The sequence below is a fragment of the Lathyrus oleraceus genome, chromosome 6, assembly GCF_024323335.1.
Source record: "Lathyrus oleraceus cultivar Zhongwan6 chromosome 6, CAAS_Psat_ZW6_1.0, whole genome shotgun sequence".
Lineage (NCBI taxonomy): Eukaryota > Viridiplantae > Streptophyta > Magnoliopsida > Fabales > Fabaceae > Lathyrus > Lathyrus oleraceus.
The window spans coordinates 57,550,405-57,838,762 of record NC_066584.1 but is presented as its reverse complement, the minus strand read 5'-3'; positions in this window follow the sequence as shown (position 1 = coordinate 57,838,762).

Sequence of the window (288,358 nt, the reverse complement as noted above, 5' to 3'; positions counted from 1 at the left end):
TAACCGCAAATCCGACTTGGGAGTTCTGAAATAAACGAAATCTGAGAATATACCACCATCATCATTGGAAAGCCACTGATCTGATAACCACAAAATCTGTACCAACCCAGGGAATCCTGAAATAAACGGATCCCCACTGATAAATACCACGGACAGAACTCCGGCGTCTCAGAAATAAATCCATAAATCCGACTCATAAATAAGACCCAAATCAATAACTGAACCATTAGTCACCGTCAGAAAGTCACCATCAGAACATGCATCTGTAGGAATCAAACCCTCCCCTCACAGGTGAATTCTAATCAGGTCATCCTAAGGCGAATAATGGTCTCGACAATCGGGCAAGATACTCAACGGGTTTGCCCTTTCGAGTGTGCCGCTGCAGCTCTCATAAGATCGTCTAAACCAAAGATCCGGGAAAGAACGGTCACCGAAGTCAACAGCTCAGATAAGGTGACTCAACCAAAGTGGATACTCCACAAAGGAAGAGCTCTCTCAAAAGAACCTCGTCCGGCTTGTGGTATGTCACGTCGCAATAAACATGCTGATCCAACATGTGAGGAAACGTGAGACCACGCTAATCCTAGGTGTATAATCGGGTCTGGGTTTTAGCCCCACTCAGAACACCCACCCCAAATCAGAGGAACCAACCTGTACAGAATCCAGCACAATGATAATATGATGCATGCAAACACATGTGCAAATATATACAGTCAGCAGTATAATAATCATAAATGCAATAAATAGAGCAACACAAGCAATCCAAACTATCCTAGAGAGCGCTAGGATTGACTCGCTTAGGGAAGATGGACCAGCAAGAGGTCAACTTCTATGTCCTATCCCCAGCAGAGTCGCCAGCTGTCGCAACGCGGAAAACAACCGGCGGGAAAAGACAAACAAACAGAGCCGCCATCGTGCTTTATTTATCCCAAAGAAGGGAAAGGAAACGCTCGAAGTAAACCTGGAAAGGAAATGGTCTTACGACTGGAGATTACAAGGCACGGGAGTCGGTTACGCAAGGGGAAGGTATTAGCACCCCTCACGTCCGTCGTACTCGACGGGATCCACACTCAGAAGAATAGAATAAGGTTGCTAAATAACTACTCAAAAAGAATGCACACACACTGGAATAAACAGGTGGAAGAAGACGGAAGCGGACTCGGCAGGATGTCGCATCCTGGGCCTACGTAGTTTGTCAAAAACAAACATCAGAGTCGACGTAGTTCGGGGAAATGGGAACGGGCTCGCTAGGATATCGCATCCTATGCCTACGTATCTCATCTGGAATGAGAATCAGAGCTACCGTAGTTCGGCTAACGCACGCCGAAACAAAACACAACACAAAGACGCTGAGACGTCAAAATAAACACACAACAGGAAATGGAATGCCAATCAATGGACTTACATCCAACTCCTCACAAAACAAACAAACAGGAAACCGAATGCCAATCGCTGGACTTACATCAGACTCCAAACACACAACAAATAGGAAACGGAATGCCAATAGCTGGACTTACATCAGACTCCGAACAAACAAACACCAACAGGAAACCGAATGCCAATCGCTGGACTTACATCCAACTCCTAACACACACAAAAAGGTTATCAAACAGACAAACTAATAGGGAGTCTGGAACTCGAGCCTAATAGCCGTCAAGCAAACACACACAAAAAAGAAAAGGTTGCCCGGAGAGATCTCGCACGATCTCCTGCCTACGTACCTCATCTGGTATGAGGATCAGGGCGACGTAGTTCCCCTTAATAGGGGAGAAACTTTCTCCTACCCAGAGACCTAGGAATAACAAACTAAAAGGGAGACTGACTCGAGCCTAATAGTTGTCATGCAATCCACAACAGTCCTAGGTTGAGGTATCTAAACAGAACCTAACTCGCACAGGCAGCAAGTCAATCACGCAGCAAGTAAGCAACACAGGTGAACAGGTATCACACGCTATATGCAAACAAGTGGCTCATACAAGGCTAGGCTTTAGTCAAGGGGTCATATCAACCTCGACAAACAAGCCAATAATAGAGGGGTATCTGAGGCTCTTAACCATTGACATTGACCGTCAGGGTGAGCAGATGAAAAGGTAATGAGGGTTGGACCTCATAGCTCTTAACCCGGGCTTGGGTGAGCTTGAATCAATGAAAACGTGGGGGTCCAGAATGAGGGACCCTACTCCACTTGACTGACACTGTACAAGATCTTGGGTGTTTATTCAAAAGCCTTAGCACGTAGTGCGAGCATAATGAAAGACTCAACTGAATAGCAGGGGATTGATTGCAAATCTCTTCTATATGCCAATTGCCTCTTCACTTAGGAGGACTTGAAGTACACGACACAAATATAAACAATCACAATCATTGCCTCTTAAGGAGGACTTCAACCAAATGCCTGCCAAAAGAAACGACAGGGCTTCCAGACTACATGGAGTTAGAGAGATGATTACCTAGGTGGTATGCCAACCACAAGCAAAGCAACTCAAGCAATGAGTTAAAGCAACTAAAGTACCTGTAAGAAAGTCAAACAAATCAGTATTCACATTCAGACAAATCCAACAGACAGTCAACAGTGGTTCTATATGTACACAAGTCATGCTCTATGTGCAAGCATTCAAGGAATTCCACCATACTCAATGAACCTACACACAACAAAAGTTAGTGGACAAAGCAAATTTGCATCTCAAATCATGAGATTGCATCAATCACTAGAGTTAATAGCTTGAACCTGAAATACAAAGCTCAAAAGATGAGTACAAACCACTAGTCCAAGACTAGGGTCAAAGACAAAGAAAAAAGTCAAAACAGCAACCAATATTTCTCATGAAGCTCATTTAAACACATAAGGACATGTCCTGAAAAGGACCAAACTCAAATCACAATGCAAATCCATCAACCAATCATGATAAGGCAAAGGCAATCACAATGCACATAATTGGACTTCAAGAATCAAAATTCCATATTAAAACAGAAATGAATCAAACAATTCTGGAAATTTTTATGTGCATACAACATGTCAAATACAATCATCATGCCAAAAATTAGAATCAACAGAGCTCAATTGACCTAGAAATGAAAATGAACAAGTATGACATCAAATTGTGTGACACACATTGTCACACCATACATTCATGTGTCTAAAACCGAGATGAAAAATGCTAAAAATGCACAACTAAGCCTTAAAAATCATGCAACATGTTGGGAATCAGCATACCAAATTTCAAATCAATTGGCCAATGTATGAGCATTTCACAATAGAATGAATGAAGCATGTCACATTTGCATACATATTCAAATAACAATTCACCATACAAAATCCAGAAATGATAAAATCAGGAAAATCACATCATAAAATAGTAGACACTTCAAGGAGCATGTGAGAAAAAATTTGGAATTATTTGGATTAATTTACTATTTGTTATGATTTTTTGAAGTTAAGGAAAATATTTGAGATAAACATGAAAAAAATATTGAAAATAGAATATGAAATGTGAATTAAAGTTGGAAATGCATCAGCCAGGGATCGAATGGAGGCTGGAAGCGCTAGACCAAACGCGGTCGTTTCATGCATGGCAAGAAAAATCAAAAGCGAACAAATGAAAACAGCGAAGCACGAAATCGAACTGTGTACAAATTGATGACATGCGCTTAGAGCAAAACGGCGCCGTTTTGCTGAAGCCCTAGCCTCAAAACCAGGCGGTGGTTCTACTGTTCCCACGCGGTGGTTTCCACCGTCTTCTTTGTGAAGACGGTGGTTCTACTTTTCACGCGTATTTTTTGTGTGCAGAATTTCGTAAAAATTATACCATTGGAACCGTCTTGATGAGTAGATCACAGATATCATAAAAGCTAAGCCTAGTTCATCATAATTTTCGCGAATCGAAGGAAAGAAAGTTGGATCTACAAACTTGAAATCAATATAACTTCTTCATTTCTCATCCAAATTTCATGAAATTTATATCAGTGTAACCAGCATGAAAAACTCTACAAGTCTATGCACATAAAAAGAAGAATTAAGAGGTTCGAATTTCCAACCTCTTGAAGAACAATCAATGGCAGCAGTGGATTCAAGTGCTCTCCAGCTCCCAATTTCCTTCCTCAACCTTGCTATGAAGTCTAAGACACGATTTGATGCTTCAATTGGCTTAGATCTAGCTTAATCTTCAAGCTCCATGTTCATGTTCATGTATGGATTATGCACAAATCTTCACCAAATTCTCCAATCCAGCACCTGATTTGCACTAAATGATGATCCAGGAGCAAGATTATACAATAAAAATGATGTGTTATTTGAAGAATTTTTGAATTTTAATGAGAGAGAATTTTGGAGGGAAAAATTTTTCTAGATCTAGAACTTGTGATTATGATCCAATTCTGTTATGATTAAGGCTTTATACTATTCACTAATCATGCTGAAAAATTAATTAGGCAATGGTTAATTAGAAGTTAATGAGAATGAGGTGTTTTAGCAAATTTGGAAAAGTGTGATGCATGGCCTAATTTGGACGTGAATAGTAGCATGCAATGATCCATTTTCACTCAAAATCACCTAATGAACACAATGGGATTGGAATTATGCTTGTAGCTTGCACCGAATTTAAATTCCCCAATTTCCCTCAAAAATGCACTTGAATTAACACATGATCATGTGATTAAATTTCATGCAATGCAATGCTTGAATTGGAAAATATAGGTCAAGACAAGAAATTTGCAAAAAGAGTGGCTTCATTTGGAGTTTTGAGTCAAAAGTTATGCCACTTTGAAGTTCCATGCACACTTCATGATCATTTGGCCATATCTTCTCAAACATTCATCATAAATTCATGATCTTGGACTTTTTGGAAATGGGAGAGAAAGAACTTCAACTTTCATGTTGGACAAAAATCCATTTGAATCTTCTTTGATGATTTAAAATCAAGTTGAATTTGGACCAAAAACTTTCCACTTTTGGAAACTTTCAATTACAGGTCACTTTCCTTTTTTGGAAACTTTTGATCTGACTTCAAATTCTTCAAGGTATATGTTTGACATGATAAATAAACCTCTTTGGGACATGAATGAAGTGTCTCAAACCATTTCTCCACCTCCTAGCCCTCAGTTGACTTTCTGTTGACTTTTATGGGCCCCCAGATGACTTGGCAATGCACTGATGACTTTGAGCCTCTAACACTTGGCCAATTTGCTTCAAAATGAACCTTGGCTCATATAAGCTCAATAGAATAATCATTTGATACCCCTCTCTATAGAATACCTCATCTCCTCGAAAATCACTAATTGGAAGAATGCAATTGATTAGGGTTGACCAGAGGTCAAAACCCTAATCCAAAGGAAACTGGACATGAACAAAGAAGCCCTGGCAGATGACATAACCATGATGATGGTAATATACCCTTGCCAACAAGATAATAATCAACCTTTTGAAGGATTAAGAAACCCTAATTCACTGCCAACCCCTCAGATGGTTGATGATCAACTTATGGAGACCCTCAGTCTTAAACCACATCACTTCTCCATCTCTGAAAAGACTTTGGAGGATAACTTCATTGTTTCACATGATATGCAATATGCAAATGCCTAATGTCCTAAAACATGAAATGCAATATGCTAAGCTAGTCTCAAGAAGAGGAGGGCAAATTTTGAGGTGTTACACTAAGAGACCTCATGATGCATATGATATGAATGTTAAAATAATCTTTGTGGGGAAAAGGTTGCCACAAAGGAAAAGAATCTGGAGAGACTGAAAGTCCGTGGGAGCATAATACGTTCCATAAGGAAAACTCACTGGGGAGACATAGACTCTGGGGGGATGAAAGGGTTGTGCGTAGGCCAGACTATGACTTTAAAACTGCTGGGGACTTGAGGGATTCCATGAAAATAAATCAATGGAAAGACTCAGTTGGGGAATAAAAGGAACATCTGTAGGGGAAACGAGTAGATCAGAACAAAGCTGAAATACTTGAACCAAACAGGAAAATGGAGATCTCACTGGGGAAATACGCACTCAGACTCAACTGGGGAAGAAATGATCTTCAACACATGAGTAACAGAAGTATATTATCCGCTACCGGTTACTGGGTAAAAGGCATAACAAATTCTGACAAGGAGGACATCCGTTATCGATTAGGGTAAACATATCAATGATGACTCGCTAAGGGTAAAAATGAGGTGTATTCATTACCAGTTACTGGGTAAGAATTAACCTGCTAGGGAAAGCCAAATAGGATTTACAACTATCGGTTACTAGGAAGAAGACCACAAAGAAAGAGAATATCCATCACTGATTAAAGTGAACATATCAAGGATAGACTCAAAGGGGAAGAATATTCGTCATCGATTAAGATGAACATATCAAGGATAGACTCACCTGGGGACATTAGGAAGGATATATGTCACCAGTTAGGGTAAACATATCAAGGATAAACTACCTTAAAAAGTAGGAATTACATCTATCGGCTACTGGATAGAAAACCAGAAAGAGAATATCCGTCATCGGTTAAGATGAACATTTCAAGGATATACTCTGAGGGGAAGCATGATTTACAACTACCGGTTATTGGGCAGAAGACCGCAAAGAAGAGGAAATCCGTCATCGGTTAGGATGAACATATCAAGGATTAACTCTCTGGGGAAAGAAATAGGGACTACAACTACCTTTTTACTGGGTAGAATACCGAAAAGAGAATATCCGTCATCGATTAGGATGAACATATCAAGGATAGACTCAAAGTAGGGGAAGAAAATATCCGTCACCGGTTAGGATGAACATATCAAGGATAAACTTCCTGGGAAACGTGAAAACGAATCCGCTAGGGAGAAAAATGTTACTTTTGCCGGATATTAGGGCAAAAGTGAAATACTTGCAAATTGAGAAGAATATTACCAGTTACTGGGTAATAAATTCTCAGGGGACCAAAAGCATCTATCTAGGTAAGATCTAGAAATAAATGGTCAAACAAAGACTCAACCCAATAAGGATATAACTCAAGGGGAGTGATTCTATCCAGATTATCAATTGGGGAGGAAAATGAAATAATGATCATCCACGAGGAATTAACTCAGTGGGGAATGAGAAAGGTTAAATTCTTTCTGCTTAAGGGGTTGACACTCTATAATTGAAAGAGGACAGACAAACCAAATCTGCACAAGGGGAAAAGGATACCACCGTAGCAGAGGATCGGAGAAATAGTGAATCACATAGTGCATTAACGATGTAATAATGTAATTCATAAATGTATATGTATATGTATATGTATATGTATATATGATGATTATGCTGACAAAACAATCACAAAGGATACAAATGTCACTGGTCTGCATCACCAATACAAAACTCATCAAACCCTCAAAGGAGGGAAGCATCTGCTCGAGAGAAAAAGGTGCAAAGGGATGCACAAGAATCATCCACCTCAAAGGCTCAACCTTGGTTGGGGAAAAGATTTACCGAAAAACTGCACTATTAACTTTGCGGGGAATTTTAGGTCAACACCATATCAAATGTGAGACAACCTTGCAGAGGATCGAAAATACTGCTCAAGAGTCGGGGCTAACAGAGGTTAGGGATAACTCTGATGGCGACTTGTGGGGAAACAAAATTTGCTGAATCTATGCAATCTGCTGCAATAACGTGCCTACAACTCGAGGGAGGCAATTACAAACTCAGTTGGGGAAACCAACAAAACTCGGCTGGAGATGCTGAAATGTTGTTGGGGAAGAAACATAAATCACACTAATTGCTTATGGTAAACCAACAATGTTTCACATTTTAGGGCTTACCTGTTCTCGGACCGCTGTGGACATCCTTTAATTGCTTTTTTAAAGTAACTGCTTTTATTATTTAAGAAAACATGCTTTTTATTTTAAAATTTTAATTTCAAAATGATCACAATAAAATTTAATTCTATTTAGCTGAATAAATAAGAGTAGAAACAATTGGATAAAAAGCTCAACTTTATTTAATAGGATGATAGTCTGTAAATGACAAGACTCCATAGACCTGTAAGACCCTAATTTTGACCCTAAGATCCCTCATGGCATCATGCTATTGCACAAGTGCATTGCTTCAAGGATCATAGCATGTTTGTCCCCTTAACCCTAGGGTTGGGACTTGTTTGAGTGTTTTGAGACCACCAAGCATGCATGTATTGTATGTTATTGCTTTTCTTATTTGATTACTAACAAAAAGCACAAAAATACGTCACTAACTCTTTTTGTTTTGAAGCCCAAGTGATCATGTGCTCCAATGCTCCTAGGAGGCTCCTAAGCCCATTGAAATGGCCAGATGAAGATGAGGAAAATCATGACATGAAGGAGAAGGGTAATCCAAAACGTAACGGAATTTAAAATTTCTCCTTTAATGATCCTTACGAATGGCCATGATCAGTGATAGAATCGTTACCTCTTCTGGCCATTGTAACCTTTGATGTAGATCTACGGAGCGATCACGAACGTTGAACGATGACAACGTCTCTACTCAGTCCACACGAACGGATTCCTTCAATCTCAGTGCTAGCTGCTACGAATGAAGGCTTTGAGTGAGAGAGAGAGAGAGAGAAACTAAATTGAAACTGTACAAATGCTTCTACACAAGGGTTCTATTTATAGAACAACTTGTGTGGGCTGCAAGCTAAAAAGCCCCCTCAAGTGTATGTGGCCCATATCTTATAATATGCCAAAATCACTTAAGCGTGTGGTACCTTACCATATTTCGTATTCTACTTAAGTACACCGTACCTTACGATGTTCTACAATTCACTTAAGGGCACCATACATTACGATATTCCTTACTTACTTTATCTCTCATCAATCCGTCCTTTTGTGTGTGACCCTGTAGGTTTTCGCGACATTGGCAATTATATTAAATCACGTATTTAACATAATAAACAGTGAGCAGTATCTAGCAACACATCACTGCTACCCAAGACACGAAAAAGTCATGTGATCTGACAAATCCTTTTGTGATAATACTTATATGTACAATTACCCTTATGCCCTTATGTCTATATTGAACACAAGGCATAGATCGTGTCATCCTTGTCCAGTTCAATATTAGGCCCATAGACATTTATCCTGTTACGCAGGATAGGCAAATTCCATCTAGGTCACTCATGTCCCTTAGCATGCTTCGTGGAGTACCCATCAACTATCTTTATGGTCATCCAGTTACGGACAATGTTTGATCAGCAATAAGGCACTCGACTCTACATCTAGGTCCATAGTGGTTTCAGGTAGAAGGGTGGTATACACCATTATCACCATGAGAATAACTTATGACACTTTGCATAACATTCTATATAGTATTCTCATAGCGGGTCAATCCAGTATAAATATTACTCTTAATATTCGTACCTATGTTTAAGACTTGATAACTCCTTATCCATGATCCATGAGGTGTGATCATCAGTCTATATACATAATAGTCTTAATGATTTAATGTTATCCCACTTCACAATAAATCTCGACTATGGATACTTTAAGAATAGTGTCCTTATGTTTATGTGATCTCATGATTAAGTCATACTTGATACATTAAACGGACTATCTATTCTAGGGACTTTATTAGACAAACATAATAAAGAAAAAGCCTTTTATTATTAATAAATAATTTGATACAAGTACCAAAAGTATTGGCCTCTAGGGCTTACACCAACAATCTCCCACTAGCACTAGAGCCAATCAGGCATACCCCTAATGCCCATAGATCTAGTATGGCCATCATGCTTCTGCTGCGCAAGAGGCTTTGTCAGTGGATCAACAATATTGTCAAGTGTAGGTACTCTGCATATTTTCACATCTCCTCTATCTATTATCTCTCGAATGAGGTGATAACGCCTAAGTATGTGTTTGGATCGTTGGTGAGATCTAGGCTCCTTAGCTTGTGCAATGGCACCATTGTTATCACAATAGAGACCAATAGGATCCACAATGCTAGGAAGTATGCCAATGAGCTATATACTCGGCCTCGGTTGTAGAATCAGCAACTATGTCTTGCTTTGAACTTTTCCAGCTCACAACGCCACCGTTTAAGCAAAACACATAACCAGATTGTGATCTAAAGTCATACTTATCTGTTTGGAAGCTAGCATCGGTGTATCCAGTTACAGCCAGCTCTTCCTGACCTCCATATATCAAGAATGAGTCCTTAGTCCTTCTCAAATTCTTAAGGATATTCTTGACAGCTACCCAATGAGCATCCCCAGGATCAGATTGGTACCTACTCGTTGCACTTAAAGCATATGAGACATCTGGTCGAGTACATAACATGGCATACATGATAGATCCTATTGCAGATGCATATGGAATCTTATTCATGCGATCCCTTTCTTCCTTAGTTGAAGGGGATTGTGTTTTTCATAGACACAAGCCATGTTTCATAGGTATGAATCCTTTCTTGGAATCATGCATATTAAAGCATCTCAGCACTTTGTCTATGTACGTACTCTGACTTAGACCAAGCAGTTTTTATGATCTATCTCTATAGATTCTGATTCCTAATATATAGGTTGCTTCACCTAGGTCCTTCATAGAAAAGCATTTCCCCAACCAAGACTTTACTTGTTGCAGGGTAGGGACATCGTTTCCAATGAGTAATATGTCATCTACATATAATACCAGGAAAACGATCATGCTCCCACTAACCTTCTTGCAGACACAAGGCTCATCTTCGTTCTTTATGAATCCATATTGTTTTACCGTTTCATCAAAACGAAGATTCCAGCTTCTGGAAGCTTGCTTCAATCCATAGATTGATCTTTATAACTTACATATCTTTTGGGCTTCTTCTGGTATGTCAAATCCTTCAGGCTGTGTCATGTACACATCCTCAAGAAGATTCCAATTAAGGAAAGCAGTTTTGACATCCATCTGCCATATTTCATAATCATGATATGCAACGATAGCAAGTAAAATCCGAACAGATTTAAGCATTGCGACTGGTGAAAAGGTTTCATCATAGTCAACCCCATGAATTTGTTTATATCCTTTTGCAACCAGTCTTGCCTTATAGGTATGTACCTTACCATCCATGTCAGTCTTCTTTTTGAAGACCCACTTGCATCCTATAGGGTTAACTCCTACAGGAGGCTCTACCAAGGTCCAAACTTGGTTTGTGTACATGGAATCCATTTCAGTTTTCATGGCTTCTAGCCACTTCTCAGACTCGGGACCAATTATGGCCTCTTGGTAGGTCACATGCTCATCTTGATCCATGAGTAATACATCACCTTGATCAGTTATGAGATATCCATATCTCTCGGGTTGGTGACATATCCTGCTTGACCTACGCTGATCTTGTTCTACTGGAGCAGGTTGCTTTCCACAACTACTTGTGTTTCATGCTCTAATTCCTCCATAAGTGTATCGATGCTTTGTGATTCTTGAATTTCTTCAAGCTCTACTTTCCTCCCACTGATTCCTTTGGAAATAAAATCCTTTTCTAGGAAAACTCCAGTTCGAGCAACAAACACTTTGCCCTCAGAAGTATTGTAGAAGTAATACCCTCTTGTTTCTTTAGGATACCCCACAAATAAGCATTTGTCATATTTGGGATCAAGCTTAGTTGAAATTTGTCATTTCACATAAACTTCGCAATCCCAAATGTTCATGTAAGACATATGTGGTTTCTTACCACTCCATATCTCATATGGTGTCTTCTCAACCTTTTTGGATGGAACACGGTTAAATGTGTAAGTTGTTGTCAATAGTGCATGTCCCCAAAAGGAGTATGGAGGATCGACGTGACTCATCATGGATTGGACCATGTCTAACAGGGTTCAATTTCTTCTCTCAGATACACCATTCCATTGGGGTGTTCCAGGAGGAGTAAGTTGGGATAGGATCGCACACTCTTTCAGATGGTCATCAAACTCTAAGCTTAAATACTCACCACCTCGATCTGATCATAGAGTTTTAATATTCTTACCTAGTTGGTTTTGAACTTCACTCTTGAATTCCTTGAACTTTTCAAAGGACTCTGATTTGTGTTTCATTAAATACACATAACCATATCTATTGAAATCATTAGTAAATGTGATGAAGTACTGAAAACCTCCTATGGCTGGTATGTTCAGTGGTCCACATACATCAATATGTATGAGGGCCAAAAGATCATTAGCTCTTTCACCTTTTCCTGTGAATGGAGACTTTATCATCTTTCCAATTAAACAAGATCTGCAGGTCTCATATGATTCATAATCAAAAGAGCCCAAGAGTCCATCTTTATGGAGTTTGGAAATGCGTTTCTCATTTATGTGGCCTAATCGACAATGCCAAAGGTAAGTTGGATTTAACTCATTAGGTTTCATCCTTTTAGTATTAATGTTATAAATAGGCATTTCAAGATCAAGGACATATAGTCCATTGTTCATTTGTGCAGTAGAATAGAATATATCATTCAAATAAATTGAGCAATAATTGTTCTTTATTATAAATGAAAAACAAAACTTGTCCAAACAAGAAACGGAAATAATATTCTTGCTAATTGCAGGTACATAATAACAGTTCTCTAACTGAATTATTAAACCACTAGGTAAAGTCAATACATAAGTTCGTACGACTCAAGCAACAACCTTTGCTCCATTGTCAACTTCACCTTTTGCCAAATATCTACTCCTTTTTAGCCCCTGCACATTGGTACAAATGTGAGAACCGCATCCAGTATCTAATACCCATGATGCAGAAGTAGATAAATTAATTTCAATAACAAAAATACCTGAAGTTGAAGTCTCTACTCCATTCTTCTTATCTTCCAGGTACTTTGGGCAGTTTCTCTTCCAGTGTCCGGTCTTACCGCAATGGAAGCAGGTGCCTTCCTTTATTATGCCTCCACTAGGCTTCAAAGAAACAACAGTGGGTTTGGGTTTGGCAACTTCCTTGCCTTTCCCTTTATCGCCCTGCTTGGTGGGTCTTTTGTTTTGTCTCTTTCCATTTCCGATCATCAGAATGGACTTCCCTTTTGACTTCAGATTCTGCTCAGCAGTTCTTAACATGGCTAGCAGTTCAGGAAGAGATTTGTCCATATCATTCATATTGAAATTTAGGTCAAATTGACTGAATCTATCTGGCATTGATTGCAAGATTAAATCAGTCGCAAGATCCTTTCCGAGGGGAAAACCCAACCTCTCAAGGTTCTCCACATACCCAATCATCTTGAGCACATGGGGACCTACAGGGGCTCCCTCAGCTAACTTGCCTTGAAAAAGGGCTTTTGAAACTTCAAACCTTTCATGCCTTGCTTGCTCTTGATAGAACATCTTCAGGTGTTCGATCATATCGAACGCTGCCATGTTCTCATGTTGCTTTTGCAACTCTGAGTTCATGGTAGCTAGCATGAGACAAGCAGTTTCATTGCCATCATCGACATGCTTCTTATAAGCATCTCTTTCTGCCTTTGGTGCAGAACTAGGAGGTTCCTCTTTAGGAACATGTTTCTCCAAGACATACAACTTTCTATCATGTTTGAGGACAATCCTCAGATTTCGGCGCCAATCTAGAAAATTTGTCCCAGACAATTTTTCCTTGTCAAGGATTGATCGCAAAATGTTGTTAGAGGTGTTTGTTGTCATGGTAATCTACATGAAAATAATGAAAATATAAGTATCAATAACATATTTAATTAGGCCTTTAATTAAATATGCTCCCACTATTTTACTCAAAACAAATGACCCTCACCATTTGATTCGGAAAATCCCGTTGGAAGATTTTCTAGTGGGTCGAGATCCACATTTCACTTTGTTTTAACTCCGCGTAGGCGCATTACCCAAAACTAGGTTATTTAGGTAGGAACTCCTTCCAATTGTATCTAATACAACTCTCGAATATTTTAGTTGGGTGAATAACTCCTTATTCCAATCCATCACATGGATCATTTCCAACTCTTGCTTCTAAATATATATAATCTTATTATAATTTTTTTAGTTAAGTTTGACCCATTGTTTTAGCAATTGGATATTACAATTATCCCATCACACCTTACTAATATAGAACATGCACCTAGCGTAGACGAAACCTACATTATCCGATACTAGTCTTGATGAGTGCTAAAACTTGGAAAGCATAAATTTAATATTTAATTTGAGGGAATTTGCAATTATTCTGATCTCACCGGCTTATTTATCATATAAATCGTCTCTCACATGCATCAACATACATTCACATGCATCAACATACATAATGAAACAGTTATGGCCCTTAGCGCAATTGTTCTCCCAAGCCAATGAGAGAACCTAAGCTAACCTAATAACGATCTAAGCTTCTTCAAGCAAGATCTTCAAGGTTGTCCTCCTTTGATATTGAATTCTTCTCTTTCTTCATAACATTACATTACATAAAAGAAACTCGTTTTACATACGAGGGAGTGAGATGAGAAAAGAAGTTACATTAAGAGATTAAAAGAGAGGCACAACACGCAGGTCGTATTTTAAAAACCCAAAACAAAATAAAGGAAAACTAAGGCCATAACCGATCACCACAAGACAATAATAATAAACACATTATTATTATTAATTTTAATTCTTTTAATTAATTAAAACCAAATTAAATTTCGGCGACCAATCACACTATGTAGAGTTAGTCGGGGGTCCGCTGCCCGGGCAGCGTCCCTTGCGGGGTTGTAGGGGCAGCGCCTCGTGCCGAAAATTTTAATGAACAATTCATTTGAAATTGACGTCGTTTTTCGCATCAACACTTGATACTTTAAGGCACAACTCTTGCGCAGTCACAACCATAATCACATAACTCTTTGACAACACAACCCTTGTGCCGTCATTAACCCTAATGCACCAATTTCAGACCGTTAAACACATCTCGATTGTTGATTCAGTATGATTGATCAACGCGTCATTGCTTCACCATACTAATGTCGGATCAAGAAGCAAACGACCATTGATCGCTCAAAGGAAAACAACCATTAAGTGTTTGAATGAACGAAACAGAAACAGTATATCATATATACCATATTTTGCATCAGGATTACTTATATCATATATATAACTTGATCGATCTCAATTGCATAACCTATGGACAATCGATGTATCGCTGCTTCACCATACTAATGTCGGATTCCGAAGCATAGTCAATATCAATCATCCAAATCGTACACACATGATGCCAAATTTAATTACTCGTTTATTCTTTGATTCATTATGTCTTTTAATCGTATTAATACAGAAAATACAGAAAATAAACAGCTATCAGATGCATGGTTTCGTACGTGGCTCTGATACCACTGAAGGAGAAGGGCGATCCAAAATGCAGCGGAATTTAAAATTTCTCCTTTAATGATCCTTACGAATGGGCATGATCAGTGATAGAATCGTTACCTCTTGTGGCGATTGTAACCTTTGATTCAGATCTATGGAGCGATCACGAACGTTGAACGATGACAATGTCTCTACTCAGTCCACACGAACGGATTCCTTCAATCTTAGTGCTAGCTGCTACGAATGAAGGCTTTGAGTGAGTGAGAGAGAGAGAAACGAAATTGCAACTACACAAATGCTTCTACACAAGGGTTCTATTTATAGAATCACTTGTGTGGGCTGCAAGCTAAAAAGCCCACTCAAGTGTATGTGGCCCATATCTTATAATATGCCAAAATCACTTAAGCGCGTGGTACCTTACCATATTTTGTATTCTACTTAAGTAAATCGTACCTTACGATGTTCTACAATTCACTTAAGGGCACCGTACATTACGGTATTCCTTACTTACTTTATCTCTCATCAATCCGTCCTTTTGTGTGTGACCCTGTAGGTTTTCGCGGCATTGACAATTATATTAAATCACGTATTTAACATAATAAACAGTGAGCGGTATCTAGCAACACATCACTGCTACCCAAGACACGAAAATGTCATGTGATCTGACAAATCCTTTTGTGATAATACTTATATGTAAAATTACCCTTTTGCCCTTATGTCTATATTGAACACAAGGCATAGACCGTGTCATCCTTGTCCAGTTCAATATTGGGCCCATAGACATTTATCCTGTTACGCAGGATGGGAAAATTCCATCTAGGTCACTCATGTCCCTTAGCATGCTTCATGGAGTACCCATCAACTGTCTTTATGGTCATCCAGTTACGGACAATGTTTGATCAGCAATAAGGCACTCGACTCTACATCTAAGGTCCATAGTGGTTTCAAGTCGAAGGGTGGTATACACCATTATCACCATGAGAATAACTTATGACACTTTGCATAACATTCTATATAGTATTCTCATAGCGGGTCAATCCAGTATAAATATTACTCTTAATATTCATACCTATGTTTAAGACTTGATAACTCCTTATCCATGATCCATGAGATGTGATCATCAGTCTATATACATAATAGTCTTAATGGTTTAATGTTATTCCACTTCACAATAAAGCTCGACTATGGATACTTTAAGAATAGTATCCTTATATTTAATGTGATCTCATGATTAAGTCATACTTGATACATTAAACGGACTATCTATTCTAGGGACTTTATTAGACAAACATAATAAAGAAAAAGCCTTTTATTATTAATAAATAATTCGATACAAGTACCAAAAGTATTGGCCTCTAGGGCTTACACCAACATGACAATGGTCCACAAAGCTCCTAATCATCATATACGTCTCCCAAGTATCTCAGTTTTCCAATTTGATCAAGATAACCCAAAGGGCTTGAGGATTGTTTCCCAAGGAAACCCTAATTCAATTGTGCTTTGACTGTGCCTTACCCATGAAGCAATCTCAACCTCTGATCAAATTTAATCAAGGGAAGCTCTTTCATTCATCATTTTATACATATGTGAGCTTATTTGAGGATCCATAATCATTTATGTTGACTTTTGCAAACATCCATGGAGTCTTGCCAAATTGTATGTTGACTTTTGCTTTAGTCAATAAACCTAAAGGTAACGAAAACCCCGCTACAAGACCTTTACAAAAGTTGAAAAATGGTAATTTACATGGAAAAGGGCTACATTGAATACAATGATCACTATTCCTTCTACCGCCTTCAATATCCACTGTGCTCTTGGCTTTGGTTGAAGATGAATCAGAACCAAACATTGTGCTCAAGAAAGTCTTCAAGACTGAAGATCAACATGATGCAGTTACTTGCCATAATCCCTTATTTTTGCATAAATTTCCCCAAGGTGGGGAACTCAATTTATCGGGATAATTTTTTCTTCTGTTTTATGTCTCTAACTTTTGCCTGGATCGCCCTTTCAGGTTTTCAATCCACCGAGACGCTCATTTTTGCCTAAGCCGCCCTTTCGGGGTTTCAACTTAGCGAGTTATTCTTTTCTTTTTTAGGCGAAGTATTTCTTGACTGCATCAGCAATCACATGACGCGTGAACTCTTCACCATCCATAGTTGTAAGAATCAAAGCACCGCCTGAAAAGGCTCTCTTAACAACATATGAGCCTTCATAATTAGGAGTCCATTTTCCCCTAGAATCTAGTTTGAAAGATAGGATCTTCTTGAGCACAAGGTCACCTTCTCTGAATGCACGAGGTCTAACCTTCTTATCAAAAGATTTCTTCATTTTTTGCTGGTACAACTGACCATGACAGATGACAGTTAGCCTTTTCTCTTCAATTAAATTCAGCTGACCATACCTAGTCTGACACCATTCAACTTCAGTTAACTTGGCTTCCATCAGAACACGCAGCGATGGGATCTCAACCTCTACTGGAAGCACAACTTCCATGCCATAGACAAGTGAGAAAGAGGTTGCCCTTGTTGAAGTGTGGATGGATGTACGATACCCATGTAAAGCAAATGGCAGAATATCATGTCAATCTTTGTACCTTACAATCATCTTCTGGATGATCTTCATGATGTTCTTGTTTGCAGCTTCAACAACCCCATTCATATTAGGTCTGTAGGGAGAAGAATTATGATGTGCAATCTTGAAGTCTTTTCAAAGAGCTTCCACCATATTATTGTTCAAGTTCAATCCATTATCAGTAATGATCTTGCTTGGCACACCATACCGGCATATAATCTGGTTCTTGATAAACCTTACAACAACTTGCTTGGTTACATTTGCACATGATTCCGCTTCAACCCACTTTGTGAAGTAGTCAATAGCCACCAAAATGAAACAATGTATGTTCGAAGCTTTAGGCTCAATCATGCCAATCATGTCAATTCTCCACATGGAGAAGGGCCATGGGGAGGAAATGACGTTCAAAAGTTTCGAAGGAACATGAATCTTATCCGCATAAATTTGACACTTATGACATTTCTTCACAAACTTGCAACAATCAAATTCCATTATCAGCCAATAGTAACCCGCTCTCAATATCTTCTTAGCCATAGCATGCCCATTGGAATGAATACCAAAGGAACCTTCATGGACTTCAGTCATCAATAGGTCTACTTCGTGTCTATCCACGCATTTGAGCAAAACCATATTGAAATTTCTCTTATAAAGAACATCACCATTCAGGTAGAAGTTTCCAGCTAATTTCCTCAAAGTCTTCTTATCTTTTAAAGATGCCCTGGGCGGGTAGATCTGACTTTGGATAAAACACTTGATATCAAAATACCACAGCATTTCATCTTTGATCTCTTCAACATCAAACACATGCGCTGACCTATCAAGATGCATCAAAGTAAGATTAGGAACTTCATTCTAATACTTCACCATAATCATTGAAGCCAACGTTGCAAGAGCATCTGGCATCCGGTTTTCATCTCGAGGGATATGATGAAATTCAACCTTTGTAAAGAAAGTTGAAATCCTCCTCGCATAATCTCTATATGGTACCAAACCGGGTTGATTCGTCTCCTAATCACCTTTGATCTGATTTACAACCAAAGCTGAATCTCCATAGACATCTAAATACTTGATTCTGAGATCAATGGCGTCTTCAAGCCCCATAATGCAAGCTTCATACTCAACCATATTATTTGTACACTTGAAAGTCAATCTAGTTGTAAACGGAAAATGAGTGCCTTGAGGAGTAATAATCACTGCCCCAATGCCATTACCATACTGATTAATAGCTCCATAAAATACCATGGCCCAACGGGAACCAGGTTCTGGCCCTTCTTCAAGAAATGGTTCATCACAATCTTTCATCTTCAAGTACAAGGTCTCTTCATCAGGAAAGTTATATTGCACTGACTGGTAATCTCCAATTGGTTTGTGAGCCAAATGGTCAGCCAAGATACTACCTTTGATTGCTTTTTGAGATTGGTATTCAATATCATACTTTGATAACAACATCTACTAACGGGCAATCCTCCAAGTAAAAGCAGGCTTCTCAAGAATATACTTGATTGGATCCACTTTGGATATCAACCAAGTGGTATGATTCAACATATGTTGACGCAGATGCTTAACAGCCCAAGTCAATATGCAACAAGTCTTCTCTAGCATAGAATACTGAGTCTCACAGTCGGTGAACTTCTTACTGAGGTAGTAAATAGCATAATCTTTCTTTCCAGTTTCATCTTGCTGACCAAGCACATAACCTATACTATCATCAAGCACAATCAAATACATGATCAAAGGTCTTCCTTCAACATGCAGAGACAGAATCGGAGGCTCAAGCAGATATTCTTTGATACTGTCAAAAGCTTTCTGGCAATATTCGGTCCAATCACAAGACTGATATTTTTGAAGAAGCTTGAATATAGGTGCACATGTGGCAGTCATGTGTGAAATGAATCTTGAGATATAATTCAAGCGGCCGAGAAAACCTCTGACTTGCTTCTCAGTTTTGGACGCAGGAATCTCTTGTATTGCTTTGACCTTGGCGGGATCAACTTCAATACCCTTCTCGCTGACAATAAAGCCCAACAACTTACCAGAATGAACACCAAAAGTACACTTATTAGGATTCAAGTGGAGTTTGTATATCCTCAAACACTGGAATAACTTCAATAAATGCTCGACATGTTCTTCTTCATCACTAGATTTAGCAATCATATCATCAACATAGACTTCAATCTCTTTGTGCATTATATCATGAAAAAGAGTGGTCATTTCTCTATGGTAAGTTGCACTAGCATTCTTTAAACTGAAAGGCATCACTCTATAACAAAATGTTCCCCAGGGCATAATGAACGTGGTCTTCTCCATATCCTCGGGTGCCATTTTAATCTGATTATAACCGGAAAATCCGTCCATAAATGAAAAGACTTTGAATTTAGTTGTATTGTTTACCAACATGTCAATGTGTGGCAGAGGAAAATCATCTTTCGGACTAGCTTTGTTCAAATCTCTATAATCAACACACATGCGGACTTTTCCATCTTTCTTCGGAATAGGCACAATGTTGACCACCCATTACAGATACTCAACGGTAATAAGGAAACCAGCATCAATCTGCTTTTGCACTTCTTCTTTGATCTTTACTGCCATATCAGGATGAGTCCTCCTCAACTCTTGCTTGACTGGCGGGCATTCTGGCTTCAAAGGCAATCTATGCTCCACAATCTCAGAATCCAAACCAGACATGTCTTGATAAGACCAGGCAAATAAATATGAATACTGTCGAAGAAGATCAATCAACCCCTTCTTAACCTCTGGACACAATCGAGACCCAATCTTGACTTCCTTCACATCATCTTCGGAACCCAAGTTGACTAACTCAATCTGCTATTCGAATGGCTAAATGGCTTTTTCCTCGTGCTCAAGTAGACGAGACAATTCATCAGACACTTCTTCATCACTTTCTTCCTCAGCCTCAGACACAGGGAATTCAAAGTTTGGAGAAGGAGTAGGATCATTGTATTCAATGGGTTTAGAAACCAACATGCATAATGATTTGATATTTTGATTTTATAGAAGTGAATTATGACCAAATATTATGCAGATGGACAATTATTATTTACTTATTTATGTTTTTTGTGATTACCATTTTTCAGAAAAGCAAAAAGTAAAAGTAAAACATCATAGATGTGGATGAATAGAATTTCATTTTATTAATAATCAATTTGAAAGATGCCAAACAATGTTCACTTCTCCCTTAGGCATAGGAGAAGGATTTTAAAAGACAATAAAGCAATTACTTAGAGCGATGAACAATAACAGGAATATCGACAACGATCCAATTGTTGCAAGCTTTTCCATGCGTCACAAAATTGGTGCAGTCTTCATCTTCACCCCCCTCAATCACGGCAACTAAGTACTGTTCATTACCATGAATGAACCCTCCTCTACGGAAACTAGGTTGCACTTCTTCCGCTGACGACCCTTGTTGGAATCCCAAACCGGCTCGACTCTTGTTCTCGGCGACCTCTACCGTCCGGCCCCATTGATCAGAACTACCATCTTCAACAATATTTTAAGTGTCTTTAAAAGAGGACATAGGTGCCCCAACTTTATTCTCTTCAGCAATAGATAGATCTTGGAACGGAGTTCCAATCTCATCCTCAGCTTCAACATATGAGAAAGACGACAGGTGGCTTACTAACAAAGCTTTCTCTCCATCTTTTGGCGTACTCTTTAAACTTCTCTTTGTCCTTCTGAGACATCGACCTCAGTTGGTCTCTATCTAGCGCCATATCAATGTTGTACTTGTACTGCTTCACAAAAGCCTCACCCAAATCATTGAACATACAGACACTCGGACTATCCAAACCCATGTATCACCTCAGAGCGGCACCCTTCAGACTATCTTGAAAGTAATGAATTAGTAACTGATCATTATCAGTTTGCGTCAATATTTTCCTGGCATACATGACAAGATGGCTAAGTGGGCAGGTGTTTCCCTTATAGTTTTCAAAGTCAGGGACTTTGAACTTCATCAGGATCTTGACGTTGGGCACCAAGCAATGTTCCGCAACACTCTTACCAAACAAATCTTTTCTCCTCAAGGTTTTCAACTTCTTTCGCAACTCAAGGAATTGGTCTTTCATCTCGTCCATCTTCTCATAGACATCCGGACCCTCAGACGGCTCAGAATGGTAGGTGATGTCCTCAGCACGAGGCAGAGTGTGAACAACTGGAGGCGGCACAAACATGACCGGAATAGATTCCGGCATGGAAGCAAAAGTGGGTGCAAACCCTTCGGGCACAAAGTTTGGCGGCATTCCCCATGGGAATCCAGCAGGCATAGCAGGAGCAAACTGAGTGGCAGGCACGGTTGAAGTAATAACTTCTGAGATGACATTCCTCTGAGGAGGAGGAGTTGCGGGCATTGGAGAAGATTGACTCTGAGCAGCTAAAATAGACTCCATCATGACAGTCAACCAGGAAATCTTGTCCTTCAGCTCTCAGTTCTCTTGTTCCAAGTGTTCCATTATTCTAGGATGATTGGCGCGAGTATTGTATCGATGAGTCAGCTTGGCTGAAGCACAGAAGAATAACCAATAAGACACCTGGCGGAAGAAAAACCTGCTATGCAAATGATGCATGAAATGCAATGCTTTAATTGTTTTTATTTTCAAGGAACATACTATTTTATTTGCAAATATATAATAATAACAATTATAACAATTTGATTGACCATAAAAATCTCTTTTATTCATATAATTGATTTCAGAAACCAAAATACAAATACAAGAGGAAAGGAAACTAATCATCCTAAGGATCCCCTAACAACAATGTTAGATGATCTGGCTGCAGGGGCGTACTTCCTTCAGATGCGTCGAATCTCAGACTCAAAAGAAGTCTTCATATAAGCCTTCTCGGGGACAATCTGATCAACTATCTTCTTCCAAGCACCGGAAGGCTGAGGCATACTAGAGGAAGAGGGACCCTCTGGCTCTCTCTGTCTCTTCACTACTCGGTCTTCAAGAATTTAAATAAGCTCATCTTTGTCTTTATACACAATCTGCAACGCCTAATGCTTTCGGCTCAAAGCATGGAACCACTCTTCCAACATATCCTTCTCTTGCTTCATCTTTACGAGCGCGTCTTCCAACTCCTCTACATCTTGGTTAGGGAGAGTTAATGTCTCAACCACAACCATAAACATAGGTCTCTCACAAGCATATAGTATCTTCAATTCCAAAGCTCTCTTCTTCACCCAAGAAATGTAAGCTTCCAAAGCTACACAGTTGCACGGACCAAGCTCGGATCTTCCTTTCCTATGCGCATTATGCCAAGCATGTAACATCTTCTGCTTCAAACGTTGGGGATCTTTACCATCTTGATAGAAAAGGCCTTCTAACTGAGTGTTATTAGGTTTGTCTCTCAAGGGGAATCCAAGTTGATGACGAGCCAAAGCAGGGTTGTAGTTAAATCCTCCTTGTGTACCAATAAGGGGGTATAATAGATAATTCACCACAACAATCAATAACTCCAAACTACCCAATGCAGAGTCATACCAAAATATATCATCATCAATGAGATACATAAGTCTCTGAACCACCTTAGACATTGTTTGTTCTCCACAAAAGCAGGCGTCTAAGGCAAGTGCGAAATAAACCACTTGTACAGAAGAGGAACACAACACACAATAGTTCCACCACCTTTAGAATTCCTTAGATTCAAAGAGAAATACATATCAACCAATAAAGTAGGCACATGATTTCCAATCCAGAAGATTCTAATGGCGTTAACATCAACAAAACCACCGATGTTAGGGAACAAAGCTAAACCATAGATGAGCAACACAAAGATAGCTTCAAAAGCATCCACACTACCAGCTTGAGCAAAGGCAGTAGCTTTCCCTATGAGGAACTTAGAAGTCAACCCAAAGATTCCTCCTTTCTTCATCCAATGAGCCTCAATCTCAGACTTCTTCAGATGAAGAGTTTCAGCTATAATATGAGGTATATGAATCTCCTCCAATCAACTAAAAGGCACTTTGTCAGAAACGGGTATTCCCAAGAGATGGGAACACTCTTCTAACATAGACATGAGTTGATAATTGGGAAAAGTGAAGCAACGGTAGAGAGGGTCATAAAACTGAACCAACACACTCAAGATTCCTTCCACAACATCAGCAGATAACACAGATAGAAGCTTCCCATGATGTTGTTTGAAATCCAAGGGATCTAATACAAAAGATGATAGCTTCCTTAACTCTTTCAAGTCGGGACATCTGAAACTGTACTTCTTAGTGTTCCTTCGTCCATAATACATGGTCTAGAAATATTTGCAAATAAAACCTCAGTTCCTTGAAGTCATTTTTCGTGTGATGAATGTTATGATGCACACGAATGCATGAATGCAACAATCACAAATAAGGGATCACACACAAGGAAAACAAACAAAGGTTAAGGGATGAATAAAGTCATTGTCAAGATCAATCATCCATTTTGGTGGATTATGGTTTTCACCTTATTGTTGGTGTAAGCCCTAGAGGCCAATACTTTTGGTACTTGTATAGAATTATTTATTAATAATAAAAGGCATTTTATTTATTATGGTTGATTAATAAAGTCCCTGGAATAGATAGTCCGTTTAATGTATTAAGTGTGACTTAATCATGAGAGCACATTAAACATAAGGACACTATTCTTAAAGTATCCGTAGTCGAGCTTTAGTGTGAAGTGGGATAACATCAAAGCATTAAGACTATTATGTTTGTAGACTGATGATCACATCTCATGGATCATGGATAAAGAGTTATCAAGTCTTAAACATAGGTATGAATATTAGGAGTAATATTTATACCGGATTGACCCGCTATGAGAATACTATATAGAAAGTTATGCAAAGTGTCATAAGTTATTCTCATGGTGATAATAGTGTATACCACTCTTCGACCTGAAACCACTATGGATCCTAGATGTAGAGTCAAGTGATTTATTGCTAATCCAACATTGTCCGTAACTGGATAACCATAAAGACAGTTGATGGGTACTCCACAAAGCATGCTGAGGGACATGAGTGTCCTAGATGGAATTTGCCCATCCTGCGTAATAGGATAAATGTCTATGGGCCCAATATTGAACTGGACAAGGGTGACACGGTCTATACCTTGTGTTCAATATAGGCATAAGGGCAATGGGGTAATTATACACATAATTATTATCACAGGAGGTTTTGTCAGATCACATGACATTTTCGTGTCTTGGGTAGCAGTGATGTGTTGCTAGATACTGCTCACTGTTTATTATGTTAAATACGTGATTTAATATAATTGCCAACGCCACGAAAACCTATAGGGTCACACACAAAGGACGGATTGATGAGAGATAGAGTAACTAAGGAACATCGTAACGTACGGTGTACTTAAGTAGAATACTAAGTATGGTAAGGTACCAAATACTTAAGTGATTTTGGCATATTATGAGATATGGGCCAAAATACACTTAAGTGGGCTTTTTGGCTTGAAGCCCACACAAGTGGTTCTATAAATAGAACTCTTGTGCAGAAGCAATATATGGGAATACAACACAACTAAAGAGTTGGAATTTAGTATCTCTCTTTCTCTCACTCAAAGCCTTCATTCATAACAGCTAGCACTGCGATTGAAGGAATCTGTTCGTGTGGACTGAGTAGAGACGTTGTCATCGTTCAACGTTCGTGATCGCCCCGTTGATTTGTATCCAAGGTTTTTATCGTTACAAGAGATCTGCACCAAAGGTTTGAATCGCCACAAGAGGTAACGATTCTATCACTGATCATGCCCATTCGTAAGGATCACTAAATGGAGAAATTTTTAAATTCCGCTGCGCCTTGGATGGCTATTCTCCTTCAGTGGTATCAGAGCCTGGTGTAACACCTCAAAATTTGCCCTCCTCTCTAGAGACTAGTTTGATACATTGCATTTCATATTTTAGGATATTAGGCATTGCATTTTGCATATCATATGAAAATAAGAAGGTCATCCTCCAAAGTCTTTTTAGAAGATGGAGAAGTTACATGATTCAAGCCTGAGGGTTTCTATGAATTGATGGTCAACCATCTGAGGGTTTGCACTTCAGTTAGGGTTTCTTGATTCTTCAAAGATCTTGAGCATCATCTTGTTTGCAAGGATATATTACCATCATCATGGTTCTATCATCATCAAGGGTCTCATTGTTCATCCTCAAGTTCCTTTAGATTAGGGTTCTGACCTCTGGTCAACCCTAATCAATGCCTTTCTTCCAGCTAGGGTTTCTCAAGGAGATGAGGTATTTTCTTGGGATGAAGATCACATGGTTATATTAAGGAGCTTACATGAGCTAGGGTTTCATTTTTGAGCAATTTCTCCAAGTGATAGAGGCTCAAGCTGATCATCTGAAGACCAAAAAGTCAACTGTGCAGTCAACTGAGGGCTATGAGGTGGGGAAATGAGTTGAGACACCTCAATCATGTTCAAAAGAGGTCCATTTTTCATTCTAAACATCTATCTTGAAGATTTTGAAGTCATGGCAAAAGTTTCCCAAAATGGAAAATGACCTATAATTTCAAGTTTCCGAAAATGGCAAGTTTCTGGTCTACATTCAACTTGATTTTTCAAAATCAAAGAAGTTTCAAATGGATTTTTGGTGAACATGATAGTTGAAGATCTTTCTCTGCCCTTTTCAAAAGGTCCTATTTCATGATCATCTGATGATTGGTTGAGAAGTTATGGCCAAATGATCACAAAGTATACATGGAATTTCAAAGTGGCATAACTTTTGATTCAAAACTCCAAATTGGTCCATTCTTTTTGCAAAATGCTTGTCATGACCAAGAGATTCCAAATCGACATTTGCCATGCATGGAAGAAGCTCATATGATCATTTGTTCATACATGTGCATTTTGGAGGGAATTTTGATAATTCAAATTTGGATGATCATGCAAGCCAAATACCAATTCCATCTTGATTATTGAATGATTTTAAGTGAATTTGAACCTTGCATGGGTACTGTTCACGTGTAGCATGTCCATGCTAAGCACACTTGCATTTTTTGCACTACACCTCATATTTTACTAATCATGATTAACCAAGGCTTAAGTGGATTAGCATTGTGATTAGCACATGATATAAAAACTAAACCTTAACTGCATTGGCTCATAATAACAAATTCAGATATGAAAATTCATTTTTCCCTCCAAAATTCCCTCTCCTCGAATTTCAAAATTCTTCACACAAACCTTCAATCTCTTTGCATATTCATAATCCTTGTGGAATGCTGAGCAGAATTCATCCATTGTTTATTGGAATTGAGCAAGTTTTCAGGCAGATCGAGTGCATGAACATGAAGATGGATTTCTGAAATTAAGCTAGATCCAAGTGGTTTCAAGCAATTCTTTGTGCACAAAGCTTCAAAGCAAGGTTCAGGAAGTTGATCTGGAGCTGGAGAGAGCTTGAACACGCATGTACAGTAACTGTCATCTCAAGTAAGTTGAAAATCGATCCTCATATTTTGCTGTTTTATGTACATGATCATGTAGATCTTGCATTGCTGAGCACGCTGATATGTTTAGTTTTGAATTTGGTTAAGATATGAGCATGTGGTGATGAATTAAAGTTTTGATGATGAATATGTTTGTGTTCGATCTGGAAAACCTAGCTTGATTTAGGATTAGTGAGTATGATATTTGGAATCCTGGTGGAAAGATCTTTCGAACGGTATAAATTTCATTGAATTCTGGAAAAATCTTCATGAGTCTCCGTCGCAGACGGCCGGAGAAGACGATTGCTCTGCCGTCTGCAAATTCCTAGGGTTTTTGTCCTACCTGGCCTCCACGTGTATGCTTTGTTGTCTGAATCATTGGCCTAACTGCGTGTGACTTCGCCTGCGTGTATGAAGACTGCTGATGTGGGTGATGAGTCACTTAAGTGAAACGCATCGTTTCACTTATGCTGACTGTGTGCTGATTGTTTCGCTGGCGTGTGTATTTGGTTTGTTTCCTTGCGTTTGACTTGCCATGCGTGCATTGACCTGGTGATATGGCTGCCATGTAATTAAATGAAACGGTGCGCTTAAGAGGTTCAAATATGGACCGTGTGATGTGTTTTCGCGCCAGATCCAATGGCTCTCATTAATTCCTGATTTAATTCAAATATTCATTTCCCTCCATTTATTTTGCATATTTCATTTTATTTGCTTATCTTTGAAAAATCATAAAAAATAGTAAAATAGTCCAAATTGAGTCCATTTTTTTTCTTGATCTTGTTTAAATCTCTAGTTTTTTATAGAATTTACTTCATGAATTGTCTGATTCTGGATTTTTATTTTGGATTTTTTGTTTGAACCATGTGCTAGTTTGATATGTCATGATAAATGCTTTGTGAAATGCTCATCTTTAATCCAATTGACCTGAATTTTTGTATGCTTGATCCTCACATGTGATATGAATTTTTGAGAATTGGTTTGAATTTTTTCTCATTTGTATTCATTGCTTTTGACACATGGAGATGTAGTATGACAATTTGTGTCACATTTTTGGTATTCAATTTGTGCATTTTTGTTCACCTATCATTTGAGCTCTTCTGGATTTGGTATTTTGCACATTGTTTGTTCATAACATGAGTAACTTGTATAAAAAATTTCATAGCCTTCGCATGCTTTTCTGTTTTGATTTGGATTTTCTAATTTGATTGTCCATTTTGTGCACCTTTGCTTGCATTTGCTTTATATTGATCATTTGATGCCTTTCCATTGTGAATTGATGTTGGTCCTTTTGAGGACATTTTGTGACATGTTTGATTTTGCTTTCTGCAAAAGATTGACTTCTGTTTTGATCATTTGGTTTGGTTTTGAACCTAGTCTTTGCACTAGTGTTTTGTACATGAACTAACCTTGACTTGTGTTTCAGGTTTGGACACTTAGCATTAATGGTTGAGTTGCTCACCTTTTGAGATGCAAATTGGATTGTGTTCTAACTTCTTTGTGTTTTGTAGGGATTTAAATTGATGTGTTGAGCTCATGAGTTCATTTGATTGCTTGAGCATTGTCCACTGAGTTGTAAATATTGGAAAGTTTCACTGTCTGTTTTCTGTTTGTCTGATTGAGATACTAACTGGTTAGCTTTTGTACAGGTACATTAGTTGCTTGCTAGCTTTTGCTTTGCTTAAGCTTTGGATTGTGGTTGATACACCACTTAGGTAATTACCTTCTTACTCCATGTAGTCTGGAAGTCCTGTCACCTTTTTGGCAGGCATTTTGCTGGCAAGTCCTCCTTAAGAGGCTCTGTTTGTGTTTGGTTACAAATTGTGCCAAAGACCTCCAAGTGAGGCATGTTACTTGAAAAGTCCTCCTAAGTGAAGAGGCAATTGACAGATAGAAGGGATTAGTAGCCAATCCCCTGTTATTCAGTGAGTCGTTCTTTATGCTCGCACTACGTGCTGATGCTCTAGAACATGTATCCAAGATCTTTGTATAGAGTCTGTCAAGTGGAATAGGGTCCCTCTTTCTGGATCCCCACGCTTTCATTGTCATTGAGCTCACCCTGGCTAGGGTTAAGAGCATGAGGTCTCATCCTCATTACCATCTTTGATCAGCTTCACCCTAACTCTCAATGTTAGTGGTTAAGAGCTACAGTTTACCCATTACAGATTGGCTTGTTTGTCGAGGTTGATATGACCCCTCTTGACTAAAGCCTACCCATTGTTTGGGCCTCTTGCGTGGATATAGTGTGTGATGCTTGTTCACTTGTGTTGGTGTGGCTATTTACTTTCCTCCGAATTGACTTGCTTCCTGTGTGAGTTAGTTCTTGTTAGAGACATCAACCTAGGGATATTGTTTGCATGACAACTATTAGGCTCGAGTCAGTCGCCCTATTAGTTTGTTGTTTACCTGGTCTCTGGTTAGGGTAGTGTTGTACCCCTGTTAAGGGGAAATACGTCGCCCTGATTCTCATACCTGATGAGATACGTAGGCAGGAGGTTGTAAGCAATCTCTCCGGGCACCCTTTTGTTTTTTGAGTGTGTTCAACCTTTTCTTTTTCTTTTGTTGTTTTGTATGTGTTCACCCTTTATTTGTTTCTTTGGTGTGAGTACTCTTTTGTTCAGCGTGTGTGTGTGATATGTTTATACCTTGAGGATTTCTTTTGTTATCATTGGGGGTTCAGATTGGGGTTCACCTATATTGATTTGGGGTTCACATTTGGGGGTTTACCATGTATCACATGGGGTTCATATTCGGGGGTTCATTTGTGATGATTATTCACTTGGGGTTCATCTTTGGGGTTTGTCTTTGGTGTTTGCTGATTAGCGTTTGTTTTTGTTTGGAGTCGGATGTAAGTCCATGTATTGGCATTCTGTTTCCTTTTTGGTTGTTTGGAGTCGGATGTAAGTCCATGTATTGGTATTCTGTTTCCTTTTTCGTTGTCAGGAGTCGGGCGTAAGTCTATGTATTGGCATTCTGTTTCCTGTTGAGTGTTTCTTTTGACGTCTCAGCGTCCCTTTTTTGTGTTTTGTTTCGGTGTGCGTTAGCCGAGCTACGAGTGCTCTGATTCTTCCTCTGAATAGAGAAGATACGTAGGCATAGGATGCAATATCCTAGAGAGCATGCCTCCTTTTCCCCGAACTACGTTGACTCTGATGTTTGTTTCTGATAAACTACGTAGGCCCAGGATGCGACATCCTGCCGAGTCCACTTCCTCCATCTTCTTTCACCTGTTTATTCCAGTTTGTGCAGATTTTCTTTGAGCAGTTTTATTAGCAACCTTAACCTATTCTTTGAGCTATCTTTTGAGCGTGGATCCCGTCGAGTACGACGGACGTGAGGGGTGCTAATACCTTCCCCTTGCGTAACCGACTCCTGTACCTTGCAATCTCTGGTCGTAAGACCATTCCTTTCCCTTTCTTAGGTTAGTCATGCGCTCCCTTTCCGTCATAGGATGAATAACGTCGGTGGCGGCTCTGTAAACTGTTTTTTCCGCTGGTTGTTTTTCGCGTTGCGACAGCTGGCGACTCTGCTGGGGACTGAAGTTGACCTCTTGCTGGTCCATTTTCCCTAAGCGAGTCAATCCTAGCACTCTTTAGCATATCTTTTAGGGTAGTTTGGGTTGCTTTTAATGCTTATTTATTGCATTTATGATTATTATACTATGATTGTATATATTTGCATATATGTTTGCATGCATCATATTATCACTATGCTGGATTCTGGACAGGTGTGGTTCCTACGATTTGGGGTGGGTGTTCTGAGTGGGGCTAAAACCCAGGCCCGAGTATACACCTTGGATTAGCGTGGTCTCACGTCTCCTCACATGTTGGATCAGCATGTTGTTGCGACGTGACATACCACAGCCGGACGAGGTTCTTTTGAGAGAGCCCTTCCTTGTGGAGTATCCACTATGGTTGGGTTACCTCTTTTGAGCTGTTGACTTCGGTGACCTTTCTTTCCCGGATCTTTGGTTTAGATGATCTTATGAGAGCTGCAACGGCACACCCGAAAGGGCAAACCCGTTGAGTATCTTGTCCGATTGTCGAGACCATTATCCGCCTTAGGATGACCTTATTAGAATTCACCTGTGAGGGGAGGGTTTGATTCCTACAGATACAGATTCTGATGGTGACTCTTTGATGGTGACTTTGGTTCAATTGGATTTATGGATATTTTTTTTGACACGCCGGAGTTCTGTCCGTGGTATTTATCAGCGGGTTCCGTTTATTTCGGATTCCTGGGTCAGAGGATCTTGTTGTTATCCGTTTGGTGGATTTTCTGTGATGATGGTGATATATCCTTCGGTTCCGTTTATTTCGGAACCTCGAGTTGGATTTATGGTTACTCAGTCCCTCAGATGGTTATGATCAGTTCAGAGACCGGAATCCAGTCAGTTGATGTTCAGATGACTGGGAGGATGGCACTATGCATTGCATTCATGCATCAACATCATTCCCATTTTGCATTTATCCGCATCTAACTCATGTTTATCCATATGCAGGGGACATTCTTGATTGAGATCCTGGTTGAGAGACATCTTTGTTCCAAGCATGAGGGCCGGCTTGAAAGCTGATGTTGTCTACAGTTTCTTTGATCCAGAGATTGACGTGCTGAAAGATATGATAGCATTGATTACGCCTGACCATGTGGGGATGTTCCGTGAGGCTTATGGTGGTATTCTGAAGATGGTTTTCAGGCTCACAGATGGGGATAGGAGCGCCATCCATACTTTTCTCCAGTTTTATGATTCGGGCTTGAGATGTTTTGTCTTCCCGGATTACTTGTTGGGACCTTTGATGGAGGACTATGTCGGTATCCTGGGTATTCAGGTCAGAAATCAGATTCCTTTCTATGTCACTAAGGAAGAACCTGATGTTGGTGAGATCTCTCGTGCTCTTTATTTGAGCCCCGAAGTGATTAAGGAAGGTTTGAAGGAGAAAGGAAAATTGCCCGGTTTTCATCTGAGTTTCTTGGAGGCTAAGGCTAAGGAACATTTGCTTTGGGCGATTGGAAGACTGTCTGTGCTCTGCTTGCTGTAAGCATTTATGGAATCATCTTGTTCCCTAATCAGAAGAATTTTGTGGATATTAATGCCATCTGGGTGTTTGCTCAGAGGAATCCCATTCCTACCTTGGTTGGGGATGTTTATTACTCGGTCCATAATCGGAATGAGAAGCGGCGTGGAGGTTTGGTTAGATGTTGTGCTCAACTGTTATACAAATGGTTCATGGGATATTTGCCTTCCAAGGGTGCCTTTGTCTTTCTTGATCATACTGTCAAGTGGGCAGCCAAGGTGATGGGTTTGCGAGCCAAGGACATAACTTGGACTCACAGCGGTATGGTTGGACGAGATTTCATTTGCAGTTGTGGGAGTTTTCCCAATGTGCCTCTTATAGGAGTTCAGGGTTGTATTAATTACAACTCGGTGCTTCTTAAGAGACAAATGGGATTCGCTATGGGAGTTCCTCCCCTCGAATGTGAGATTCAGGAGTCTTTCTACTTCCCGGCTGAAGGTAATCAGACATTGTTGAGGCAAGTGTCTGGGGCATGGCGCCACATTTAGAGGAAGGGCAAGGTTCTTTTTGGTAGAGCTAACAACAGGTCTTTACCTCCATTCGATGATTGGCTCAGAAAGAGGGTTGAGCTTACTCGTCTACCATTTCCTATGGGGGATCCTTGGTATCCGTTGATTGAGGAGCCACGTTCTTCTGTCAGTATGGAAGAGTTCCTTGAGATGAAGAGGGAGAGAGATCAACTGCAAGCAGAGAAGACTGAGATAGAAATGAGTGTTGGTAGAATTCAAATGGCTAATCAGGAAGTCAAGGGGAAAACAGAAGACCAGGCTAAGAGACACGCTCTAGAGGTGAAGCGCTTTGAGATAGACACCGCCTATTATTGTAAGATCAACCAAGCTTTAGAGTCATCCATGAAGGAGCACGACCGCACCAAGGAGAAGTTAGCCAGAGCATTGAAAGTCATTGAAGATGAGAAGAGGAGACAAGTCCTTGTGAAGACTCAGAGGGAAGCTAGAGCCAAAGCCCTTACCGCCGAGTGGGAAGCAAAGCTGAAAGTTAAGGAAGAAGAGAACGCGAAGATTATGGCCGAGAGAGATCATTATCTTGCTGAGAGAGACCATTATTTCTGACAGATGAAGATTCACCAGAAAGAGGTGGGAAGACTGCAGCAGGAGAACACTGAGCTTAGGTTCGCTATGAATTTTACCAGGTTGGTTGATGATGCAGAGCCTTCTGTGGGACCTTCTTTAGTTTAGACTTTTGTCGCAGTTATTATCATGTGTTGGATTACCGTCAAGCATGTTGACAGAATTCACTTGCTTGTATTTCTTTCTGATTCTGGAGAATTGTAAATTTGATTTGTATCAGATGTGATGTATGACTCTCGCACGTGTGGCGCACTTTTGATATACATTGGTTATTATCAGTTAATGATTGATCTTCAAGCTTTATTTGCTTTTCTGTGTACACTCACATAACACACACATGGTCGGGTGATAACTTTGCTAAATCATAATTCTCTGCTCTGTATGGTAAAACCAAGTGATTGATGTCAGAATGTTGCTGTCGGATTATTATCCGTCTCGATGAAACCAGGATCGGAAGACAGAGTGTTCCTCATATGGATAGACATTGCATTCATGTATGAATCATAATAACTTGTCTTCTATTTTGCAGGTGTCGGTTTCTAACGTGTTTGATTGTTTCAGGAATCATTGCTCGTGCACGCAGGATCATTCCTTTGCACGTAGCTCGTTCGCACAGATACCCTACCAGACGCAACAAACCCAGACTAATGGATCCACCCAACGCTGACATTCTCGAGCTGAAAGAGAAGATGAGTGAGTTGATCAACGTCATGCAAGGGTTCGCCTTGGGGCAGAAAGCACTTGTTGAGAAGGTGGAAAAGCTTGAGCGGGCTTCGGTTGCCAATAGTGGCAATAATCAAGAGGGTGTTTCCAACAATGGTCTTGGTGGTTTTAGGGATGGTGGTGATCCCAAAAGGAAGGCAACTACTGCTGGTGTAGTCATCAACAATGGTGGAGGTTTTGGTTTCGCTATAGGCGGAGGGCTAGGTCCTGTGGGCAATAATCTGAAGGATAATCAGTTTCCTCCTTTCTTTGGGGCCGTGGAGGATAAAGAAGAAGATCAATTCTCTGTGTTGAACGAGCAATTTGGTCAGTATGGTGTTCCGCCGCTGAACAAAGAGATTCAGGTACTAGCAGAGAAGATCAGGGCTCTAGAAAGCCATGCTACTCCTGGGGCTATCAACATGACAAACATGGGGCTGGTTGAGGGGATTGTGATCCCGCAAAAGTTTAAAGTACCCACGTTTGATAAATATAATGGGAGTTCTTGCCCGGAAACTCATCTCCAGGCCTTTGTCCGAAAGATATCTGCCTACACAATGGATCAGAAGCTCTGGATGTACTTCTTCTAGGATAGCTTATCTGGTGGGTCTCTTGAGTGGTATACCAAGTTGAGATCATCAGATATAAAGAGCTGGCAGGATTTGGGAGATGCTTTCTTTAAACAGTACCAATTCAATGCTGACATGGCACCTAGCCGTACCCAGTTGCAGGGTATGTTTCAGAAGCCAAATGAGGGGTTTAAGGAATATGCACAAAGGTGGAGGGAGTTGGCTGCCAGAGTTCAACCACCGTTGGTAGATCGGGAGATGTCTGATCTGTTCATGGGTACCCTGCAGGGGACTTTTGCTGAGAGGATGGTGGGTTGTCCCGTCACTGATTTTGCAGACATAGTAGTGGTTGGGGAGAGAATCGAAAGCTGGCTAAAAATGGGGAAGATACAGGGAAATGCTTCGTCGTCTGGATCGAAGAAGCCCTTTGGTAATGGTCAGTGTAAGAAGGAGGGTGACACGAGTGATGTGTATGCCCAAAGAGGACATGGTAGGGATCGTTACTACCAGCACACTGCTGTAGTAATAATTCCTGCTGATAATCAACCCGCACAACAACAACAACAACGACAACCGTTTCAGCAGAGAACACAACGGGCCGGGTATCAAGTGAGAGGGAGGATGACTGATCGTCAGTTTGATAGGCCACCAGTGACGTATTCATTTATGTTAAAGAAGTTGAAAGATCTGGGGTTGGTTCAGCTGAGAACATTGGCTCCGGTGAGACCAGATCAGAGGCCTGCCAGTTATGATGAGAATGCCAACTGTGAATTTCATTCTGGTGCACCCGGGCATAACATTGAAGGTTGTAAGGCCTTTAAACATGTTGTTCAGGACTTGGTAGATTCTAAAGCCATCAATTTTGCACCATCGCCGAACGTTAATGTTAATCCCATGCCGACGCATGGTCAGATGGGGGTGAATACAATTTCGGAGGATAAGAGGAGAATTGGGCTGATGAACGTGGATCGGTTGAGGACTCCAATGGCTATGGTCAAGAGGCAGTTGTTAGCAAATGGAGTTTTTCCGGGTTGTGATAATTGTTGTGCTGCTTGCACTGTCGCTACGAAGGGGTGTGTTGTATTGAGGGAGACAGTGCAGAGAATGATGGATGAGGGAAGTCTCAGGTTTGAGAAAGTTGATTTGGAGAAGGAGGATGTTTCAACAATAACTATTTACTTTGACCCTGTCTACTTGTTAGTGCCAACAGATGCGGCTCCAGTTACCATCACGGTGCCTGGGCCTATTCCGTATGAAAATGATGATGTTGTGCCGTGGGACTATGGTGGGGAGGTGTTTTGTAATGGAGAAAAAGTAGAGGATCAGGCTGCGGGTGATACCACCGTTTCAAAGGTGGATAATGCCAGACTTAGTGGTTTCACTCGCAGCGGGAGGTTGTTTGTGCCCGATAAATTAAGGGGTGGGGATGCAGAAAAAGAAAAGAGAGATAAGGCCGAGGCTTTAGCCAGGGCAAGAGGTAAGCAGGTGGTGAGTGAGGGTACTCCTATAGCGGCACCGGCGCCTGTTGGGTCGGAAAAAGAACTTGATGATGAAGCCGAGGAGTTTCTGAGGATCATTAAGAAGTCTGAGTACAAACTTGTTGACCATTTGCAGCAGACGTCGTCCAAGATTTTAATCTTATCTTTACTGTTAAGCTCAGAAGGGCATAGAGAGACTTTGTTGAAAATCTTGAAGAGGGCCTATGTCCCGCAGGAGATAACGATCAATCAATTGGAGACAGTGGTGTCAAATGTCAATGCCAGCCATGGGTTGGGTTTCACTGATCTCGATCTTACTGTGGATGGGCGTAATCACAATAAGGCATTACACATCTCAATGGAGTGTAAAGGAGCAGTGCTTTCGCACGTTTTGGTGGATACCGGCTCGTCACTCAATGTGTTGCCTAAGAAGACCCTGGCAAAGTTGGATTGTGAAGGAATGGTGTTGAGGCCCACTGATTTGGTGGTCAGAGCATTTGACGGCTCTAAGAGGGCTGTGTTTGGGGAAGTTGAGCTCCCTGTGAAGATTGGGCCCGAGGTGTTTAAGTCTGTGTTCTATGTCATGGACATTCAGCCGGCATACAGTTGCTTGTTGGGTCGGCCATGGATACACGCTGCTGGGGCAGTAACTTCGACTTTGCACCAGAAGTTAAAGTATATCTGGGACGGGCAGGTCGTAACAGTGTACGGGGAGGAAGATATTTTTGTCAGCCACTTGTCATCGTTCAAATATGTGGAAATGGACGGTGAAATATTTGAAACACCAAGTCAGGCGTTTGAAACCGTTTAGGTGGAGAATGCCATTTTTCCTAAGGAAGAGAAAAAGCCGTCCATTGCTTCTTACAAACAGGCTGCGGAGGTGGTGAAGAATGGAGAAGCCCCAGGTTGGGGAAGAATGATAGACATCGCGGCGAAAGAGGACATGTTTGGGGTTGGCTATCAGCCGGGCCAAGGCTCGTCTGGACAGAATAGAGGACGTCGTCAGCCATTCATGTTCACCAGTGCTGGAATGCTAGATCCGGATCACGTCTGTGCGGTGGGTGAAGAGATTGACAGTGACTGCGAGCACGACTCATGGATAAAACCGTGCGTACCAGGGATGGAGATCCAGATCTGGAAGGCCGAAAAGATCATCACTGTCACTCTACGTGAAGAGTAATATTTCTGTTTTTCAATTTTGTTTGCATGAAAGCCATACGTTTTGCCCGAAACGTAATGGTTCATTGTAAGGGCCACCTCATGTGTTTCACTTTGCAATATTTGCATCATTAATAAAAGGATGTTTTTCACATTAAAAGCGGTGTTCCCTGTTTTTCATTTATTTTTGCAGTTTAATAAAAATAAATAAAAATGGCAATGTTTATTTTCATTTTTCTTTCTTTTAATTTGTCTCGTTCCGGCTCTAAAGCAATGCATGAATCAACATTCATGCAGATGTGATCATTCTCCGGATCTCATTGATAACAATCCTGTTACACCCTCATATGACTTCGACAATCCGATCTATCATGCCGAAGAAGAAGGCGAAGAAGATCGTGAGCTGCCGGAGGAATTAGCCAGGTTGTTGAAGCAAGAGGAGAAGGTGATTCAACCGCACGAGGAGCAAGTCGAGATTGTGAATCTGGGTACCGAGGAGGTCAGAAAGGAAGTAAAGGTTGGGGCCGCTTTGGAGGTGAATGTCAAGAGCAGAATGGTAGCCTTGTTGAAAGAGTATGTTGATATCTTCGCCTGGTCTTATCAGAATATGCCAGGGTTGGATACCGATATCGTTGTACACAAGTTGCTATTAAGAGAAGATTGTCCTCCAGTAAAGTAGAAGTTGCGCAGAACTCGACCCGAGATGGCCATGAAAATTAAAGAGGAAGTGCAAAAGCAGTTGGATGTTGGTTTCCTAGCTGTCGCTAATTATCCGCCTTGGGTCGCGAATATTGTGCCGGTGTCGAAGAAGGATGGAAAGGTGAGGATGTGTGTGGACTACCGGGATTTGAACAGAGCTAGCCCGAAAGATGATTTCCCATTACCTCACATCGATGTGTTGGTAGACAATACAACTCAATTCTCGGTGTTTTCCTTCATGGATGGCTTTTCTGGCTATAATCAGATTAAAATGGCGCCAGAGGATATGGAGAAAATAACGTTCATCACACCGTGGGGCACTTTTTGTTATAAGGTGATGCCATTCGGTCTCAAGAACGCCGGTGCCACGTATCAAAGGGCTATGGTGACTTTGTTTCATGATATGATTCATCATGAAATCGAATGCTATGTTGATGACATGATAGTAAAGTCCCAAACAGAAGAGGGGCATTTGGTAGACTTGGCCAAACTGTTTGACCGGTTGAGACAATTCAGATTGAGGTTGAATCCGAATAAGTGCACTTTTGGGGTGTGGTCCGGTAAGTTGTTGGGGTTTATTGTAAGTGAAAAGGGAATTGAGGTTGATCCTGCTAAAGTAAAAGCGATACAAGAAATGCCTGAACCGAGAACAGAAAAGGAGGTTCGTGGTTTCTTAGGTAGATTGAACTACATTTCACGGTTCATATCTCATCTAACAGCCACGTGTGAACCCATATTCAAGTTGTTGAGAAAAGATCAAACGGTCAGGTGGAATGATGATTGCCAGGCGGCATTTGAAAAAATAAAAGAATATTTGCAGGAGCCTCCGATTCTGATGCCTCATGTGGAGGGACGACCGTTAATTATGTACTTGACAGTCCTCGAGGGGTCTATGGGGTGTGTACTGGGGCAGCATGACGAGTCTGGTCGAAAAGAGCATGCAATTTACTACCTTAGCAAAAAGTTTACCGACTGTGAAACAAGATATTCACTGCTCGAGAAAACTTGATGTGCTTTGGTATGGGCTGCTCGCCGACTGAGACAATATATGCTGGTTCATACCACTTTGTTGATTTCCAAGATGGATCCGATCAAGTATATATTTGAGAAGCCAACATTGACCGGACGGGTTGCGAGATGGCAAATGATTTTGACTGAGTACGATATCCAGTACACCTCTCAGAAAGCAATCAAGGGGAGTGTATTGTCTGATTACCTCGCCCAACAACCCATTGAGGCTTATCAACCGATGAAATTTGAGTTCCCTGATGAGGACATCATGTTTCTCAAATCGAAAGATTGTGAGGAACCTATCCCGGAGGAGGGGCCTGACTCTGAGTCCGAATGGATTCTGATGTTTGATGGGGCCGTTAACGTGAATGGTAGTGGAGTTGGTGCTGTTTTGGTTACGCCGAAGGGATCCCACATTCCTTTTGCTGCCCGACTAACATTTGAATGCACCAATAATGTGGCTGAATACGAAGCTTGTATCTTGGGGGTCGAAAAGGCGATTGATTTGCGGATCAAGAACCTTGTCATTTATGGAGATTCAGCTTTGGTCGTGAACCAGGTTAACGGGAAGTGGTATACGCATCAATCTCACTTAATTCCATACCGGGATTATACGAGGAAATTGTTGACATTCTTCACCAAGGTGAAATTACACCATGTGCCGAGGGAAGAAAATCCTTTAGCACATGCCTTGGCTACACTGGCCGCTTTGATTAAAGTGCAGTGGTGGAATCAATTCCCTAGTGTTGAGGTGGGACGAATGGATAGACCGGCTTATGTGTTTGCTGTTGAAGCAGCGCCTGATGATGAAAAGTCGTGGTATTATGACATCAAGCGCTATCTGGAAACCCAAGAGTATCCCGAGGGAGCGTCTAAAAAGGACCGAAAGACTCTGAGGAGGTTGGCCATGGCGTTCTATCTGAATAAAGATGGGGTTTTGTACAAGAGGAATTTTGATTGGGTTTTGCTTAGATGCGTCGATGACAAAGAAACAAGCCAATTGATGAAAGAGGTGCACGAGGGGTCGTTTGGTACCCACGCCAGTGGGAATGCAATGGTGAAAAAGTTGTTAAGAGCTGGTTATTACTGGATGACAATGGAGGCTCAATGTTTCAACTTCGTGCGGAAATGTCATAAATGCCAGATTTATGCTGACAAGGTGCACGTGCCTCCAAATCCGTTGAGTTTGATGTCATCTCCGTGGTCGTTTGCTATGTGGGGCATTGATATGATCGGAAAGATCGAGCCTACGACTTCGAATGGGCACCGGTTCATATTAGTGGCTATTGATTGCTTCACCAAGTGGGTGGAAGCGGCATCTTATGCAAATGTGACAAAACAGGTTGTTGCCAGGTTCCTAAAAAGAGACATCATTTGCAGATATGGGGTTCCCGAAAGAATCATTACTGATAATGGTTCTAATCTCAACAACAAGATGATGGCAGAATTGTGTCGGGAGTTCAAGATCGAGCATCACAATTCTTCTCCTTATCGTCCAAAGGTGAATGGGGCGGTCGAGACGGCTAATAAGAATATTAAGAAGATTGTGCAGAAGATGGTTGTGACCTATAAGGATTGGCACGAGATGTTATCGTTTGCATTGCATGGGTATCGAACCTCGGTGCGTACGTCTACTGGGGCAACGCCTTTCTCGCTTGTGTATGGGATGGAAGCCGTGCTACCGGTTGAGGTCCAGATTCCGTCATTGAGAGTCCTGATGGACGTGAAGTTGGAAGAGGCTGAATGGGTAAGGACTCGGTATGAAGAGTTGAGCCTGATTGAGGAAAAGAGGCTGGCGGCCATTTGTCATGGGCAGTTGTACCAGCAGCGAATGAAGCGTGCTTTTGACCGGAAGGTGCGACCTCGTGTGTACCATGTGGGAGATATGGTGTTGAAAAGGATCCTTCCTCCTCAAAATGATCGTCGGGGCAAGTGGACACCCAATTATGAGGGTCCATTCGTGGTCAAGAAGGTTTTCTCTGGCGGAGCCTTGTTGTTGACGACCATGGATGGTGAGGATTTTCCATCCCCTGTGAATGCGGATGCAGTTAAAAAATACTTCGTGTAAGAGACCCGCTGGACGAAAAGAATAAAATAGTCCAGGCAAAAATGGGCATCCCGGCGAACCAAAAAATGATGAAAGAGGTTCGGGCAAAAATTAGGGATAAAAAAAAACTGTACACCCGGCAAGGCTTGGGCAAAAAAGGGTATCCCGGTGGACTGAAAACCCGAAAGGGCGGTCTAGGCAAAAGAGGGAGTAAAACGAACAACTGCGTCTAGCATGGTCGTTTGTGTTTTGGTCAAGACACATGGATAATCCCTGGCAAAGATCGGTCGGAAGCGTCTTGTTCAGAAGGCAGGAAGTGCGGAGAGTCTTGAGGACATGTGGGTTGTAACCGAGTTGGAACTCGATGAGATCACGGTTTCACATTGCGATTAGGATAGATTTTCCTTTTGTGCGTAATTACCTCAGTTATGAGCCACCTTTTTCAATCAATAAAATGCATATTCAGTCAAATAATTTTGTTTTTTGTTTTCATTACCGTTTTGATTGCAAAAACATCCGTTTATTTTGATAAAGAATCTTTGCATTTTGAGAACATACGGGTCCCTTCCAATGCATGTTTATAGGATTGAGAACTTGAAATCTTATTCGGAAGGTTGAGTGACCTGGGTGTTGAAATTTTGGCACGCCTGGGGCACGTTTTTATCTAACGATCTCTTTTGCAGGTGCTGTTAGATATTTTCACTCACTTGTAGGTTGTGATGTGAAGCTTTTTGGTTAAGATATGAGCATGTGGTGATGAATTAAAGTTTTGATGATGAATATGTTTGTGTTCGATCTGGAAAACCTAGCTTGATTTAGGATTAGTGAGTATGATATTTGGAATCCTGATGGAAAGATCTTTCGAACGGTATAAATTTCATTGAATTCTGGAAAAATCTTCATGAGTCTCCGCCGAAGACGGTTGCTCCGCCGTCTGCAAATTCCTAGGGTTTTTGTCCTACCTGGCCTCCACGTGTATGCTTTGTTGTCTGAATCATTGGCCTAACTGCGTGTGACTTCGCCTGCGTGTATGAAGACTGCTGATGTGGGTGATGAGTCACTTAAGTGAAACGCATCATTTCACTTATGCTGACTGTGTGCTGATTGTTTCGCTGGCGTGTGTATTTGGTTTGTTTCCTTGCGTTTGACTTGCCATGCGTGCATTGACCTGGTGATATGGCTGCCATGTAATTAAATGAAACGGTGCGCTTAAGAGGTTCAAATATGGACCGTGTGATGTGTTTTCGCGCCAGATCCAATGGCTCTCATTAATTCCTGATTTAATTCAAATATTCATTTCCCTCCATTTATTTTGCATATTTCATTTTATTTGCTTATCTTTGAAAAATCATAAAAAATAGTAAAATAGTCCAAATTGAGTCCATTTTTTTTCTTGATCTTGTTTAAATCTCTAGTTTTTTATAGAATTTACTTCATGAATTGTCTGATTCTGGATTTTTATTTTGGATTTTTTGTTTGAACCATGTGCTAGTTTGATATGTCATGATAAATGCTTTGTGAAATGCTCATCTTTAATCCAATTGACCTGAATTTTTGTATGCTTGATCCTCACATGTGATATGAATTTTTGAGAATTGGTTTGAATTTTTTCTCATTTGTATTCATTGCTTTTGACACATGGAGATGTAGTATGACAATTTGTGTCACATTTTTGGTATTCAATTTGTGCATTTTTGTTCACCTATCATTTGAGCTCTTCTGGATTTGGTATTTTGCACATTGTTTGTTCATAACATGAGTAACTTGTATAAAAAATTTCATAGCCTTCGCATGCTTTTCTGTTTTGATTTGGATTTTCTAATTTGATTGTCCATTTTGTGCACCTTTGCTTGCATTTGCTTTATATTGATCATTTGATGCCTTTCCATTGTGAATTGATGTTGGTCCTTTTGAGGACATTTTGTGACATGTTTGATTTTGCTTTCTGCAAAAGATTGACTTCTGTTTTGATCATTTGGTTTGGTTTTGAACCTAGTCTTTGCACTAGTGTTTTGTACATGAACTAACCTTGACTTGTGTTTCAGGTTTGGACACTTAGCATTAATGGTTGAGTTGCTCACCTTTTGAGATGCAAATTGGATTGTGTTCTAACTTCTTTGTGTTTTGTAGGGATTTAAATTGATGTGTTGAGCTCATGAGTTCATTTGATTGCTTGAGCATTGTCCACTGAGTTGTAAATATTGGAAAGTTTCACTGTCTGTTTTCTGTTTGTCTGATTGAGATACTAACTGGTTAGCTTTTGTACAGGTACATTAGTTGCTTGCTAGCTTTTGCTTTGCTTAAGCTTTGGATTGTGGTTGATACACCACTTAGGTAATTACCTTCTTACGCCATGTAGTCTGGAAGTCCTGTCACCTTTTTGGCAGGCATTTTGCTGGCAAGTCCTCCTTAAGAGGCTCTGTTTGTGTTTGTTTAGAGATTGTGCCAAAGACCTCCAAGTGAGGCATGTTACTTGAAAAGTCCTCCTAAGTGAAGAGGCAATTGACAGATAGAAGGGATTAGTAGCCAATCCCCTGTTATTCAGTGAGTCGTTCTTTATGCTCGCACTACGTGCTGATGCTCTAGAACATGTATCCAAGATCTTTGTACAGAGTCTGTCAAGTGGAATAGGGTCCCTCTTTCTGGATCCCCACACTTTCATTGTCATTGAGCTCACCTTGGCCAGGGTTAAGAGCATGAGGTCTCATCCTCATTACCATCTTTGATCAGCTTCACCCTAACTCTCAATGTTAGTGGTTAAGAGCTACAGTTTACCCATTACAGATTGGCTTGTTTGTCGAGGTTGATATGACCCCTCTTGACTAAAGCCTACCCATTGTTTGGGCCTCTTGTGTGGATATAGTGTGTGATGCTTGTTCACTTGTGTTGGTGTGGTTATTTACTTTCCTCCGAATTGACTTGCTTCCTGTGTGAGTTAGTTCTTGTTAGAGACATCAACCTAGGGATATTGTTTGCATGACAACTATTAGGATCGAGTCAGTCTCCTTATTAGTTTGTTGTTTCCCTGGTCTCTGGTTAGGATAGTGTTGTACCCCTGTTAAGGGGAACTACGTTGCCCTGATTCTCATACCAGATGAGATACGTAGGCAGGAGGTTGTAAGCAATCTCTCCGGGCACCCTTTTGTTTTTTGAGTGTGTTCAACCTTTTCTTTTTATTTTGTTATTTTGTGTGTGTTCACCCTTTATTTGTTTCTTTGGCGTGAGTACTCTTTTGTTCAGCGTGTGTGTGTGATATGTTTATACCTTGAGGATTTCTTCTGTTATCATTGGGGGTTCAGATTGGGGTTCACCTATATTGATTTGGGGTTCACATTTGAGGGTTTACCATGTATCACGTGGGGTTCATATTCGGGGGTTCATTTGTGATGATTATTCACTTGGGGTTCATCTTTGGGGTTTATCTTTGGTGTTTGCTGATTAGCGTTTGTTTTTGTTTGGAGTCGGATGTAAGTCCATGTATTGGCATTCTGTTTCCTTTTTGGTTGTTTGGAGTCAGATGTAAGTCCATGTATTGGCATTCTGTTTCCTTTTTGGTTGTCAGGAGTCGGGCGTAAGTCCATGTATTGGCATTCTGTTTCCTGTTGAGTGTTTCTTTTGACGTCTCAGTGTCCCCTTTTTTGTGTTTTGTTTCGGCCTGCGTTAGCCGAGCTACGAGTGCTCTGATTCTTCCTCTAAATAGAGAAGATACGTAGGCATAGGATGCGATATCCTAGCGAGCATGCCTCCTTTTCCCCAAACTACATTGACTCTGATGTTTGTTTATGATAAACTACGTAGGCCCAAGATACGACATCCTGCCGAGTCCACTTCCTCCATCTTATTTCACCTGTTTATTCCAGTTTGTGCAAATTTTCTTCGAGCAGTTTTATTAGCAACCTTAACCTATTCTTTGAGCTATCTTTTGAGTGTGGATCTCGTCGAGTACGGCGGACGTGAGGGGTGCTAATACCTTCGCCTTGCGTAACCGACTCCCGTACCTTGCAATCTCTCGTCGTAAGACCATTCCTTTCCCTTTCTTAGGTTAGTCCTGCGCTCCCTTTCCGTCATAGGATGAATAGCGTCGGTGGCGGCTCTGTAAACTATTTTTTTTCTGTCGGTTATTTTTCGCGTTGCGACACCTGGTTACGATCCAGGGATCTGATATCTGTTTTTGTTCTGTATTAATATGATTAAAGACAGAATGAATCAAAGATTAAATTGAGATCGATCAAGTTATATATATATATGATATATGTAATCCTGATGCAAAATACATTATATATGATATAGTGTTCTCGTTTCGTTCATTCAATTACTCAATGGTTGTTTTCCTTTGAGCGATCAATGGCCATTTGCTTCTTGATCCGACATTAGTATGATGAAGCAATGACGTGTTGATCAATCATACTGAATTAACAATCAAGATGTGTTTGACGGTCTGAAATTGGTGCATCAGGGTTAGTGACGGCACAAGGGTTGTGTTGTCAGAGAGTTATGCGATTGGGATTATGACTGCACAAGAGTTGTGCTTTCTGAACACTTTTTGGAACAGTGTTAACCGGTTAACGCATATGGTTATCCGGTTAACGCAATACAAAATATTTTTTTTTTAATTTTTTCAAACAGTGTTAACCGGTTAGCGCTTTTGGTTAACCGGTTAACGCAAGGCGGAAAACAGTTTTCCAAGAGATTTTCAAACAGTGTTAACCGATTAACGCATTTGGTTAACCGGTTAACGCAAGACAAAATTCGCCCGTTCGGCTAACTCAGTGCTTTAAAAGTATCAAGTGTTGATACGAAAAGCGACATCGATTTTAAATGAATTGTTCATTAAAATGTGGTGATCGGTCGTCGAAATTTAATTTGGTTTTAATTAATTAAAGGAATTAATAATAATAATAAAGTGTTTATTATTGTCTTGTGGTGATCGGTTATGGCCTTAGTTTTCCTTTATTCTGCTTTGGGTTTTAAAATACGACATGCGTGTCGTGCTTCTCTCTTTGTATCCCAAATGTAACTTCTTTTCTCATCTCACTCCCTCGTATGTAAAATGAGTTTCTTTTTGTAATGTAATGATATGAAGAAAGCAAAGAAGTCAGTGCCAAAGGAGGACAACCTTGAAGATCTTGCTTGGAGAAGCTTAGATCGTTGTAGGTTAGCTTAGGTTCTCTCATTGGCTTGGGAGAACAATTGCGCTAGGGGCCATAACTGTTTCATTATGTATGTATGTATGTTGATGCATGTGAATGTATGTTGATGCATGTGAGAGACGGTTTATATGATAAACAAGCCGGTGAGATCAGAAAAATTGCAATTCCCTCAAAAATAAATATTAAGTTTATGCTTTCCAAGTTTTAACACTCATCAAGACTAGTATCGAATAATGTAGGTTTCGCCTACGCGAGGTGCATGTTCTATATTAGTAAGGTGCAATGGGATAATTGTAATATCCAACTGTTAAACCAATGGGTCAAACTTAACTAAACAAATTATAATAAGATTATATATATGTTTAGAAGCAAGAGTTGGAATGATCCATATGATGGATTGGAATAAGGAGTTATTCACCCAATTGAAATTTTCGAGAGTTGTATGAGTTACAATTGGAAGGAGTTCCTACCTAAATAACCTAGTTTTGTGTAATCCGCCTACGCGGACTTAGAACGAAGTGAAATATGGATCTCGACCCACTAGAAAATCTTCCAACGGGATTTTCCGAATCAAATGATGAGGGTCATTTGTTTTCAATAAAATAGTGGGAGCATATTTAATTAAAGGCCTAATTAAATATGTTAATGATACTTATATTTTCATTAATCCTTATGTAGATTACCATGACAACAAACACCTCTAACAACATCTTGCGATCAATCCTTGATAAGGAAAAATTGTCTGGGACAAATTTTCTGGATTGGCACCGAAACCTGAGGATTATCCTCAAACATGATTAAAAGCTGTATGTCTTGGAGACACCTGTTCCTGAAGAGGAACCTCCTAGTTCTGCACCTAAGGCAGAAAGAGATGCTTATAAGAAGCATATCGATGATGCCAATGAAACTGCTTGTCTCATGCTAGCTACCATGAACTCAGAATTGCAAAAGCAACATGAGAACATGTCAGCGTTCGATATGATCGAAGCAAGCAAGACATGAGAGGTTTGAAGTTTCAAAAGCCCTTTTTCAAGGCAAGTTAGCTGAGGGAGCCCTTGTAGGTCCCCATGTACTCAAGATGATTGGGTATGTGGAAAACCTTGAGAGATTGGGTTTTCCCCTCGAAAAGGAACTTGCGACTGATTTGATCTTGCAATCGTTGCCAGATAGTTTCAGTCAATTTGTCCTAAATTTCAATATTAATGATATGGACAAATCTCTTCCTGAACTGCTCGCCATGTTAAGAACTGCCGAGCAGAATCTGAAGTCAAAAGGGAAGTCCATTCTGATGATCGAAAATGGAAAGAGACAGAACAAAAGGCCCACTAAGCAGGGTGATAAAAGGAAAGGCAAGGAAGTTGCTAAACCCAAACCCACCGTTGCTGCTTTAAAGCCTAGTGGAGGCATAGCAAAAGAAGGCACCTGCTTCCATTGCGGTAAGACCGGACACTGGAAGAGAAACTGCCCAAAGTACCTGGAAGATAAGAAGAATGGAGTAGAGACTTCAACTTCAGGTATTTTTGTTATTAAAATTAATTTATCTACTTCTGCATCATGGGTATTAGATACTGGATGCGGTTCTCACATTTATACAAATGTGCAGGGGCTGAAAAGAAGTAAAGATTTGGCAAAAGGTGAAGTTGACATACGAGTTGGCAATGGAGCAAAGGTTGTTGCTTTAGCCGTAGGGACTTATGTATTGACTTTACCTAGTGGTTTAATAATTCAGTTAGAGAACTGTTATTATTAACCTGCAATTAGCACGAATATTATTTCCGTCTCTTGTTTTGACAAGTTTGGTTTTTCATTTATAATAAAGAACAATTGTTGCTCAATTTATTTGAATGATATATTCTATGCTACTGCACAAGTGAACAATGGACTATATGTCCTTGATCTTGAAATGCCTATTTATAACATTAATACTAAAAGGATGAAACCTAATGAGTTAAATCCAACTTACCTTTGGCATTGCCGATTAGGCCACATAAATGAGAAACACATTTCCAAACTCCATAAAGATGGACTCTTTTGATTATGAATCATATGAGACATGCAGATCTTGTTTAATTGGAAAGATGACAAAGTCTCCATTCACAGGAAAAGGTGAAAGAGCTAATGATCTTTTGGCCCTCATACATACTGATGCATGTGGACCACTGTACATACCAGCCAGAGGAGGTTTTCAGTACTTCATCACATTCACTGATGATTTCAGTAGATATGGTTATGTGTATTTAATGAAACACAAATCAGAGTCCTTTGAAAAGTTCAAGGAATCCAAGAATGAAGTACAAAACCAACTAGGTAAGAATATTAAAACTCTTCTATCAGATCGAGGTGGTGAGTATTTAAGCCTAGAGTTTGATGACCATCTGAAAGAGTGTGGGATCCTATCCCAACTCACTCCTCCTGGAATACCCCAATGGAATGGTGTATCTGAGAGAAGAAATCGAACCCTGTTGAACATGATCCGATCCATGATGAGTCACACCGATCTTCCAAACTCCTTTTGGGGACATGCGCTGTTGACAACAACTTACACACTTAACCGTGTTCCATCCAAAAAGGTTGAGAAGACACCAGATGAGATATGGAGTGGTGAGAAACCACATATGTCTTACATGAAGATTTGGGGTTGCGAAGTTTATGTGAAACGACAAATTTCAACTAAGCATGAGCCCAAATCTGACAAATGCTTATTTGTGGGGTTTCCTAAAGAAACAAGAGGTTATTACTTCTACTATCCTTCTGAGGGAAAAGTGTTTGTCGCTCGAACTGGAGTTTTCCAAGAAAAGGATTTTATTTCCAAAGGAACCAGTGGGAGGAAAGTAGAGCTTGAAGAAATTCAAGAATCACAAAGCATCGATACACCTATGGAGGAATTAGAGCAGGAAACACAAGTAGTTGTGTAAGAGCAACCTGCTCAAGTAGAACAAGACCAGCGTAGGTCAGGCAGGATACGTCACCTACCTGAGATATATGGATATCTGATCAAGGTGATGTATTACTCATGGATCAAGATGAGGCTGTGACCTACTCATGGAATCTTCGTTTTGATGAAACAGTAAAACAATATGGATTCATCAAGAACGAAGATGAGCCTTGTGTCTACAAGAAGGTTAGTGGGAGCATAATCGTGTTCCTGGTATTATATGTAGATGACATATTACTCATTGGAAACAATGTCCCTACCCTGCAACAAGTAAAGTCTTGGTTGGGGAAATGCTTTTCTATGAAGGACCTAGGTGAAGCAGCCTATATATTAGGAATCAGAATCTATAGAGATAGATCATAAAATGCTTGGCCTAAGTCAGAGTACATAGACAAAGTGCTGAGACGATTTAATGGTTCCAATGGTTATGTATTTTGCTTAAATGTTGGCGCTGTGAGCTTGAAAAGTTCAAAGCAAGATACAGTTGCTGATTCTACAACCGAGGCCGAGTATATTGCTGCCTCAAGTGCAGCAAAGGAAGCTGTTTGGATCAGGAAGTTCATTAGTGAACTTGGCATAGTCCCTAGCGTTGTGGATCCCATTGGTCTCTATTGTGATAACAATGGTGCTATCGCACAAGCTAAGGAGCCTAGATCTCACCAACGATCCAAACACATACTTAGGCGTTATCATCTCATTCGAGAGATAATGGATAGAGGAGATGTGAAAATATGTAAAGTACCTACACTTGACAATATTGCTGCCCCACTGACAAAGCCTCTTGCGCAGTAGAAGCATGATGGCCATACTAGATCAATGGGCATAAGGGGTATGCCTGATTGGCTCTAGTGCTAGTGGGAGATTGTAGGTGTAAGCCCTAGAGGCCAATACTTTTGGTACTTGTATCGAATTATTTATTAATAATAAAAGGCATTTTCTTTATTATGGTTGATTAACAAAGTCCCTGGAATAGATAGTCCGTTTAATGTATTAAGTGTGACTTAATCATGAGAGCACATTAAACATAAGGACACTATTCTTAAAGTATCCGTAGTCGAGCTTTAGTGTGAAGTGGGATAACATTAAAGCATTAAGACTATTATGTTTGTAGACTGATGATCACATCTCATGGATCATGGATAAAGAGTTATCAAGTCTTAAACATAGGTATGAATATTAGGAGTAATATTTATACCAGATTGACCCGCTATGAGAATACTATATAGAAATTTATGCAAAGTGTCATAAGTTATTCTCATGGTGATAATAGTGTATACCACTCTTCGACCTGAAACCACTATGGATCCTAGATGTAGAGTCGAGTGCTTTATTGCTGATCCAACGTTGTCCGTAACTGGATAACCATAAAGACAGTTGATGGGTACTCCACAAAGAATGCTGAGGGACATGAGTGTCCTAGATGGAATTTGCCCATCCTACATAATAGGATAAATGTCTATGGGCCCAATATTGAACTGGACAAGGGTGACACGGTCTATACCTTGTGTTCAATATAGACATAAGGGCAAAGGGGTAATTATACACATAATTATTATCACAAGAGGTTTTGTCAGATCACATGACACTTTCGTGTCTTGGGTAGCAGTGATGTGTTGCTAGATACCGCTCACTGTTTATTATGTTAAATGCGTGATTTAATATAATTGCCAACGCCATGAAAACCTATAGGGTCACACACAAAGGACGAATTGATGAGAGATAGAGTAACTAAGGAACATCGTAAGGTACGGTGTACTTAAGTAGAATACGAAATATGGTAAGGTACCAAATACTTAAGTGATTTTGGCATATTATGAGATATGGGCCAAAATACACTTAAGTGGGCTTTTTGGCTTGAAGCCCACACAAGTGGTTCTATAAATAGAACTCTTGTGCAGAAGCATTGTATGGGAATACAACACAACTGAAGAGTTGGAATTTCGTATCTCTCTTTCTCTCACTCAAAGCCTTCATTCATAACAGCTAGCACTGCTATTGAAGGAAGCCGTTCGTGTGGACTGAGTAGAGACGTTGTCATCGTTCAACGTTCGTGATCGCCCCGTGGATCTGTATCCAAGGTTTTGATCGTTACAAGAGATCTGCACCAAAGGTTTGAATCGCCACAAGAGGTAACGATTTTATCACTGATCATGCCCATTCGTAAGGATTACTAAATAGAGAAAAGTTTAAATTCCGCTGCGCCTTGGATGGCAATTCTCCTTCACATACCTCCTTTCTTGGGTACCACTTTCATAAGACTTACCCAAAAACTATCCGAAACAGGATAAATCATGCCAGCCTCCAATAATTTCACTACTTCTTTCCTTACTACCTCTTTCATATTAGGATTCAAACGACATTGTGGTTGAGCTACCGACTCGTAATCCTCTTCCATCATGATTTTATACATACAATAAGTTGGAATTATTCCTTTCAAGTCGGAAAGCGCCCAACCCATTGCCTTTTGATTTTTCTTCAAAATTATAATCATTTTTTGTTTTTCATTGTTGGATAATGCATTGCTAATAATCAAAGGTTTGTGACCGCCCTCTTCAAGAAACACACACTTCAAGTGTGAGGGTAACATCTTCAATTCAAATTTAAAGTCACCTTTCTTTAACTCATCTTTCAATTCTTCAACTTTGGCTTCAAGAGGAGGGATTTCTTCTAATGCTTCAAGTTCTCTTAAGCACTCTTCAATCTCTTTTTCTTCATCTTCATTAAGAATTTTGAGTGCATCGGTAAGAGTTTTCTCAAGTGGAGTGGATAAATGAACTTGTCTTTTCACATGCATAATGGCTTCATCAGTGGCATCCATATGGAAATAGTCTCCTTTATCTTTTGAGTGTTGCATGGCTTCAAAGAGGTTGAAACACACTTATTCGTCTTAAACTCTAACTTTCATTAAGCCATCATCAATATCAATCATCATTCTTGTAGTTTTCATGAAAGGTCGACCTAAAATCAAAGCTACATCATCATCTTCTTCCATGTCTATAACAACGAAATCAATAGGAAACAAGAATTTGTCCACCTTAACTAGAACATCTTCAGCTACTCCATGTGGACGAGTGATAAACTTGTCGACCAATTGTAATGTCATCTTTGCTGATTTCATTTCAATGTTGCCTAACCTTTGAACCACGAACAACAGAATCAAGTTTTTGCTAGAACCCAAGTCAATCAATGCTTTGCCAATGTATACATTTCCTATGGTGACAGGTAAGGTAACCCTCCCAAGATCGGTTTCTTTTTATGGAAGAGTTCTTTGAATGATGACACTACAACTAGCATTGAGATTGATGGTTTCTTGATTTGTATACCTCATTTTCTTTGTGAGAATGTCCTTCATAAATTTCGCATAAGTTGACATTTGTTCAAGAGCTTTAGAAAATGGAATATTTATCTGCAAACGACTAAATATATCCAGAAATCTTGCATAATGCCTTGCATTTTCTTTCTTGGAAGGAGAATGTGGATAAGGCAAGTGTTGACTTGGAATAATCTTTATCTTTTCCTTCCCTGAGTTTTCTTCTTCCTTTCCTCTTTCTTTTTCTTTTCTAACTCTTCTTTTTCAAGTTTCTCATTTTCAACTAATTCTTCCTCTTTATTTTTTTATACTTCAACCTCATCTTTTTCTTCTTCTATTTCTACCACAACTTCCTCATTCTCAACATCAAAACAAATGCCTTTACCAATTTCTCAACCACTATGAGTTATAATGGACTTACAATGCTCTTTCAAATTATCTTGAGTATTTGCAAAAAATGTTCCTTTTTGTTGATCAACTAATTTCTTAGCTAATTGACCAACTATGAGTTATAATGAATTGATTCAAACTGTCCTCAATATTAGAAGGTCTTTCTTGGGATTAAGGATTCTTATTAAAACTCTAATAAGGATTATGTATATTGGATGGTCCTCCTTCTTGTCTCCACTTTTGGCCATATTGCGCATTGTTTCCTCTTTATTGATAACCTGCGTTATTTTGATATGGTGCTTGCCTTTGTTGGTATTGATTTTGATTTCTCATATAATTCACCTCTTCATTAACTGAAGGACAATACTCGGTAGGATGATCTCCATTACACAATTCACAAGAAGTAACTTGTTGATGTTTGATAGGAAGCTCGTGCATCTCTTTGAGTTATTATGGAAGCTTTGACATTTGCTTTGCAAGTTCCTCTACTTATTGAGATAACAACGTGTTTTGTGCCAAAATTGCATCATTTGTCCCCAATTCAATAATTCCAACTTTCTTTTGAGTAGGTCCTCTATTGTCTTTCCCTTGGTGATCATTTAGTAACATTCAATCAATAATGCATATTGCATCTTTTGCATTCTTAGACATCAAAGAACCACCCATAGTTGCACCCAAAAGAAGTCTTGGTTGTGGTTGAAGTCCATTGTGAAAGATATGGATTTGAGTAAGTTCATCAAAACCATGATTGGGACATTTTCTTAGCATTGACTTTTACCGCTCCCATGATTCATTAAGGGATTCACTTCAACCTTGAGAAAATACCGCAATTGAAGTCTTGACCTCCATAAATCTGTTGTGTGGAAAGAATCGGTCAAGAAATTTCTCCTCTAGCATATTCTAATCCGTCATTGTTTGAGTTGGTTGATCAAGATACCACTCTTTATCTTTTTTGATCAAAGAATGAGGAAATAATATCACAAACACTTGTTCTTCTTCAGCTTCTGGAGCACCAAGTGTGTCGGAAATCTCATAGAATTTGTTGAGATGAGTATATGGATCTTCATGTCCAAGACCGATAAAAGGATTCACATATAAGATTTGGAGCAACCCATTCTTCATCTCATGATTTCTTGCATTTTGCGCCTGTCGAACAACATGAGCATTTCTTATTGGGATATTAAAATAAGGCTACCTTATGATTACTTCTTCTGCCATAACTTCTTCACCAATAGGAATTGTTGAAAAATTAGAAGTTGAAGTTCCTTCACATTGGTTTCTTTGTTTGGCTAGTTGCCTTCTCCTTCTGGTTTTGCTATTGAGCTTCTGAGCTGTTTTTTCAATCTCAGGGTCAAAAAGAAATTAATCTTTCGATAACTTTCCTTGATAAACAGAGTTCTGAAACACTAACCACATAATTTAACAAACATGGGAGATTATAAATAGAATAGTTTATAACGGTACAAAATTACTTAAAACAATACAAATTATTGTTATGCTTGCAATATCTAAACGGTAACCCCCAGCAACGACGCTACTTTGTTGAAACATTCTTAGGTGGGTAAGTATTGTATATTGTCTCCACATGGATTAGTGTGATATCACTGTCTTTCTACACTTAACAATGTTTTAAGTAAGGGTTTCAAAGGATTTTCAATTTTGAAAAGTAACATTCACTAGAGTTTGTAACAACGGTAAAAGATTCAAACTTTAACGGTTTCAAAAGCATGTCAAAATTATAATTCATTAACCTATTTCATATGTATTTGATTAATCTAGCAAGTGAACTTCATTAATAATTAATATAATCAAGTATCACTCATCAACACCGCTTATGTATAACCGATATTGCGATTTTTTACCGTATTATTTAATCGATGATCTCTCAGCCTATTAACCAATACAATAACATTAAAAGTTGATAAAAGTGAATATCAAACTCCAAATATATGTCTAGACTTTGGTCTTTGATAGATGAAAACTTAGGTCAAAACTTGAAAGATATTTCTCAACAATGATTCAAACCATAAACATACATTAAAGCAAAGATAATCATCTATATTAATAATTAACCAGTTTAGATACAAGGGATCAAAAGAAATACATACTATTTAGATTAATTACATCTAATCTTGGAAAAATGAGGTTTAGCTACATATCATGGTAGCTTGTTTCATAGGAGAGATGAAGAGATTCACAAGCATCAATGTCGAAAAGTCGAAGATTGATGCTCCAAATAATTGATTATGAGTTCCTTTGATGTTTTTGCTATATTTTACCCTCAAAATGGACATTCTAACCTAAAAAGATGAAGTACAAAAGTATATATACTAGGCTGAAAAAGAAGACCGCACTAAGCCCCAACAGAGCATGCTTAGCATGGCTACGTGACAAAAAGTATCAAAGCACCACAAATCGCGCTGAGCGCGCACCCTCCTGCATGACCATCTCAAAACGCGCTTTGACCGTGCTAAGTGTGCAACCTCCTGCCTTGCCTCCTCTAAGCGCGCTTTGACCGTGCTAAGCCCAAGCTCAATTTCTTGATTTCCAACAAAAAGGGATCTTGAATCTTTTCTTTTGTCTTTTAAGTGCCCAATGCTTCAACTATGCAAGGAAACCTACAAAATAAAATGAATATGATCAAACTTTATGATATTTACACGATAAAACAAAAACCAAGTATTTATACAAAAGTTAAGGTTTTTTCCATGAAATTCCAATTAAACCAAGTGAAAAGAGCCATAAAATACTCTTGATTATATAAAAAAAAATAGCCCTTATCAAAGATTATGAAATTAAAGAACAAGGACATGTGTCGCATTACGCGAAAAACCGGCGGGAAAACGAAACAACAGAGCCGCCACCGTGCGCTATTTATCCCAAAAGAGGGAAAGGAAACGCTCGAAGTAAACCTGGAAAGGAATGGTCTCGCGACCAGAGAGAGATGGGATCGGGAGTCGGTTATGCGAAGGGAAGGTATTAGCACCCCTACGCATCCGTCGTACTCGACGGGATCCACGCTCAGAAAGAATAGAAGAAAGGTTACTAAAGACACTGCTCAAAACTGCACACACGATGGAATCAAACACAGAAAGGACGAAAGAAACGGGACTCGGTAGGATATCGCATCCTAGGCCTACGTAGTCTGTCGAGCACAGACATCAGAGTCGACGTAGTTCGGGGACATGGGAAACGTGCTCGCTAGGATGTCGCATCCTATGCATACGTATCTTCTCTAACCAGAGGAAGAATCAGAGCACTCGTAGCTCGGCTGACGCACGCCAAACAAAACACAAACAGGAAACCGACTGCCAATCGCTGGACTTACGTCAGACTCCACATAAACAGGCAAACCTGGAAACCGAATGCCAATCGTTGGACTTACATCAGACTCCGAACCAACAAACACACACAGGAAACTAACTGCCAATCGCTGGACTTATGTCAGACTCCAACAAACAAACCCACACAGGAAACCGACTGCCAATCGCTGGACTTACGTCAGACTCTGAACACACGCAAGGGGGTTGAAAAAGAAAAAGGGGCGCCCGGAGAGATCAGCTCAATCTCCTGCCTACGTACCTCATCTGGTATGAGGATCAGGGCGACGTAGTTCCCCTTAACAGGGAAAGAACTTCTAACCTAACCAGAGACAAGGGAGATAACAAGCTACTAGGGAGACTACGACTCGAGCCTAGAAGTTGTCATGCATACGATCCCTATGTTGAGGTCTCTATCCTAACTTGCACAGGAAGCAAGCTAGCCTAAACAACACAATCAAGCAAATACAAGCACAATAAAGCAAGCACACACACTATATGCAAACAAATGGGCTCATACAAGGCTAGGCTGTAGAAATAAGCCAACTGGAATGGGGTGTTTTTAGCTCTTAACCCTAACATTGAGAGTTAGGGTGAAGCAGATGAAATGGGAAGTGAGGGTAAGACCTCACAGCTCTTATCCTTGGCCTGGGAGAGCTTGAATCAAAATAGAAAGTGTGGGAGTTCAGAATGTGGGAACTCTTCTCCACATATGACTGACACAACAAGATCTTGGGTTCTTACTCAAGATGCATCAACACATGGTGTGTGAGCAAAGTGAATGACACAACTGAATAACAGGGGATGGATTGCACATCCCTTTTATCTGCCAATTGCCTCTTAAGAGGTCTTTTCCTGCTTGGCATAAAATTAAACAAACACAAACATTGCCTCTTAAGGAGGGCTTCAGACAGGTGCCTGCCAAAGTAACATGAGAGGTCTTCCAGACTACATGAAGATCAAGGAATTATACCTCAGTGGTATGTCAACCACAAGCTAGCAAAGCAAAGTTCAAATGAACTTAAAGCAACTTAGGTACCTGTGGAAACATCTAAACCAATCAGTACCAAATCCAGACAAGCAGTCAACAGTCAAAGTCAAACAGACAGCCCAATATGCAACACACAAGCCATAAACACAAGTGAATTGTCCTCAAAGCCTACAAAACAAGCCAATGTTAGTCAACAACAACAAATGATCAAGCTCAAATGAAGGAGCAACATCAATCATGAAGATGCATTCTTGAACCTGAAATCACAACTCAAATGTAAGTAACAAACCACTAGGTCAAAGCCTAGGGTCAAAAGTGAATCAAAAATCCAAAACAGAAGCTCAAACTCAACATGAATCATATTTAACCAATCAAGAACAAGTCCTAAAAAGTACCAAACCAAAATCATCATGCAAGTTCATGTAATAGGCAAGAGAAGTCAATGACCAATTCAAGGCATGCATTTGAACATTAAGAAAGAAAATTCCCAATCAAAACAGAAATGATTCAAATAATTCTGGAAAAATTCATGAGCATTCAACACATCTAACATGATCATCATGCAAAAAATCAGAAGCATTAGAGGTCATTTGGCATGGAAATCAAATTGCACAAGTTGAACAACCAAAGGTGTGACACAAATTGTCACACCATGCTAACACAAGCATAAAACAGAAATGGGAAATGGGAAAAATACCAAACCAAGCCTAAAACATTCATCAATGTGTCTAGAATCAGCATGTAAAATTTCAAGTCCATTGGATTAAAAACAAGCATTTCATGATAGTTTGAACCAAGCGATGTCATACATGCACATGTGATCAAAGAGTCTAGAGCAAATAAAATTCCAGCCAGGCACAACTTTCAAACTCATCATCATAAAAAACTAGACAAAACAAGGATCATTTTTCAAAAAATTGGGAGTGAATCGGATCATTTTTCAATTTACTATGATTTTTACAAGTTGATGAAAAAAGGTGAAATAAAAATGGCATAGCATGGCAAAAGTGAAAAAATAAATTCCAAAAACGCCTGAAGCAGGAATCGAAGTGAGGACCATGGATTAAACAGGCCTGGGCGCGTGTTACAGCAAGGCTAGCGAAAATCCAGATTATGATGAAGATCTTCATCTTCTTCATGAAGATGAAGATGAAGATGATGAACATTCATGCGCAATTTTCCGGAATTTCCAGAAACGTCCAAAATTTTACAAATTATATATCGTTGGAAAGCTCTTTCAATGTAGAATTCAAATATCATATTATCTAAGCCTAAATCTCCATGGATTTTCTTAATCGAAGCAAAGAAGTTTCTAGATCTAAACTTGAAATCATCATATCTCACTCAATTTTCATCCAAATTCCACAAAATTTATATCAAAACGATCAGCAAAGCAAGATCTACAAGAATATGTACATAAATTGCAGAATTAAAAGGTTCGAAAATTGCACCTTCTTGAAGCTTCAACAATGGCAGTGGTGGATTCAAGTGTCCAAAAGCATCCAAATCCCTTCTATCAACCTTATAATGACCTCTGAAGTTGAAATTGAAGCTTGAGATGAACTAGATCTTGATTAAATTTGAATCTCCATCATCATGTTCATGATCTTCAAGTGCTCAATTCTTCACCAAATTTCACAATCAATGGCTTGATCTATACTGAATCATGATCCAAGAACACAAATATGCAATAAAAATCAAGTGTTCTTTGAAGAATTTTTGTGTTCTTTGAAGAAATTTTGAATTTGGAAGAAGAGAAATTTTGGATCTAGATCTAGAATTGTGTAATTCTGAAAATTCTGTTATAATTAACTATTTATATGACATGCTAATCCATTTTCTAATCATGCTTAGGCTTGGCTAATTATTTTTTAATGAGAAAAGAGGTGTTATGCAAAATTTGGTTTTTTCACCCCATGCATGCAAGCATACGTGAACAGTAGCAAATGGCCATGCATTTTCACTTAAAACCATGTTATGAACATGTTGGAATGGTTAAAAAGTCCATATGATGCACCACTTTTGAATTCATGATTTTCCCTCCAAAATTGACATGAATATGCATATGATCATATGATGAATTTTCATGCAAGGTGATGATTGATTTGGAAAGTTCATGTCATGAGAAGAATTTAGCAAAAAGGAGCACTCAAATTGGAGTTATGAGTCAAAAGTTATGCCCTTTTGAAGTTCCATGTACACTTGGCAATGATTTGGTCATATCTCCTCAACCATTCATTAGTTGCTCATGATCTTGGACTTTTTGGAAATGGGAGAGAAAGATCTTCAACTTTCATGTTGGACAAAATTTCATTTGAAGCTTCTTTGATGTTGGAAAGTTGAGTTGAAGTTGGTCCAAAAACTTGCCATTTTTGGAAACTTTCAAATTACAGATCACTTTCCATTTTTGGAAACTTTTGATCTGGCTTCAAAATCTTCAAGGTAGATGTTTGACATGTTGAATGAACCTCTTTGGGACATGAATGAAGTGTCTCAAACCATTTCTCCGTCTCCTAGCCCTCAGTTGACTTGCAGTTGACTTTTATGGGCCTCAGATGACTTGATCATGCACTGTGGACTTTGAACCTTCAACACTTGGCCAAATTGCTTCAAAATGATCCTTGGGTCATGTAAGCTCATTGGAACAACCATAAGGCCTTTGTCTCATGGAAAAACTTTTGCTCTCTTGCACAGATAGACTTCTCCTGACCAGTTTTGACTGATGAGATGTAACATGAGATGCAATGACAATGCAATGTTAATGACCTAAAAATGAAATGAATGTACAAATGGGAGGTGCAAATTTGAGGTGCTACAGCTGCCCCTATTCAATCAACTGGGAACCTGAACGGATGAGAGCGACGACTGTCAGACCTTCAAGGTACACAGGGATTGAATACCAAAGAACCGTAGAAATTTGCACTCTGCGGGGATCCAAGAACAGACTGTCCACCAAGGACAACTTCCACTAGGATCTGATACTTATCACCGGGCCAGACAAGACGTTTACCAACGACTCCACTGGGGATTTTGATTTTTTATCAAAAAAGGAACCACGACCCGTCATCGAAGGATGATGGATGGGAACAAAGAAATCACAACTAGACGCCAACGGATGACTAGGAAAAACTCGACGTTTATCGACACCAACGGAGAGGTGACCAGACATCAACGGATGAACTGGGAAGACTCGACCAGACGTCAACGGACGAATGGGAGAAGCTCGACGTTTATCGACACCAACGGAGAGGTGACCAAACATCAACGGATGAGTGGGGGAAAGGGGTACAACTAGACGTCAACGGACGAATAGGAAAAACTCGACGTTTACCGACATCAACGGAGAGGTGACCAGACATCAACGGATGAATGGGAAGACTCGACCAGACGTCAACGGATGAACGGGAGAAGCTCGACGTTTACCGACACCAACAGAGAGGTGACCAGACATCAACAGATGAATGGGAAGACTCGACCAGACGTCAACGGACGAACGGGAGAAGCTCGACGTTTACCGACACCAACGGAGAGGTGACCAGACATCAACGGATGACCTGGGAAAGAGATACAACCAGACGTCAACGGACGAACGGGAGAAGCTCGACGTTTATCGACACCAACGGAGAGGTGACCAGACATCAACGGATGACCTGGGAAAGAGATACAACCAGACATCAACGGACGAACGGGAGAAGCTCGACGTTTATCGACACCAACGGAGAGGTGACCAGACATCAACGGATGACCTGGGAAAGATATACAACCAGACGTCAACGGACGAATGGGAAAAACTCGACGTTTATCGACACCAACGGACAGGTGACCAGACATCAACGGATGAATGGGAAGACTCAACCAGACGTCAACGGACGAACGGGAGAAGCTCGACGTTTATCGACACCAACGAAGAGGTGACCAGACATCAACGGATGAATGGGAGAAAGAAAGGGGTGAGGTGTTACTGGTTAGTAGGTAACAAGCTCGGGGAGAATGAATATCAAAGACCGATGTACGGGTGAGATATATCAATCAACCAAAACATCTGAAGAAAACCTGAAGAGGCATATTTCGACTCAGGAAAATCTGACTCCACGGGGGATCAAGGTCACAATAGGGAGGAGACAGGAAGGAACACCAAGGATACCGGGTTGTAGGCATAAAATAGGTGACCGACCAAGGCGTGAATTGGTTTGTGTTCCAAAACACTCATCATTCTGAAGAGAGCGAAAGCAAACTTGTTAAAGGATGGACATTCGATTCCGCAAGGAAAACGAATCTTACTCAGTTGGGGAAACAAACAAAGGGTTCAACCAAAGAGTGCATGAGATATATTATCTATAGCCGTCAAAACATAGATAATACACTCGCATGGAAGATTATCCATAACTGGGTTGTAGGTTGACAAAGGATAAACCGACCGAAATCGTGAATTGGTTTGTGTTCCAAAACACTCATCATCCTGAAGAGAGTGAAAGCAAACTTGTTAAAGGACGGATATTCGATTCCACAAGGAATACGAATCTTACTCGACTGGGAAGGACGAGACCTCGACTAAAGAGCGCATGAGATATATCATCTATAGCCGTCAAAACATAGATAATACACTCGCATGGAAGATTATCCATAACCGGGTTGTAGGTTGTCAAAGGATAAATCGACCGAAATCGTGAATTGGTGTGTGTTCCAAAACACTCATCATCCTGAAGAGAGCGAAAGCAAACTTGTTAAAGGATGGACATTCGATTCCACAAGGAATACGAATCTTACTCGACTGGGAAGGACAAGACTTCGACCAAAGAGCGCATGAGATATATTATCTATAGCCGTCAAAACGTAGATAATATACTCGCATGGAAGATTATCCATAACCGGTTTGTAGGTTGTCAAAGGATAAATCAACCGAAAAGAAAGGCATCAGGATACCAGACTAAGTATGTAAAGATGACCAATCAAAAGGGGAAACCACAAACATTACCGGCAAACGGTGAATGAAAGAGGACCCACTGAGGATAAAATTGCTTACTCAGAGCAATTATCCAAAAGGAAGGGGAAGACCCGCTGGGGATAAGATTGCTTAATCAAAGCAAATATCCAAAGGGGGAAAGGAATATCAATACCGAAAACTGGATAATGATAACCACAAAGAGGGGATTACATCTACCGGTTAGTAGGTAGAAAACCACGGAACAGTAACCGTCATCGACTAGGATGAGCACAAGGGTTGACTCCACAAAGGGGAGAAAAGAGGCTTCACATCTACCGGTTAGTAAGTAGAAGACCACAACAATCTGCTGAGGAACAGAATGGGAAAAAAGGATTTACAACTACCGAGTAGTAGGTAGAAGACCGCAAAATCCGCCAACAACCAGAATGAACCACAAAGGTTACCTCTGCTAGGGGATGAAAGTGGGATTTATAACTACCGGTTAGCAGGTAGAAAACCACAAAGATAGGACTTACAACTACCGGTTAGTAGGTAGAAGCCATAAATTCCGCTGAGGATAAGATGAATGAGTGCTGGTTAGTGAGAAACTATTCATTTACACCATAGGGAAACACAAGAGACAGCCAATAGGGAAGCCAGTTTAGGATCGATCCAAAAAGGCAAACTGAATCAAGACTCATCCTAATGAGGAAATAACTCAATAGGGAAAACCCATCCCGTTATGTGTGTAGGAAGGGAACGGAAACAACCGTCATCCACGAGGATATAACTCAGTGGGGAGTGCATAAGGAATTGGTAGACACTTTCTGCCTAAGGGGCTGACTCTATATGGAGAGATCAGACACACCAACATCTGCTTGGGGAGATCTACTAGGGAGATCTGTATCACCAATTAGCAGGAGACAACCATCAACAGATACATGGCAAAAGATGCAACATGAGTATCTGAATGTTATGATTATGCATGTATGCATTATGCATGAGGAATGTATGATGAATGCTGACAAACAAACATGTTTAACACATATAGGTCCAGGAATCAACCATCCGGTGCTACTCTTCCAGAGGGAAGGCCAAAATCACCAGAGAGCAAAGAAAACCTGCTGGAGACTGGGACATCAGGGAACAACATCATCCTGCAGGGGAGGAAGGCCACAATAGGCTTCCGGAGGGATCATCAATCACAACCGGATGAAAGAGTTCAATATACAGGCAGACACGCCACAACAACAACTCATGCTGGAGATCAGAAATACCAAGAAGCGACCAGATCTCTGATGAGGATAGATAGGCATTGATAAAGCTCATCATGCCAACAACTCCGCTGAGGAATCTATCCGAGGGAATGCTGGATTACTGGGATGTCAATCCACCAAATACCGAATCTTCCAAAGACAAGCACCCATGCCGGGGAGAGGAGAAGACTGCTCTGCTGGAGAGACGAAAGTTGAAGTCTTCAATAAACACTCTGCTTGGGAACTGGCCCACAAAAGTGTTCCAACAGCAAACTTGCTGAGGATGCCCCACAATAGGGCTCAAACAGCACTCTACTGGGGATGCACCACAATAGGGCTCAAACAACACTCTACTGGGGATGCACCACAATAGGGGCTAACAGTGACTTGGAGGAAGAATGCTGCACTGTCGGGGACATGAAGATGAACAACTTCAACCAACATTGCACTGAGCAACCTCGCTGAGGAGAAACCATAAGAGGTTCTATAGGAAAAAGATACGGTTATGCTCGAGATACGAACAAATGTCTTACCTGTTGGTAATCATACCACCCTTGGTAGAGAACTGCGGATCTCCTAAGTATCCTTCCATCATTGTGAATGTTCACTTTGTTTAAGAACAATTTTGTGAAAGATTTGTTTATTTTGAAAACAATGATACTTTATCAATTAAAACATGCAAAACATTTGTTGAGTTGAAACAAATAAGAGTGCAAATAATTGGATAAAAGCTCAAATTGATTTGATGGAATGGTAGTCTGCAAATGGCAAGACTCCATAGATCTGTACAAGTTTGAGATCGGTGATATATATTGGAGAGGGCTACATTGAACATAATGACCTTTTCTCTACCAATTCCGAATTTCGATGTATTCGAAGCTTCAGTCGACGACGAATCGAGAATTCCTGGCGGATGACAGATGTAGAACACGGTCTTGTCAGGATGCAGTTACTTGCCAAATCCCTAATTTTTGCCTAGATTGCCCCAGGGTGAGGTACTCAATCTAGCGGGATGCAAATTCTTTTTTCAATGTCTCTAACTTTTGCTTGGATCGCCCTTTCGGGTTTTCAATCCACCGAGATGCTCCTTTTTGCCTAAGCCGCCCTTTCGGGTGTTCAACTTAGCAAGCTATTCTGCTTTTTGTTTTAGGCGAAGTATTTCTTGACTGCATCTAAATTCACAGGACGAGTGAAATCCTCCCCATCCATTGTTGTAAGTGTCAAAGCACCGCCTGAACAGGCTCTCTTGATAACATATGGACATTCATAACTTGGGGTTCACTTGCCCCTGGAATCGGGCGCGAAAGACAAGACTTTCTCGAGCACAAGGTCACCTTCTCGGAACACACGAGGCTTGACCTTCTTATCGAATGCTTTCTTCATTCTCTGCTGATATAACTGACCATGACACATGGCAGTTAATCTCTTCTTTTCAATCAGATTCACTTGGTCGTAACGACTCTGAATCCATTCAGCATCAGTCAACTTGGGATTTGAGGGTGTTATTTTTTCTTTTGTTTCTTTCTTTCATTTTTTTCTTTTTCTTTTGATTTTGATTTTTCTTTTGATTTTCACCCTCCTCTTTTTTTTGTTTTTTTTATTACGTTTGTAATGCCCCAATTGGACTGTTTTGCTGATTCTCGAGATACAGCTGAGTGATCTTCTTTTCTTGCTCAAGAAGTCGGGAAATCTCGTCAGGAATCCCTTCAACATCATCTTCCTCTGCTTCGAATACAGGGTATTCAAAATTGGGAGATGGCGTTGGATCATTATGTTCAATGGGTTTAAGAATCAACCTGCATAATGATTTTGAATATAAAAGCTTTTTGGAAAACAAACAAGACAATCGTTATGCAGATGAAAAGATTGCTTTTATTCTTGTTTTTAGGGTTTTTTGTGATCACCAATTTCATGTAAAAAGCGAAAAGGGAAAACAAATGGAAAAACAAATGTTTAACATGCTTTTATTTGAATGAAAATATCATTGTATTTATTTTGCCAACAATGTCATCACTTCTCCTTTTGGCATGGGAGAAGGGTTTTAAACAAAGTGATTATTACTTTGACTTATGAACGACTGTAGGAACACCCACAGCGACCCAATTGTGACAGACCCCGCTAGGGACGACAAATGTCAGAATCCTTTGCATCAGCAGCTTCCCCACTCTGATTGACGTGGATAAAACCTCCACTCCTGAACAACCCTTTTTTGTTGAAGACCTCGGAAAACAAAGCCAATGCCAGCCCGAGACTTGTTGTTTTCAAGCGCAATTAACATGGGGACCTAAGTCCTCGAAGCTCAGAATACCTGATCTCGTAAGGTCCTGAACCTTAATCTTCAACTGAAAGCAACTATCCACATCGTGGCCCGGAGCACCCGAATGATACACACAATGCTGATCAGGTTTATACCACCACCGAGGGTTGACGGGTATAGCCGGTGGGTCTCTGGGAGTAATCAAGTTCCGCTCTATCAAAGAGGGATGCAGTTCTGCATACGACATAGGAATCGGGTCAAAAGTGATCTTCTTCCTCTCATTACTCGTACTAGCTTGATTACCATTGTAAGCCTGATGTTGAGGACGCTGTTGTTGATGGTGATATTGCTGAGTTGGTCTTCTCTGCTGTTGTTGAGTTGCTGGAATAGTCACAGCAGCAACCTGACGATATTGTCTTCTATTCATATTTCTCTGATGATGCACAGCATTTGTTCCACCGTCTCCCCTTCTGGGTGCCCCAGAGGATGGCTTCTTAGAACTTGAAGAGCTTGAAGAGCCATGATCTTGTATCTTTCCTGCTTTAATGAGACTTTCAGTCCTCTCCCCACAGACAACAACATCAGAAAAGCTACTGAACGGGCAACTCCCCATGCGGTCCATGAACACACCCTGCAAGGTCCCGATGAACATGTCAGTCAGCTCTCTCTCCAACATTGGAGGTTGCACTCTTGCAGCTAGTTCACGCCACCTCTGGGCGTACTCTTTGAAGCTTTCCCCCTTCTTCCGACACAAGCTCTGCAGTTGGGTTCGGCTCGGAGCCATATCCATGTTGTGCTTGTATTGCCTCAGAAAGGCTTCACCCAGATCTTTCCAGCTTCTCACAGACTCTCTCTTCAGATCCATGTACCAGTCCAAGGACGCTCCAGACAAGCTGTCCTGGAAGAAGTATATCCACATCTTCTCATCGTCAGTGTATGCTGAGATTTTTCTGTAATAAGCCTGCACATGGGTGCGAGGACAAGAAGTGCCATTGTACTTGTCAAAAGATGGCACCTTGAACTTGTAAGGAATTCTCAGCCCATCAACCAATCCCATGTCAGTAACATCGAATCCCAAAGAGTTCTGACACTCCATGGCTCGGATTTTCTCAGCAAGGGCATCCACTTTTCTATCCCTCTCTTCAGTTCTTACAACCTCGTCGTCTTCACTGAGGAGAGTAAACATATCCTCCTGTCTGCCAACCAGCGGAGCAGGATGGCGAACCGGAGCACGGGTTGCTCTAACATTAGCAGTCTCTGCAGCAAGAGGTTGTCCGTTGATTCTGATACCCCTCAACTCATCACCCACATCATAGTTGTTGACGGGAATATCAGCAGTAACAGTGTCATTGACTGGGCCTCCCTCTGGTGAAGCACGGTTGACCGGTGGAATCACAGTTTCTTGTCTCTGGGCTAAGGCACGCAACTCCTCTTGCCCCTGTACAACCCCTTGCATCATGCTCATAAACTGGGCCGTGTTAGCCCTCATCTCAGCCAACTCAGCTTGCACTTGGTCCATACTTCTCTGTTGATTCAGTCTCGTAGCGTAGCGGTGCGGACAACGATCAGCAATCCTGCCTCAAACAGGAACCAGAGTGAGAAGTCTCTCCCAAGCATGACTGTAATGCAAGAATGATATGTGCATGATATGCATGATATGGGTACTATATTTTATCATGAATGATCCTGATAAAGGATATGCGTATGCGGGTTAACTTTTTTCTTCTTTTTTCATCATCATTTTTTTTGCATTATTTTTTCGAAAATAAACATGCTATGATGCAAATGATGCAACTATGACTGGTTGGGTTGTGCATCCCATGGCACAGGATCAAAACTTCGGCTTAAATTCGGAACCACAAAGTCATCTGAAACCCAAAGTCATTTGAGACCCATATCTCTGAACCAAGTCACCAACGGGAACCAATAGTCACCAACAGGACCAAGAGTCACCACCAGATCAAGTCACCAACTGATCAATAGTCACCAACTGTACCTGTAATGATTCATTCCCTCCCCACTCACGGGTGTCATCTAGGCCAGGGTAAGGTCAAGAGAAACGCAGGATAAACAACCCTTTCAAGAATATCATCATGTGAACACCCGATGTATGCACCGATAATACCCCATCAGAGTCTGAACTGCTCGTGATATCATGTTCCGCTAAGTGGCGCAATACCACCCGCTTCCCATGAATCACTCTATTCCTAGGTGTCCTAAAGTTCACTCATAGCCTGGGTATTAGGCCTTTTACCTCTTGTAACTCCCACCCCATAGAGAGACAGATACACAACCAGCACAATGATAATATGATGCATGCAAACTCATAATGCACATATACAACACATCATAATCATGAATGCAATAAATAAAGCAGTAAAGGCAACCAACACTATCCTAAAGAGCGCTAGGACTGACTCGCTTAGGTCAACTTCTCTTTGTCCCCAGCAAAGTCGTCAGCTGTCGCATTACGCGAAAAACCGGCGGGAAAACGAAACAACAGAGCCGCCACCGTGCGTTATTTATCCCAAAAGAGGGAAAGGAAACGCTCGAAGTAAACCTGGAAAGGAATGGTCTCGCGACCAGAGAGAGATGGGATCGGGAGTCGGTTATGCGAAGGGAAGGTATTAGCACCCCTACGCATCCGTCGTACTCGACGGGATCCACGCTCAGAAAGAATAGAAGAAAGGTTGCTAAAGATACTGCTCAAAACTGCACACACGCTGGAATCAAACACAGAAAGGATGGAAGAAACGGGACTCGGTAGGATATCGCATCTCGGGCCTACGTAGTCTGTCGAGCACAGACATCAGAGTCGACGTAGTTCGGGGACATGGGAAACGTGCTCGCTAGGATGTCGCATCCTATGCATACGTATCTTCTCTAACCAGAGAAAGAATCAGAGCACTCGTAGCTCGGCTGACGCATGCCAAACAAAACACAAACAGGAAACCGACTGCCAATCGCTGGACTTACGTCAGACTCCACATAAACAGGCAAACCTGGAAACCGAATGCCAATCGCTGGACTTACATCAGACTCCGAACCAACAAACACGCACAGGAAACCAATTGCCAATTGCTGGACTTACGTCAGACTCCAACAAACAAACCCACACAGGAAACCGACTGCCAATCGCTGGACTTACGTCAGACTCCGAACACACGCAAGGGGGTTGAAAAAGAAAAAGGGGCGCCCGGAGAGATCAGCTCAATCTCCTGCCTACATACCTCATCTGGTATGAGGATCAGGGCGACGTAGTTCCCCTTAACAGGGAAAGAACTTCTAACCTAACCAGAGACAAGGGAGATAACAAGCTACTAGGGAGACTACGACTCGAGCCTAGAAGTTGTCATGCATACGATCCCTATGTTGAGGTCTCTATCCTAACTTGCACAGGAAGCAAGCTAGCCTAAACAGCACAATCAAGCAAATACAAGCATAATAAAGCAAGCACACACACTATATGCAAACAAATGGGCTCATACAAGGCTAGGCTGTAGAAACAAGCCAACTGGAATGGGGTGTTTTTAGCTCTTAACCCTAACATTGAGAGTTAGGGTGAAGCAGATGAAATGGGAAGTGAGGGTAAGACCTCACAGCTCTTATCCCTGGCCTGGGAGAGCTTGAATCAAAATAGAAAGTGTGGGAGTTCAGAATGTGGGAACTCTTCTCCACAGATGACTGACACAACAAGATCTTGGGTTCTTACTCAAGATGCATCAACACATGGTGTGTGAGCAAAGTGAATGACACAACTGAATAGCAGGGGATGGATTGCACATCCCTTTTATCAGCCAATTGCCTCTTAAGAGGTCTTTTCCTGCTTGGCACAAAATTAAACAAACACAAACATTGCCTCTTAAGGAGGGCTTCAGACAGGTGCCTGCCAAAGTAACATGAGAGGTCTTCCAGACTACATGAAGATCAAGGAATTATACCTCAGTGGTATGTCAACCACAAGCTAGCAAAGCAAAGTTCAAATGAACTTAAAGCAACTTAGGTACCTGTGGAAACATCTAAACCAATCAGTACCAAATCCAGACAAACAGTCAACAGTCAAAGTCAAACAGACAGCCCAATATGCAACACACAAGCCATAAACACAAGTGAATTGTCCTCAAAGCCTACAAAACAAGCCAATGTTAGTCAACAACAACAAATGATCAAGCTCAAATGAAGGAGCAACATCAATCATGAAGATGCATTCTTGAACCTGAAATCACAACTCAAATGTAAGTAACAAACCACTAGGTCAAAGCCTAGGGTCAAAAGTGAATCAAAAATCCAAAACAGAAGCTCAAACTCAACATGAATCATATTTAACCAATCAAGAACAAGTCCTAAAAAGTACCAAACCAAAATCATCATGCAAGTTCATGTAATAGGCAAGAGAAGTCAATGACCAATTCAAGGCATGCATTTGAACATTAAGAAAGAAAATTCCCAATCAAAACAGAAATGATTCAAATAATTCTGGAAAAATTCATGAGCATTCAACACATCTAACATGATCATCATGCAAAAAATCAGAAGCATTAGAGGTCATTTGGCATGGAAATCAAATTGCACAAGTTGAACAACCAAAGGTGTGACACAAATTGTCACACCATGCTAACACAAGCATAAAACAGAAATGGGAAATGGGAAAAATACCAAACCAAGCCTAAAACATTCATCAATGTGTCTAGAATCAGCATGTAAAATTTCAAGTCCATTGGATTAAAAACAAGCATTTCATGATAGTTTGAACCAAGCGATGTCATACATGCACATGTGATCAAAGAGTCTAGAGAAAATAAAATTCCAGCCAGGCACAACTTTCAAACTCATCATCATAAAAAACTAGACAAAACAAGGATCATTTTTCAAAAAATTGGGAGTGAATCGGATCATTTTTCAATTTACTATGATTTTTACAAGTTGATGAAAAAAGGTGAAATAAAAATGGCATAGCATGGCAAAAGTGAAAAAATAAATTCCAAAAACGCCTGAAGCAGGAATCGAAGTGAGGACCATGGATTAAACAGGCCTGGGCGCGTGCTACAGCAAGGCTAGCGAAAATCCAGATTATGATGAAGATCTTCATCTTCTTCATGAAGATGAAGATGAAGATGATGAACATTCATGCGCAATTTTTCGGAATTTCCAGAAACATCCAGAATTTTACAAATTATATATCGTTGGAAAGCTCTTTCAATGTAGAATTCAAATATCATATTATCTAAGCCTAAATCTCCATGGATTTTCTTAATCGAAGCAAAGAAGTTTCTAGATCTAAACTTGAAATCATCATATCTCACTCAATTTTCATCCAAATTCCACAAAATTTATATCAAAACGATCAGCAAAGCAAGATCTACAAGAATATGTACATAAATTGCAGAATTAAAAGGTTCGAAAATTGCACCTTCTTGAAGCTTCAACAATGGCAGTGGTGGATTCAAGTGTCCAAAAGCATCCAAATCCCTTCTATCAACCTTGTAATGACCTCTGAAGTTGAAATTGAAGCTTGAGATGAACTAGATCTTGATTAAATTTGAATCTCCATCATCATGTTCATGATCTTTAAGTGCTCAATTCTTCACCAAATTTCACAATCAATGGCTTGATCTATACTGAATCATGATCCAAGAACACAAATATGCAATAAAAATCAAGTGTTATTTGAAGAATTTTTGTGTTCTTTGAAGAAATTTTGAATTTGGAAGAAGAGAAATTTTGGATCTAGATCTAGAATTGTGTAATTCTGAAAATTCTGTTATAATTAACTATTTATATGACATGCTAATCCATTTTCTAATCATGCTTAGGCTTGGCTAATTATTTTTTAATGAGAAAAGAGGTGTTATGCAAAATTTGGTTTTTTCACCCCATGCATGCAAGCATACGTGAACAGTAGCAAATGGCCATGCATTTTCACTTAAAACCATGTTATGAACATGTTGGAATGGTTAAAAAGTCCATATGATGCACCACTTTTGAATTCATGATTTTCCCTCCAAAATTGACATGAATATGCATATGATCATATGATGAATTTTCATGCAAGGTGATGATTGATTTGGAAAGTTCATGTCATGAGAAGAATTTAGCAAAAAGGAGCACTCAAATTGGAGTTATGAGTCAAAAGTTATGCCCTTTTGAAGTTCCATGTACACTTGGCAATGATTTGGTCATATCTCCTCAACCATTCATCAGTTGCTCATGATCTTGGACTTTTTGGAAATGGGAGAGAAAGATCTTCAACTTTCATGTTGGACAAAATTTCATTTGAAGCTTCTTTGATGTTGGAAAGTTGAGTTGAAGTTGGTCCAAAAACTTGCCATTTTTGGAAACTTTCAAATTACAGGTCACTTTCCATTTTTGGAAACTTTTGATCTGGCTTCAAAATCTTCAAGGTAGATGTTTGACATGTTGAATGAACCTCTTTGGGACATGAATGAAGTGTCTCAAACCATTTCTCCATCTCCTAGCCCTCCGTTGACTTGCAGTTGACTTTTATGGGCCTCAGATGACTTGATCATGCACTGTGGACTTTGAACCTTCAACACTTGGCCAAATTGCTTCAAAATGATCCTTGGGTCATGTAAGCTCATTGGAACAACCATAGGGCCTTTGTCTCATGGAAAAACTTTTGCTCTCTTGCACAGATAGACTTCTCCTGACCAGTTTTGACTGATGAGATGTAACATGAGATGCAATGACAATGCAATGTTAATGACCTAAAAATGAAATGAATGTACAAATGGGAGGTGCAAATTTGAGGTGCTACAACATGGAGGTGGGAAAAAAGTTGTAAGTATTTGAGTGTACAACATAATAGGGGGTGAATTAGGTGTAATAGTATTTTTAGAGATTTATGATACTTTTCTAGTTTCTTGAAACTTTCCAGAATTATGAATAAATGATTGAATAAGAAACTAGAAAATAAAAAGCGGAAATGTAAATAAACATAATGATGTATACTAGTTCCTCTTATCAACCTAGGGTACATCTAGTCCCCTCACATCCCATTAGAGATTTCTACTATTGTTAGATTTTTGTACACACCTAATACCAAGACTTCTCCTACAATCTTCTAAAAACAACAAAGAAGCACATCACTTCTTTGATTTCACAAATACACCAACAACTATGGTTGACTTTGAACCAAACCAATTCAAATGACATTTCTCCAACAAATAAAAAATATACCACTTTCTATTTGCAAATACTCTTAGAAAGTACACACACTTTCTTTACAAATTAAGTGACCACACACTTGGTGATCAATTACAATACTTGAACAAATTTGAAAATATGAAGTTGTTCTTGAATCAATTTCAATAGACAATTGATCTTCTCATTCAATGTATAATTCAATAATATATGAACCTTAAATGCTAAAAAAATATTATCAAATTTTTATGAATGATTTTAAAGTTATGCACAAAGTTTTAATATTTTTTTTAAAAAGAATGAACACTTAGGAAATTACTTGAATTGATGTGAAAAATTAATAATGAAAGAGGTAATTTGAAAACTATTCTATTTTTCCTTAAATACATTCTAAGAAACCTATATGAATTGATGTAAATGTTTGAGACATTTTCATGCAGGTTTGAAATGGTTTAGAATGACAATGATTCATGAAAAGACATAATTTTGAATTCTGTCCAAAACTTGCTAAGTCATTTTAACGAACATCTTACTTAACAAGTGCAAGACGAATTTTGAATTTTAAACAACTTTCCAAATTTCAAACAACAACGTGTTTTGTTAAGTCTGTTAATCAAACCTGACATAAAAAGTGCAATGGACCTAACTTAAAACGTGCTGGAATCTTTTTTAAAATAAGCTTTTTATGCATTTTCTTCAAATATTTTTATGCACGATAATTTGAGAACTTTAAATATTAAGGTGCATATTATTTTTTTAGCATATAAAGATTATACATAATGAATTGCAATTGAGTACCTTAGTATCAAGATCAATTTCCTTTACTTCCAAAATATCCATAAGCTTATGCATTCTTGATTCTTGATTCCAAATTTTTTCTTCTTTGATAAACTTTTGTCTTCATCAAAACTAAACTAAGATATATGATGAAAATCTTCTTCACAATATCCCCCTTTTTTATGATGGCAAACCTTTTGATGAGAAGTTTTTGCTTAACTCTTGATTTCTCCTCCTCTCTTGAATATCTTCCCCTTTATTTTATAATATATGTTATAATGTCTTTGGCATCCTAAAAAACAACAAAAATGATCATCTCTTCTCCCATTTTTTGACAATATCAAAAATAAAAAGAGTAAAATCAAAGGAGTAGAATAATATAAGGGAAAATGATATAAAAATATAAAAATGCTTATCTTCTTCACAATACTAGTATATGATGTCAAAGTTGAAATCAATGTTTATGCTTCTTCAAAACATATTTCATTCAATGAATCTTTTTGAATTACTATTTGAAAATTCTAGCACATGATCTTCAAGTACCTACTAAACAATTAATAGTTCTTTGGTATCCAATAATATTTGGGTTCTCTTTGGTTAGATCTCTTTATCACCCATACATACTCATCATAAGGAATACCATAATTTTTTTAGGTAACAAGTATTAGATTTATGGCCTTTTGTCATTACAATAAAAACATGTAGGCTTAAAAACATAATTCCTTTTATTGAAATAAAAGTTATTTCTATCGTAAGGCCTTTTATGATGATCTACAACATGTAATTCCATTGATTCCTTATTGTTGAATTTGCTAGTAGCCTTTACAAAGATAGTTTGACTTGTATTAGGTTTATCAAAATTAGAAAATCAATGTACACATTTATTACTTGAATATATTTGACTAATTAACATATTTTATAAACCAATTTGACTTTTTTCATATTTCTTGATCACTTGGTTTAGTTCAACAATTTTGGATTCGCGATCTTGACATTTATTGCATGTAGAATTTTTGACTTCTAATAATTCCACTTTTGTGTCATTAGCCGTACTTTCTAGTTTTTAAATAGTTTTCTTTTGATTTGAAAATTTTCTAGAAAATTTCAAATATTCATCATATAATTCATTAAAAGCACTTTGTAATTCATCATATGAAGGTCTATCATCAATTTCATAATCACTAACCTCACGTTCTTCATCAATTGAATGATGTGATTCCATCAATACCTCGCTTGCATGATCTTCATGTGAAGATAAACTTTTTTCATTATCATTCCATGCTACATATGCTTTATTTGGCCTTTTATTCCTTTTGCTCTTAAATTTATTCTTCTTTTGAAGTGTAGGGCATTCACTTTAACATATCCTCTTTCTCCGCATTCAAAGCAAGTAACCTTCCTTCTTAGTGCTTCTCTTTTACTCATTTCTTTTTCCCATTTATTTCTCAAGAAGTTTTCAAATTTCTTGATTATAGCATCATCTCTAAAAACACAATTTTGCGTAAGCCATATTCTGGATCTAAGGAGCAAGTTACCAATAACCCGCTCTAGTTTTCTTGATTTGAAGCGTTAGCACTGGTTTTTTTTTCATAATTGATATGAAAGTAAATATGTTGAAAAATAAATGCAGAAAGTAAATGACACAATGCTTTATCCTGGTTCCCTTTACAATCCAAGAGTACTTCAGTCCCCTCCCTGTGAGAGATTTTCCACTATGTCAGATCTTTGTACAAGTCTTCCACCAAGACATATCCTACAATCTTCTAACATAAGCAACACAAGAGGAAAAGAAAACAATACTTTATTTTTCACTCTCGTTTCCAACAATCCTGGACAACAAGGTATAAACAAATCTGAGTTTGTAACAAAAGTTATTGCTCTTAAATCAATTATGTATTAATTGATATTCTCTTTGTATTTATCACAATCCTAAAATATACACGTAAGTGCTCAAAATAATATGAATGAAACTTTAATGAATATGTATGAAAGTTCATGCAGAAAGATTCATATTTGAAAGTTTAGAAACTTGTTTGAATTATGAGATGTGAGAGTTATATATCAAAGAATTTCTTTTGAAATATAAAAGTTTTGTGTCTAAGAGTTTCTTTTTTGAAAAATGAAATCACGGGTACATATACATGTAATATATCCTTCTGAAAGAGTGTATATTCATGAAACATTGTCATGTTTGGTGTATGAAAGTTGCAAAATATCGAAATCAATTTTTTCATGAAAAAGTGTCGCTGCTTCAGTGGTAACCGATTAACACAATAAGCGTAATTGGTTACAGATGAAGCAATATATAAAAATTGAAATTTTCAAATGTGTAACTAGTTATCAGAAATGGTGTTTTTGCATGAATTCTACTAAGTCCACAATGTATACCTTGACTATATTCATCTTAGGTCTAGAAAATGTATTCATTTTTCAAGATTTTTTTCTGCTTAATATGAGTTGATACATAGAGGTTTGGAGTTGTTACATAGAAGTTTAGAGACGATACATAGAAATTTAGAGTTGATACATAGAAGTTTAGAGTTGATACTGTTGGTGTAAGCCCTAGAGGCCAACACTTTTGGTACTTGTATCGAATTATTTATTAATAATAAAATGTTTTTTCTTTATTATGTTTATTTAATAAAGTCCCTAGAATAGTTAGTCCGTTTAATGCATCAAGTGTGACTTAATCATGAGATCCCATTAAACATAAGGACAATATTCTTAAAGTATCCATAGTCGAGCTTTGTTGTGAAATGGGATAACATTAAAGCATTAAGACTATTATGTATATAGACTGATGATCACATCTCATGGATAGTGGATAAGGAGTTATCAAGTCTTAAACATAGGTATGAATATTATGAGTAATATTCATACTGTATTGACCGGCTATGAGAATACTATATAGAATGTTATGCAAAGTGTCATAAGTTATTCTCATGGTGATAGTGGTGTATACCACCCTTCGACCTGAAACAACTATGGACCCTAGATGTAGAGTCGAGTGATTTATTATTGATCAAACATTGTTCGTAACTAGATGATCATAAAGACAGTTGATGGGTACTCCACAAAGCATGCTAAGGGATATGAGTGACCTAGATGGAATTTACCCATCCTGCGTAACAGGATAAATGTCTAAGGGCCCAATATTAAATCGGACAAGAATGACACAGTCTATGCCTTGTGTTCAATATAGACATAAAGGCAAAAGGGTAATTGTACACACAAGTATTATCACAAAAGGATTTGTCAGATCACATGACATTTTCGTGTCTTTGGTAGCAGTGATGTGTTGCTAGATATCGCTCACTATTTATTATGTTAAATACGTGACTTAATATAATTGCCAATGCTGCGAAAACCTATAGGGTCACACACAAAAGGACAGATTGATGAGAGATAGAGTAAATAAGGAACACCATAAGATATGGTGAAATTAAGTGAATTGTATAACATCGTAAGGTACGATGCACTTAAGTAGAATACGAAATATGGCAAGGTACCACGCGCTTAAGTGATTTTGGCATATCATAAGATATGGGCCATATACACTTAAGTGGGCTTTTTAGTTTACAACCCACACAAGTGGTTCTATAAATAGAGCCCTTGTGCATAAGAATTTATTCATATAAAATTTCGTTTCTCTCTCTCACTCAAAGCCTTCATTCGTATCAGTTAGCACTGAGATTGAAGGAATTTGTTCATGTGGACTGAGTAGAGGCGTTGTCACCATTCAATGTTCGTGATCGCTCCATAGATCTACATCAAAGGTTTCAATCTCCACAAGAGGTAACGATTCTATCACTGATCATGCTCATTCGTAAGGATCACTAAAGGAGAAATTTTTAATTTCCGCAGCATTTTGGATTGCTATTCTCCCTTAGATACATATAAGTTTAGAGTTGATACATAGAGGATATGAGTTGATACATAGCTTCAAATTAAATTATTCAAAACCCTCTAGTCAATTTGTATCGACTCCAAGTGAGGATGATTCGATACATAAGCTTAATTATGAATTTCACTTGCACTCTCACTTCAGTATGTAGCGACTCATATGATGGATGAGTTGATACATAATGTAAATCTTAACTTTTTCTTTAATTTCAGTTCAGTATTAGCAACTTCAAATATGAATGAGCCGATACCTACGTAATTTTTTTCCTTTTTAATCCCTTGTATCGACACATGTGAATCCTAGAGTAAATTTCTTTCTCTTTTCTCTTCCCATAAGGATTTGACCAACCATTAACCACTCATTTACTATTCTCATTTCACACTTCTTATCATTTCCAAATAAACCTAGGTTAATTATTTTCCCTTTTCAAAGAGCAATTGACTCATCTCTCATCATTTTAAAATCTCCTTAAAACCTAATCTCCTTTCTTCTTCCACACACCCTTATTTTCATCTTATTTCTTCAAATTTGTGTGATTGGCAATCTATTTTCATAATTTGGGTTAGTTAGTTTCTCTCATTTCACTCAAAAATCTACAATTTCCATTCACACATATTGTCAAACACTTGGTGTGCATCTCTTCAAATCCAAAAATCATGCCTCCAAAAATGAAGAAAGGCAAAAATGTTGCAGGCTCATCATCCTCAACCCCTATCAGTGCTCTATCTCTTCTACCTCCCTTTTGTCTTCAAAACTTTGTAAATCTTTCCGAAATAGACTTGTTGTGAAGTAACATGTTTATGATCCTACAATTGTCGATACGTTGCACATTCCTGAGATCGTCGAGCTTATGTCTCATCAAGAGATTAACCATCTCTTGAGGGTATCCACTGACTATAATGAAGACTTAATACAAGTCTTTTATGTTGGGCTACAATCAATGATAGGATATACATTTATGTTTAAGATGGGAAAATATACCTACCATGTCATGGATGACATGTGAAGGGAAGTTTTTGGTATTTCTATACTCTCTTGGCATTCCACTTTATCTGGTCATTCTTATCATCCCGACTTTGATATAAAAATTTACCTCAATTCGTGTCTAAAAGCTCCATGGCCAGATCACTCCATGGGTATCATGTCAATGGTATCCTTAAAGAGAATTCCTCGTATCATTCATTGGATCGTAAATCATGTACTGCGTCCAAGGAAATGAGGCCATTCTCGACTTGACCAAGCTGAGGTACATCTTCTATATCTTCTTCAAAATAAAATGTTTATAAGTTGGACAAACTACTTTTGTGGCACGAATGTTTGTTGTTAGAGAATTTAATCGAGGATCCTCCTTATGTTATGCTTCAATAATTGCAAAGTTTCTTCGGCACTTCGATATTGGTGTGCCAAAACTTCAGAACATATCTCCTAATCAAGCTCAAGAATTCAATATGATCACAATGAAACACATGGGATGTCATTGGGATGGTGATCTCAAGGTTAACTACTATAAGATGAAGGGATCTGGTAAGATCATCTATAATTATGATGGTCCAACTGAGTTTGGTATTGATGAACGACGGGTAAAAGAACAAGCTCCTAATATGGATGTAGACATGGTTGGCACTTACCTTGATGATGATAATGATTGGCAACATGGTGTAGCTGAATATGAAGATCCACAGGGATAGGGTCAGTGGCAACATAACTCATGGACTCAACATGGCACTACTTACAGAAACTACTATGGTGTTGGCTCAACTGGTGACAAATCATATATTTTTACCTTACTCAAGAACATGTGTGTTGAGCAACGCTAGCACCACGAAGAGGATTCAGGTAGGCGTGACGAGTTTGAAGCTACTCAAGCGGAGCGTTTTAGAGAGGTTCACGAATATCTAACAGCCCAAAACAACAATTTCAACAGTTTTGCCTCGTATGTTATGAAGCAATTTAATGAGATTCATAAAAACATAGCTTCCAACCATGCTGCAACTCAAGCTGGCATCCGTGATATGATTTGTTATAAGAATGAAAATCACCAACACTATTTTTTGTCTTATCGGGAGATGTGTAATTTATGGGATTCTAAATATGGAGTTGACGGTGCAATATGGTTTCAGGGTATAGGTTGAGGTTGAGGTCAAGTCCGTGGTCATGGTCATTAGTTGATCTTCCTTGTGGAAATTTTTTATTATGCATGCATTTATATTTTCATATCTTTATGTTTATTTTGTTATTCTATTGTAACCTTCTGACAATTATGTTATGAATTTCATCTGTTTTTGTTTGTTTGGTTGTGTATTTATGTATATGTTTTGGTTCACTTTGACATAATTTTATGTGAGTGCACATTTTTGTTGGATTTTTTTACTCTTTGCAACACCTATGAGTGATTTATATGTTGTTGTGTATTTTCAATAATACTTCCATATTTGTCTCTTTTTAATGTTGTCAATGGGGGAGAAATACAAGTTTTTATGATGCACATATTCAGGGAGAGCGATGATCAAGATACCAAATGCTTTATACATTTTTCTGTCACAAAAAAATGGGAGTATGTGTGTGAACTATCCTCTTAGATATGTTTTGAATGATGTCAAAACTAGGACACTTAGTATTTGTGTATATTGGATATTGTTGTCGGTACATGATTGCTATGAGTCAATACATCAAGCCTACGAGTCAACACATTATGAAGAATGGTTAAAAACACAACCCCGCCTTCTATGAGTCGATACAAGTGGTGAATGAGTCGACTCAATTTGGAATATTTTTTAAGCAATATGTTTTTGCTCATCCCTACCTTCTATGAGTTGATATAAGTTGCGAATGAGTCGATACAAGTTGCGAATAAGTAGACTTATGTATTGACTCATACCAATTTGAAGTCAATACATCCTGTTTGAAGTCAATACATGTATTGGCTCAATCTTTTCATAAACTTGTAATTTTAACTAAAATATGTTTTGTTTGTTATTCTTTACACACACACACACACACATGTATAAATATGCATTCATGCATACTTTCTCCAAAATTGAAATCAATAACACACTTAGAATTTTCTTTTCATCTTCAATATTTTTCTTCATACAATCAACAATTACACATAATCATTTTTGTTGATTGTCATTTAGAATAGATTGATAAGGTCCAATTTAGGATTGTTGTAACCATAATTGGGTTGAGAATTATTTGGGAGTTTCTTTGATAAAACCGGACAGGGTTTTTCCTCCAAGATCAAGGATTGATTTGGGGGTTTTGTATAATACTTAGCAACGAGGATTCAGGCGAGTGAAAGCTTTGAAGAACAGGAGGTTCGGTCAAAGGAGTAGTGGTAACCGAAGGATCGACTTGGAAGTCTTGGGTCACTTGGTCATACTTATGATCAAGGAGAGAGAAGATGTTAGGATCAACATCAAACATAGGGTTTTGCGGTTTGTATCGCTACTTTTTCTATTGTAAACCAGACTTGCGAAGGTTAATTTCACATATCTCAATTCTATTTGAAATTGGGGACAAATGTACCCATAGTGAGGATGGTTGGGGAATTGCCTAAACAAATCTTGGTGCTCTCTCTCTCTCTCTCTCTCTCTCTCTCTCTCTCTCTCTCTCTCTCTCTCTCTCTCTCTCTCTCTCTCTCTCTCTCTCTCTCTATATATATCTAATATATATATATATATATATATATATATATATATATATATATATATATATATATATATATATATATATATATATATATATATATATATATATATATATATATATATATATATATCACCCACTTTCTTTATATTTTGATATTGAACTTAGAGTGCAAATTTGTTTAGCTAAAAAATTCTGGTTGTGTTGAAGTTTCTTGAACTGTTTTGGTAAAATAATTGTAATCTAAAAAATTGAAATTAGATTTTTCATACTATCAACACAAAGGGAAATAAGCTTGGTGTTTATTGCACACCAAGTGTTTGATAAATAGTTTGCTCACTAAGTATTCGATAAAGTAGATTTTGATCAAACAAATATGCCAAAAAAAAATTAGAAGATTTTTGCAATGCATCATGCCAAAAACTAAATTTATTAAAATCTAAAGTCTATTTCTCTATAAACTAAAAAAATATAATGTGGCTTTTAATATCACCGATATCTTGGAAATTGATAAAACTATATATCTTCGCATTTATCTTGGAGCTCTAGGTTACATCATTGAATTACAAATTATTATTTTTTCTACATTCTTGATAGAAAGAAGACAAAATTAACCAAATACAAAGGTAACTCTCTTTTACAAATAGAGTTTTTCAATATCAATCTTCCTTTGCTAGAATGCCTTATTATATCATGCAAACTATTGAAATTTCCACATCAAATCGTAATAAAGCCGAGAAACTATGTCACAATTTTATTTAGGAAAACACTAATAAAGAAAGGAAGTGTTATCTTATTACTTTGGAATAAATTTAGAGAGAGAGAGAGAGAGAGAGAGAGAGAGAGAGAGAGAGAGAGAGAGAGAGAGAGAGAGAGAGAGAGAGAGAGAGAGAGAGAGAGAGAGAGAGAGAGAGAGAGAGAGAGAGAGAGAGAGAGAGAGAGAGAGAGAGAGAGAGAGAGAGAGAGAGAGAGAGAGAGAGAGAGAGAGAGAGAGAGAGAGAGAGAGAGAGAGAGAGAGAGAGAGAGAACCTTGAACAAGGTCTATATGTATAAATTGGTGTGGCTATTGATAACAGATCAAGACAAACTTTGGATATACCAAATATAAGTGTGGTCTTATGAATACACCAATGACGAATTTTGTTCAAAATATTAAGGGTTGCGGCAAATAATTTTTAAAATTCGTAACAATTGATTTTTTTTTTTTTGGATTTTTTTAAAGAAAGATCAATTTTTTGTGTTCAATTATTATATCACTTCTAAAATAATCCACACACCAATAAATACTAAATAAATGCTACTTCCTCATTCCTAAAATAAATATCATATTTTTAAAAATTATTTATCCCAAAATAAACTTTTATCTTCCAATTATATCCTATAATTAATATTCATAATTTAGTTTTTTTCACTAAGAATAATTTGGTAAAAGTGTTATTTTCTCCCCTTCATTTATCACATTTTCTTAATTTATGTAAAATATTAAATATGATACTTATTTTGGACGTAGAGAGTAACTTTATATAACATTGATGATATATACCCAAATTAACTATCATCTTTTCTATTTTAAAATAATATTGTTTGAAAAACTATTTTAATAAAAGGGTTATGCTAGGGCAAACAAGTGAAAAATGTTTGAACCAATCCGAGAAGGACGGTCAGAAGGATCAGAGGACCAAGAAATTCAAGGATCCAACAAATGCTCAAGGAGAGGAAGAAGGAAGAAAGGAAATAATCTCTTACAAAGTTGTTATCATAGGAGAAAAGATTGATGAAAATGCCATGAACATTGAAAATGAACCAATTTTAAGTTTTTTCTATAGAACAAAAGAAAATTAAGGAGATATAAGGATTGAAGAAAGAAATATAGAGAGTATGAGTGCCATGAATTCATACTTTCTGACAACAAGGAAAAGAGAATTGCAGTCTCTTGGTGTAAAGGTGTTATAGTGAAAATGTTGGGAAGAAGAATTGGCTACAAAGCTTTGGAAAACTAACTGTATCAAATGTGGGCTAGGAAAGGTGCAATGACCATCTCGAAGCTAGGACAAGAATACTATTTAGTAACATTCACGTGTGAAGAAGATCAATATGTTGCTCTAATGGAGGGACCATGACTTGTCTATGATCATTATCTATCAGTCATAGAATGGAGTCCAAATTTTTTCCATGCCATAGATGCAATTGAACAAGTTGTAGTTTGGATTCGAATATCAGGACTACCTATAGAATACTATGATGATCGGGTTCTCTCTTTCATCGGTAATTGTATAGGTAAAATGGTGAAGGTTAATAGGAACATATTATAAAAAGAAAGGGGAAAATATGATATATTATGTGTTCATAACGATCTAACCAAACCACTACTAGTAATGTTCTCTATTAAGAAAAGGCATTACAAAGTGGAGTATGAAGAATTATACGTTCTATGTCTGAACTATGGTCATTTTAGTCATTACAAGGATGATTGTGGTAAAAATAAAGTGCACACAAACACAGATGTTGCTAATGAGGTTAGCATTGACAAATAAAAGATAAATGATGCTCCTAGTTATATGGAAGATGACCATTTGATGGTTTTCAAAAGACTAGAAAAACTCGCAAAGGGAATGAGGCAAATGAGAAATAGTCGGAAAAAGGATCGACAAGCAAACTCAGTGGAGCTCCGGAGAGAAATAATGGCATTAATGTGAAGGGGACAAAAAATAGACCAAGGTTTATTATCACTAATGATGTTGTTCCTAAAATTGAAGTCCAGAATAATGACAAAACAATTATTGAAAATGGTGCAATCATTGAGCCTTTATTGGCCATCAATGAGATAGTTATGGAGACTCTATCATCAAAAGTAAACAACGTAGAAACAAAAAAGAAGTCAAATCAAAAGAAAGGAAAATAAGGTTTTTCAAAAGTCGTGTAATGGGAACACACATCGCATATCAAAAGTGAAGAAGAAGGTGGCCCCACTTGGAAAATCAAAGAGCATTCTTAAGTGGGTCATTGAGGAAGGAAATTTGTCCGATGTTGTGGATGGTTTGAATATTTAAGAGAAATATTATGAGTAATTGGACCTTGAAAAGGCTTAGAAGAGTATTGCAGCAGCTACAAGGAATAACTTGGACCAACTAGACCCAAAACTCTTTAGAGCCTAAGGGTATGATAATAAAAAAATTGAGACCTCTGAGTGTAGCGGGGTATTCGTTACCTTTAGATTTATTGACTAAATCAAAAGTAAACCATACAAGTCGAGTCGCCACCGCACTTCTATTTATCCAAAGGAAATGTTAGAAAGCGAACAAAAACTGAGAAGTTTTATCGAATCAAAAACTAATAAAAATGTCAGAGATCGGGGTAAGGGGGTTGGTTATCCAATGGGAAGGTTTTAAGCACGCAAAACATCCTAGGTACTCCTAGGGAGCCCTTTTCACAATTGTTGTAAGGTTGGTATTTTGTGAAAAATTGTTTGTGCAAACATGATTGGGGAGATGAGAGAAGAATGTACAAGTTATTTACAATTTTTTGTTTGAATGGACAAACCCATTGCCTACGTACCATCTTAAAAAAGATTAGGATCAAAACCTCGTAGTTCGGGGTAAAAATCTCAAAACAAGTTGGTGAATTGATTGGTCCAAAAACCTTAAGGTCTTTTGTTATCCAAGGGAGAAAACTCAACCTAAAACCACAAATCCACCATGTGAGGATAGCTTCAACATGCTAGTGAGGGGTTAACCCTATAATAACCATGGAAGACTCATTGTCCATCACTAAGGATATAGGTGAGTATTATATCTACCTCAAGGATAACTCAAACCTAATAGCTAAAGGTTATGAAAAGTTTTTGATAAGAAGTGGCATTTGAAACCACAAAACATTTGAATGAGTTATATTTACCAATGAAAGGTATTTACAAAATATGGTCAAAGTTGACTTAAAGATTCAATTCAACAGAAGTGTTATGAAAAGAAAGTTTGAAAATCAAAAGCATAATGCTTAGGTTTCTAATGTTTGAAAACAAGTGTTAATGTTTGCACAAAAGTTTTGACTTGGGTTAGAGTGGAGGGAAGAAGAAGAATGGCTAAGTCCTAATCATACAAGAGATGAAGGAGAAGAAATAAGACCACAAATGGAGTTCCCTTCTTGAGATCATATTGATGATCTAAGTAGCTCCCATCCTTTGGAATAAGCAAGCAAATAAGTGTATACTCAAGCAATCAATCAATCAAGCAAGCTCTTAGAAATCATCCAATGGCTCTTAGATCTCTCTCTTTAGAAGCTCATGACAATGGTTCTTCACTTAGGCTTAAATTGGAATCCCCTAGCATAAGAACACACACATCAAAAAGTTCTATAATACAAACAAAGAATGGACAAGAGGGAGTTTAGAGAATAAATCCTTTCAATTCCTCTTCAACATTAAGCATTCTAAAGGCAGGAGGCCTAGTTGCTCTTTGACTTTTATAGCACTCTAAAGGCATAAGGCCTAGTTGCTCTTTGACTCCATTTTTGCATAGGGAATGTCTTAGAATCTAAGTCCTTTTGGTTATTTTTGCATTTGGTGCACAACAATCAAAACAAAACACAAGCACAATAGTATATACACAATTATGTGCTCAAGTGAGCAAAAGGCAAATTGCATTAACATAAACATGTGCTCAAATGAGCAAAGGGCAAAAGCAAATGAATAATATGTACAAGAATAGTAAATTTCATAAATGTAAAGTGCAAGAATTAAATGTTAATGGTTAATGGTTAATGTTAGAGTTAGTGTGCCATAAGGAAATTTAGCGCTATGTTAAGCAATCCTAAGTGGACTAATGTAGTAGTCACACCTATTTGAGGCCAGTCAATAAAATGTATGCAACAACACAAGTTAGAGATCTTGATTAGTGAATCAAGCTCCTACAACTTGCTATGCCAAAAGAAGAAGAGAAATGATCTTGTATTGATTTAGGTTCTTTGCTTGATTGGGAAGCAACATATCCTTAATGCAAAGCCATTCACTTGATCTATGACCAAGATGAATTAGATTTGAATCAAGGAAGGTTAAACCTCCCATACATCAAGGCTAACCACCAATCTTTAACTCATTGATCAAAAAAAGGAAAAAGAAGAAAAAGAAGAAGATGAATAATAAAGTGCATTAATGGAAATCAAATGAAGTAATCAACAAGTATTGACCAAAGATAGATGAGATCAAGGTCAAACATTAGTAAATAGAAGCAAAATGAAGATTAGAAGTCAAGAAACAAATAAAATATTTTTGGTATTTTTCGAAATTAAAATAATCAAATAAAGGTCAAACTTCAAATTCACTTCAAATCAACTTTGAAAAGTCCAAGTGAATTATCCTCAGTTCAACAAGGTCAAACAAAGTTTGACAAAAAAAATTCAGCATTTTTAGAAGTCAGAAACTATTTTTAATCAATTAAAAATATCTAAAAATAATCTAATTGCATTAAAATCTCAAATAAATCTCAAATGAATTAATAAATTGATGAGAACATTTTTCATAGATCCATCATCATTCAAAGAGGTTAAGAAAATATTTTTGTATTTTTTGAATATCAAAAACTATTTAAAATGAATTAAAAATAACCAGAAAAGAGAAAATTCATAAAAAATATCAAATGATAAAATAAAAAACATTAAAAATCATTTTTAGAAACTAGAAATTAAAAGAAGAAAAATGCAATTGGTCACACATTTTTTGGACCAATAATGAAGGAGATATGATTTTTTGAAATGAAATGGAATAAAAGAAATAAAATGAAAATAAAAATCAGAAATTAAAAATAAGAAAAATTGTGAGGCGTTGGATCAAGAGCTCATTAATTGAGCTGGCGCATTAAACGGATCATGTGCACGCATCCACCATACACCATAGTCAATGCAAAACACGCTGCCTTTGAAAAAGTCATAAAATGGAATGGCTCAGATCTGATTTGGAAACAAGATTGCACGGTCCAGATTTGATCTGGAGTTGGGACGATGGTGTACACCACCGTCTTCTCCGGCAAGACCTCCGACGCCGGTGAAAGTTGCAGAGATCAAAACTTCACCAAATGCCACGATTCATATATCAAATGAAAGCTGGGGTGATGTACATCACCCCTGTACCAACCAATTCCACTCTAGACTTCCATGGAGAAAGAAATCAGAGATTGAAATTTGGGGTGTTCAACTGAAACTTGATGGAATTTAAAAATTCAAAGCACAAAACGATTGCCTCTGTTGAGAGGAATTCAGACAACCCAACAAATGCAAGAAATAAGCTATATACAAGGAGATTCGAAGAAAACAAGTTATGATGTAAACCTCTGAAATGAAGAGCTTGAGAGCATGATTCTTTGATGCTTTTGCTTGCAGTGTAGTATAGTGATGAAGATGAGCAAGGTTTAGGAACTATAGATCTAGAAAATCAATCAAGGCAATTGAAATTCAGATCTAAAAAAATTGAAAGAAAGAGTGAGTTCCTTTGAGTGTGGTTATGAAGAGATTCTTGCAGCATAACAGGTGCCCTTAGGTTGCGAAATTATGAAGTCTTGGCCCTTTATTTATAGCAAATAGCAGCTGCGTACATGAGCAATGCATGTGCATGGATGGAAAGGGCCTCCATGCATGGGCCTGTACAGGCGCATGGAGGGCCCAATTCCAATTGGAAATGAATGCTTATCATCAGCAAATGTGTTTTGGTCGTGCAGAACTGATGTACTTAGCTCATGCAATGTGTTTGAATCAAGTTTCTAAAAATGCACCAATACTTTCTCCTATTCGAAAATGATATTTCAAAAAATGAAACATAGCCTTATGGGTAATGGTTGGAAAGCTCTTGGCGTGAGGATCAATTGTCATGTTGACCAAAACTTCATTTGAAATTGGGAAATTGGTGAAAATTGATCATGAAGTGTAAGGTGCAAAACATGTGTATGTGAAAATTTCAAAAATGGCCAAAATTCAAGCTCTTCTGTTTCAGTGATGCAAGCTCTGAATGATAAAACCTTCAACATAAAAGTTGTAGATATCTTCAAGACAGTCAATTTGGACTTAAATTTTTCATCATTTGGATTTTTTATGAGGAAGTTATGGGAACTTGAAGTTGGACTTTTTCATATTTCAATGCCTTTGGTCCAAAGTGACCTATAAAGTTTTGCATTATCACATCTATTTATTTTAGGATTATGAAACTTTTCTAAACATAACAAATTAAGTAGACATCTTAAACTTTCCAATTCATTTTATCCCACATCATAATCATGAAAAATGAGTGAGTTATGTCCTTGGGAAGTTGACCTAAAATTAGGGTTTCAGTCAAAATGACCTATAATGTCTTGAAATGGATGATGACCTTCCAAGCTTCAAATAAATTTTTGATGAACATTAAAGTTGTTCATATGGTTCTTAAAAACATCTTTTATCTTGGGATTATATCCATTTGACAAACATATCAAAAGTTAGGTCTCAGTGTACTTCAAAATGGTTAGATGAATTGACTGATCAACTTCTCAAGTCCAAACTTGAAGTCTTGATGAATGAATGAATGATTGAGGACACTCAAATAAGCTCAAATATGCATGAAATGATGAATTAAAGAACTTCTCTTGATTGTATTTGATCATGGGTTGAGTTTGCTTCATGGGTAAGGCACAGTTGAGGAACAAAGGAATTAGGGTTTCCTTAGGAAACAAGCCTCAAGCCCTTTGGTTTATCTTGATCAAATTGGCCAATTAAGATGATTGGGAGACATATCTGATGAATGAGAGCTTTGGGAACCATTTTCATGCTTGCTTTCATCTTCACCTGGCCACATCAATGAGCATAGGGCCTCCCAGGAGCCTCAGATCTTATGATTGCTCAAGCTATAAAACAAAAGATGTTAGTGACATATTTTTGTGCTTTTGGTTAGTAAACAAAGTAAGAAAGGCAATAATATACAATTCAAGCATGCTTGGTAATCTCAAACCAACTCACAAGTGTTCCCACCCAAAGGTAAGGAGCCAAGATGCTATGATCCTTAAGGCAAATGCAAATGCAATGTTGTGATGCCATGAGGGATCTTAGGGTCAAAATTTGGGTCTTACAGATGCCCCTATTTAAGGTCATTTTAGCCGGAGATATGAAGGTTAAAATCTTCGTCTCGACGAGGTAGAATGGGCTTAAATAATAACAAAGAGACGAATTTTGGTCCCTAAGAGACCTCATGATGCAGATGTATGTATGCAAAAGTTAATACTTTGTGGGGATATATGTCCACAAAGAGAAAGAAATCAGGAAAAACTGGAAAATCCAAGTGAGTAATACACTCATAAATGGGACAGAGACTCCGGGGACTCTAATGAGGAGGAAAAGGGGAATAAAAATGCGTGAGCAGGTCACGACTTAAAACTTGCTAGTTCACGAAGGAATTTCCATGAAAATAAATCATTGGAAAGACTCGAGCTGACTCAGAGATGCATGTATTAGGGAATATGCCAATACAGCAAAATTATCCACAAAGGATACTTTGGATAAAAATCCGGACACAGATGGGGAAAATCCACTAAGGGACCTCGCTGGGGAATGTCCAAAGAGGACTCAGCTGAGGAAACAACAGAATGAGGTATTACCGACTACTGGGTAATAAGCTCAAGGAGACATGTGATCGAAACACCGGTATGAGGGTGAGATACAACACGCTAAGGGGAGAATGAATATCTAAGACCGGTATACGGGTGAGAGATATCAAACATCCAAAAATCTGAGGAAGACCTAAAAATGGTATATTTCGACTCAGGAGAATCTGACTCCACAGGGGACAAAGAAAGTCATAATAGGGAGCAGAAGGAAGGAACACCAGGGATATCAGTTACTGGGCATATAATAGGTGACCAACCAAGCGTGAATTGGGGAATATTTCCAAGACACTCATCATCTGAAAGGAGGGCTGAAGAAGCAAACTCGATTACAGGATGGACATTCGATTCCATAAGGACATACAAATCTTACTCGACTTGGGAAGAACAAAAGACTTCGACCGAAGAGCGCATGAGATGTATTATCTATTACCGTCAGAACGTAGATAACATACTTGCATGGAAGATTATCCACAACCGGTTACTGGGTTAATAAAGGATAAATCGACCGAAAAGAAAGGACATCGGGATACCGGTTACTGGGTATAAAATGATGACCAATCGAAAGGGGAGAAACAATCATTACCAATCAAAGGTAAATGGAAGATGACTCGGTGGGGATACATTGACAAAGGCAATGATCTGGGAGATATATCACCGGTTACTGGGAGATATACTCGAAAAGTGAAGGAATATCGATACCGAATATTGGATAAAGATAACCGACAAAGAGGGGATTACATCTACCGGAACCTGGGTAGAAAACCCCAGAAGAGTAACTGCCATCGGTTAGGATGAACAAAATAAGGTTAACTCTGCAAGGGAATAAAATAGGGTTTACAACTACCGGTATGAGGGTAGAAAACCACAGACAATAGGACTTACAACTACCGTATGAGGGTAGGAGGCCACAAACTCCATCGGGGAAAAAGATGGATAATTACTAGTTACTGAGCAATCATTCATCTAAACTACGGGGAAGTGCAGGGGAAATAACAAGAGGAGTCAATCTAGAAACAAGCTAGAGAGACACAAAGAAACAAGACTTAACCCAATGAGGATATAACTCAGGGGAGCAACTCCATCCCAATACATGTTTTGGGAGGAAACTGAAATAACAATCATCCACGAGGACATAACTCAGTGGGGAATATGGGAGAAAGGGTAAACACTTTCTGCCTATAGGGCTGACTCTATATAGAGAGATCAGACACAAACGTCTACTTTGGGGAAGTATGTATCACCAAATAGCAGGAGACAACAAACAAAGATATATGGCAAAGGAATGCAGCATGAATATTTGAATGTTAAGATAATGCATGTATATGCGTGGTTTATGATTAATGCTGACAAACAGATATATCTAACACAACCAGGTCTAGGAATCAAATGGACAAACACCCAGTACTACATCTCAAAAGAGAAAGCCAGGCCCAATGGAGAACATCCAATTTGATGGGGCAACAGATATTAGGAAACAATGATCTCTGCAGGGAAAGAGAACCAATCACTCCACTGAGAAGGAATCAACACGTCTTACTCAGAAGTTCCCACGCCACTCGGAAATCAGGCAAAGTCTTGGCTGGGGAACTGAACATGGATACGATCCATTGTAGAAAGCCATTCTACTGGGGAAATTGTCCAGGGGAAGGATGAAACTCTGTGGGGAATAACCACCAATCAAAAAGTTTCAAAACCAACACATTTCCTTGCACCGCTGGATAAATCATATCTGCCGAGGAGAAGAGAACCTTACCCCGCTGGGAATAGAAAATAAACATTTTCAACACCCGCTCTACCTGTAGGCGATCTACTGGGGATACTCTGCTGGTGACCATACTGGGGAATAAAAGCGGGATCAACCCTGCTGAGGATGGTCGAGGAACAAATCTGCTGGAGATCAAAGTAGACAAGTCCGCAGGGGAAAAGCTACAAACCAAACTTGATGATAATTCCGCTTATGCTGGGGATTTCCTGTTCACTCTGGCGGAGAGATTTCTAACTTGAAGTGAGGGAATACCAACTTCTTCGAAAAGATTTAGCATATTCAATTTATCAATCTATAAGGGATTTTAGGTCAGTCCATGCAAGGGATGACAACCATATAATTGATAACACAAATGCTACATCCAGCCTCACTGGGGAGCTTAGAAGATTAATACCAGACTCCCAAGCTCTCTAGGGATTTGGTGATGCATATCTTTTTCTGCACTCGCGGAGGAGACAACCTGAGAGGTAACGAAGAGGATACAAGTATGCTGGGAATATGAACAAATGTCTTACCCTTTTGGAAATCATACTATCCTTGGGAGAGCACTGAAGACGTCCCAACTATCCTTTTTGTCATTGTGGATGTTCACTTTGTTTAAAAACAATTTATGAAAACTTTATTTATTTAAAACAAATGATATTTATCAATTAAATCATGCAAAATATTTGTTGAATAGAAACAAATAAGAGTGCAAAGAATTGGATAAAGGCTCAAATTTATTTGATGGAATGGTAGTCTGCAAATGGCAAGACTCCATGGATCTTTACAAATTTGAGATTGGTGATATATATTGGAAAAGGGCTACATTGAACATAATGACCATTTCTCCACCAACTCTGAATCCAATGTATTTAAAGCTTCGGTTGACGATGACTGAGCGAAATTCCTTGACAGAAGACGGCTGTAGAACAAAGTCTTGTCAGGATACAGTTACTTGCCAAATCCCTAGTTTTTGCCTAGATTTCCCTAGGGTGAGGTACTCAATCTAGCGGGATATATATTCATTTTTATGTCTCTAATTTTTGCCTGGATCGCCCTTTCGGGTTTTCAATCCACCGAGACGCTCATTTTTGCCTAAGCCGCCCTTTTGGGTTTTCAACTTAGTGAGCTATTCTGTTTTTATTTTAGGCGAAGTATTTCTTGACTGCATCTGAATTCACAGGACGAGTGAAATCCTCCCCATCCATAGTTGTAAGTATCAAAGCACCGCCTGAAAAGGCTCTCTTAACAACATATGGACCTTCATAGTTTGGAGTCCACTTGCCCCTAGAATCGGGCGCGAAAGACAAAACTTTCTTGAGCACGAGGTCACCTTCTCAAAACACACGAGGTTTGACCTTCTTATCAAAGACTTTCTTCATCCTCTGTTGATATAACTGACCATGGCACATGGCAGTCAATCTCTTCTCTTCTATCAAATTCAGTTGGTCATAACGACTCTGGACCCATTCACCATCAGTCAACTTGGCTTCCATCAAGACTCTCATTGATGGGATCTCCACCTCTACTGGGAGCACAACCTCCATGCCATATACAAGGGAGAAGGGGGTTGCCCCTGTTGAAGTGCAGACAGATGTACGTAACCATGTAAAGAAAATGGCAACATCTCGTGCCAATCTTTGCATGTAACAACCATCTTCTGTACAATCTTCTTGATGTTCTTATTAGTAGCTTCAACAACCTCATTCATCTTGGATCTATAAGGAGAAGAATTATGATGTGCTATCTTGAACTCGCTACACAGTTCTTTCATCATCTTGTTGTTCAAGTTAGATCCATTATCAGTAATGATCTTGTCTGGCATACCATAACGGCATATCAGTTGATTCTTGATAAACTTCACAACCACCTGCCTGGTCACATTTGCATATGACGCCGCTTCAACCCACTTGGTGAAGTAATCAATTGCTACGAGAATAAATCTGTGACCGTTGGACGCTTTCGGCTCTATCATGCTAATCATGTCAATTCCCCACATAGAGAAAGGCCATGGTGATGAAATCAAATTCAGATGTGTCGGGGGAATATGAATCTTATCCGCACAAGTCTGACACTTATGGCATTTCTTAACATATTTGCAGCAGTCAGACTCCATTGTCAGCCAATAGTAGCCTGCTCTAACCATCTTCCTAGCCATGGCATGTCCATTGGAATGAGTACCAAATGAACCCTCATGGAGTTCAGTCATCAACAGGTTTGCTTCGTGTCTATCCATGCATCTGAGCAGAACCATGTCAAAATTTCTTTTATAAAGCACATCGCCATTGAGGTAGAAACTGCCAGATAACCTCCTCAAAGTTTTCCTATCTTTCACAGATGCCTCAGGCGGGTAAATCTGACTCTGAAGAAAACACTTGATGTCATAATACCATGGCTTATCATCCTTCACTTCTTCTACTGCAAATACATGAGCTGGTCTATCCAAGCGCATCACAAGGATATTGGGAACCTCATTCCAGAGTCTCACCACGATCATCGAAGCAAGTGTAGCAAGTGCATCTACCATCCGATTCTCATCTCGAGGAATATGATGGAAGTCAACCTCAGTAAAGAATGTTGAAATCCTCCTCGCATAATCTCTATATAGGATGAGGCCGGTCTGATTCATCTCCCATTCACCCTTAATCTGATTAACAACAAGGGCCGAATCACCATATACATCAAGATGCTAGATCCTAAGATCAATACATTCTTCCAGTCCCATAATACATGCCTCATACTCCGCCATATTATTCTTGCATTTGAAAGTTAGCCTTGCTATAAAATGAAAATGTGTGCCATGAGGAGTAATAATCACTGCCCCAATACCATTTCCATATTGATTTACAGCGCCATCAAATACCATACTCCATCGGGAACCAGGTTTTGGCCCTTCATCGAGCGTAGGCTCATCGCAATCTTTCATTTTCAAATATAGAATCTCCTCGTCTGGGAAGTCATACTAAACTGACTGATAATCCTCAATTGGTTTATATGCCAAGTGGTCACCCAAGATACTACCTTTAATAGCTTTCTGAGCTCGATACTCATTATCATACTCAGATAACAACATCTGCCAACGGGCAATCCTCCCAGTTAAAGCAGGCCTCTCAAAGATATACTTGATTGGATCCATTTTGGATATCAACCAAGTCGTATGAATCAACATATATTGGCGTAAAAGCTTAGCAGCCCAAGCCAAAACACAACATGTTTTCTCAAGCATCGAGTATCGAGACTCACAATCAGTGAACTTCTTACTCAGGTAGTAAATAGCATATTCTTTCTTCCCTGATTCATCTTGTTGACCCAATACACAACCCATAGAGTCTTCAAGAACTGTCAGATACATAATCAAGGGTCTCCCTTCCACATGCGGAGACAGAATCAGAGGCTTAGACAGGTATTCTTTAATACTATCAAAGGCTTTCTGGAAATCCTCGGTCCAATCATGACGCTGATCTTTCAGGAGGAGCTTGAATATCGGCACACATGTGGCAGTCATGTGGGATATAAATCTGGAAATATAATTCAAGCGGCCAAGAAAACCTCGGACTTGCTTCTCAGTTTTGGGCGCAGGCATCTCTTGTATTGCTTTGACCTTGGCAGGATCAACTTAAATACCTCTCTCGCTGACAATGAAGCCTAATAACTTGCCGGAACGGACTCCAAATGTACACTTGTTAGGATTCAGACGAAGCTTATACTTCCTCAAACACTGAAAAAGCTTCAACAAGTGCTCTACATGTTCAACTTCCGTTTTTGACTTTGCGATCATATCATCAACATACACCTCGATCTCCTTGTGCATCATATCATGAAACAAGGTAGTCATAGCTCGTTGATACGTGGCTCCGGCGTTCTTCAAACCGAAGGGCATCACTCGATAACAGAATGTTCCCCAAGGTGTGATGAATGTTTTCTTCTCCATATCCTCGGGTGCCATTTTGATTTGATTATATCCGGAAAATCCGTCCATGAATGAGAAGACATTGAATTTAGCTGTATTATCTACCAACATATCAATATGTGGTAGAGGAAAATCATCTTTCGGACTAGCTTTATTCAAGTCTCTATAGTCCACACACATTCGGACTTTTCCATCTTTCTTAGGCACGGGCACAATATTGGCCACCCATTGAGGATATGTAGAAGTCACTAGAAACCCCGCATCAATTTGCTTATGAACTTCCTCTTTAATCTTCACTGCCATATCGGGATGAGTTCTTCTGAGTTTCTGCTTTACAGGCATACACTCAGGCTTCAACGGCAGGAAATGTTGCACGATATCAGTATCCAGACCAGGCATGTCTTCATATGACCAGGCAAAGACATCAACGTATTCTCATAGCAACTCAATCAATCCCTTCTTTACAGATTCTTCCAGGAGTGCCCTAATCTTCACTTCTCGCACACAATCCTCAGACCCCAAGTTGACTGTTTCCGGATTCTCAAGATGTGGCTGAATGATCTTCTCTTCGTGGTCAAGTAGACGGGTAATCTAGTCAGGAATCTCTTCAACATCATCTTCTTCGGCCTCAAATACAGGGAACTCAAAGTTGGGAGATGGTGTTGGATCATTATGTTCAATGGGTTTGATCAGCCTGCATAATGATTTTGGATAAAGAGTTTTTAGAATTCAAACAAGGAAAATCATTATGCAGATGAAAAGAATGATTTTATTCTATTTTTAGGGTTTTATCTGATCACCAATTTCATGCAAAAAGTAAAAACTGAAAATAATTGGAAAAACAAACATTTAACATGAATTTATTGAATGAAAATATCATTGTATTTATGAGCCAACAATGTCATCACTCCTCCTTTTGGCATGGGATAAGGGTTTTTAAACAAAATGAACATTACGTTGACTTATGGACAACTGTTGGAACATCAACAGTGACCCAGTTATTGCAGACCGCTCCAGGGATGACAAAGTTGCCAGAATCCTCCTTTGCATCCTCTTCCACAATAGCAGCAACTTCCTCGTCTTGGACAACGTGGATGAACCCTCCACTCTGAAACAACCCACGCTTTTTGAAAGTGCTAGAAGAATACCCTATGCCAGCCCGGGATTTGTTGTCTTCCATCTTGATCATTTGTCCTAAACCGGTAGTTGTGCCATGCTCAATGGCCAACTTAGCATCATTGTAGGATGCAAATGAGGTAGTTCCTTTCTTAGAAGGCTCAACAATAGATAAAGCTTGGAACAGCGTCCCAACTTCATCCTCAGCGTCTATATAAGAAAAGGAAGAAAGATGGCTAACCAGAAGAGCCTTCTCTCCCCCTACCACCACCAGCTTTTTGTTCTTGACAAATTTCAATTTTTGATGTAGGGTGGATGTCACGGTGCCTGCCTCGTGAATCCATGGTCTACCCAACAGACAGCTATATGATGGGTGGATATCCATGACCTAAAAAGTGATATGGAAATCACTTGGTCCAATCTTGACTGGGAGTTCAACCTCATCAATCACCATTTTGCGGGATCCATCAAAAGCTTTTACCACCACTTCACTCTGCCTCATGGGAGGCCCCTGGTATGGCAATCTAGCCAGAGTGGATTTTGGCAACACATTCAGTGATGATCCAGTGTCTACCAGCACATTAGACATGACATCATCCTTGCAGCTCATAGATATGTAAAGTGCCAAATTATGGTCTCTTCCCTCCTCAGGGAGATCAGCATCACAAACACTCAGATTGTTACAAGCAGTAATGTTTGCAACAATACTATCGAATTGTTCTATTGTGACATCATGGTCTACATACACCACATCCAACACCTTCTGCAGAGCTTCATGGTGTGGTTATGAATTCATCAACAAAGATAGCACAGAGATCTTTGATGGCGTTTGTAGAAGCTGATCTACCATGTTGTATTCACTCCTCTTGATGAGCCTCAACATCTCATCACAGTCTTCTTTCATGGTGCCATTCTGGCCAGCAGCAACAGGAGTTCTTACAACGGTGACAAGTTTATTAGTAACAAGTGTCGGATTCGGAGCAATAACAACATTTCCAACCGGGCGCACAACACAATCAGCAACATCAGCCCTTCTGATGTTAGCCTGGGGTTTCGGCGGAGCCGAGAAAACACGACCACTACGGGTCAGGCCACTGACATCAGCGATATTAACAACAGAGGTAGAGGGCAGGGGCACCTCCTTCCCATCTTCCAATGCCACAACATTGTAACGATAGGGGACACCTTTATTAGAAGAATATGGCACAGAGCCAGCTGGTTTAATTATCAAAGAGGGAGAAGCCTTATGTTTGCTGCCATCATATCGAATGACAACAGGCTATGGGATCCGAAATACCGGAGATATCACATTGACTTCATCATCTACATCGCGATTCTGAAGTATTTCAATTACACCTTCATCCAGCATTTCTTGGATGTCTTTACAGACTTGGCGACATCCCCTCTAATTGACAGTGCAGACACGACATCTGTCATGGTCGTGCTCATAGTGACTGTATTCATACAGCAGTATGTGCATCTCGACCAGAGATTGTCGAATATGGCTGACATATTTGACCTTATATTTACCAGGGCAACCCTGGACCATGTTGACACCAAATTTCCCATGCTCGGGCAATGGGTTCTTCTTCACATTAGGACCTACGTCCTCGAAACACAAGATACCACTTCTCACAAGGTCTTGAACCTTGGTCTTCAGCGGGTAACAATTTTCCACGTCATGTCCGGGGGCACCAGAATGATAAACACAATATAGCTCGGGCTTATACCACCACTGAGGGTTGGTAGGTATAACCGGTGGGTCACGTGGAGTGATCAGTTTTCTCTCTATCAAAGAGGGATATAGCTCTACGTAGGTCATGGGAATAGGATCAAAAGTGACCCTTTTCCTCTCATAGCTTGTACTGGTCTGATTGTTGTTTCGAGGCTGGTAGGCCTGTTGTTGAGGACAGTGCTGTTGTTGATATTGTTGATGTTGCTGTTGCTGGTTAATATTATGTTGATAGTGCTGATTTTCTCTGAAAACAAGTGTTATGTGAGCCACCTGATGCTGATTACCGGAAGGACGCACGTTCTTCCTCCTTGCCGAGGGTCTTCTGGGTTTAACATGGGAGGTCACAGCATGTGCCTCGCCATCTTTCTTCTTTCAAAACGCCCCATATCGTTTGGCAGAAGAGCCTTCTTCTCTAGTCAGACGCCCTTCCCTGACTCCTTCCTCCAAACGCATCCCCATGTTCACCATCTAGGTGAAATCAGAAGGAGCGCTGGCAATCATCCGCTCATAATAAAATGAGCTCAAGGTCTTCAGGAAGATCTTGGTCATTTCTTTCTCTTCCAGCGGAGGCACAATCTATGCAGCTAACTCTCGCCACCTCTGGGCGTATTCTTTGAAAGTTTCCTTGTCCTTCTGGGACATGGATCTCAATTGATCCCTATCGGGAGCCATATCCATATTATACTTGTATTGCTTGACGAAAGCTTCGCCAAGGTCATTGAAGGATCGGATGTTCGCGCTGTCCAAGCCCATATACCATCTTAGGGCAGCACCAGACAAACTGTCCTGGAAATAATAAATGAGGAGCTGATCGTTGTCGGTTTGAGTCGACATCTTCCTCGCATACATAACCAGATGGCTGAGAGGGCACGTATTTCCCTTGTACTTTTCAAAGTCAGGTACTTTGAACTTTACAGGGATTTTAACATTTGGAACTAGGCAGAGTTCAACAGCAGACTTGCCAAAGAGGTCCTTTCCTCTGAGAGTTTTTAGTTCCTTGCGGAGCTCAAGAAACTGATTGTTCATTGCATCCATCTTTTCATATACATTTGGGCCCTCAGACGGCTCAGAGTGGTAGATGGTGTCGTCTACTCTTGGCATAATATGCACGACAGGAGGTGGAACGGCGAGGACCGGGATAGATGCCGACAAAGAAGCAAATGTTGGGGCAAGACCCTCAGGAACAAAGTTTGCAGGCATCCCCCAGGGAAACCCGGCTGACATAACAGTTGGTGCGAAGTGGGCACTGGCAGCAGGCACTGTCGAAGAGGCAATCTCAGCAATGACTGTCCTCTGGGGAGGAGTTAAAGGCGTTGGAGACGACTAGCTCTGGGCGGCCATGAAAGACTCCATCAGGGCAGTCAATTTGGCCACTTCCTCCTTGAGATCTTGGTTCTCTTGCTCTAAGTGATCCATCAGTCTTGAAGTGTTGGCTCGAGTGTAGTACCGGTGAGTCAGCTTGTCTTCAAAATAAATGAAGAACACAGAGTTAGACCATTGAACAAAAAGCTTGGAGCAAAACCTGCTTATGCACATGATGCATGTAATGCTTGTGCATATGATTTATTTTATTTATCAAAGGAACTTTTGAGTCCTATTTGCAAATCTTGAAAATATTAATTATTTAGACATATATGGAAATATCATATCAATCATATCTGGAAAATATTTTTACACCAAAGAAGTACAGTCTTGGTAACCAAATACAATACAAGAGAGAAGGAAAATGAACATCCTATGGAACCCTAGAAACAATCGTCTAAAGCTCTGGATATTGGAAGATAAGCTGCACGAAGCCTCTTTACTTCCCTCTCATAGGCTGCCTCCATATCCGCCTTCTCTTTGGCGAGTCAATCGTACTTCCTCTTCCAGAACTTGGAAGACTGGGGAAGGAGAGAAGTCACCACATCATCAGGCTCGTCGATAACCTGATGCTCAAGAAACTCTATCAATGCATCCTTATCTCTAAGCTGCTGAAGTAGCTCCTCTCGTTCACGGATTCAAGCACACGAACGGTCTGCGTCTCTCAACTCCTCTACTCCTTGGTCAGGGAGGGTTGAAGGCCCAACCACAACCAGAGGTGTAGGTCTCGGATACTCATAAGGCATAAGATATTCGAAAGCTCTCCTCCTAACCCACGAGATATAGGGTTCCAAAGCAATACAATTCTTCGGACCAAGCTCTTTCCTTCCCTTCCTATGGATCTTGCACCAAGCGCGGACCATCCTGCCCTTCAAGCCTTGGGGATCTTTACCCTCCTGAAAGAATACACCCTCTAATAGAATGTTATTAGGTTTATCCTTTAGGGGGAACCCAAGCTGACGACGTGCCAAAATAAGGTTGTAGTTAATCCCACCATATGTACCAAGAAGAGGCACATTGGAGAATTCACCACAAGAGTCGATAATATGCACACCATCATATACACGGTTGTACCAAAAGATATCATCATTAGTGAGAGACATAAGTCTCGTGGACCACCGTAGACATCCTTTGTTCTCCTTGAAGGCGACCGTCTGCGGCAAGTGCAAAATAAACCACTTGTACAGCAGAGGCAAACAGCACACAATGGTACCACCACCCTTTGCATTCCACATATGCAAAGAGAAGTAAGTGTCACCCAACAGAGTCGGAACGGGATTAAGAGTAGAGAAAATCCTAATAGCGGTCACATCCACAAACTTGTCGATGTTGGGGAATAACACTAGGCCATAGATGAGAAGTACAAATATGGCCTCAAAGGCGTCCTCACTCATGGCCTTCCCATATAAAGTAGCTTGAGCAATGAGGAACTCAGAAGGGAGACCTTGAATTCCACCTTTGGTAGTCATATGAGCACCAACCAGAGATTCATCTATATGCAACATATCATCTATCTCTTGAGAAGTAGGAACCCTCTCTAAGCCACTGAACGGCAACTGATCTAGGATAGGTATAGCCACAAGATAGGCATACTCCTCAAGCGTAGGCAAAAGCTGGAAATCTGGAAAAGTGAAGCAACGGTACAAGGGATCATAGAACTGCACCAATACACTCATCAGACCTTCGTCCACCTGAGTAGCCAGAATAGATAGAAGCTTCCCATGACGAGCCTTGAACTCCAAGGGATCTAATACATAGGATGTCAAGTTCCTTAACTCTTTCAAGTCGGGTTGTCTGAAACTGTACTTCTTCGTATTCCTTATTTGTCTATCCATGTCTGAAAATTTGCAAATAGACCTCTTAAGTTCCTTGAAATGTTTCTCATTATTGATGATATGGATGCAAATGGGTGCATGGATGCAACAATCACACTCAAGGATCAAGCAAAGCACACCACACAACGGTCATGGGATGAATCAATTCATCCTTAGTATCAATCATCCATTTTGGTGGATTATGGTTACACCTTATCAACACCCAAGTTCCATTGATATTAAGGATACACAAGAACGGATCAACCATGAATCAAGGGTTTGTTGCAAGTCACGAGCATGGAGTCTCGGTTAAGAATCACCCAAGGGAGTGTACTAGGGTTTAAACCTGCCAAACATGTTCTACAAGAGGTTCCCATAGTCATCATCCCATCTTTCGGATATTATCGGATAAACGACTACTCGTATTCCAAAAATATTCTCAAGAGAGACTCTTATGAGTGTAGTATCGCGTAATAATCGTATCAAATCTTACACTTGAACGACCTTCGCACTACATCCTAAAAATAGGCCAAAATGGGCTTGGTAAACTAAGGTCCTTGGCTTCTAAGATCTATATTGGAAAGAGTAATGCCTAACCACGACTACTCGTGTGACATTATTGATCCCAACATGACCTCCACCAAGTGAATGGGCTTGCAAGTCAACTTGCTAAGGAATAACTCCACACAAGTTAACAAGACTATGCCATTCTCCTATCCTAAGTGCACTCGAGTTCGGGTATAGAACTCATCTTACAAAGATCACCAAACATACAAGGAATTAATATATCAAGCAATTCAATCATTACATACAATACAGTAATCCCAAATTGCACAAAAATATGTCACAAAAATAATATACAATACAATACAACAAAATTAAAAGTAGGCAAAACCCACTAGGCAAATAGTCCCCAGCTGAGTCGCCACTTTTCTGTAGCGGGGTACTCGTTACCTTTAGATTTATTGACTAAATCAAAAGTAAACCATACAAGTCGAGTCGCCACCGCACTTCTATTTATCCAAAGGAATGGTTAGAAAGCGAACAAAAACCGAGAAGTTTTATCGAATCAAAAACTAATAAAAATGTCAGAGATCGGGGTAAGGGGTTGGTTATGCAATGGGAAGGTTTTAAACACCCAAAACATCCTAGGTACTCCTAGGGAGCCCTTTTCACAATTGTTGTAAGGTTGGTATTTTATGAAAATTTGTTTGTGCAAACATGATTGGGGAGATGAGAGAAGAATGTACAAGTTATTTACAATTTTGTGTTTGAATGGATAAACCCATTGCCTACGTACCATCTTAAAAAAGATTAGGATCAAAACCTCGTAGTTCGGGGTAGAAATCTCAAAACAAGTTGGTGATTTGATTGGTCCAAAAACCTTAAGGTCTTTTGTTATCCAAGGGAGAAAACTCAACCTAAAACCAAAAATCTACCATGTGAGGATAGCTTCAATATGCTAGTGAGGGGTTAACCCTATAATAACCATGGAAGACTCATTGTCCATCACTAAGGATATAGGTGAGTATTATATCTACCTCAAGGATAACTCAAACCTAATAGCTAAAGGTTATGAAAAGTTTTTGATAAGAAGTGGCATTTGAAACCACAAAACATTTGAATGAGTTATATTTACCAATGAAAGGTATTTACAAAATATGGTCAAAGTTGACTTAAAGATTCAATTCAACATAAGTGTTATGAAAAGAAAGTTTGAAAATCAAAAGCATAATGCTTAGGTTTCTAATGTTTGAAAACAAGTGTTAATGTTTGCACAAAAGTTTTGGCTTGGGTTAGAGTGGAGGGAAGATGAAGAATGGCTAAGTCCTAATCATACAAGAGATGAAGGAGAAGAAATAAGACCACAAATGGAGTTCCCTTCTTGAGATCATATTGATGATCCAAGTAGCTCCCATCCTTTGGAATAAGCAAGCAAATAAGTGTATACTCAAGCAATCAATCAATCAAGCAAGCTCTTAGAAATCCTCAAATGGCTTTTAGATCTCTCTCTTTAGAAGCTCATGACAATGGTTCTTCACTTAGGCTCAAATTGGAATCCCCTAGCATAAGAACACACACATCAAAAAGTTCTATAATACAAATAAAGAATGGACAAGAGGGAGTTTAAAGAATAGATCCTTTCAATTCCTCTTCAATATTAAGCATTCTAAAGGCAGGAGACCTAGTTGCTTTTTGACTTTTATAGCACTCTAAAGGCATAAGGCCTAGTTGCTCTTTGACTCCATTTTTGCATAGGGAATGTCCTAGAATCTAAGTCCTTTTGGTTATTTTTGCATTTGGTGCACAACAATCAAAACAAAACACAAGCACAATAGTATATACACAATTATGTGCTCAAGTGAGCAAAAGGCAAATTGCATTAACATAAACATGTGCTCAAATGAGCAAAGGGCAAAAGCAAATGAATAATATGTACAAGAATAGTAAGTTGCATCAATGTAAAGTGCAAGAATTAAATGTTAATGGTTAATGGTTAATGTTAGAGTTAGTGTGTCATAAGGCAATTTAGCGCTATGTTAAGCAATCGTAAGTGGACTAATGTAGTATTCACACCTATTTGAGGCCAGTCAAAAAAATGTAGGCAACAACACAAGTTAGAGATCTTGATTAGTGAATCAAGCTCCTACAACTTGCTATGCCAAAAGAAGAAGAGAAATGATCTTGTACTGATTTAGGTTCTTTGCTTGATTAGGAAGCAACCTATCCTTAATGCAAAGCCATTCACTTGATCTATGATCAAGATGAATTAGATTTGAATCAAGGAAGGTTAAACCTCCCATACATAAAGGCTAACCACCAATCTTTAACTCATTGATCAAAAAAAGGAAAAAGAAGAAAAAGAAGAAGATGAATAATAAAGTGCATTAATGGAAATCAAATGAAGTAATCAACAAGTATTCACCAAAGATAAATGAGATCAAGGTCAAACATTAGTAAACAGAAGCAAAATGAAGATTAGAAGTCAAGAAACAAATAAAATATTTTTGGTATTTTTCAAAATTAAAATAATACTTGAATTAAAATAATCAAATAAAGGTCAAACTTCAAATTCACTTCAAATCAACTTTGAAAAGTCCAAGTGAATTATCCTAAGTTCAACAAGGTCAAACAAAGTTTGACAAAAAATTTCAGCATTTTTAGAAGTCAGAAACTATTTTTAATCAATTAAAAATGTCTAAAAATAACCTAATTGAATTAAAATCTCAAATAAATCTCAAATCAATTAATAAATTGATGAGAATATTTTTCATAGATCCATCATCATTCAAAGAGGTTAAGAAAATATTTTTGTATTTTTTGAATATCAAAAACTATTTAAATTGAATTAAAAATAACCAGATAATAGAGAATTCATAAAAAATATCAAATGATAAAATAAAAAATATTAAAAATCATTTTTAGAAACTAGAAATTAAAAGAAGAAAAATGCAATTGGTCTCACATTTTTTGGACCAATAATGAAGGAGATATGATTTTTTGAAATGAAATGGAATAAAAGAAATAAAATGAAAATAAAAATCAGAAATTAAAAATAAGAAAAATTGTGAGGCGTTGGATCAAGAGCTCATTAATTGAGCTGGCGCATCAAACGGATCATGTGCGCGCATCCACCATACACCATAGTCAATGCAAAACATGTTGCCTTTGAAAAAGTCATAAAATGGAATGGCTCAGATCTGATCTGGAAACAAGATTACACGGTCCAGATTTGATCTGGAGTTGGGACGGTGGTGTACACCACCGTATTCTCCGGCAAGACCTCCGGCGCCGGTTAAAGTTGCAGAGATCAAAACTTCACCAAATGCCATGATCCATATATCTAATGAAAGCTGGGGTGATGTACATCACCCCTGTACCAACCAATTCCACTCTAGACTTCCATGGAGAAAGAAATCAGAGATTGAAATTTTAGGTGTTCATTTGAAACTTGATGGAATTTAAAAATTCAAAGCACAAAACGATTGCCTCTGTTGAGAGGACTTAAGACAACCCAACAAATGCAAGAAATAAGCTATATACAAGGAGATTCGAAGAAAACAAGTTCTGATGTAAACCTCTGAAATGAAGAGCTTGAGAGCACGATTCTTTGATGCTTTTGCTTGCAGTATAGTATAGTGATGAAGATGAGCAAGGTTTAGGAACTATAGATCTAGAAAATCAATCAAGGCAATTGAAATTCAGATCTGAAAAAATTGAAAGAAAGAGTGAGTTCCTTTGAGTGTGGTTATGAAGCGATTCTTGCAGCATAACAGGTGCCCTTAGGTTGCGAAATTATGAAGCCTTGGCCATTTATTTATAGCAAATAGCAGCTGCATACATGAGCAATGCATGTGCATGGATGGAAAGGGCCTCCATGCATGGGCCTGTACAGGCGCATGAAGGGCCCAATTCCAATTGGAAATGAATGCTTATCATCAGCAAATGTGTTTTGGTCGTGCAAAACTGATGTACTTAGCTCATGCAATGTGTTTGAATTAAGTTTCTAAAAATGCACCAATACTTTCTCCTATTCGAAAATGATATTTTAAAAAATGAAACATAGCCTTATGGGTAGTGTTTGGAAAGCTCTTGGCATGAGGATCAATTGTCATGTTGACCAAAACTTCATTTGAAATTGAGAAATTGGTGAAAATTGATCATGAAGTGTAAGGTGCAAAACATGTGTATATGAAAATTTCAAAAATGGCCAAAATTCAAGCCCTTCTATTTCAATGATGCAAGCTCCAAATCATAAAACCTTCAACATCAAAGTTGTATATATCTTCAAGACAATCAATTTGGACTTAAATTTTGCATCAGTTGGATTTTTTATGAGGAAGTTATGGGCACTTGAAGTTGGACTTTTTCATATTTCAATGCCTTTGGTCCAAAGTGACCTATAATATTTTGCATTATCACATGTATTTCGTTTAGGATTATGAAAATTTGCTCAACATAACAAATGAATTAGACATCTTAAAATTTCCAATTCATTTGATCCCACCTCAAAATCATGAAAAATGAGTGAGTTATGTCCTTGGGAAGTTGACCCAAAATTAGGGTTTCAGTCAAAATGACCTATAATGTCTTGAAATGGATGATGACCTTCCAAGCTTCAAATCAATTTTTGATGAACATGAAAGTTGTTCATATGGTTCTTAATAACATCGTTTCTCTTGGGATCATCTCCATTTGACAAACATATCAAAAGTTAGGTCTCGGTGTACTTCAAAATGGTTAGATGAATTGACTGATCAACTTCTCAAGTCCAAACTTCAAGTCTTGATGAATGAATGATTTAGGACACTCAAATAAGCTCAAATATGCATGAAATTATGAATTAAAAAACTTCCCTTGATTTTATTTAATTATGGGTTGAGCGTGCTTCATGGGTAAGGCACAATTGAGGAACATATGAATTAGGGTTTCCTTGGGAAACAAGCCTCAAGCCCTTTGGTTTATATTGATCAAATTGGCCAATTGAGATACTTGGGAGACATATATGATGAATGAGAGCTTTGGGAATCATTTTCATGCTTGCTTTCATCTTCACCTAGCCACATCAATGAGCATAGGGCCTCCTAGAAGCCTTAGATCTTATGATTGCTCAAGCTATAAAACAAAAGATGTTAGTGACATATTTTTGTGCTTTTGGTTAGTAAGCAAAGTAAGAAAGGCAATAATATACAATTCAAGCATGCTTGGTAATCTCAAACCAACTCACAAGTGTTCCCACCCAAAGGTAAGGAGCCAAGATGCTATGATCCTTGAGGCAAATGCAAATGCAATGTTATGATGCCATGAGGGATCTTAGGGTCAAAATTTGGGTCTTACACTGAGAACCAATCCTCAACAAAAATCATCAATTTCTATTCTTCACAAGAAAATGATGAGAAAGAGGAATTTTCAGATGTCGAAGATGAAAAATCGTTCGAAGATGAAGGGTCGGGCATGAAATTTGTCGAGGAGACGCCAAGTGGAAAACTTGGAAAAAAACCTTTAAATCGTGTTTATGGTTAATCAAAAACTCAATATTTTTGTTTGGAATTGCAAAGGAGCGACCAATAAAGCATTCATGAGAGTCTGTAAAAAAATTGGAAAGGAAACAATCTAGATATTGTGGTAGTGATGGAAACCATAATCAACCCAGGGAAACTTGAGAAATCTTTCAACTCTTTGGGCTTTGACGAATACAATTATACCAATGTGCAAAGTTTCGCATGAGGGATAACTCTAGCTTGGATGAAACATAAAGTAAACATCGACATAATAGAAAATAAGTTTCAATACATACATGTCAACATCAATATAGATTAAGAAGGATAATGGGTATTCACTCCCATCTATGCAAGTCATAGGGAGGAAAAAAAAGATGAATTATAGAAGGAAATTAAGAGAATTGCTACAACAATGTCCAAAGGCTGGATGCTAAGTGGTGACTTCAATGATATTTTGAATGCTAATGAAAAAAGAGGAGGAACCCCTGTTTCCAGAAGGAAGTGCGACATTTTCAATCAGATAATTAAGCAATTCAATTTAATGGATATTGGCTTCACGGGTGATTAGTTCACTTGGAGGGGACCAATTTACCATGGAAGACAAATAATTTATGAGAGACTGGACATGGCTTTATGCAATGGTCTCTGGTGTATTCAATTTCCGGAAGCCCTGATGAAAGTTCTTACAAGGTTAGATTTATCTAATCATTACCATATGCTCATCTCCCTCTATGATACTGATATTCGAAGGAGAAACCCCAAATTCAAGTTTGAAAGTGCTTGGTTACTAGAAACAACCTATGAAGAAATTATGAAAAGAAACTGAAAGGATCACCTCAGCCTCAAAGATAATCTGGAATGCTTCAAGAACAACATTGTTGATTGAAAAGTACATAAACTCAATAGCATGCAAATTCAGAAAAAGAATATACTGCGGAGACTTGATGGAATCCAAAATGCTTTACATGATGGTATGTTTCATCAAAGTTTTTAGAAACTTTAAAAAGATCTTCCGTAATGCCATTTCACCTCGGCCAAAGTATCCACCATGATAGAATCTATTCACTTTGGCGCTTTCCTTTAATTTTCATTTTTAAGCCACTTTTCACCACTGTTGGAACTTCCTGGAAGAACAAGATTTGGTTCTGCATCTGGCCTTTAGTTTTGATGATAACAATTCATTATATCTTAGAGAATTTTTTTGTACCCTAATGGTTTTTGTCTTGTGTGTAGCTTTTGCTAACAAGTTCTGACTCTAAAGAATTGACGTGTGACGTCATAAAATTTTGGACTCAACATACTCTGACTCTGAAGAGATACAAAGTACTTTAGAAGATGTTGTCAAGTTCTAGAATGCTCTTAGACAATGATTTTGATGAACGCTTTTGCTAAAGCTTCTGACCACGACTCTGATTGAAGAGCCTCTTAAAGATTGTCAAGCCTTCAAGATTCTTCCCTCTCAAGTTCTGAAGACTCTAAAGAACAAGATCTAAAGGCTAGGTTCTGAGGAATTGTGTCAAGACTCTGAAAATCGAGGTTTTAAATATTCTCTTAACTAGCCTCTTGATCCTTCTAATCATGCTTCAACATCATTTATTCAGAAGCCTCTAAAGGTTAGAAGATAAAATCAAAAGGTTTTGCACCAGGAAAATAATACACAATACAAGATCACCCTTCCCTCCACTACGTGTAACACCTCAAAATTTGCCCTCTTCTCTTGGGACTAGCTTAGCATATTGCATTTCATTTTGTAGGACATTAGTCATTGCATCTTTGCATATCATGTGGCTACATTGAACAAGTCATCCTCCTAAGTCTTGCTCAGAAGATAAAGAGGTTAAGATATTCAAGCCTGAGGGTTTCATGGATTGATCACTAGCCATCTGAGGATTGTGCTTCAATTAGGGTTTCTTGGTTCCTCAGGGAGATTGATCATCATCTTGGCAATGGTACATCATCATCATCAGGGTATTATCATCACCAAGAGGTTCATTATGCTTGATCAGATGCCTTGGGATTAGGGTTTTGACCTCTGGTCAACCCTAATCATCTGCATTATGCCAATCAGGGCTTGTCAAAGAGATGAGGACTTCAATGAGATGAGGGATCATCATATGATTATATTGAGCTTGTGGAAGCTAGGGTTTCATTGTGGAGCCATTTCATCAGGAGATTGAGGCTCAAATTCATCTGGGCATGGCCAATCCATCTATCAGTCAACAAAAGTCAACCACAAGTCAACTGATGGATTTGGAGGTGGGAGAGGGTTAGAAACACTTCATTCATGTCCAAAAAGGTTTCATTTGACATTTCAAACATCAAGATTGAAGAAAATAAAGTCAGATGAAAACTTTCCAAAAATAGAAAGTGACTTGTAATTCAAAATTGCCAAAAATGGAAAGGTCTTCTCCTTAAGATTACATGTCCAAAAATGCTTCAAATGAAATTTTGGCCAACATGAAAGTTGTAGATCTTGATCTCACCTTTCCAAAAAGTCCAAGAACATGAATTTCTCATGTGTGGTTGGCAAGTTATGGATCAATCTTGGTCAAGAAAATTTGAACTTCAAAAGTGCATAACTTTTGAACCAAAAGGCCAAATGGAGTGGGATTTTTTGCCACATTCTTCTTTTGACATGCTCTATCCAATTCAAGCATCAAAATCAATGAATTTCCATTGCAAAAAAATTGGACTTTCCATTTGAATTTTGGGGGGAAAATGCAATTTGAAAATTATGCTTTGAATTCACTTGATTCCACTTGCCTTGGCTTAGAAACAGCATTTTGAAGTGAATTGGTTCAGAAACCTTGCACTGTTACATTGGTTATTCCATGTACAAGGCAATTTGCTAATGTGCACTAAAACTTGCATTTCACTTAAACCTTTGCATTAACCTAATCATGATTAGTGAACATCATTAACAACACATATAAAACCATAATTATAACTGTTTTCTTGCTAATCATAACAGAATTGTGAAATTGAGATCTAGATCCAAAAATTCTTCAACTTCTTCTCTCAACTTTTCTCCATTTTTCTGCACAAACATTGCTGTTTCCTTGATCAAACCATCATCTACTAGCATAATTGAGACTGTTGGAAGCAAGATCACAAGGTTTTCAAGCTGATTCGAGCACTGTTGAAGCACAAGCATCATCCATGGCAGTTTGAGTTTTCAGCAAGATCGTGCACAATTAACATCAAAACTTTCCTCCATTCATTCATATGAACACTGTAGAGCTTCTGTTTTTGCTTGCCAAGGCCTGAGTACACGTGTTCCAGTTCTGCACTTCCAACAAGGTGAGAATTCGAGTTGCACGATTCATGAAATTGATTGATGTATCTTGTAGATCTTTGAACATAGATCACATTGAGCTTTAGATCTCTTAATTTCATGAAGAATTGAAACAGTTATGTGGAATTGAAGTTTGGTTGATGAAACTTGTTGTGCTCAATTTGTTTGATCTAGGAAGAATTAGGTTAAATTAATGTTAGATATGTGATGTGTGTTGAAAGATGAATCGAATGATATACATTTCATGAATTTCTGTGCAAGTTGGATCATGATGATGATGAACATGATGAACACGTGATGAACATTAGGGTTTTGCTTTTCTAGAAACGATTTGATCTTGTTCAGCGCCTGTTTGCATGCTTTTCGTTGTTTCTCGCCCATGCACCAATCACACCTTGCCACATCACTTAATGAAACGGCGCGTTTCATTAAGTGAGCGCTCAATTCAAATTGCGCAGCGGTTCGAATCTGAGCCAGGGCATTCTCATTTTGGCCTTTTTGCATTTATTTCATCTCACTTGTACATGTCCATGCTACTTGTTCATATGATTTTTATTTTTTATCCACATTAAAAAAAATCATAACTCCAAAAATAATGAACCAATTCACATGAGATTTTTTGTGCCATGTTCCTCATGATGTCTAGTTTTATTGAGTATTTTTTCCAGAAATTGTGCACGCATGAATTTTTATTTTGCTTAGGGATTGTGTATGTGTATGTTTCCATGACCTACTTTGCCATTTTGATTGTGAAATGATGAGATTTTATCCAACATTCTTGAATTTTTGCATGCTTAAAATAGACATCCTTAGGGACATTTTGGTATAGAGTTTGTATTTTTCCCATTCCTGGTTGATGAGATATGATCTGTTGAATGTAGGTGTGACAATTTGTGTCACACCTTTTCTTGCTTGACTTGTGGAATTTATTTGCCATGCCAATTCAATGCCAAATGATGTTATTTTGTGCATGATGCTACCTCTGGATGTTATGATTGCTTGTGAATTTTTGTGGAATTTTTGGAGGCATTTCCAATTTGTTTGAGATTTTCTCTTCTGTTTGACCATTTGTGGACTTTTTGAGAGTCATGAACTTCTATGATTTGTGAAATTCTTGATGTTTATTGGATGGGCCTGAAATTTTGCACATGTATTCTAGACACCTTGAAGTTTGCCATGGCTTTGGTTTGATGTCCATATCATGTGTGGATTCTGTTTTATGCTTGTGTGAAGTTGATGTATGAAATTGTGCTTCCTTTGAGCTTGTTTTGACTTGCCTTGCCTTAGGGAATTTATTTGCCATGCTTCCATTTGTCCAAATGACTTGAATTTTGGTATGATGATCATGTGATGAATGCTGTTTAGCCATGATTTTTTTGGGGATTTATTGAATTGTTTTTGAGTTGATGTGGATTGATTCATTCTGTTTGGTTCTATGAGCTTCAAATTGCATGCTTTGCACTAAATGCTTTATGAAATGAAATTGGTGTATGATATGAATGTGAGACCACTTGGACATTGTTCTAATTTGATTGAACTTGATTTGTGCCAATTTTCATGTTCTGTCTTGAATTATTTCTCCCTCTTTGACCCTAGGCCTTGTCCTAGGGGTTTGCTTCTCATGTTTGAGCTTGGTTTGCAGGTTAAGAAGCATATGGCATTGAGGGAATTGATTCACATTGCTTGAGTTGACTAATTGGTCAATGTTGAACTAATCTTGAGTTTGTCTTGTAGGTGGCTTCTAAGTCATTTGAGTTGAGCTTGTGCTCTGCTTGATGCATTGCTTGTTGTCTGTTTGTACAGTTAACTGTTGACTTCTAATCTGTCTGTTTGACTTTTGTTTGAGTTGTGTACTGATTATGTTGGATTGTTTTCAGGTACCTTAGTTGCTATAGTTCCTTTGTGAACTTGCTTTTGCTTTGCTTGATAGCTTGAGCATTGAGGTATAATGACTCTAACTCCATGTAGTCTGGAAGACCTGGCCTGTTACTTGGCCAGACACCTGTCTGAAGTCCTCCTTAAGAGGCAATGCTTGTGATTGTTTATATTTGTCCCTGTACATATCAAAGACCTTTGATAAGGCAATTGGCAGATACAAGAGATGTGCAATCCATCTCCTGCTATTCAGTTGAGTCATCCATTTGCTCACACAACTGGTATTGATGCATTGTGGATATTAACCCAAGATCCATGTTGAGTCAGTCATAAGTGTAGAAGGGTTCCCACTTTCTGAACCCACACTTCCTTTGTCTAAAGCTCTCCCAGGCCAGGGATAAGAGCTGTGAGGCACACCCCTCACTTCCTATTTCATCTGCTTCACCCTAACTCTCAATGTTAGGGTTAAGAGCTAACATCACCCTGATACAGTTGGCTTGCTTTTGCAGCCTAACCCTTGTGTGAGCCCACTTTGTCTGTATATAGTGTGTGCTAATTGTGTATGTTTGCTTTGTTTTGATTATGCTTGCATGCTTTGCTTTGCCTGTTTAGGATTAGCTTGCTGCCTGTGCAAGTTAGATAGAAAGCTCAACCTAGGACCATTGAGGAATACATGATAACTATTAGGCTCAAGTCAGTCTCCCTTCTAGTTGGTCATTTCCCAGTCTCTGGTTAGGAGAAAGTTTCTCCCCTGTTAAGGGGAACTACGTTGCCCTGATCCTCATACCAGATGAGGTACGTAGGCAGGAGGTCGTACGAGATCTCTCCGGGCACCCTTTTTTCTTTTTGGTGTGTGTTTGCTTGACAGTTGCTAGGCTCGAGTGCCAGACTCCTTAGTAACTTGTTGTGTGTTATCCTTCTTGTGTGTGTTATGAGATGGATGTAAGCCCAGTGGTTGGCATTTCGTATCCTATTGTTGTGTGCTTGGAGTCCGATATAAGTCCATCAAGTGGCATTTGGTTTCCAGTGTGGGTTTGTTTGGTTCGGAGTCTGATGTAAGTCCAGCGATTGGCATTCGCTTTCCATGTTTGCCTGCTTGTGTGTGTTTTGTTTCGGCGTGCGTGATCCGAACTACGGTAGCTCTGATTCTCATTCCAGATGAGATACGTAGGCATAGGATGCGATATCCTAGCGAGCCCTCTCCCCTTTTCCTCCACCTGTGTTGTCTTCAGTGTGTGTGTGTGATGTTTGTTTTAGCAACCTTGTTCTATCTTTTGAGCGTGGATCCCGTCGAGTACGACGGATGCGTAGGGGTGCTAATACCTTCCCTTCGCATAACCGACTCCCGATCCCATCTCTCTTTGGTCGCGAGACCATGTCTTTTCCAGGTTTACTTTGAGCGTTTCCTTTCCCTCTTTTGGGATAAATAACGCACGGTGGCGGCTCTGTGTTGTTTTGTTTTAGCCTGCCGGTTGTTTTTCGCGGATGCGACAGCTGGCGACTCTGCTGGGGAATAACTGGTTGACCTATTGCTTGTCCATCTTCCCTAAGTGAGTCTCTCCTAGCGTTCTAGGATAGTTTAGGTTGCTTGTGTTTCTCTATTTATTGCATTTATTATTCTGTTGTGTATATATTTGCATAAATATTTGCATGCATCATACTATCATGTTGTTGTTCTCTGTACAGGTGGTTCCTCTGTTTTGGGGTGGGTGTTCTGAGTGGGGCTAAAACCCAGGCCCGAGTATACACCTAGGATTAGCGTGGTCTCATGTTGCCTCTCATGTTAGGTCAACATGATCTTGGCGACTTGACATACCACAAGCCGGATGAGGTTCTTTTGAGGGAGCTTTTCCTTTGTGGAGTATCCACTTTGGTTGAGTTACCTCATCTGAGCTATTGACTTCGGTGACCGTTCATTCCCGGATCTTTGGTTTAGATGATCTTAAGAGAGCTGCAACGGCACACCCGAAAGGGCAAACCCGTTGAGTATCTTTGCCCGATTGTCGAGACCATTATCCGCCTTAGGATGACCTGATTAGAATTAACCTGTGAGGGGAGGGTGATTCTTACAGATGCAGGTTCAGATGGTGACTTTGATGGTGACTGATGGTTCCGTTGATCAGAGCCATATTTATAAGTCGGATTTATGGATTTATTTCCGAGACGCCGGAGTGCTGTCCGTGGTATTTATTAGTGGGGATCCGTTTATTTCAGGATTCCCTGGGCTGGTTCAGATGATTTTGTGGTTATTGGTTCAGAGGACTTTCTGGTGATGATGGTGATGTATCTTTCAGTTCCGTTTATTTCGGAACTCTCAAGTCGGATTTGTGATTGCTCAGTACCGCAGATGGTTATGATCGGTTCAGAGGCTGTAACTCAGTGCAGATGATCAGATGACTGGGAGGATGGCACAGTGCATTGCATTCACGCATCAACATCATCCACATTTTGCATTCATCGGCATCTAACTCATGTCTATCCATACTCAGAGTACATTCTCGATTGAGATTCTGGTTGAGAGACATCCTGATGTCAGAATGCTATTGTTAAATTTTTTATCTGTCTCGATGAAGCCAGAATCGAAGGAAAGAGTGTTCCTCATGCGGGTAGACATTGCATTCATGTGTGCGTCATAATAACCTGTCTTCTGTTTTGCAGGTGTCAGTTTCTAACATGTTTGGGTTTACTCAGGAATCATTGCTCGCGCGCACCGAATCATTCCCTTGCACACAACCCGTCCACACAGATACTTCACCAGACACAACACGCCAAGGCTGATGGATCTGCCTAATACAGACTTTCTCGAGCTGAAGGAGAAGATGAATGAGTTGATCAATATCATGCAAGGGTTTGCCGTAGGGCAGAAGGCACTTGCCGATAAAGTTGAGAAGCTCGAGCGGGCTTCAGCGGCCAACAGTGGTGTTAACCTGGATGGTGTCTCCAACCAGGGGCTGGGTGGTTCTCGAGAAGGCGGAAAAAGAACAATTGTGGGCGTGGTAAACAATGCTGGTTGTTTTGGTGCTGCCACAGGTGGTCAACCTGGTCAAATGGGTCATAATCTGAAAGATAGTCTGTTCCCGCCATTCTTTGGGGCTGATGATGATAGAGAGGAAGATAGAGAAGCTGATCAATTCTCCATGCATAATGAGTCGTTTGGTCAATACGGTGTCCAGCCGCCAAATAAAGAAATTCAGTTGTTGGCAGAGAAAATCAGAGCTCTCGAAAGCCACGCTACTCCCGGTTTTGTCAACATGTCTAATATGGGGCTGGTTGAGGGGATTGTGATCCCACAAAAGTTCAAAGCGCCCGCATTTGACAGATATAATGGGAGTTCTTGCCCGGAGACTCACCTTCAAGATTTTGTCCGCAAGATCTCTTCTTACACAATGGATCAGAAGCTGTGGATGTACTTCTTCCAAGATAGTCTGTCTGGTGGATCTCTGGAATGGTATACCAAGTTGAAATCTTCAGATATCAAGAGCTGGCAAGATCTTGGAGATGCATTCTTTAAACAGTACCAGTTCAATGCTGACATGGCTCCTAGCCGTACCCAGCTGCAGGGTATGTCTCAGAAGCCGAATGAAGGGTTTAAAGAATATGCTCAGAGGTGGAGGGAATTGGCTGCCAGAGTGCAACCTCCATTGGTGGACAGGGAGATGTCTGATTTGTTCATGGGCACCCTGCAGGGGACCTTTGCTGAGAGAATGGTTGGATGCCCGGTTACCAACTTCGCTGACATTGTGGTGGCTGGGGAGAGAATTGAAAGTTGGCTGAGAATGGGGAAGATCCAGGGTGGTAATGCTTCGTCATCAGGATCGAAGAAGCCATTTGGGAACGGTCAGCGTAAAAATGAGGGTGAATCAAGTGCTGTGTATGCCCAGAGGGGACACGGTAGGGATCGTTACTACCAGCACACTGCTGCAGTAACTACCCCTGCTGGTAATCAATCGGTACAACAGCAGCGTCAGCCACCTCAACAGAGAGCACAGAGAGCCGGGTACCAAGTGAGGGGAAAAGGGATTGATCGTCAGTTCGATAAGCCGCCCGTGACATATGCTGTTCTGTTTAAGAAGTTGATGGATCTTGGGTTGGTTCAGCCAAGGAAGATGGTTCCGTTAAGATCAATCAGAGGCCTCCTAACTATGATGAGAACGCCCAGTGTGAATTCCATTCTGGAACACCGGGGCATAACATTGAGGGCTGTAGAGCTTTTAAGCATGTCGTCCAAGACTTGGTAGACTCCAAGGCCATCAATTTTGCACCATCTCCGAATGTTAATGCTAATCCCATGCCGGCGCATGGTCAGGCGATGGTGGGGGCAATTGCTGAAGATTCGGATCACGCCTGTACAGTGGGTGAAGAGACCGACAGTGACCGCGAGCTTGAGTTGTGGATAAAACCGTGCGTACCAGGGATGGAAGTCCAGAACTGGAGGGCCTAAAAAGATCATCATTGTCACTCGTCCGGAAGATTAATATTTTCTGTTTTCAATTTTGTTTGCATGAAAGCCATACGTTTTGCCCGAAACGTAATGGTCCATTGTAAGGGCCACCTCATGTGTTTCATTGTGCAACATTTTGCATCATTAGTAAATGAATGTTTTTCACATTAAAAGCGGTATTCCCTGTTTTTCATTTATTTTTGCAGTTTTAAAAAAAAACAAATAAAAATGGTAATGTTTGTTTTCATTTTCTTTCCTTGTGCCTTGTCTCATTCCGACTTCGAAAAATAAATCTCCGGATCTCATTGATAACAATTTGGTTACACCTCATATGACTTCGACAATCCGATCTATCATGCCGAAAAAGAAGGCGAAGAAGATTGTGATCTGCTGGAATCAGCCAAGTTGTTGAAATAAGAGAAGAAGGTGATTCAGCTGCACGAAGGGCGAGTTGAGCTTGTTAACCGGTATACCGCCGAGGTCAGAAAGGAAGTGAAAATTGGGGCCGCTTCAGAGGCGAGTCGAGAGCAGAATGGTAGCCCTGTTGAAAGAGCATGTGGATACCTTCGCCTGGTCGTGTCAGGATATGCCAGGGTTGGATACCGATGTCGTTGTGCACAAGCTATCATGGAGAGGAGACTGTCCTCTAGAGAAGCAGAGCGCCGGTGCCACGTATCAGAGTGACTTTGTTTCATGATATGATTCATCATGAAATCGAATGTTATGTTGATGACATGATAGCAAAGTCCCAAACAAAAGAGGGGCATCTGGCAGACCGGGGCAAGTCGTTTGACCGGTTGAGATAATCCAGACTAAGGTTGAATTCGAATAAGTGCACTATCAGAGTGCGGTCCGGTTAGTTGCTGGGGCTTATTGTGAGCGGAAAAGAGGAATCAAGGTTGATCCTGCTAAAAAAAATGAAAAACAAGAAATGCCTGAACCGAGAACGGAAAGAGAGGTTCGTGGTCTCCTAGGTAGATTGAACTACATGTCACGGTTCGTATCTCACCTAACAACCACGTGAGAACCCATTCAAGAAAAGATCAAACGGTCAAGTGGAATAGTGGTTGCCAAGGGGCATTGAGAAATAAAAGAATAAGTTGCAGGAGCCTCCGATTCTGTTGCCTCCCTATAGAGAGAGACTGTTAATCTGGTACTTGGCAGCCTTCGAGGGGTCTACGAGGTGTGTACTGGGGCAGTATGACGATTCTTGTCGAAAAGAGCATATACTACCTTAGCAAAAAGTTTACCGACTGTGAAACAAGATATTCACTGCTCGAGAAAACTTGCTGTGCTTTGGTCTGGGCTGCTCGCCGACTGAGACAGTATATGCTGGTTCATACCACTTTATTGATTTCCAAGATGGATCCAATCAAGTATATTTTTGAGAAGCCAGCATTGACCGGATGGGTTGCGAGATGGCAAATGATTTTGACAGAATATGATATTCAGTATACCTCTCAAAAAGCAATCAAGGGGAGTGTATTGTCTAATTACCTCGCCCAACAACCTATTGAGGATTATCAACCGATGAAGTTTGAGTTCCCTGATGAGGACATCATGTTTCTCAAATCGAAAGATTGCGAGGAACCAATCCCGGAGGAGGGGCCTGACCCTGAATCCGAATGGATTCTGATGTTTGATGGGGCCGTTAACGTGAATGGTAGCGGTGTTGGTGCTGTTTTGGTTACGCCGAAAGGATCCCACATTCCTTTTGCTGCCCGGCTAACATTTGAGTGCACCAACAACGTGGCTGAATACGAAGCTTGTATCCTGGGGATCGAAGAGGCGATTGATTTGAGGATCAAGAACCTTGTCATATATGGAGATTCAGCTCTGGTTGTGAATCAGGTTAACGGGAAATGGTATACGCATCAATCTCATTTAGTTCCATACCGGGACTATACGAGGAGATTGTTGACGTTTTTCACCAAGGTGAAAATGCATCATGTGCCTAGAGAAGAGAATCCTTTGGCAGATGCTTTGGCTACTCTGGCTGCCTTGATCAAGGTGCAGTGGTGGAATCAGTTCCCCAGTGTTGAGGTGGGTCGTCTGGATAGACCGACTTATGTGTTTGCTGTTGACACAGTGCCTGATGATGAGAGGCCGTGGTATTACGATATCAAGCGCTATCTGGAAACCCAAGAGTATCCTGAGGGAGCATCCAAGAAGGATCGAAAGACTCTGCGGAGGTTGGCCATGGTGTTCTACTTGAATAAGGATGGGGTTTTGTACAAACGGAATTTTGATTGGGTTTTGCTCAGATGTGTTGATGATAAAGAAGCAAGCCAATTGATGAAAGAGGTTCACGAAGGATCGTTCGGTACCCATGCCAGTGGGAATGCAATGGTGAAGAAGCTGTTGAGAGCAAGTTATTATTGGATGACAATGGAGGCCCAATGTTTCAATTTCGTGCGGAAGTGTCATAAATGCCAGATTTATGCTGACAAGGTGCACGTGCCTCCAAATCTGTTGAGTTTGATGTCGTCTCCATGGCCGTTTGCTATGTGGGGCATTGATATGATTGGGAAGATTGAGCCTACAGCTTCGAATAGGCACCGATTTATATTAGTGGCTATTGATTACTTCACCAAGTGGGTGGAAGCAGCCTCCTATACGAACGTGACGAAGCAAGTCGTTGCCAGGTTTCTCAAGAGAGACATCATTTGCAGATATGGGGTTCCCGAAAGAATCATTACTGATAATGGTTCAAATTTGAACAACAAGATGATGGCAGAGCTGTGTCGGGATTTCAAGATCGAGCATCACAATTCTTCTCCTTATCGTCCGAAGATGAATGGGGTGGTTAAGGCAGCCAATAAGAATATAAAGAAGATTGTGCAGAAAATGGTGGTGACCTATAAAGACTGGCATGAGATGTTTCCGTTTGCATTGCATGGGTATCGAACATCGGTGCGCACATCTACTAGGGCAACGCCTTTCTCGTTGGTATATGGGATGGAAGCTGTGCTACCGGTTGAGGTTCAAATTCCCTCTTTGAGAGTCCTGATGGACGTGAAATTGCAAGAGGCTGAATGGGTAAGGACCCGGTACGAAGAGTTGAGCCTGATTGAGGAAAAGAGGCTAGCAGTCATCTGTCATGGGCAGTTATACCAGCAGCGGATGAAGCGTGCTTTTGACCGAAAGGTACGACCTCGTGTATATCACGTAGGTGATATGGTGCTGAAAAGGATCCTTCCTCCTCAAAACGATCGTAGGGGCAAATGGACACCCAATTATGAAGGTCCGTTCGTGGTCAAGAAGGTTTTCTCTGGCGGAGCCTTGTTGTTAACGACCATGGATGACGAATTCTCCATCCCTTGTGAATGCAGACGCAGTTAAAAGATACTTCGTAAAAGAGACCCGCTGGACGAAAAGAACAAAATAGTCCAGGCAAAAATGGGCATCCCGGCGAACCAAAAAAAACGATGAAAGGTTCGGGCAAAAATTAGGGATAAAATTGAAAAAATTGTACACCCGGCAAGTCGAAAACCTGAAAAGGCGGCTTGGGCAAAAAAGGGTATCCCGGTGGAATGAAAACCCGAAAGGGCGGTCCAAGAAAAAGAGGGATTGAAACGAACAACTGCGTCTAGCATGATCGTTTACGCTTTGGTTAAGACACATGGATAATCCCCGGTAGGGATTAGTCGGAAGCGTCTTGTTCAGAAGGCAGAAAGCACGGAGAGTCTGAGGACATAGGGGGTGTAACCGAGTTGGAACTCGATGAGATCTTGGTTTCACATTGCCATTAGGATAGATTTTTCCTTTTGTGCGCAATTACCTCTTTTCAGGAATTGCTTCCTTCGTATTGCTCAGTTTGAGCCACACTTTTTCAATCAGTAAAATGCATATTCAGTCAAATAATTTTGTTTTTGTTTTCATAACCGCTTTGATTGCAAAAACATCCAATTATTTTGATAAAGAATCTTTGCATTTTAAGACATGGAGATCCCTTCCAATGCATGTTTATAATATTGAAGCTTGAAATCTTATTCGGAAGGTTGAGTGACCCAAGTGTTGAAATCTTGACACGCCTAGGGCACGTTTTTATCTAACAATCTCTTTTGCAGGTATTGTTAGATATTTTCACTCACTTGCAGGTTGTGATGTGGAAGCTTTTGACGAAACAATCCCCGCGGAGTCCAATCAGGGACGAATGAATAGAAGAATGGTGGAAAAGCCGGCGAGGACGTACGACGATCTTGGATATTAATCAAGAAGACTCTTCAAAGTCTGAAGATTGAAAAGTTTTTTATAAATCCCAGGAGTTCGCTCTCCGTAGAGTACGGAACGGTTGGGAATACAAGGTGATGAATCAGAAAAGTCCAGACGAGTCTGGGAGTTCTCAAAATTGGAAAGCTGACATTGGATTTCAATGTTGAATGCCATGGTTCGACGAGTCGGCAGGTGTTCAGTGTCAAGAATTTCCTGGTCTCCCCAAGCAGAGTTGGGACGAATAATTCCCCAGCAGATCCAAGGTCTGTGGTTTCCCTAGCAGGGTCGAGATGGTTATTTTCCCAGCAGGTTTTAAGTCGGTGTTTCCTCAGCAGCCAGGCCTGAAGGTTGCTATTTCCCAGTGGAGGTATCTATGGGTGGTGGTTTCCCCAAGCAGAGGCGGGATCGTTATTATCCCCGGCGATTCAAAGACTGTTGTTTTCCCCATAGAGTGTGTTGGTGATTCTTATCCCCAGCGATGTCCCCAAGCGGATCGGGTGCAAAGGAGATTATCCCCAGCAAGGGTTGCCTTTTTCCCAGCAGCAGTGCTATTCCCCAGCAGGGTGGAGATCGGAGTGTTGGCGAGTTCCTCAGCAGAGTGTCTCGAGCTCCTCAGAAGAGTCCCTTGAGGGGGATACTTTTTATGCATTGATCATGTAAATGAGCATAGCATATTGCATAAAAAAAAGAAAAATAATAATAAATCGCGTAGCATTTCCATGATTATGGAGCATTACGCTGAAAAATCAATCAGGCATCATCATTGCAAGCATAAGCTAGTCTCAAACCGTGGTTACCGTTTGAGAAGTGGTTTCGCTAGTTGGGAAATCAGCAACGTTGCCAGTATCAGTTACTCGAGCCGTGGTTACCGCTTGAGATTTGATTTCACCGGATGGTGAAGATGTTACTCGGAGGAGTTTAACATCATGACGCGATCAGCGCGACTCGAGCCGTGGTTACCGCTTGAGATTTGGTTTCACCGGATGGTGAAGATGTTACTCGGAGGAGTTTAACATCATGACGCGATCAGCGCAACTCGAGCCGTGGTTACCGCTTGAGATTCGGTTTCGCCGGATGGTGAAGATGTTACTCTGAGGAGTTTAGCATCATGACGTCAGAACCAATGTTCCCCAGTAGTACGATACTGGAGGAAACTTTTCCGTCGGACAGAGATGGAAATGAATTACGCGATCAGCGCGATTCAAGCCGTGGTTACCGCTTGAGATTTGGTTTCACCGGATGGTGAAGATGTTACTCTGAGGAGTTTAGCATCATGATGTCAGATCAGCAATGTTCCCCAGTAGTACGATACTGGAGGAAACTTTTCCGTCGGGCGGAGATGGAAATAAAATCAAAGGACGTTACGCGATCAGCGCGAAAGGGGGTTCAAAATGAAGATGTTACTCGAGTCGTGGTTACCGCTTGAGATTTGGTTTCACCGGATGGTGAAGATGTTACTCGTAGGAGTTTAACATCATGACGCGATCAGCGCGACTCGAGCCGTGGTTACCGCTTGAGATTTGGTTTCACCGGATGGTGAAGATGTTACTCGGAGGAGTTTAACATCATGACGCGATCAGCGTGACTCGAGCCGTGGTTACCGCTTGAGATTTGGTTTCACCGGATGGTGAAGATGTTGCTCGGAGGAGTTTAACATCATGACGCGATCAGCGCGACTCGAGCCGTGGTTACCGCTTGAGATTTGGTTTCACCGGATGGTGAAGATGTTACTCGGAGGAGTTTAACATCATGACCCGATCAGCGCGACTCAAGCCGTGGTTACCGCTTGAGACTTGGTTTCGCCGGATGGTGAAGATGTTACTCTGAGGAGTTTAGCATCATGACGTCAGATCAGCAGTGTTCCCCAGTAGTACGATACTGGAGGAAACTTTTCCGTCGGACAGAGATGGAAATGAAGATCGCGATCAGCGCGACTCGAGCCGTGGTTGCCGTTTGAGAGTTGGTTTCGCCGGATGGTGAAGGTGTCACTCTGAGGAGTTCAGCATCGGGATTTTGGAGCAACAGTATTTCCCAGTTAATCCCCGGCAAGCGTCTGCCTGGTTTTGGGCAAATGTGGATGTCGTCCCTACGATACTAGTAAGTGTCGTGTCGACCCTTGTAATGTCAATTTTCTTTGGTGTCAAGTAAACATCATTGTTCGATGTCAAGTAAACGTCGCGTTCCCTCCCAGTCATTGGTCAATGTCTGGTCGAGTTTTCTTTGGTGTCAAGTAAACATCATTGTTCGATGTCAAGTAAACGTCGAGTTCCCTCCCAGTCATTGGTTAATGTCTGGTCGAGTTTTCTTTGGTGTCAAGTAAACATCATTGTTCGATGTCCAGTAAACGTCGAGTTCCCTCCCAGTCATTGGTCAATGTCTGGTCGAGTTTTCTTTGGTGTCAAGTAAACATCATTGTTCGATGTCAAGTAAACGTCGCGTTCCCTCCCAGTCATTGGTTAATGTCTGGTCGAGTTTTCTTTGGTGTCAAGTAAACATCATTGTTCGATGTCAAGTAAACATCATTGTTCAATGTCAAGTAAACATCGCGTTCCCTCCCAGTCATTGGTCAAGGTCTGGTCGAGTTTTCTTTGGTGTCAAGTAAACATCATTGTTCGATGTCAAGTAAACGTCGCGTTTCCTCCCAGTCATTGGTCAATGTCTGGTCGAGTGTCCTATGATATGTCGCCATCAGAGCGGTGTTTTGGTGTTATTTCCGACGTTGCCAGCGGAATTATCACAAGAAAGTGGAGAGCGGGGTTCATTATTTGGCAAACAAGGCTACTATGGAGTTGTTGGGGTTCAACCGCGATGATCCGGGATCATACGCAAGAAAATGTTTGTTCGGGGTCAGAGAAAATAAAAAGATTCTCATCAGAAAGTTTCGGGGTTCAAGAAAAGCAAAAAAAGAAGATAATAATAATCCCCAGCGGATATGGTGTTCAGGCCATGGTTATCCCTGTGTTACCATTTATTTTGGTATCCAGGTCGACATTTTGTTTCGGTGATCAGGCCGACTTTCTCCGTACCAGACGGGTGTTTCTTTCAAGATTGCTTCTTTGCCGATTCTGACAGGCATTGTTAATTATTTCCCATCAGAGCGCAAATTGTTCGTCTGTTCTTGGTATTCAATCACTCTTCACCCTGATCATCTGAAAGCCGAGGCTATTCATATCGACAGGTTCATAGTGGATTCAATAGGGGCAGCTGTAACACCTCAAAATTTGCCCTCTTCTCTTGGGACTAGCTTAGCATATTGCATTTCATTTTGTAGGACATTAGTCATTGCATCTTTGCATATCATGTGGCTACATTGAACAAGTCATCCTGCTAAGTCTTGCTCAGAAGATAAAGAGGTTAAGATATTCAAGCCTGAGGGTTTCATGGATTGATCACTAGCCATCTGAGGATTGTGCTTCAATTAGGGTTTCTTGGTTCCTCAGGGAGATTGATCATCATCTTGGCAATGGTACATCATCATCATCAGGGTATTATCATCACCAAGAGGTTCATTATGCTTGATCAGATGCCTTGGGATTAGGGTTTTGACCTCTGGTCAACCCTAATCATCTGCATTATGCCAATCAGGGCTTGTCAAAGAGATGAGGAATTCAATGAGATGAGGGATCATCATATGATTATATTGAGCTTGTGGAAGCTAGGGTTTCATTGTGGAGCCATTTCATCAGGAGATTGAGGCTCAAATTCATCTAGGCATGGTCAATCCATCTATCAGTCAACAAAAGTCAACCACAAGTCAACTGATGGATTTGGAGGTGGGAGAGGGTTAGAAACACTTCATTCATGTCCAAACAGGTTTCATTTGACATTTCAAACATCAAGATTGAAGAAAATAAAGTCAGATGAAAACTTTCCAAAAATAGAAAGTGACTTGTAATTCAAAATTGCCAAAAATGGAAAGGTCTTCTCCTTAAGATTACATGTCCAAAAATGCTTCAAATGAAATTTTTTCCAACATGAAAGTTGTAGATCTTGATCTCACCTTTCCAAAATGTCCAAGAACATGAATTTCTCATGTGTGGTTGGCAAGTTATGGATCAATCTTGGTCAAGAAAATTTGAACTTCAAAAGTGCATAACTTTTGAACCAAAAGGCCAAATGGAGTGGGATTTTTTGCCACATTCTTCTTTTGACATGCTCTATCCAATTCAAGCATCAAAATCCATGAATTTCCATTGCAAAAAAATTTGGACTTTCCATTTGAATTTTGGGGGGAAAATGCAATTTGAAAATTATGCTTTGAATTCACTTGATTCCACTTGCCTTGGCTTAGAAACAGCATTTTGAAGTGAATTGGTTCAGAAACCTTGCACTGTTACATTGGTTATTCCATGTACAAGGCAATTTGCTAATGTGCACTAAAACTTGCATTTCACTTAAACCTTTGCATTAACCTAATCATGATTAGTGAACATCATTAACAACACATATAAAACCATAATTATAATTGTTTTCTTGCTAATCATAACAGAATTGTGAAATTGAGATCTAGATCCAAAAATTCTTCAACTTCTTCTCTCAACTTTTCTCCATTTTTCTGCATAAACATTGTTGTTTCCTTGATCAAACCATCATCTACTAGCATAATTGAGGCTGTTGGAAGCAAGATCACAAGGTTTTCAAGCTGATTCGAGCACTGTTGAAGCACAAGCATCATCCATGGCAGTTTGAGTTTTCAGCAAGATCGTGCACAATTAACATCAAAACTTTCCTCCATTCATTCATATGAACACTGTAGAGCTTCTGTTTTTGCTTGCCAAGGCCTGAGTACACGTGTTCCAGTTCTGCACTTCCAACAAGGTGAGAATTCGAGTTGCACGATTCATGAAATTGATTGATGTATCTTGTAGATCTTTGAACATAGATCACACTGAGCTTTAGATCTCTTAATTTCATGAAGAATTGAAACAGTTATGTGGAATTGAAGTTTGGTTGATGAAACTTGTTGTGCTCAATTTGTTTGATCTAGGAAGAATTAGGTTAAATTAATGTTAGATATGTGATGTGTGTTGAAAGATGAATCGAATGATATACATTTCATGAATTTCTGTGCAAGTTGGATCATGATGATGATGAACATGATGAACACGTGATGAACATTAGGGTTTTGCTTTTCCAGAAACGATTTGATCTTGTTCAGCGCCTGTTTGCATGCTTTTCGTTGTTTCTCGCCCATGCACCAATCACACCTTGCCACATCACTTAATGAAACGGCGCGTTTCATTAAGTGAGCGCTCAATTCAAATTGCGCAGCGGTTCGAATCTGAGCCAGGGCATTCTCATTTTGGCCTTTTTGCATTTATTTCATCTCACTTGTACATGTCCATGCTACTTGTTCATATGATTTTTATTTTTTATCCACATTAAAAAAAAATCATAACTCCAAAAATGATGAACCAATTCACATGAGATTTTTTGTGCCATGTTCCTCATGATGTCTAGTTTTATTGAGTATTTTTTCCAGAAATTGTGCACGCATGAATTTTTATTTTGCTTAGGGATTGTGTATGTGTATGTTTCCATGACCTACTTTGCCATTTTGATTGTGAAATGATGAGATTTTATCCAACATTCTTGAAATTTTGCATGCTTAAAATAGACATCCTTAGGGACATTTTGGTATAGAGTTTGTATTTTTCCCATTCCTGGTTGATGAGATATGATCTGTTGAATGTAGGTGTGACAATTTGTGTCACACCTTTGCTTGCTTGACTTGTGGAATTTATTTGCCATGCTAATTCAATGCCAAATGATGTGATTTTTTGCATGAAGCTACCTCTGGATGTTAGGATTGCTTGTGAAGTTTTGTGGAATTTTTGGAGGCATTTCCAATTTGTTTGAGATTTTCTCTTCTGTTTGACCATTTGTGGACTTTTTGAGAGTCATGAACTTCTATGATTTGTGAAATTCTTGACGTTTATTGGATGGACCTGAAATTTTGCACATGTATTCTAAACACCTTGAAGTTTGCCATGGCTTTGGTTTGATGTCCATATCATGTTTGGATTCTGTTTTATGCTTGTGTGAAGTTGATGTATGAAATTGTGCTTCCTTTGAGCTTGTTTTGACTTGCCTTGCCTTAGGGAATTTATTTGCCATGCTTCCATTTGTCCAAATGACTTGAATTTTGGTATGATGATCATGTGATGAATGCTGTTTAGCCATGATTTTTCTGGGGATTTATTGAATTGTTTTTGAGTTGATGTGGATTGATTCATTCTGTTTGGTTCTATGAGCTTCAAATTGCATGCTTTGCACTAAATGCTTTATGAAATGCAATTGGTGTATGATATGAATGTGAGACCACTTGGACATTGTTCTAATTTGATTGAACTTGATTTGTGCCAATTTTCATGTTCTGTCTTGAATTATTTCTCCCTCTTTGACCCTAGGCCTTGTCCTAGGGGTTTGCTTCTCATGTTTGAGCTTGGTTTGCATGTTAAGAAGCATATGGCATTGATGGAATTGATTCACATTGCTTGAGTTGACTAATTGGTCAATGTTGAACTAATCTTGAGTTTGTCTTGTAGGTGGCTTCTAAGTCATTTGAGTTGAGCTTGTGCTCTGCTTGATGCATTGCTTGTTGTCTGTTTGTACAGTTAACTGTTGACTTCTAATCTGTCTGTTTGACTTTTGTTTGAGTTGTGTACTGATTATGTTGGATTGTTTTCAGGTACCTTAGTTGCTATAGTTCCTTTGTGAACTTGCTTTTGCTTTGCTTGATAGCTTGAGCATTGAGGTATAATGACTCTAACTCCATGTAGTCTGGAAGACCTGGCCTGTTACTTGGCCAGGCACCTGTCTGAAGTCCTCCTTAAGAGGCAATGCTTGTGATTGTTTATATTTGTCCCTGTACATATCAAAGACCTTTGATAAGGCAATTGGCAGATACAAGAGATGTGCAATCCATCACCTGCTATTCAGTTGAGTCATCCCTTTGCTCACACAACTGGTGTTGATGCATTGTGGATATTAACCCAAGATCCATGTTGAGTCAGTCATAAGTGTAGAAGGGTTCCCACTTTCTGAACCCACACTTCCTTTGTCTAAAGCTCTCCCAGGCCAGGGATAAGAGCTGTGAGGCACACCCCTCACTTCCTATTTCATCTGCTTCACCCTAACTCTCAATGTTAGGGTTAAGAGCTAACATCACCCTGATACAGTTGGCTTGCTTTTGCAGCCTAACCCTTGTGTGAGCCCACTTTGTCTGTATATAGTGTGTGCTAATTGTGTATGTTTGCTTTGTTTTGATTATGCTTGCATGCTTTGCTTTGCCTGTTTAGGATTAGCTTGCTGCCTGTGCAAGTTAGATAGAAAGCTCAACCTAGGACCATTGAGGAATACATGATAACTATTAGGCTCGAGTCAGTCTCCCTTCTAGTTGGTCATTTCCCAGTCTCTGGTTAGGAGAAAGTTTCTCCCCTGTTAAGGGGAACTACGTTGCCCTGATCCTCATACCAGATGAGGTACGTAGGCAGGAGGTCGTACGAGATCTCTCCGGGCACCCTTTTTTCTTTTTGGTGTGTGTTTGCTTGACAGATGCTAGGCTCGAGTGCCAGACTCCTTAGTAACTTGTTGTGTGTTATCCTTCTTGTGTGTGTTAGGAGATGGATGTAAGCCCAGTGGTTGGCATTCCGTATCCTATTGTTGTGTGCTTGGAGTCCGATATAAGTCCATCAAGTGGCATTTGGTTTCCAGTGTGGGTTTATTTGGTTCGGAGTCTGATGTAAGTCCAGCGATTGGCATTCGGTTTCCATGTTTGCCTGCTTGTGTGTGTTTTGTTTCGGCGTGCGTGAGCCGAACTACGGTAGCTCTGATTCTCATTCCAGATGAGATACGTAGGCATAGGATGCGATATCCTAGCGATCCCTCTCCCCTTTTCCTCCACCTGTGTTGTCTTTAGTGTGTGTGTGTGTGATGTTTGTTTTAGCAACCTTGTTCTATCTTTTGAGCGTGGATCCCGTCGAGTACGGCGGATGCGTAGGGGTGCTAATACCTTCCCTTCGCATAACCGACTCCCGATCCCATCTCTCTCTGGTCGCGAGACCATGTCTTTTCCAGGTTTACTTTGAGCGTTTCCTTTCCCTCTTTTGGGATAAATAACGCACGGTGGCGGCTCTGTGTTGTTTTATTTTAGCCCGCCGGTTGTTTTTCGCGGATGCGACACTACGCTGACTTTGTAGGCTAAGGATAGTATTTTTGTACCATTTTCCTCCCAATATGCAAACCGTTATACAAAGGGACATTTGCATTTTTCTATTTCAATTTTACCCTCAAACAGATCTTTTAACTGCCTATATAAAAGAGGCTTGGAAGATTGGACAAGTTGCTAATTGCTAATTCACGTTGCTATTCACTACGCTATTACACAATGCTTTTGTTGAACTTGATATTATTTGTGTATAGTTTTTGTAAGCACATATAGAGGTTTTGTTCGTTATTGCGTGAAAACATCATTGTATTAAAGTTGTGTTAATAGGTTTTCTTATAAGCAATCTTGTAAACACATTCTTGTAAATCTCATTTGTTTGAGTGTATTCCTTGAGTGACTAGGTTTTAGTCAGATCGACTCAAAAAGACAAATGATAGTTGTATTTGTGGTGTCTATAATCAGTTTCGATTATAGTGGATTAAGTCCTTATTGAGAAGGCAAAATCACCTTGGCGGGTGGACTGGAGGTAGCTTTGTTAAAAGTGAACCAGGATAAGAATAATTGTGTTATTTTTCTTGCTTGTGTTACTGTTTGATCGTGTTAGTTTTAAAAAGATTTCTTTTTTGGAAACCCAATTAAACTCCCCCTTTCTTGTGTTTCTTACCACCTTCACTTCCAACCATGGTGAAAAGTGGCGCCTGGTTATGAGTTCGAATCCTAACACCAATAATTTTGTTTTTTATTTATTTTTAAGCCACTTTTTTTACCACGGTTGGAACTTACAACTGTGATGAAAAGTGGCGCATGGTCATGGGTTTGAATCCTAGTACCTACAATTTTGTTTATTTATTTATTTTTAAACCATTTTTTACCACGATTGGAACTTCCAACTATGGTGAAAAGTGACGCATGGTCATGAGTTTGAATCCTAGCACCTACAATTTTGTTTTTATTTATTTTTAAGCCACTTTTTACCATAGTTGGAACTTCCAACCGTGGTGAAAAGTCACTTAGGTCCATGGGGAAATATATGTGTGTTTATTGAGTTTCTTCATCGTCCTTAATCAAATCTTTGTCGTTCATTTAGTGAGTCTCAATGCTCAAGACACTACCATTAGTGATCCGCGTGAAATCTAAAACTTAGATGAACTTCCAACTTAGACGAACTTCATCTTCTACATCCAAACATCATCGTCCATTTACGACACTCTATTTCTGCACTAAACCTAGCTTGAAAACATCATTTCCTCCATAAACAAAACTCAAAAACATTATTTCTTTCATTAACGAATTTCATAACTCCATCAACTCTTCTCCAACATGAATGAGAGAAGGAAAACATGGATTCAAGTTAGCAATGTTATTTATTGGTGTTCTTGTTGTTCTTTTTGTTGTTATTGTTATTGTTTTTATTCTTGTTCTTGTTATTCTTGCTGTTATTCTTGTTGTTGTTCTTGTTGTACTTGTTGTTCTTGTTCTTGTTGTTGTTCTACTACTGCATTTATTTTATTAAAATACATACAATAAAGGTTATTTAAAGTAACTATTGTGATAGGTTGAGACATAAAACAATAGTTGTTTAAAGTAACTGTTGTGATAGACTGTCTGCTACTTGACTTATAATCATGGCCGCATGACCGTGGTGGAAAGAATCATAGATATAATCACTCCTTACCTCACAATGGTTGGTCGGACGTGGTTGTATCTCTTTTCCAACCGTTATGGGATGTGTTTTCGGTAGTAGTGACTCATCTGCTCCATCAAGAAGAACTTATATGGTTTTAAAGATCTTGCACTAAATGGTTGGCTGACGGTGATAGAAACACAAGATATTATCATATCAAAATTATCCAAAGAAGAAGAAGAAATAAAGTGAGCATGATAAAAAATGTGATAGGATATTGGACTGAGGATCGTAACCAAATTAAGGACATGTTCACTGATTTTTATAAAAAATTATTCACCAAAAATTTGGAAGTTAGTTAATGGTATCAATCTGAGTTTACTTATCAAGGTATTGGAAAGGAATGCATATGATACTGAAATTAAAGAAGTTGTTTTTGACATGTCCGCTTGGAAAGCACCTGGTCCTGATGGTTTCTCTACAGGTTTCTACCATAAATCTTGGCACAACATAGGCCATTCCATATGCAACTTCATCAAGAAGTTTTGGTATAATGCGAATCTAATTGCATAAGTTAATGTTACGGATGTTGCACTTATTCCAAAAGTAAACAACACAGTCAATGTAAGTCAGTTCAGGCATATCTTATGTAATTCTAACTACAAAATTTTGAACAGATTTGCTGTGAATAGGCTCAGAACACATATAAATGATATTACCCCCCCCCCCTATTTAAACTGGTTTCATACCTGACAGAAATATTCAGGAGAATATTATTGTTGCTCAAAATTTTTTACATTCTATGAATCATCTTACTAGTAAAACAAGTGCTTTTGTGATTAAGGTTGACCTTGCCAAAGCTTATGATAACCTTAATTGGAAATTTGTGAGCAAGGTCCTTCATGAATAAAGTTGTCTAGTCACCTGATCAGAATTATATAAGGTATTCCATCACCACAACAAAAATGAAAATTATTTGGAATGGAGATGATTACAATAGCGTTGATCCAAACAAAGGTATTAGACAGGCTGATCCAAAAGTAAACAACCCTGTCAATGTAAGTCAGTTCATACATATCTTCTTATGTCATTCTAACTACAAAATTTTGAACAAGATTGTTGTGAATAGGCTCCAAATACATATAGATGATATTATCTCCCCTATTTAAACTGGTTTCATACCTGACAGAAATATTCAGGAGAATATTATTGTTGCTCAAGAAATGTTACACTCTATGAATCATCTTACTATTAAAGAAAATGCATTTGTGATTAAGGTTGACCTTGCCAAAGCTGATGATAACCTTAATTGGCAATTTGTGAGCAAGGTCCTTCATGAAATAATGTTGCATAGTCACCTGATCAGAATTATATAAGGTCTTCCATCACCGCAACAAAAATGAAAATTCTTTGGAATGAAGATGATTACAATATCTTTGAGCCAGACAAAGGTATTAGACAGGATGATCCAATATCCCTTACATATTTGTGATGTGTATGGACAAACTTTTCCATTAGGTCCATGAAGCAATTGACAAAGGAAAGTGGACAAGTCTGAAAGTAGGTAGATAGGGCCCCATAATCTCTCACCTTATGCGGAGAAAAGGGAGGGTATTTTCATTTGGAAAGGAACTAAAACATGTGGCTACTTAGTGTAACACCGATACAAATAACTATCTAAAATTATGGCTAACATAAAAACACTAAAGTTAAATTAATCAACTTAGTCTAACACCAACAACGAAAAAATTACAAAGTTTTTAAGAAATATTAGAACCTGCATAATGATGTAATTTGCATAATCAATTTAAAATGAAAACACAAAATATCAATTGATAAAAAAATAAGATAAAGAATCATTTGCAATCTAACCCTTTTTGATTTAAATATAGTTGATTTAGAATTTTATGACTTAAACTTATTTAAGTAGTTTATAGTTAAGAAATATTTTATGAATTAATTTAACAAAAAGTAATTTAATATAATTAAAAAATATTTTAAAGGAACTTGTTATTACTTAATAAATTATTATTAAACCTTTAGAAGTAAAACAACTCAAATCAATGTTAATAATATACTAAAGTATAATAGTAAAAATAATACTTAGAGGTTTCTCAAGACAAATATTATATACTAACTATATATGTTATTTTTGAGGGGTTTAGTGGCACCCTCCATCTCCGTTGTTCCTCCGCCATTGGAATACACCTAGTAAGAGTCATAAAAGTGTTGTGTCCATCTCCGTTGTTCCTCCGCAATTGGAATACACCTAGAATGAGTAAAAATAATATTCATTGGAGTATTGGAGACGTTCAAGGTACAAATTCTAAAAAGATAGTTAGATACTAAATTGTGGTTAGTTGAAGAGAAATTTTGGTAACATAATTTCTATCAGAAACGATAATTTTAATGTAACTAGCTACTACTTTGGTATAACTTAGAATAAGGAAAAACTATGTAATTTATTACATGTCTTTGTTACATATTACATGTACCATATTCAACATCATTTAATAGTATACTTAGTCGTAAATCTACTTATGATGTTCTTACATGACTATGATGTTCATAGTGTTAAGATAAAATGTCATCCATGATGTTCTCCTATGCTTTTTGTGCCATTGCTTGGTTTATGTGTCTAAAATGTCATTCATATGTCAGGAACATGCTTTTCAACATTTTTCACCATAGTGTTGGTAACAATCATCTTCCTCTCAACACATTTCTTTCTCGTAGTGATATCACCATATGTAACATAGTTTCTTTCTATCTATCAAGTGTTTGGTGCAACTACTATCAAAATAAAAAATTTCATAAGAAAATACCTTGTGGGAGGTACAAACAATATGAACAAGAATTTTAGGCTTGTCACACCAAACATGTTATTGATGTGGTTGTCTACCATACAATTTATAACAGTACGGTGAAATTGAGTAGACAAAACTAATATGTTGATACTCATGTGTGATAGGATATTGAAACGTGTTATCTAACATTCTACATTCTGTTTTCTAAATAGAAGTAACATACATATTCTTTGAATTCGATGGCTCACTAGTATATATAGCATATTTCATGTCTTTGATGTGTGCAGTGAAAGTCACGACATAATTTTATTGATTAGATTCATCTTCTTCATCTATCTCATCATTAGTGACATTGTATATTTTTTGTTGTTCATTGGAAAAGTTGAGCATTAGGCTTGAATATGTCCAAAATCTTTGCATTTAAGACATTGGATCTAGTTGAGATTTTCACCATGTATTCATATACGCTGAAAGTTACACCTCTTAAAATTATGTTGCTGATTATCTTGAACATTTGCAGAGATATTATTTACATATCTCATATCTAGTTTTATCATGACTTTACTAAAGATCTTAGCAAGCCTGAGATTTTATTCAGTGTCATAATCTACTTGGTCTTCACAATCTTAATAATTCTCTTCAGCTATACTCTTTAGAGGATACTTAGTACCATAAAGAATCTTTGATCGATGAACTTCTCCTCCTTTTATGAAGTTCTCCATCTTAAACAAAATAAGAATCCTTTAACACACCCAAATAAAACAGGATGTCTGCTCTGATGCCAATTGAAATTTTGTTGTTAGGAGGATAGATGTCCGACATAATATGTGGGATAACATGTATGACAAGTTAAATGTGTAACAAGAGGAATAAAGGAAGAATAAAAATGACATGAGAGTTGTTAACCCAGTTCGGTGAAATATCACCTACGTCTGGGGGGAATTCAATCCAAGAAAAGAAAACTACTCTTAATAGTAAAAGTAAAATAATATTAGATCAACAAATATTGTTTAATGCCTCTCTTCCTAATACTACTCGTGAATTTCTATTCAGGACTCCCTATAGAATGACTCAATTCCCAATAGTCAGAAGGATAAACGGGCTTACTCTGAACTTTCCCAGTTCAAAGATACTTTCCTAATACTAACTGTGAAGATTCATCCAGGCTCCCCCTGAATAAGAGACACATCTCACTTCCACTCAAACGCTCTCCTTGTGTTTGGAAAATTACAATATGATTGAAAAGATGGAACAACTAAACACACACAAATACTCTATTCTCAAGCTTATAAAATTAGTATCTAGAAACAGAGTATTACATCAAAAACTCAAAGGCATTACTCAATTAAAACCCTCTTATAGATTAGATTTTTCTCTAAACTTATAAGTCTTCAAAAAGGAGATGAACTCCTTATATAGCCACAAAAGTCCAACTCCAAAAGCCCATATGGGTTTAGGTCATGAATTCGGTTGGACTTCTAAAAAGCACATGAGATCCATATTCAATAATGATTATTTCCAATCTTGATTGATCACCTTAAATAAATTTGAATATCTTAACTATTCTTGTTGTGTTTGATTCAGATCACATCCTCCAAAAACATACATGATCAATCAAATCTTTATTAGAAAGGTTGAGATCTTTGAATGATACAAATGAAATATTCCACATGCAATCTTGCTAAAATAAGATATTTTTCAAATCCAAACTAAAGCTAACACAATTATATCTCTGATATAACACAAAAGGAATAAATCGTAAAAGGACAAGATATACTTAAATTTATCTTGCTCACCAAGTAACAGTCCGAGACAAATGTGTCACAGATCATGGAACATTTGGCTTGACAATTGTCCACGTAACAAAATTTTGAATCTTGAACAAATAAAATAAAATAAAATATTTACTTGATATAAATCACAATTTCAACTTCTCAAGTAAAAGATTCAGAATCAATCTCTTGCAAAAACTGAATCACACTTTAAGTCATCTTTAATAGAGATTAGAGATTTTCTTATTAAATACAAATCCAAATCTTGTAATTAAAACATACTCCATCCGTCTTACAATAGGTGTCCTCTTTGAGATTTTCATACTTTTTAAGATAATGATTAATCGTGTTGATTTCAATGATAAAAAGAATGTTATTTACTAAAATAACCTTATTAATAATAGGTAGTGGAGTAGTTATATAATTTAAAAAGAATAAATAAGGGTAAGTTAGTAGAAAGATATAATAAATATCACATTGGTATTCTAAAGGGACAAATAATTTGAGACAAATAAAAATAGGAAAGATGACACATATTGTGAGATGAAGGGAGTATCTAATTAAATCTGTTCATGGAATGAATCTTCAATCAATATATTAGCCTATCCAATTTAAGCACAATTTTGAATAAACTAAATATGAAATAAATCTTCCTTCAGAGTATATTCAAATAAATCTTTTCTTCAGTGCAAATTCAATCAAATTAAATCTTCATCTTTTCTTCAATGCAAATCCAATCCAATCAAATCTTCTTATTTGATTTTTTTTAAAATTTAGTTAGATTAACAAGCTTTTTCCAAGAGTAATCTTCTGCATCTTCTAAAGGAATTAAAACTGAAAAAAATCTAAAGATAATCAAAATCCAATCTGCATGCAAAGATATCCCAAAATATGTGTTGAACATCTTGCTCAACAAGTTTCCTACAAAAACTAGTCAATTACTTAGAACAACAAAACTCAGTCTGAGCAGTATGATCAATGCCTAGGCTAGGATGTCATATAACATATCAATACATCTTGCTCAACAAGTTTCCTACAAGAATAAGTCAATTAAAGGAACAACAGGCATGCCACTTATAATCTTAATATTTATATTAAAATTTAAATACCTTTCATCACGGTCTAAAATAAAAACCATTGTAAAATGTATCTACATTTAATCACAATCATTTTTATCAACTCTGGTGAAAAGTATAACTTATATTTAAGTGAAAGTTTGTTATTTCAGGATAGAACAATCGTCTATCTCTTAACAAAATCCTAACACTCTCTCACGCCTTATCCTTACTCCATGGAGGGTTACATACCACTTCTTAACAAAGCACTAACATATCTTCTTCACTCTTATGGATCAAGGAAAGGTGTTATATAAAACTCATTTATTTCATCTCTTCTTCACATTTCATGTACGTAGAAGTTTCCTCCTTTTATATTATGAGTTGTGATATTTTATATCATTTTGTTAGGATATGTTAATTTTTTTTTAGATTATTTATGATTTTATTTTTGTTGATAAAAGTTCTATGTTGTTTAAGGTATGTTGTTGTTGATAAAAATTCTAGGTTGTTGATGATTTTGTTTTTGTTGAGCTATGTTATATGTTGTTTAAAGTATGTAGTTGTTGATGATTTTATTTTTGGCGAGATATGTTGTACATTGTTGTTGATTAAAATTCTATGTTGTTGATGATATTATTTTTGCTGAGCTATATTTTATTTTGTTGTTGATAAAAGTTCTATGTTGTTGATGATTTTATTTTTATTGATTGCATGTTGTTTAAGGTATGTTGTTGATAAATTTTGTAAATTGTTGATGATTTTGTTGATAAAAGTTGTATATTATTTAAGGTATGTTGTTGTTGATGAAAGTTCTATTTGTTGATGATTTTATTTTTGTTGAGCTATGTTGTATGTTGTTGTTGATAAAAGTTCTATGTTGTTAATGATTTTGTTTTTGTTTAGCTATGTTGTATGTTGTTTAAAGTATGTTGTTGTTGATAAAAGTTCTATGTTATTGATGATTTTATTTTTGTTGATAAAATTTGCATATTTTTTAAGTTTTGTTGTTATTGTTGATAAAAGTTGTATGTTGTTGATGACTTTATTTTTGTTGATAAAAATTATATGTTGTTTAAGGTATGTTGTTGTTGATAAAAGTTCTATTTGTTGATGATTTTATTTTTGTTGATAAAAGTTGTATGTTGTTTAAGGTATGTTATTGTTTATGATATTTATAATGTTATTACTTGGACATTGCAGTTATCATATTGTTCGTTAGACATGTCCTAGAAGATGAGTTTATCATATCGTATGTGGTTTTAGTGTTTTTCCAACCCTTTACCGAATATATAACCTTTTGAATTAAATTATAACATTATAATATGAGATATTAAGTTATATTTTAAAACAACTTACACTTAGCGTTATTTTACGAGCTTTCTGCAACCCATTATCTGTGTTTTGCTCGTTGAAGATTAGAACTTGTTTCAATGTTTCCAGTTCTTCAACTTCCTCTTCCTTCATCTTAATTTTGTTTGCAAAGTAAATAATATTTTACAGAATTAACTAGAGGTGAAGGAAATGGGAGTTGAATAACTAGAAGCATCGAAACAAGTTTTAATAGTTAAAGAGCAAAATGCAGATAATAGGTTGTAAAAAGAATGATGAGTGTAAGTTATTTTCTAATGTAACTTAATTTATCATATTATTGATTTCTAAATTAGATTAAAAGGTTATACATTTAGTGAGAAGTAGGTGAAATAAACATTCCATATAAGTTATAATAAACTCATGTAAGCATATCACCGCAGTTGGAATCAAGGACCATGGTGAAACATTGTATGCTAATCCTTTCACTATGGTTATATTGAAATATGCAAAAATTCAAGTGTTAGGTATCGAACCCCTGACCTCAACCTTTTACATCGGCTGTTTTATAAAACTGAAATGGTATGTTACACGCTACTGTGTTTTTACAACAACCAGTAGACCTTGATTGTAAGTAGCCCACTTACAATCATATACTACTTTACCATGAACTATCAACTATGGTTATATCTCTTTCTCAACCATAGTGAAATATGTTATCGGTAGTAGTGATTGTAGAAGTGAAGACCAATGGGCCGATTTGTTGACCAAATGAGTCACAATTGAAGTGTTCAAGAATTGAAGAAGAACATGGACATGGAAGACTTGAAGCACATGAATTAAGGTGGTGTGTTAAGAGAAAAACCTAGTTCACGTGTATGTAACTGGTTGGCATAAAAGTGTAACATTTACACCCCTTTAAACATGTAAACATAACTTACATTAGCAAAGTACAACCGGTTGACATAATATGTCAATCAAATACACATGTGTATTTTTAGTTAAAAAAATTGCTCAGTAGTGAAGTGTAACTGGTTGACATAATATGTCAACCGGTTACACCTGAGAGTTTTTAGTTTTTATTTTGTTTGATAATTGCACCTCATCATGTAATTGTGTAAATAACCTTGGGGTATCTTGTGAATAATATAATGCATATTTTCGCCCTAAATTATCACTCTCTTTCATTCTCTCTCCCCTCCCTCTCTATACTCAATTACTCACTAATTTTTACCAACCTTATGGATCCAAGTTCTAACACATAGTTCTCTAGTTGGATACCAAAATATTAGAGATAATAACACTACTAGTGTTACATGGACTAAACCTCCTATTAGGGTCTTAAAATGAACGTTGATGATTCTGACTCTTTTGCTAATGACTCGTCGACATGTAAAGGTATCCTTATAGATCATAATGGTGATTTTGTTTTTAAATAAATCTGCAAAATTAGTTCAAGTAGTTTGAGCTTTGCTGAAGCCAAGGCCCTTCAAATGAGTATTTATTTGAGACTTAATTTTGATGTGAAGAACATTTTATATATATATATATATATATATATATATATATATATATATATATATATATATATATATATATATATATATATATATATATATATATATATATATATATATATATATATATATATATATATATATATATATATATATATATATATATAAATAAAAGATAAGTGATATTCATACAAATTAAACTCTTTAGATTCTACTCTTTAATAATATTTTAGCTGCACTTCAAATTCAAAATTGTAATAACTATTTGATTAGTTTTTAGAGAGACAAATGATTATGCTTATTTACTTGCACAATATGAAAACAATGCTTATTTTATTATTTTTGTTGTTAATCAGCTTCTCCTTAATTTAAATTATGAATCCTTTTTATTTGAGAAATTTAGCTAAATTCACAACATGAAATAGGATTGCAAATAAGTCATAAAAAACAAAAACAAGTAATAGCAAAATATTTAAGAATAATTGCAATTTTAAACAAAGAAGTTCCATTGTTTTCAACATAAAAAGAAAAACCAGTGATTCTTACCTTATAGATTTCACTTCTAAAGTTTTGGTTTTAGGTTCCCTTCATAGGTAGAGAAAACTCAAATATGTTAGTTCATTTGTGTCTAAATTATAATAAATGGAGATAGTCATTCTAGGGTTAGAAAAAGATAGAAAAGAAAGAATGGAATCAACCACCAGTGAGAAAAGAAGTGAGAAAATATATTCCAATTTTCTCAAACCAGTTCTAGAAAAATAGTGATTTCGAATTCCTTAACCGTTGGATCAAGCTATATTTTAGACATAATGTTTGTGTGGTATAACGCTACACTTTTATCATTCAAGTCGTTGAAAAATATCTTATACAGATAGATATCATGTTTGTACTACAATGTGTTTTTTTGGGGGTCTTTTATCTTCTCATTATCAAAATATAACCTTTATAACTCTGTAATTTTGACTGATTGTTGGCACTATTGTGGACTATTTTGAGATTGCATTTCAACCTCATTTAATCAAAGTGGATATATTTCTTTGGTCAGGATGACCCATGATTTTACCCCTACTTTGTCCGGGGGTTCACATCAAATATTTGATATTATTTATTCGCTTTCAATTTTTAAATTTTCTACCATATACTTATTACCAGTCCTCAAAGATTATAGCAAGTTAGAAATTTTATATCTGATGCGAGTTCTTTGTTATTGCATTTTTATGTTAATTCTCATTAGAGTGACATCGTAACTATTGGTTAGGGGTTGTTTAGGCTTTCTTGAAAGACGAAGTCAACTATGAATATAGAGTCGGTGAGCACGATGAAGGATTTGTTATTTGTGAAGAAAATGCATATTTTTATTTTTGGTTTTTATAAAGTCAGATTCTAAGTATGATGAAGAATGCGAATTTGAACATGAAGTCAGGGACGTAGCTAGAAATATTGAATAGTGGAGGCAATATATGTAATAAGTATTAAATAATATAACAATTTTTAAAAAAATAAATTAAATATACATCATAATTATTTTATAAGACTTTTCATATTTAAATAATTAATTATTTTTCTTATTATAATGTAAATAAAAAAATTATTTTGTATAGATAATTAAAAAATCATGAGAATAAAAAAATTTATAATTAAAAAATTATTTAAAAATATAATCATTTTAATTATTGAATATGTGAGACATTGTCAATTAATTCCTTAATTATATTGAAACTACAAATACATCAATAATATTTCTTTTTGTGAGTAATTTATGGATTAAATTTATAAGTAAAAATACATTAGATGACTAAAATGATTTAAATAATTATTTATTATTTTTTAAAAATGGTCAAATCACTTTATTAGTTAAATAATATTTTAAAATTTCTCTTTAATATTTTATTAAAGTGTATTCTATTAATTTTAGTGGGGGCTCTAACCCACACAAGGAGCAACGTGGCTCCGTCCTTGCATGAAGTAATATGTGGTTTCATTTGAAAATACGTGAAAGATAATGTTTGTAATCACATTGTTAATGAGACAAATGCAAAAACTTTTTGGAATAATATAGAGTCCTCGTATGCTTCTAAATTTGGGAATACTAAATTATTCTTACTGTATAACTTCATAATTTTTAAATATAAGGATGTGAATTCTATTTCAGATCATTTGAGCGATTTTTAAAAATTCCTTGATCATATGACATGAATGAGTATTAAGTGTGATGAAGAGCTATTATGACTATTTTCATTTTTATCTTTGCTATAGTCTTAGGGTGCATTTTAGGTTTATATAATGATTTCAACTCCTAAACGTGTTATTTACTTAGAAATGACTAAGTGTGGTGTTCTTAATTAAGAGATGAGAAGGAAAACACAGGGTTCTTCATCTCAATCTCCAATACTTGCCACTGAAAAATAGGAGAGAATTAAAAAAAATGAATGGAAAGGTGGTAGCAATAATAGCAAGGGTAAGTCCAAGGGTTGATACAAGAATGTGGAGTGTCATTATTGTCCTAGAACATGGCACATACATAAGAATTTGTTTCTTTGGATAAAGGATAGAAAAGGCAAGAATATTAAGCTGAAAAATATAACTTGTGATGATCATCATGTTACTACTACTACTACTACTAGTGATGAATTTTCTATTCTTCATGACCATGATTCGGTTAATATTTTATCTAATGAGAGCATATGGATAATTGATAATGGTATTACACTACATGTTTTACCCAAGAATAATTTCTTCACTTCTTATACTTCAGATAACCTTATAGTATTAAATATGGATAATGACTGTGTAGCTAAGGTAAATGGTGTTAGTGATGTTTTCTTGAAAAACAACACGGGAGTGCAGTTATTGGTTAAAGGTGTTATGCTTGCTCCAAAATATTCACTTTAATTTTATATTTGTGTATATGCTTAGTGATAGTAGCTTTTTATAATCACTTTGATTATGGAAAGTGAACGCTTATCAAAGGTAACTTAGTTGTGGCTAAAGGGGGGAAATTTATAAACTATATTAGAAAAAAACCTTGGTTTCTAAAAAGCCTTCGTAGTTTGAAGTCCACTTCCCGCGTGAATCTTTATGTATGACCAATATTTTCTTGAGCATAATACCGCCTTCCTTGAATTCTCGAGGACGAACCTTCCTGTCGAATTCCTTCTTGATCCGTTTATGATACAAATAACCATGGCATAAAGTTATCATATGTTTCTTGTCAGTGAGGTTTAATTGGTCAAATTTGTTTTGAATCCATTCAACCTCTTCTAACTTGGTCTATATTAAGACTCACATTGATGGGATCTCTACTTCGATAGGAAGTATTGCTTCCATACCATACACCAAAGAGAATGAGGTTTTCCTTATTGAAGTGTGGACAGACGTCTGATACCCGTGAAGTGCAAAAGGTAGCCTTTTGTGTCAGTCCTTATAGGTTTTTACCATCCCATGCAGGATGTTTTGATGTTTTTATTCGTTGCTTCTACAATTCGATTCATCTTTGGCCGTAATGACAATGAGTTATGGTGCTCAATATTGAATCTCTTGGACAACTCTTTTCTCATCTTGTTGTTCAAGTTTGACCCTTTATTAGTGATAATTTTGCTAGGATTTCCATAGTGACAAATAATCTCTTTCTTGAAAAACTGGGCGACCACTTATCTTGTCATATTGGTATAGGAAACAACTTCTATCCATTTAGTGAAGTAGTCAATGGCAACAAAGATGAATAAGTTTCCATTAGAAGCTTTTGGCTCGATGAGACCGATCATGTTGATGCCCCATATTAAGAATGACCAAGGAGATGTTAAGACATTCAGAGGAGTTGGAGGCACATGCACCTTATCTGCATAGATTTGGTATTTGTGGCATGTTTTGGCATAGTGAAAATAATCGGTTTCCATAGTCAACCAATAATAGTCGTCCCTTAAGATCTTCTTTTCTATAACATGCCTATTGGCATGGGTCTTAAAGGATCCTTCATGGATTCTTTGATTAACATGTCTGCTTCGTGTCTATCCATGCATCTAAGCAGAACCATGTCATGGTTCCTTTTATACAACAGTTCACCACTCAGGAATAATATTGGTGCTAACCTTCTCAAGATTTTCTTTTCCATGATCGAGGCATTTCTCGGGTACTCTTGCTTCTAGAGATAACATTTGATGTCATGAAACCATGGTTTACCATCGGTTTCCTCTTCAACTGACTAACATTATGTCGGCCCATCTCTATGATTCGTTCTTATAATCAGAGCTTCATTATGGAAATTCACTTGGTACATTGATGACAATGTAGCCAAGGCGTCTGCACTTAATTTTCCTCCCTAGGAATGTGATAAAAAGTAATGTCTTCAAAGTATTTAATTAGTTCTATGACCTGAACACAATATAGAATTAGCTTAGCATGACGGGTTTCCATTCTCCTTTCACTTGGTAAATAACCTGTGTTGAGTCTCAATACGCCTCTAGGATTTTGATCCTTAGGTCAATAACAACTTCAATGCCCATGATGCATGCTTCTTATTCTGCCACATTGTTAGTGCATTCAAAATATAACCTTGTCATGAATGGTGTATAGCCATTTCTTGGAGGTATTAAGACAACTCCAATTCCATTCTCCGGGGAATTTGAGGCGCCATCTAATGCAAGCTTCCATCGAGTTCATGGTTCGAGTCATTCATCATCACCTATGACCTTATCGTCATTCAGGACCATGATTCCTTCATCAGGGAATTCAAACCGCATGGGTTGATAATCTTCCACTAGTTGGTGTGCGAGGTACTCTAACAATACATTGCCTTTTATAGTTTTCCGAGTGACATAATGAATATCATATTCGAACAATAGCATATGCCAATGAGTGATCCTCATAATTTGGACAAGATTATCAAAAATGTACTTGATCGGATCCATTTTAGATATCAACCAAGTAGTATGAGTTAACATGTATTGCCTCAGGCATCTAACAGTCCATGCCAATAAACAATAGGTTTTCTTGATCATTGAGTATCTTGTTTCATAGTCAGTGAACTTTTTACTCAGATAATATATAACATGCTCCTTTTTGCCGGTTCTGTCATGTCGCCTCAGCATACATCCCATCGATCCATCAAGTATTGTTAAGTGCATTATGAGTGGTTTGCTTGGGACAAGTGGAATCAGGATAAGAGGCTCCTGAAAATAGCACCTGGTATTCTCAGATGCCCCTTGGAAATCTTCATTCCACTCAATTTCTTGGTCTTTTAGAAGAAATTTTAAGATTGGCTCACAAGTAGTCGTCATATGAGAAATAAACCTGGAGATGTAATTCAATATTCCTAGGAATCCTCTTACCTCCTTTTTAATTCGTGGAGTGGACATATCTTGTATTGCTCTGACTTTTTTAGGTTCCACTTTAATTCCTTGTAAGCTAACAATGAATCCAAGTATTTTTTTTGGATCAAACACGAAATGTGCACTTGGCAGGGTTTAACCGCAACTTGAATTTTCTTAAGCGCTCAAACATTTTTTGTAAGTGGTCCATATGACCCACTTTACTCTGAGATTTTGGCAATCATGTCATCAACAAACACTTCAATCTCCTTGTGCATCAAGTCATGGAAAAGAGTGACCATCACTCTCCGATGGGTTTTCTCGATGTTCTTTAGAACGAAAGGTTTTACCTTGTAGAAAAACATCCCCCATGGGGTGATGAACATGGTATTTTCTATATCTTCTAGAGCAATCTTGATCTGGTTATAACTGGAGAAAACATCCATTAAGGATAATATTAAGAATTTGGCAGTATTATTTACCGATACATCAATATGTGGTAAAGGGAAATCGTCCTTTGGACTGGCTTTGTTCAAATCCTTGTAGTCAAGACACATTTCATTTTTTCATGCTTCTTCAGAACGTGTATGATATTGGCAACCCATTAAGGATATTTAGCCACTACTAGGAATCTTTCATCAAACTTCCTTTTGACTTATTCTTGAATCTTGATAGACATGTCAGGCCTAGTTCTTCTCAGCTTTTGTTTCACTAACGGGCATTCTAGCCGAAGTGGTAATCTATGCTCAACAATGTCTGTGTTTAGTCCATGCATATATTGATATGACCATGCAAACACATCTACATATTCATGCAGAAGCTTGACAAACCTCTCTCAGACGCTTGTTTCTAATGATGTTTCGATCTTGACTTCCTTTTTCTCTTGCTCAATGCCCATATTGATCACCTGTAACGACCCTTGATGCGGCTGAATTCGTGCTCGAGCAACCTTGATAGTTCTTCAGGAAAATCATAATCATCCTCACACTCTTTTCCAGCTTGATTAATGGTGAGCTCAAAGTTATGAGGGATTATAGCCTTATTGGATTCAACAGGTTCATTTATTACTCTGCATGATTTTATTATGATTTTTTTTTAGAAAAAAGAAGACAAAAATAAAAAATTCAAAAAGAAAAGTGTTTGTTTTTAGAAAAGGTTGTCATTTTATTTAAAAGACACAAATAAATAAAAAGGAAGATTGAATAACAAAACTTCCTTCTTAATGATGCAAATGATTCAAAAACAAAATTGGCCCTACATATGATCCTTAAGCCTTGGGCAAAGCAAAATGATTTGAAAAAAAATTAAATTACTTTGAACTAGGAAAGATCTCATGTATACCAATGCCTTTCTGGTTGTCCAAAGTGGTGTTGGGAGCACAACGATACACTAAGCTTGATGTTTTTGCTTTCATTGTGCCATCTTCTATAGCAACTATCTGATTATCGTGGATGAAACTAGCATTGTAAAACACTTCTTGGAAGCTTTAGATGTAAGTATTTGTAGAAACCTGGGCTTCTTTCTCCAAGGGAGGCACATACCCTAATCTATAACAACCCTTCTTCTCAGAGATATTAACTAGCTAACCACAACCTTCAGGGTTACCTCTCTCCAAGGTCATCTTTGCACTCTTCAAAGACGCTAATGATGATCTTGCGCTTGACACATGGTCATTTTCCTCCACGATTACAACATTGGCGATCTCAAGGGCCTAGTGTCATACCCCAATTTTGTTCAGGCATTTTAAAACTTTTAGGCATCTGAATTTACTTCATTTTGCATCACCTCTATATTATAACATGTCTTTCATCATGCATAATACCTAAAATATCGACCAAAATAAATTTTTGGATATACAGATAGTCCGGTTGAATCACTTTTCAAATGTACATAAAATTAGCGGGAATTTTTTTTCGAGATCGAGCTTGTATGCGTCAGTTTTATTAATCTACGATTCGTGTAGCTTAACCTGACATGTTGGTTTTATTTATTCGACTCCTTTTTTTATCGTAGTTTAATCAGTTTGATCCATTTCCACCGATCATTTTTACTTCAAAATTTGAGCAAAGCATGTATGTTTTTCAGAAGTTTATTTCGCGGTGATCATTTTAGTGCATTCATTTTAATTTTTCGAGCATTTTCGTGCTCAATTTTTATTCATTTCGAGTTCTTTTATTTTTATTTTCTTTTGCCAATTTTTTCAGGAATAATAATTAAAATTTACTATATAATCACTTTGATTTTATGTTATTTTTCGATTTTATTGGTGTCAATTAGTTTAAACTTTTATAAATCAAAATTTACTTAGATCACCACCTCTCTCATTTCTTAAGATAAAAAGTAGTAGAAATTTAAAAAAATGACTCACTTCACACAAGCAAGGGGTGCTCAAATAAAGGGGAACAAAGAAAAAGTGCCAGCCAGAAAATCTACATGTGGCTCCTTTCTATTGGCCAATTCTCCCTCATTTTGAAAATAAAAAGAGAATAATTTAAGGGGAGTTTTCAACAAAAAAGAGGGGATCCTCTTTTTATCATAACACATGATCTCTTTCATTTGAACACACCTCACTTTTCTCTCCAAACAGAAACATTTTTTTCACACTTATCCATCCACTAGGTGACAACTAGCAGCACATATTCATCTCTCTTTAATCCACCTACACGTTCAAAACCAATTTCCCCTCCCTAAAAACGGCATCTTCATGACAATAATATACACCACTATTAGCTGGGGTTTTCACGTGATGACTTGGATGAGGAGTCAATGAATTAAATATGAGTTGGCTGCTGCAAAGGAGCCACTTCGACAGAAGAAAAAAAAGCAAGAATAAGAAAGGAAGAAGAGGTTTTTATGGGAATAGAAGAGGGCTTCGACAGATAAGTCTGTTTCAACAAAGTTTACCCTCAAGATCCTATCGACACCCAAGATTGGCTTGAAGGAGCTAGTCGAAACAACTGTATACGCTGTGTGATCCAGGGACTTAGTGAAAATTCATGCAAGAGGAAAATCTACTTCGCTTGACTAGAGGCAATTAAGGAATAAAGTGAGGCAACATAACTTTCTTTAATCCCTATCCAAGACAAGAGACGCGTGGAAGCACATCTGAAGACGGTTTCGCATGCAGGCAGAACGTGGCAAGTGGGTAACAAAGACCCGTTAAGAAGTGGTTATTTAGTTTTACTATAAATAAGGATTGTAACTTAGGAAAATCTGTATGTTGAAACTACTACAGAACTCACTTACTCAAAGTATCCGTGTCAAAGAAAGAAAAGAGTGAATTTGAGAGCAAATGTACGTTCATACACCATTTTATTTATCAAAGTCTTTTACTCATATATGTTTTACTTACTTTTTCCAATACTTAGTCAAAACATAACAAACGTTCTACGTCTTGTTTTTTATTTGTTCTAAGAGTTATTTTTAAAACAAAACTTTTGAGTGTTTATGCAAACACTACACACGATAATCATAAGTTTTGCACGTATGTTCCGCGATCAAACTAGTTGATCCTGCGAGTAACCCTGTTTTGGGAGGACTATCGGTTGTTTTCCAAATTCACATGTAAACAAATTGGCACGCCTAGTGGGACGTTGTGCAAAACTTTGTTTGAAATTTCTATTTTACAAAAATATTTCCCCAATTTTGAATTTTTTTCAAAAGTATTTCGAAAGTGCAAGAGATTTAGAAGTGGTGCGACAACTAGAAACCATGAGAGAATATCTAGAAGACGTACTAGGATGGCTGGTTCTAGAAGCGCTAGTACAAGCATTAACTCAAGTGAAGATAATGTCGGTCCTAAAAACATGGGCTCAATGCCTACAACTACGACCAATCCCAGTGCCTCCATGGTGAGTTTGATGGCTATGTTGCCGAGTGCGCAATAAGTAGTTGTGATTCCTCCATAACAACTGCTAATATTCCCATAACTCCAAGGCCCAGTGTGGCCAGTGAGCACATGCCTTATATGCCTATTTTTCCTATACCACCCTTGTCATACCCTAATTTTTAACCCTAAGATCCCACATAGCATTTTGCATCCTGGCATACAAACAAGGTCACATCTTGGTCCTCTCCCTCTCATCTTTGGGTTTGCATTTTGTAGGGATCATCAAGCACCTCTTTGTTGGTGTTTTAACTTTGTATTTTTATATGCATTGATCATGTAACCATTAATCAAAATAGAAAGAATATTTCTTAAGTTTATTGTGCAAGGTAGGGCTTGTCATTAAGAGTATCAAGCATGACTCCTCAGCTAGGGTTTTGTTGATTCCTCAAGTCAAAGTGTGCTCAACCATTAATTCTCAAGGGGATTATCTCTTAAGACATGATCTCTAAGGTTCTAAAGCACCTTTCAATCTCATTTTGATCAAGAATATCTCAAAGTGCCTTGAAATGCAAGAAAAGTTCAAGTGCACAAGCTTATTCCAAAAGTTTTGACCAAAAAAAGTCAACATTTAAAGTCAAAGTTCAAAAGATCACAACTCCTTCAATTCTCAACATTTGTTAATGATTCTTTTTGTATATGACGCTTCTCAATATCCTCTACAACTTTTCTTTACATCACAAGAGCCAATTATGCTTGGAGGATCATCAAACATTTGGAGACATTATAGGTCATTTGCAGACTTAGTGAAATTTGACCTATTTTCAAGTGACTTTTTCTCAATTTTCAAGGATTATAACTTCTTCAACATTCAATATTTGAGGCTGATTCATTTTTCACAATATCATTTGTGGTGCACTCTATAAGCTTGCTTCAAGGATCAAAGTCAAATTATGCTTGGAAGGCCATGGAATTCTTTGAAACATTACAAATCATTTTTAGCCATTTAGGACTTAGAACTTTCTAAGTTACATGACCAGATTTTCGTGACAACTTCAACATGTCATAACTTTGTGCTCAAGCATCCAAATGCAACCTTTCTTGGTACATTATGATCTTTGATATGATGTCAACATATTGCAATAAGAATGAGATCAAAAAGCCTCATGAGCAAGATTCCCTATTGAGCTGAACATGGTGACTTGGAACTGAAAAAATCACCATGATCCAAGCTCTGAGACCTTCTGAAGCGTTCTAACCAGATCGAGCTTCATCAACTTCTGATCATCATTTGGACAAGGTATTTCTGAGCATCATTTGAACTCAAACAAGTTACTACAATATAAACTTTCACTCTCTAATGCTTTCCCCTAACTTATCTGGTGTTGATTGACATTGTTCATCATTTTATTTTATTTTTTGTGCATTGCTTGTTTATGAAACTTCTCTAAAATTCTCCATGCTCAATTTAGATAAATGAATTTGGAGCATGAGGTTGAATTCGTGATGAGGAGGCGATCACATTGGTGGTGGTCTCATGTTTTGAATTTACCCAATGATGAAACTCCAGTGAGGGATCATCACGAAAGATGATCGGAGTTTATCTCAGGTCATATGAGTTTGCTTATGTAACACCCCAATTAAACTAAGCTAATTATTTGATTTAAATTAATATTTTATTTATTAATTTAATTGAATAATTGGATATTTGGATTATTTTTATTTTATTATTATTTTGGAATAATAATTATTGGGATAATTATTTATTGGAATAATATATAAGTTGGAATTTAGAAAAATCCCATTTTTGGTAAAAAGGTGAATTTCACGTGAAACGGGAAAAGAGGCAGAAAGGGCAAAAAGCTAGAGAACGAAGGTTGAAGGAAGGAGAAGCTTGGAGCTCGGAAGCTGCCGGATTAACTCAGGTAAGGGGGGTTTATCATCAATTAACGGGTATTATGGGATGATATGTACTGGGTAGTAATAGACCATTGTTTTACCTCTGATTTGGATGATATATGTTGAATTTGTGAACTGTTGAGATGAACGAAAATTGGATTATAATTGAAGAATTCGTAGGGATTAGGCGTGGAAATTGTTAGACGTTGTGGAATTGGATAGGATCTGTGTTGTGTTAGACGATAGGAAGGAATTATGTGTGAAAATTGGACTGTGGAAGGTTAGATCGGATAGAACTCGTAGCAGAAAAGCCATTGCAGATCATGTGAGCTCTGATCTCTGGTCATACGCGTATGGCACTAGGCAATACGCGTATGAGATGTTGGTACGCGTATGGAGGGAAGCCTTACGCGTATGGGAGAGAAAGATGACATTTTGAACGTGAATTGGTCTCTGGTGGTACGCGTAATGGGATATCGTTACGCGTAGCATACGCGTATGAGACAGGTGATACGCGTATGAGACAGGTGATACGCGTATGAGTTTGGTCAGGTGTGGGCAATACGCGTATGGCATGGGCAATACGCGTATGGAATGGCTTGGAAGTGGGAGTTTTGGCGCTGGTACGCGCCATACGCGTGTGATACGCGTATCCCTGGATGTGGTACGCGTATGGTGTATGTCATACGCGTATGAGTGAAAGAGATGAGGTCTTGAACGTGTTTTTGGTCTCTGGTGGTACGCGTATGGGAATGTGATACGCGTAGCATACGCGTATGGGCATGGGCGTTACGCGTATGGACTTTGGTCAGGTGTGGGCAATACGCGTATGGCATGGGCAATACGCGTATGGGCAGAATGGTGAATTTTCGGTGATGTTACTGTGCAGTTTTTGACTGTTTAGGCTGAGTGATGTGACTTAGCCGATGTATGACATAGTAGGGATCATTTCCCGCTGTTTTGAGTAGTGTAGGTATTAGTTGAGAGTGCTAATACTGTGTTTGATTTTGTGGCATGATATGATATGCTGTTGTTGATGATATGTGATGGTATACATGATAATGTGAAATGTATGCATTTGTGAATAGACTGTTGTGTGGCTTAGAGTGTGAGCATGTGTCTATTCTTGAATTGTTGTTGATGTTGCATTTGCTAGGTGATTAGCTTGCACATTGTGGCCCATTTGGGGTGGTAGCTAATTCCCATAGTGAGGAATTAGTGAGTTAGTCATCATTGGACTGTTGTTGATTGTTTGCATGCTAGGTGATTAGCGTGCATTTCATGGCCCATTTGGGGTGGTAGCTAATTCCCATGGTGAGGAATTAGTGAGTGAGTCACTATGTCTCAAATGAGTGGGACTAGTGAGCTTGGTAGCCGTGCCTGGGTTTGGACGGTGAGGTTGAACTATATGTTCACAAATAGTCGGTACCGCATGCATGGAGTCTCATTGCATAATATATGTATGGCGTGTAATATGAATGGATGTATTCCAATATTACACGTGTGTTTGTGTTGGTATTGTTGTGTGGTCATTAAGTATGGTTTGAGATTATACATATGTTATATGTTATTGTTAAGTGTGATGTTTGAGTTGATACTGCTGTTATTGAGTATGTGGTCTGGTTAGGGTGATTTGATGCGTTATTTACTTAACATTACATAATGTTGTATAATGCTCGTTATATTGATTGAGGAACTCACCCTTACAACTCTTTTTCAGGTAGCAAGCAGTGAGTTGAGTAGAAGCGAATTATTGGAGTCTAGTGTAGTCTCCGTAGTGGGTCGTGCTCTGATAGATGTAACATCGGGATGGGTTGTCCTAACTTGTTTTGATTGTTTTATTATTGGTCGAGAACCATTTTCCATGTAATGTTTTACATGATTGATGAAATTATATCCGCTGTGTTTTATGCAATTGTTTAAGTTTTAAATTAATAAAAGAGCATGACTTCTATATTGTTGAAAGGTGTGAATATTTTGTGTGACACCCTTAAAAGGGCATAATTACTCTGATGTTGTATTTTGATATTTAATTAAATTATTGGGGTATTTAGAAGGGTGTTACATTAGTGGTATCAGAGCATAGTCGGTCGCGTCGAGTCGTAATTATTCTGTTTCCCCTGTACGGGATAGGTGTTGTGTAACCCTATCAGTACTTATTGTTTTGGTTTGTTGGGTAGTATGGTGATTGATACTCCTGCGAAGGGTTCAGTGACTACTACTTCTTTTGTCTGAGTTGCCCTTTGAGTATTTTTGGTAGGGATTTTGGGATAGACCTTGTGTGTCTTCCATTAGTGCAGATTGACGTTATTCTGGGTATGAACTGGTTGGTGTTCAACCGAGTTTCTATCAACTGTTTTGATAAGACTGTGATATTTCCTGAGATTGAAGAAGGAAAGAGTTTGTTTCTATCAGCCAGGCAGGTGAATGAGGAAGTAGCAGATGGAGCGGAGTTGTTTATGCTGTTAGCGACTTTGGAAGCTAAAGATAAACTGGTGATTGGCAATCTCGTTGTAGTGTGTGATTTTCCTGATGTGTTTCGGAAGAAGTGAATGAATTGCCGCCAGAGCGTGAAGTTGAGTTCTCGATTGACTTGGTACCTGGTACTAGACCGATATCGATGGCTCCGTACCGTATGTCTGCTGTTGAGTTAACTGAATTGAAGAGTCAGTTGGAAGATCTGTTGGATAAGAAGTTTATTCGTCCGAGTGTGTCACCGTGGGGTGCACCAGTGTTGTTGGTTAAAAAGAAAGAAGGTACGATGAGGTTGTGTGTGGACTATAGGCAACTGAATAAAGTGACGATCAAGAATCGGTATCCTTTGCCGAGGATTGATGATTTGATGGATCAGTTGGTTGGTGCAAGTGTGTTCAGCAAAATAGATTTGAGGTCGGGATATCATCAGATACGTGTGAAAACTGAGGATATTCAGAAGACTGCTTTCAGAACAAGGTATGGACATTATGAGTATTCTGTAATGCCTTTTGGTGTGACTAATGCGCCTGGAGTATTTATGGAATATATGAATAGGATTTTTCATCCGTATCTAGATCAGTTTGTTGTGGTGTTTATTGATGACATTTTGGTGTATTCGAAATCTGAAGAAGAACATGCTGAGCATTTGAGAGTGGTGTTAGAAGTTCTAAGAGACAAGAAGTTATTTGCTAAACTCTCTAAGTGTGAATTTTGGTTAGAAGAAGTTAGTTTTCTTGGCCACGTGATTTCAAGAGGTGGTGTTGCTGTTGATCCTTCTAAGATAGAAGCGGTATCTAAGTGGGAAGCTCCGAAGTCTGTTGCTGAGATTCGAAGTTTCCTTGGTTTGGCTGGTTATTATAGGAAGTTCATTGAGGGATTTTCTAAGTTGGCGTTACCGTTGACGATGTTGACTAGAAAGGGGCAAGCGTTTGTTTGGGATTCGAAATGTGAAGAAAGTTTCCAAGAGTTAAAGAGAAGGTTGACTACTGCTCCTATTCTGATATTACCGAGTTCGTCGGAATTATTTGAGGTTTACTGTGATGCTTCATTGTTGGGTCTAGGTGGTGTGTTGATGCAGAATAAGCAGGTTATAGCTTATGCTTCGAGACAACTAAGGGTTCATGAGAGGAACTATCCGACACATGATTTAGAGTTGGCAGCTGTGGTGTTTGTTCTGAAGTTGTGGAGGCATTATTTGTACGGATCAAGATTTGAGGTTTTCAGTGATCATAAAAGTTTGAGGTATTTGTTTGATCAGAAAGAGCTGAATATGAGACAGAGGAGATGGTTAGAATTTCTGAAGGATTATGATTTTGGTTTGAATTACCATCCGGGTAAAGCAAATGTGGTGGCTGATGCATTGAGTCGGAAATCATTGCATATGTCTATGTTAATGGTTAGAGAATTGGATTTAATTGAGCAGTTTAGAGACTTGAGTTTGGTGTGTGAGAGTACTCACAATAGTGTTAAATTGGGAATGTTGAAATTAACAAGTGGTATTCTGGAGGAGATCAGAGAGGGTCAGAAATCTGATATGCTTTTGGTTGATAAGTTGACTTTAGTGAATCAAGGCCAAGGTGGTGAATTCAGAGTTGATGAGAATGGTGTTTTGAAATTCGGTAGTCGGGTGTGTATTCCGGATGTTACTGAGCTTAAGAAGAGTATTCTGGAGGAAGGACATCGTAGTGGTTTGAGTATCCATCCTGGAGCTACGAAGATGTATCATGAATTGAAGAAGTTATTTTGGTGGCCGGGAATGAAGAAAGAAATTGCGAGTTTTGTTTATTCCTGTTTGACTTGTCAGAAGTCGAAGATTGAGCATCAGAAGCCGTCTGGGCTAATGCAACCGTTGGCTATTCCAGAGTGGAAGTGGGATAGTATCAGTATGGATTTTGTTTCGGGATTACCGAGGACAAGTAGGAGTTTTGAGGCTATTTGGGTGATTGTGGATAGATTGACGAAGTCGGCTCATTTCATTCCGATCAGAATGGATTATCCGTTAGAGAGGCTAGCTGAGTTGTATATTGAGAAGATTGTAAGTTTGCATGGTATTCCGTCGAGTATTGTTTCGGACAGAGATCCTAGATTTACATCGAAGTTTTGGGAAGGTTTGCAGAGGGCTTTAGGAACTAAGTTGAGATTGAGTTCTGCATATCATCCGCAGACTGATGGTCAGACTGAGAGGACTATTCAGTCACTAGAGGATCTTTTGAGAGCTTGTGTTTTGGAAAAAGGAGGTGCTTGGGATTGTTATTTGCCTTTGATTGAGTTTACCTACAACAATAGTTTTCATTCGAGCATTGGTATGGCACCGTTTGAAGCTTTGTATGGTAGGAGATGTCGGACACCATTATGTTGGTATGAGTCCGGTGAGAGTGCTGTGGTTGGACCGGAGATTGTTCAACAAACTACAGAAAAGATTAAGATGATTCAGGATAAGATGAGAATTGCTCAGAGTCGTCAGAAGAGTTATCATGATAGGAGGAGGAAGTCACTTGAGTTCCAAGAGGGAGATCATGTGTTTCTTCGTGTTACTCCGATAACTGGTGTTGGTCGAGCTTTGAAGTCGAAGAAGTTGACACCTCGATTTATTGGTCCTTATCAGATTTTGGAGAGGATAGGAGAGGTAGCCTATCGTATCGCTTTACCGCCGTCGCTTGCGAATTTGCATGATGTTTTCCATGTGTCTCAGTTGAGGAGATACATTCATGATCCGTCGCATGTAGTCCAAGTAGATGATGTACAGGTGAGAGATAACCTGACTGTTGAAACATCACCTATGAGGATCGAGGATCGAGAATTGAAGCAGTTGCGGGGTAAAGAGATTGCCTTGGTGAAGGTAGCTTGGGGAGGACCAGCAGGTGGCAATGTGACTTGGGAACTGGAGGGCCAGATGAGGGAGGCTTATCCGGAGTTGTTCGATTGAGGTATGTTTTCGAGGACGAAAACTCTTTTAGTGGGGGAGAGTTGTAACACCCCAATTAAACTAAGCTAATTATTTGATTTAAATTAATATTTTATTTATTAATTTAATTGAATAATTGGATATTTGGATTATTTTTATTTTATTATTATTTTGGAATAATAATTATTGGGATAATTATTTATTGGAATAATATATAAGTTGGAATTTAGAAAAATCCCATTTTTGGTAAAAAGGTGAATTTCACGTGAAACGGGAAAAGAGGCAGAAAGGGCAAAAAGCTAGAGAACGAAGGTTGAAGGAAGGAGAAGCTTGGAGCTCGGAAGCTGCCGGATTAACTCAGGTAAGGGGGGTTTATCATCGGTTAAAGGGTATTGTATGATAATATGTACTGGGTAGTAATAATCATTGTTTTACCTATGATTGGATTGATGTATGCTGAAAATCTGTGAAATGTTGGGATGAACGAAATTGAATGATAATCGACGAAATTCGTAGGAATTAGATGTAGTAAGGTTAGCGATTTGAGAAGTTGAATGTATCCGAGTTGTAATTGATAAAACGAACGAAAGTGTATGAAAAATTGGATTGTGGAAGTGTAGATCTGAGAATTCGTAGCAGAGAAACCATGACAGACCTGGAATTGTGGTCTCTGGTCATACGCGTATGGCACTAGGCAATACGCGTATGAGATGGGCTGGTACGCGTATGGCACTAGGCAATACGCGTATGGAATGGCTTGGAAGTGGGAGTTTTGGCGCTGGTACGCGCCATACGCGTGTGATACGCGTATCCCTGGATGTGGTACGCGTATGGTGTATGTCATACGCGTATGAGTGAAAGAGATGAGGTCTTGAACGTGTTTTTGGTCTCTGGTGGTACGCGTATGGGAATGTGATACGCGTAGCATACGCGTATGGGCATGGGCGTTACGCGTATGGACTTTGGTCAGGTGTGGGCAATACGCGTATGGCATGGGCAATACGCATATGGGCAGAATGGTGAATTTTCGGTGATGTTACTGTGCAGTTTTTGACTGTTTAGGCTGAGTGATGTGACTTAGCCGATGTATGACATAGTAGGGATCATTTCCCGCTGTTTTGAGTAGTGTAGGTATTAGTTGAGAGTGCTAATACTGTGTTTGATTTTGTGGCATGATATGATATGCTGTTGTTGATGATATGTGATGGTATACATGATAATGTGAAATGTATCCATTTGTGAATAGACTGTTGTGTGGCTTAGAGTGTGAGCATGTGTCTATTCTTGAATTGTTGTTGATGTTGCATTTGCTAGGTGATTAGCTTGCACATTGTGGCCCATTTGGGGTGGTAGCTAATTCCCATAGTGAGGAATTAGTGAGTTAGTCATCATTGGACTGTTGTTGATTGTTTGCATGCTAGGTGATTAGCGTGCATTTCATGGCCCATTTGGGGTGGTAGCTAATTCCCATGGTGAGGAATTAGTGAGTGAGTCACTATGTCTCAAATGAGTGGGACTAGTGAGCTTGGTAGCCGTGCCTGGGTTTGGACGGTGAGGTTGAACTATATGTTCACAAATAGTCGGTACCGCATGCATGGAGTCTCATTGCATAATATATGTATGGCGTGTAATATGAATGGATGTATTCCAATATTACACGTGTGTTTGTGTTGGTATTGTTGTGTGGTCATTAAGTATGGTTTGAGATTATACATATGTTATATGTTATTGTTAAGTGTGATGTTTGAGTTGATACTGCTGTTATTGAGTATGTGGTCTGGTTAGGGTGATTTGATGCGTTATTTACTTAACATTACATAATGTTGTATAATGCTCGTTATATTGATTGAGGAACTCACCCTTACAACTCTTTTTCAGGTAGCAAGCAGTGAGTTGAGTAGAAGCGAATTATTGGAGTCTAGTGTAGTCTCCGTAGTGGGTCGTGCTCTGATAGATGTAACATCGGGATGGGTTGTCCTAACTTGTTTTGATTGTTTTATTATTGGTCGAGAACCATTTTCCATGTAATGTTTTACATGATTGATGAAATTATATCCGCTGTGTTTTATGCAATTGTTTAAGTTTTAAATTAATAAAAGAGCATGACTTCTATATTGTTGAAAGGTGTGAATATTTTGTGTGACACCCTTAAAAGGGCATAATTACTCTGATGTTGTATTTTGATATTTAATTAAATTATTGGGGTATTTAGAAGGGTGTTACAGCTTACACGTTGCACATTTGAAATGTTCTGATTGGTCCTATTTAAATGCATTCCAATGTTTCCTTTTTGCTAATTTCCATCATGCGTCCCAGGCTGAGGATTGTTAGATCTGCCACGTCATTAACGAGGCCAAATCCAACGCTACTTGTTTTTTCTAATTTTATTTTATTTTATTTATTTTTTATTTTAAATTGCATTTTCTTTTAAAATTTATAGAAAATTCATTTTATATCCAAAAAATCCCAAAATAATTTCTAAAATTCTCTTTATTTTTTTTTATCTGATTCTTGTTTTTCATATTCTATTTTATTGATTTTCTATTTTTCATGGATCTTCTCTTTTCTCCTTTTTTTTAATTGGTTTAAAAATACTTTTATGCATTATAAAATTTTGAAAAATTTATTCTATGTCTCTTATTTTATTTTCAACCTTCCATAATTTTCTTGGCCATTTATGGATTTTCTCTTATTTTCCCTTTTAAAATTCATTTTAAAAATGTTTTTGATGCATTTTGTTTTATCATTTTGTATTTTATACTTGTTTGACCTTTATTGACTTTTGTTGGCTTTTACCTTGACTGATTTGATCATAGGTCTCATCAAACTCAATGGATCTTGGGTGTTGATGGGGTGAAAACCTTAATCCACCAAAATGGATGATTGATTTTGATGATGACTTGATCAATTCTTTGATCCAATTTGAGTTTGATTTCTCTTATCATCTTTTTCTTCATCTCTTTCTTTTTCTTTTGATCAATTGGATGACTTGTGTCCATCTTGTTCATGATGTATGGATTGGTGCTTGATGAACTTTCATCATTTCAAATCTACCTCCTAATTGATCATGGATCATTTAAGGTACTTTTGATTGATGCATAAGTTTGTCCTAAGTATCATGAAGTATGGATTGAAGTAATGGACCATCCTTCTAGCCTTTGTGCTTGATCCATCCTCTTTTCTTTTTTGTGTGGCATGGCTTTAGGAGAATGATTTACATATTATTTCTCTAGCATGTATTCACACAAATATTATTATTAACCGACCTCAGATAGTTGTGACTTCTGCATAAGTCCAATTATGATTGCTTAACATAATGCTAAATTTGTCCCGAAAGTAAGTCATTTTCATAAGTGAGATTGTAAGTCTCATATTCTCCATGGTATTGTGTGAAAAATAATGTTTCCTTTTCACCTAAGAGTGCTAGTCGCATACTTGTTGATTTTATCCAAGTTGGAGCCCTTCTCAAGGTGATATATAGGTCCATATTTTCATACTTGTGGGTGAATAGTTGAGTGTTCTCCAAAAAATGATAAATCGTCCCTCTATAACAAAGTGAATTTAGTATAGTCGATCAATTATTGCATACCCTATCCAAAATATCTGTCTTATCTTTGTTGATGAATTCAGAAGTTCACATAGAGGCTTTGCAGAAGGGCTTAGAGAAAACCTATGTGTATCATGATGTAACCGTTAGTCAGTTCGATGGCATTGTGGCCAATATTACTACATGTAACAATATGAGATTTAATGATGAAGAACTGCCTGAGCAAGGGAATAATCATAATTTCGCTTTGCAGATTTCCATGAATTGTCAAGAAGATGCTCTGTCCAATGTGTTGGTTGACACCGGCTCTTCTCTGAATGTTATGCCAAAGTCAACTTTGTCCAAGCACTCTTATAAAGGTGCTTCGATGAGGTTTATTAGGGTTTTTGTAAAGGCCTTTGATGGCTCGAAGAAAACTATGATTGGAGAAGTTGATCTTCCGTTCAAGATAAGTCCGTGCTCATTTTAAATTACATTCCAAGTGATGTACATTTGTGCCGCCTATAGTTGTCTCCTGAGTCGTCCATGGATTCACGAAGCTGGGCAGTGACGTCAACACTCCATCAGAAGTTAAAATTTGTGAAAAATGGGAAGTTAGTGATTGTGGGTGGCAAACAAGCCATGTTGGTGAGTCATCTCTCTTTGTTTTCATACATTTACGCCGACGAGGTTATGGCAACTCTGTTCTAAGCTCTTTCTATCATTGATAATACTGTTACAAAGAATGGGTCATCCATGACTTCTTTGAAAGATACACAACAAGTTATGGAGAATGGCCAATTTTTTGGATGGGGTTAAGTTGTTGAACTTGCTGAGAACAAAAATAGAGTTGGTTTAGGCTTCTCGCCTGGTACAACGCGTATGGATTTGAAACATACTCAAGAAGTTTTTCATAGTGCTGGCTTCATCCATTCTGGAGATCAATCTGCTGCTGCATTCCTGGAAGATGATCAAGAGCAAAAAGTGCCAAACTTTATGACAGGTGGATTGATGTGCCAAAATTGGACTACTGTTGACGTTCCTTCTATTGTTCACTTGGTTGAGTTTTGAGGAGTTTCAAGTCACACTTTTCACACACTTGGATCAAATTCGTTTTGCACGAATTCAACATCATTCAACACTTATTTGGATCCAATTACATTGCCTATAAATAGAGGAAGTTTTTTCCTTCATTTGCAAGCTTTTGAGAGCCAAGAAACCCTTGCTGCAACTTAAATTTTTTCCAGAAAATTCAACTATCGTGTTTTATATTTCAGCCTGTTTCAATCCCTCTTCTTGATTCTATTAGCTCCATCAGCATCCTCTAAAACTTTTGCAACAATTCCCAAGCTCTGAGACCTTCTGAAGCGTTCTAACCAGATTGAGCTTCATCAACTTTTGATCACCATCTGAACAAGGTAGTTTTGAGCATCATTTGAACTCAAACAAGTTACCACAATGTAGTCCTTCACTCTCTGATGCTTTCCCCTAACTTATCTGGCGTTGATTGATCATGTTCATCATTTAATTTTATTTTTCATGGCTTGCTTGTTTATGAAACTTCTTTGAAATTCCCTTTGCTTAGTTCACATAAATGAATTTGAGGCATAAAGTTGAATTCAAAATGGGAAGAGGATCACAATGGTGGTGGTCTCGTGTCTTGAAGTTGCCAAACGCTGAAACTCCGTTGAGAGCACACCGGAGAAGATGACTGGAGTATTTCTCAGATGGTCTGACTTTGGACCAGATACTTTGACATTTTGAAATGTTTTGATTGGTTGAATTCAAACTGGATCATGTGTTCTGATTGGAGTGTGTCCCACCGTGTTTCTCATCATTTGGAGTGTTGAATCTACCACGTCAATTAATGCGGCGTGATCCAACGCTCCTGGTTTTTTCTAATTTTATTTCTCTTTCTTTCGTTATTTTAAATTGTCTTTTCTTTAAAAATTCGTGGTAATTTCAGTTTTTATCCAAAAAATCCCAAAATAAATTATAAAATTCTATTTTATTTTCCTTCATCTGATTTTTATTTTTTCACATTTTATTTCATTAATTTTCTAATTTTTTTATGAATTTTCTCTTTTATCCTTTGTTTTAATTGGTATAAAAATATTTTTCTTCATTTTTAAATTCTGAAAATTTTATTATATATTTCTCATTTTATTTCCAGCCTTCCATAATTTTCTTGGCCATTTATTTTGTGTTTTGAAGGACTTTGTGGATTTTCCATTTTTATTCTATTTTAAAAATCATTTAAAATTACCTTTAATGCATTTTTATTTCATTTAATTGCATTTTAAAATTTGTTTGACCTTGTGGACTTCTGTTGGCCTTATATCATGGTGATTTTGACTTCAAGTCTCATCAAACTCAATGGATCTTGGATGTTGATGGGGTGAAAACCCTAGTCCACCAAAATGGATGATTGATTTTGATGATGACTTGATCAAACCTTTGATCCAATTTGGGCGTGAGCTCTCTTGTCCCCTTCTTCTTTATCTCTTTCTTTTTCCTTTGATCAATTGGATGTATTTGTGTCTATCTTGTTCATCATGTGTGAATCAGTGCTTGATGAACTTTCATAATTTCAAATCTACCTTCTAAGTGATCATGAATCATTTAAGGTACTTTGGATTGATGCATAAGTTTGTCCTAAGTGTCATGAAATATGGATTGAAGTAATGGACCATCCTCCTAGCCTTTGTGCTTGATCATCCCCTTTCTTTTTCTTTTCTTGTGTGGCATAGCTTTAGGAGGAGAATTTACATATCATTTCCCTAGCATGTATTAACACAAACATTATTATTGACCGACCTCAGATAGTTGTGACTTCTACATTAGTCCAATTACGATTTCTTAACATAGCGCTAAATTTGTCCCAAAGGTAATGACATTTTTATAAGTGAGATTGTAAGTCTTCTATTCCTCATGGTATTGTGTGAAAATGTTGCTCCTTTTCCATTTGTGAGAGCTAGTGGCATACTTGTTAATTTTATCCAAGTTGGAGCCCTTATTATAAATGATGTATAGGTTCATATTTTCATGCTTATGGGTGGATAGTTGAGTGTTCTCCAAAAAATGATTAAAAATATCTTTTCATCTTTACTAACATCCTTCACTTGTGTTAACTTTTATTTCAATGTCATTTACTTTATGCCTTTATTTTATGACATTTACTTTATACTTTATGTTTAGAATCTCATACCATATTACTTGTGATTATGTCATTTTTTATTCTTTGTCTATTTAGACCATTCTTTATGTCATTGCTAAGGAAACCTAAAAAAAGAACTTGTTTATCTTGATCCAGGACTTGTGGTTACTATCCTTGACATCTTTGTGGAGTTATGGACTTAGAATTAGGATCTTGACCTTTGCTTCAGGACTTGTGATTTGAGACCTTGGAATTCATCTAATACCTTTGGCTGGGGATTTCCTTTTAAAGACTTGGATTGGTTATTTTGGTTTCATCTGACACATGGATCACCATTTGCTTATTTTGCTTGTTTGAGGCTTAATCCAAAGGAGAGAAATTCTGGCTTGACTTATATCATAAAGCTTGTTATCTCTTGGTTAAATCTTTCTTCTTTAGATTTTACTTTACTACTGTAGGATAGCCTATTCTTCTCCCCCCTTCTTTAATTTTCAAAATCTTCTCTCTTTTTCAAAACCTTCTTGTTTTAACTTGAACCACTTTCTCAATAAACCTTGACTTTTGTCAAGTGATTTTCAAAAACTTTTTTCCTAATAAATATTAATCCATCTTAAGCATGTTTAGACTAATTTCAAAATACCTAAAAAATGCATAACTCATTCAAACTATTTTGTGCCCTTTGTGCACTTTTCCTTTTAAAACTTTTCTTAAAGTTTAGACATGAGTCATTTCCATAGTTGAGATATAATTCTCCTATCCCCATAGCATTGATGATAAATCTTTTCCATCTAAGAGAGCTAGTGGCATACTTGTTGATCCTTATCCAAGTTAGAGGCCTTCTCATGATGATGCAAAGTTCTCATACTCGTGGGTGACTAATTGAGTATTCTCCTTAAAATGACAAAATGTCTTTTCATTAAAAATGAATCAAAATAAACTACCTTTGTTATTTTTACCATGAACTACGAGGTTTTGATCCTCCATTGCACTTTGTTGGTATGGGCATGAGACTTCAAAAGTCTTGGCAAACACCAAATCATAATAAAAATGCTTCTTTTCCCATCCCTCCAATCTTTTAACAAACAACATATTTTTCAAACCAAACTGTACATATTTTCAAAGAGGTTCCCATGGAGTACCATGGATGTTTAGGGTGCTAATACTTTCCCTTTTCATAACTAATCCCCGGACCCTTGTTTTCTTTTTGTTGGTTTTATTTTAAAACTTCTTTGGGTTTTGTTCGGACTTTTTCCATTTTCCTTTGGAAACAATAAAAGAACGGTGACGACTCTTGCTTTGCAAGTTAAGTTAATCAATAACTTAATCTATTTTTTTTATCGATATAGAAAAGTGACAACTCTACCGGGGAGTAGTCCCTAGTGGGTTACGCCCATATTTGTGTTTATGTATATATTATGTTTGTTGTTGGTTGTTATTGTTTGTTCTGTGTGGTGCTTAGTGATCTATGTATGGTGAGATAAGTCTTATACCTAGACTTCAGAGATCTTATGATAGGAGGGTAGTATATTTATGTTTGGCTTAGGTGGAGTTAATTCTTAATAAGCTGACTTGAGATCCCCCGCTCAGTGGAGGCCTCTTTGGGATTACTGATGTCACACGAATAGTCATAATTGGAACTACTTTTTTCGACCTGGGAGCCCGAGAAGCTGAGGACCTTAGAACCCTTAACCCATCTTGGCCTTTTAGGATGTAGTGCAGTGGCTATTTAGGTGTAGACTTGAATTAGTTGTTACACGATACTACACTCGGACGAGTTTCTCTTGAGAATATTATTAGTTGACGAGTAGTCGTATAAACCAATAATATCCAAAAGATGGAATTACAACTATGGGAATCTTTTGGAACCTTGTTCTATAGGTGATTATACCCTTAGTACATACACCGTGGGTTGGTTCTTACCCTTGGCTCCATGCTCGTGACTTCGAACTTTTGAACCTTCTTTATGTGCTTTATGTGACCTTATTTGTGATTGTTGCATCATGCACTCATGGCTTTCATAAGAATTTTACTCAATTTTCAAGGAACTTAGAGGCTCTTGTTGCAAACATCGCAGATATTTTGATCATGGATATTGGAAGAAGGAATACTCAGAAATGTAGTTTCAGATGTCCCGATCTCGTGGAATTAAGGAAGCTAGCATCTCTTGTGGATGATCCTAAGGGTTTTAAAGACCGTTTTGGAAGACTTTTATTTGTGTTATCTATTGATGTTGTGGATGGTCTTCTCTTCACTTTGGTTCAGTTCTATGAACCTGTCTATCGATGCTTCACTTTCCCTGATTATTAGATGTTACCTACCATGGAGGAGTATGCTTATCTTTTGGGTATACCAGTTTCTAATAGAGATCCTTTTAGTGGGGTGGAAGGAATTCTTAAATCTAGGGTTATTTCCGACACTATTCATTTGAGGAAGTATGCCATAGATGCCAATCTCACTGTCAAAGGATGTATTAGAGGGTTGATTTCAAAGTTTCTATTGGAAAAGGCCTTTTCTTTTGCTAATGCTAATAGTATGGTGGCTTTCGAGACTGCTCTTGCCTTACTCATCTATGGTTTGGTCTTATTTCCTAACATTTACAATTTTGTTTATGTTAATTCTATGAGGATCTTCTTGATTAGGAATTCGGTTCCAACTCTGCTTGGCGATACTTATTTCTCCGTTCATCATAGGACTTCTAAAGGGGATGAACTATTGTCTGTTATGTGCCTTTACTGTACAAATGGTTTATTTCGCACTTGCCGCAGTCTCCGATCTTCCAAGAAAATAAGGATTGCTTGAGATGGTCTCAAAGACTTTTGTCTCTCATCAGTGATGCCATAGCTCGGTATTCTTCTATTTAAGATGACATTGAAATTATTGATAGTTGTGGGGAATTCTCTAATGTGCCTCTTCTTGGTACACAAGGAGGAATCAACTATAATCCAACTTTGGCAAGATGTCAACTTGGGTTCTCTATGAAGGACAAACTTAATAACACTTTGTTAGAAGGTTTATTTTTCCAAGAAGGGAAGGAAACTCAAGGGTTGAAAGCTAGGATGGTGAGTGCTTGGCACAATATTAATAGGAAAGGAAAAAGTGAGCTTGGATTGAGGAATTATGTAGCTTTCGAGCCTTACACTAGTTGGGTGAACAAAAGAGCAAAGGAATTCCAGATGTCGTACGCTTATGAAGACATATGTCCTTAGTAATGGTCAAATCTCCCAATATTAAAGGAATAGAGGAGTTGCAAGAGGCTTTGGATAGGATGAAGCAAGAGAGGGATGATTGGGAAAACAAATTTCACACCTCACACCTTGAGAAAGAAGAATTGCAGAAGCAGCTAAAGGAAAAGGACGACTTGATAGAATTACTCGAGCAACATGCTATGACGAGATCCAGAGGCCAAGAGGATTTATTTTCCTCTAACAGTTTATCATTTATTCATCTCCCTACTTTCGGCATTTGGAAAGGCATTGTAGACCATCTCTTAATAGAGAAGGATGTTATGAAAAACAGCTACGAAAGAGATATTAAAAGGCTTCGTAAGAAGTGTCAACTTGGAGTTGGGTCGTCATCAGGCATGATTCCATAGATCTAGTTTCTTTCCTCTTATGATAATTAAAATTGTATTTCCGATTGTAATCCTTTTTACATTGAAATAGGTTATTCTTATGTTTGCAACTTATGTCTTAAAGTTCCTTGGAAAATAAACAATATAATATTTGCATATGCATATCATGCATCATGTTGTATCTTGGTCTTGCTTTGAGCAAGCTCGCCAGGTGTCTTATTTATTTCTTGGTCTTCTTTAAGACAAGTTGTCTCACTGGTACAATACTCTAGCTAATCAGTTGAAAAAGATGGACCGCCTAGAGCAAGATAATTGTGATCTCCATGAAGAGGTAACAACTTCGAGGGATGGATACGAAAGGCTTAATGCTATGATGAAAGCTTCGGCGGATGCTCAGAATCAGCCTCCACCTCCTCCTCCGACTCCGCTTCAGAGGACCATGATTTTTGAGATTTTCTCTCCACCCGTCTCAGTGGCTTCCATCAGTGCTCCGCAACACCACATGCCTTCTAGTTTCCCTTGGGGCATGCCTCCCAACTTTGTGCCTGAGGGGTACCAACTTGTTGTTGAGGTTCCAGTGGCTCAAGCTATGATGTCAGTACCACCTCTCGTGGTTCATGTTGTTCCTTATGTTGAAGAACCTGTTTTTCACGCTGACCAAAGAGAGGCTATTGGTGTCTTCGAGAGAATGGATGATTTCCAAGATCAATTTCAGGCTATGGAGAAAGAGATTCAAGCTTTGAGGGGGAAAGATCTGTTTGGGAAGAATGCTCATGATTTGTGTTTGGTCCCTAATATGAAGATTCCACACAAATTCAAGGTTTCAAACTTTGAAAAGTACAAAGGCAACTCCTGTCCTCTGATTCATCTGGTAATGTACGCTCGTAATATGTTGACTCAGACTGACAATCATTAGTTATGAATCCATTACTTTCAAGGTAGTTTGACTAGGGCTGCTCTGAAATGGTATACGGGGCTAGAAAGTACTCAGATCCAAACATTCAATGACCTATGTGAAGCTTTTATTCTCCAATAAAAATATAATGTCGACATGGCACCAGACCGGGATCAACTTCGTGCTATGTCCCACAAAGAAAAAGAAACCTTCAAGGAATACACGTTGAGATGGCACGAGATTGTTACACAGGTTAGTCCTCTGTTAGAGGAAAGGGAAATGCCAAAGCTATTTTTGAAGACATTGAGTATGTTCTATTACGACCGGATGGTGGCAAGTGTGCCAAGTGACTTTATTGAAATAGTGAGTATGGGTTTGAGGTTAGAAGAAGGTGTCCATGAATGACAGTTGAAAGAAGGTAGTTAGTATGATAGTTCCAAAAAGTATGGGAGTGGTTTACCCAAGAAGAAGGAACACGATGCAAACGCTATCTCGCAAGAGAGATATAGGAGGCTTCCAATGAACAGTTAACGTTATCAGCACGTGGCATCTGTAATCCCATTAATTAATGTTGCTTTAGTTGCTCAAGCAACACTGAGTTATCAACCACATTTCCAACAACGCATGAATTAATAGAATCAACAAAACCATACCCAGAGACATGTACAGTTTGACCCAATTCCAATTACTTATACAAAGTTATTTCCTGCTTTAATTCAGAAGAATTTAGTGCAAACAAGAACTCAAGCGGCCATTTCGAAAGAGCTTCCGTGGTGGTATAAACCTGACCAACATTGTGCATTCCACCAAGGAGCACCTGGACATGATATTGAGAATTATTTCGCTTTGAAATCCTAAGTGAGAAGGTTAATGCAGTTACCAAAACATGGAAATGCAGTTGTGAATATGGTTAAATGATGTCCCGGGAAGTACCTAGTTTTTGACGCCAATTTAATCAGAAGGTCCTTGGTTGAAATGAACACTACTTTATGTGAGTTGAGATATTATGACTATGACCATGCTTCTTGTGAAGTTTGTTCCAGAGATCCTCGAGGATGTGTTGTTATGAAAAGAGACTTGCAAGAGATGTTGGATCAGAATCTTATTCCGGTAACAAGGGACATAAATGAAGATGAGCATGAGGTGAACGTCATAGATCCCCGTATTAATCTCCCAGAACCAGTTGTTATTGTGTATGATGGTCAGAAGACTAATATTTCTCCATTGATAATTCGTTTGGCGGGCCCAATGCCTTACGAGTCTGATAAAGTTGTGCCTTACAAGTATAATGCTACTATGGTAGAAGACGACAAAGAAGTGCATATTCCTGCTCTTTCGTCTGTTTTAAACATCTCCGATGTAAGTGGTGTGACCCGAAATGGACAGATATTTGTTGCTGCAACTCCTAGGAGGACTGAAGATGTTGTGATAGAAAAGTCAAGCTCGGAGGAAACTCCTATTATACAAGTCGGCCAATCTAGTATTGTGAATCAGAATGCTGATCAAGATGAAGTGTTGAAATTGATCAAGAATAGTGATTTCAATATGGTGGACTAGTTGTTACATACTCCATCCAAGATATCCGTGTTATCCCTACTGATGAGTTCGGAAGCACATTGAGAAGCTTTGCAGAAGGTCTTAGAGCAAGCCTATATGGACCATGATGTGACAATTGATCAGTTTGATGGCATTGTGGCCAATATTTACCGAATGTAAAAATTTGAGCTTCAGTGATGAAGAGTTGCCTGAGCAGGGGAGGTATCACAATTTGACCCTACATATCTCTATGAACTGTCAAGAAGATGCCCTATCCAATGTGATGGTGGATACTGGATCCTCTTTGAATGTTTTTCCCAAGTCTACTCTGTCTAAACTTCTTACCAAGGCGCTGTAAGACCCCAATTTTGACCCTAAGATCCCTCATGTAACTTCATCATAGGCATTAGCATGAGATCATACTTTGGCATCCTCCTTACCCCTCTTTCATTGGGTTTGTTCTGGGAGAGATCACCAAGCACTTTATGATTGTATCATACTTGTATTTTATCATTTCACTAACTAAAATATCAAAATATGTCTTTGTATTTTCTTAACTCTTTTGTAGGAAGGGCATGGTCCCATTGATTCATCAAGTTCACATCTAGGGTTTGAGACCCTCATGAACAAAGAGCACAACCAAGAATTGATTCAAGAATGGTTATGAGCATCATATATGAGTCCCAATGTTTCCTACATGTTATTTTTATCAAGTTTTATTCAAGAGTCTGAGGGTGATTTGTCTTGGAAACCCTAGTTTGACTGGGTATCTTTAGTAACTTCTCCAACAAGCTATCTCACCAATTGATCAAATTTCTCAAGGGACACTTCAAAATTAATCATATTATGCATATATGATCTACCATAAGCCTAAAAAGTCAAGAGAATTGGAAGTTATCAAGTTGGTTGATGGTGGTTGGCCAGATGAATTCATCTGATCAAAACTGGGTCTCCCTAGACCATATCTCCTACAATTTTCACTATATGAAAATGATTCCAAGAGAAAACTTACTCTAAATGACATTAAAAACAACTTTCATGTTGAGACCTAGAGCTATTTTTTCTTGGAAAATCATTTTCTATGTTGAAACATTATAGGTCATTTTGTCTAAACCCTAATTTGAAAGTCAACTTCCCAAGGCCATAACTTGCTCAATTTTTTTGAGATGAAATATTTCCAAGTTGAAAAATCAAATTAAATGTGTATACTTCAACTTTTATGTTTGGAGGGGGGGCTAATTCAACTTTTTTGAGCATGTGATAACAGGATACATTATAGGTCACTTTTGACATATGCCATTGATCAAGTGATTTTCCAAGCTTCAAAAATGCATAACTCTATCATTTCAAATCCAAATGACATGAAATTGGTGACCATTTTAAGGTCTTTGAGAGAGATACAACTTTGATGAAGAAACGTTTCTCATTTGAAGCTCACATAAAAAGTTAAGCAAGGTGGAACCTTGAGACATATGGCTTGACACTTAGAAAAAATTTGATATGTCAAAAATTTCCAAACTTTAAGTTACAAAATACAAATGGAAAAATGTTGAACATGAAAGTTGTTCCTCTCAATCTCACCTTTCCAAAGAGCTTAAATTCATTCATTTTGGACAAGGAATGCCAGGGATGCACATGGCATGAACATGGTGACATCACTTGGCAAGGATCAAACTTCAAATCTTCACACACACTTGCCTTGCAATCTAAGCTGAATTCACACTATCTCACACTCATTTGTGGACTTATGGAAATGATTTTATGGGCCTATGCGTGCCCATGCACCCATGCATCATCAATGACCAAATTTGGAAAGTGAATTCAAGTATGCAAAAAGCAATGGATTTAGCTATAAATAGAGCCTCATATGCTCAGCAATTGACAGATATTCGCGCCAGCTTTGATCCCCTAACTCTAACCCTCACATTGCAAAGGATAAACCTGAGAAATTCACTTGAATTTGAGTTTGAATTTCCACTATTTTGAAATTCAAATCTCCAGGAATCCACAACCTTTTGAGTATCCAATCCTTCTTCTGCAAGCATTTGGAGTGAGATCAAGCATGAGCAAGAGCAAGATCAGTTGAATCCAGACCTCCATTGAAGGTATTTTCCAGAAATTTTGATCTCTTCGATTCTCTCTAATTCTTGCTCAATTCTATTGATTCTTTGGTTGTCTGAAGTTCCTACCAATGTAGGCAAGAAGATTGAGTTGCTTAGAGGCCAAATCGAAGCAACTCAGTTCATGTGCCTTAAATTTCAACTCCATGTATCTCTCAATATACTTGGAGTTAGAGTGAATTGAGGCCAGATTCGAACTCAGTGCCATTTTTACTTTGAAATCATGTCCTTGTTTTTAATTTTGGTGATGGTTGAAGGTGGACTAGTCCGGTGAGGTCCATCGGAGAAGAAGACCGGAGCTACATCTCCCGCCATGCGCTGGCATATCTCACATCCACATGATCCTCTTAATTTGTTTTAATATGGAGCGTGCATTTGAATTACCAATGTTATGGCGCACTGACTTGAGTCCATCGTGGATAGCGCGTTTCTGGCCACTTGATCTGCCACCTCAATTAATGAGGGAGATCAAGTGGTCCACGTTTTTTCTGATATTTTATTTTTCATTTTAATTGCATTATTTTCAATAATTCATATTAAATTCAATATTGATCCAAAAAATATGGGACTTTCACCAAAAAAAAATCAAATATTTTTTTCTTTCATATTCTGAATAAAAATTATTTTTTGGATCATTATTAATATTTTTCATGAATTAATTGATTTTGCATTTGTTTTTAATTGTTTAAAAATATTTTTAAATGTCCAAAAATTATGAAATTTTTTCTCCAAGGTCCTTTGACCTTGTTTGACCTATGATAAGTCTCACGGCCATTTCTTTGGTGTTTTGATGAGGTTTTAGGAATTGGACATACCATATTTAATTTAAATGCACTATTTTAGTATTTTAATTTGAATAAATGCCAAATAAACTTGTTGATCAATTGTGATGACTTTTTTATGTTTGACTCTTATTGTTGGGCCTTGGTCAAGGTTGATTCGACTTTGTCAAATTAATATCATTGGATTTAGGGGATTGATGGAATGTACATTCCATCTCCCAAAATGAATGGATGATATTAATTTGGTAAAAGTCCTAATTTGACCAATTTGTGATTTCATCCATTCCCCTCCATCTTCATCTCATTCCCCTTCTTTATGCATTCATTCCATTTGGCATATGATATCTCATAATCCTAAGGCTAGTTGATTGAAAAATTGACATGAGTATGGATGAGATTAGGCCACACCTTTTTGCATATTCTTTTTGTGTGTGGTATGTTTCATGAGCATAGTCCATTATATTATGTACCTAATATGCATTAACACCAAAATTTTATTGTCCGACCTCGAATAGTTGTGACTTCTACATAAGTCCAATTACGATTGCTTAACATAACGCTGAATTTGTGACATAAAAAGCATAAGCATTCTAGTTAGTGAGATTGTAAGTCTCCCCTCTTTCATGGTTTTGTATGGAAAATTGGCCTTCTTTCCTTCCTTTGGAAGATGTTTTGGCTCAAGGATTCATGCTTGTGATAAGTGGATTGAGTGTTCTCCAAAGAATGTCTTAAAATGAAAAGCAAAAGCAAAACAATACTAACTTCTAACCTATTAACTACTAACTTTTAATTTCAAGCCCTTTACTTTAATGCCATTTAATTTTTGTTTCTATTCATTTGCCATTGTTCATATCATTCTAATTGTTTATGTTAATGCAATTTTCACTTTGTCCATTTAGACCATATTGTGTGATATATTTTATTTGTGTATACTTTGTTTGTTTGTGTGGTCTTTGACCATTAATGTACATAATAACAACAAAAACCCTAAAAGACTTTTGTATGGATTGTTGGCTTGATCTTGGACAAATGGACTTAGAATCTAGGCAACCTTCCTATGCTAAAGGACTTGGCCAATGCCAACTTGTTGAGAAACCAAGTGCTTGCAATTTGAAATTCATTTGATACATCTTTGAAGACATCTCTAAATTCATCTGCGACATGATCATTGTGAAGCTGTTATTTTGAACCTGTGACTTGTGGAATTCATCTGTTACATGGGCTACTTTGGAGAAGATCATGGAATGGATAAGCTTGGATGTGGCCATCTTTATTTGATGCCTTGCTCTTCAAGACAAAATAATTGTGCATTTGTGTGTTGATTGATTCTAAAAATCCAAGGGAATTATGGGTTTCTATTGACATTCTTGTCTATTGGATTGCTACCCATTTGGTCAGATCTTTTCAACTCTAAAACTTTTAATTTTGTACATAGGATAGTCTCTTCATCTTCTCCCTATTTCTTTAATTTCAAAATCTCTCCCTCCATTTTTCAAAATCTTCTTTGTGTGAACTACTTTTGTTCTAAAACTTTGACCACTTTACAAAAAAATAGAAACTTTGGCCTTATGCCATTGCATTTTCAAACTTCTTTTCTTAAATCAAACTTGTAAATAAACTTAACTATACTTGACCTAAACTTTCAAAAAAAAGCCAAAAAGAACTAACTCATTCAAACCATTTTAGGCCTTTGTGCCTTTCCAAACTTAATTTTTGTTAAAAATAATGCATCCACTTTGAAATTTGTATCACGAACTACGAGGTTTTGATCCCTCATTTTTATGTTGGTACGTTTGGGGAATAAGAATAGGGATTACAACTAGCTTTTTACTGGGTAGCAAATCACAAAAGGAACAATATCTGTCACCGGTTAAAGTGAACATATCAAGGATAAACTACCTGGGGAAACGTGAAAATGAATCCGCTAGGGAAAGCAAAGGAAGTAGATTACATTTTACCGGGTATTGGGAAAAAGTAGAGTACTCAAGAATCGAGAAGAATATTACCAGTTACTGAGTAATAGACTCTCAGGGGGCCAAAATATCTATCTAGGTAATAGCTAGAAAGAAACGGTCAAACAAAGACTCAACCCAAGGAGGATATAACTCAAGGGGAGTGGTTCCATCCAGATAATTAACTGGGGAGGAAACTGAAATAATCATCCACGAGGAAATAACTTAGTGGGCAATGAGAAAGGTTAAATTATTTCTGCTTAAGGGGATGACACTCTACAATTGAAGGAGGACAGACACACCAAATCTGTATAGGTAAATGATATCACCGAAGTAGGGGATCAGAATAAAGAAATCAAATGCAATAAAATGCATAATGAAATATCTGATGTTGTGTTTTATGCATGTATAATGCATGAGTATGATCATGATTATGCTGACAACACAATACAAAGGATACAAATAACAAAGATTTGAATCATTGCTACAACACTCGGCTAATCTCAACAAGATGGAAACACCAACTGGATAAAATGCTAGGGATGAAAAAAAATCATTCAGCTCTGAACAAATCAACTTTGGCTGAAAAAGTCATGGAGAACATGCTTCCAATCAATCACAGCAAACTCTACAGGGAGAGAGAGCACTTGCTGAAGGATAATCAACCAAACATGCTAAGGATAGAGAAAAGATCTGCTGAGGATCAAAAATGTCAAACTTGTATGGAATTTTAGGTCAACACCATATCAAATGGGAGACAACCCTGCAGGGGACAAAATCAAATACTACTCAGAATCCAATATTGCCGGGAACAAGGGATCTTTATGTCAGAAGATGAACTCCACTTGGGGACATAAGAGATAAAACTCTGCATGGGGATCTAAGCAAATTTTTTGGGATGATATGACCAATATCATCACATTCCTCAATAATCGTCAAATTCTTCTTGGAAATTGCGAAATAAACCAATTTCAAGGAAAAGATAGCCGGATCTGATTCACACAAAGGAGAAATTGCCGAAGTTATGCAACACAATTATGCAAAAGGAAACCAAATAAAGGTTCCGAATCTCCAGGGTCTAATCACAAGACTGAGGGATACCAAACAGGAGCACCACAACTGGGGAATATGGATTTGCAAAAGGGATCAACCATCAACTCAACTTGAGATGAGACCCATTGGCTTTACCAGGGATGATGAAATATTCGGGTAGAGACTCATCAACCAAGTCGGGGATAAAAGACGAATTGTTGGGAAGGAAAATAGTTACTAAACCAACTGCTTGGGGAACACCAACAATGCTTCACACTTCAAGACTTACCTGTTCTCATATTGTTGTTAACATTCCTTTCCAAAATCGATTATTCTTAAAGTGATTATTTTTATTATTTTAAGAAAAACAATTATTGTTCATTATTTTATTTTAAAATATTCATCATAAAAATTCAATTTTATTTAGCATAAGTAAATAAGAATAGAATCAATTAGATAAAAGCTCAACTTTATTTAATAGAATGGTAGTCTGTAAATGACGAGAACCCATGGATCTTTACAAAGCTTGAAAATGGTAATTTACATGGAAAATGGCTACATTGAATACAATGATCACTACTCTCCCTACCAACTTCAACGTCCATTATGCTTGTCTTCAGTTGAGAATGATGAATCAAAATCAAATGACTTTCTCAAAATTGTTCAAAGATCGGGGCCAACCGGATGCAATTACTTGTCATGATCCCTAATTTTTGCCTAGATTACCCCAAGGTGGGGTACTCAATCTACCGGGATAAATTTTCTGTTTTATATCTCTAATTTTTCTCTGGATCTCTCTTTCGGATTTTCAATACACCGAGACGCTCATTTTTTCCTAAGTCGCCCTTTCGGGTTTTCAACTTAGCGAGCTGTTTTTTTTTCTTTTTAGGCGAAGTATTTCTTGACTGCATCGGCATTCACAGAACGTGTGAACTCTTTACCATCCATAGTTGTAAGAATCAAAGCACCGCCTGAAAAGGCTCTCTTAACAACATATGGGCCTTCATAATTAGGAGTCCATTTACCCCTAGCATCAGGTTTGAAAGATAAAATCTTTTTGAGCATGAGGTCACCTTCTCCAACCACACGAGGCCTGACTTTCTTATCAAAAGCTTTCTTCATTATTTGCTGATACAACTGACCATGATACATGGCCGTCAATCTTTTCTCTTCAATCAAATTCAACTGATCATATCTGGTTTGGCACCATTCAGCTTCTGTCAACTTCACTTCCATCAAAATACACAATGATGGGATCTCAACCTCCACGGGGAGCACAACTTCCATACCATAAACAAGAGAGAAATGGGTTGCCCCTGTTGAAGTGCAGATGGATGTATGGTACCCATGTAAAGCAAATGGGAGCATCTCATGCCAATCCTTATATGTCACAACCATCTTCTGGATGATCTTCTTAATGTTATTATTTGCGGCTTCAACAACCCCATTCATCTTGGGTTTGTAGGGAGAAGAATTATGATGTGAAATCTTGAAGTCTTTGCAAAGAGCTTCCACCATATTATTGTTCAAGTTCGATCCATTATCAGTAATGATCTTGCTTGGCACACCATAACGGCATATAATTTGATTCTTGATAAACCTTACAATAACTTGCTTTGTCACATTTGCGTACGATGTCGCTTCAACCCACTTTGTGAAGTAATCAATAGCCACCAGAATAAAACGATGTTTGTTTGAAGCTATGGGCTCAATCATGCCAATCAATTCAATTCCCCACATGGAGAAGGGCCATGGAGAGGAAATGACATTCAACAGTGATGGAGGAACATGAATTTTATCTGCAGAAATTTGACACTTGTGGCATTTCTTCACAAACTTGCAACAGTCAGATTCCATTGTCAGCCAATAGTAATCTGCTCTCAACATCTTCTTAGCCATAACATGTCCATTGGAATAAGTACCAAAGGAACCTTCATGGACTCCAGTCATCAACATGCCTGCTTCGTGTCTATCTACGCATCTTAGCAGAACCATATCAAAGTTTCTCTTGTAAAGCACATCACCATTCGTACTTTGCCCTTTTCCTTTGGAATTAAATAAGGCGTGGTGGCGACTTTGATTTTTCAATTGACGTCGGGTTCATCCATAGTTCGATGGTCACGAATGCACCATTACAAAACCTTAATAACTTCAATCAGCTATCTTGAGATCTTCAGAATCTTCAGCTACATAACACAACTTCAAAAGTTTTCCATTATTCAGAAGTTTGGTGGTCAGAGTCACGTCCAGAAGCAAGAACTGAGAGAATATTTCAGTAGCAATATAGAGTCTCCTTAAAAGCTTCTAATGGGTGAAATAACAAAGAAGTAGAAAGAACATAGCAACAACAATATTGACGTCTTTCAAAACTTCTAATTCCAGCGAAAAAGCGGATTTGGAATGCAAATTTCAGAAATTGATGATGTTGCACATCATATGATCAGAATCAGAACTGGTTGTTAAAGCTACACAATAACAAACCATTAGGGCACCAAAATTGTTCTTACACAAATACAACATTATTATCATTAAAACTCAAGGTATATATGCATAACCAAATCTTGTTCTAACAGTAGTTGCCCTAAAACTCTATGGAGTAACCAAATGCTAAAAAATGTAACACAAGATGTCATGACATTATAATGTGACAATAAGTTATCGTGCTTAAATTTACAAAAATACCACATTTTTATATTTTCGCTTCCGCACCTCAAACTAATATATGAATCTTCAATTTCATCTCTAAAGTTTTAGAATTAATATGAAAGAATGTTAGGAACAAGGAAATGGATGAAAAATTATGACATTCCAAAGAAGGCATCAAAGAAAGGCTGGAAAGATATGGTGTAGTTACGGAAACTAATGAAGTTCGTATGAAAGGCATATAGATTAGAGGAAAGGTCGATGGTAAGTCCGGAGGTGTTTTTTCTCTTGTCAATCATAAGGATACTCAAGGTAAAAAGTTTAGAAGTTTTATCTTGTGGCATATTATTGTTACGGTTTACAATAGTCAAGTTATTATTAATGCAATAATGCATTTAATGATGGTGATAATTCTTGACTTAAGAAGGTGATTAATGTTATTTTGAATGTTGAGGTTCTCACATCTGAAATCGCTCCTAATAATCTCGTGCATAATTTCGTCATTCACTTTGAACCTAAAGATATTGATTATAATATTAATGTATTTAAATATGTCATTGAAGATGTCATTGGAGATGGTAATGATGATGTCAAACAGGATATGCCCGACAACATGTCCGACATGTTAGAGACTGAGTCTCTAACTCAGACGGAGAATGAGCAAGTTGCCACTGACAATCCTAAAGTGAATGATGTGGTAAATAATGTGAGTGAAAACATCGATGATGTTATTAATCATATGATTGTAAGTTGTCTATCCCTAAGAACAATGAAGTTCATGTTAGGGGTGCCCCTGTTAATGTTGGTGTAACTAAGGATGATGGTCTTAGTAAAAAGTCTAACAAGTATTCCAAGAAAAAGGTGGGAAATAAAAAGGATGTGTTAAAGGCTAAGAGGATTCCTTCCGATAAGTTCCATACTCCTACCAAGATAAAGAATACACCCAAGAATAAGGAGAATGTTGGGAAAAAGAAGAACTTTGTAGTTGTTAGTGAGAAATCAGCTAGGAAGAAAAAGGTTGCCCGAAAAGGGAAAACTGCTTCAATTATAGAATATGTAGAGCATGATGTTGAGGAACTTGTCACCCATATATTGCAGTACATTGTTGACAATAATAATATCAATGAGTGTGTTGTAAAGCGTGTGTAAGACCCCAATTTTGACCTTAAGATCCCTCATGATATCTCATCATTTGCATTGACTTTGGAATCACACCTTGGCATCCTCCTTACCCTTTGTAGCGGTGTATTCGTCGCTATATGATCTATCGATTAAATCATAAGCAAGGGATACAATGAAATTCGAGTCGCCACCGCACTTTTATTTATCCAAAGGACTGGCTAAAAAGCGAACAAAAGCCTAAGAAGTTTTACACGTAGAAAACTAATAAAAAGATCAGAGAGTCTGGGTAAGGGGTAAATTACGCAATGGGAAGGTGTTAGGCACCCACTACGTCCTAGGTACTCCTAGGGAGCCCTTTTCACACTTGTTGTAAAAGATTGTTATTTGTTATGACATAAGTATTGTGCAAACATGATTGGGATGATGAGAAAAGAATATACAATTTTTATTGGGTTTGAACGGATGAACCCGTTGCCTACGTACCTTCCATCAAAGGTAAGGATCAAAACGCCGTAGTTCGGCTAAAAGATTTCCAAAAGTTGGTGGATTCAATTTTAAACACAAGCACTGAGGCTTTTCATTATCAATGGGAGAACACTCGACCAAAACCAACATCCACCATGCGAGGATAGCTTCGACGTACTAGAGGGGTTAACCCTGTTTTCAGTACGGAAGTCTTACTGTCGACTCACTAAAGATAAGGTGAGGTTTACATCAACCACAATGATAATTGAAACCTATGGCTAATGCATGAAAAGATTAACAATGGACAAAGCCAAAACAAGTGAATGAGTGAAGTTAATTGATTGTGATTATGAAAATGGAGTCAAAGTATGATTAAGATTGATTTGAAAGAAGTATTATGAAATGAAGTTTGGAAAAAAGTCAAGGACTTGGGTCCAGGTTTTTAATTTGAAAACATGAAGATGTTTGCACAACACTTATCTCAAGTTTAAAAATCATGTGTGAAAAGGTCTAGGGCATAATGAGGATGAATGGATGAAGATGGATTGTAAAACTTCTTAGAAGGTTCACCTCTTGAAATCATATAGGAGATGATTCAAGTGTGTCCTTTGGAATAGCAATGGATAATAACAAACAAACAAAGAAGAAAGTCAACAAAAGCGGATATCGGATGCCAATCACTGGGCTTATACCAATCTCCTAAAACAGAAATGGATATCAGAGGCCACTCAATGGACTTACACTAATCTCCTCAACAAAGAAATAAAAGAATGGATACCGGATGCCAATCTGTCTGGACTTATACCAATATCCAACATATGATCATAGGAAAGCAAATGCCAACTTGCAGGGACTTACAGTTGCATCCTCACATAAACAAAGAAAAGCAAAACATGGATGTCAGATGCCAATCTGTCTGGGCTTACCCTAACCTCCACAGTATGGTCCTAGGAATACAAATGCCAACTTGCAGGGACTTACAGTTGTATCCTCACATACAACAAACAAAACAACATGTGATCATAGGAAAGCAAATGCCAACTTGCAGGGACTTACAGTTGCATCCTCACATACAATCAAATGCATCAAGCAAAGATAAGATGAGTGGCCAAGGTGATGGTCTTATACTCACTTCCATATCATAGGAGCAATAGCCAATGAATGGTCTTACAATTGTCCTCAATGGGTAAACAGCAATGATAAGTCACAAAGACAAATGAGATGATTATGCATTGATGAGCAATTAATGATGATAAATGCATAGAGCATACAAGCAAACATGTGCATATGAAACAATTGATCAATCAATGAAAGCAATCAGCACACACTATAACCAAACAAGGAGGCTCATACAAGAGGGTTAGGCATTAAAGCCAACTGGAATAGGGTCAAAGGTGCTCTTAACCTTGCCATTGAGGGGCTAAGGTGAAGCAGATGAAAGGATATGAGGGGTGTGCCTCATTGCTCTTATCCCTGGTCAGGGAGAGCATTGAATATCAGAAAGTGTGGGAGTTCAGAAAGTAGGAACTCTCTCCACAGATAAGACTCTATAGATCTTGGGCTTGGATCTCAATGCTACAACCATGTAATGGGAGCAAGGAGAAGACTCACAGAATAGTAGGAGATAGATTGCTTATCTCTTGGATTCTACCAATTGCCTTTCTTGAAGGACTTTTCCTGCTTGGGACAAAATATAAACACACACAAGCATTGCCTCTTAAGGAGGGCTTCAGACAGTTGCCTGGCCAAATAACAGGCCAGGTCTTCCAGACTACATGAAGAAAAGGGATTATACCTCAAATGCAAATTGCTAAAAAGCAAAGCAAAGCAAGTTCAAAGAACTAAGCAACTAATGGTACCTGAAATAGTCAAACAGAATCAGTACACATTTCAAGAGATAAGCAAAATGAGAATAGAATTAACAGTCAACATAATCAGATGAATGTGCAAAGCACAAGACTCAAATCATATGAGTCAAGCCACCTATAAAACAAAGAGGTTAGCTCATGATAAACAATCAAGCTCAATCAAATTGTATTGTTCTCTTTGAAGCATTTGTGCTTAACCTAAAACAATGAGCTCAAACATAAGCAACAGGACCACTAGGACAAGCCTAGGGTCAAAAGAGGATGAGAAAGTCAAAACAGCAAATGAAAGTCAACCAAAATCAAGTTTAAACAATCAAGAAGCAAGCTCAATTGGTTCCACATTCATATCATTCATCATCATGATTTCATAAGCAAAGGAAGTCAAAGCATGGCAAATGAAAGCTTATAGAAGTCAACAGCAAGACTTAGCTCAAAACCAATCATAATCAATTCCAAAAATCATCAAATAATTCATGGTCAATCACAATCCATAACATGACATGCATATAAAATTTCAGCTCATTTGGATCATGGGAAGATAGTCAATGAAAATCAGAAAGTCAAAACAATTTCAAGCATGCTCAAAGAAGTCAAACAATCATGCATCAACTTCAAAAATTCATAAATCAGTCATAACAAATGATAAATGAATGGGACTAAAACCATGGCAAAGCTTAGGATGTCTAGTTATCTCATGTAAAATTTCATGTCCATCTAGTAAAGTATGAGAATTTCACAATTGATATGGCAACATGTATCACACAAGTCAACATTTTGGTCAAACAGGGGACAAAAATCTCAATCAAATGGAAAATGCCACAAATAATTTCAAGAAAATTCACACATAAACTAGACATACAGGAGCAGGTTCATGCAAAAATTCACATCAATTGGAGGTTAAGAAGCATGGTATCAAAAATCATGAAATTGCACATCAATGGTGTGACACAAATTGTCACACCCTAATTCAAAAATTCATAACTCACAATCCAGATAAGATAAATTCACAAACTCTATATCAAAATCACCATGAATGTGTCTAGTTTAAGCACAAAAAATTTCAGGGCCATTGGATAATGCATCACTATTTCATAAATGATTTGGCAAAATGTACAAAATATGCATGCATGTCACAAACCCTAGCATCATTAAAAATTCGACCATCCAAAAAATCAGCAAAAATCATGATAAAATACTAGACATCAAGATGAACACAATGCAGAAATTCCCATGAAATTTGGATTTGAAATGAAGCTGATATGATTTTTGAAAGTTTGGTCACAAAATGAAATGAATATTGAATAAAATAACATGAATTAAATGGTTTAATATGTGACCGATGGCATATCCGTAAATACGAGAGTCACTAAGTGAAACTCTGCGTTTCACTTAGTGACGTGTTAAGCCGTGATTTGCTTCATGGTGATAGAACAGTGTAACCATGCAGGACAAAAAGCCAAACGCGACAACAGACAAAATTCTGGGAAATGCGTTTAGGGTTTGTGAGCAACAGTGAATCATCATCTCTTTCACTCAATCGAAAATTTCAAAATGCCCAGAAATAGCAATTAAACACACTATCATGATCAGCAAGCAGCACATAACACGAATTCATCATTCATTTTCATGGAATCATGCCAAGTAACACAAATCGAGCAAAACATCAATGCACAACCAAAGTTCATTTCCAAATATCTCACTCATTACTCAACTATTTTATGTGATGTAAAGCTCATTAGAATCAGCACATTAAGATCTACAATAAGCATAGCATAGTTTAGAGAAAAGAGAGACTCGAAAATTTACTTGTTCTTGAAGAAATTCGTGAAACAGCGATGATTTGAATGCTTTGGCTTGAAACAGGTGCTTTAACAGTTCCCAGGAGGTGAATGGTGAAGGGTGTTTAGCTCAGAAATCTTTGCAATAGCTCAACTCGAATCTTGCCATGGAAGAACTTGGAGAAAACAGAACATGAAGATGCTGTTCCAGTTGATGTTTTATGCTTGGAAACAACTCACAATGATGGTCAGATGATGAAACAGCAAAGGATTGCTCGAGTCCTTTGGAGGTTTGAGCAGAAAAATGCAAAGTGATAAAATGGTGATTTGTTGAGAGAATGAGTTTTCTGTATGTAAGATGTGGCTGTTGCTAGGGTTTTTGGTCAGAAAATGAACTATTTATCTTCTGTTTTAAGTCTGCTAAGCAAATGCTAATCACCATTATCTCAAATGAAGTAAATTGGCCATTTTGCTAATTTTCCACCAAATGCACATGGGGTGTATGCTGCACGATTTTTGGGCCTTTGGGCAAGTTTCAAATGACATTTCTGAATGTTTCCAATTGGCCAAATGGTTTAAAAATGCTTAATTCAAAAACTCAAATTTGTACCACACTTGAAATTTAAACATGATAGTGAAAAAAAGGCCATTTTGATCCATAGAGTTTTGGTACATGAAAGTTATATTTTTGGAAAGAGGAGGTTAAATGTGATTTGTAGGAAAAAACCCCACCAAATTTGGCCAAATGGTTTGAGAGATATGGCCTTTTGAAGTTCACAAATTTTTGAAAATGAATTGATCATAACTTGCAAACCATACATGGGAATTAAATGTGTTCTTGGACTTTTTGGAAATGGGAGAACAAGATCTTCAACTTTCATGTTGGGCAAAAATTCATTTGAAGCTTGTATCATGATGCAAGATTAAGATCAAGAAGTTTCCATTTTTGGCAAATTTGAATTACAGGTCAACTTTCTATTTTGGGAAATTTTCTGTTTGACTTCAAATTCTTCCATGATGGTGTTTGACATGATATATGCAGCTTGTATGGACATGAATGAGACCTCTCAGACCAAATCCCATCACCAAATCACTGATTAAATCCACAGTTGACCAAGTTTGACTTTCTAGGGTTTTGCTTGACTGAAGCACCTTCTGATGAATTCCAAACCCTAATTCCTTGAGATCTTGATTCCCAATGATGTCCCAAGTTATATGAACTCTTGATTATTGATCATGGTGCCCAAATTCTGCAAGAATTGCCACCATCCACTGCAATGACTGACTTTGACTGATTTTGACCTAATTGCCTGATGATTGCTTCAGCTGCAAGTAACATGGTTAGATGACAATATTTTTGTACTTTTTGGTTAGTAAACATATGAAAGGCAAAGATATACAAGTGCAAATCATGCTTGGTGATCAAGAACCACACTCACAAGGCAACCTACCCACTAGGAGGGAAGCTAGGGCATGCAATGATCCTTGAGGCCATGATATGGTATGATATGGGCCATGAGGGATCTTAGGGCCCAAAATTGGGGTCTTACAGATGCCCCTATTTAAGGTCATTCTAGCCGGAGAAGTGAAGTTTAGAAATCTTCATCTCGACGCGGTAGAATGGGCTTAAATAACAGTAATGAGACAAATTTTGGTCCCTAAGAGACCTCATGATGCAAATGTATGTATGCAAAAGACACAAATTCTGCGGGGAATATGGTTCACACAGAAGAAAAGACGATCCATCGGAGTGATATACTCACCAGGAACAGAGACTTTAACAAGACTCTAGTTGGGGATAGACAAAACTGACACAGCGTGAATAAGACACGACTCTGATTAGGGAAGAGATCAAACTGGAGACCTCACTGGGGAGTGAAGGACTCACACTGGAGAAAAGAAAAAAATTCCAAAGGAAAATAAATCCATTGGAGAGACACAAGCTGACTCCTGGGGAGAAGCAACAAGAAAACTTCACTGAGGAAGCACCAAGGAAAATGAGGTGTTACCGGGTATAAGGGTAACAAAAAACAGGAAGGAACACCAAGGATACCGGGTTGTAGGTATGTAACAGGTGACCGACCAAAGACGTGAATTGGTGTGTGTTCCAAAACACTCATCATCCTGAAGAGAGCGAAAGCAAACTTGTTTATAGGATGGATATTTGATTCTGTAAAGAATGCAAATCTTACTCAGTTGGGGAAACAAACAAAGTGTTCGACAAGAGAGTGCATGAGATATATTATCTATAGCCGTCAAAACGTAGATAATGTACTCGCATGGAAAGTTATCCTGAACCGGGTTGTAGGTTGTTTATAGGATAAGATCCGAAATCGTGAATTGGTTTGTGTTCCAAAACACTCATCATCCTGAAGAAAGCTAGAACAGCAAACTTGTTTATAGGATGGATATTCGATTCCACAAGGAATACGAACCTTACTCTGCGGAGAAAACAATCAAGAGATTGACCCAAGAGTGAACGAGATATAATATCCATTACCGTCAGAACGTGGATAGAATACTCACAAAGGAAGATTATCCTGAACCGGGTTGTAGGTTGTTTGTAGGATAAAATCCGAAGACGTGAATTGGTTTGTGTTCCAAAACACTCATCACCCTGAAGAAAGCTAGAACAGCAGACTTGTTTATAGGATGGATATTCGATTCTACAAAGAATACGAATCTTGCTCAGCTGGGGAAAATCAACAAAGGATTCCAACTAAAGAGCGCATGAGATATATTATTCATAGCCGTCAAAACGTGAATAATAACCTCGCGTGGAAGATTATCCTTAACCGGGTTGTAGGTTGTTTATAGGATAAAAATCCGAAAAGAAAGACATCGGGATACCAGAATAGGTATATAATGATGACCAATCAAAAGGAGCAACAGACATTACCGACAAAAGGGTAAATGAAAGAAGACTCGCTGAGGATTCACTGATGAAAATCAATGATCCGGGGAACACAATCACTAACAAATGGTGAAAGGACCCGCTGGGGATAAAATTGCTAGCATACGGCAATTATCCACAAAAAGACTTGCTGGGGATACAAGTGCTGATCTGAGCAACTTATTCTAGCAAAGGAAAACCAACATCAAGAACTAGATGAAGATAACCACAAGGGGAAAATTGTCATCGGTTGGGATGAACAACAAAGTTAACTCTGCAAGTGGAGAGAACGGGGTTTACAACTACCGGTTTGTAGGTAGAAAAACCGCAAAGATAGGACTTACGACTGCTGGTTTGTAGGCAGAGGGCCAAAAGGGGGGTGGAGGTGACCACAAAATTAGGGTTTACATCTACCGAATATGGGGTAGAAGACCAACAACTCCGCGTGGGGATAGAATAAATCACAAATCCGCACGGGAAACCAAAATAGGGTTTATAACAAACCACAAACTGCTGAAGAGTAGGAAAATAGGATTTACAACTATCGACTGTTAGGTAGAAAACCAACAAATTTGGCTGGGGAATAAAAGGTGTATAACCACAAATTCCGCCAAGAAACCAGGAAAAATAGGACTTATAACTACCGGTATGAGGGTAGAGGCCCGAAAATTCCGCTGGGGAACAACCCACTGGGAAGCACAAGACTTGTGACAAATAGCCAATTCGGGAATAATCCGAAAAGACAGACTGAATCAAGACACGTCCTAATGAGGATATAACTCAAATAGGAAAGTCCATCCCAATATATGTGTTGGGAGGAAACGGAAGAAACTGTCATCCACGAGGATATATCTCAGTGGGGAATTGCAGAAGGAAAGACAAACATTTTCTGCTTATGGGGTTAACTCTATATGGAGAGATTTTAAACACCCGACATCTACTTGGGAGAGATCTGTAAAGAGATCTGTATCACCCAAAAGCAGGGAACAACAAACAAAGGATATATGGCAAGAAATGCAACATGAATATCTGAATGTTTATGAGTATGCATGAATATGCGTGATTTATGTTTGATGAATGCTGACAAAACAGGCAGTTCTAACACAAACAGGTCCAGGAATCGGACGTCCGGTATTATACTTCCAGGGGAAAACCAACTGGAGAGCCAATCTGCGGAGATCTACATGCTGTAAAGCAAAGATCTGCGAGTACTGCTGAAGAAGCAGAGAGATCGGAGATATCAGGAAACAACCCAATCCAGGGTACAGAAAGTCACAACGGGCAAAAGACAGCCACCAAGACAAATCTGTAGGGGAACAAGAGAGAATCCGGGATATCTGCAGGGGATCCCAGTGTCAATTGAGAAACAAAAAGTGCATTGCACAAGCACGAACTACTGTAGAAGCAAATCCACAAAGCTCCACTGGGGAACAACCCACTGAGGGAGAATGATATCATCCAAATAGAATCTAACTGCATAAGCAATTCTACTGGGGGAAACTGTCAGCTACTCTCTTGGGTAATAAACCACTGAGGGAGGACAGATCAAACAAGTAGATTCTGCAACAAACCACTCTATTTGGGAAGAATACACAGCAAACTGATCACAACAAGTAGATTCTGCAATATGAGCCACTCTACTGAGGATCACAGACAGTCAGGAAATCAATCCGTTCACTGGAGGCCACAGCCATCATCCAACCATACTGGGGATTGAAGGAGCATTCAACAGGCGAAACTGCCGCAACAAGCACTCTGCAGACTAAGCTGAGGAACAGATGGATGAAAATACTGGGATGTCAACCCAAATCAAACATCGAGTAGGAAAATAAATCCTGCTCTGCTGAAGAGAAAAACTCTGATGGAGAGATAGCAACAATTCCGCAGACGACTTTGCCGGGGAAAGGGTAAAGTACCGGGTATCAAACCACTGACTTACCAAGCCTTCAAAAAGGAAAACGATCGTGCTGAGGAAACAGATAACTCCGCTGGCAACTGCACTGGGAAGAGTGACAACAACTCTGCTCGAGACTCCGATGGGGATGTCAATAACAGCTCTACTCATGACTGTGCTGAGGAGACAAATAAGGTCTAGGGATATTGACCCACTGGAGAAAGTGACGGGGCATCAAGATGACAAACTATCAATCGCCGAAACTTCTACAAGAAAAACACCCATGCTAGGGAAGATTGCTGCTGGAGAAAACGAAGTCTTCAACAACACTCTGCTTGCGACTATACTGGGGAACAACCCCAACAAAGATCCGAAGAAAGAAGATACAACCAAACCAGGAATATGAACAAATGTCTTACCTGTTGGAAATCATACCACCCTCGGGAGAGCACTGAGATATTCTTGAGTATCCTTTCAAATCTTGTGAATGTTCACTTTGTTTAAAACAACAATTTTGAAAAATTTGATTTGTTTAAAACAATGACATTTTATCAATTTAAGACATGTAAAACATTTGTTGAATTGAAATAAATAAGAGTGCATATAATTGGATAAAAAGCTCAAATTGATTTGATAGAATGGTAATCTGCAAATGGCAAGACTCCATAGATCTGTACAAATTCGAAATCAGTGATATATATTGGAAGAGGGCTACATTGAACATAATGATCCTTTCTCTACCAATTTGAATCTCGATGTATCCGAAGCTTCAGTTGACGACGAATCGAGAATCTTCTGACGAGATGACGACTGGCGAACAGAAAGTCTTGTCAGGATGCAGTTACTTGCCAAATCCCTAATTTTTGCCTAGATTGCCCCAGAGTGAGGTACTCAATCTAGCGGGATGCAAATATTCCTCTTTTTTTCAAGTCTCTAATTTTTGCCTGGATTACCCTTGCGGGTTCTCCACCGAGACACTCATTTTTGCCTAAGCCGCCCTTTCGGGTTTTCAACTTAGCGAGCAATTCTGTTTTTTTCATTTGCATATACTTTTTTTTTTTAGGCAAAGTATCTCTTGACTGCATCTGAATTCACAGGACGAGTGAAATCCTCCCCATCCATTGTTGTAAGCATCAAAGCTCCGCCTGAAAAGGCTCTCTTAACAACATATGGACCCTCGTAGTTTGGAGTCCACTTGCCCCTGGAATCGGGCGCGAAAGACAAAACTTTCTTGAGCACGAGGTCACCTTCTCGGAACACACGAGGCTTGACCTTCTTGTCGAATGCTTTCTTCATTCTCTGCTGATATAACTGACCATGGCACATGGCAGTCAATCTCTTCTCTTCAATCAAATTCAGTTGGTCGTAACGACTCTGAATCCATTCAGCATCAGTCAACTTGGCTTCCATCAAGACTCGCATTGATGGGATCTCCACCTCTACTGGGAGAACGGCTTCCATGCCATAAACAAGAGAGAAAGGGGTTGCCCCTGTTGAAGTGCGTACAGATGTACGATATCCATGCAAAGCAAATGGCAGCATCTCATGCCAATCTTTGTACGTGACAGTCATCTTCTGGATAATCCTCTTGATATTCTTATTAGCAGCTTCAACAGCCCCATTCATCTTAGGTCTGTAGGGAGAGGAATTATGGTGTGCAATCTTGAATTCAGCGCACAACTCATCCATCATCTTGTTATTCAGATTGGATCCATTATCAGTAATGATCCTCTCTGGCACACCATAACGGCAAATCAACTGGTTCTTGACAAACTTCACAACCACCTGTCTGGTTACATTCGCGTACGAGGCGGCTTCAACCCATTTGGTGAAGTAATCAATTGCTACGAGAATAAACCGGTGTCCGTTGGACGCTTTCGGCTCAATCATGCCGATCATGTCAATTCCCCACATAGAGAAAGGCCATGGTGATGAAATCACATTCAGGAGTGTCGGAGGAATATGAATCTTATCCGCATAAATTTGACACTTGTGACATTTCCTCTCATACTTGCAACAGTCAGACTCCATTGTCAGCCAATAGTAGCCTGCTCTCAACATCTTCTTAGCCATGGCATGTCCATTGGAATGAGTACCAAATGAACCCTCATGGACCTCAGTCATCAACAGGTTTGCTTCGTGTCTATCCACGCATCTGAGCAAAACCATATCAAAATTTCTCTTGTACAACACTTCACCACTGAGGTAGAAACTGCCTGACAACCTTCTCAAAGTTTTCCTATCTTTCACAGATGCCCCAGGCGGGTAGACCTGGTTCTGGAGGAAATTCTTGATATCAAAGTACCAAGGCTTGTCATCTTTCACTTCTTCGATTGCAAATATGTGAGCGGGTCTGTCCAAACGCATCACAGTAATATTGGGGACATCATTCCACCACCTGACTACTATCATGGAAGCGAGCGTTGTAACACCCCTCTAAAATACCCCAATTATTTAATTAAAATAACAACATACAACATCAGAGTAATTATGCAGTTAAGGGTGTCACATAAACACTTCACACCATGTTCCAAAATAACAGTCATGCTCTTATTTAATCAAATAAACATTTGCATAAATCGCAGCGGATATAAATCAAATCAATCAAAACATGTAACACATTACATGTAAGATGGTTCACAACCAACAGTAAAACATTTAAAACATCCCTTCCCGATGTTACATCTATCAGAGCATGACCCACTAAGGAACTACTCTAGACTCCAAGTACTAGCTCCTACTCAATCACTGCTCGTTACCTGAAAAACAGTTGTAAGGGTGAGTTCCTCAATCGATATAATAAGTATTATAAAATATCATGTTATGTTAAGTAATTTAACACACTTCATCACCCTAATCCAAACATATATTCAGTAACAGCACAACAACTCAACATAATACTCAACACCAACACAAACACACGTATAATATTGGAATACATCCATTCATATTATACGCCATACATATATTATGCAATGAGACTCCATGCATGCGGTACCGACTATTTGTGAACATATAGTTCAACCTCACCGTCCAAATCCAGGCACGGCTACCAAGCCCACTAGTCCCACTCATTTGAGACCTAGTGACTCACTCACTAATTCCTCACCATGGGAATTAGCTACCACCCCAAATGGGCCATGCTATGCACGCTAATCACCTAGCATGCAAACATCAACAACAATCAAAATGATTTACTCACTAATTCCTCACCATGGGAATTAGCTACCACCATAAAGGCCACAATATGCATGCTAATCACCTAGCAATGCAACAACAACAACCATTCAAGAATAGACATATGCTCACACTCTAAGCCATAAAACAGTCTATTCACAAATGCATACATAACTGATACATTCACAGCATCATGCATACCATCACACATCATCCACACATTTTATCACAAAAGCATATCATATCATGCTGCATAATCAAACACAGTATTAGCACACTCTACTAATACCTATACTACTCAAAACAACGGGAAATGATCCCTACTACGTCATACATCAGCTAAGTTACCTCACTCAGCCTAAACAACCAAAAACTGCACAACAACAGTTCAGAAAAACCACAAGTCTGCCCATACGCGTATTGCCTATGCCCATACGCGTATTGCCCATTCCTGACCAAATCCATACGCGTATTGCCCACGCCCATACGCGTATGCTACGCGTACCACATCCTCATACGCGTACCAACAGAGACAATTTCACGTTCAAAACATCATCTTTTCCACTCATACGCGTAAGGCCTCATCCATACGCGTACCAGCCATATCATACGCGTATTGCCTAGTGCCATACGCGTATGACCAGAAACCAGAATTTCCAGATCTGCAATGGCTTTTCTCTGCTACGAGATCTCTACAATCCCAACCTTCTACAGTTCAATTTTACACACAATTCATTCGTCTCATCTAACACGAATCATACACTTTCGATTTCACAAATTGCTAACCTTTCTACCTCTAATTCCTACGAATTTCTTCAATTTTAATCCAAATTTCGTTCATCCCAAAAATTCACAAATTCATCATACATCATTCAATCAGAGGCAAATCAATGGTTTCTCACTACCCATCACATATTATCCCATAATACCCATTAATCGATGATAAACCCCCCTTACCTGAGTAAATCCGGCAAATCTCGGAGTTCCTAGCTTTTCCTTCCTTCAACCTTCGTTCTCTGGCTTTTTGCCCTTTTCCCTTTTCTGCCTCTTTTCCCTTTTCACGTGAAAATAACCTTTTTACCAAAAATGGGATTTTTTCTAAATTCCAACTTATATATTTTCCAGTAATTATTATTCCAATAATAATAATAATAATCCAATAATTTAAATTATTTAATTAAATTAATAAATATAATATTAACTTAAATTAAATAATTATCTTATTATTATCGGGGTGTTACAACTCTCCCCCACTAAAAGAGTTTTCGTCCTCGAAAACATACCTCAAGTGAATAACTCTGGATAAGACTCCTTCATCTGGCTCTCAAGTTCCCAAGTCACATTGCCACCTGCTGGTCCTCCCCAAGCTACCTTCACCAAGGCAATCTCTTTACCCCACAACTGCTTCAACTCTCGATCCTCAATCCTCATAGGTGATGTTTCAACAGTCAGGTTATCTCTCACCTGTACATCATCTACTTGGACTACATGCGACGGATCATGAATGTACCTCCTCAACTGAGACACATGAAAAACCTCATGCAAATTCGCAAGCGACGGCGGTAAAGCGATGCGATAGGCTACTTCCCCTATCCTCTCCAAAATCTGATAAGGACCAATAAATCGAGGTGTCAACTTCTTCGACTTCAAAGCCCGACCAACACCAGTTATCGGAGTAACACGAAGAAACACATGATCTCCCTCTTGGAACTCAAGTGACTTCCTCCTCTTGTCATGATAACTCTTCTGACGACTCTGAGCAATTCTCATCTTCTCCTGAATCATCTTAATCTTTTCCGTAGTTTGTTGAACAATCTCCGGTTCAATCACAGCACTCTCACCGGACTCATACCAACATAAAGGCGTCCGACATCTCCTACCATACAAAGCTTCAAACAGTGCCATACCAATGCTCGAATGAAAACTATTGTTGTAGGTAAACTCAACCAAAGGTAAATAACTATCCCAAGCACCTCCTTTTTCCAAAACACAAGCTCTCAAAAGATCCTCCAGAGACTGAATCGTCCTCTCAGTCTGACCATCAGTCTGCGGATGATATGCAGAACTCAATCTCAGCTTAGTTCCCAAAGCCCTCTGCAAACCTTCCCAGAACTTCGATGTAAATCTAGGATCTCTGTCCGAAACAATACTCGACGGAATACCATGCAAACTTACAATTTTCTCAATATACAACTCGGCTAATCTCTCTAACGGATAATCCATTCTGATCGGAATGAAATGAGCCGATTTCGTCAATCTGTCAACAATCACCCAAATAGCCTCAAAACTCTTACTTGTCCTCGGTAAACCAGAAACAAAATCCATACTGATACTGTCCCATTTCCACTCCGGAATAGCCAACGGTTGCATTAGCCCAGACGGCTTCTGATGCTCAATCTTTGACTTCTGACAAGTCAAACAGGAATAAACAAAACTCGCAATTTCTCTTTTCATTCCCGGCCACCAAAATAACTTCTTCAAATCATGATACATCTTCGTAGCTCTAGGATGAATACTCAGGCCACTACGATGTCCTTCCTCAAGAATACTCTTCTTAAGTTCGGTAACATCCGGAATACACACCCGATTACCAAATTTCAAAACACCATTCTCATCAACTCTGAATTCACCACCTTGGCCTTGATTCACTAAAGTCAACTTATCAACCAAAAACACATCGGATTTCTGACCCTCTCTGATCTCATCCAGAATACCACTCGTTAATTTCAACATTCCCAATTTAACACTATTGTGAGTACTCTCACACACCAAACTCAAGTCTCTAAACTGCTCAATCAAATCCAATTCTTTAACCATTAACATAGACATATGCAATGATTTCCGACTCAATGCATCAGCCACTACGTTTGCTTTACCCGGATGGTAATTCAAACCAAAGTCATAATCCTTCAGAAATTCTAACCATCTCCTCTGCCTCATATTCAGCTCTTTCTGATCAAACAAATACGTCAAACTTTTATGGTCACTGAAAACTTCAAATCTTGACCCGTACAAATAGTGTCTCCATAACTTCAGAACAAATACCACAGCTGCCAACTCTAAATCGTGCGTCGGATAGTTCCTCTCATGAACTCTCAGTTGTCTCGAAGCATAAGCTATAACCTGCTTATTCTGCATCAACACTCCACCCAAACCCAACAATGAAGCATCACAGTAAACCTCAAATGATTCCGACGAACTCGGTAATATCAGAATAGGAGCAGTAGTCAACCTTCTCTTTAACTCTTGAAAACCTTCTTCACATTTTGAATCCCAAACAAACGCTTGCCCCTTTCTAGTCAACATCGTCAACGGTAACGCCAACTTAGAAAATCCCTCAATGAACTTCCTATAATAACCTGCAAGTCCAAGAAAACTCCTTATCTCAGAAACTGACTTCGGAGCTTCCCACTTAGATACCGCTTCTATCTTAGAAGGATCAACAGCAACACCACCTCTTGAAATCACATGACCAAGAAAACTAACCTCTTCTAACCAAAATTCACACTTAGACAGTTTAGCAAATAACTTCTTTTCTCTTAGAACTTCTAAAACCACTCTCAAATGTTCAGCATGCTCTTCTTCAGATTTCGAATACACCAAAATGTCATCAATAAACACCACAACAAACTTATCTAGGTACGTATGGAAAATCCTATTCATATACTCCATAAATACTCCAGGCGCATTAGTCACACCAAAAGGCATTACAGAATACTCATAATGTCCATACCTTGTTCTGAAAGCAGTCTTCTGAATATCCTCAGTTTTCACACGTATCTGATGATACCCAGATCTCAAATCTATCTTGCTGAACACACTCGCACCAACCAACTGATCCATCAAATCATCAATCCTCGGCAAAGGATACCGATTCTTGATCGTCACTTTATTCAGTTGCCTGTAGTCCACACACAACCTCATAGTACCTTCTTTCTTCTTAACCAACAACACTGGTGCACCCCACGGTGACACACTCGGACGAATAAATTTCTTATCCAACAGATCTTCCAACTGACTCTTCAATTCAGTTAACTCAACAGCAGACATACGGTACGGAGCCATCGATATCGGTCTAGTACCAGGTACCAAATCAATCGAGAACTCAACTTCACGCTCTGGCGGAAATTCATTCACTTCTTCAGGAAACACATCAGGAAAATCACACACCACTGCCAGATCACAAATCACCAGTTTATCTTTAGCCTCCAAAGTCGCTAACAGCATAAACAACTCTGCCCCATCTGCTACTTCCTCATTCACCTGCCTTGCAGATAGAAACAAACTCTTTCCTTCCTCAATCTCAGGAAAAATCACAGTCTTATCAAAACAGTTGATATAGACTCGGTTAAACACCAACCAGTTCATACCCAGGATAACATCAACCTGTACTAGTGGAAGACACACAAGGTCCATCCCAAAGTCTCTACCAAAAATACTCAAAGGACAATTTAAACAAACTGAAGTAGTAGTCACTGAACCCTTCGCAGGAGTATCAATTACCATACTTCCATGCATCTCAGATATCTCTAACTTAAGTTTCACAGCACAATCCAAAGATATAAAGGAATGAGTAGCACCTGTGTCAATAATAGCTACAAGAGGAAAGCCATTAATATAACACGTACCTCGGATCAAACGATCATCTGCAGAAGTCTCAGAACCCGATAAAGCAAAGACCTTGCCTCCCGACTGATTCTCCTTCTTCGGCTTAGGACACTGTGGACTAATATGACCCAACTCTCCACAGTTGAAACAAGTCACAGTCTTCAACCGGCAGTCTGCAGCCAAGTGACCACCTTTTCCACATTTGAAACACTTCTTCTCATTACTGGTACACTCATGGATACGATGTCCAGCCTGACCACATCTGTAACACTTAGCAGGAGCACTAGAGTCTCCCCCACTAGGCCTCTTTATCCCACTCTGTCTCTGAAAACCTTTGCCAGCTGCATACGGTTTTCCACGATCATTCTGATTCTTGCTCTTCCTATCAACCCTTTGCTGATAGCTCTCTGCTCTGGCTTTGGAATCCTGTTCAAAAATCCTGCAACAGTCAACCAAGTCAGAAAACACTCTGATCCGCTGATATCCAATAGCCTGCTTGATCTCGGGACGTAACCCGTTCTCAAACTTCACACACTTCGAAAATTCTCCAGCAGCCTCATTATAGGGAGTATAATACTTCGACAGCTCTGTGAACTTAGCAGCATACTCAGTAACAGACCGGTTACCCTGTTTCAATTCCAAGAACTCTATCTCTTTCTTTCCTCTGACATCCTCTGGAAAATACTTCCTCAGGAATCTCTCTCTGAACACAGCCCAAGTGATCTCAGCATTCCCAGCAGATTCCAACTCAGTGCGGGTAGCAACCCACCAATCATCAGCCTCTTCTGACAGCATATGCGTACCGAACCTGACCTTCTGGTTATCGGCACACTCAGTCACTCGGAAGATTCTCTCGATCTCCTTCAACCACTTCTGAGCGCCATCTGGATCGTATGCTCCCTTGAACATTAGAGGATTGTTCTTCTGAAACTCACTCAGTTGACGAGCAGCTCCCATTCCCACAACATTCGGGTTCCCTCCAAGTACCCCAGCTAGCATACCCAGAGCCTCAGCAATCGCAGCATCGTCTCTACCTCTTCCAGCCATCTCTATTCTGAAAACCCAACAAGCTAAACAATAAGTACTGATAGGGTTACACAACACCTATTCCGTACAGGGAAACAGAATAATTACGACTCGACTCGACCGACTATGCTCTGATACCACTTATGTAACACCCCTCTAAAATACCCCAATTATTTAATTAAAATAACAACATACAACATCAGAGTAATTATGCAGTTAAGGGTGTCACATAAACACTTCACACCATGTTCCAAAATAACAGTCATGCTCTTATTTAATCAAATAAACATTTGCATAAATCGCAGCGGATATAAATCAAATCAATCAAAACATGTAACACATTACATGTAAGATGGTTCACAACCAACAGTAAAACATTTAAAACATCCCTTCCCGATGTTACATCTATCAGAGCATGACCCACTAAGGAACTACTCTAGACTCCAAGTACTAGCTCCTACTCAATCACTGCTCGTTACCTGAAAAACAGTTGTAAGGGTGAGTTCCTCAATCGATATAATAAGTATTATAAAATATCATGTTATGTTAAGTAATTTAACACACTTCATCACCCTAATCCAAACATATATTCAGTAACAGCACAACAACTCAACATAATACTCAACACCAACACAAACACACGTATAATATTGGAATACATCCATTCATATTATACGCCATACATATATTATGCAATGAGACTCCATGCATGCGGTACCGACTATTTGTGAACATATAGTTCAACCTCACCGTCCAAATCCAGGCACGGCTACCAAGCCCACTAGTCCCACTCATTTGAGACCTAGTGACTCACTCACTAATTCCTCACCATGGGAATTAGCTACCACCCCAAATGGGCCATGCTATGCACGCTAATCACCTAGCATGCAAACATCAACAACAATCAAAATGATTTACTCACTAATTCCTCACCATGGGAATTAGCTACCACCATAAAGGCCACAATATGCATGCTAATCACCTAGCAATGCAACAACAACAACCATTCAAGAATAGACATATGCTCACACTCTAAGCCATAAAACAGTCTATTCACAAATGCATACATAACTGATACATTCATAGCATCATGCATACCATCACACATCATCCACACATTTTATCACAAAAGCATATCATATCATGCTGCATAATCAAACACAGTATTAGCACACTCTACTAATACCTATACTACTCAAAACAACGGGAAATGATCCCTACTACGTCATACATCAGCTAAGTTACCTCACTCAGCCTAAACAACCAAAAACTGCACAACAACAGTTCAGAAAAACCACAAGTCTGCCCATACGCGTATTGCCTATGCCCATACACGTATTGCCCATTCCTGACCAAATCCATACGCGTATTGCCCACGCCCATACGCGTATGCTACGCGTACCACATCCTCATACACGTACCAACAGAGACAATTTCACGTTCAAAACATCATCTTTTCCACTCATACGCGTAAGGCCTCATCCATACGCGTACCAGCCATATCATACGCGTATTGCCTAGTGCCATACGCGTATGACCAGAAACCAGAATTTCCAGATCTGCAATGGCTTTTCTCTGCTACGAGATCTCTACAATCCCAACCTTCTACAGTTCAATTTTACACACAATTCATTCGTCTCATCTAACACGAATCATACACTTTCGATTTCACAAATTGCTAATCTTTCTACCTCTAATTCCTACGAATTTCTTCAATTTTAATCCAAATTTCGTTCATCCCAAAAATTCACAAATTCATCATACATCATTCAATCAGAGGCAAATCAATGGTTTCTCACTACCCATCACATATTATCCCATAATACCCATTAATCGATGATAAACCCCCCTTACCTGAGTAAATCCGGCAAATCTCGGAGTTCCTAGCTTTTCCTTCCTTCAACCTTCGTTCTCTGGCTTTTTGCCCTTTTCCCTTTTCTGCCTCTTTTCCCTTTTCACGTGAAAATAACCTTTTTACCAAAAATGGGATTTTTTCTAAATTCCAACTTATATATTTTCCAGTAATTATTATTCCAATAATAATAATAATAATCCAATAATTTAAATTATTTAATTAAATTAATAAATATAATATTAACTTAAATTAAATAATTATCTTATTATTATCGGGGTGTTACAAGCGTAGCAAGGGCATCTGCCATCCGGTTATCCTCTCGAGGAATGTGATAAAATTCAACTTCTGTGAAGAAAGTTGAAATTCTCCTTGCATAATCTCTGTACGGAATGAGACCTGGCTGATTCGTCTCCCATTCACCCTTGATTTGATTGACAACCAAGGCCGAATCACCATAGACATCAAGATACTTGATTCTCAAGTCAATGCATTCTTCAAGTCCCATAATACAGGCTTCGTACTCCGCCATATTATTCGTGCATTTGAAAGTTAGCCTTGCTGTAAACGGAATGTGCGAACCTTGAGGAGTAATGATCACTGCCCCAATTCCATTTCCATATTGATTAACGGCGCCATCAAACACCATCGTCCATCTGGACCCAGGTTCTGGACCTTCATCAAGTGTAGGCTCATCGCAATCTTTCATCTTCAAATACAGAATTTCCTCATCCGGGAAGTCAAACTGAACAGACTGATGATCTTCAATCGGCTGGTGCGCTAGATGGTCAGCCAAGATACTACCTTTGATAGCTTTCTGAGCTCGATACTCAATATCATACTCAGACAACAACATCTGCCAACGGGCAATCCTCCCAGTTAAAGCAGGCTTCTCGAAAATATACTTAATTGGATCCATTCTGGATATCAACCAAGTTGTATGATTAATCATGTACTGGCGCAAACGCTTAGCAGCCCAAGCCAAAGCACAGCACGTCTTCTCAAGCGTAGAGTACCGAGACTCACAATCAGTAAACTTCTTACTGAGGTAGTAGATAGCAAATTCCTTCTTCCCTGATTCATCTTGTTGACCGAGTACACAACCCATCGAGTCTTCAAGAACTGTTAAGTACATAATCAGAGGTCTTCCTTCCACAGGCGGAGACAAAATCGGAGGTTCAGACAGATAGTCTTTGATACTGTCGAAAGCTTTCTGGCAATCCTCGGTCCAATCATGAGACTGATCTTTCCGGAGGAGCTTGAATATCGGCGCACATGTGGCAGTCATGTGGGATATAAATCTGGAAATGTAATTCAAGCGGCCAAGAAAACCTCGGACTTGCTTCTCAGTTTTGGGTGCAGGCATCTCTTGTATTGCTTTGACCTTTGCAGGATCAACCTCAATACCTCTTTCACTTACCACAAAACCCAACAACTTGCCGGAACGGACTCCAAAAGTACATTTGTTTGGATTCAGGCGAAGTTTGAACTTCCTCAAACGCTGAAAAAGCTTCAACAAATGCTCAACATGCTCAACTTCCGTTCGGGACTTAGCGATCATGTCATCAACATAGACTTCTATCTCCTTGTGCATCATATCATGAAACAAGGTAGTCATAGCTCGTTGATACGTGGCTCCGGCGTTCTTCAAACCGAAGGGCATCACTCGATAACAGAATGTTCCCCAAGGTGTGATGAATGTTGTCTTCTCCATATCCTCTGGTGCCATCTTGATTTGATTATATCCGGAAAATCCGTCCATAAAGGAAAAGACTTTGAATTTAGCTGTATTGTCTACCAACATGTCAATGTGTGGTAGAGGGAAATCATTTTTGGGGCTAGCTTTATTCAAATCTCTGTAGTCAACGCACATACGGACTTTTCCGTCCTTCTTAGGAACAGGCACAATATTGGCCACCCATTGAGGATACGTAGAAGTCACCAGAAACCCCGCATCAATTTGCTTCTGAACTTCCTCTTTGATCTTCACTGCCATATCTGGATGAGTTCTTCTGAGCTTCTGCTTCACAGGCACGCACTCAGGCTTCAAAGGCAGGAAATGTTGCACAATGTCTGTATCTAAACCCGGCATGTCCTCATAGGACCAAGCAAAGATATCTGAATATTCTCGTAGCAAGCTGATCAAATCTTCCTTGACAGACCCTTCAAGAAGTGCCCCAATCTTCACCAGACGCTCATAATCCTCAGACCCCAAGTTGACTGTTTCCAAGTCTTCGAGATGCGGCTGAATGATCTTCTCTTCGTGCTCAAGGAGACGGGTGATCTCATCAGGAATCCCTTCAACATCATCTTCCTCTGCCTCAAATACAGGGAATTCAAAATTGGGAGATGGCGTTGGATCATTATGTTCAATGGGTTTTAGGATCAACCTGCATAATGATTTTGGTTAGGGAAAAACTTCAGAATTTAATCAAACAAATCATTATGCAGATGAAAAATGTTTGATTTTATTTTTGTTTTTATGGTTTTTTGTGATCACTAATTTCATATAAAAAGCAAAAAGTGAAAACAAAGGAAAAACAAATGTTTAACAATGCGAAAATTGAATGAAAACATCATTGTATATATGCTTTGCCAACAATGTCATCACTTCTCCTTTTGGCATGGGAGAAGGGTTTTAAACAAAAGTGAACAATTTACTCTGATCTATGGATAACTGTAGGAACATCCACAGCGACCCAATTGTGGCAGACACCACCAGAAATAACAAAATTGTTCACATCTTCTGCGTCTTCTTCAATGATAGCAGCAGCTTCCTCTTCTTCAGGTTGATCAGCATGGATGAATCCTCCACTCGTGAACAAACCTTGCTCATTGCATGCCCCAGAACAGTAGCCAATGCCAGCCCGGGATCGGTTATCTTCAAGTTCAAGCACTTTCCCTAATCCAGCAACTGCACCACATTCAATGGCCAGCTTCGCATCACGGTAGGAAGTGAATGAAGGAGACTTCTTCTCGATTGGTTCATCAATAGATAAAGCTTGGAATGGAGTTCCAACTTCATCCTCTGCGTCAATGTACGAGAAAGAAGACAGATGGCTAACCAGGAGAGCCTTTTCTCCCCCTACTACAACCAATTTCTTGTTTTTGACAAACTTTAGCTTCTGGTGTAGGGTGGATGTCACGGCGCCAGCCTCGTGAATCCATGGTCTGCCCAAGAGACAGCTATAAGATGGGTGGATATCCATTACTTGGAAAGTAACTTGGAAATCACTTGGTCCTATCTTGATTGGGAGATCAACTTCCCCAATCACGGTCTTGCGCGACCCATCAAATGCTTTCACAACAACCCCACTCTGCCTCATAGGAGGACCTTGATATGATAGACGAGAGAGTGTGGATTTCGGCAATACATTTAAAGAAGATCCAGTGTCCACCAGCACATTGGACATTGCATCAGATTTGCAATTCATGGAGATATGTAAAGCCATGTTGTGGTCTCTTCCCTCCTCAGGGAGATCAGCGTCACAAAAGCTCAAAGTGTTGCAAGCGGTAATGTTTGCAACAATACTGTCAAACTGCTCAAGGGTGACGTCATGATCAACGTACGCCAAGTCCAAGACTTTCTGCAGAGACTCCCTATGGGGTTTTGAATTCAGCAGCAAGGAAAGAATAGAAATCTTGGAGGGCGTGTGTAGAAGCTGGTCTACAATATTGTACTCACTTTTTCTGATGAGCCTTAGCATCTCATCAGATTCTTCATCAACAATGCCACTCGGGCCAACCGAAGAAACAGGAGTCTTTTGTACGGATGAGGAGGGTTTGGCGACATCAAGTGCCGGATTCTGAACTTTGGTAGCTGTCCCCACAGGACGTTCAACAGATTCAGAAGAAGCAGCAGGAGCTTTGGCAGGTGCAGAAAATACACGACCACTTCGGGTCAACCCACTGACATCAGCTACATTGGTTACGGAAGTTGAAGGCAAAGGCACTTCGGCCCCATCCTGGACAGCGACAGGATTGTACCGGAATGGCACAGCTCGATCAGAGGAATAGGGCACAGGGCCGGCAGGTTTAATCACCAAAGAAGGGGAAGCCTTCGGCTTGTTGCTATTATAACGGATAACAACAGGCTCGGGCAGCTTGAACACTGGTGAGATGACATTCACTTCAGGTTCAGCTATATCAACATTGCGATTCTGGAGAATCTCAATGATACCTTCATTCAACAACTTCTGAAGCTCTTTGCGGACCTGGTCGCAACCCAAACGGTTAACTGAGCAGACGCGGCACTTGTCATGGTTATGCTCCAAGTAGCTGTACTGACACAGCATCTTATGTAAATCAACCAACGACTGCCTGATGTGGCTGACATACTTAACCTTGTACTTCCCAAGGCATTCCTGAACCATGTTGACAGATTTCTCATGCGCAGGCAATGGGTTCCTGGTGACGTTCGGGTTTGAGTCTTCAAAACTCAGAATTCCACTTCTCATAAGGTCTTGCACCTTAGTCTTCAGCTGGAAGCAATTTTCTATGTCATGGCCCGGAGCGCCAGAATGATAGACACAGTGTAGGTCAGGCTTATACCACCACTGAGGGTTGACCGGTATAGCTGGAGGATCTCTTGGAGAAACCAACTTCCGCTCTATTAGAGAGGGATATAACTCCGCATACGACATAGGAATCGGATTAAAACTGATCTTCTTCCTTTCATAACCCATGTTTGCTTGATTACTCGTACTCCCACGAGGCTGGTAGGCCTGTTGCTGTGGACGAGATTGTTGCTGATGGTACTGCGGTTGCTGATATTGCTGTTGATGCTGATATTGTTGATGTTGATGCTGCTGATGTTGAGGAGTATTGTCCTTGAAAACAGGTGCTACGTGAGCCACCTGATGCTGATGACTGGCATGTCGTGCAGGTTTCCTCTGAACAGAGGGTCTTCTATGTTTCGGCTGAGATTGCACGGCATGCGCTTCGCCTTCTTTCCTCTTAAACGCCCCATATCGTTTAGAGGAAGAACCATCATCTTTAGCCAACCGTCCTTCACGGACACCTTCTTCAAGACGCATCCCCATATTCACCATCTCGGTGAAATCAGAGGGAGCGCTTGCTACCATCCGCTCATAATAAAATGAGCCAAGAGTCTTCAGAAAAATCTTGGTCATTTCCTTCTCTTCCAGCGGTGGAGTGATTTGAGCTGCCAGCTCTCGCCATCTCTGGGCGTACTCCTTGAACGATTCCTTGTCTTTCTGCGACATGGACCTGAGTTGATCTCGGTCAGGCGCCATATCGACGTTGTACTTATACTGCTTGACGAAAGCTTCGCCAAGGTCGTTGAAAGATCGGATGTTGACACTGTCCAGGCTCATGTACCATCTGAGCGCGGCACCAGACAGACTATCTTGAAAATAATGAATCAAGAGTTGATCATTATCTGTCTGTGTTGACATCTTCCTGGCGTACATGACCAGGTGAGCTAATGGACAGGTGTTCCCCTTGTACTTTTCAAAGTCAGGGACCTTGAATTTGATTGGTATCTTGACACCGGGAACTAGGCAGAGTTCGGCTGCAGACTTGCCGAAGAGATCTTTGCCACGGAGAGTCCTCAATTCCTTTCTCAGCTCAAGGAATTGATCGTTCATAGCATCCATTTTCTCATGAACATCTGAGCTCTCAGATGGCTCAGAGTGATAGATGGTGTCGTCTACCCTGGGCATGGTATGCACGACAGGAGGAGCGGGAACAGGGACCGGGCTAGATGTCGGCATATGAGCAAATGTTGGAGCTGGCAGATCAGGCATGAAGCCTGGAAGCATCCCCCAAGGGAACCCGGCTGGCATAGCATTAGGCTGATGGGCACTGACTGGCACCGTTGAAGTAGCTATCTCTGATATAACTGTCCTCTGAGCAGGAGTTGCTGGAGGCGGAGTAGGCTGATTCTGAGCAGCAAGAAGTTGCTCCATCAAAGCGCCAAGTCTGGCGACCTCTTCCTTCAGTTCTCTGTTCTCTTGTTCCAATTGCTCCATGACTCTAACTGAGTTGACTCGCGTATAATACGGGTGAGTCAGCTTGTCTTCAAAATAAATGAAGAACACAAGGTTAGGAACAGAAGACCAGAAAAGGGTACCTGCTTATGCAAGAATGATGCATGAAATGCTTGTGCAAATGTTTTGTTTTCAAGGAACCCTTAGGGTATTATTTGCAATATTTTGAATTGTTGAAGCATTTTAATTACTTATGGAAAATATTTCATTCAAAATATCAAGGCAAAGAAGTACATCATTCTTTAATCATTACAAAGAGAAAAGGTAAATGACATCCTATGGATCCCTAGAAGCTCGGGATGCTGGAAGACGAGAAGTGCACAACTTCTTGATCTCTCTCTCATAGGCCGCTTCCATATCAGCTTTCTCCTTTGCAAGCTGATCATACCTCCTTTTCCAAAATTTGGAAGACTGAGGAAGCAGAGATGTCCAAGTGTCGTTCGGATCGTCGATCACTCGGTGCTCGAGAAATTCAATCATAGCATCCTTCTCCTTGAGCTGCTGCAGCAATTCCTCCCTCTCACGGATCCAAGCACGCGAAAGGTCTTCTTCTCTCAACTCCTCTACACGTTGGGTAGGGAGGGTTGAAGGCCCAGCCACATCCAACGGTGTAGGTCTTGGATGATCATACGGCATCAGGTAGGTAGCAGCTCTCTGTCTGATCCAAGCAGTGTAAGGCTCCAAAGCAATGCAGTTCTTTGGACCCAACTCGTTCCTACCTTTCTTGCGAATACTGCGCCAAGCACGGACAAATCTGGCTTTCAGGCCTTGGGGATCTTTACCCTCCAGAAAGAATACACCTTCTAACAGAATGTTATGGGGTTTATCCTTTAGGGGAAACCCAAGCTGACGACGTGCGAGAATAGGATTGTAGCTAATCCCACCACATGTGCCAAGAAGAGGCACATTAGGGAATTCACCACAATAATCGATGATCTGAACGGTGTCATACACGCGATCATACCAGGTGATATCATCATTGGTGAGAGACATGAGTCTCTGAGACCACCGTAGACATCCCTTGTTCTCCTTGAAAGCAACTGTCTGCGGCAAGTGCGAAATAAACCACTTGTACAGCAGGGGTAGACAACAGACAATAACTCCTCCTCCTTTCACAACCCTGGAGTGCAAGGAAACATAAGCATCGCCCAACAAAGTCGGAACTGGATTAAGAACTGAGAAGATCCTAATAGCATTCATGTCCACGAACTTGTCGAAGTTGGGAAACAACACCAATCCATAGATAAGCAGCACAAACAGAGCCTCAAAGGCATCCTCACTCATGGCCTTCCCATAGAATGTAGCTTGGGCAATGAGGAACTCGGAAGGGAAACCCTGAATTCCGCCTTTGGTAGTCAGATTAGCTCTAATCAGATCTTCATCTATGTGCAACAAGCTAGCAATCTCTCGAGCAGATGGAATATCCTCTAGGCCACTGAACGGCACTTGATCCAGAATCGGAATCCCAATGAGATGAGAATACTCCTCCAAAGTCGGCAATAGCTGGAAATCCGGAAATAAGAAGCAATGATGCAACGGATCGTAGAACTGAGCCAGAGTGCTCATCAATCCTTCATCAACCTGGATAGTCAGCAGAGGTAGGAGCTTCCCATAGCGAGCTTTGAAACCCAAGGGATCTAATACATATGATGTCAGATTCCTTAACTCCTTTACATCGGGCTGTCTAAAACTGTACTTCTTTGTATGCCTTTTTGGTCTTTCCATGTCTGAAAATTTTGCAAATAAACCCTTTAAGTTCCTTGAAAATTTTCTTTTTGATGACATGAAGTGCAGATGAATGCATGAATGTATGAATGCAACAAACACACTCAAGGATCAAGCAAAGCACACCAAACAAAGGTCATGGGAAAGCTCTATGTATCCCTAATATCAATCATCCATTTTGGTGGATTTAGGTTTTCACCTTATCGACACCCAAGTTCCATTGATATTAACGGTACATGAACCGGCTCGAACACCCTTAATATCAACCAGCCGCTTTGGTGGATCTTAGGTTTTACACCTGATCCGGGATCCATTGATATTAACGGTGTCTGAACGACTCAACCATGAATCACGGGTTTGCTGAGAGTCACGAGCATGGAGTCTCGGTTAAGAACCACCCAAAGGGAGTGTACTAGGGTTTAAACCTGCCAGACATGTTCTATCAGAGGTTCCCATAATCATCGTTCCATCTTTCGAATATTATCGGAGGAACGAATACTCGTATTCCAAGAATATTCTCAAGAGAAACTCTTATGAGTGTAGTATCGCGTGACAATCGTATCAGAACTGACATCTGAACGACCTCCGCACTACGGTCCTAAAAATAGGCCAAGATGGGTTTGGTAAACTAAGGTCCTTGGCTTCTGCGGAACATGATTGAAAGAATAATGCCTAACCACAAATAACTTGTGTGACATTATTAGTCCAACATGACCTCCACCAAGTGAATGGGCTTGCAAGTCAACTGGCTAAGGAATACTCCACACCAGTCAACAAGACTATGCCATTCTCCTATCCTAGAGAGCACTCGAGTTCGGGTACAGAACTCATCTCACAGATCACCAAAGCAAACAGCAATTGTATATCAAGCAATTCACACATTACAATCAATACAGTCATCCCAAATTGTACAAAAATATGTCATATAACAAATAACAATATATCACAACAAGGGTGAAAAGTAGGCAATACCACCAAGGATTCTGGTGAGATCTCCCCAGCAGAGTCGCCACTTTTCTGTAGCGGTGTATTCGTCGCTATATGATCTATCGATTAAATCATAAGCAAGGGATACAATGAAATTCGAGTCGCCACCGCACTTTTATTTATCCAAAGGACTGGCTAAAAAGCGAACAAAAGCCTAAGAAGTTTTACACGTAGAAAACTAATAAAAAGATCAGAGAGTCTGGGTAAGGGGTAAATTACGCAATGGGAAGGTGTTAGGCACCCACTACGTCCTAGGTACTCCTAGGGAGCCCTTTTCACACTTGTTGTAAAAGATTGTTATTTGTTATGACATAAGTATTGTGCAAACATGATTGGGATGATGAGAAAAGAATATACAATTTTTATTGGGTTTGAACGGATGAACCCGTTGCCTACGTACCTTCCATCAAAGGTAAGGATCAAAACGCCGTAGTTCGGCTAAAAGATTTCCAAAAGTTGGTGGATTCAATTTTAAACACAAGCACTGAGGCTTTTCATTATCAATGGGAGAACACTCGACCAAAACCAACATCCACCATACGAGGATAGCTTCGACGTACTAGAGGGGTTAACCCTGTTTTCAGTACGGAAGTCTTACTGTCGACTCACTAAAGATAAGGTGAGGTTTACATCAACCACAATGATAATTGAAACCTATGGCTAATGCATGAAAAGATTAACAATGGACAAAGCCAAAACAAGTGAATGAGTGAAGTTAATTGATTGTGATTATGAAAATGGAGTCAAAGTATGATTAAGATTGATTTGAAAGAAGTATTATGAAATGAAGTTTGGAAAAAAGTCAAGGACTTGGGTCCAGGTTTTTAATTTGAAAACATGAAGATGTTTGCACAACACTTATCTCAAGTTTAAAAATCATGTGTGAAAAGGTCTAGGGCATAATGAGGATGAATGGATGAAGATGGATTGTAAAACTTCTTAGAAGGTTCACCTCTTGAAATCATATAGGAGATGATTCAAGTGTGTCCTTTGGAATAGCAATGGATAATAACAAACAAACAAAGAAGAAAGTCAACAAAAGCGGATATCGGATGCCAATCACTGGGCTTATACCAATCTCCTAAAACAGAAATGGATATCAGAGGCCACTCAATGGACTTACACTAATCTCCTCAACAAAGAAATAAAAGAATGGATACCGGATGCCAATCTGTCTGGACTTATACCAATATCCAACATATGATCATAGGAAAGCAAATGCCAACTTGCAGGGACTTACAGTTGCATCCTCACATAAACAAAGAAAAGCAAAACATGGATGTCAGATGCCAATCTGTCTGGGCTTACCCTAACCTCCACAGTATGGTCCTAGGAATACAAATGCCAACTTGCAGGGACTTACAGTTGTATCCTCACATACAACAAACAAAACAACATGTGATCATAGGAAAGCAAATGCCAACTTGCAGGGACTTACAGTTGCATCCTCACATACAATCAAATGCATCAAGCAAAGATAAGATGAGTGGCCAAGGTGATGGTCTTATACTCACTTCCATATCATAGGAGCAATAGCCAATGAATGGTCTTACAATTGTCCTCAATGGGTAAACAGCAATGATAAGTCACAAAGACAAATGAGATGATTATGCATTGATGAGCAATTAATGATGATAAATGCATAGAGCATACAAGCAAACATGTGCATATGAAACAATTGATCAATCAATGAAAGCAATCAGGACACACTATAACCAAACAAGGAGGCTCATACAAGAGGGTTAGGCATTAAAGCCAACTGGAATAGGGTCAAAGGTGCTCTTAACCTTGCCATTGAGGGGCTAAGGTGAAGCAGATGAAAGGATATGAGGGGTGTGCCTCATTGCTCTTATCCCTGGTCAGGGAGAGCATTGAATATCAGAAAGTGTGGGAGTTCAGAAAGTAGGAACTCTCTCCACAGATAAGACTCTATAGATCTTGGGCTTGGATCTCAATGCTACAACCATGTAATGGGAGCAAGGAGAAGACTCACAGAATAGTAGGAGATAGATTGCTTATCTCTTGGATTCTACCAATTGCCTTTCTTGAAGGACTTTTCCTGCTTGGGACAAAATATAAACACACACAAGCATTGCCTCTTAAGGAGGGCTTCAGACAGTTGCCTGGCCAAATAACAGGCCAGGTCTTCCAGACTACATGAAGAAAAGGGATTATACCTCAAATGCAAATTGCTAAAAAGCAAAGCAAAGCAAGTTCAAAGAACTAAGCAACTAATGGTACCTGAAATAGTCAAACAGAATCAGTACACATTTCAAGAGATAAGCAAAATGAGAATAGAATTAACAGTCAACATAATCAGATGAATGTGCAAAGCACAAGACTCAAATCATATGAGTCAAGCCACCTATAAAACAAAGAGGTTAGCTCATGATAAACAATCAAGCTCAATCAAATTGTATTGTTCTCTTTGAAGCATTTGTGCTTAACCTGAAACAATGAGCTCAAACATAAGCAACAGGACCACTAGGACAAGCCTAGGGTCAAAAGAGGATGAGAAAGTCAAAACAGCAAATGAAAGTCAACCAAAATCAAGTTTAAACAATCAAGAAGCAAGCTCAATTGGTTCCACATTCATATCATTCATCATCATGATTTCATAAGCAAAGGAAGTCAAAGCATGGCAAATGAAAGCTTATAGAAGTCAACAGCAAGACTTAGCTCAAAACCAATCATAATCAATTCCAAAAATCATCAAATAATTCATGGTCAATCACAATCCATAACATGACATGCATATAAAATTTCAGCTCATTTGGATCATGGGAAGATAGTCAATGAAAATCAGAAAGTCAAAACAATTTCAAGCATGCTCAAAGAAGTCAAACAATCATGCATCAACTTCAAAAATTCATAAATCAGTCATAACAAATGATAAATGAATGGGACTAAAACCATGGAAAAGCTTAGGATGTCTAGTTATCTCATGTAAAATTTCATGTCCATCTAGTAAAGTATGAGAATTTCACAATTGATATGGCAACATGTATCACACAAGTCAACATTTTGGTCAAACAGGGGACAAAAATCTCAATCAAATGGAAAATGCCACAAATAATTTCAAGAAAATTCACACATAAACTAGACATACAGGAGCAGGTTCATGCAAAAATTCACATCAATTGGAGGTTAAGAAGCATGGTATCAAAAATCATGAAATTGCACATCAATGGTGTGACACAAATTGTCACACCCTAATTCAAAAATTCATAACTCACAATCCAGATAAGATAAATTCACAAACTCTATATCAAAATCACCATGAATGTGTCTAGTTTAAGCACAAAAATTTCAGGGCCATTGGATAATGCATCACTATTTCATAAATGATTTGGCAAAATGTACAAAATATGCATGCATGTCACAAACCCTAGCATCATTAAAAATTCGACCATCCAAAAAATCAGCAAAAATCATGATAAAATACTAGACATCAAGATGAACACAATGCAGAAATTCCCATGAAATTTGGATTTGAAATGAAGCTGATATGATTTTTGAAAGTTTGGTCACAAAATGAAATGAATATTGAATAAAATAACATGAATTAAATGGTTTAATATGTGACCGATGGCATATCCGTAAATACGAGAGTCACTAAGTGAAACTCTGCGTTTCACTTAGTGACGTGTTAAGCCGTGATTTGCTTCATGGTGATAGAACAGTGTAACCATGCAGGACAAAAAGCCAAACGCGACAACAGACAAAATTCTGGGAAATGCGTTTAGGGTTTGTGAGCAACAGTGAATCATCATCTCTTTCACTCAATCGAAAATTTCAAAATGCCCAGAAATAGCAATTAAACACACTATCATGATCAGCAAGCAGCACATAACACGAATTCATCATTCATTTTCATGGAATCATGCCAAGTAACACAAATCGAGCAAAACATCAATGCACAACCAAAGTTCATTTCCAAATATCTCACTCATTACTCAACTATTTTATGTGATGTAAAGCTCATTAGAATCAGCACATTAAGATCTACAATAAGCATAGCATAGTTTAGAGAAAAGAGAGACTCGAAAATTTACTTGTTCTTGAAGAAATTCGTGAAACAGCGATGATTTGAATGCTTTGGCTTGAAACAGGTGCTTTAACAGTTCCCAGGAGGTGAATGGTGAAGGGTGTTTAGCTCAGAAATCTTTGCAATAGCTCAACTCGAATCTTGCCATGGAAGAACTTGGAGAAAACAGAACATGAAGATGCTGTTCCAGTTGATGTTTTATGCTTGGAAACAACTCACAATGATGGTCAGATGATGAAACAGCAAAGGATTGCTCGAGTCCTTTGGAGGTTTGAGCAGAAAAATGCAAAGTGATAAAATGGTGATTTGTTGAGAGAATGAGTTTTCTGTATGTAAGATGTGGCTGCTGCTAGGGTTTTTGGTCAGAAAATGAACTATTTATCTTCTGTTTTAAGTCTGCTAAGCAAATGCTAATCACCATTATCTCAAATGAAGTAAATTGGCCATTTTGCTAATTTTCCACCAAATGCACATGGGGTGTATGCTGCACGATTTTTGGGCCTTTGGGCAAGTTTCAAATGACATTTCTGAATGTTTCCAATTGGCCAAATGGTTTAAAAATGCTTAATTCAAAAACTCAAATTTGTACCACACTTGAAATTTAAACATGATAGTGAAAAAAAGGCCATTTTGATCCATAGAGTTTTGGTACATGAAAGTTATATTTTTGGAAAGAGGAGGTTAAATGTGATTTGTAGGAAAAAACCCCACCAAATTTGGCCAAATGGTTTGAGAGATATGGCCTTTTGAAGTTCACAAATTTTTGAAAATGAATTGATCATAACTTGCAAACCATACATGGGAATTGAGTGTTCTTGGACGTTTTGGAAATGGGAGAACAATATCTTCAACTTTCATGTTGGGCAAAAATTCATTTGAAGCTTGTATCATGATGCAAGATTAAGATCAAGAAGTTTCCATTTTTGGCAAATTTGAATTACATGTCAACTTTCTATTTTGGGAAATTTTCTGTTTGACTTCAAATTCTTCCATGATGGTGTTTGACATGATATATGCAGCTTGTATGGACATGAATGAGACCTCTCAGACCAAATCCCATCACCAAATCACTGATTAAATCCACAGTTGACCAAGTTTGACTTTCTAGGGTTTTGCTTGACTGAAGCACCTTCTGATGAATTCCAAACCCTAATTCCTTGAGATCTTGATTCCCAATGATGTCCCAAGTTATATGAACTCTTGATTATTGATCATGGTGCCCAAATTCTGCAAGAATGGCCACCATCCACTGCAATGACTGACTTTGACTGATTTTGACCTAATTGCCTGATGATTGCTTCAGCTGCAAGTAACATGGTTAGATGACAATATTTTTGTACTTTTTGGTTAGTAAACATATGAAAGGCAAAGATATACAAGTGCAAAGCATGCTTGGTGATCAAGAACCACACTCACAAGGCAACCTACCCACTAGGAGGGAAGCTAGGTCATGCAATGATCCTTGAGGCCATGATATGGTATGATATGGGCCATGAGGGATCTTAGGGCCCAAAATTGGGGTCTTACACCCTTCATTCATTAGGTTTGTATTGGGAGAGATCACCAAGCACATTTGATTGTATATAACTTTATTTTATTTTGTTTACTAACCAAAATGCCAAAACTTGTCTATGTATGCCTTTGTTTCTTTTATAGATAGTGTGTGTGTCCACATATGCCCTATCAAGCTCACAACTAGGGTTTAAGACCCTCAAAGCAAATAGATCAATCCAAAAATGATCCAATTTGGTTCTAAACATCATATATGGATCCCCATGTTCTTAATTTGTTAATTTGATCAAGAGTTCATCAAGAGTTTGAAGCTTGTTTGCCTTGGAAGCCCTAATTCATTTGGGTATCTTGTTTGACTTCCTCGGCAGGTTTCTTCAACAATTGATCAAAGATATCAAGGTATACTTCATTATAAATCATATAAAGCATATATGATCCTCCATGAGTCCCAAATATCAAGATAACTTCAAGTTAGCAAGTTGGTACAAAGAAGTTGACCAAAGAAAGTCAACTAGTCAAAACTAGGGTTCCCTAGACCCTATCTCCTACAACTTTTGTTATATGAAAATTATTCCAAGAGAAAAGTTACTCCTTATGACATTACAAACACATTTCATGTTGGCATCAAGAGATAATTTTTCATGGAAAGTCATTTATTATGGTGAACGATTATAGGTCATTTTATCTGAGCCCTAGTTAGAGGGTCAACTTCCAAGGACCATAAATTGCTCAATTTTTATGAGATGAAGGCCATACAAGTTTCATGATCAAGTTTAAGATGTCTTCTACAACTTTGATTATTTGAGAAATTTCAAATACTACTTGCAAGGGCATGTGCCAAGAGGAAACATTATAGGTCATTTTGGGCCATTACCATTGAACAAACAATTTTCCTTGACTTCTAAAATGCATAACTGCCTCATGCCAAATCCAAATGATGTCAAATTTGTGACCAAATTTAACATGGATTAAAGATATACAACTTTTGTGAAGGAACCATTTTCATTTGGAGCTCATAGCAAAAGTTATTCAAGATGGAAGAAGTGGTCATTTGACTTTGTACTTAGAAAACTTTCAAATATGTTTGATTTCTCCAACTTCCACCTCAAAATTCATCATGATCCAAGATCCAAATGAAAAAGTGTTCAACATTAAAGTTTTTCCGCTTGATGTCACTTTTCCAAAGAGTCCAAGATCACTTTATTTGAACAAGAATTGAGGGAGTTGCACATGGGTCCTTTGTTGGGTTTGTTTTGGCAAGTTTTGAGTTCAAGTGATCATTTCCTTTTGCATGCTTACATGTGATGATTTTAGTATCCATTATGCACGAATTAGAGTGGGATTACATCATGGTTTGGGTCCAAATTAATGCTCATGCATCCATGCACCAACGTTACTATTTTTGACTAAAATTTCAAAGGGTGCAAAATTGAATTCCATAGCCTATATATACCATTGCATTGCCTCAAGATCATGACACACATTGCCCAAGCCTTGCCAGATCATTTCTGAATCCTACACAATAGAATACCTTGAGGATTTCTTTGAAATCGAATTTGAATTTCACCTTCTATTTTGAGATTCAAACTCCAAGGATTCATTGCCTTTTTCATATCAATTGGTCACTACAAGCAAGAGGAGGAAGAACCAAGCGAATTCAAATCAAAATCAAGTCAAATTGGAGCTACCCGAAGGTGAATTTTCTTAAACTTCTCTTCTTTGATTCTCCCTCATTTCTCAACTATTTTACTTGATTGTTGGTTGGCTGAAGTCCTACCAATGTATGCAACAAGATTGAGTTGCTTTGAGTTAAAATCGAAGCAACTTAGATCATGATCCTCAAATTTCAAATCCATGTATCTTTCAATATACTTGGAATTGGAAGAAATTGAGGCCAAATTCGAGTTTCTGAGCATTCTTCCTTTAAAATGATGTCCTTACTTTTTATTTTGGTGGTAGTTGATGGTGGACCAGTCCGGTAAGGTCCACAGGAGAAGATGACCGGAGCTAGGGCTCCGGTGATGCGCTGGAACATCCCAGGCCATCTGATCTCATATCCACATTTTAATCATGGCCCTCCTTCCGGATTACCACGTGTGTACACGCATTGACTGCAGAACATGATGGAAGTGTGCGCCTGACCATCAAATCTGTCACCTCAATTAATGAGGGAGATCTGATGGCCCTTGTTTTTTTGAATTTTATTTTAATTTCCGAAATCTGTCATCAATTAATGAGGGAAATCTGTCATCAAATCTTTCACCAAAAATCTTTAAATATTTTTCTCTTCAATATTCTGAATTAAAATTAGTTTTTTGGATTAATTTTGATATTTTTCATGAATTAAATGTTTTTATGCATATTTTTAATTGTTTAAAAATACTTCTGACTTTCCAAAAATCATGAAATTTTTTTTCTAAGGTCCTTTGACCTTGTTTGACCTAAAATAAATCCCTTGGCCATTTATTTGGTGTTTTGAAGGGATTTGAGGTTTTGACCAAATTAAAATGCAGTTTAATTCATTTTTGAATTGATTATTAATTGAATAAATGCTTGAAAATTATGTTGAGCCATTTTTATGATCTTGTGCTGGTTGACTTTCTGTTTGGCCTTGATCATGGTTGATTTGACTTTTGTTTGACCAATACTATTGGATTTATGGGATTGATGAAATGTACATTTCATCTCCCAAAATGAATGGATAATATTTATCAGATGTGATTCCTCCTATGATCAATTTGGACTATATTCCCCCTTCCCTCTTCATCTTCATTCATATTCTTCCCCAATCCATATTTGACCAATGAAATCTCTTCATGTCTAATGCTAGTTGATTCATCAATGACCTTGTGTCAGATGAATCAACATGAGCCAGACTGAGATAAGTGATTCCCCCATTTCTTTTAGTGTGTAGTTTGTTTTAGGAGTTTGATTCTTTGTACCAAATCTCTAACATGCATTAACACCTATATTTTTATTTCCCGTCCTCAGATAGTTGTGACTTCTACATAAGTCCAATTACGATTGCTTAACATAGAGCTAAATTTGATCAAGAAGGCATAACATTCTAGTAAGTGAGATTGCAAGTCTCACATTCTTCATGGCATTATGTGGATACTTGAACTTTTTTCCTTTCATGAGAGCTAGTGGCATACTTGTTGAGTTATCCAAGTTGGAGCCCTTCTCATGGATGATGTCTTGGTTTAAGGATTCATACTTGTGAATGGATGGTTGAGTGTTCTCCAAAGAATGACTTAACAAAATTAAAACTCCTCACTAACATTTGACTAACACTTGACTAACTCTTATTCATTATACTTTTACTTTCAAGTCATTTACTTTATGCAATTTAATGTTTAGTCATTTACCATTCATCTACCATTTTACATTTCATACAACTTGTTTATGTTTCAGTTCTTTTCACTTTGCTCACTTGAGCCATATTTTGTGATTGTATATATTTGTCTGTTTGTTTTAATTTTGTTTATGGTCTTAGAAGCTTAAAATATATAATAACAACAAAAATCCTACAAAAAACATGTTGGTGGATTGTTGGACTTGATCTGAACCTTTGGACTTGGGATGGGCAAATCCCTTATGCTTTGAGGATTTGACCAATGCCAATATCTGAGACTGAGTTATTCTTGTCTGTACCTTTCATCTGATGAAAGACCTTGGATCTCTTTGATTCATCTACTACTTTGACTTTGTGCTTACTTGTTATACTGTTATTATTATTGATGTCTGATGATTATCCTGAGTTGATCAAGGAATATTTCATCTGATGCACTGGAAGAAGTTGAAGAATGCTACCTATTGGAGTTGTTTGCTTGGATATTCTGGCTATCTTTATTTGATGGCATGATCTTCATGTAATTGCTTATGTTTGTTGTTTGCTAAAGTCCAAAGGAAAATGAGTTTCTATATGACATTCATGTTTGTTGGATTGCATCCCATTGGTCACATCTTTTCAACCCTTAACTTTTAAATTTTTGTCTAGGATAGTCCCTTCATCTCCTTCCATTTCTTAAATTTCAAAATCTCTCCCTCTTTTAAAAAAAAAATCTTTGCTTGTGATTTCAAACTTAGACATATTTTAATGATTAGAAACTTTGGTCTTATGCCAATGAATTTTAAAATCTTTTTCTTAATCAAACATGTTAATAAATTTAACCATATTGACTTCAAATTTCAAAAAAGACAAAAAGAACTAACAACCCCATTCAAAAATTTGGCCTTTTGTGCCCTCTTCTTAAATTTTTGTTAAAATCAACTCACCAACTTATTTGAAATTTTTACCATGAACTATGAGGTTTTAATCCCTCATTTTTATGTTGGTACGTAGGCACAAGACCGAAGGTCTTGTCAAACACAAAAAATATAATTAATGAATTCTTTTCTCATCCCCCCACGCTATGTTTTATCAAACATCATTTATACCCAAAAACATATGCACACAAAAAGGGCTCCCTAGGAGTACGTAGGACACTTTGGATGTTAATACCTTCCCTCTGTGTAATCAACCCCTTTAACTCTAATCCCTGGCATTTTATTAGTTTTGATTTGAAAACTTCTTATCTTTGGATTTTTGTTCGTACTTTTGCCCTTTTTCTTTGGAAACAATAAAAGCGTGGTGGCGACTCTGATTTTACTGACGTCAAGTTTATCCATAGCTTGATGGTCATAAATTTACTGCTACAGCGTGTTAAAAAATTTAAATTGTCTATTGATGGAAAGAAGCTTCTCAAGAATACTCCATTTATTCCTTTTCATTATGAAGAAAGTACATTCAAATGGAATTTTGTTTACGATAGGAGAATGACTCTTGATAAAGTCTATGTTAAAGCACTAAAGTACAATGAAATTGTTGAGCTTCCTAGTGATGCTTAGTTGTTGAAGACAATTTTGAATGTTGGAGCTTGTTATCTTAAGTTGGTGAAAGAATTTGGGGTTAAAAATGGATGCGTGATACCCCTAAGATAATAGGGGTGACCAAAGTCCTTAGTATTTTTCTGATGGTCTAGGGTCTGCCCACAACAATGACATGCCCTATTTGGTGGTGTTTACGATAATGAGAGAGAAAACTTACGTGAGATGAGAAGATATGTGGCCTTTAAGGGTATATTGTGTGTATTTATGATATGTCCTCTCACCCACCAGGGGTGAGGTATTTATAGAGAAACTTTGGGCCTAGGGTTCAAGGAACCCTTAAGAAGTGGTAAATGTCCCCCTTGATTGTGGGAAACTTTTGAATGCCTATTTCCCAGGGAGTCATGGCATGACTCTGCACATGCAATTAGGGACTAGATAAACATTATTATACATGTCTCCGCTTAGGGTGATCCCATTCACCATGTAAAGGACACACCTTAGGCAGCGACTCATGGGGCTGGATTCCATCAGAGGACACATGCCACCCCATTTGGGGGCCCTTATAAATATATTACTACATATGTTGATGACATGCCTATAGTTCTTAAATAGATTTTATAAATCGATAGGTTAAAGAAACATTTGGGCGAGTCTTTGTATAAGAAGCCACGTGACAGAAAGGAGAAGAAACTTTATATGTCACAAAAATACTATATTTAAAAAGTGTTGCAAAGATTTAGGGTCTGTTTGAATAACTTTTAATTTTTAGTTTTTAAAATTTGTTTTATAAATTTATTTTAAAAAACTGTTTTTAAAAAGAGAGTTGAAAAAAAAAATGTTTGGCACTCAAATTTTTAAAACTGTTTTAAAAATGAGAAAATGAAAAAAATTGTTTGATGATTTGTTTTCAAATCTAGTTTAAAAAAAGAAAATAAGAAATTTCATATATATATATATATATATATATATATATATATATATATATATATATATATATATATATATATATATATATATATATATATATATATATATATATATATATATATATAATATATATATATATATATATATATATATATATATATATATGAGACATATTGTCAGAATTGAATTTATATATTTTAAAATTTTAATAAATATATATTGTAATTTAAAAGTGTTTAGTTATTAAAATGATGTTTTATAATTATATAAATGGACTAATAATTATTAAAATAAAAGAAAATACTACAATGGTGTAATTGAAATTTTTAGAAAATAAACCAAAATTTTAAATGTTATTATAGTTATTAATTTAAAATTAGTACTATATTATATTATTATATAATTTAATTATACAAGTAGTATATAGAAGAAAAGTTGAAATGTTAGAATTCATTGTAAGTTAATTATATATGAAACATAATAAATGAAAGTTAGAACAGGTATTTCTAATAAAAAATCAATATGTTAACTTAGATATAAAAGTTAAATTAACTATTTACCTAAATGTCATTAATGAATACTGTTGTCTTTTCCGTGTTTTTATATGGTTTAGAAATGAATAAAATGTTAAAAAGTGAAAAGTAAAACACATTTTAATTGTTTTGATTTTTTAAATTTAGAAACAACAAAACTTAAAACAACTTTGAAAAACTATTTTTTAAAAACACAAACCAAACAAATTTTTTAGTTTTGAAGTTTTTGAAAAGAAAAAACAGTTTTCTAAAAGCCAATCAAACATGTCCTTATTCTGGAAAAATTTAAAGAGGTTAGCACTCCTCTTCCCACTCCTTTAAATTGAGTTCTAAAAAGATTTCTTCTAATGAATATGACAAATTGGATATGGAACGGGTTATTTATGCATCTGTTTTGGGTAGGGATGTCAACAAGGCAGGGAATATACGGAGGATGTTTCCCCACTCCCCTCCCCGCCCCCAATGTTTTCCTCATCCCCATGCCTGTTCCCCGTCACGGGGGAATATTATTCTCCATCCTCATCCCCACAGATCCCTACGGAGAATCAGAGATCCACGGAGATCGAGTCTTAAATTTTTTTTATATTTTTCTATCAAAACTATGACATTAGTATTTCGTCATTTTTTCCTTTATTAAAAAAGATATATTTTGCATCTTTCTTTCTTTAAAAAAAACACAGCTTGTATCAATAACAAAAAAAATATAAAAACACTTGCAGTTATGAAAACATAACTACTAATTTACTAATTGAATAAAAAATAGGTTACTAATTGAAGTATAATGAAGTCGGAGAGTAATTACCATAAATATAATGAGTATATGAGAGTGGTTGTTGTGATGATGATGAGAATAAAGGAGATGAGGAATGGATGAGACAAAGAGAATTAAGAAAAGAAGAATATGAGACCGTGTGTACACTGTATCTAATGGATGCACTTTTATAGGATTGAGTACTTGGATAGTGAAACAATGCATTATACAATAAAAAATAAAAATAAAATGATTCACTGATAACTCTTTATTTTCTAATATATTAATTATTATTTTAATGAAAAAATATGCAAAATTCTATAATTCTATAATTATATATTATATAATATATTATATATAAATGTTAAATAATACGGTCGGGGTCAGGGAATCCGTGGGGCGGATGGTACTTTCTCGATCCCCGTTTCGAAGTGTCATAGAGGAAACTTTTCCCTCCATCCCCGTCCTCACTGAGAAAAAATCTCCGACTTTGAAGCTCCACGCAGATAATCCCCAAATGGCTCCCCACTAACAAATACAAATTGACATTAATAGTTTGGGGTAATTGATGTATGTGATGGTGTGTAAAAGTCTGTATATTGCACATGTGCTTGGTACAGTAAGGGATTTTACTGAAATCCAAGTAGACAACATTAGAATGTTGTAAAATGGTTTTTGAGGTATTTTTGTGGTACTACTTGTATGAGACTTTGTTTTAGAGATGAAAATTTTATTTTTGTTAGGTAGTTTGACTTAGATATGGTTGAGACATTCATTACGTAAAGTCTACTCCAAGTTACCTGATTAAATTTGCATGGGGAGATGTGGCTTGATTGTCTAGATTTCAAAAGTGTGTAACATTCTCTACTATAGAGACATAGTTCATTGTCATTACGAAAGCATGGAAAGAGTTTCTATGGTTGAAGAAATTCTTGGAAGAGCTTGATATTGTTTAAGTCAAAGTATTATTCATCTTGGTAAGAACCTAACTTTTCATAATAGGTTCAAACACATTTATGTGAGTTATCATTGGATACATGATATTTTGGATGATAAATTGCTATATTCAATATCATATATTTATTGTTAGTCTTCAAAAATTCTTACAAATTAAAAGTCTTTTATATGTTAAGTGTCTTACATTGGACAATATATGACTTGAACATGTATTTATAAGTGAAGACAATTCTCACCTTATAAGTCAGTTTTGTAAGGTTGAATTAGGCTCAACCACGCATTCTTAAGATGTTATCATAGTGTCGTGTAAGATCCAGTGGACCATCCACCATTCAGTTCCACATTTTTGACGTAAATCCTGCAAGTGAAGGGGGTGTTAAGAGTCTCAAATCGGATAATATATAACATAAATATATATTTATAAATAAGGACAATCATCATCTTACAAATCAATTTTATAGAATTAAATTAGACTCAACCGCGTGATATTAAAAAATATCCTTACATGTTATTTTGTTATTATATTCCTTACTAAATTTTCACATGTCTTCCTTACTAACATTAATTTTGCATTCAGGGTGGGAAGTGGAGTTTTGATTTGTTGGCATTTAATCAATGTGTAGGTAGCAGGCTTGGGAAATGGTCTTGCATATTTTTGTTTTCAATGGTTCTGTGTAGCAGAGAAGAATATTGTTTGTATCAGCGCACCTACAAAATATATCTTATACTTTGTGTAGTTTCTATTTTTTATTTTAGTTTTATTTTATTTTCCCAAAGAAACACGCTTCGTTTTGCTATTTTCACCCTTAAAACTCTCCATCCAACATCTAACAATCACAAGTATATATATACTATGTAATAAACATTTTGCTATTCTCACCCTTACAACTCTCCATCCAACATCTAACAATCACAAGTATATATATACTATGTAATAAACATTTTGCTATTCTCACCCTTACAACTCTCCATCCAACCCATCTAACAATCACAAGTATACACTATATAATAAACATTTTTCTGTTCTCACCCTTAAAACTCTCCATCCAACCCATCTAACATTCACAAGTATATATACTTTATAATTATTTTATGTGAATTATTTTTCAAAATGACCATCTTTTCAAACTTAATTTTCAAACTAATTATTTTTCTTAATTATAAACTATTCATATTTCAACTAAAAAATTCGCAGAAGAGCATACGTCAAATTAATTGACATCTATGTATGGATATTATATATTTACTTCAATTTTATTGGCGTTTATGTTTATTTTTTATTTGTATGCGCCAATTGATTTGACGTTAATATATATTTATTTTTATTTTATTTATTATATACATATGCAAATTGGTCTGATGTCTAAATACAATTTTGAGAATATAGATTAATTGACGCATAATTTTTTAATTATTTAAAACATGCATAATTTAATATATAGTTGAAAAATATAATTATTTTAAAATTTAAGTGGAAAAATATGATTATTTAAAAAAAATCATTATATGTTTTACTTGTAACAACTAAAGTTTCAAATGATAGAATTTTTTAATCATAAATAAATACATTGAATAAATATTATAATAATTTTAAGATACGGGAATGTTTCAAAAGTTGATATACGATCATTCATTCGGTATGATATTTATATCACATATAAAAAAATTATAAAAAGTAGTCAATGTTAGGTGAGGCATGCAAATGATAAATAAAATTAAAATTATTATTTATTATTTAAAAAATTAAAAATGAATTTATTGAACAAAATGATGTTAAAATAAAATTAGAATTTAATTAAAAATAAATAAAACATGTAGTGTATATGATTAAGTTAATAATAAATATGTGTAATTTATTGAGATACTTATGTTAAATATAATAATATAATTTTTTAAACAATAAAACAAAATATTGAGAATTAACGTGTAAGCAACACATGACACAAAATTCATACTTTATATGTGTATTTACTATTGATTAGATTGATATCATTTTAGTCTTTAAAATATATATATAAATTCAATTTCTAAAATATGTATATTGATTTTTTTTGGGGTGATAAATATGTAGATTATTTTGTTTTTTTGACATGAGATGATTCATTATATTTTAAAACAAATTAATATTATTGCCATTAACTAACGCTATTTATAACTCCAAATCAATATTTTTATTTTTTAATTCAGTTAAGTTTTTTTTGAGTGAAATATTGTTAAGATGTATGACAATTAATTCTGTAGATATTGTTGTTATACAGAAGAATATAAACTATCTTGTTGAAAAATTACTCAAATTTATCTTGCTCAATGATTCTAGCTAATAGAAACAATATATCCATCTTTCTTTTTTGACGGCATAACCATTGTATTTTTGTTATTTAAATTTATGAATATCATTAAATATGATCACAAGTCGAATTTTTTACAAAAATAATCCACTTTTTAAAGGAAATTACTAAAATACCTCTGATTTCAAAGAAATTCCCAAACTACCCCACTTTTAGGAGGAGTCGCCAATTGAATTGGAGACTCCTCTTAAAAATTGAATGGAGACGCCAATTGGACCTGCCCTAGCCAATCCAATTGGCGCCCATGTGTAGGACTTAAGAGGAGGCGCCAATTCAATTGGAGCCTCAATGTAAAATGCAATTTTTGTGTTATAAATAGATGCGTTGTGTGAGTAATTGTTCCACATCTTAAATAATCATTTGGCAATCATGTTTGGTGTTCGTCGCCGATACGGAAAGGTGATTTATGCGAGAGACAAACCTCAGATGCTGATGCTGTTCTGGAACATCACTACGTTCGATCAACTGAAGAGGAAGCTAGTTCGTAGGTTAGATGGGAAAATACCAGAAGGGAAAAAATTAGAAGTATTAAGAGACTTGACGGTATCTTTGGTTGGGTGCGAATGAAGACTGATAAGGATGCTAGGGAAATGATGTTCGGTCGAGACGACATCAATTTGATTGTTGTAATCAGTTAGAAATATTTCTGTTTTCAGATAGCTTATTTGGTACTGATGTTTGTTGTGAACCTCGTTGTAACAAAAACTTAATGATATATAATGATTGAAGGTTACAGAAATACAATGTTACAAAAAGCTTAAGACCTAGATGATGCTCCTCGATTGGGACAATTGTTCTTGTTATGTCCTGGTTGACGACAGATACTACATAATCTTATCATTTTATCTGTGGAATCCATCTCTGTTCTGATACGTGTGCTGTTTGGCCTTCCTTTTTTCTTTCTATGCATCTCGTCATTGTGCTAAACAATATCACCTTCATATGGAGGCCAGTAATCCTCCATTGGTAGTACCGAGAAGCTTTGATTATATACATTCATGACGGTGTCGGTCTTGTACACATCAGATAAATGGTTGTAAGCATCTTGACGAGTATAAGCGCATGCTGCAATGACATGGGAGCAAGGTATGCGGAAGGCCTGGAATTTTCCACAATCACACCAACTTCTGATTAGTCTAACAGCGTAGGCTAAATTTGGTCTCCCCTCGTTGTGGTCCATTGTTTCCTGGACGCTGAAATTTTGCCTATGACGGTCAAAGACTGTTACAACGTGTGTGCTAGCTTTGATGCTCTCCTCTTTCATGACCTTCATGCAACACTCACTGAATACTTGCCCGGACATTAACACCGCACTCCATCTTTCACCTCTGGCTGCGAACATAGAATCCAACCTATAATAGGTTGATCTTACCAAGGCGGTTATCGGCAGATTTCGAATTCCTTTGAATACCTCGTTCATGCATTCCACAAGGTTTGTTGTCATGTGGCCCCATCGAAAACCTCTGTCAAATGCCCTTGTCCACTGCTCTACTGGTATGTTATTTATCCATCTCCCTGCGTCTTCATTAGACAGTCTAATTTCATCACGATAATATTGAAATGACGGCTGAGTTAGAGCATACCCTGCATTCACCACCTTCTTGCGAAGATTCTTATCTTTTATAGCACACATGAAGTTTTGTGCAATGTGTTTGATGTAATAGACATGGGTAGAAGGAGGATCATACCATCCGTTGTCATGGTTGTTGTAAGCACTCTCAATGGCAACATGTCTATCAGAAATCAAACAGAGATTGGCTTGTGGAGCCACATGCGTTCTGAGATGTCGAAGAAAGAAACCCCATCCACCGGCCATTTCACCTTCAACAACAGCAAAGGCAATGCGAAAGACATTGTTGTTGCCGTCTTGTGCAACCGCCATGAGCAAAGTACCCTTGTATTTTCCGTATAACCAAGTGCCATCAATTTGAATAATAGGTTTGCAGAATGTGAAACCTTTGATGCACGGGTCAAATGCCCAAAAGAGACGGTGAAAGATTCTATTACCTGTAGCGCAGGTTCCGTCTAGCATCATCGCTGGCAATGTCTCCATAATTGCCACAATTCTTGGGACATATGTTTTTAGTGCCCATAAAAATCGTGCCAATTCCTTGTATGAATCCTCCCAGTTGCCGAAAACTTGTTCAACAGCCTTTGTCCTTGCAATCCAGGCTTTCTTATAAGATGGAGTATAATTATATGTTGTTCTGATATGGGATATAATTATACTCACCTTCACTGATGGGTCTTTATTAACCAACGGCAGAATGTCTTGACATATCAACGTTGCGCTTAGTTTACAGTGATCTTGTTCAACGTTAGTTGCAATCCAACTTTGAGGTGGGTCTATTGAATAGATCTCCCAAGAGTCGTTTTTCTTCTTGTAAGACGCAGCCAAACGAAACTTATAAAGCATGTTACGACATTCGATAACATACCTTCTAGAATCAGTGTGTTTCACTGTAAAATCAGCAGAGTTGTTCATGTGGAATTTTTTGATAGCCAGAACACATTCTTCTTTGGTACGAAACCTGTCTCCCACCTTTAATTCGCCTTCTGATCTCGGATACAGATTATAGAAAACACTGTTGGATGTTTCATCGTCGTGCAGATCCATATTTATCATATGTTGAGGCGGGTTGTAGACATGACTAGGAGGTATTGGTGGTGGTTGATCATTATCTTCATCGTCGTTGTTCATCATGTGATCAACTTGTATCTCGGTCTCCTCTTCTTCATCAATGACGTCCACTTCTGCTTCTGCTTCTGGGTTGACGTCATCTGACCATTGTGGATCAAATTCACCAGATTCATCCTGACTGGTTAGTTGAGACTGTTGAGATGGTATACATGGTTGAAGAGTAATGTACAACTCAATACAGTTGCAGCCTGAATGTTCATGACTAACAAACATGTATTCAACATCTTCATCGTCTCGTACCTTAAGGGGGAAATACTTGCATTGACTATTTTAAAAAAATATTGGATTTTGATATGTGATCTTTGACACAATACCCGATCCTATACAGGATTGTATTCTTTTTTTCAAATGAAAGAAGGTTGCATTTCTCTTGATCGTGAGTCTAATGGTATCGGTGTTTCGAAAACAAAAAATATATAGCTCAGACTCGTATGTTTCACCGTTGAAGTGAACATTGACACTGTATAATGATGAAGATGACATTGTGCAGATGAAAACTATTTTCTTACTGCAGATGAATGTGAGTGAAGTGTCTTGGATGTTGATAGTAAGACACTTAAATAGAGGAGTGAAGTGTCTCACATGCTAGCTAGTTCGAAGTGACGTGTCGCACATGAAAGCTACTCCGAAGTGACATGTCGCACATGCAAGCTACTCTGAAATGATGTGTCAACCATACAAGCTACTAAGAAGTGACATGCTCAACATGCAAGAGAGAGGACAGCCACATGTCATACATGCAGACACACACTCCAAATGAATTGGTGCCCCCACTCATTCCTTGCACATGGGCGCCAATTCAAGTGGAGACACCTTGTCAAAACATGCATTCAGACCTCAAAATCAAGCAATCAGACCTAGGTCTTGCATGCATGTCCCTATGGAGGCGCCAATTTGAATGGAGACCCCTCTTAAAGGTTGTACATGGTCGCCAATTCAAGTGGAGACACCATGCAAGCACAACTTTTCATGCTCCCATCCATTTGCCTATAAATACATCCACTCCATCAACACTTCTTCCACACCATCACTCTCACTACTTCTTCTACAATACTTCTTCTACAATTTCATCTGCAATAACTTCTTGTAGTTTCATCTACACGAACCCCCCTACAAAATGTCTATCCTCACAATGGGCGAATCACATAGAGGAACGGTTGCAAACATTGCAACATATGTAAGTTTTTTCTTTTGTTAACTTTTTATATTTCATCTTCACCAACCCCCTTTTATTTTAACATACCAACTTAGTCAAGTTTTTTGTTCTTTCTTTTATAGGATGTATCAAGGTTCCGAACTCGGGTCCACGAATATGTCCATATGGACCCGATGATTCAACCTTATGTTGAACTCGCCGGTTTTGGTCATATAAGCAAGATTTTGTCTTGGTCCATAGATAACAAATTCATTCTAGCTTTATGCGAAAGATGGAGACCAGAGACACACACTTTTTGGTTCCCAACCGGTGAGTGTACCGTGACGTTAGAAGACGTCTACATGCTTTTGGGACTGCCCATTGAAGGTAAGGCTGTTAATGGTAAAACCGACTATGCGAATTCAATTTGCATGGATCTCTTGGAGACTGATTTGTTAGATGATAACGTAAGAGGTCAAGGTATACTACTTTCACGCCTTAAGTCGTACTATAGTAGTTTATACTTAGATGAGCATTCTATCGAAGATGCTCGAATAATAAAAACTAGGTGTTACATTATGCTATTAATTGGCTCGTTTTTATTTCCCGAAGGTAGTGGTTCTAGCATGCATATCATGTATTTACCTTTACTTAGACATGTAGATAGAATAGGAAGTTACAGTTGGGGATCTGCTTGTCTAGCCCATCTCTATAGCTCCTTGTGCAAAAACTCACACAAAGACACATCTACATTTTTTGGATGTGCTGTTTTGCTACAAGCATGGGGTTGGTCAAGACTACCGTCCCTAGCACCCGTCAACAACAACCCTTTCACATTTCCGTATGCATAAAAGTAAGTTGTTTAAATTGCTATATCTTTACTTACTTCTTTAAAGATTAGTATCTCTAACTAATATTTTTTGACTTTTTGGTGTAGATGGTCTACACGTGGTATGAGTTACAACAGATGTCCAAGACACTGTATTACTCAGTATCGCAACCTGTTGGATCACCTTCAACCGACAGACGTAAGGAAAATAACTTAATTATTTCGTTATAGTTTATTAACTTCTTCTACCTTGACTATAATCCAATCTTCTTTTACATTTCAGTTCATTTGGCGTCCATACCTTAATTTGGATCATGACCATCAATTCAATGCTGAAGACGCGGCCGTATGGATTGCATGCACATCGTTAATACGGTTCACAATTGTGGAGATGCACAACAGTGATCGTGTGAAGTTGCAGTTCGGTATGCCCCAAAATATCCCAGATCCCCCAGCTAGCCTAGGAGAATGGCATCTGCGCAAAGTTAACAACCAATGGAACTTCAATCCATGGCAAAGCTTCGCAAGATCGGAGTGTCGCAAATGGAAGCACTGTCATGACCATGTCTTAACTGACGCGGTCATGCCAACTGAAGAAAAACCAAGTCGTACTTATATGGCTTGGTACAGATCGGTTGGTTTTCAGTTCATCTCCGAGGATATGTACTTGTACGACCCACGCCAAATGACTTACACACCTGACACCTCAACATCAAACCCCCAACAACAGTGTCAGACCGGATACACACAACCCCCTGTCCGTCAAACGTTCCGATCAACCAACACATAAACATACAACCAAAATATTCCATACACCCAACCCCAATACCAAGAGCATACGCCATACCACCACCAACAAATTGACCATCAACCTGAGACTCAACATCGCTTCGCACCCACCTTATCACCCTACCAAAGTCGCCTAAGCCAGAACACCCAACGATCATTCAACACCAACCGCCCATCCTCCTACCGTAGCCAAGAAGCCCAAACCTCACAAAACCAAAACATCCAACAACCATATCTCTACCAAACACCCCAAGAACCTTTCCAACCTTTCCTCGACGCATCGTTCACACCCATGTCTCCCTTCAACCGTCCCGGTCGCCCATCAATGAGTCAACCACTTCCCAACTTCTCTGGCATGGGTCATGAGCTCGGCTACGACGGTACACCATCGACGCATACTAAAGACTATGTCGACTTGTCTGACTACCTCAACAGGCCTTCTCCTGTAGTTGGTAGTGACGCTCTTGGCCCATCAGATGCTCAAACACTGGTACCGAATCATCAACGTGGGTTAGGGTAGCTAGAGGATGTGGGACCGGAGGTCGGTTAGGTGATCCCGATCATCACCATTAGGTTTCTTTGTGTAAACGGCAAATTTTATTAATATTAATTGGTCCTATATCAAATTTATCTATCACGTATACCATTTACCAAAAAAAATGCATTTTACATTGAGGCTCCAATTGAATTGGCGCCTCCATTCAATTTTTAAGAGGAGTGTCCAATTCAATTGGCGACTCCTCCTAAAAGTGGGGTAGTTTGGGAATTTTTTTGAAACTAGGGATATTTTGGGAGTTTCCTTGAAAAAGTGGGTTATTTTTGTAAATATTTCTCACAAGTCACTCAAAAGAAACAAACACAAGCCATGACAAAATTTCTAAAAAAATTGCAACCTTAAACAAATAAGCTCCATTGTTTTCAAGATGAAAAGAAAAGCTTGTGATTTTTTTACCTCAATGAGTTCACTCTTGATGAACATGAGGTAATTCAACCTATTGTTTTTATTGAAAACACTAATTCAAAATAAGAAAAAGAGTAAATTGAAAATAACTCTTGGCCCCAATTTGTGAAAAAACCTACAACAATAATATTCATCAATCACCGACAATCATTTTTTTAAGTAGTCTAGTGGCTGAAATTCATACTTTTAAAGGTGAATAAGTGAGATGTTAAGGATTCAACATCCTTAATTCGAACTCACATCCCTGCATCAAATGTCTTTGCACAACTACCAACTAAGTTGAGTTAACGGAAACAATAATCAATATTCTTAGTGTTATTATATATGAATTAACTTATATTTATTTGAAATATGTTAAGAAAGATGTCACATAAAATTTTCAGACATTTTACATTCGTTATCTTTTGGTGGGTTATTTTTGAAAATATTTCTTGTTTCAAATTATGCTCGATCATTTGGAAGCAAATCATATATGGATCGAATTTTTCTTTTGTTCAAGACTTTGTTGGTTCTATTAGGAATGAATTGGATTTGCTCGTGAGTTACTTTGAAAATGTTTCTTTTGGAAATATTTCTTTTGTTCTAGAATATCGATGATTTAATTTGGAAGAATCTCTTTTAAAAAGATTTATTTTGTTCAAGATTGAATATGTTATAGTTTTTTTTTGTGAAAACCTAATGAGCTTGCTAACAGAGTTTCCTCTATATAAAGAGAGAAAACATACGCTCCTTGCATGGACTTATGGTGAATACTTTGCTAATTAAGAAATAAAATGTGTCTTGGTTATGCTCAACTTTATCCTATGTTATTTTCTACTATTCTTTCAGAGACATACTTATAGTTTTCTTTCGTGAAGTTCATCACAGTCTTATTGTTGAATACTTACAAATATTTTGGAGAGTGTTTGATTGGAAGTGAGAGTTTCTCAGATTTAGGGAAACCTGAGTTGAAATTCACGAGTAGTATTGAGAAATAGTTCAGATAAGACTATCTATTGACTACTTATTATTATTGAATTTCCTTTCCACTCGGCTACCTCCCTCTAGAAGTAGGTGACAATTGCATCGAACTAAATTAATATTTTCTTGTGTGTTTTATTTATTATTTTGTTTAATAGTTCATATATTATTTTAGATAATCTTGTTTCACACATTGATTCATTATGTGTGATAACTTGTCTTTGATCAAACATAATTTCAATTGACATCATAGCATAAAATATTGTTTCATTTGGGTGTTTTTTAGTATGGCTAACCTTTTATTGTTTAAGATGGACTATATCAAGGGAGGAGTATTTGTTATTCGTCCACCAATTCTTGATGGAAAGGATTATGACTACTAGAAGACTCACATTGTTTTTTTTTTCAAGTTCATTGACAATAATATGAGAATGAAGAAGATCGTGTAGATAATCAAAATCTTCCAAAGGAATGGAGGACAACTGAAGACCATCTTATCCATAATGCAATTGAAGATATTTTCTAAGGGAGTTACTACACGAAACTTCTGTAACAAGATTAAATTTGAAAGGTCTATGATGGGAGAGCTTAGGTACTCTCTTTGGCTACAAATTCATCAATCATATGAAAGCTTCCTTAAATAAATTCACCTAAGAAATGTACAAATATATCTAAATCGTTACACCAACAAAGATGAAAAGGGAATAATTTGTAGCTTTAAAGGAGTCTCTTTGGCAAATTCAATGAAGTTTTGCAAAACATGTGTATACCTGGCGGCGTCTGTAAATCCTGATGTCTTTGATGAAGATGTTATGATGTTTTTGAATGGGATTATCCAAGGTGTTAATGGCATCGTTTAACAAATATGATCACAAAACCTCTTAGAAGGTTAAGGTGATAAATTTGTAATGGATTTATCAGTCTTGAATTTGGACCAACTCTCATATCAAACGATTTGTCTATAAGGAAAATCGACATGGTTTGGTGTTCCCTCGAAAGGGGGAGTTTTTCACAAGTTATCTTGAGATCTTGAGGTAGTACAATTAATAGAGGTTGAAAAATATGAAAACTCTAATTAACTTTCTAGTAAGTGGTATATTAATTGCTTAGTCAATTAAAATTATTTTTACTAACCTTTGGTTGAGTCTTAAGTGTTATTGGAACAAAGGGGTTCCAAAAGCAGTATTTCTAGAGGCCGATATCAATCCAAGGACCTAAATACCAAAGAGGTTCCAAATATTTCCTAAGGATAAATTATAATCTCTTGGAAGGAATCTCAGCAAGAAGTAACTAGATTCCAGGAGTTCATCTTAATTTAGAAATATTCAAAGATTATTGAGCTTTGTTTGAGAAATAATCAAGGAAAATAATCTTTCTAAAGCCTATCTATTGTTTGATCTCAAAGATGGATGCTGCCATTTGTGGAAAGAAGTATGATCTCATATTCTACTTATTTGTGTCTTACCCTATAATATCCTTGGTCATATATTTATTGGGTAGCTCATTCCTTTTACCTAAGAAAATATGTGAGCTATGTGTTATATTTGTTTCCCGCCTTTTTTTATTATGCCAAAGAGGGAGAAGTATACTTTCAATAGGAGTACAATATACTCTTTACTCATGTGAGGGGGAGTTTAATCACTCCAAAAACTTACCCATATATTTTCTCTTGTACCACCTCCCCTGAGAGAATCATTGTTATCATAAAAAATGGGAGAATGTGGATTTAAGTTCTTGCATGTATGAAGTTGACGATCCCGCTGACAACTTTCTTAGTGCTTTGATGAGAACAAAATTGATGAATGTTAAAGTCATTGGTGATATATTTCCAACTCTCTAATGATTGTAATTAACTTGAAGATATCTCAAACCTAATCTTGTAGAAGAGTAAAGGTTCTAGTGAAGTGTTTATATGATAGAAATATATAGAAAAGGAACTTGAAAGCTTCAGAATTATGAAAGTGAAAAAGTGTGAAAGCTCACTTGATCGTGTCAGTTTGAGTCACCAGAGTGTTGTGAAAGTATGAGAGTAACTACTAAGATACTAAGAAAACTCACACACATACACACACACACATAAAATACTTTTAAGACCTCTCTTTACTTAACAAAATCACCTAAGAATTTTTTTAAGGCCTAACCAGTTGATTAGGGGTCTGTCTGCTTGATTAAGACATATCGATTAGATAATGCCTAATGGAGTCCATAACCGATTATGTTAGTCTCTTAATAATTGGTAACAACTCTATATCAAAACCTTCCTTTTGATCCATATAATCGATTTTGGATGCACCTAATCAATTTGTGAATCGTTTAGGCCATTAATTCGGCCCATGGATTGTTTCCATTTTGAGCCAATTTTTCTCCTATATAAAGGAGGCCTCTCCTCACTTTATATAATACAAGTATTTAGAGTTTTCCTAATTATTTACAATTTATCTCTCTCTTTAAATATTTTATTTCACCAAAAGTTGCCTTAGTGCCTTATGAGTGAAAATGCCTTGTGAAAGAGTTGTACTGGTGTCGTTCCACTATTGTTATTTTCAAGAGTACGATATTGTTGAAGAATTTAGTTTGGTTATTAAGATCATCTACTAGAAAAATCTATGTTTAGTTATAGAACTCAACATAGAAAAGTTATGTTTGGTTATTAAGATCATCCTATAAAATTTATACTCGATTCATGAGTTCATCCCGTGGAAAATATATCTTTTGATTAGGGGTAAGCTAGTGTAAAATCTCTAGTTTTAATTGTATCAATAGTTTGTGAGCTTAACCTTGTTAAAGCTCAATATTATAGTGAAATCTCAAGAAGATCTCTTGGGACAAGACTAGGCCACCGTTCGGCTGAACATGGATAATGCTCTTCTATTATCTCTCTAATTCTATCTCTTTTATTTATGTTATTTACTTTACTCCACTAATTACTTTCCGCTTCCTTTTCTCTATGATTTTATGAATACTAACACAATTTGCTTCTTAAGTAATAAAACCTTAAAATTAATCATGAATCTGAATACCATAGTTCACCTCCCTCTTGTTCTTAGAGTCACTTATCCAACACTCATTAGACGCGTCATCACTGTGGTCAACATGGTCATATTTGTTCTTACTGTTATAGATTTTATGGGAGAAATCTTCATCAAAACATTTTCTATCCATGAAAAAGTATAAATTCTCACCCTCGCCCTAAACAATTATGGAATGTCAAGCCTCAATCTCAAATCGGCATTGCTCACATCTCTCTTAGAAGTTCAGCTAGAGAAGAACAATATTTTGACAATGGTCTTCTAGACATATGAATGGTGAAATAAGATATTTGAAGAATATCAAGCCCTGTTTCAACACGTATGTTGCCTTTGTACTATCTTGGCCTTCTGTGTATTAATAATGTTTTTGTTGGACGAGAATACGAGAGTTAATGGTCTATAGGGGATGGATAAATTGTTCTATCTCGTATTCTCGCCCAACAATTGGCCTCATAATTGGTATTTTGAATAAATCTAAGTGACTCCAAAAGTTAAGAATATGGGTAACGACGATCTGAAGGGAACCTATAGTAGAGTCCCAATTTTTAAAGGCAGAAATTATGCTTATTGGAAGAAAAATATGTATGTTCCTTTGATGTGTGTATGCAAAATGCTTTGGGTAGAAATCACTGACAAAACTTTTATTCCAAAAAATAAATTCGATGGTGCTATAAAACTCCCAAAATCTTGGTCTGACAAGGGAAAAAAAGGCATCCTACTATTTAAAGGCGAGGAATATACTTATTTCCATGTTAAGTGATAAAGTATATTACTCTATCTCACATCATAAGAGTTCACAATCAATGTGTAACGCTCTTCAAGTCCTCTGTGAGGGCAATAAAGACGTTAAGAAATATAAAAATAATATGTTAACAAAGAAGTATAAACTATTATGTATGGAACCTGATGAAACTATAGAATCCATGCAGGCTCATTTTCTCCATTTAATCAACAAGTTAGAAAATTTGGGAAAGTCCCTTTCTAAAATATATTATGCTAACAATACTTTAAGATCTATGTGCACGGAATGACAACCAAAGGTTATAACCATTAAAGAATCAAATGATATCAATAATTTGGGTATCATACAATTGTTTGGAAAAATGAATGAACATGAAATTGACTCAAAAGGCTCATTGTAAGAGAAGTAAATGCTAAAATGAAAGATAAAGTTAAAAAATACATAAAGTCAAAGACAAAGAAAGTAGAGGATGGTAGTGATAATATGATGAAAACTCTTCCAAGGAAGAAGAGATCAGGTTATTTATCAAGCGCTACAATAAATACATAAAGAAACACAAGTTCAAACATTGCGGCAAAATTTTGATGAATTTCAAGAAGAGACACGCGCATAAGAAGGGAGATAACTTCATAGTGGGAAAGATGTCCAACGTTGCAGATATCTATGACACGTGTCCATAGTCCCATACGTGGAATTTTCCAAGGAGATATACTTTGTTGTTTGCATCCCCAAGTAGCGATTTATTGGGTTATGTGGACCTGAGTTCTTATGTTTCCATACGAAGCGAAATCCCATAGATATACTCAACCTTTTATTCTATCGCGTGAATGTATACACGTAGGATAAAGTTGAATGATTTGAGTTAGAGTATCTTATAGTAACCCTTTAGAACCGGGTTAACCCATAAGATAGGAGAACCCACTAATATTATTATCTCACGCCAATTATATTGTTGAATTTTAGGTAACTCAGGGCAGGTGAATGACAAAATTGAAGTCACAAGAAAATGTCTAAAAGATTTTAATGTTTCTCGATAGTTTCCGCTATATATTTGTATTTATCTTAGCATTTTGTTTAGGCAATCATGTATACCATGTTCCATATCATGTACTTTTAGTATTCATATGTGTATATATATATATATATGATGTTGTTAGGCACTTATGTTGAATAAGTACCAATTAACACTAAGTATGACATTATTCTAGATATATATTATATGTGGGTGTTACAGTTAGCACATCGACTATCACTCCAAATTTGGAAGTGTTTTGTCTCAATTTTCAATCATCATAATCTCCATTGATTACTTTCTAGAAATACATGAGAAAAACGTCATAATATGCACAATAAATAGGTATGTTCTCTCACGATTTATTGTATCTCAAATTAGTCTCTTCTAGTTTCTCTCTTGTAAGTTCTGTTTCCATAAGCATCACCATGGCCTCCTCGAGCAAAAAACACAGAGAAATACCAAGAGAAAATGTGTTCACCGCGGGAATAATAAATCGAAAGCAAGAAGAGAAGATGACAATTCTAGCAAAAAAGGTAATTTAGCCTTGGTACATGAAACCAAGCCTCTTGAAGAGCCATAAATCTTATCATCAAATCTATCAAGACTCCCTCAAAGATTTCTTCACCCAAATAACAAATAGATGTCTCCTAAATATATTAAGAGAGTTCTACCTAAAACTAAGACTTGAAGGAACCTCTATAAGATCATTTGTAAGGGGAGTTGAAATTTATATTCACAAAGACTACTTTGGGAGAATCTTTGGGCTTCCTTTTATAGGAATATCCTACACCCTTGATAAACCCGTAGTGTTTAGAAACTTCAAACACTGCACCACCCTTAATACCCTTGTCATGATTCATATGGAAAAGAATAAAGTACCCTTTAAATCTATACATTTTAAACCAAGGGTTATGATCCTTCACTACCTTATGACTAGGATCTTCTTTTCGAGGAATATAAACCATAGTTATGTTATTGGGAAGATGTAATGACCTTGTGGTTCTTAACCCAAGAATTTCCAACCAATTAGGTGGAAGGGATTTTTAATCACATGATTAAGTGTAGAGAGATCCCATCAACATGACTCCTCTATGAACCAATCATCATAAGGCTTCTAGCTACCTTCAACGTTGACATCGTGGATGAAGCCAAAGAGCCAATCAATCATAGGATCACCTATACTACTCTAAAGGGAAAGTAAAGTTATTGTCAAGTATGGAGGAATTAAATATGACTTGTTAATCAAGGAGAAAGGAGAAAAGGAACTAGAAGAGAAAGAAGACACCAAGATCGACAAGGTGTTGAATACAGGTCAAAGTTTAACCGAGGATATGAAGAAAATCATGACAAAAGGGGATGATGCTTATGGAATTAAATTATCCCACCTATGTGTTTTAGAATATTTAGTTCATTACTTTGTTTTATGTTTTTCGCACTTCTTTGATTAAGTAATTTTTCAGTTTGTACTTTGAATTCCTAGTATTTTCTATTAATGAATAAAGTAATGTTTTTTTTTCATTCTAATTGTTTAATTGCCCATGTTTGCATATTTAAATTAATTACAATGCATCTTTACTCTCATTTTTTATTTCAACAAAGGTGGAGAAGTATACTCACAAGGGGAATAAAGTATACTCTCTACTTAATTAAGGGAGAGTTTAATTACTCCAAAGACTTTTGTTTTGTTTACCACACCCCTGACAGATGTGTTATCATCATCAAAAAGGGGGAGAATATGGAACCTAATTAAGAAGGTCATAGAACATGCTTTTTATGATCATAACTCTAAATAACAACTAAGTGTTTAATGATGACAACAACTAAATTCAAGTATAAAGAGGTAAGAGGGGTTAAAGATACAAACCATATTATTAGGGTTCGATGGACTTGACTCTACAGATGATGGAAGTTAAATTAATTATAACTCAAGCCTTATCTCAAGGTAAACTCAAGCAAGTATCTACAAGAATGAAGCATCTGACAAGTCTTGAAGTATATGAAAGTCTGCCTCGACACGTCTGAGTAAACACATTGTAAAGCATAAGGGATTTCTTATAAAAGTGTATAGCTAAGTCACACACACACACACATAAACTTATTTTAGCAAGAAATTTTTTAAAAATTCCTTGATTCATGCCAAACAAATTAGGAATTTTCAGAAAAGATATGGGTAACTTTTTGCTTTTGCCAATCGATTGGCACGTTATGGAAATCGATTGGAGAAGTTCATAAATGCACCCTAATCGATTAGAACAATGCCTTAATGACTGATAATAACTAAATATATTTCCCTTCATTTTTGAGCCAAGTAATCGAATAATTTGAAGGCAACTAATTGATTGGTGTATGTTGCCAATTGATTGCTACGTCATAAATTGGCCTTAAAATTTTTCTTTTTTTATGCCAACCTCTAGACTATAAATAAAAGTTCCTTCCCACTTTCAAAATCAAACAGAAATGTGATTTAACTTCACTCTTCTCACTCTCTCTAAAAATTTATTTTGTTTACTTTCTCTCACTAACAATTTAGCTTAAGTGCTTTTCGGGAAAGTCATTTTACGAGCGAGAAAGGTGTAATTCTAGAAGGGTAGTTTTGTAAGTTCACCAAAGAAGTTTTGTTTGTTAGAAAAAGATTTGGTCTTGCATTTATACCTTGAGTTTTGATGATAACAATGTTGTATTTGTGGGATAATAATTTTGGTACCCTAATGGTTTGTTATTGTGTAACTTTAACAACTAGTTCTGATTCTGAGTATATGATGTGCAACATCATCAGTTTCAGAACAATGAGTTCTAATTCCGCTTATGTGCTAGTCATAAGAAGTTATACAGGATGCTTATGTTGCTACTGCAATGTTCTTTCTACTCCTATGTTGTTTCACTCCTGAGAAGCTTCGGAGGAGACGCTATGTTCCTGCTGCAACATTCTCTCAGTTCATGCTTCTGGACGTGACTCTGATCACCAAACTTCTGAAGAATGGAAAGCTTATGAAGTTGTGTTATATAGATGAAGACTTTGAATATCTCAAGCCAGACTACTGACGTTGTCAAGGTTCTAACCAAAGATTCTGAAATTTCTGAATCCAGCTTTATGTTTCGTCATTTCATGCTTCGTCAACTTTCATCAGAAGCCAATGAACTTGAAGGTAAGATCAAATGGGCACATGATCAAATAGTACATAGTACAAATCAAATATCCTTTCCATTACCCGAATTTTTGGGTAAGGACAGTACTATACATCACATGTGTCATTGATTTTGTGGGCGAAGGACAGTACGCAGTATCACTCCTTTCACCATCCAACAGTGGACATTTGCTCTATGAGTTTTCCCCATTTTCCCCTCTAATGGCCTTCTTCTTATACTATATAAGCGAGGCTTGGAGACTAGAAGAAAAACACCAGTGCTACAACATTTTGAGAAGTTTGTTTATTTGTGAAAAGCTATCAACTTTTGTATACAATTTTCTTTAAGTAATTGTTTATCACTTGTGTAAAATCTGCTTGTATAGAAGCAACTTGTAACACACAAAATATTATTCAAACTGTTTGTTTGATTCCTTAAGGAGACTAGGGTATAGTCATATCCTTGAGAGACAAAGAAGGCCATTCTTTGTGATTATTGTAATTTGTTGATTATAGTGGATTAAGTCCTTGTGTGTAAGAAAAAATCACCTTGGCGGGTGGACTAGAGTAGCTTTGAATTTCAAGCGAGCTAGGATAAAAATACTTGTGTTTTTATCTCTTTGTCATTAACTTTTTTGTGGTGTTATTGAGTTGATAAAAAAGCTTTTGTTTTGTAAAAACCAATTTAAACCCACTCTTTCTTGTGTTTTTACACCTTCAATTGGCATTAGAGCTCCGATTCTGATTGTGATAAAAGTTTTATCAACACTTCACCATGTTCAGTACTGATCCAGTTTGTGTGAAAAACAATGGTTGCAGCTAACGCTGCTAAATTTTTTAAAAATAATGAAAAAGATAACTACAGTGCAAAACCACCAATCTATGATGGTGAGAGATTTGATTATTGGAAAGATAAAATAGAAAGTTTCTTTCTTGGTTACGATGTTGATCTCTGGGATCTTGTAGTCGATGGCTATGTTCACCTAGTTAATGATGATGGAAATAATATAGCAAGAAGTGCTATGATTGATCAACAAAAGAAAGATTTCAAAAATCATCATAAGGCCGGAACTATATTGCTAAATGATATCTCTTATACTGAATATGAAAAGATAACAAACAAAGATTCTGCGAAATCCATATTTGACTCTCTGAGGATGACTCATGAGGGGAATACTCAAGTAAAGGAGACAAAGGCCTTGGCCTTAATCTAGAAGTACGAGGCATTCAAAATGGAAGATGATGAAATAGTTGAGACTATGTTCTCAAGGTTTCAGATGCTTGTTGCAGGATTGAAAGTTCTAGACAAAGGATACTCTACAGTTGACCACGTCAAGAAGATTATCATAAGTCTTCCTATAAAATGGAGGCATAATGGTCAAGGAAGTTTTAGAGGAGTCAGAAAGACCACTAGTCGTTTTGATTCTTTGTCTGGACAGAAGAAGTAGAGTTTTGGAAAAGAAGTTATCTGCTTTGAGTGCAAGGATCCAAGCCACTACAAAAATGATTGTCCTAAGTTGAAAAAGGACAGAAGGCCTAAGAATAATTTTTTTAAAGGAAAGAAGGGGATGATGGCTACATGGGATGACTCAGAATCCGAAAAAGGGGATTCTGACGAAGAAAAAGCCAACGTTACGTTGATGGCAACTGCAAATGATTCTGAAGGTTCTGAAGAACCAGAAGACAGGATATTATCAAAATCAGAATCCGACTCCGATTCTAAAGAGGTATTTTCTAACCTATCTTGTTCTGATCTTGAATCATGTCTCTCTGAAATGCTGGAAAAGTACCAGAGTCTTCAGAGTAAATACAAGGATCTTAAACAAGTCCAAGTAGTTGCTTATGAAACTCACAGTGAGCTTGAGAAGGATATTTCCTCTCTAAATGAAAAGGTATTTTCTTTAGAAAGTAACAACTTTGATTTGAAAAGCAAAATTTCAAAATTAGAGGAGGAAATAGTCTCAAAAGCCTCTAGTACTGATTGCATCATTAGATATGACAGAAAATTCCAGTAATTTCTAGCTAAAAGCATAAATAAAAGAAAAATGGCTTCTCTGATCTATGGAGTTAGCAGAAATGGCAAGAAAGTTAGGTTGTATAAAAACCATAAAACTTGACAAAAGTCTGAAGGTAAAACCAAAACCTCTCTATGTGTCTTTTGTGCCTGCTGCAACTGAACTTGATATTTTTGCACATACACAGAACATACAAAGGGTAAGAACTCAGTTCTGAAATCTAAGTATCATGCACAAATTTTCCATGATTATCTTTCTGCTCAAAGACCGGAAGTTTTAAGAAACTCTGGAAAAACTAACAAGAGAAGACCTAGAAAGTGGGTACCTAAAGATAAAATAATTTATGTTGTAGACATCCTTAGCAGCTCAGACGAAACACCAATCATGGTACCTAGATAGTGGATGCTCGTGACATATGATGGGCATAAGGTCTATGTTCCAAGATTTGGAATTTAAGTCTGGAGGCTTCGTTGGTTTCGGAGGAAACCAGAAAGTAAAGATCATTGGCTCTGGAACTATTGGTAACAACAAACTTCCTTATATTACTAAAGTTATTTTAGTTGATGGTATGATGCATAACCTTCTGTCTATTAGTCAACTTAGTAATAATGGTTATGATATCATTTTTAACCAAAATTCCTATAAGCTTGTTAGTCAGAAAGATGGTACAATCCTTTTTAACGAGAAGAGAAAGAACAACATTTATAAAATCAGACTTTTTGATCTTGAGGATCAAAATGTAAAATGTCTAATCTCTGTTAATGAGGAGCAATGCGTATGACACATATGTTTGGGCCATGTTAGCATGAGAAGGTTTTTTCAGCTAAATAATCTTGGATTAGTCAGAGGGTTACCCAACCTGAAGTTCGCTTCAGATGCTCTTTGTGAAGCATGTCAGAAAGGCAAGTTTTCTAAAACATCTTTCAAAGCAAAAACGGTTGTTTCTACCTCAAGACCGTTAGAACTTCTGTACATTGATTTGTTTGGACCAGTGAAAATTGCCTCTATCGATGGAAAAAGATATGAATTGGTCATTGTTGATGACTATAGTCGATGAACATGGGTAAAGTTCTTGAAACACAAGGCTGAGTCGCATTCTGTGTTTTCTACCTTCTGCTCACTAGTGCAAACAAAAATAAACAGAAAAATAGTCAAAGTCAGAAGTGATCATGGTGGTGAATTTGAAAATAAACATTTTGAAAATATTTTTGATGCAAATGGAATTTCCCATGATTTCTCATATCCTAGAACTCCATAGAAAAATGGGGTTATAGAAAGAAAGAATAGGACTTTACAAGAAATGACTCGCACCATGATCCAAGAAACTGACATGGCTAAGCATTTCTAGGCTGAAGCAGTTAACGCAACATGTTATATTCAGAACACGATTTCTTTTAGACCTATTCTGGGTAAGACTCCTTATGAATTATGGAAGAACAGAAAGCCCTACATTTCTTACTTTCACCCTTTCAGATGTGAGTGTTTTATGTTGAACACTAAAGAGAATCTTGCCAAGTTTAACTCTAAAGCACAAAAGTTTTTATTTTTAGGTTATTCTGATCGCTCTAAAGGCTATAAAATATTTAACACTAAAACACGAATTGTTAAAGAATCAATTCATGTTGGATTCAATGATAAGCTTGACACTGAAAAGTCAAATCTAGTTGAGAAATTTTCAGATCTGAAGATCAATCTTTTAGAATATAAGAATAATGACTTTGGAGAAAAAGACATAGAGGGAAAGGCTAAGGAAACTGAAGCGACTCAACCAGAAGATGTCGTTGGTCTAACTTATAAAAAGAAGAGTAGATCAATAACCTCTCTTTTTGAAGAACTGATTCTGGGAGATAAAATGCTTCAGTCATAACTAGATATTCATTCAAACCTTCTGAAGAGACTCTTCTAGGTTTGGTACCTCTAATATAACCCACATTTATTGATATAGCTCTTCTGGATAATGAATGGATTATGTCTATGCAAGAGGAACTGAATCAATTCACCAGAAACGATATTTGGGATCTTGTTCAGAAACCAAGAGGTTTCCATGTTATTGGAACCAGATGGGTCTTCATAAGCAAGCTCAATGAGAAAGGCAAGGTTGTCATAAACAAGGCTCGACTAGTAGCACAAGGTTAGGGTATATTCGTCTTTTAATTTTGTTTGCACTCAATCATAACATTATCCTTTATCAGATGGATGTTAAAAGTGCATTCTTAAATGGATATATTTCTGAAGAAGTATATGTGCACCAACCTCCTGGATTTGAAAGCTCTCAAAATCCTGACTTTGTTTTTAAATTGAAAAAGTCATTATATGGTCTGAAAATAGCTCCTAGAGCTTGATATGATAGACTAAGTAACTTCCTTTTGGAAAATAATTTTACCATAGGGAAAATGGACACAACTCACTTTTGCAAAACCTTTAAGAATGATATTCTAGTTATGCAAATTTATGTTGATGATATTATTTTTGGTTCTGCTAATGCGTCGTTGTGCAAGGATTTTGCTAAGTTAATGCAGACAGAATTTGAAATGAGTCTGATGGGAAAAATCAAGTTTTTTATGGAAATCCAGATTAATCAACATTTAGAAGGAACGTATAGTCATCAGAGCAAACATACAAAGAAACTTCTGAAGAAGGTTAATTTATCAAAATGCAAGCAAGCAAAGACTCCGATGCATCCTACATGTATTCTGGAGAAAGAAGAGGTAAGCAGTAAGGTAAATCAGAAGTTATTTAGACGTAAGATATGCTCTCTCTCCTTTATTTAACCGCTTCTAGACATGATATTTTATTCAGTGTCTATTTATGTGCTCGCTTCCAATCAGATCCTAGGGAAACTCACTTAACTGCTATTAAGAGAATCTTTAGGTTTATGAAAGGTACCACTAACCTTGGTTTGTTTTATAAAAAATCAAGTGAGTACAAATTAGTAGGCTATTGTTATGCTGACTACGCTGGAGAAAGAATAGAAATAAAAAGTACTTCTGGAAGTTGTCAATTTCTGGGAGACAACCTGATCTCATGGTCCAACAAGAGACAATCAACAACTGCGCTTTAAACAGTCGAAGATGGAATATATTGCAGCTTCTGGATGCAGTACTCAGATACTCTGGATGAAGAGTCACCTGGAAGATTATCAGATATCTGAGAGTATCATTCCTATTATCTGTGATAATAATTCTGCTATCTATTTATCTAAGAATCCTATCTTGCATTCTAGGGCTAAACATATTGAAATTAAACATCACTTTTTATGTGACTATGTTCATAAGGGTATTTTTCATCTAAAACTTGTTGATACAGATCATCAATGGGCTGATATCTTTACAAAACCCCTAGCTGAAGATAGATTCGTTTTCATTCTGAAAATTTTATTTATAGATTTTTGTCCAAAATGAAAGGATGTATTTCAGAATGTTTAAATCTTCAGAACTCTAGATTAGATTATGAGAATCTTATTTGTTGAATTTGAAACATGAGCTTTTCGAAATAAGGAAGTTTCATGAATCAGAAAGGTTTTGGTCAGAAGCAATCTTATCGATTTGTCTTCTTGATTCTGAACAGTCTTTGCATTAAATAGTTGCCATATCGTTTGATTTCACGTGGTTCTAAGTGGTGACAGTTGTCCCACTTTTTGAGCATGTGTGATGAAAGCGTGAAACATTGGGTTTCGTAATTCTTGGAATTATGTTAAAAAACCTTTACTCTTCCCCCTATGATTGCGTATTTTTACCTTGTCATCATTGCAAAAAAAATTCTATATAAACCCACTTCACTCACATTTTCACACTACGAGCACAATATTCCCACATTTTCATCTTTCAAACCTAAAAACACCTATCTGCAATTATTCAACCTCTCCTTCTACTTCATCAATGGCTGCTCCTTAACAACAAATTCAACAACAACTCTCTCCTAGTTGCTCCATGGCTGATTAAAACCATCCCGTCATGGAAGGGATTCCTGAGTTAACTCTAAACACTTCTGTTAATGAGTTAATGGTGCTTTATGAAACGATTGTGGACTTCAAGAGTCTGAAGGACAATGGCTTTGACTTCTCTAAAACCTTGGAACTCTAATGATGGAAGAATTTCTTTAAAAGACTAACTGGTCATGTTTACCTATTGCTTGTGAAGAATTTTTGGGTGCATGCTACTGCTGAGAAGGATACAATAACTTCCTTTGTTATGAACAGGAAGATTGTCATTATTGAGAAATCCATTATTGACTTAATCTCTCACAATGGAAAGGTAACAAGAATTCACTGTGCCGAGATCAATGATAAGAGAGAAACATTTATTTCTCTTGTCATCTTCAAAGCTGGAACCAATCTTGAGGATGATAAAGGTCCAAGTGCTAAGGACTTGACAAACAACCTAAGAGTATGGTTCAAGATCATTTTGGGTTGAATTCACCATAGGCCTAACACCAATAGTTCTGACTATGTCAACACTCGTCCGAAGTTTATGCTGTTTTTTTTTTCTGGAGAAGGGTTTCAAGTTGGCACTACCTTCTATCTTGTTCAAAATCATGAGGGATTCAATTAGAGAATCCAAAACTGGTGGTTTGTCAAAGAAGAGAAAAATTAAGTTCATCCCAAATGGAAGGATTATTTCTGAAGCCATTTCAAAATCACTTCTCAACCTATTTCATCTTTGTCTCAACCAATTTTTCAAAACTAACCTCTGAAGCCATTTTACTTCCACCTCCCACAGAAACTCCTACCATAGCACCTATTATAGAAACTCCTAAAGTCTATGAAACTCAATCACAATAACAACATCAATAAATATCATCAACAACATCTCTTTCATAGTAACAAACTTCACCCACTCCACCACCATCTGTTTATGCTCCCCACACAGATAATCCAAAGTTAAAAACCCCTAGAACATCTCCCTCGAGAGATTATGGAGACCATATCTCCGAGGGTACTCCTGAGGGCTTGTTTAATTTTGAACATGAACCAGTAGAATATGATCTAGAAACACCTCCAATCACTTTCCCCTCACTTCCAACTCTCTATGGTCTTGATCTTGATGAAACCAAAATAGACCTAACTGTTAGTTTTCCAAAACCACCCAAACCTACTCTCAACATTGGTATGATTTTGAGGAAATTTGAGTCAGAATCAAGAAGTCGTCTACATGAAGCTATGACAACTAGTCGTTCTTCAGTAAATCCGGCTGAAAGTGATTCTGCTTGGGAAGCCTACAGAAGATGGATTAACTCCAAAATCTCTAAGCTAAAGAACTTCGGATATAAAGTATCTGAAAGAAACTTTCGTTCTGGCTTTTTTCCTTTAATGGAAATCTGGAAGTTACGAAATTCTCAGTTGTGTCTTCCTGCTCTAGAGGTTAAGGAAGTTATTCCAGAAATGGATGAGGAAGTTGTTCAGGATGCTGAGGTTGATTTTGAGGACCAGGACAGTGTCATAGAAGAAATTTTTGCTCATATAGTTGTTTATGAGATCCAATAATCTGAAGACCAACAAGTTGAAGCTTTTGTTCCTCAAGAATCTGCTGGAACTTCGTCTGGAGAAATTCTTGATTCTCTTCAGAAGACTATTGAGGAAATCAAGGCTGATAATGCTCTAGTCAAAGAACGTCAGGACAAACAGGATATGATGTTTCAATTGATACTATCCATACTTCCTCCGCCTCCTTCTCATAACCCTTAGAATTGTTTTCTTTAAAATTTCTTTCAAGTATTTTTAATGTTTCTGATTGTATCTTTTTTGCCTTTTGGCATGATGAATGAAAAATAGTGTTTTGTTTCTTTCCAATATTTCTTTTATTTTATCTATCTATGTCTTTTTGATTGATGACAAAAGGGGAGAAACATATCTAGGGGAAGAATCGTAATTATTTTTATATACCTAAATTCCTAGCTAAGAACCCAAACATTACTTTAATACTTCTGCTAACAATGTACTTTTGCTAACAACTACTTGGAAGAATAGTTCGTTAACTATTTTGCAAGGTTAAGTTCAAAGGCCATAATGTTTAAGCTCAAAAATCAGAATCTTTTGTGAAGTTTTAAAGATCAGAATGTAAGTTACCAATTTCTGAAGAAATGGTCTACTATCTTAGTCTGAAAAACCTTCATGCTGATGATTGAGAATCAGATGATGTTTTGAACTTGGAACATTGGGTACTTAACATCAACTCTTGAAGAATTAGAAAATCTCAACATCTAGCTATGGGTAAGTGTATCCTCCATAGTCACCAGACTTGGAAATCAAGTTTGTAAGAAGAAGTCTTAACTAGGTTCTGAAAAGATTCGTTCTTCAAAGGTAATCTAGCTCTTAAAGAAAATTTCAAGAGAACCAGAATTTAAGCTTCTAAAGATAACCAGCTCGGAAGCTTCTTCAAAAGAATTCAAGCAAACTTCTGAAGTAAAGCTCATCAGAATGTTGATGTTAACAAACCAGTGCTTTGGACAACATCGAGAAATTTCTGAATATAAACCAGATTCTTATCGAAGATCAATTTGGTACTTCAAAAAGGTTAATCCGGAAAGTGTTCTTTCTTTTTGATTTTATCTTTTTAAGGTATATACATCTCAGGGGGAGCTTTCTGCTTCTGTGAGATGTATTCTTCTGTGATTACCCTGTACAAAACTGCTAATCAAAATACATGTTTTATCATCATTAAAAAGGGGGAGATTGTTAGAACAAGATTTGGTTTTGCATATATACCTTGAGTTTTGATGATAACAATGTTGTATTTATGTAGAACAATTTTGGTACCCTAATGGTTTGTTATTGTGTATCTTTAACAACCAATTCTGATTCTGAGTATATGACGTGCAATGTCATCAGTTTTTGAATAATGAGTTCTAATTCCGCTTCTACGCTAGTCATAAGAAGTTCTGAAGGATGTTTTATGTTGTTGCTGCAACCAGTTCTGATTATGAGTATATGACGTGCAACGCCATCAGTTTTTGAATAATGAGTTCCAATTATGCTCCTACGCTAGTCATAAGAAGTCGTGAAGGATGTTTTATGTTGCTGCTGGAATGTTCTTTCTACTCCTATGATGTTTCACTCCTGAGAAGCTTATGAGGAGACGATATGTTGTTGCTGCAACATTCTCTCAGTTCGTGCTTGTGGACGTGACTTTGATCACCAAACTTCTGAAGAATAGCAAGCTTCTAAATTTGTGTTACATAGTTGAAGACTCTGAAGATCTCAAGCTAGACTACTGATACTGTCAAGGTTCTGACCAAAGATTCTGATGTTTCTTAATCCAACTTTATGTTTTTTCAGTTTATGCTTCATCAACTTTCGTCAGAAGCCAATGAACTTAAAGATAAGATCAAATGGGAGATGCGATCAAATAATACATAGTACAAATCAAATATCATTTCCACTACCTGAATTCGTGCACATGGACAGTACTATGCATCACACATGTCACTGATTTTAAGGGTGAAGGACAGTATGCAATATCACTTCTTTCATCATCCAACAGTGGACAACCGCTCTATGATTTTTCCCCACTTTACCCTCCAATGGTCTTCTTCTTATACTATATAAGTGAGACTTGGAGACTTGAAGAAAAACGCCAGTGCAACAACATTTTGACAAGTTTGTTGCTTTGTGAAAATCTATCAACTTTTGTACACATTTTTCTTTAAGTAATTGTTTATCACTTGTGTAAAATTTGCTTGTATATAAGCAACTTGTAACACACAATATTATTCAAACTGTTTGTTTGATTCCTTAAGGAGAATAGGGTATAGTCGGATCCGTGAGAAGACAAAGAAGGTTATCCTTTGTGATTATTGTAATCTGTTGATCATAGTGGATTAAGTTCTTGTGTATAAGGCAAAATCACCTTGGCTGGTGGACCGGGGTAGCTTTGAGTTTCAAGCGAACCAGGAGAAAAATACTTGTGTTTTTATCTCTTGGTTATTAACTTTTCAGTGGTGTTCTTCAGTTGGTAAAAAAGATTTTATTTTGTAAAACCCAATTCAAATCCCATTTTCTTGTGTTTTTCACACCTTCATTGTTTATACCTTGTTTGAAATTTGTATCCATTTAAGGATTATTTGTTTGCATTCAAATCTAAACTCGTAAAAAGCTTTAGTTTGGGGATTGTGTGATCAAGCCCCTATTTAAGTTCGAAAGTTCAACCTGTTCAAAAGCTTTTAATGTTCAAGATCAGCCCGTGGTAAAATCTTGATGTTCTTTGTTAGACCATAATAAAACTAAGTTCCAATTAAAGCTCATCCCGGTGGTAAAAACTTGTTTATGTTTGATATCATCTTGGTGGTAAAATCTCACAGGTTTTTGGTTAGGCAGGTATAAAACAACGTTTAGGTTCTAGATCTCATCATGTTGTTAAAAGCTCCCAAAGTTTGTTTGAAGGTTTAAGACTAACCACTTCGATCCTTTGTTTGGAACGAAGACTCATCGTTTCTCTCATGTGTTTTCTATTTGGTTGGAAGTTAGCCGCAAACTTCATTTTTCCTTGTATAAGGGGGTTCAGGGTTTAACATACTAAAAACTCTTAAGCTTTTTTTGCATAATCTCAAGATTAACTCTTGGGGAGATGAATAGGTCTTTTTCTTTGTTTCGACCGAACCTCTATAGCTTTTGGTGTCTTCTCTCTTTCCTTAACTCTTTACATTTCCGCATTTTATATTCCATATTTTTATTTTCCGCTGCACAACTATAAAAATTTTCTAAAATGTTTTAAAACTCTGATTTTAACTCTGAAAGTTTTACAATTTTTTTCTTTCTAAAACACACAATTCACCCCTTCTTGTGTGCAAAGTCACATGTCCAACAAAATGAATTCCATAAACGATTAGTCTAATCAATCATTGCACCGAAATAATTGATTGTTCAAGCTACAAATGGAAGATTTTGATATTTAGCCATTACCAATCATTAAGATACCGTCACAGTTATTTTTAGACTAGACCAAGATAAAGTAATCGATTAGATGATTAAGGCTAATTAGTTATTCAATTGGAAAAATTCATCCAATTGATCAAACGATCTCCTAATCAGTTAGATAGGCCTTAAAAACATTTTCATATGGTTTTCATAAAATATGTGAGGCTTTTCAAATATTTGTGTGTGTGTGGTTTTGACATAGTATTTCCATAAATAATCTTGTGCCTTACAACTTAAACATACACAATCAGACAAGCTTTCACACTTCCTCTCTTTCACAACTCAGAAGCTTCAAGTCTCGACATCATTATCTTTCAGTTTAGCATCACACTAGAACCTTGAATGTTCTTAATGAGACTCGAAGCTTGATCTTCAAGATAATCTTTAAAGAATAACTTGATAAAACATCTTGAGCATCTTTGACCGCTTGAGCTATCTTTAACATATAAGGACATCACAGGATATCATTTGATATCAGGTGTTGTCATCATCAAAACTAAATAGTTAATCGGTTGATTGCATATTTTCTATCAACAAACTTCACCATATTGGATCACATTGACAATACTTTCAAGCACATGAATCCACACACAAAAAAGTATAAAAGCAACATAAATAAGAAAATAAATTAGATGCAAATGCAATATAAATATATATTTGAAAAGTAAAGAATTAACGGAAGAGAAAAAAACACCAAAGATTTATATAGGTTCAGTCTAATGAAGTGACATTTGTCCTCTCCCCGAGAATTTCCTTATTGAGAGTTCCACTATGGTATGAAATTTGAATAAGTTTTGCCCACGAACCTCCTTACTCAAGGATTGATGTTTTACAATGGCTAACTTACCAACCAACACAGAGTTGTAATTATGGAGACCTCCATAACCAACTAAGAGCTTTTAACATCATGCTAATCTCACAAACCATCTTAGTGTTTTAATTACAGATACCTCCCCACCCAAATAAAGGTTTCAACTGCTTTACCTAAACAACCAATCAAGAGCTTTTCACTTGGTTTAGCTCACAACCAAAACAAAATTTCTCCCAATGAGAATTTATAATATTTCCCTTACACTAGATCCAAACACCTCGCGGATATAAAACTTCACTCCCAAAAATACTAAGGAAAAAGTGAGAATATATATATATATATATATATATATATATATATATATATATATATATATATATATATATATATATATATATATATATATATATATATATATATATATATATATATATATATATATATATATATATATATATATATATATATATATATATATATATATATATATATATATATATATATATATATATAGAGAGAGAGAGAGAGAGAGAGAGAGAGAGAGAGAGAGAGAGAGAGAGAGAGAGAGAGAGAGAGATTACAAAAAGGGATAATCGATTAGGCTAAGATCTAATCTATTATACATTGTAAATTTCACCCATAGAGAACTTTTAGAGCTTTTATGGAATTTTCTAGGCACAAAAACACTTTTGTTGGTGATTTTAATAAAAAGAAAGAGGCTTTCCAAATAGTTGAAAGTTCTTGTATGATTTGCCTTAGTAAAATCGAGATCTAGTCTTATACCTTTATAGAGATGGATCACTATACACATACTTAACGAGCCTTCATACTTTCTCTCTTTCACAACTATGTAGTTTTTGGTTCCTTAACACATTATCTTTGACTTTAGAACTTCACTAGAAACTTGAATCTTCTTCTGATGAGGCTTGATATAACTCTTCAAGATAGACATTGTCATCATACATACTTCATGATCAGAGATCATCACCGAATCCATTGAATTCCGCTTGAAATAAGGTGTTGTCCTCCATATATAGGATTTGACATCTTAATCTCAAAGCATCACAACTTTATCATCACAACAAATTAGCTTTGACATCTTGAGCACAACTTGATCATCATAACATATATTTGATATCTTTAGCACATCTTAATCATCACAACATATGACACCTTGATCTTCAAACACCACCACTTGATCACATCAGATGACACTATAATATTTTTGACTTTAGACAATGAAAGAATAGGTAACGAATGGAAAACCATCACTTAAAGGTATAATAGACCACATTTTTTATGCTTTGAAGAGTTATCATGATAACTTCACTTGTCATCATCCAAACTCACAAGCCTTGAATAACACTTAAGATCAATACTTCTCTTAATATCGTTGTCAACATCAAAACTAAACTGATTGATACACATATCATACCTGCAAACACATAGATCCATAATATCATCATTAGTCAACGGTGATCACGAGTTTGAGAGAAGGTGTTACAAGGACAATCTGATGTTGAGAAATAAGGAAAATCCATAACCAACCTTTCAATCTGGCTCTTAAAATGTCAACTATGTAGATTTGGACCCACATACAAGCCCTAATGAGGACATACTAACACCTTTGGATGTGCATCAGCTAACTGGAAGAATCACATTATTGTCCCATTTCTTATCATGTGTAGGTGACAAGTCCATCCACTTCTTAGTAATACTACAAAATGTTAGTAAGCTTCCAGTGGACAAAAGAGTGTGAGGGGGCTTTCCAATAGCTAAAGAACACTTATTGGAAACCGTGCATATACTCACTCGTATGAAGAAGGAGGCTCCCTTATAAATTTACTTATCAGTCACTACCATTTCCATAAGATTAATAATAGTTACAAAAGGAGACGGAGAAGAAATTCCAGTTTACTTCATCAACAAGGTCTTGAAAGGGCTCGAGATGTATTATCAAAAGATAAAGTGTTTGTCCTTAGTAGTCGTAGTCACTGTGAGGAAGTTAATGCCTTATTTTTTAGGGACAACCAATCATAATAAAACCAATAACCCCATCAATAAAGTACTAAAGAAGTTAAATATGACTGGAAGGATGGTGGCATGGGCAATTTAACACTCATAATATGATATTTATTTCATACTTAGAAGCAACACAAGTCTTAGCCACTTGATGACTTTCGAGTCGAGTTTAACACACTAGTGGAATTTATCAATGGATGGATCTTAAAATTTGAAGAGAAGCGGCGCCAAGATCATATTAGAGGGAACCAAAGAGGTTTGGTTAGAGAAATTCTTATGGCCAAAAACAATCAAGCATAGTACAAGGCCTTAATCACTAGGATGAAGTTGGCTCAAAAGATACCGGTTTCTAATTCCGACCAAAGAGTGACTCTTAACTCGTTACCCACTATATCAGGGGTTATTATTAAACCAAGGTTCCTTAAGTATCAAGATATATACAAAAGGTTCTAAAGATGGCCAAGGGTTTCAAATCTTTCGAGATAATTAATGTCCCACAGGAAGAAAATACTCGGGTTGACCTACTACCAAAGATCGTCAATATGAAAAAAGCTATGTCTTAATAAAATGATAACTTAAGAAACTATGTAAATCCCTAACATAGAGATATGAACACCCTAAGTCATTATGCTAGATATAAGAAAAAGGTATATGTCACCCACCATAAATTATTTGACAAGTGAAGAATTACATGAAAACAAGACATAAGTGAGGAGGATAGATAGACTTTCAGCTAGATACATAATGGTGGAAAATTAGCTTTATAAAATGGGGCGATCCAAGCCTAATTTGAATTTCTTAGAAAAGGAGGAGGTGGACTTAGTATTAGAAAATATGTATGAAACCATAAGAAGAAGTTTTAATGCCTCTATTTACTGGTGTTTTTGGTAAACAGTCACGAGTTTGAAAGTCTATAAGATTAACTCGAAAAATCTCCAACGCAATTTGTGCAAATAACTTGTGCGAACACACATGCATGTGAATTGAATGTAGCGTGATAAAAGAATTTAAATAAAGTCAAGTTATAATAAATGACAAGGTACAAATGCAGTAAATAACATTAAATAAAGCAAAATAAAAAATACATATTCAGTTTATGGAGACAAAAAGATTAAAAAAGGGTGGACACAAACGCATACATGTTTCTCGCTCAACTGTTTCGCTCTATGACTCGGGTACTCCAGTGGTATGGAGAGTATGTATGAAATTTTGTGACCTTTGATCCAATATATGAGTCTGTTATTTATTCTATTTACAAGATAACTGTCGATGACGGTTATGACCACTAGGGTGTTTGTTGCGTTTGCTCCATGTTTAGCCCGTCAAGTTCCCACTAGTGCGCTTACGTGTCCTCCAAGATGTTATCTTCTTGTATCCCATGTTGAGTCATAGCTGATTTTCCACTTCTTCACGGTCTCTCGATGATAACTGCTCCAATATGTTATAAACGATGCCTATCAAAGCTCTGAGACTTATAAAATTACCAAGTCTTTTATACCATGTTGCTTGGTCGACTGACCCTTTTGGTGGAATGAGAGGTCCTGTCGGTTATCCCTATCGAGATTTCAAACATGTTTCTATCTACTTTCCTTTTCGAGATTTTGGACATTTCCTAGAGATCTGGGTTTTTAGGGGGTTTACCCCTGAGAGCCCTCCAAACCAAATCTCGTTGTGTCGATGGCTCAGTTGAGCCTTTGTCGTTGGCTTGTCGACGACTCATCATTAATTCTCTTCTTAAAGAAACTTCATTAATGTTTATTCAATACATGTGTTTTCATTGACATTCTTTATTTACTTTCTAATAGTTGAAAATCCAACTGTAATAGATGCCCCCCAAAAAATGTCATTGTTGACCTACATCTGAAGGGAGAAAAAGTGGCATTGTTTGTAATTACTTCATCACTATTCATATTTTGTGCCACATCACTTTAATCATGCTTGTTGTTATTAATTATGACCAACTTTCTTACCAAATGTAACATATTTTAAAACATGGAAACATCAGTACATCATTACCTCGAATTCCAATGTCATTCACTATCCATCAAATCGGGATTCAAGATTTTGTTTTCTGATTTTATTAATCATGAATTTTCTCTCCTCGAGACTACTTATTGGCTCCAAACACGTCACGTGTCCTAGTTCCTGGGAGAAAATTTCATCATCTTTTCTTTGTCTATTTAAGCCCTTTCTCCTTCTAATATCCATTTTCTTTCGTTATTCTCATCTTTGAAGCTAACGAAAGGGAAACCCTAAACAGTTTCACCCCCTACTTTTGCATTACCAAACCTGTAATCTTAACCGACTTTGAAAATGGCACCAAAATGTCTCATTCATAATCACCCTCCATTTGTTGTTGTTCTTGATGTTTTTATTCTGGACAACGATCAGACATATGTTCGGTAACCACCTATGGAGGATGATCGAAGGCGTCCTTGGTACGCGAATCTGTTAGTCCCTTTTTCAGTCGCATGTACTACTTTTTCTTTCATGGGTCCTATTCCCGAAGCTTCCAAACTACCTGGCATTTTGGAAACTTCTTTCCTAGTTGTCCCAAGTAAATTTAGGGCCCCGTGGCCTTCAAAGGTTCTTCCTTTGACTTTGGGTTTCTGCAAAACGAATCTTTCGCTCTTTGCCTCCCCTTGAACCCGCTGACTCCACTTACATTACCTAGTTGGACTAGGTGGAGCCACAAAAAAGAACCATGTGCGAAGAACAATGGATCTATGACCTTATCACATCACCACTCATTCAACATCAATTCATGTCAATTTCAACCAAAATTTCACCATTCAAACACTCATTCAATGCATGGTACAAGTCTTTGTTTTGGTCTTGGTTTTTGAACTTTCAAGGCATTGGATTCACCCATGAACATGGTTCAAAACCATCCCACAAAGCTCCAAGCTTCATTTTATATCATGATATAATCATATGGGCTTCAAACATCCACAATTGTGCCTTAAAAATCAAGAAATCACAAAATCACATTTCTAGGTCAAGTTTGTTGGTCACATTTTGGCAAGAATGACCTATGATTTGGTCCAAAGTCCATAACTTTCTTGACTTCCAATATTTTCAAGTTCCACTTCGAGAAAAATATACTAATTGAGTCCCTTTCAAAATTTGTTTCAAGGTCCAAGACCTAATTCATTGATCAAGGACTTCAATTTTTGCATTGGCCAAGATGGTCCAATGGGCCTAGCATGCCCTAGAAACATGACCAAGACCACCACTTTACCGCATTTACATTTCCAAACCACAACTTCTTTTGACCTGATTCCTTTTGCATTTGATCAAGGACATGGTAAGGAACATTTGGCACAAATTTCATCCAAAACGCACGAGCCAATTTCATTTGGCCTTGGTGCAAAAATATGAAATTGTCATGATGCACATGTCAAACCATTTCAGCAAGAATTTGAAAATCCAATCGCCAAGGTTTCAATTCATCCAAATCCGATCTCTATTGACTTGTAACATGTTATGCAACATACCAAGGCCCAAATGGATGTCAACTTTGATGTGGAAACCTCTCAAATCCTCAAACCTGATGCTATGTGCAATTTTCAGAATTTCCCAAAATGGATAAGTTCCAAATGCATAGCAGACCCTGTCATTGCCCGTGTTTATTCCCATTTGGTGTTAAGAATCAAAACCAAGTGGTTGGTGAAGTAGACCAAGTCAAATTGTACCATTTCATGTCTCCACAAGTTTCACTTTATGCATATTTTCAAGCCTCGCCCTTTCTGAAGTAAACCATCCTCATTTTCCCTCCAAACCACTCCATCACCTTCCCTATAAATATGGGGAAGGTGTCTCACTCAGAAACCAAGCTTAGAAAGCCAAGAACACCCTACTACAAAATCAATTTCTTCACCCAAAAACAGAGTTACCATTTCTAAGTTTCAAAGTCTTTCAGTTCAAAATAACCACCCATAATCCATCCTTTAATATCACCAAACACTAACGCACCTTTCCAACACCTCACTTGAGTTGTACCAACTCATCGGAATTCATACCTGAAACTGATTCCGATCAGGTAGTTTCACTCACCCCCTTCACTAAAACAAGTTACCATTCAACTCGAAATCACTCACTGATCATTAACCCCGTGTTTTGAGTTCTAATTAATCACCATCTATCATTTAATTTTTTATTTAGGTCAAGTGTGTTCATCTGAGTTTCTGGGAAATACTCCACACTCAGAGCTAATCAATGTCTCATGAGTGTGGAGGTTGATTTGTTTATGTGTATAGAAGTTATTTCCATGATCAAATCTAGTGAAAAACATGTGCTTGGAGGTTTGGATTATGGGGTGTCTCGAGGAAGAAGATGAAGTCTTCGCGCTTTTTTGAATTTTAAATATTCTGCTGGCACATTCTGATTGGCCATCTAACACGCGCATCCCATTTTCCCTTTTGTTTTGTTATTTTGTTTAATGAGCGTGTTTCTGATTACAAGTGGGCGCTTGGCCCAATGGATGAGGGGTCAGGGGTTCAACCCCCAACGCATGCTTTTTTTTCTTTTGTTATTTCTTTCTCTTTTATTTTATTTTATTTTTCATTTTATTTTTTTATCTCACTTATATTTATTTTTCTGAAAATATTTCCAACATAGACTCATGTTATTTTTGCCTCTAGTATTTTATTATGCTTTGTTTCATTTCATTTGAGCAATTTTTCATTGACTTATGAGGTCTTGAACATTAGTGGCTAATGAAGTCTATGTTGTCATGATATTGGATTGATTAGGGTTAATTGAACCTTTTATGCTTCAAACCTATTAATGGATGATCAATAGATAATTCATGATACTTTAGGGCATAGATAGGTTGCGTCTATATCAACCAAACTTGGATCATTTGATATGTATATGACGCTTTGATTATGTACAAACTAACTTGTGGTTATTTTTATTCCATTTTGTCTCCATTGTTATACTAACCCTTATTGTTAACTTGTTCATATTGTACCTTAACCCTTGATCATTATAACTTGTCTAACCTAATCATTTAATCAAATACATTAACTTTTAACCCTTGAGTTGGTATAGTCTTTCTTTTGTCAAGATATTGATTGATAAACTTGGGGTTTGCATAACTTTCATTGTTACAAACCTATTGTAAGTTGATCTTTGATCATCTTCAATATTTTGCATCAGTGATAAGTTATCCCCTGATGCGCCATATTTTGAACCTTTTTACCTAAGGAAAGATAATCCTCAAGAGTTTAACATGTATATTCTTATTAACCTCTAACTTTTTTTATCACTAACCATTGATTATTGGACTATACCTTTATTACTTTGTTATTTACTTTTATGTCATTACTTTGTAATTTACATTCAAGTACTCATCATCATATCCATTGTATAAACTCCTCATACATATTTATTATTGTCTTTACTTTATTGGCATCATACATTAAAAACAACAAAGACATCATAAAATGATAAGAAAAAAGATTCATTTCACTTGTAATAAATTTGGACTTAGAGGATCTCATCTAGGACCCTTGCTTGGAGAACTTTTCCCTACTTTGTGATACTTGGTTCTTAACTTTGGATTTCCTCTGTAACTTACATACTGATTGTAAGAATGGCGTCATGGCACCACCCTGGGGGGACATGTTTGTAGAACCATCATCCTTTGTTATCTTAGGCCATTTTTGCACACACCAGGTTTTCGCTTGGGATACCTTATAATGAGACCCTTTACTTTCTTTTTTGGTTACTTTGTATATTCGTTACATTACCCAATTTCATAATCAAATAAACAAACCCTTGATTCAACGTCAATTGGAATTTTTATAATAAAATTCAAAATACTTAAAATTACGATTAGTATTGTGCGCCACGAGCCTTAAGTGGTGGATAATGAATAAGAATGGGGCATTCCTACCCTTACTCTGATTATTTTGGACGCAAGACGCTTGGCTTGTTGTCTAGAATTTTCACCTCCGGCCTTAGATTTTAGTGCAATCTAGTCATAAATATTCTTTTCATAAACCCTTATTCAAGGTAAAAATAATGCAACCCATGAAACCCTTTTTTGCCTTAGGGCACCATCCCGAAAACCCTTTTTTCAAAGATAAAATAAATAGACACACAAACATTTTCTACTCCGAACTACGGAGCTCTGATTCCTTATCACCTGATGAGTGATACGTAGGCACAAGGGCCATAATCCTTGGCGAGCACAATAATAAAAAACCTAGAGTCATGTCATTTTATACTCTTTAGAAAATAAAACCATAATAAACGAGATAAATACCCACATACGTAAACAACCCAAATGGTTCCCATGGAGTACCATGGACGTGAAGGGTGTTAATACCTTCACCTTGCGTAACCGACTTCCGAACTCAAATCTCGGATGCGAGACCGATTCTTTATCCTTGCACTTCCTGTGTGCCCCCTTTCTCTTTAATGGTTTTATCGACTATTTTCACTTTTCTATCTCATAGAGGAAACCCTAAATAAAATTTGGCGGTGGCTATTTTTCTTCGTGAGTGACTCACTTTTTGTCTTCGGTTTCGTTATAATGAAATCTCGTTAGCGACAGCTGGCGACTCTGCTGGGGACTATAATTTCCCTAAGCAAGTTTATCCTAGTTTAGGTTGTTTTTATTTTCTATGTATGTGGGGATTTATCACTTTATTATTTTTTTATGTATATATTTCTTTTTGTTACTAACCTTTGTATATATTTCTTTGTGGGTCCGAAACTTTGGCTCTGTGGGTCCGAAACTTTGGCTCTTTTCCTCGTGTAGGATCGTACGAGAACCTCACGTAGTGGTAGGCTCTCTTAGAGGTATTGATGACCGTCGATGTTTCATTGTAAGCATCCTTATCTTCATTAGTGTTAGTGACCCTAAGACCCCTTTTTAGAACATTTAACCTTTGTCGGCCTAGACCGATGGTCACGTAATAGAGGTCCCCGAGGAGCTTTCCTCGCGAGGGTCGATACAAAGATCTCACTTAGAGTAGATTTCCTTGATAGAGCTGTTGCCTGGAAAGTAAATTGACATAAGAAACAAACTGTCAAGGGAGTCCATGACTCTAAGGGTAGTGTCTTACACCCAATTTCTTAAAAGCCCTAGATCATGCAAAGTGAGAACCCTGGTTTGAAAAGTAGTCATTATTAAACCACAAAGTATCATATGAATCAAAGTGTCAAATAAATCACAAAGTGTCAGATAAATCACAAAGTTTTAGATGAATCACAAAGTGTCAGATGAATCACAAAGTGTCAGATGAATCACAAAGTGTTAGATTAACTCCAAGCAAGGGGAAAACACTAAGTATTAATGTTCAAATTCCTAAAGTACTCCTCAAGCAAGTGATAGTAACACCAAATCCATAAGATCAGATTAAATCTTTTTAGGGTTTCAGCCATTTTATCATGTTTTTGTTCTTTTGAAATAAGAAGACAATGAAAGCAAAGAGTAAAAGGAAAGATTGTAAATGACATGAATGTGAATGACATAAATGTAAAGTTAGGAGTTTAGATGTAACAAGTTAGTGATCATGAGGCAAGCAATGTATGTGGCAATCATGTTAGAGTGTTGATACAAAATCAAACTCTCAAGGCATGAAACACAATTGTTCAAAACTCAAAGAAGAAAGAAGAGAGCAAAGGGGAAAATGAAAGCAAGCTTAAGTGTTTGACTTAGGATCCACTATCAAACAAATCAAGAGACCCAAACATATGGAACAACCTAGGGATGATCTATCACTAACTCAAAGTGTCAAAAATATGATAAGATAATCAGCTATCAACATATTGAATTAGAGAAGATTGAATCAACCTAAGAGATCGTCTATGGATGACTTGAAATATAGAAACATTGATCAACCAAGTCAAAAACTCAAGCTCAAACATCAAATTGCACAAAAATCAGTCAAACAAAATTTAAAATTGATAAAAATGGAAAATTAAAGAGAAAATTCAAATCGAGCCCCAAAACATAAAACAAATGGTTGAAAAAATTATGAAAAGTCAAAATATTACAAATAAAAGGACCTCAAAAGTTGGATGCAAACATATTTAAAAATGGTTGAAAAATAAATTGAAAATGAAAATAAAAAGAAAAGGAAAAAAATATTAATAAAAGAAAAAATAATTTTAAAAATATGCAAAAAAATATATATGTGATGTAAACTATTTTTATGGATTTTATGAAAAAATGGAGTCAAAAAGGTCAAAGGAGCTATTTAAAATTAATTTTGAAAGTTAATGAAAATAAGAAAACAAAATAATAAAATAAATAAAAGAATAAACGCGCGCCAAAGCCTAAGAATTTGAAAGAATGCGTTGTCAGGTTAATATTGGTTGGAATTCAAACTTTGGAACCAGCACATGCGAAGAATAACTTTGTCTTCAACCCTGAGTTGATTTCTACAAACCATGAACTAGGTGTTTTTAGCATGACTCAAGAAGGGATTCAACATCAACATACATCATCGTCCATGTCTCTCTGCTTAAGAACATGAAGAACCCTAGTTCTTCAAAGTAAAATTAAATGATGAATACACAATATAAATTCAAGGTAGTTGAGAACTTTTGATCAGTGAATCACAATGAACACACTGGTAACTTGTTTGCTCAGAAATGTAACTCGTATCTACCTTTCCTGTTGAAGCTTCAGAGGTCAACAATTATGGATTTGGAAGTCTGGTTCCCAAGAGTTCTAAGTCAAGTAAACGCCGATTAGCTTCAGAAGGTGTCGATGAGTGATTTTGGGTGAAGATTCAAAGCTAAAAGAGCTTGAATCGAAGAAATAATTAACTAGTATTTTGAGGTATCGGGCTCAAATGGTTTCAGAGTTTCTTTGGCTATTAAAGCTTGAAAATGAAGGAAAAATCTTCCTCTATGTATAGGAAAAGTTTTGTTGAGCTCAAACATGTGAAATAGATCTTAATTTGTGTGAATGGCGTTGGAATTTTGTTTATTTACAATCCGTGTGAAATGAGACATGAAATGCGTGAGTTAATGATGAAACCAAGTGTTTTTGCACTTTTTCAAATGCATTTTTCTTTGTCAAAGAGGTTGCACATGTGCAAGTGGTCTCATTTTTAGATTCGCATGAATTTCATAATCTGAAACTTGCGTAAGAAGCAGAGTTTGAGGTACCATGTTTGAGCTTAGGCCAAATGAAATCCACTCATGCGTTTTTACATTTTCTTTGTGCCAAATGATCTCCTCGTGATGAAGAATCATATGCAAAAAGAATCAAATCAAAAGAATTCTTGAGTTTAAAATGGCATGGATGGAAAGTTGGGGTCGTGACCTGAAATTCTAGGTCAGGCATTAGGATGACTAGGTCTTGGGCCTACTTTTGTGCACACACGAGCATCTTGGCCAATTCCAAAATTGATGGATTTAGATGCAAAATTTATGCTTGGCCCTTGAATCAAAGTTGTAGAGGAGTTCAAATGTGACATTTTGCTCAAAGTATATTCCAAAAATGTTGAGAAATGAGAGAGTTATGGTGTTTGGACCAAGTGACATGCCATACTTGATTTTAGGTCAACCTAACATGTGCAACTTATGTTTTCTTGCTATTTTCTTGCATCTAAATGCCTAATGATGCACACTTGAATACCAAATGAAAGAAACTTGATTGTCGTTTGAAGAAACTTGATAATTGCTTGAAAAATGGATGAAGATCGCATGGAAATAAATGCATGAACCATACTTGAATCAACCTTGAAAACATGCCCCAAATTTGAACTTATCTTGATCAAATGATTTTGAATGAATCTTGACATGAATGTGACCTAATACTATATGTCATTCCTTGAAGTAGAAGCTCTTGTGTACCACTTGCTGACCAAACTTTGACCTTTGGAATTAAAACCCTAATTTAAAAACCAAGCTTAATCCTATAATTGCAAGTTCCTACCTTGTACAATAAGAAAAATAAACAACATATATTTTTATATTTTGAATAAGGTTAGAAAATTTAGAATGCAAGCAATCAAAAAAGTAAAAAGAAAACACAAGGGGTGCTTTATGATCTCCCACAAAGGCAAACCCAAAGAGGTGGGGATTAGAAGGATACCATGCTTGTGATCTTGGTTGCAATGCAAAGGATATGATAGGGGGAATCTTAGGGGTAAAATTAGGGTATGACAATTGGATTCTTCTCAGGTCTGATAAAAAACTTTAGTTCAACTAGTTCATGGATGAGCCCTTGTAAGACCCTAATTTTGACCCTAAGATCCCTCATGGCATCATGTTATTGCACAAGTGCATTGCCTCAAGGATTATAGCTTGTTTGACTCCTTAACCCTAGGGGTGGGTTTTGTTTGAGTGTTTTGAGACCACCAAGCATGCTTGTATTGTATATTATTGCTTTTCTTATTTGATTACTAACCAAAATCACAAAAATATATCACTAACTCTTTTTGTTTTGAAGTTCAAGTGATCATGTGCTCCATTGCTCCTATGAGGCTCCTAAGCCCAATGAAATGGCTAGATGAAGATGAGAAAAAGCATGACAATGGTCCAAAAAGATCCTAATCATCATATATGTCTCCCAAGTATCTCAATTTTCTAGTTTGATCAAGATAACCCGAAGGGCTTGAAGATTGTTTCCCAAGGAAACCCTAATTTCACTGTGCTTTGATTGTGCTTGCCCATGAAGCAATCTCAACCTCTGATCAAATTTAATTAAGGGAAGTTATTTAATTCATCATTTTATGCATATATGAGCCTATTTGAGGATCCTCAATCATTTGTTCATCAAGATTGGAAGTTTGGCCTTGAAAAGTTGACCAGTCAAAGTCATCTAACTAAACTGAGGTCCATTGAAATATAACTTTTGATGTGTTTGTCAAATGAAGATGACCCCAAGAAAAAATATGTTCTTAATAACCATACGAATAACTTTCATGTTCATCAAAAATGCATTTGAAACATGGAAGGTCATCATTCATTTCAAAACATTATAGGTCATTTTGACTGAAACCCTAATTTTGGGTCAACTTACCAAGGGCATAACTTCCTTAATTTTTATGATTTTTAGGTGATATTAAATGCATTGGAAATCTTGAGATGTCTAATTCAAATGTTATGTTGGACAAAATTTCATAATCCTAAAATAAATACATGTGATAATACAAAACATTATAGGTCATCTTGGACCTAATTCATTGAATTTGAAAAAGTACCCAACTTCAAATGCCCATAACTTTGTCATAGAAAATCCAAATGATGCAAACTTTGGGTCTAAATTTATCATCTTGAAAAGATATACAACTTTGATGTTGGAGGTTTTTCCATTTGAAGCTTGCATCATGAAAACATAAGGGTTTGATTAGGCTTGCTTTTGGTGAAATTTTTCAAATGTGACTTAAACATGTTTTGTACTTGGATCTTCCAGGCCAGTTTTCATTAATTTGCACATGCCAAATGATTTTTTTCCCAACATGACTTTTGTTCCTTATTTCAAGGGATTTCCAACCATTACTTACAATACCTATTTGGACTTACCATTTGTGAGTTTCGAATCCATTTGCATTTATGTGCATTTTGGTATTTTCATGATGTAAATTGGTATGCAAGCTGTTTCAGTCCAATATGCACGTCCATATCCTTTTCACTTGATCTCAGCAAGATGTTTCATTCATCTTTGGGCCTGCTACACGCTTGTACAGGCCCGTGCAAGCAAAGTTCAAATTTCATGCACACGAGGGAAGTATGATGCACATCCACTTTCAGCTATAAATAACCATTCCCTCTCATTCATTCATCAACCTTTTGGAGATCTGAATTGCTGCAGCATTGAAACCATAGCCATACCAAAGGAATTTTTCAGAAATTTTTCTCACTTTCGAGCTTGAAATTCAGCATCATTAGTTGATCTTCAAAGCTTAATTCCTTAGCCTTTCACTTCCACTGCATCCCTAGAGCAAGGAGGAGCCAAGATCTTGAAGGAATCGTGGCCTGAAGTGCTTTAATTCATAGGTATACCTTCAAACTTTTTGGATCTAGAACTCTCAATTCAATGTAGTATCCTTGTGTTTGTGAGGTTTTCTGAAGTCCTCATGCTTGAGGCAAGCCATTGGTGCTTTCAATTCATCATTTTGTGAACTTTCAGTTTGAACACCATGATCTTCTCCTTCACATTTCTCTCAATATAGGAAGAGTGAGGAATATCCATGGATATAGTGGTGATCTCCATCACACGAGCTTCATTTCCATGGTTTTGTTTTTAATTTTTATTAAATTTTATTTTCCTGCAACTGGTGGCCGGAGGTTGTTGTTCCACCGGAGAAGATGGTGGTTTCCACCACCATCACCACGTGTACACCTTCATGGCCTCTGGATCATGTGTTCAGGATCTAATCTTGATCCTTCATTGTGTTTACTTGTTTTAATACAAGTTGTTGCGCGTTTGACTCAAGCACACCATGCGCCCTCAGATCTGGACAGACCATTGATGCCACGTCAATTAATGAGGTGCATTACGCGGTTGTGGTTTTTTTCCATTTATTTCATTTTCTTTTATTTTCAGTTAATTCATTTGATTTCCAAAAATTCATAAAAAAATTATTTTAAGTCAAAAAAATATGAGACCAATTCCAAAAATTTTCTTGAAAAATCTAGTTTCATATTATGATTTTAATTATTTTTGTAACTTCATTTAATATTTTTTGTGAATTATTTGGTTTTTAATGGTTTTAATTCATTTTAAAATACTTTCTGACTTTAGAAAAATCCAAAAATATTTTCATAGCATTTATGGATCATGATAAGTCAATGAAAAATAGTCTCATCAATTTCTTATTTGATTTGAGACTATTTAGGATTTTAATTCATATTATGCTATTTTTAATTGTTTTTAATTGTTTTTAATTGTTTTTAAATACTTTATGGTTTCAAAAATTTGTGAGAAAATTAGTCAAAGCTTGTTTGACTATGTTGAACCTATGAGAATTTAATTGGACTCTTTGGAGTTGTTTTGAATTGAGTTTGAGGTTTGACCTTAATTGTTTATTTTTTATTTGCATTTTATTTTAATTGAAAAAATACAAAAAAAAATATTGTTGACTCTTTGACTTGTTATCTTCATTTCTCTTCTGTTTGGTGTTGGTTGATTGTTAGGGACCAATTAGTACTACTTTTTACATCATTTTATTGGTCCCTTTTACCAAGTTTTGATGTAATTACACACTTTTATTCTCACTATTTTGTATAAATGCAATTAGGTTCAATTTATTTTGTTTTGAATAGTTATTACACATATTTGTTAGTTTTGTAGAATTTTTGGGCAAGAGAGCTTTGGAATGCACAATCATAAATTTAAAGAAGTGTTGAATGCAATTGGGAAGCCTAACTTGGAAGAATACCACTTGGAAGATTCTTGGGATGAAGCTTGCAAAGCAAGGAAGCTGAGATAGCTTCAGTTCGCGCCGCGAACCACCTTCGCGCCGCGAAAGCTGCGAATCCAGCAAGCTGATTTTGGGCCAAGGGTGCTGTTTTTCATGACCAGCTGTTTTTGCCATTTTGGTGTCTGCCTTGGGATAGCTTTTCTGCTTTGGATGGAAATGATCAAATGAGGAAATATCAACCCTTTTAGAAATTCAGAATGGAAATTGATATGCATTCTAACATTGTAACATTAGAAATATACACACATTGATAGAGGGATATTTTGGAAGGAGAAAAACAGAGTTTTCTTCCATTGTATTTTGTCTTGCAAAATGATGATGAGGAGCTAAACCCCATTTTGTCAAGATTGGAGGTAGTAGCTATTCTCATTTGTTTATGTATTCCATTTGATTTATATATATGATAAAAGATTATTGATGTATTGAATGTTATTTTTGCCCTAAAATGAAAATCAGATTTATGTAATTGTTGAAAGAGATTATTTGAGTCTTGACATAAAATAGATTTTCAAGTAGTGAATAAGTTGTAGAGATAGATTTATTCATTACTCTTCTTTTGTATCAACCGTTAAAGATTGCTCTATTGATAGTTAGGTGGAGAGATCGTCTAAGGATCAATATAGTGATTATCACAATAACATTTAGACATAAATGACTTTGAGAGGATACTTGAACATCATCAATAATCTTAAATCAATATAGTTATCATAAGGAATCATAAGCACTTAGAATAGTGAACTCCAATCTTGCCAAGCTTTTACATTTGATTAAAACCATTTTACTGTTTTTAGGGACATTTTACTCAAAAGATAACTTTCCAAACAAACAACTTTGCTACTTTCTAAACTTATAACAATTTGGATTATAGAACGGCGGTAATAACAACCAATCTCTGTGGATACGATATAAAAATATTTGCCGAAGATATACTTTTCAACAAATTGGCGCCGTTGCCGGGGATTGGTGTTCGATATTACAAGCATTGCAATAATTCATTGTTTTAAGTTTTGTTACTTTTATTATTATCCCTCTTGTGTTTCACTTGGTTTGTTAGTTTTTTAGATTCTAGTGCATGCGAGAAAAAGCTACCGAGGAGCATTTTCAATTCGATTCCGAAATTGAAAGAACACTTTGGAAGCTCAATAGCAAAACACGAAGAAGAAGGAAACTAGCCGAAGAGAGGAATCGGAGAGAAGAAGCATCTACTTCCGCACTTGTTCAAATCGAAGAAGTGGTTGTAGAAGCTTGTGACGGAAACATGGCGGATGGCAATCGTACCGAAATGTCCGCGAATAGTCCAAGAAGAAATGCTCAATTTGCCCGTGGAGGAAGAAATACGGAGATGAAGACCGGAATCCTCCAACTTCTCTATGCAAATCCATTCACCGGAATGGACCATGAAGATCCGTATACCCATCTCATCAAATTCTATGAGATTGCGGGTTCTACGGGAATTGATGAAACGGGTGAAGAGGCGTTATTCAAAAGGATGTTCCCACACTCCTTAGTGGGAAAGGCAAAGGAGTGGTACCTTGATCAAGCACCGAGAGTGATGATGAATTGGAATTTGTTAGAAGAAAAGTTCTTAGAAAGATATTTCCCTCAATCCCGATTAATGGAAGCCAAAACGGCTATTGCGGTATTCACTCAAGGAAGCAACGAGTCTTTGAATGAGGCTTGGGAAAGATTCAAGTCAATGTTGAGAAAATGCAAGGGTCATGGTTTTGATGAGCTCACTCAAATCCATATTTTTCTAAATGGGCTCCAATCAACTCACAAGACACTTTTGGATGCTACCGCGGGTGGCTCTCTTATGTCAAAGAATGCTGAAGAAGCTAAAGTCATTATTGATTTGATGGCACTCAATGATCGTCAAAGTCAACATGACCGTAGCCCTTCACAATGTAAACCGGGAGTTCTTGAGTTAAATACCAATGACGCCATTCTTGCTCAAACCAAGCTACTCTCTCAGCAAGTGGAGTTGCTTACTCAACAAATGGCCAAGCTTCCACAGCAAATGAAGGAAATTCAAGGGTCTCAAGTTCGACATCAAGTAGCATGCTGCGAATTATGTCAAGGAGATCATCCTACTGGTTTTTGTCCTCCACTAGAGGAAGTGAGTTATGTGAACAATCAAAATCAAGGCTATCAAAGACAACCTCCTAACAATCAAGGTTATCAACCAAGAAACAATCAAGGCTATCAACCATCAAGGTTCAACAATCAAAATTTTCAGCAACAAAGTCCCTATCAACACCCAAACTCTCAAGGTCAACAATCGCAAGGAGGAAATTCCAAGCTAGAGGACACTCTTCAACAATTCATGCAAGCTTCCATGGCAAATCAGAAGAGTAACGAAGCAGCAATTAAAAATCTGGAAAATCAAGTAGGCCAACTTGTGAAGCAACTGTCGGAACAAAACGCAGGATCTTCCTTTTCCGCTAACACTCAAACCAATCCAAAGGAGCATTGTAAAGCAATTGTCACGAGGAGCGGTAAAGAGTTGACAAGTGGAAAAAGTGAGGAAATTACAGTAGAGAATGATATGGATGGGGTGCTGGAAAAAGAGGACATGGTTGGTGGAAGGGAGAAAGTGGCTGGAACTCTTCAGTTCGCGCCGCGATCCCCCTTCGCGCCGCGAAAAGAGCAGGATCTGCCAAAGGAGCAGCAGGCTGAATTGGAGGTGAAAAAGGATGCCGAACCAAGAAAGAAGAAGAAAAGAGAGAAAGGTGTGAGCGTCATTCCAACCCAACATCTACCTTATCCGCATGCTCAATCGAAGAAGGACAATGCTAGGCATTATGCACGGTTCATGGACATATTCAAACAACTTCAAATCAATATTCCATTTACCGACGCATTAGAACAAATGCCACGGTACGCAAAGTTCATGAAGGACATTCTTACAAAGAAAAGGAGACATGTGAAAGACAAAACCATCTTACTTGATGCACGTTGTAGTGCCATCATTCAAAAGACTCTCCCAAGGAAGGAATCCGATCTGGGCCGAGTCGTTTTACCGGTGATCATTGGAAGCACATACATTGGTAATGGTTTGATTGACTTGGGATCTAGCATCAATCTAATTCCCCTATCCATTGTCAAAAGATTGGGAAATATGGAGATCAAATCTACAAGGATGACTTTACAACTAGCCGACAAGTGTACCACTTCACCATATGGAATTGCTCAAGACATGTTAGTGAAAGTGGACAAATTCTTGTTTCCGATAGATTTCGTGATAGTAGAGATGGATGAGGATCGTGATGTTCCTCTAATTCTTGGAAGACCATTCATGAAAATAGTCCGTATGATGATTGACATAGATGATGGACTAATGAAGGTGAGAGTGCAAGACGAAGAGGTGACCTTTAATCTTTTTGAAGCTATGAAGCATCCAAATGACAAGCATGATTCTTTCCAAATTGATGCAATCGAAGAGGAAGTAGTGGAGGTCGCAAACCAAGTTCATATTTCTAATCCTCTAGAAAGATCTCTTATCGGAGCCTACAATGTGTTGACCGAAAATGAGGAAAAAGAGATTGAAGCAATGTTGCATGAGTTAGAATCTTGTGGTGAGCTTACTTATCAAGAAGAAACAAAGGAGGACTTGTATGCGACGAAGAAAACGGAAGAACCAAAATTAGAGTTGAAAATGCTTCCTTCACACTTGAAGTATGTGTTCCTTGGTGATGAATGTACTAAACCGGTGATTATAAGCAACACCTTGTCCACAAAAGAGGAATACAAATTGATTCAAGTGTTAAAAAAGAATGAAGGTGCAATAGGGTGGGTGTTATCCAACTTGAAGGGTATTAGTCCGGCCTATTGTATGCATAAGATCATGATGGAAGAGAATTTCAAACCCGTTGCACAACCTCAAAGGCGTCTAAATCCATCGATGAAAGAAGTAGTTCGGAAAGAAGTTGTCAAACTCTTGGAAGCCGGAATGATTTATCCTATCTCCGATAGTGCATGGGTGAGTCCGGTGCAAGTAGTTCCCAAGAAAGGTGGCATGACGGTTATCAAGAATGATAAAAATGAGTTGATTCCGACAAGAACGGTAACCGGGTGGAGGATGTGTATTGACTATCGAAGGTTGAACCAAGCTACAAGGAAAGATCACTTCTCACTACCTTTCATGGACCAAATGTTGGAGAGGTTAGCCGGCAAAAATTTCTACTGTTTCTTGGACGGGTATTCGAGGTACAACCAAATTTCGGTCAATCCGACGGATCATGAGAAGACAGCTTTTACATGTCCTTTTGGCATCTTTGCTTACCGAAGAATGCCTTTTGGGTTATGTAATGCACCGGCCACATTTCAACGGTGTATGCAAGCTATATTCTCAGACTTAATAGAGGAGTGCATCGAGGTGTTCATGGATGATTTCTCCGTGTATGGATCATCTTTTGATTTGTGCTTAAAACATCTTGATGTGGTTTTGGGAAGATGCATAGAGACCAACTCAGTGCTCAATTTGGAAAAATCCAACTTCATGGTCACCGAAGGTGTTGTACTCGGTCACAAGATATCCTCCGAAGGATTAGAGGTTGACAAAGCTAAGGTGGAAGTTATCGAGAAACTACCACCTCCAACAAATATAAAAGGAATAAGGAGCTTTCTCGGACATGCCGGTTTCTACCAGAGATTCATTAAAGATTTTTCAAAGATAGAAAAGCCATTGAGTAACTTGCTCAATAAAGGTACGCATTTTCTTTTCGATGAGTCATGTCTCAAAGCTTTCCTTGATTTAAAAGAAAAGTTAGTCACTGCACCCATAATCGTGGCACCAAATTGGAAACTTGATTTTGAACTTATGTGTGATGCTAGCGATTATGCGGTTGGTGCGGTGTTGGATCAAAGAAGAGATAAAGTTTTTCATGCTATCCACTATGCTAGTAAAGTGTTAAATGAAGCACAAGTCAATTATGCGACAACTGAAAAAGAGTTACTAGCCATAGTGTACGCATTGGAAAAGTTTAGAGATTACTTGATTGGTTCAAAAGTTGTAGTCTACACTGACCACTCGGCAATCAAATATTTGCTAACCAAGCCGGATTCCAAACAAAGACTAATTCGTTGGATTCTCTTACTGCAAGAGTTTGATTTGGAAATCCGGGATAAAAAAGGTTCCGAAAACTTGGTGGCGGATCATTTGTCTCGTTTGGTCAATGTAGACATTACAAACAAAGAAGAGGAAGTGAGAGAAGAATTTCCGGATGAAAAACTGTATGCGATTCAAGTGAGGCCTTGGTTTGCTGATTTTGCTAATTACAAAGCAACCGGTTTAACACCGGAAGACCTCACTGGTAATCAAAAACGGAAATTCTTGACGGATGCAAGATATTATGTTTGGGATGATCCGTATCTGTTTAAAGTGGGTGTAGACAATATTTTGAGAAGGTGTGTAACAATTGAGGAGTCAAGAGACATCCTTTGGCATTGTCACAACTCTCCGTATGGAGGTCACTATAGCGGTTTGAGAACAGCCACTAAAGTGCTCCAATCGGGCTTTTATTGGCCATCTTTATTTAAAGATGCACATGAACATGCGAAGAGTTGTGATACATGCCAATGGAGTGGAGGAATAGGAAAACGGGACAAAATGCCTCTAACCAACATGCTAGAAGTAGAAGTTTTTGATTGTTGGGGTATTGATTCTGTGGGCCCATTCCCCTCTTCTTTCTCAAATGAGTACATACTAGTGGCCATTGACTATGTCTCGAAGTGGGTAGAAGCAATTGCTTCACCTAAGGCCGATGCCAAAACAGTGATCAAATTTTTAAAGAAAAACATATTTTCACGTTTTGGTGTGCCTAGGGTGTTGATAAGTGATGGAGGATCACACTTTTGCAATACACCTCTAGAAAAAGTTTTGCAACATTATGGTGTAAAGCATAAGGTGACCACTCCCTACCACCCACAAGCGAATGGTCAAATGGAGGTTTCTAACCGGGAAGTCAAGCGGATCCTTGAGAAAACAGTCTCAAATTCAAGAAAAGATTGGTCTTTAAAACTGGATGAAGCTTTGTGGGCGTATCGTACCGCCTACAAAGCACCTATTGGGCTAACTCCGTTTCAAATGGTGTATGGGAAGACTTGTCATCTTTCAGTAGAAATGGAGCATAGGGCATTATGGGCTCTCAAGTTCTTGAATTTCGATTCCACTTTAGCAGGAGAAAGAAGAAAAGGACAACTCCATGAATTGGAGGAATCAAGGAACAACGCTTACCATTCGAATAAACTGTATAAGGAAAAGGTAAAGGCATACCATGATGGAAAGGTCCGTCATAAGGAGTTTCATGTTGGACAAATGGTATTGCTTTTCAACTCAAGGTTGAAGTTATTCCCTGGTAAGTTGAAGTCAAAATGGTCAGGACCGTTTTTTGTCAAAGAGGTGCGCAACTATGGGGCCATTGTGATCGAGGATCCAAAGTCACAAGAGAGCTGGACTGTAAATGGCCAAAGACTCAAAGTCTACCATAGTGGCGACGTAAATCGGGATGTGTGTGTCATTTCTCTATCCGGACCGGGCTAATCATTGGACCGTTGAGCTCTAAACGACATTAAACAAAGCGCTTGTTAGGAGGCAACCCAACGTTGTAAGTCTGCATTTTACATTTTTTTCAATTCTGCTGTGTTGATTTTCTGCTGTGTTACGATCTGTGAAATTGGGTTCTGTTTTCTGCCGTTCGCCCCGCGACCATCGTTCTCCCAGCGAACTGAATGCAAAGCTTCGGTTCGCGCCGCGAACAAGGTTCGCCCCGCGAACGGTGCGGGGCAAAACCACTTAAGTTTTGTTTAGGTTATTTTTCCTGTTCATTCCAATTCATTTTCAAAACAACAAGTTTCCCTCTTTTTCACTCCCACTCCCAAAACTTCCCAAAACTTCCCAAAACTAAAAATCTTCCTTCCTCAACTCCCAAATCTTCATTTGCTAACAAGAATCAAGTGCCTCAATAAGGTATGTTATGCTTTTCATATCCTCTTCTCCATTTCCTTTTGGGTTCACATTTAGGTATGGTTAGGGATTGGAAAAAAATTTGAAAATTGACTCTTGAAATCACTTTGCATGTCTGATTTAGATTAGGAATAGGATAGAGTTGGAGACCATGACTGTTGGAAGTAGCAAACTTCACATATTTGGAACCCTAGGAGGCTCCTGGAGAATTCCTGGTTCGCAGGGTTCGCGTTGCGAACGGGCCTTCGCGCCGCGAACTGGGAAATTCCAGGGCCATCTTTTTATGCTGATTGATTGCTAACTCTCTTCATGTTTTGTTGTGTGGTTGTTCTGATGTTTATTGCAGATGTCTAAGAGAACCAAAACCACGGCTTCCGTTCAACCCCGTTCATTAAAAAGGTTCACAAGTGACGAACACGAGGAACGATTCGAAAACCTTATCAAGAGAACCATTCAGCCGGAAAGGTTCATCCGTTTATTACCGGGTGGGACTTATCGGAACGTGGTTTCAAATTTTGAGAGACGAAGGTGGACGAAACTTTGTGAACTAGAAGCGGCAATCAACTATGATATTGTTCGGGAGTTCTATGAAAACGTCATGCATCAAGAAGAGGGGGTAGCTTTCAACTACCAAACAAGGGTAAGAGGCAGGATCATTTCTTTTGGGAGAGATGCCATTAACTCATATCTTGGTAATCCTCTAACCCTGGGAGAGAACGAGCGGTGCGAGTATCATACCCAGGAATTGGCTAATGTGTGGGATCTTCAAGCGGTGAATATTACCTTGTGCCTTAAAGGAAAATCATTTAACCTAAATGATCAAGGACTTCCGAAATCTTGGAAAAGGGAAAATCTAAATCTGGAAGCAAGGGCATTTCTGGTGCTGTTGTTGAGCAATATTCGGCCAAGGAGCCACACTACCACGATCCCTCTGGATGTAGGGTGTTTGTTGTACTACATTATGATCGGAAAATATGTGGATGTAGCATCAATCATAGCGGGAGAAATGAGGAAGATGGCTATAAGTGGAACCAAATTTGGTGGTAAAGCAGGTGTGCTTGCATACCCGGGGTTGATCATGGGACTTTGCCGTCGGGCGAATATTGCCATTCCGGATGAAGTACACTTCTCTATCACTAGTGTGATTAACGATGCCTATCTGAATAGATTCTGCCAAAGCCAAATGGATAGAACCGAAGGAGCTGGGACTTCGTCATCCAGACCCCGACCCCGACCCCGCACTACTCTAGTCTTCGATCAGATGGCGTTTACCAATTATTGCTGTGAGAGCTTTGAGGCTTCTAGGAGGTCTCAGTCATTTATCTTTGATGCTATGCAGCAACAATTCCAGAACACGTTCCTTGCACCCGAAGCTCGAATATTTCCTTCTCAGGCGGAATATGTGGCTTATGCTAATTGGCCTGAGGGCAGGCCAGATTTTATGGGGGGTGCAGGAGGTGGTGCAAACCCTAATGATGAGATGGAGGACGTCCTTGGAGCTGGTGGTGGTGGCCAAGAGGAGGAGGATTGAGGAGTTGGTGAATTTGAGGAGTTTGTTGTCATTTTGAGTTTTCTTTGTATTATTTTTGTTTTGGAAAATTTTTGATGTACTTTTGGGTGGCTCTAGTTCACCAAAACTTTGTTTATTGTTAGTTGTTTTGATAATTGCATGAATACTATTTGAGATTTAAGTGTGTTACAATCAAATTGGTTTACCAACATTTTTTGTTTAATTGTTCTTACTCTTAAGTCAAGCTTAAAGCAACCGAGAAATGTTGGCAAAGAAAGAAGCATAGGACACTTCGAGTGGTGATGATAAGAATTAGTGTCGGCATTTCAAGGTACACTTTATCGCTTTCTAGACTTAACATGAGTAGTTTGATGGTATGTGCAAATTCCATATCATAAATTCATTGAAGTATATGTCATTTTTGAATCAAAATAGGACTTAACCAATTGTGAGGAAGCTTTCCATTGTACACTAAAAAGCGGGAAACCAAGCATTATTTCAACTCATTCTTATCATGCTAAATCATGCATCAATCCATTTTTGTGTGAAAATTTTGAAAATGATAGAGGCATTGTTTGTGAGAAAAACCACTTGACCAAAAAGTTTGAATCAACTAACCTTGTGAGGAGTAATCCTTAGTTAAACCCCTTTGAGCTTATTTTAGGATTCATTTGATTGATCATCGTACAATCAATTGAAAATTTTAGAATAAATGAATCCTAATTTCTTTCGTATCAATTGAAACCTCAAACCAAGTTGTTTACAAATTTTGCCTTTTGCTTATGTCTAAGTAGGGAGCATTATTGAATAAATTTGGTTTTGGAATCTAAAGTTGGGGAGAGTAAAGTGAAAAGTTGATTAGAAACTTGGAAAAGTGAGTTTTTATGAAAGGGTAAAAATATGAAAAGAAACAAGAAAAAGAAATCACCCTTGAAACCATAGAGCAAAGAAAAAAGCAAAGAAAATGCTCATGGTTAAAGAAAAAGAAAAAAGATAGGAATCAAAGAAAGGGAAATTGTGTAGAGTTGAATGTTTGGGAATGCTCCCTTAGGATAAGCAACTTTGTTGAATTCTCTTAATCATATCCTTTCTTGTAACCTAAGCCACATTACAACCTTTGAAAGACCTCTTGATTCTTAATTTTTACATGATTTGGTATTTATTGTGATAACCGTATGATTTGAGTTGTTGTTGATTTAATTGCTTGGATGAGTGAAAGTAACCCTTCATGTTATTCATCATTATTATGATGTGTGTGTAAGTTTGATTCAATTTTGACATATATGACTTTGAATTCCTTGGAATGATTTTTGCACTCAACCATTTCTCTTATTCATGATTTGTCTAGAATTGAGATAGGTGGATTGAGAAATTGCCAAACACTTTTGAACCATTTGAATGTCCTTGGTAAATCTTTGTTCAATCTTTTGTGTCATTGCTTTGGTTGTGAGGGTGGAAACTTTTGTTTAGGGACAAACAAAATGCTAAGTTGGGGAGAGTTGTTAGGGACCAATTAGTACTACTTTTTACATTATTTTATTGGTCCCTTTTACCAAGTTTTGATGTAATTACACACTTTTATTCTCACTATTTTGTATAAATGCAATTAGGTTCAATTTATTTTGTTTTGAATAGTTATTTCACATATTTGTTAGTTTTTAAAAATGTTTGGGCAAGAGAGCTTTGGAATGCACAATCATAAATTTAAAGAAGTGTTGAATGCAATTGGGAAGCGTAACTTGGAAGAATACCACTTGGAAGATTCTTGGGATGAAGCTTGCAAAGCAAGGAAGCTGAGATAGCTTCAGTTCGCGCCGCGAAAGCTGCGAATCCAGCAAGCTGATTTTGGGCCAAGGGTGCTATTTTTCATGACCAGCTGTTTTTGCCATTTTGGTGTCTGCCTTGGGATAGCTTTTCTGCTTTGGATGGAAATGATCAAATGAGGAAATGTCAACCCTTTTAGAAATTCAGAATGGAAATTTATATGCATTCTAACATTGTAACATTAGAAATATACACACATTGATAGAGGGATATTTTGGAAGGAGAAAAACAGAGTTTTCTTCCATTGTATTTTGTCTTGCAAAATGATGATGAGGAGCTAAACCCCATTTTGTCAAGATTGGAGGTAGTAGCTATTCTCATTTGTTTATGTATTCCATTTGATTTATATATATGATAAAAGATTATTGATGTATTGAATGCTATTTTTGCCCTAAAATGAAAATCAGATTTATGTAGTTGTTGAAAGAGATTATTTGAGTCTAGACATAAAATAGATTTTCAAGTAGTGAATAAGTTATAGAGATAGATTTATTCATTACTCTTCTTTTGTAGCAACCGTTAAAGATTGCTCTATTGATAGTTAGGTGGAGAGATCGTCTAAGGATCAATATAGTGATTATCACAATATCATTTAGACATAAATGACTTTGAGAGGATACTTGAACATCATCAATAATCTTAAATCAATATAGTTATCATAAGGAATCATAAGCACTTAGAATAGTGAACTCCAATCTTGCCAAGCTTTTACATTTGATTAAAACCATTTTACTGTTTTTAGGGACATTTTACTCAAAAGATAACTTTCCAAACAAACAACTTTGCTACTTTCTAAACTTATAACAATTTGGATTATAGAACGGCGGTAATAACAACCAATCTCTGTGGATACGATATAAAAATATTTGCCAAAGATATACTTTTCAACATTGATGTTGATTTGATTCACATTTGATCAATTGGATTTGATTGTGGTCTTTCTTTTCCCCTCCTTTTCATCTTCATCCCTTTCTTTCCATCAATGGCCAATGAGTTAAAGTCTTATGGTTGGTCTTGACAAATGAGAGGTTTAACCTTCTTTGATCCAAACCAAACTCAACTTGATCCATGATCAAGTGAGTTGTTTTGTGTCCAAGATAGGTTGCTTCTTGGTCAAGCAAATAACCTAAAGTCAATACAAGGCCCTTCCCCTTTTGTTTTGGCATGGCAAGTTTGTGGAGCTTGGCTTACTAGTCATGATCTCTAACTTGTGTTCTTTTCATATATTTTTATTGACCGGCCTCAGATAGGTGTGACTACTACACTAGTCCACTTACGATTTCTTAACATAACGCTACATTGTCTTATGACACGCTAACATAACGTCACTAATTACTAACTTTAATTTGAGCATTTAATTTCTTGCCATTTACTTTTAATGTCATTTATTTCTTGCTCATTATTCATATTGATTTTCACTTTGCTCACTTGAGCACATATTTTATGTTTATGTCATTTTTCTTTTGCTCATTTGAGCCCATTATTGTATATAAATATATTGCTATCTTGTGTTTGCTTTGTGTTTGTTTTGTGTGAACCAAATGCAAAAGGAGAAAGGACTTAGAATTAGGACTTACCTATGCTTAAAGGAGTTCAAGAGAAACTAGGCCTCATGCCTTTAGAATGCAAAACTTGTTGAAGAGCAACTAGGCCTCGTGCCTTTAGAATGCTAAAACTCAAAGTTGATCTTCAAAGAACTTCTCATCCAAACTTATTCTTTGTCCATTCCCCTTATTATGTTGTGAACTTTTTGATGTTTGCTTTTGTGTGATAGGGATCCCACCTTGAGATTGTGAAAAGAGGACCATTGTCATGAGTAGCCAAGTTAAGAGACAAGCCAAATGGAGATCCTAGGAGCTTGAATCCAAATTGTTTGATTGCTTGTTTGTGTGCTAAGTCCAAAGGAATGGAACATCTTGAGTCATCTCTATGACTTCAAGAAAAGGAACTCCAAGGGTTTATCTTTCCCCTCTTATCTTTGTATGCTTTAGGAATAGCCTTTCTCTTCTTCTCCCCACTCTAACCAAGCCAAAAATCTTTTTCTTCAAACTTTGACTTTGTTTCAAATTAGAAACCTAGGCCTTAAGCCTTTGAATTTTCAAAAGCATTTTCATCAATACTCATTGTGAATAAATCTTAATCCAACTTTGTTTTCATTTTGTAAATAAATCTAACTTGTAAATATAACTCACTTCAAGTTGTTTTTGTAGTTCCAATGGCCACCTTATTAAAACTTTTTAAAAACATTAGTCATAGGTTTGAGTTATCATAGAGGTTGATGTAAATCTCTCCTCATCCTTAGTGATTGGATTATAAGCCTTCCATGCTTATTATAGGGTTAACCCCTCACTAGCATGTTGAAGCCTTCCTCACGTGGTGGATTGTTGGTTTAGGTTGAGTTTTCTCCCTTTGATAACAAAAGACCTTAAGGCTTTTGATCAAATCAATTCACCAAATCTTTGAGATTTTTACCCCGAACTATGAGGTTTTGATCCTCCTTTGTGATAGTACGTAGGCAATGGGTTCATCCATTCAAACAACAAAATTTGTAAATACAATCTATTCTCTTCTCATCCCCCCAATCTTTTGTACAAATCTTTTCACAAATACCAACCTACAACATATATTTGCAAAACGGGTTCCCTTAGAGTACTAAGGATGTTTTGGGTGCGTAAAACCTTCCCATTTCATAACCAACCCCCTTACCCAGATCTCTGACATTTTTATTAGTTTTTTATTTGAAAAACTTCTTACCTTGTCTTTTGTTCGCTTTTTAGCCTTTCCTTTGGACAAATAAAAGTGCGGTGGCGACTCGAATTATATGTTGACTTTTGGTTTAGTCAATAAACCTAAAGGTAACGATGTAACACCCCGATAATAATAAAATAATTATTTAAATTGAGTTAATAATTTATTTATTAATTTAATTAAATAATTGGAAATTTTATTATTATTATTATTGGATTATTATTATTATTATTTGGAAAATATATAAGTTGGAAATAAGGAAAATGAGTCCCAATTGGTAAAAAGGTTTTCACGTGAAAACACAGGGAAACGATCGTGAAAGAGGAAAAGGGCAAAGAGGCAGAGCAAGAGGAAGAAGGTTGGAGAAGAGAAAAGCTTGGAGCTCAAAGATTTGCCGGATTAATCAGGTAAGGGGGGTTTATCGTCGATTAATGGGTATTATGGGATAATATGTGATGGGTAGTGATAAGCCGTTAATTTGACCCTAATTGGGATTTTTGATGCTGAAGAATTGAATTGGATAAATTGTATTTAGACTGTAATTGAATCTGTATTTGGGTTAGTTGTGAAATTCCGAACGTATAGCTTTTTACGGAATCGGAATCGGAGGTCCGGAAGTCCTCCAACGGCGGAAAATGCGGAGAATTCTGCATTCTGCCTTGTGTTAGCGCAGGAACTGCTGTTTTGTCTGCGTTAACCAGTTAACCCAGGGTGTTAACCGGTTAACACTGTTATGATTTGTGAAAATGTGTTGTTTTGCCTGCGTTAACCGGTTAACCCAGGGCGTTAACCGGTTAACACTGTTAAGTTTTGGGCAGCGAGCGTGTTTTGCCTGCGTTAACCGGTTAACCCAGGGCGTTAACCGGTTAACGCTGTTGCAGAGTGGAAAAATGTTAATTTAAAATGTTGTGTGCCTAATTGAGAGTTGGCCTATGTTGGCGTATGATGTAATAGGGATTAATTCCCGCTGTTTTGAGCAGTATAGGTATTAGTAGAGTGTGCTAATACTGTGTTTAATTGATTGACATGATAATGATGTGTTGATACATGTGTTGATGATGTATGATGATATGCATAATGCTATGAATGTATATATTATGCATGTATTTGTGAATGGACTGTTGTGTGGCTTAGAGTGTGAGCATATGGCTATTCTTGAATTGTTGTCGATGCTGCATTGCTAGGTGATTAGCGTGCATAGCATAGCCTTTGGGGCTGTAGCTAATTCCCATGGTGAGGAATTAGTGAGTGAACCATTGTGGGTTTGTTGTTGATGTTTGCATGCTAGATGATTAGTGTGCATAGTCTAGCCTTCGGGGCTGTAGCTAATTCCCATGGTGAGGAATTAGTGAGTGAGTCACTAGGTCTCAAATGAGTGGGACTAGTGAGCTTAGTAGCCGTATCTGGAGGGATCGGTGAGCTTGAACTATATGTTCAAGAATAGTCGGTACCGCATGTGTGGAGTCTCATTGCATAATGTATGTATGGCGTATAATATGAATGGATGTATTCCAATATTATACGTGTGTTTGTGTTGTGGTGGAGTATGATTTGAGATTATACTTGTGCTTTATGTTGGTGTTGAGTATGATGTTGAGCTAATGTGCCGTTACCGATTGTATGTTGCGTTTAGGGTGATTAATGTGTTATTTACTTAGCATTACATGATATTTCATAATGCTTATTATATTGATTGAGGAACTCACCCTTACAACTATTTTTCAGGTAACGAGAAATGAGTTGAGTAGAAGCGAATGCTTGGAGTCTAGTGTAGTCTCCTTAGTGGGTCGTGCTCTGATAGATGTAACATCGGGATGGGATGTTTTATGTTGTTGAATAATTTACATGTGAATGTTACATGTTTTACATGATTGAGGAGATCTCTATCCGCTGCGTTTTATGCAAATGTTTATGTTTGAATTAATAAAAGAGCATGATCGTTATATTGTTGAATGGTGTGAATATTATGTGTGACACCCTTGAATGGCATAATTACTCTGAATTGTTATATGTTTATTATTTTTAATTAAATATTTGGGGTATTTAGAAGGGTGTTACATTAGTGGTATCAGAGCATAGTCGGTCGAGTCGAGTCGTAATTATTCTGTTTCCCCTGTACGGTATAGGTGTTGTGTAACCCTATCGGTACTCATTGTTTTAGTTGTTTGGGTTTTCAGAATAGAGATGGCTGGAAGAGGTAGAGATGATGCTGCAATTGCTGAGGCTCTGGGTATGCTAGCTGGAGTACTTGGAGGGAATCCGAATGTTGTGGGAATGGGAGCTGCTCGTCAACTGAGTGAGTTCCAGAAGAACAATCCTCCAATGTTCAAGGGAGCATACGATCCAGATGGTGCTCAGAAGTGGTTGAAGGAGATCGAGAGAATCTTCCGAGTAACTGAGTGTGCCGATAACCAGAAGGTCAGGTTCGGTACGCATATGCTGTCAGAGGAAGCGGATGATTGGTGGGTTGCTACCCGCACTGAGTTGGAATCTGCTGGAAATGCTGAGATCACTTGGGCTGTGTTCAGAGAGAGATTCCTGAGGAAGTATTTTCCAGAGGATGTCAGAGGAAAGAAAGAGATAGAGTTCTTAGAGTTGAAACAGGGTAACCAGTCTGTTACTGAGTATGCTGCTAAGTTCACAGAGCTGTCAAAGTATTATACTCCCTATAATGAGGCTGCTGGAGAATTTTCGAAGTGTGTGAAGTTTGAGAACGGGCTGCGTCCCGAGATCAAACAGGCTATTGGATACCAACGGATCAGAGTGTTTTCTGACTTGGTTGACTGTTGCAGGATTTTTGAACAGGATTCCAAAGCCAGAGCAGAGAGCTATCAGCAAAGGGTTGATAGGAAAGGCAAGAACCAGAATGATCGTGGAAAACCGTATGCAGCTGGCAAAGGTTTTCAGAAGCAGAGTGGGATGAAGAGGCCTAGTGGGGGAGACTCTAGTGCCCCTGCTAAGTGTTATAGATGTGGTCGGGCTGGACATCGTGTCCATGAGTGTACCAGTGCTGAGATGAAGTGTTTCAAGTGTGGAAAAGGTGGTCATTTGGCTGCAGAGTGTCGGTTGAAGACTGTAACTTGTTTCAACTGTGGAGAGTTGGGTCATATCAGTCCACAGTGTCCTAAGCCGAAGAAGGAGAATCAGTCAGGAGGCAAGGTCTTTGCTTTATCAGGTTCTGAGACTTCTGCAGATGATCGTTTGATCCGAGGTACGTGTTATATTAATGGCTTTCCTCTTGTAGCTATTATCGACACCGGTGCTACTCATTCCTTTATATCTTTGGATTGTGCTGTGAAACTTAAGTTAGAGATATCTGAGATGCTTGGAAGTATGGTGATTGATACTCCTGCGAAGGGTTCAGTGACTACTACTTCAGTTTGTTTGAATTGTCCTTTGAGTATTTTTGGTAGAGACTTTGGGATAGACCTTGTGTGTCTTCCACTAGTGCAGATTGATGTTATCTTGGGAATGAACTGGTTGGTGTTTAACCGAGTTTCTATTAACTGTTTTGATAAGACTGTGATTTTTCCTGAGAGTGAGGAAGGAAATGATTTGTTTCTATCAGCGAGGCAGGTGAATGAGGAAGTAGTAGATGGGGCAGAGTTGTTTATGCTGTTAGCGACTTTAGAGGCTAAAGATAAACTGGTGATTCGTGATCTAGCAGTGGTGTGTGACTTTCCTGATGTGTTTCCGGAAGAAGTGAATGAATTGCCGCCAGAGCGTGAAGTTGAGTTCTCGATTGATTTGGTACCTGGTACTAGGCCGATATCGATGGCTCCGTACCGTATGTCTGCTGTTGAGTTAACTGAATTGAAGAGTCAGTTGGAAGATCTGTTGGATAAGAAGTTTATTCGTCCGAGTGTGTCACCGTGGGGTGCACCAGTGTTGTTGGTTAAGAAGAAAGAAGGTACTATGAGGTTGTGTGTGGACTACAGGCAACTGAATAAAGTGACGATCAAGAATCGGTATCCTTTGCCGAGGATTGATGATTTGATGGATCAGTTGGTTGGTGCGAGTGTGTTCAGCAAGATAGATTTGAGATCTGGGTATCATCAGATACGTGTGAAAACTGAGGATATTCAGAAGACTGCTTTCAGAACAAGGTATGGACATTATGAGTATTCTGTAATGCCTTTTGGTGTGACTAATGCGCCTGGAGTATTCATGGAGTATATGAATAGGATTTTCCATCCGTACCTAGATAAGTTTGTTGTGGTGTTTATTGATGACATTTTGGTGTATTCGAAATCTGAAGAAGAGCATGCTGAGCATTTGAGAGTGGTTTTAGAAGTTCTACGAGAAAAGAAGTTATTTGCTAAACTCTCTAAATGTGAATTTTGGTTAGAAGAGGTTAGTTTTCTTGGTCATGTGATTTCAAGAGGTGGTGTTGCTGTTGATCCTTCCAAGATAGAAGCGGTATCTAAGTGGGAAGCTCCGAAGTCTGTTGCTGAGATTCGAAGTTTCCTTGGTTTGGCTGGTTATTATAGGAAGTTCATTGAGGGATTTTCCAAGTTGGCGTTACCGTTGACGATGTTGACTAGAAAGGGGCAAGCGTTTGTTTGGGACTCGAAATGTGAAGAAGGTTTCCAAGAGTTAAAGAGAAGGTTGACTACTGCTCCTATTCTGATATTACCGAGTTCGTCGGAACCATTTGAGGTTTACTGTGATGCTTCATTGTTGGGTTTGGGTGGTGTGTTGATGCAGAATAAGCAGGTTATAGCTTATGCTTCGAGACAACTGAGAGTTCATGAGAAGAACTATCCGACACATGATTTAGAGTTGGCAGCTGTGGTGTTTGTTCTGAAGTTATGGAGGCATTACTTGTACGGGTCGAGATTTGAGGTTTTCAGTGACCATAAGAGTTTAAAGTATTTGTTTGATCAGAAAGAGCTGAATATGAGACAGAGGAGATGGTTAGAATTTCTGAAGGATTATGACTTTGGTTTGAATTACCATCCGGGTAAAGCAAACGTAGTGGCTGATGCATTGAGTCGGAAATCATTGCATATGTCTATGTTAATGGTTAAGGAATTGGATTTGATTGAGCAGTTTAGAGATTTGAGTTTGGGGTGTGAGAGTACTCACAACAGTGTTAAATTGGGAATGTTGAAGTTAACAAGTGGTATTCTGGATGAGATCAGAGAGGGTCAGAAATCCGATGTGTTTTTGGTTGATAAGTTGACTTTAGTGAATCAAGGTCAAGGTGGTGAATTCAGAGTTGACGAGAATGGTATTTTGAAGTTTGGTAGTCGGGTGTGTATTCCGGATGTTACTGAGCTTAAGAAGAGTATTCTTGAAGAAGGACACCGTAGTGGCCTGAGTATTCATCCTGGAGCTACGAAGATGTATCATGATTTGAAAAAGTTGTTTTGGTGGCCGGGAATGAAGAAAGAAATTGCGAGTTTTGTTTATTCCTGTTTGACTTGTCAGAAGTCAAAGATTGAACATCAGAAGCCGTCTGGGCTAATGCAACCGTTGGCTATTCCAGAGTGGAAGTGGGATAGTATCAGTATGGATTTTGTTTCTGGTTTGTCGAGGACAAGTAAGAGTTTTGAAGCCATTTGGGTGATTGTTGACAGGTTGACAAAATCGGCTCATTTCATTCCGATCAGAATGGATTATCCGTTAGAGAGATTAGCCGAGTTGTATATCGAGAAGATTGTAAGTTTGCATGGTATTCCGTCGAGTATTGTTTCGGACAGAGATCCTAGATTTACATCGAAGTTCTGGGAAGGTTTGCAGAGGGCTTTGGGAACTAAGCTGAGATTGAGTTCTGCATATCATCCGCAGACTGATGGTCAGACTGAGAGGACGATTCAGTCACTAGAGGATCTGTTAAGAGCTTGCGTTTTGGAAAAGGGAGGTGCTTGGGATTGTTATTTGCCTTTGATTGAGTTTACCTACAACAATAGTTTTCATTCGAGCATTGGTATGGCACCGTTTGAAGCTTTGTATGGTAGGAGATGTCGGACACCTTTATGTTGGTATGAGTCCGGTGAGAGTGCTGTGGTTGGACCTGAGATTGTTCAACAAACTACGGAAAAGATTAAAATGATTCAGGAGAAGATGAGAATTGCTCAGAGTCGTCAGAAGAGTTATCATGATAAGAGGAGGAAGTCACTTGAGTTCCAAGAGGGAGATCATGTGTTTCTTCGTGTTACTCCGATAACTGGTGTTGGTCGAGCCTTGAAGTCGAAGAAGTTGACACCTCGATTTATTGGTCCTTATCAGATTTTGGAGAGGATAGGGGAGGTAGCCTATCGTGTCGCTTTACCGCCGTCACTTGCAAATTTGCATGAGGTTTTTCATGTGTCTCAGTTGAGGAGGTACATTCATGATTCGTCGCATGTAGTCCAAGTAGATGATGTACAGGTGAGAGATAACCTGACTGTTGAAACATCACCTATGAGGATTGAGGATCGAGAGTTGAAGCAGTTGCGGGGTAAAGAGATTGCCTTGGTGAAGGTAGCTTGGGGAGGATCAACAGGTGGCAATGTGACTTGGGAACTTGAGAGTAAGATGAAGGAGTCTTACCCAGAGTTGTTCGCTTGAGGTATGTTTTCGAGGACGAAAACTCTTTTAGTGGGGGAGAGTTGTAACACCCCGATAATAATAAAATAATTATTTAAATTGAGTTAATAATTTATTTATTAATTTAATTAAATAATTGGAAATTTTATTATTATTATTATTGGATTATTATTATTATTATTTGGAAAATATATAAGTTGGAAATAAGGAAAATGAGTCCCAATTGGTAAAAAGGTTTTCACGTGAAAACACAGGGAAACGATCGTGAAAGAGGAAAAGGGCAAAGAGGCAGAGTAAGAGGAAGAAGGTTGGAGAAGAGAAAAGCTTGGAGCTCAAAGATTTGCCGGATTAATCAGGTAAGGGGGGTTTATCGTCGATTAATGGGTATTATGGGATAATATGTGATGGGTAGTGATAAGCCGTTAATTTGACCCTAATTGGGATTTTTGATGCTGAAGAATTGAATTGGATAAATTGTATTTAGACTGTAATTGAATCTGTATTTGGGTTAGTTGTGAAATTCCGAACGTATAGCTTTTTACGGAATCGGAATCGGAGGTCCGGAAGTCCTCCAACGGCGGAAAATGCGGAGAATTCTGCATTCTGCCTTGTGTTAGCGCAGGAACTACTGTTTTGTCTGCGTTAACCGGTTAACCCAGGGTGTTAACCGGTTAACACTGTTATGATTTGTGAAAATGTGTTGTTTTGCCTGCGTTAACCGGTTAACCCAGGGCGTTAACCGGTTAACACTGTTAAGTTTTGGGCAGCGAGCGTGTTTTGCCTGCGTTAACCGGTTAACCCAGGGCGTTAACCGGTTAACGCTGTTGCAGAGTGGAAAAATGTTAATTTAAAATGTTGTGTGCCTAATTGAGAGTTGGCCTATGTTGGCGTATGATGTAATAGGGATTAATTCCCGCTATTTTGAGCAGTATAGGTATTAGTAGAGTGTGCTAATACTGTGTTTAATTGATTGACATGATAATGATGTGTTGATACATGTGTTGATGATGTATGATGATATGCATAATGCTATGAATGTATATATTATGCATGTATTTGTGAATGGACTGTTGTGTGGCTTAGAGTGTGAGCATATGGCTATTCTTGAATTGTTGTCGATGCTGCATTGCTAGGTGATTAGCGTGCATAACATAGCCTTTGGGGCTGTAGCTAATTCCCATGGTGAGGAATTAGTGAGTGAACCATTGTGGGTTTGTTGTTGATGTTTGCATGCTAGATGATTAGTGTGCATAGTCTAGCCTTCGGGGCTGTAGCTAATTCCCATGGTGAGGAATTAGTGAGTGAGTCACTAGGTCTCAAATGAGTGGGACTAGTGAGCTTAGTAGCCGTATCTGGAGGGATCGGTGAGCTTGAACTATATGTTCAAGAATAGTCGGTACCGCATGTGTGGAGTCTCATTGCATAATGTATGTATGGCGTATAATATGAATGGATGTATTCCAATATTATACGTGTGTTTGTGTTGTGGTGGAGTATGATTTGAGATTATACTTGTGCTTTATGTTGGTGTTGAGTATGATGTTGAGCTAATGTCCCGTTACCGATTGTATGTTGCGTTTAGGGTGATTAATGTGTTATTTACTTAGCATTACATGATATTTCATAATGCTTATTATATTGATTGAGGAACTCACCCTTACAACTATTTTTCAGGTAACGAGAAATGAGTTGAGTAGAAGCGAATGCTTGGAGTCTAGTGTAGTCTCCTTAGTGGGTCGTGCTCTGATAGATGTAACATCGGGATGGGATGTTTTATGTTGTTGAATAATTTACATGTGAATGTTACATGTTTTACATGATTGAGGAGATCTCTATCCGCTGCGTTTTATGCAAATGTTTATGTTTGAATTAATAAAAGAGCATGATCGTTATATTGTTGAATGGTGTGAATATTATGTGTGACACCCTTGAATGGCATAATTACTCTGAATTGTTATATGTTTATTATTTTTAATTAAATATTTGGGGTATTTAGAAGGGTGTTACAAACGAAAACCCCGCTATAGCCCTGACATTTCATCATAGTCCCAAGCAAAACAATCTCTTAATTTTCTCAATACTTTAATTACTTTTGATTTCAGGTGTGGGTAGATTTTGGAACTAATGTATGTCAGCCTCTTCGTTGTCACATCTCCCAAGTCTACCTCTTCCAAAGTATCTTGCGTCTGCATTTTCTTGGTCGAGGTCATTGTGTCTTTCTCGAACCTCAAAGGCTCATCATCATATATGTAATATATCCTTCGACTTTCAGAACCTGTTGTTTAGTAGGTAAAGCCACATTGATGTACCTAAGACTTCTCAAGCTTAATGGCTTCGACAACAATTTTTTGTTACGATTCGGCCTCCAAGGTCGCCAATATTTTATTTTCAGCCACATAGGCCGAAATTTGAGTCAACGCGTCTGACTCAATCATGATCACCATCAAATTCTGACCATCGGTTATATCCTATGACAATTTCGTAGTCCTAGGTAAACATGTATTGAGGGTGTAGGTTCATTGTGTAGCTTGCTTCATGCCCTTCAAAGTTATACCATCCTCCAGTGGGCCTACATGGCAGAATGTTAGCCAATTTTTTTGTCAAAGTTGAGCCTATCGATGTGATTGACATCCACCCTGAAGAAACTTAGGTCCTCTTCAATGGTTTCGAAGACCCCATCAGGTTTCCAGATGGTGATCCTCTTATGCATCGATGATGGTACACACCTACCCCATACAACCATTCTCTGCTCAATAGCATATTGTAGTTTTCTTTAGTCGTCATCACCATAAATAGTGTTGGTCTTGTGGTGGTTTCCACCACGCCATCGATTTGGATTACCCCTAAGGGTTTACTTGTCTTGCCCTCATAGTTGGACAATACCATGTTGTTAGAGGCCAAATCTGTGGCAGATTTTCCTATTTTTCCCAAGAGGGATTGGGGAATAACATTAACACACGCCCCACAGTCAATCAATACCTTGTGGATCCCCACACCATTTACCTTAGCCCTTATGTAAAAAGGCTTCAAATGTTGTTGCATGGCCATGTTTGGCCTTTCAAAAATGGCATGGTATTCGTTCACTGAATCGTCATTCATCACGTAATAGCCTATAGGTTTATGAGTAAAAAGATCTTCATCAAGACCTTCTTCCTCAATTACTTATATGATAGTGTCGTACTCTAATGGCAACACCGATAGTATATTACAGATGATGTCCAACTTTGCCTCAGACCCTAAGTCAAAGTTATTTGTCTCCATCTCGACGTCTACGATTGCCCTATCTCTTGATTTCTCCTCTTTTATGGGTGACAGAGGAGGAAGAAACCTCTTATTGACTGGCCATCGATTATTTATGCCATCATCAACAGATCAAACACTATTACTTCTGTTGGAACTACCAGTCTCTCGCCTAACCTTCTTTTTTCTCTGGTGCCTCCTCCACTGAGTCCTGATCATGGGGTTTTTCCCATGTAATTATGGGAGACATAAGAGTATTTGTTTGAGACTTGGGAGTTATCTCGATACGAGGCGCCAACATCAATGTTCACAACTTTCAATTTCCCCCCACTATTTTTTGGCTTTCGAGCAGGGCGTAACCATTCTTTGGGAGACACATTTGCAGTAGGGACATAAGTCCTACCCTAGAACTTCGTTGGGCCTTTCTCTTTGTTAGAGGACGGTTCCTTGGGTTGGTCTTAACAAACAAACTTCTTAGTTTGGTGAGGATTGGTCCTCTACATCTCTTTAGCAGCTTCCTTGTAAAACACAGAGCTGCAACTAGGACACAACATTACCTCTAAATCTTTCAACTTGCACTAATTCAGGAAATCGACTAGCTCATCTTCAGCTTTAGGATGTGCCTTTGTTGTTTGATCCTTGTCATTTGGTTTGCTTTCTTTAACCCTAACACTAGTGAAAATG